We start from the raw sequence: 272,505 nt of genomic DNA on the forward strand, positions 1-272,505 counted from the left end.
CTTTGCTTTTACTAGTCATAACAGAGCTTAAATAGTAAATAAAAGTATAAATCATATTCTTACAAGCCTTTTGTATTGACCATTAAATGTGGTCACCCCTAGATGTTGGTGGGGTTCGTGTTGCTCAGTCTTTTAATTAGTTTTCTATGTTGCTTCTTGTGTACTATTATTTGTCTTTTTGATTTTTAGCGATGGCGTTATCAGTTTATTTTCTATTTATGAGATTGACTGTTCTTCTGGTATCTTTTGCCACTCTTTTTTAAAATGGTCTGGTGTAGTAATTGTCAGAATTTTGTTCAAATTAAACATATATTATAACATTTGTAGGCTTGCTAAAAGGTTGCACTATTTTAAATCATTTTATCTAATGTAGCAAAGAAAAGTGGTTGGTATTAGTCTTGAATTATATATGATAGTTTGTAGCTTGGAGTGAATCAACTTAAATGTATACCGCTGAATCTATTATAATGATATTGGATATTGTGTCTGTAGAACGAGATAACTTCATCTTTATATAGTTTATAAATGGTAAAGTTGTTTTCTCCATTAATGAATATAAACTTATCATAGTATATGCATAGGTTAAATGTTTAAATGTTTTTTTTTCAATTTAAGGTGGTGTTATAGAGTCATTTTAGCCCTCATTTTAAATTTTACCAAAAATATAAAAAGATATCTGAAATGACTCTATAACAACACAAAACATATTTATCCGATTTTTATAACTTAAGTACACAAATGTTATTCATTACTTAACATTTTCATCAAAGGGTTCATACTTTACATAATAGTTTGCACACATCTTTGTAATCTGTGTTCTAGAATATGTTTTAACTACAGAACAGCAATGATGACAATACAATTTTTACAGTCAGGACTACTGACTGACTGTTAGTTAGTGTCGATGTATTTATAATAATCAAGATGTAGAAGGTTCAAGATTTCGGGACGAAATCAGCTGAAGTAGAGGGGAGTTGTCATGGAGTAATTTAATACCTCATTTTATACGTTGAAGACAATTTTGTTTTCAGCAAGAATATAAGTTAAAGATATTTTATTTATTTAATGTCTATTTCGAAGTTGCAGTATTGATTCAAAATATTTTTGTTTTAAATTCATTCAACATTGTTGAATCATTTTTATATTCTCGATATATTTAAAATAAGAAGTCCAATTTTAGCAAACATTCATTTTGGTATTTGTCACTTTAGATTTTCTCTTTATTAGGCATTATTGGTATCAATTTAAGATGTTAAGCGACAAGCTAAGTGGACACCATTAAACATGTTGTTTTAGGTACCAGCCTTGTATTACAACTCCAATTTCCGGTGCATGTCAAAACATGGAGGGAAACAAAATAGTGCATTTTTTTCTGAATTTTTTTCTGAACTCAATTTTTTCTGTTTGATTATAGGTTTATGCTGAATTGAAACATATATATAGACTTTGAAAAAAATCTTGCATCTTTTGGGGATATCAATCCAGGAAAGTGGAAGGATATCATTTTTACTGGAAGTGATGCGGCCTAGTAAAAATAGCAAACAGAAAGTAGAAAAAAAATGTTTTGACTTCAGGATTGCGTAACTTTTTATTCCTCGTGGTAACACCCCCTTTTTTTCGATTAAATCACAATTTTACATTAGTACAAACATGATATGAACATGATTTTTTTTTTCTATGTAGCATTTTTATTTTTTTATTTTCAAAGATCAGCTGTTTAACATGTAAGCCTATGGAGCAGTCAATTACAAGACTGCAACCTTTACTTAGTCTATTGTCCTTTAAACACAAACAAGTTGTCGTGTAAACAACATATGTCTAAGTAACCTGGTTAATTAGTGTACTTTGTCCTGTCTAGCAAAGATCTGTTCATGCCCCTGGGTTGATGCCACTGTTGGTGGAGTTCTTATTTCCCGAGGGTATCACCAGCCAAGAAGTCAGCACTTGTAGTGAGTTGAGTTATCATTTATATGTTCATAATTATAAATTGACTGTTAATAAAACTTTGAATTTCTGAAATTCTAAGGGCTTTAATTTACCTTGGGAAAAGATTACCGTAGCTGTATTTGGCAAAACATTTAGGAAATTTAGGTCATCAATGCTCTTCAACCTAGTACTTTATTTGACCTTTTGACATTTTTCAATTCGAGCTTGACTGATGAGTCTTTTGTAGACGAAACGCGCGTCTGATGTAAATATGAAATTTCAATCCTGGTATCGATGATGAGTTTATTTTACCCCCAACTATCAGGATAACTAAGGTGACTCGGGTGTTTAAAGAATCTGATTGGTCGAACCCGATACAATGGCGCGAAATTAAACAAGTAAATTTCGGTCTCAAAATTTAATTGGCACTTTCTCGTGCGCTTTTGAAGATAAAAGATCCAAAACCTACTTCACTGTGTTTGTTATTATTGTTTTCAGGTGAGTTCAGTATTTTATTAATTCAAAGTTAATATGTGTCTTTCCTTATTCTATTCAATTGAAAAGGGAAACTTCGTAAAGTCTCGTTTCCATTTTATTTATTTAAGTTGAAACTCTATATAGATGAGTTCTGCACGTAAAGAAGTTCAGATAAAATTGTTGTTTCTCGTTCAGTGTAAATAGATGTTTTATACATATATATATATATATATATATGTTAGGAAAAGATTTTTCTTTACAAACATTGTGTCCTCAAACGCGTTATAGAATTTAGTTTTTCGCTCGAATGTTGGAAATGATCATTTTTACTTATCGCTTGTTCATAGTTCATAAGAACTAGGGTCAGTTCCGCAAGGATAAGATGTGGATTATTTCAATAAACGCTTTATGAGTAATTTTCATATGAGTAGGCTAATTTAAGGAGAAAATTTATCGTAAACTATTTTTGTCGTTTAGTCCTATTTTATAACGAGTCCTGAATTTTTGATAAAAAGCATGCATTTTTGCGCCTGTCCAAAGTCAGGAGCCTCTGGCCTTTGTTAGTCTTGTATTATTTTAATTTTGGTTTCTTGTGTACAATTTGGAAATTAGTATGGCGTTCATTATCACTGAACTAGTATATATTTGTTTAGGGGCCAGTTGAAGATAGCCTCCGGGTGCGGGAATTTCTCGCTACATTTCTTTGGTCGGGTTGTTGTCTCTTTGACACATTCCCCATTTCCATTCTCAATTTTATGTATATTTAAAAAGCTAGTTTCCCCATTTCACATTATACTGTTTCATGTTCATAATATTTGAAAATTCACGATTAGTTTCGTAAAGCTAAGTGTGGCTCGATTCCGAATATTTCTCGGCAAATGATCATTGTCGGAATTGATTATTTTTGGGTTAATAGGTTTTATATAGGTTAAGTTTTTACAAGCGCACTATATGCTCTGTCATGATTATAATTCGAAAGATAAAAGTTTTTACATGCTCATTGTTGATATATTATGATATGTATTCAATACGGTATGCTGTTCACCACATGTTATATGCTCCGTTAGGTTCAAACATTAGGTCTCGCATTATGCTTATATATTTAAGATTTAGTCCGTATCTTGCTCATATATTTGAATGCTAAATAAGCTTCTACATTGTATTTACATTTTTTTTATTATAAGCATACTAGTATTACGTGTTTTTCAGTTAAAATGCATATGCTCATGCATTTACGTAAAGTTTCTATACTAAATATAATAATTGATCAATTGTGCATTGTATTGTAAAATTATATGAATTATATGTTATTTGCACTATATACTAGTATAATGTTATCAATTATATATGACTTTCTTATGCGCTTTTGAAGATACAAGATCTAAAAACCTGTGTCACTGTGTTTGTTATTACTGTTTTCAAACCCTTACTCACCCCTTTAAGTTCATAGGGTGTGCTGTTGTTTAAGTCCAACCATAACAGACAAACAACAGACCATACAACCCATAAATTCTGGTAAAATGATGTGTTCTGTTTCGTGAAACTACGTCAAGTATGAACTCACTCTGTATTTCAGAAAGTAAATCTGTGATTATTTGTCAAAATGATAAGACAAATTATTCTTTCAAAAGAACAAACTTTTCAAACGATTCTTTAGAAAGTCCAGAGAAAAAAGAAGTTTGTTTATAATTGACTGATTGTTTGCTTTCAGTAGCAAATATTGCAATTTTAAGACGAGAATGATTTGGTTATAATTCATATGGGTTATTTCTGCAGTGAATTTATCCTACGATAAAGGACATAACTTACAATTGCCGATTGCCCATCTATAACATCGGTTTTCGCGATACAACGCGGTTTATGGTTGTTATGCCAATGTATGAGTACATGTATCTTTATATTCACTGCATCAATTAAACTCCATTTATAGAAGCATCACTTGTTATGGGCAGATCTGCTACAAACCAAAAGACACAAGTCAAACTAACAATGGTTGTCGTTTGTTTGTGTGTTACATATTTGTTTTTCATTAACTTTTTATACATAAATGAGGCCGTTAGTTTTCCACTTTGAATCGTTTTATATTTGTCATTTCGGGGCTAGTTTGTCGGTAAACATGCATTTTAGAATTACACTTACAATTTAAGGTTAAGGAAGTTCGATCCTAAGTTTCAAAATAACAAGCTTTTCATAATAAGAAAATATTGATAGGGGATTAATAAAGGAACCAAAAGAATAAAAAAATATATAGGTCAATTTGCTTGTTTTCATGATATTAGCCATTGAAATTTTGTCGGGGAAAAGTTCTCTCTTGGTTTTTCATAGCTTCCTCATTGACAAGTTAAAGTTCTCAAAAACTATATGAAAAAAAAAACAAATATGGCTCATAATTATACATATAAAAGATTTATAAAAGAACAAGAATGTTTCCATAATACACAGATGCCCCCCTCGCACTATAATTTTCTATGTTCCGTAGACCGTGAAATTGGGGTCAAAACTTTAATTTTAATTTAAAATTAGAAAGATAATATATCATAGGAAACATGTGTACTAAGTTTCAAGTTAATTGGACTTTAACTTCATCCAAAACTACCTTGACCAAAAACTTTAACCTGAACTTCACACTATCATTTTCTATGTTCAGTGGACCATAAAATTGGGGTCAAAACTATAATTTGGCATTCAAATTAGAAAAAGTAAAATCACAAAAATACTGAACTGAGAGGAAAATCAATACGGAAAGTCCATAATCACATGGCAAAATCAAATAACAAAACGCATCAAAGATGGGGAACATGTGTACTAAGTTTCAAGTTGATTGGTGTTCAACTTCCTTAAAAACTACCTTGACCAAAAACTTTAACCTGAAGCGAACGGACGCACAGACGGACGAACGTAGGCACAGACCAGAAAAAATAATGCCCCTCTACTATCGTAGGTGGGGCTAAAAGTGGGGTCAATGGTCAAAATGTTCAAGGCATTGAAAGGATAAAACCTGAAGATTCCCATAATCTGACAAAAATTCCAAAACATGACAAGCGGATATGGAACGAAACAGCTGTCTAATGTGGAACTGTTATATTAGGTTTTGTTTTTCTATCATTACTCATAATCTGGTTTTGACCTTACGTAATGATGTTTTGATATAACTCATTATGGAATAGTCATAACATATTTTGTATATTGATTTGATAAAGTTTTATAATTACTTGAAATGGTTATCATTAAATTTCAAGTTGTTGTTCTAGTTATTTTGTTTAAAAAAAGGAAGGTGATCTAAAGACAAAATTTAGAAAAAATTACTTAAATTTTACAATAATTCGGACATAAGGTAGATATCCCAAAACCACTTGCCGGTTTCTCCTTAGTTCTTAAATGGAAGCTGTATTATAACAAGTTGGAAAATTATTCCAAGGAACATTGCTTTATCTTGGTCTTGTAGAATAATTCATGGAGGTTTACAAATTTATCATGTCAAAATAGTTTAATTCGGTAATATTCAATGCAAAACAACAAACTTATATAGAAATGAAAAAATGTGGTATGATAGCCGATGAAACAACTCTCAACCACATACTGTATGACGTAGAAGCTAATGTATATGTGTTACTGTCTAGTTTTTAAGAATAAGCAAATCTCATATCCCATAGTACTTAAGCTTAAAAAGGTCTTGAAATGAACAATTTAAAAACAATTCAAACTAAAAACCTAGAACGATCTAAATGATGAAAACGCCGACGATACTACAGACGACGGCATATAGGTTGTTGTATCTTACTGTCGCTACATAAATATCGCAGGAACGCCACAAATCAAAAGACTTATACTGTATTTCCACCAAATGAGACACTTTAAATCAACTCGCACTAAATTGAAACGGAAATTGGGGGTGGGGTTTTGGGATGGACTAAGCGACAAAGCATCAGTTCTATAAAATAAGAATTATCCGGTTTTTTTTAGCATGTATGTTCATTTGAACATATGCATATCAAACTTTTATTTTTTTATTAAAATAACAGTTTCTGTTAGACCACGTACTAATTGAAAAAAATACCAGTTTCACAGATGACGACGGGTAGGGTCCAATTATCGAAACCACAAAACCGTCATTTTTTCAGGAATGTAAACTACCAAATTACTGGGTTTGTACTTTCACGAATAACGACGGGTGTCACAAGTTGAGCAGAATACGCTTACCCTTCCGAAGCAACCGAGATGACGCTGGTGGGTTTTTGTAAAAGTCTTTTGATTTGTTTCGTTCTTGTGATATTAATGTAGCGACAGTGAGATACAACAACCTATATGCCGTCGTCTGTAGTATCGTCGGCGTCTTCATAATTTAGTTCGTTAGGTTTCTAGTTTCATTTTAAGCTTACGGTGTGGTATGAGTTTTGCTCATTCTTACAAACCATACAGTCATACATATACAGCCCGTAACAGAGAAGTGATCGAATTCGCGTTTCTTTACCTTCAGAATAAGTTACGTTATCGACAAACTTATTTCAGAAGTGACATAATTTAACTTTATTCATCGACTAAATATTTCATGTACAATGTGTAAGTTTTCATTGTTTAAGTCGAAGTTTTTTTTTATATCGTCTATAATCTCTATACTTTCGTTTCCATGAAAAGGCAAATATAGCTTACGTTTACATACAACAAGAACGAATTGGCATTTGCACTGTAAATGCTGTAGTTTATACATTGTTTCCTTGAAAGTTGTTATATTAAAAGAATTATTTGCATCACTGTATCCAGGTTCATTTAATTTTAGAAATCACCGATTACTTATTATACACTGCTTGCACTGTGAATATTTATGGGATTCCACACTGTAAAAGTTTTTCATTCGTCTGATACAGAATACCCCATATCTTTTCTTTTTCATACTTATCTGTTTATTATGTCCACGGGATTATGCCAATCATACATTGTTGCAATATCGACATATAAAAAAGAAGATGTGGTATTATTGCCAATGAGACAACTATTCACAAAAAGACCCAAATGACACAACATTAACAACTATAGGTAACCGCACGGTTATGATTGTACTTTGTCACACAAAAAACTGAAATAAATTTCTTTCAAATCGAAGCGAAAAATAAAAATGTACCCTTTAACATTTGAAATGTTAGAGACAAAATTATCTTAATTTATTGACGAATATTTGAAATTTAAACCTCTTTAAGATGTGATGTACGGCATTTCATTTTATCATTGGTAATAATCCATATCTGACAGAGAAAAAATATTCATATTTCTCAGAAAGTTTTCGTAAATATTGTTAGATACCACTAATCGTTCCAACAATCAAGACAACAGAGACAAACAGGGAAACACATATGAAAATGAAAAGATATGACTTAAGTGTTAGCATGATCAGGGAGACGGCACCCAATTTACAAAAAAATAATTGATGTTTTAAGGAACTGTAGAGAACTCCACAGGTTTTCAACAAGGGTAGAATTCAAAATCTTGAATATGAAAGCCTCGAAATCCATGATACGTTTTCTCTGCAGTAGTTATATCTACAAAATCCAATCATGTACACGATATATAAAATATGTATATTCATACATGTATATTTATATATTGGGTATTTTTTTTTTTTTTTCCAAACAGAATTATAAGGTTATGTATAAGTGCCTCCGTTCACTATAAATTGTAAGTTGTCTTCCTAAAGACCAGCAAAAATAAATGGCACAAGTTCATGTAGTCATAAAAAAAGTTGTATAATTTACGTTATCGAACAAAAAATTGGAAATACGGAATATTATAAGTGAATGGTTAGGAAATCCGTTTCCCCTACACGTTTTAAAAGTCAAAGAAAAATGTTTTCCCTGATACAAACGTTTTAAGAACTAGCTTTGTGCAACCTATATAGACAAATTCGACTGTATGTAAGGAAGTTAATATGCTTACTCTGATTTGTTTTGTCATTGAGAACCTATGTTGTTTATGGGTAATATATGTAGTTGAAATGTTGCGTGATCCATCAAAATGACAGCAAGCGCAGTTTTGCGGACGATTTTTATTTGTACACTGTTAAAAACTGCCAGGTCCTGGCCATGGTATATTTTGGTGAAATTATTTTTACTGATTTTTACTAAAGAAAATTATTCTCTGTGTGTGCCATTGCAAGAAATAGTTTTGCTCGTTATTTTTTCATATTAAAAAAAATCTCAACAAAATTTTCACGTTTAAACTGTACTAGAAAAAAGTTTGGCATGTGAAACGGACGAAGACATATTCTAACAGAAGTACAAATACCATGCAGTCCTCCCTTGTGTGTATACATATGAGAAAACATTTCAAAGTTATTGATTGAATTCAAATCCATCACACATGATAAAGAACTTCATTCCTATCAAACATCTTTTTAATTAAATTGTTTACCAGTATATTTCTTTTAGTTTTGGGTAAAATTGTGAAGGAAATAATACTGTCAAGACGTCCTTCCATAAACCTGTTTTTCTGTTCTGACTTTCAAGAAATTATTACTTTTCGCCCAATCGAAATGATGCATGGACATATTTTGTTTCATATTTTTAGAATTATTTTCAATATTATCGGTATTAAACTTGATTAACGACACATTAAAGTTTGTCAGCATTGTCAATCTTTTTAACGTTAAAGTACCAATAGTTCGGTCACTACCGATAACGTAGCTAATTTTGACGGTAAAGAAACACCAATTCGATCACTTCTCTGTTACGGGCTGTATTCTAACTTCTACGTCATTTAATATGTGGTTGAGAGTTGTTTCATCGGCAATCATACCACATATTTTTTATTTATTTATAATTTTGTTGTTTTTTGGGCATTGAGTACAGGAATTATCCTACAAGACCAAGATAAAGCAGTGTGCCTTGGAATCATATACGAACTTAAAATAACACTGCTTCTATTTCATAACTAAGAAAAAAAGGTAAGTGGTTAAGGGATATACCCCTCATGTCCGAATTAATGTAAACCAACCCAAACAACTATGAACAACAACTAGAACTTAAATTTGAACTTTAACTTAAAGTATGGCAGTATTCATCCAAATCGCATTACACAAACGACATATGGAGATTGGTTTAAAAATAGAACATATTTTTTTCCAAATTGTCACATGGTTTTACCTCGTAGTAGTGATCGGATAACCACATCAAATACTGAAACAAACACATCATATAGTGTAAAATCGTCAAATATTGAAACATTATTATGTAATGTTAAAGCCATAAAAAAAATTGACAAATCGTCATTACGAAAAAACAAAACCACATCATGTAATGAAACAACATTATGTTATGTTACATACACATCAAGTAATGTTAAAACCACATTGCTTAATGACATAACTACATTAAATAATGGTGAAATCACATCGAGTAATGAAAGAACCACATCAAGTAACTTTTAAAGGACAAAACTGTATCAAGTCAATACAAAAGCATGTCATGTTATATCATTATTTAATGACTATTCCATTTTGAGTTATATCAAAACATCATTACGTAATGCCAAAACCTATTATGTCATTTAAGTAATGATAGAATAACATAACTTAATATCAGAGTTCCACAGAAGACAGCTGAGGCGTTCCATAAGCGAACATCCTTAAGACCGACCCATGAGATATCAGTACAGATGTTGTTTAAGATAGAGTTGCTGCTCACTAGGCAACTCATAAACCAAGATTTCAAGTGGTTAAGTTAAAATCGTCCATTTGAAAATTTACAGATAACAAGAGTTGGTTGACTATCCAGTTTCACAATTGAAGACAGTTATGTTCCAATTGTCATTCCCTTAATCATGTCCTTTTTTCCTCAAATGTCATCTACCGATTTAGTCTTACCACTGGGTTTGTACATACATGAGCAACATAATGGGTGCCACACATTGAACAGAATCTACTTACCCTTCAGAATCATCTGGGATTATGTGAGGATCATGTAGCTAGGTCTTTGGTTTAGATTGTTGAGTTTTGTATAATATTGTTTGTCTTTTGATCGTTTACCGGTATATTGTTTTGCCATGGCTTTTCAGTTTTTTTTCTTCTTATGAGTTTGAAGAAACTTTGGTATCTTTGGTCTCTCTTTATGATGGTTATCATTAAGTGGGCACCACAATTTTTGATGTTATTTTGAATAGACGAAAAAAATATAACATTCATTTCTTATAATTTAATTCTAAATTCCATTTTTAACCTGAGTAAACCATGAAAAAACGTTGTTGATGTCACGGTCACATGACTAAATTATGTATATGAGCTGATAAACAAAACAACGTTAGCCAATCAGAAGATGCATTACATCCAAAATTAAATTATTGATGAATAACAGATGATCAAAATGTGTCATCAAAGCTTTCAAAAATGAAAACAATGTTATAAATGTCATGCATCCAAAGTCCTTTTCTGAATTTATCTTCATCAGGAACACTCAAAGGCAATTATTTTACATTAGAGAAAACACATAAATCATAAATATTTTATTTACAACATATCTTAATAATGTCTCCAAAAAATGTCACTGACTTAGTATCTAAAAGTTATCTGTCTACCTCTCCAAAGACAATGTCGAGTGTTCCTGAAAATAAACGGATATAACACATTGACTGAAAATATTTAATCAATTTTTTTTTTATCTAAAACTCTTGGAATAGTTTTCAAGCAATAAAAATAGTAAAACAACTTGAAATAAGCTCATTTCATCAACTTTAAATTCCATATATCTATCAACATGTGATTTTTTTAATATCTAATATCTTGATCTCTAAGTACTAACGATAAAGTGTTCATAAAAAACATGGCTTAAAATCTCAAACAAATGATGAGCTTACATATAGATTTTTCCTTAAGTGTATAGTTAATAAGATCAAATATTTCTTTTAAGTTTTAATTTGTCCTCTAATTGTAAAATTCAGTGAACTTTAAGCTCTATAAATAACTTATGACCTTCTTTAATATTTTTTTTCAAATATCTTACCAATAATAGCCACAATATCAGCCAACATATGTCTTTTTGATATATGGTCCAGACCAGCCTGAAATATGCAACAAAAACATGTATTGAATCTAGAATAACAAATTGTGAACAAGAGAGAAATTCAAACATTCCTTTTAGGGAATGGAAAAATCATTAAGTTATTGGTAATGAAAACAAATAATTGCAATGACAGACCACATTTCTCAACAACACAAGAGGGGCATAATAATGGGGCATTAAAAACCTGGTCAGCACTTAGAACATTGAAAATTTTGGTAATGTGACAAAATCGTATTTTACATTTTTTCCATCCATAATTTTAAAAGATACTCAGGTTACATCCCAGCGACATGATAATTTTTTTAACAGGAAAGCGTTAGGCATCTGCTGTTTTGAAATGATGTCATTGGGAGTTTTATTTATTTCCATTGGTCGCCTTTTTGAAAAGGTAAACAAATTTCCTATTGGACTAATCATATTGTTACATGCTGTACAACCAAGTCTTATTTCAGATTCTTATCATATAACTGTGACAAATCAAGCAAGGCTAATAGAAATTTAAACTTAAAAAAAAACAGTTTTCTTATGTCTAATGGTTATCATAGCAAGTATAATTTGTGACGGAATTTGAGAGATGATAAAAGGGTATTAACTCTTGCTCTAAAAGAATTGTATATTTTACCATATTTTGATAGGAATTGATACAATTTCTTTTTATCTGAAATCATTTTTTCAGGTCGCTGTTACCAGTTATATTAAAATATGAGACACAAGATAGATGGAATTGCATCTAAATATCAAATGAATTCAACAGTGTAACCCACCTGCACAAGTGGGTTTGAACTCACAACCTCGGTGTTGACTTGCTAGTGATTACAGTAGTAACTACTTAGACCACACGGCCACAGGGAAAAAAACAACAATATATAAAGAGTCAAAAGATACCAACAGGATATTCAAACTAATTAGTAGAAACAAAACATACAAATGCCATGAAAAATAAAATCAAAATACAAATAGCAGTTTTAACAAGAATGTGTCCTCAGTACTTACATGAATGCCCCACTCGCACTTTCATTTTCTATGTTCAGTGGACCGTGACATTGGGATAAAAACTCTAATTTGGCATCAAAATTAGAAAGATCATATCATAGGGAACATGTGTACAAAGTTTGAAGTTGATTGGACTTCAACTTCATCAAAAACTACCTTGACCAAAAACTTTAACCTGAAGCGGGACAGACGGACGAACAGACAGACGAAAACGAACGGACAAACGGACGCACAGACCAGAAAACATAATGCCCCCCTTACTATCGTAGGTGCGGCATAAAAATATAACAAAAGAAACCAAAGACACCAACCCCACACAAAACAAGGGATGATCTCAGATTATATAGAAGAGTGAGCAGATCCTACTCCACATTTGGCACTTGTAATGTTGATTATCTTAATAAAGCAATAGCATAGCCCCCCCTTTTGTGGAAAAAAATTGGTTGATTATATAGGGAATCACTGAAGCATGACTGTAGCCACCAACCCACCCTTTTTTCCTTACAAAAAAGTTTCTTGATCTGCCACTAAATAGCATATTTATTACATACATGGATCCATATTTTTTTATTATTATAAGTACTTACCAAATGAGCAAATCCTGGAGCTTTAATTTTACATCTGTAAGGTTTGTTGGTTCCATCGGATACCAGATACACACCAAATTCACCCTACAAATAGCAAGCAAAAACATCAAATATTTTTAAAATAACCTTCTCCTCATATACCATGGCAAACTGCAAACATAAGTCACATTTTTTACCCTCTTAAGCAAAACATAAAACTTAAGTAAAAAAAATATTTGCATTTTACACTTTAGTTCTATTTTTACATATGGCATGTATGATGGCCAAGTTAGTTGAGGTGTAGAATAAAAAAAAAATATTAAGTTTATAGTTCATACCTTTAGCATCATTCAATTCAAGATCAAATTCAAATTGGTGAAGTTCAAATTCAAATTGGTGAAGTTCAAATTCAAATTGGTGAAGTGATGATTTCAGTGGAAAATATTTTTTTCAAAGTTTATGATGGCAAGTAATTTCAATAGCCTAAATGCTAACACAGCAAGGATATTCATATAACTGAAAGATATGTTCTAGAGAAAATTAGAAAAACTTTGCATACTGAAGTTTCCATCATGATGGTTTACCTTTGGTGCCTCTATAGCTGTGTATGTTGATCCTGGTGGTACATTATATCCTTCTGTAAACAGTTTAAAGTGGTGAATCAAGGCTTCCATAGAATTCTGAAAAGAAAATAATGTGTAGAATGTGTGCTTAAGAGAAGTCATGAAGTCAAAACTATGAAAACTGTATGTGTCTATGGAACACAGATAGCCCCACTTTTATTTTTAAAGACAAAGTGAAATTAGTCAAATTATATCTGTTTTGTATGGTTTTCCAAATTCAAGTTGATAGGTATAGGCCTGCTCAAGTTCTTGTCCAGAAACAAAATATTGTCTATATTCAGCATAAAAAAGGGCATAATTCTTGAAAAAATGAGATGTGTCACATGACAGACATCTGCTTTTATCTTGCAGACCTTAAGTAGAAAAGACAGACAAAGGTAAAAAGAGAAACACTGTATTCTTCTTTTCTGTGAGGAGCATAAAAACTAAAAAGAATTATATAACTGCTCCCCTATTTATTCATCCTTAAACTGCAGGCCATAACAGATGAAAAAAAAAGAAATGCATTTAAGTTTAAGTGAAATATAAAAAAGAAGATGTGGTTTAATTGCCAATAAGACAACTATCCACAAAAGACCAAAATGACACAAATATTAACAATTATAGGTCACCGTACGAAAAACTGTTTATGAAATTACCTCTGTAAAGTAACCATTCAAGAATAAGAATAATTCTTCTTAAAGAAAATCAGTTGAATAAATACTGTATATTCAACCTAGTGAAACAGTTTATTGTTTATTTAAATTCAGAAGTTGAAATTGATACAACCTTCGAAATCAACATCTACTTAATGCCCAAGAACACTGAGTATATTTTGATTTATGTTTAATCAAAAAGAACAGAAATTAATAAATCCATGTTTTAAAATTGATAATGACAACACTGAAAACCAAAATGCCAGAACATTATACTAGCACTAAAATATGCAATCTGCCAATAACTAATTTTGACCTAATTACCTTCATTTCAGCTAATTTTGACCTCATTACCTTCATTTCAGCTAATTTTGACCTAATTACCTTCATTTCAGCTAATTTTGACCTAATTACCTTCATTTCAGCTCTATTTGGAGGACACACTTTGTTATCATCTACTTTAATTTCTCCAGCTGGCATTTTATTCAAACATTGGAGAATAATTCTTAAACTCTGTCTCATCTCTTCCATACGAATCAAATACCTAGTTAAAGAGATACAAATGTGGTGCAACAAATATTCTATTTTTTATCAATTATAACTGCATTTACATTTGATTTTTCAGATGTTCAACTTATGAACAAAGCTTGCTTTATACCAATAATATTCTTTACAACTAATAATGAATACTGTAAATTCAGATATTTTTGCAAGAAATGCAACAGGGTTATAATCCCAATAATTTAAACTTGCATTTTGAAATAATTTATTATGACTCAAACAGGATTTTTCTCAAAATTGCAAAAATTAAATTTGCGTTCAAGTCTAAAATGACCAAATAATAAATGCACACAGTAATTTCTGAATTTGCAGTACACTGCAGAAACTTTTTTTCATGTTTTGCCATTTCTATCCAACTTGGCAGCTATTTATTTTCTAATTTCAGAACCATACAAAAGTAAAATATTTCATCTTTTTCAGTACATAATTCAGATTAGCATTATATGTTTTTCTGCACACAAAAAAATCTCACTACATTTTAATGATCTGCTCTTTTATGTAGAGATTATTTTCTTATGAGCTGCTCTTTTATGTAGAGATTATTTTCTTCCAAGCTGCTCTTTTATGTAGATATTATTTTCTTATGAGCTGCTCTTTTATGTAGAGATAATTTTCTTAAAACATACCTGTCCCAGCAATCTCCTTTCCTTCCAATAGGTACATCAAATTCTACTTTATCATAAGCATCATAAGGCTGGACCTTCCTTAAATCCCACTCAATACCTGATCCTCGTAACATGACACCACTGAAAAAAAAAACCTCAAATATAAAATAATGCATAATTTTAATGCATGCTTTCTTTGGCTAATCTAAAAATACTTTTGACCATGATTGTTCTGTGCTGGTATACAGTTATGCTACAAACTGTTTAGCAAACAAACAAAAAAACGTTGTTCATGTTAATTTTATTGTCTTTTGTTGGTACTAAAAAATATCTTTTTCACATTAATGTTAAAAGAAAATTGAGAATAGAAATGGGGAATGTGTCAAAGAGACAACAACCCGACCATGCATGGAACAGAAAAGCTGGCTTTCAAATAATTTCTGATGACAAAACATGTACAAAAAAAGTGAAAAATAGGAATTCATAGGTTCACATATACATGTATATAGTAAATTTTTGGATTGCAAACTATGAGGAAATAAGTCTAAATAAAACACTTATATTAAGTGCTAGACAAGAGGCTGTCACAATGATAGCAAACCGGATTTATTAACATATATTTGTATCCTGACAATAACACAAGAACCATAACTGATGAAGGGTAAAACTGAAAATCGTCAATATCAAATTTGACCTCCATTATGTCATCAGTAGCAACATATTGAAATTTGAAAAGCTTAGGTTAAATGGTTCATGAGTAAATGCAACAACATGAACGGTAACACCATTTTTTGATGTTTCAAGAACCATAACTCCTGAACGGTAAAAGTCAAAATCGACATCATTGAGCTTGACCTCCATTTTATCATCAGTAACAACATATTAAAATTTGAAAAGCTTTAGTTGAACAGTTTATTAGTAAATGCACGGACACAACTGGAAACACCATTTTTTTTATCTTTCAAGAACCATACCTCCTGAACGGTAAAAGTCAAAATCAGCATTATTGAAATTGACATTCATTTTGTTGTCAGTAACAACATATTAAAATTTCCAAAAATTTGGTTGAACGATTCATGAGTAATTGCACAGACAACATTTGGTTGCCCCATGCCCAACCACCCGCCATACATCCCCAAAACAATAACCAGCATTTTTGTCGCAAAAATCCAGTCAACAAAACTAGATTTGTCAAAGTGACACGAATGGCCCTGTCTTAAAAAGTTAAAAAATCTGCAATTTTAATAACACATGACGACACAAAAATGATGGTAGTCTAACATATCAAAAATCAGCTCAAAATCTGGCGGCTATAGAAATAAGTTTGTATTACTGTGATTTTCAACAATTTTCAGTTGTAAACCCTTAATTGTGGCAAATTAGCAGAGCGGAACAAAACTTAAACTTGTTACTCATCATGGTTAGCTCACATACCAAAAATCAGCCCAATATCTGAAAGCATTTAGAAAAAAAGGTCCATACAAATGTGATTTTCAAAAATTTATCAAAGTCCAAAGCCCTTAAATTCAGCAAACTTTGCGGAGAGGAACGAAACTTAAACTTGATCTGTAACTCATCATGGTTAACTCACATACCAAAAATCAGCCCACTTTCTGAAGGCGTTTAGAAAAAAACTCTGTATAATGGTTTGTTGCGGAATGGTGGAATTTCGGAATAGGGTAAAACTATATGGCACTGTCAACTTCTTTGAGGGGCCATAAAAAACAGCATATTAAGAAGGGCAAAAACCAGATACTTAAGTATGCATTGCAATTATCTAAATAGCAACTAACAATTCTTCACCATGAAGATTGAATGATTGTGAGAAGCTACTTCTTAGTTTTTTTGTAATAGTCACCTGAAACCATAATTGAGAGCATCCTCAGATGAAACAATACCCACATCTATAGTTCGTGTTTTCCAGATCTGATTGTTTGTTAACAGCTGGTCAGTTTCATCAATACGCTGTCCAAACTGTTGACACCACTGGTATATATCGTCCATCAAACCTAATGGCAGATCCTGAAACATATATGAAGGTCATACAAAAAACTGATCTGTGTTTTAATTACTTATCTGACAATTTGCCGTGTCAGAATATAATACTTCCTGGTTAATATTTTCAAAAGTGTACACAAAAAAAGTTGTGATTGGTAAGAAATGTCATAAACAATGGAAATTCAAGCAATGACGTGACATTATTTTCATTTCAGCATACGAACATCGAAATTACCCATGATTCTTTAGATTCTGAAACTGCCAATTGCATTAAACTGCTTTTTCATACATTGACATTTAAAACATCACTTTTCAATATAACCATATCGATATAATTCAAACCTGCCAACTGACTGTAGGATATATGTGATGCTATAATGTATAGGCAATCAGACTACTGATTTTTTTTTCAACCCTTTATAAGTGGTTTCCTTTATCATGTATATATTAATTTTTATTACATCATGTTAAGAAAAATCAATAAAGATATGATAAAAGAAACCACTTGTATAAAGTTTTAAAACATATGATTGTAATCTATTTTCAAAACATTGCTCAAGTTGGTATGAAATATACTTTCATATGTAGAGGTCAATTTTTATGGTTTGTAAAATTATCATTGGCTTATAAATTTTCAAAGTCTTGTATTCAAATCATAATTTATTTATGACACACCTCCACAAATCACATGATACTAACCTGTGCTACACCCCCAGGTCTGACATAAGCTGCATGTAATCTGGCTCCTGACACTCGTTCATAAAACTCCATTAACTTTTCTCTCTCTTCAAACAACCAGAAGAAAGGTGTCATGGCTCCAACATCCAAAGCATGAGTACCAATACCCATAATGTGATTTAATATTCTAGTTATTTCAGCAAACATGGCTGAAAGTAGAGTGAATTGTAACTGTTATTTACCGTGAATGTATTTTCGACTTTAGTAAGGGAGTACATAATAAGGGCATGTGTGTACAGTATGTATTTCCCATATCACCTAATAATAAGTGAACAAATTGTTGGTGGATATAGAATAAGTAAAAAAAATCTGCTAAGTCTTTTGTTTTATTTTTTAAACTATATGCAATTGAAATCATTCTTTCCAGTTCAAACCCCTATCAATTATACTTTATATCAGGGATGGGGTAATTGAAAATGTAATGGTAATTAAGTGTAATGCATTACAATTTTTCATGTAATTGAATGTAATGTGTAATTGAGCATTTTTTTAATTACATGTAATGGTAATTTAATTAATTACAATGAAAAAGGCATGTAATGCTCAATTACTTTTAAATTACATTTCAATTACATGCACTTTTATAGTATTAATGATAAGTATTTGTGTTTAATAATATAAATTGCACCATTATATTTATTTTTTAAATTCTTTCTGAAATTTATTCTGAAGTTTTTATATTACTTATTTGACCAACAGATTTTTTTCTGAATAGTCTTATAACTTGAAAAAATAAATATATTTTAATAAAGATATTTAACTAAATAGATTGAAAAGTAGTTAATCACCTTGTTAAACAAACCCAAAAAAAATGTGTGAAAAATCTTTATGAGAGTTCATTAAGAATTTAAATTTACTGCACACAATCAGTTTGTCAAATAAGTATATTCAAAAGGATTTAAATAGAGATAAAAATTAACAGTTGTAAAAACAAACAGCAATTAATCAGATTAAAATGACCAGGGGCAATTCCACTGTTACTGTATTTTATCTAATTAGCAAAATATTGCTAAGATTTAGACATTATATACATTATGGAAGTATAATACCTCCATGTTCTGATTAGGCAATATATGCCACATTAGCTCCTATAGAAATACTTTTGAGAATTGCTGTCAAAGTGATCAGACCAGAGAGATGCAGACTAAATGACAAAACATTAAAATTACTCATGATTATCAAATGCAACGCCCTAACTATGTTTACATGGATATTTTACACATGCATTATACATACATGTATAACATTGGTAAAAAATTATTATGATGAAATGTAATGTGTAATTTAATTAATTACTTTAGTAAAGTAATTGTAATTTAATTAATTACATTTCAAAAACTGTGTAATGTGTAATTAGTGTAATTGACCATTTTTGCAATGTAATGTGTAATTTAATTAATTACATTCCAATGTAATTGACCCCAAGTCTGCTTTATATATCATACTTAGACTCAGAAATCAACCAGTCAAATTTATAATATTTTATTTGGTGTTTTAGAGTACAAATTTTGTACTTTGAGTACTGAGTAAAAGTTTTATGAACGAGGGACCAGTATGAAATTTGGTTGACAAGTCCAGCAAAATATTTTCTGTACCTGGATTTGGTGCAAAATTCTGTTTGCTTATGATTGCTGTTGACATCTTATGTTTCACTAGAGTCCTAAATTTGGCACCAAAGTGTTCTTTCTCCTTACCAACATGTACCTAACTTCATTTGTTTGATTAAATGTAATATGAGACATAATGAAACTGATATGAATACTAATAATACATGTACTTCACATATTCACATTCACTAATTCTTACTTCTTATCCATTTTGCCCTCTCTGGTACCTCTATATTAAGAAGTTTCTCAACAGCCATTGAATAACACTGTTCACTACACATCATAGACACATAGTCTAATCTGTCAAAATAGGGTAAAGCCTGCAAAAAAAACACAAAAATATTGTACATCTTCAACCGTAAAAATTCAAGAAGAGTTATCATCAAATAGTTATTAAAGGTACCAGGATTATAATTTAGTATGCCAGACGCGCGTTTCGTCAAAATTCCAAAAAGTTCTGCCAAATATGACTAAGGTAATCTATGCCTGGGATAGGAAAATCCTTATTTTTTTTGAAAAATTCAAAGTTTTGTAAACAGGAAATTTAAAATCAAAGAGCTGAATAGCTCTGAGGGGAAAGACGGCCCTTGTTTCTTTTTAATTATGTTTTTGGAGTTTAGGATTCAATTTGGACCAATGGAAGAGATCTGCATCTTCTAAATCTAAACATTTGATTAAAGTTGATAGCTAATTATCTAAAACTCAACTGAATTCTGTCATTTCACAACAACTACAACATTTTTTGAAATCTTGATTGTGTACCACTGAACTGCAGGCTAGGGCCATTTTCCATTTTTTGTGACAGTACTCTTAGATTTCTAAGTTTTTTCTTTAGAAAGTGTGGACTGAAAAATCTATTCAGTTATAAATTTCCATTGTTAAAGTTCTGAGTTACAACTCTCATCACAGGGAAACAGGTACTAATAAAAAAAAACAATATGAGTGATGTAAACTGTGTGAAGATTGTTTCCCAATCTTAATTTTGATATATTTGTAAATTATAAATATGTTTAAACTACAAAATGATTTTTTTTTGATTTTTTTTTTACCATTACAATGATTATGTGGATACACAAAAATTTAGTTTTAATAGAAGACTACTAATCCAATGAAATTTCACATTTGAAGTGTTTAAATACATTAACTTTTATTTTAGTGGATAATTACTCATCAATTGATGTGCTCCTGAATTGGAGGAAGATTCTAAGTTTTACAGAAAAATGTGGTCTCATTAATTAGCGACAAGAAGCGGCAAGAAGAACAATTTTTTCTTGTCGCTAAATAGTCTTCTTGAAGCTTCGTGTCGCTTTTTGACGCTTTTTGTCTCTGATTAGTGAGACCCGAAAAAAGTAATAAAATCGTGTCTTTCCCCTGTCTCATGTAACCCCACGATCTTTGTTTATTTTGAAAGTTGTTGACCTACAAATTAAAGTATTGTATGTTGATGTTTAAATCATCTACAGTAAACAATATTATGTTTAGATTTAACAAATACAAATTTGTAATTAGTGCACCATCTCTAAGAATGATTTAAATAACCAGTGAACTGGTGAAGGACATCCCTGCTTCTTCCAAGAATGACGTCACTATAAAATACAATGTAGGTTGGATATATTTAGAATATCTCGTCATACTAATTTTTCCGGATTGTAAAATAAACGTAAATAGTGTAAAGGAGAGTTCAAGATACTTTAATTTCGTGAGAAACAGAAGGGAAATGTGTAAAAAAGTGTTTAAAGTCAAACTATTCATTTCTGGGTCTCCTTCTCTTCAATCTAAGTAAGATTTGTTGGGTTTTTTTCCACACTATAACTATAACATGTATAAAAACAAAATGAATGATGTGAGGGAGTGTCACTCTGGTCAACCCCATAGGGGATTGACGGCTTGAAGCCGTCTTCCCCCAAAAAATGACCACATTATTGATATTCATGTCAACATCAAAGTGTTGACTACTGGGCTGGTGATACCCTCGGGGACGAAACGTCCACCAGCAGTGGCACAGAGCTCCAGATAAGAATTCATAAATTGGGGTTTTTACCCACCATTTTCTTATATAATTGGGTGATAAAGTTTTTTAATTGCATTATCAATTCCAATTCACCCCTCAGGTTAATATCAAATTGGGTTTTTCACCACCAAGCTCCTTAATGTATTGGGTTTTTTCTTTGACACAATATTGAATATTAAGGCAATATCAACCCCAAAGGGCCAATTTTTTTCCATCTTAAATTAATATGTTTCTGTCTTTCTTTAGCTCTTTTATTTGGTTTAGGGTTATGGTTAGGGTTATTTGCTAGCTGTTTTATTTGGTTTATTCACTGAGGAGCAATTGTAGGTTTAATTTGTGTCCTGTTTCAAACCTTTTGCCAGTTTTGTATTTTCTCACAAAAAAGGATATGTGCATTCACAGGCACTCGCCTTATACCTTTATATAATAAATCCTGAGACCAGTGCCTGATCAGTGGCTGTGTGCATGGTGTGTGTATTCATTAATTAACCATAAAATGAATAAAAAATAGTATATAAACTCTAATTATACTTGAATGATTTTCTTTCATTCAATTTACGTAAATCTGGGTTTAGTTGTCTTTTATTAGAACTTTTGATTTCTGATGCTTTATCATTTCATAATTGATTGGGCCTTTCACTTTTTCCAACTGAATTCGTTTTTGATGAAACCCCGTATTTATTAGCAATGTTTTCGTTATGGTACGCACACACGCCCGTGCGTTCGATGGACACTTCCTAAAGACACTGGCTGAGTCTTGTTATCATTATAACTTTCCCTCAGTTTTCCAAAATAAGCCAAAAACATGCTTCTATTCAATATTTAAACTGGACATTCACTTTCGTTTTAATTCGATGTATGTTATGAAAAATCCGGAGCAATGCGAAAAAAATATGACAACATGACACACGCTAATTGGACAAACACCGAGAAGATCGAAATATTTACAAAAACACGTGTACCTATTGAGCAACGGAAAACTCAAACAGGGACCCATTTCAGCTACTTGATGCAGGGATCTATTTTTAGAACAACAGGAAATTTCCAATTATAAATATTATAAAAACAGTTTACGCGATGACTGTAAACAGATAAGGGTAAATAACACAAACGGTAGCCAATAAAAGGGTTGAGAACTCATGGTTTTGGCATATAATTGGGTTTTCCGTTGAATTAATTGGGTTGTTGAACCCTTCAATGGACAATTGCATTGGCTTTTCTATTATTTGTATTGCGTGATCACGCAAATACGCAGCTTATCTGGAGCTCTGGTGGCATCGACCAATCAAAATCAAAAAAGCACTGCCATCTACAGTCAATAAGGACAAGGTTTTCGCTCAAAATATGTCATGACAATACAAGACGTGATTTAATCACAGGAAGTTCAAAATTTCAAGTTCACTGTTTGTAGCTCATCATAATGGATGTGCAAGGTTCTCACTAGGAATTTTTCATGGTGAGTCCTGGGACTCATCACTTTTAGAAATGGTGAGTCCCAAAAGGTTTTGATGAGTCCAGAATGCAATGTAATAGTATTTTTTTTGTGTCACAATATGATGAAATGTGACGAAATACAACTTAAACCATGCGTGTTGGGTTGGTAGATTTTATTAAATCAATAAAAAATATGACCTCTTAAATAGTTTTTGTTCAAAATATATATATTTAATGAACAGACTTCTTTCTGGGTCTATATCATATCCTTGATGTGGGGCCACATTGAAAAGAATGTTGGTTTCCAAAGCCAGAGTTCCAAAAAAAAGATCAGGGCAGTAGGTAGGGTTTTTTTTGTGTTTTTTTTTTAATATGAATGGACTATTTAATAATAAACTCAGTTAAAGAATTTGTCTTGTCATTTTTAGTTACCAAAATTTATTAAAATTACAAAACAAATTAACCCCTTCACCTCTACACCCTTTTCCCAATTAAATTAGTGTAGATTGAATTATATACACCAAGTTTAACTACTTTCATGGCACTACCATATCAGCTGTTTATTTTAAATGTCTATAAATATCCAGACAGAGTTGTCTGTTACTTAGGTGTTTCCCCAAGTATTTTTCCCACCTCAAATGATCATGTGACATATTTGTAAACAAAACAAACCATGTGGTCAAGTAATTCATTTATTTTTTGGATTATTCTTCTTTTAATAATTTAGTTTGGATTAATATTCACTTCATTTAAGGTACAGTCAAGCATTTGTATTTGAAAAATAGTTTGCGAAGAATGTTTACTTTTCAATTTGAGAAATGCCTCATGATCGCCATTTATTGGCTTGTTCAACCATGCGAGCATGCAGACAATGTAAATTATGTAAATTATAAATCTATCAGCTGTCAAAAATATTGTTCTACCCATCACATCGATGTTTTGACATCGACTTCCGGTTTAGTTACTTGTCAAAACAATGTCATATCATTAATCTTCTAGGTAAAACCATGTTTCTGGGACTCAGGGGATCCAATCAGGACGCGTCCCAGGGACTCACACGTTTAAAAAATGACGCGTCCAGCTCGATTTCCATGTGTCCAGGACGCGTATACGCGTCTAAACCAGAACCCTGGATATGGTAGCTTTGCCTTCAATTGGCATCTTCTATGCTACTATAGTTTGGACTAACTTGTGTGTTGTAGAGGAAGATCATCACTGCATGATGCAGAGATGATGAAAGACACAAGTTAATCCCATATATTTTGGGGAGTAAGATATTGTACATGCAGAAATAATCAAATTTTCATGGTCCAGATAAAAATACATGGTGAAGTGATCACTTTTGTCCATCAGTCATGAGAGATATGAACAAGTAAAATTGTGAGCTATTGCTCATTAATGATACCCCTAATGAAATATTTCGGTAAATAGGAAGTTGTTGACTGATGTATCTGAAAACGCACCATACAGTAAAGCTGACTAATATAAACATTGAAACCAAATTTCAGAAATTCTTGTCAATTAGATCCTGAGAAAAATGCAACGAAAATATTCATGGGACAGACGGACTGATGGACAGACAGAGGTAAAACAGTATGCCCCCCTTTTTCAAGCTGGGTATAATAATTAAGTTTGAATATTGGTATCTTATATACATGATATATGACTAAATAGTATACCATCTTTTAGTAGTCATGGTAGTAGTTACCTGTGTATATGTTTTATATTCTATGAGTTTTTCTGTACCTCTGTGTAAAAGTCCTATATGTGGATCACACCTTTCAACAGTCTGAAAATAAAATGCAGTGAAATTAATTAGCTCTCTATATAAAATATTGCCCTGAATATCCATGCAATATTTGCCACTAAACATTAAGTGTTGTAAAATTTCAAACTATCGGCAAACAGGAAATGATCTACATAGGACATTAATATTGCTTACTCCATACAACATTGTAAAGCTGCAGAAAAAATGTTGAATCATTCCCTTTCTAAGAAGCCCTACCCAAGGGCTTTTGGACGGACAGAGTTGACATTTTTACTTTAGACCTGTTACACCTTTGGCGATCAATGTACAGTCAGAGCTCAGACATAAACAAGTCGATTTTTGTTTTTGACTTAAATAAGTCAAAACATGTATTTATTATAAAAATGTAGTTTCAAATTTAGACTTATCTAAGTCAGAAAATGACAGACTTGTTTAGGTCTTTTTATGTTGGTGAAAAAACTTAATGTTACTTTGTGGCCAAACTACACCACCTATGACAGCAAAAACCTGTATGAGAGTTCACAAGGACTTGAGCTATCTATATTTAATTATCTAATTGAATATCTTTACTAAACACAGATGTTTTACCTCATTAAGTGTGATTCCAGGTGGTAGCATTGTAAGGTTAATTAACATTATCTCCGATTTTTTAGACTCTCATTCATATTTTTCTTTAGAAGACAAAGCATTGGCTTTCAATGTTGTCATTATTTGATTTAGATGCATGACCTCCTTATAAGTATGCGTGGGTCTTGAAGTGAACCAATTTTGATCACTCATCGACTTGTAGGAGTCGATATTTGCCAGGGTTGGCAAAGTATTACCCGGGCTGGGCAATACTCCCAGAAATGTGGAATACTGGGCATTACTGGGCAATATGATTTTTTAAGCTTATTTTAATATAAAATAGTTAAGTCTTGGTGTAGTTACATAGTATTACAGCTAAATATATACTTTTTATACAGATAACCATAGACAGTTATTTCTAAAAGAATGAAAATTCAATTTCATTCCCTTCTATGTCATGTATGTAGCCAGAATACAAGATTTGCACATTTAAGGAAACCTTGTTAATTACCAAGCATTGTTTCAATTATCCATACTTTAAAAAAAATATATTACAATGTTTAGTGAATTGTTTATTTAAATGTTATACATTCATACATTTGTCATATTGCTAAATAAACACCCTAAGGGTCATGCCATTAACACTTATAAAATTGAAAGGGGTGATTATTGTTACATAAACAAATCTGCATTCTAATCAGAATAATTACTTACTAATTATTGACAGTACATATACATGTATATACATTATTTAAATGTAATTTTTCTATCATGTTATTGGTAATCCTTAATAGGATGTATATTTATTTAAAAAAAAGTTTTTTGCTTTATGATTTACAGTTTTACCAATCCAGACAAACAAAAAAGGTTATCTTAAATGTATAAATTTGTGTTTGATCACTGGATTCTCTATAAAATTCAGACTAGTATTTTATATTACCCAGTATTGCCCAGTATTACCCACTAAAACCCAGTAAAACCCGGGTTTTCCCAGTATTTCCCACTGGGCTGGGCAATACTCATAAAACCCGGGTTTTAGCCAACCCTGATATTTGCAACTTTTTGATTCTGGTCAATTATTTCTTGTTTAACAAAATTGGACTTATTCAAGTCGTATTTTGTCTTATATTAAAGGGAGACAAATCCTAAAACTTACAAACTTAGACCTCTATGAGTCAAAAGCAGATTCAGACTTATTTATGTCTGAGCTCTGACTGATGTAAGGAAAATAGAAATATCCCAATGATTACAATATCGTGCATAATGTATTATCATGATTATTATTGACCATTGTTATTCAAATAAAAAAGTACTCACTTCTCCATCTAAAACCATAATCATTCTTAATACACCATGAGCTGCTGGATGCTGAGGTCCAAAGTTCATTGTTATATTCTGTACTTGTTTCTCCAAGGGATGCTCATCCATAACTAATAAAAAGATATTAATGCAAGGTCATGTCATTAGGTCTGTTAAAAGTTTGTAAGGTTCTGTTCTTGACACTATTTTGATTTTTTTCAAGCATATCACAGACAGACATCTTCTGGATAATATATGTAGTCATTGTGTTGCTGATTGCAAAGAAATCTACTTACTCATGTTACTAGGAACACTTTTTTTTATTATGGTGTGTGCCTACTACAAAATGTACCTACAACTCCATGTTTACCTGTACATTGTTCCCTTAGTCAATTAGGTTATTGTACATGTTCTATCAAAATTCAGACATATTTCTGTGCCTTTTACCATGTTTATAACTTACAATGCATTATGGTTTTTGCTCATTGTTGAAGTCTGTTTGGTAACCTATAAATGTTTAACTGTTTGTCATTTGTTCTCTAGTGGACAGTTGTCTTAGGCCAAAAAAAATATAGGTCTGTTTCCTGTTTACCGACCGACCCTGACTCAAACCCCGATCCTAGATCTTTTTATTCAATTCTGGAAAAAAAATCGTATATGGTCTGGAAAAGTTGTAACCGTATTTTACTGTGCCCAAACAATCAAAATGGCTGCTCCCAGCACAAATGTGCTACAACTTAAGTTTAAAAAATGTCAGCACTGGGAGGATTATTCAATTAACGCTTCTTTAAAGAGATTAAATCATTTTGGGGTACAGAACCCTCACCAAACATGACATTTAACCAACTGCAAATCTGACGGAGTGCAAAAAAAAATAATAAAAAAATTTAAAAATCCTGACCTACCAACCGTGATTTATTTGCCTTGGAAGCAGGAAATAGTAGACATATATTTTTTTTTGGCCTTATCAGTAATCAAGTCACAACCTAGGCTATTTTTTGTTTATGGAAAATGTTATTGAGTATTTAAGTAATTGGAAATTTGATGCATTGTAGAAAACTAATTGCACTTGCAGGATCATGCAATTTAATTTTCTACTAAGAATAATACTTTTTAATGAAAGTACAATTATTGCAATGCAGTTATAATGGTGATGATATACATTTGTTAACCCTATAAAATATTATAGAGCTTCTCATTAAAATCTTTAAATAATTTAACAAGAGTGCACACACTGAAATGTCTCGCCTTGTTTACTAATCATAGATATTATGTTGAGAGACCAAATATAAAGCTTTATTACAACTGTCACATAAACATTAACCAAGAAAACAAAACATTGATTAATGAACCATGAAAATGAGGTCAAGGTCAGATGAACCATTCCAGGCTGACATGTACAGCTAACAATTCTTTAATACAACAAATATAGATGACTTATTGCTTATAAATTCAGAAAAATAGACCAAAACAAAAGAACTTAACACTGAGCAATACGCCGTGAAAATGAGGTCAAGGTCAAATAAAACCTACGTAACAGACATATAGATCATAAAATATTTCCATACACCAAATATAGTTGACCTAATGCATAATATAAGAAAAATAGACCAAACCTCAAAAACTTAACTTTGACCACTGAACCATGAACCACCTGCCCGCTAGACATGTACACCTTACAATCATTACATACACCAAATATAGAAGACCTATTGCATAAAGTATAAGAAAAACAGACCAAAAAACAAAAATTTAACTATAACCACTGAACCATGAAAATGAGGTCAAGGTCAAATGACACCTGTCTGCTAGACATGTACACCTTACAATCATTCCATACAAATATAGTAGACCTATTGCATATAGTATAAGAAAAACAGACCAAAACACATAAACTTAACTATAACCACTGAACCATGAAAATGAGGTCAAGGTCAGATGACACCTGCCAGTTGGACATGTACACCTTACAATCATTCCATACAACAAATATAGTAGACCTATTGCATATAGTATAAGAAAAACAGACCAAAACACAAAAACTTAACTATAACCACTGAACCATGAAAATGAGGTCAAGGTCAGATGACACCTGCCAGTTGGACATGTACACCTTACAGTCCTTCCATACATCAAATATACCAGACCTATTGCTTATAGTATCTGAGATATGGACTTAACCACCAAAACTTAACCTTGTTCACTGAATGATGAATTGAGGTTGAGGTCAAGTGAAAACTGTCTGACGGGCATGAGGACCTTGCAAGGTAAGCACATACCAAATAGAGTTATCCAATTACTTATAATAAGAGAGAATTTAACATTACAAAAAATCTGAACTTTTTTTTCAAGTAGTTACTGAACCATGAAAATGAGGTCAAGGACATTTGACATGTGACTGTGGGAAAGTTTGTAACATGAGGCATCTATATATACAAAGTATGAAGCATCCAGGTCTTCTACCTTCTAAAATAAAAAGCTTTTAAGAAGTTAGCGAACGCCGCCGCTGTAGCCGCCGCCGGATCACTATCCCTATGTCGAGCTTTTTGCAACAAAAGTTGCAGGCTCGACAAAAACCATTAAACAAAAGATAATGTGCTGCATCATGTGTATTGTTTTAACAGCTGATTTATTATTCATGTTATTTAAGGTGGTACCTAACACTACAGATAGATAACTCTGTAAAGTCAGCTAAACTTTTTAATAACATTGTGTTGTAGAAGGAATATTAAGCTTCTCAATGATCGAAATTGGTGTTTGACAATCTGCTATATACCAGTGTAATTTTTCTGACAAAACGGTTGGTTCAAAAAAATTTAAATTGTTATATTTTTGTTAAAGGGTCAAAGTAAATAATTTGACAAAATTTAATGCAAATTAAAAGAGCCAAATTAATTTTAGTGAAAGTGTTGGGTACCACCTTAGTACATGTAGGTTGATATATGCAAACCTGTAATTGCTGGGTATTCCCAGTCAGTTTGTTTCTCATCAGGGAAAGCAACTGGACAAAGATACTTTTCTAAATAATCCTTATCTGGTGTCCATACTTTCCCTCCTCTTTCTTGTCTGGAATAAATGAAAGAAATAATATAAGCAAACAGATCGCACTGAAAAGGGCATGTAAGGTGACAGTCATATGGCTTACATGTATGTATCTATAACATGTATAAGTGTTGTCAAATCGTATAGTTTTGACTAACTGGTGATATGTTCAGGTAAATGTTGAGATATTGTTATTTTCCCATGCAAGATTGGGTAGTTCCAAGTATTTGAGGGTACATTGTCTGCAGGGTTTCCCCTGGGTCAATTATTTTTTCGCCACCTCTTTCGCCAAAGCAATATATTTTTCGCCACTTTATTATTTTTTCGCCAAATAACACAAATATATATTTTATTTTTAAATTAACTTTTTTCCAGCACCCCCCCCCCCCCTTTTCCCTTAATAAGAAGTGTTTTTTTTAACAAAATAAACTTGAAATTGATCCCTCGTGCAAGGCAAGGTGTAGTCATTACATTGAAGGGTTACTCTCATAAAGACAGTTTTCTTTTCTAAACCTAGACCAAAGTATATGCTTGAAACACGTGTGTCACTGAAACGACTTTAAAGTACCCACTCAACATTGCTCAAATCAAGGATATAAATGAAAGTTAAATGATAAAGTTTCAAATCAGAGACCTTCCTTGCTTTTGAACATTTTTCGTCATAACAACAGTTTTCTGGACTATCAAGAGAGGAAGCGACGAGCGTAAAAATTTTGCTTCTAACACGTGCGTCGAAATGTGGTTAATGAATCCCTTTTGTGACATGCGACAGAAGCCATTTAACCATATATCATACAATCAACACCTTTATTAATCAGTCCTTTGATGTCGATAGCTGACCATAGCTATAAATGCAATCAGCTGATTATTGATTTTCTTTCAAAATCTTAACGAGTTCAAGGTGAATTCCGAATATTGTCTGATCGTTAAAATCAGAGAAATCCAAAAAAAGTAAATAAACAAGATGGCTGAAAATAAATCGTTATATTTCTTTCGCCATTTACTAATTTTAATCGCCACAATTATTATTTTTTTGGCAAGTTGCAAAAATGGAAACCGCCAGCGGAAACCCTGATTGTATGAAACATAAATATCAGCTGAGTTACTTTAATATTATCAGGTTTTCTGCATATTGTTATTGTAAAATATCAGCTGCGAGTCACAATGTGAAGCTTTTTGTTGACTGAGTGTATCTAAAGAGTTCATAAAGGCTTCATATTTTGTCAAGCAGCTGACATTTTAAAATAAAAATATACAGACAACCAAATATTTGATTTTTTAGGTAGTATTTGCATAAGTTACAAGATAACGAAGACAGAAACTAGTGGAAACTTTGGTTAATGTATCACAATGTCATTGATATGTCAGATCAAAGATATTCACTAATCAGACTAGGTCAACCTATTCATGCTATAATTCGAGGCCACAAAGTCTCAATATCAAATGCAATTTTATGAAAAGCTGAGTAGTGAGGGGGGATAGGAGCGGTCCTGATCCCGCAATCCTGGACTTCAAAAAACGAAATCCTGAGGTCCTGAATTTAAATCAAGTAAATCCTGACGTCCCGAAATCCCAAAAAAGGATTCCCGGAACCTGAAAATTCCAAGCTTAAAAACACCCGATCTCGGAGTCCTGATTAAGGTCATTTCCCCCTCAGTAGTGATGAAGACATTGGGACAAATGATAATACATTTTAACAGAAATGCTGCGAAACAGAGTAAGAACTGCCAAATGGTAATTGGTCAAGCTAAGTGTGATTCTTGGGTCAAAACCAAAAATTGGTTTATTTATTATAGAAAACAGGCAATGTTTCTAAGACAAGTTGTGCAAAGTTTGACTGAAGTTTTAATAATTTCCAGTCCACCTCGCCATATCTGTGACAATCTCTCAGTAAGTTTAAAGATGCCTACTATTTTAATGCAAATAATTTTTGTTATGAAATATGTGATTCAAGGACAAACGTTCTAACGTCCTGGATTTGTAATTTCGTGTTAGAAATGAGTTAAAATAACAGCAAATTACTGTGCATAATAAAGAGGACTTGTTCTAGCCAGCAACGGTTTCCGACATGCATTGATAACTGCTGGAGAAGCCTTTCGTAACAAGCTTCCCAGCGCTGCCATTTCAGGTTTTGTAATTCCGGAAGTTGTGTAGCTAAAGGTAAAGTGTAGATTGCGATACTTTTTATACCACAGTGAAGTGCTCATTAAAGGTCACGTTCCTGTCTTTTACCTTCTTCTCTCTATTTGTCACACCTCAAGGAAACACACCTAATTTAAAAACAATAATAATTACACAGACATTCCTTAAATCAAATTATTTATACTGAAGAGTAATGATTTTAAAAACTGTCCCCCTTTTATTTCATTTTTATTAAAGATTTTATATTATTTATTATGATGATTTTTATGTTTGTATTCACCAGTTTATATATAACTTATCTTATGTAGTTCTGTTACTTCATACATGTATATGTGTTGAATGATGTAAATCACTCAATCATTAACATTCATGTTAAATATTATCAGTTATATGGTGTGTTAGTGACCTAATACGACTATGGGATGAGAGCGAAGATTCCGCGCTTCATACACAATGTACTTCGGTAAACGCGTTTACACCCAAATGAAGTTACAAAAATGTATTCAATTTATATAGGACGATATCGATATCCTTTGTAGCAGAAGATCGAGCCCCCTACCCTCAGCAGAAGAGCTTCGTGTCGGACTATCGGACTGTCGGACTACTGGACTGGCGGAATTTAGGGTTGTCGGATTATAGCTACACTACCGGTTGTATCATATAGTGAAAAGTATTCATGGTATTCTATAGTAGAGAATTTCAGTCGCCAAACCTTGGTTGTAATATGAATGGTAAACCTTGTAACAGACTCACAAAATGCACCAACCAATATTAACAAATTTAGTTAAAACTGGGATTTGTTATTTCTCTGCAATAATATTCAAGACATATGATCACATATGTATATAGAACTTGAAAGTTAAATTTAAATTGTTGCGCAGAAAAACCGGCTATATTAAAAATATATACTTCTCTTTATCATAAAAATTAAGCCTTTGCAAAAATAAATGATGAATATATTTTTTTCTGCCAATCGTTTCATTTTCGGCTTAATCTAATTGTTCCGTTATTATAAAAAGTAAAGTGTAATTCAAAAGTAAGACCCGTTTAACTTTTAATTCACCATAAACTTTTTTTTTATTAAAGCAAAGTTGATATTTTCTTCCTTTTCGGATTTGAATGGCGATTAATGGGGAGACATTGCATTTTATCACGTTCTTTGTCATTTGGTCGCTGGTAGAGAGTTGTCTCATTGGCACTCATACCATCTCATCTTATTTTATAACTTGACTATTATCTTATCAAATACATGTTTGTAAATTGAAACAAGTATGGGTAGAGAAATACTTTTTTTTTAATTTACTCAACTCAACCCTCCCCATTATAATAATTATAGAGTTATCTCTCTTTGTCTCTTTTTTAATTCAGTGGTCGCTCATTGATGTATATGATAATAAATTTTTATATTAATTCGGCCGTGTTTTTCTCGATTGAGCCGAATGACATTTTGTCATGCCTTGGCTATTTATAGCTTGCTTATAATGCGGCATGGGGTTAGAATATTATTGAAGGCCGTATGGTGCATCTTACGGACCTGCTTACTATAGGTGTCTTATTGTCAATATAAAAAAAGAAGATGTGGTATGATTGCCAATGAGACAACTATCAACAAAAGACCAAATTGACACAAACATTAACAATTATAGGTCACCATACGGCCTTCAACAATGAGCAAAGCCCATACCGCATATAGTACGCTATAAAGCATACCACGTCCCCTTACTATAACAGACAACATGATCATGGGAGAAATATATATAATTTAAATAATGGCCATCCGACTAAAATTGGTAAGACGTCTTATATTATATTTGAAATTAATGGAAATGTTATAAGGTATGTTAGAAAAGTAATATTAATTCCGAAATCTCAACGTTTCTTATTTTAGACATATTTTTACCTAAATATTTTAGAAATTTGGCTGTTGTTCAGATGTGCATGTTCTTATATAAACTTAAAATTTACCACTTCAATTTAGATTGAACTTTCAAGTTATCTTTAACTAATCATTTATAATATGAGTATGAATCAGAATAACACATAATAGGGACTATAGTCTCAATGTCTTATATACACAAATTAAGCTATATGATACTAGCTGTGACTTATATTCGACAAAAAGCTCATCAGAGCGTAAGTATATGTTTGAAATGTTTGTCAATTTGCAGAAACAGAAAAAAAAATCTCTTTTTTTTTTTACATATACTAGCGAATATGAAAGATGATTGAACATTGTTGAACGAAGATCCTGGTGTGGAGTTAAATCGGTGTGAAGTACAATCGGGATAAATTGGCCTTTTAACTTCGTGACGATAACAGAAACTATCTTTATAGAATTTTAAATTTGTGTTTAGAATACATTAAATTTAATTGGTTCTTTTAAATCAAAAAGCTTCACTTACATTTCACAACTGTTCTTAAGTGGAAAGTTCTTAATTGGTTGAACAGGATACCATGATTTAACACTGATAAAAGTTAAAATAAAATGGATTAATTTCATTTTATTGATGACAATCAAAAGAAAAAATATTCACCACTTTGACGATTTCATATGAAGCGTTTTGTTTTCTTAAACCATTCCTGTCTCTCTCAGTTCAAAATATGCGGAGTCAGGAATGAGAAATCAATTCCACGATACTTTAGTTAGTATCTTAGAAATGTAATTCAATATCAATTCCGGTAATAATTACAACTTATTTCTTCAATTAAAGGAAGAAGGTTGGCATAATGGTCATATGTATATGCATGTATTGTCGATCGGTTTACCAAAATCAACATCCGCAAAGATCTCAATTCAGTAATACAATTAAAGAAAGGAGTTTCTATAATGATGACCGAGCATGCACGCGAAAGATTAGATAATTAAAATTGCATGAGATTTTTTGAAGATGTGGAAAATACGTCAATGTGACAGCAACTTTACGACATAAAACGCAAAAGTTGTCTAAAGGTGAACCTAGAGGGGGGCAGGGGGTACCCTTATCCCTTCTCCCACCCTTCTTCTCCTTTCTCCTACCCCTCTTCTCCTTATTTTTTTTTTATTTACCGGAAAAAAGAGAGATAATTTATTTTTTTCATATTTTTTTTTTCTCCAACTTTTTCTCCTTTCTCCCAGCCTTCCTCTCCTTTCTCCTTTCTCCTACCCCTTTCTCCCTGTCTCCCTTACCCCTGTCCCCCCCCTCAACCTAGTTCTTCAATAGAAATGTATTCGGCAATCCTCGGTAGAATCCGATACTCTTCTGCTATGTTAGACGAGGGTACGGAATCGGCCGAGTCGAGACAAATGTAGAAAATTATAAAAAGTGCATGCGTTGAGCTCTAAGTCGTCCCAAAACTGGTGGAAAATGTATTATTAGAGACGATGTGACATCAACAACCAAACCCTAAGGGACAAAATCAAAAAATGAATATAGGAAAAAGTGAAAAGGATAAAACTTAAGACAACCACTGACAAGGGTTATGATCGAAACAAATACAAAATGTACTATAACATATTCCAGGGTTTATACATATTTATCCTCACTATATGAATGAATACTTTATTCTCTTAAAACAATTGTTACAGAGAACATTTACATATTAACAATATACGAACTCATATAGCATGTGTGAATTACATATACATGTATAAATTAAGTAATAGTATTAAGATGTTCTAACCTGAAGGAACGACCTTCTCTTGGACGTAAATTAACATAGCTATAAACTCCCCGATTTCGTCAATTTCCTTCATATAAGTTTGTAGTTTTGGCGCTTAATAAAAGTTTTTCCCCGACTTATACTGCCACCAATATAATAATTGCCCTTATAAATGCAATTAAAACCCATTATCCTAATTTTAACCAGCTTGACTCAAACTCTAAACTTAAAACTATTCTAGATCCCAATAAAGATATTTTGTCTAGTGTTGTAGACTATATAAAGCAATCTATGGAATTGCGAAAATAAGGTCCACATTGGTCAATTATTATATACATCTATATATAGATATATGTTATTAATATCAACTTCACTTTTTAAAAACATTTATCATGTATAGTTATGTTTCTTGTCACTTGTGTATACATTGTACTATGTTTGCATTTTAACCCGTCAGGGTTTCATGTTTTTTTGCAATAAAGTATTATTAGACAAGTCGGTCCGTAGAAATTTTGGAGACTAGTCTATGTTAAGTTAAAAAATATAATAGTACATGAACATATTATGCATAATAGCTGTACTAAATGTCATTTGTTTCCGTATCCATACTCTGTGAAGTTTCAAGTAATATTGCGGTTAACGACAGATGGACGAACGAAACGGACGGTCGGATGCGGATTCCTAATTCTGTAAACAATCGTTGCAGCTCCCTGATGACTGACTGAAAGTTGACTTAAAAATAGCTTTGATGTTTATTTGAAATTTTCTTTCAGACATATAATACAGGTGTCCGTGTGTTTTCCCTCCTTTTGCCACCATGATAATGATATCCTTCGAAATAATGTCCACCATAATGATATCCTTCAAAATAATGTCCATGATGATGGCACAAACGAAAAACAGCAAACTCAATACGTTTTGCCTTTTACATAAACATATAGTACATGTAACATTTTATATTATTGAAACAACCAAGAGATGCCCTCAAGAAGTGCTTGATATAGGAAAACAGACCATTGATTTTGTTCTATTACAGTTTTCTAGCTTGATAGAGAATTTTGTTTTACCTCATACGAAAGGAAATATTATCGTAAGACCCTTCTACAACAAAATTTGTTTTACATGCACACGTATAAAAATTGCAGTTGTTAAGTTTTTTTTAAAGCGTTCATATGGGTTACCATATGGATTTTCAGAATAGAAAACAATTATAGACAATGCTAGGAGAATAAGGGGGTTGCTACAATGTAAAGTAATAAAAACAATTAAAGAATATATGGTACAAACAATATACAGAAATAGTGTGCATGATTTTAATAGAAAAAACAATAAATTCTTGAAAAGATCTCCGAATAAGTGTTAAAAGTCATGATATATTATGTCAATAGTTTCATGGTGTTTCAATACATGAATTGATTTGTTCGTTTGGAACCTATTGATTTTGTTAATGCAGTAATATAAACAATTAGCTATTTGGTAGCTATTTACTTATTTACATGTCTTTCGGCCATTAAAAGCAGGTTAACAACTAATACCATATAAATTGACAATATGGAATGTTCAAGATCGTGTATACTAAAACTATTTCATTAACCCTTTAAAAGATTTTTATTTAAAGGCTGTGTAACGTAACGTTCGTCATATAAAATTTATCGAAACAAAACAGTTCTTTGACAACATTCTTTTCAAGGAGCAACATGAAAGATTGGTCTATTCAAGAAAAGAAATGATCGTTTGAAGAAAATACATATAAAATATATATAGAACGAATAGATACCAATAGGTATCAATTATTTTATAAATAAAATATACGTCATACATTTGTACTACATGATTTTAATTATAGGGGGAGATACAAGGAAGATATTTAAAACATTCAAAAGTAAAAGGAAGTCAAGCAGCATTATGGCAAACTGATAAAGACGAATAGACAATCAAAACCCAACAAAACTCAAAGTTGAACATAATTAAAAGACTTGGCAAAACAAAGCCCACAAAATATCGGAAGTGAATAAAGATTATGAGTTAGAATATGCAATCAGCACCTGTTCTACTTCGAAAAAGGGGTCAACGCGCTTTTTATATGTGGTTTAGAAACGTAAAAAAGAGTGAAGAGAAAGAAAAAAAACAAGAAAAACAGGTTTTGGGAAAGGAACACCCTCGTTACATCTCCTCTCAAGAACCCCCAACCCAACACGCACGCACACATTAGTGCTATCCGTCGTGCCTTTTTTCGGCAGCAATTTTACAAATCTGCTGACTAGTTATACCAGAGGAGAATAGGAAGAGTCAGGAATACGGCTAAAATATGTGGAACTTAATATAAATTGTCGTCTGTGATAGCAGTCGACCAAATCAAGATTTTTTTTTATAATTTCAAATGTCTCCAACCATTTAAAACCCTTTTACAATAGTTCCTTCGTACACAGCAACATTTTTTTAGCAAATCGTGACAGGCAATTTAGGCCCTTTTGAATGTTGTAGGTCATGTCCGATTGCTGCTGTTCGGGTGGTTTTATAAATGAATTTAAGTAAGCTATAATGCATAACAACTTTGTCTTGATATAAAAGAAGAGTAGCAGCCACAAAACAGCTGCACATATAAAAGAGTAGATTAGCGCAAGCGTAGAGAAGCGAGCGGCACATACAAAGGAGTGAGCAACGAGCAGTAAGTAAGTAAAGTAAGTAAATGTTTATTATAGTGACATGTGTAATCACATTTCAGTAAAGTACAATATATTTCATACACATTAAAATACACCCGACCCATTGGGTCTATAAGTCACTTTCAAATAATAAAACATAATTCTTTTATCACGGATTTCAAGCAAATTAATAAAAAGTAAGATTAAGCTAAATTTCAAAATAATTAATTAATAATGAAACATTCAAACTTATATGAAAAATATAAGCAGCACGTTCCAAAGAGCAGATAAGAGAACGGCGCCTACAAAAGATTACAGCGTGGTATTTAAAAACTGTATTCAGTGCAATATATTGTCTTTGTGATAGCGACAGAACATAAAACATGGAGGTCACAACATATTTATACTAACTTGCTGCATTTATATGGGTTTTTTTTAAAAATATATTCAGAACGTTCGGCTTATTCATACAAAACATTCCATTTAAAACTTTAACATTTGGTGCACTTGAAACACGCAGTCATTTAAAGTTGTGGGTTTAATATCAAATTGCCTAGCTGGGCTTATCAAGTGAAGGTTTATTGCATGTATTTCAATCTTCATAATGTAAACGCGTTGGGCTCATATTTTATGTAGAATTTGATTAAAAACTTTATTCTAGAGATTTTGTAATTCTATACCAATAAAAGTAAGTTTGAATCGGTATTTTATAGACTGAGATACATACATTGTTTAATGATCACAGGCACTTAATTGTCTCAAAAAATAATTTCCTTTATACCTTGGTGTTATATAAAGGTATATAGGTGGGGGGGAGGGGGAAATTGAGACAAGTGCCTGTGATAAAAATGTCTAATATTACAATATTACCACGGGTGTTCTCGATAACAAGACTAAGTATTGTTGATAGTGATACGATAAACTACGTATTTATACTGTATTATAGTAGATTATCTATCATACAACAATAGGATTTCCTTCATAATAGATGGTATTGCGTACATCTACGAGGGTCTGAATGCGCGCTTTTAATATGTTAACTTAAGTTAATTATCTGTATTGTTTTAATGTTTTCCCATTTTTCTCTATTCCTTATATCTCAGCAGCCCATTATTTTTTTTTTTTTTTATTCTTTTGACAAAACTTCTCTTAGACTATTGTGTAAACCCCATCCAGACCCTGCATCTATATAAAATAATAAACAGTTTATAATAAGAAATACTGACATAACAAATCAAACATAGTTTGGCCCCAATTAAAAATTGCAACAAGTGTAGTATCTTTTTAAATTCGATATCTTATATTTATAAGTACATTAGTTAATACAGGATATTTCTTAAGGAATAGCATGCCAAACACTCCTGTAACTCAAGGGGATGGTACTTATTACATTACTTAAAACACATACATGCAGTTTTTTAAATTACGAAATACAGATTTCAATCTGATTTTTGTGAATTAGAATAATGTTGCAAAAAAGATATATATGGCGTTCTGTAAAATATATTATACAAACGAAGAAAAAAACAATTTCATTAACACATTTTTGCAAGTTTTGTTTATTGATTTTACATATATCATAATTGGTCAATATGTTTCCCAATTTAAATTAAGAAGGGTGTTAGTAAAGGGGGAGGGGGTAAAAAAAAAAACATGTGAAAAACTTGGAGGTTCTTTTTCGGACGCCTGCCAAATTGGACCCTTCCTTACACAAAGATAGCAAAGTAAAGTTTAAAAACTACAGACATCCAATTAAGGAATATAATGAACCCTTATTCTTACGCAACTATAAGCTAGGAACGCATTTCCATAACCGAACCTGGATGACGAACCTTCCTTATATATACGCACCACAGGCAAACATAGATATTAATAAAGCCAAAACTATAAGAGAGCGTTATATTCCATAAAAATATCAATTTAAAGGAAGCTGAACGGTTAACAATTTGCTTCAAAATAAGCGAACGCCCCAGCCTTTAAAAAAATACTTTAAAAACGGCGTTTCGTATTTATTTATCTTTACATGAAGATATATAAAATGTGAGTTTGCATTTAAAATTCAAATTAAGTGTAAATATACAAAGAAAATAAAAGCAAATATAAGCTCTAAAGATATTGATTTCTGATAGAAGAATACTGACCCATTGTGAAAAGGTATTTAAAATAAAAGTGAACGGTCTAGTTTCATGACGTAGCTCCACTGAAGAGGGAAGATATTATTGATCTTTCGTTGTAAACGTCACTCTTGCATATCCTGATTTATCACACTGTAAGATTATTGACTGCGGAATTAATATCATACATTTCAAGGATTTACAAACCTGAGGAAGAAAACAATCATCCAGGTAAAATGAAATTAATATAACATATTTATAGTTATGAACATGTATTACTAAATATTGTTCTGTGTTGAATAATATCGATGTGGCTTTTTTCTTCTTCAAATGTCTAATTAAGATAAATGTCGGTGATAGCTAAATGGATTTAAAGTGAAATAAAAATCTATAATGAAGATAACTAATAGTAATGGCTTAAATGAATATTGTAATAGAGATGTGTATCAACATATAAAGGGGAAAAAAAGGTATTCAACTGTTCAACGTTTTTCACTACTTTGATATTACAAACGTAACGTAAGATACCAATTGGAAGACGAATGACGCATGTTTCTGATTAAACTCTTAACAGGTACCATTATTCCGAACCAAACAAATGGAAACCAAATACGTAAAAGGATCAACGAAAAAACCTTCACTAAAATCTAAAAACGTTTGCGACCCATGTATGTCAGAAGCCGGTAAAACAGTAGTCGTCTTTGGTTCAGGTCTGTCGGCTCATATTTGTCGTTTGAACTGTTTCACATTTCTTATGTAGTTATATAGAGGCTTTACATAGCTGACTAGACGGTCTAGTTTAACAATTGTTGTTGTCAGATGACCACATTCTGTGACTGTCACGTCGTTTTGGACGATAGCAAACGTACACCAACTTCTTATTTTTACGTTTTTATGTATTGATACCGACAAAAATGTTTTTCATATCATCGATATTTGAAACAACTCGTGCCTATAAATCCTTATCAAGAAAGTTTGTCCCCGTGCTTGATATAGAATCGGAGTCGGATTTAACTTCCGAATCATTGGTTGTGTCCAATTACCCGCAAATTTGACGTTGAAAACATAACCGCTAGAGAGAAAATTGCAAATTAAACGTTGAGATTGTGTTTGTTTTACATTTTCTTTCGAAGCAGTATTTATAAAGATAAAATTAACTCGAAAATATGCCAATATCAGTCAAAATTAAAATCACGAACATAAATATTAGAAATGATTTAAGTTCAAATGTATACAAATTAAAGTATATTTATCGAAACTTGAGAAAAATGGATTTGATAAGACTCAATTTGAAAATTAAATCAAAACTAGCATGTTGAAACTCATTAGACTTTTTTCAAACATCAACATCAATATATACATGCATGTGTTTTGAATTTTAACTTTGATAAATGTTATATTTTTTTGCCACGTGATTGACTTATCAAAGGACGAACTCTGATATACTGCAGTTGGATGTTTGAATCGGATCGTTTAAATTCTTCTCATGATAATTCAATTAACTCTAATATTAAGTTTAAATTACCATTTAGAAAAAGGTCTTAAAGAATCCATAGAAATTGATTGAAAAGGTACAATTTATTTTTGAAAAAGAATATCTTTATTTTGACAACAAACTGAAGGCACAGAATAATCATTCGTGCAGGGTTTTTTATTGCTTTATATTCAGGCGTCAATTACAAATAATTGTGAATAAATGTGACTATCTTTAAAATGTTTATTTTGCATGATAATAATTAATTAGATAAAAAATTATTAAATTCAATAAATAAGATCGATCGCATCCAATGTCATTAGACCCGTGTTTCTATTTTGATTGTATACACCATTTAAGTTTGAAATGCCAAAAGTTATCAAAGGCACCAGGATTATAATTTAGTACGCCGACGCGCGTTTCGTCTACACAAGACTCATCAGTGACGCTCACATCAAAATATTTATAAAGCCAAACAAGTACAAAGTTGAAGAGCATTGAGGATTTAAAACTCCAAAAAGATGTGCCAAATACGGCTAAGGTAATCTATGCCTGCACTTTGATTCTTCCATGTATACATGAGGCTTATGATTACCAGGTGTTGACAATGTGCAAGCAGTGTCGAAAAAAATAGCAACAACAAATAAGAATAGAGACAAGTGGGCAATCAAAAATATTATATAGACAAAATTGAGGTGCTAAGATAATACATAAACAAGATAATAAAGGACAAACAGCATAAAAATAGAGAAACTACATAATGCAAATGTACCTCTATCCAGACCCTCCTTAGTTTTGTGTATTTTGATAAATCCTTTATTACTATGACTGTCTAGTGGAACACTAACTGTTTTGTACGGAAGCCGATAAGGGCCATTCAAAAAAATAAATTGATGTCGTAATTACGACATAGCATGTCGTAATTTCGACATAACATGTCGTTATTACGACATCGCTATGTCGTAATTACGACATAACATGACGTTATAACGACATCGCTATGTCGTAATTTCGACATAACATGTCGTTATAACGACATCGCTATGTCGTAATTTCGACATATCATGTCGTAATAACGACATCACTATGTCGTTATAACGACATAGCTATGTCGTAATAACGACATCGCTATATATAAATGAATATGTATTATAATTGCCAAGATCGAGACTAAAGGACACAGATATTAACAACTATTCGTCATCATAATGCCCCCAATAATTAGAAAAGCCCCCGCATAGTCAGCTATAAAAGAGGGAGGAAAGATACCAGAGTGAGAGTCCCCGAAATGCTGACAGTGTTATTATTCAATTATTAGCTCCCTTGGTAAAACTCCAAATTTCATATTTAATGCATTTTATTGTTAAATAATTTACATGAAGCTTAATAAGTATATATTTGTTAATTGCATAGCTTTTGCTATTTGAATTCATTGGTGAAAGATATTTATTTATATTGTAAAGTTTAATATTTCCATCGTCGCAAAATCTTTGGATACCTTCTTTGAATACTTTCAGTGAGAAACTTATATATTTTTCAAAATGACAATTGAGGCAAATAAACTTTTGATTTGTCACATGGTTGAACTGACAGAATAGGTTGATAATGGTATGACTATCAAATGCAAGCCTAACTTGCCAGCTAAGCATCCCATCTCCCTCAAATAGGCGCATACTACATGACTTCTAGTAATAGGGAAAATTGAAGTATCTATTGCTCTAATGCTTTTAAACGTTGGGCACGATATTCCTACAACACGTTACACTTAAAATGCGACGTCGAAGAGGGTCTTTGACTTCGATTAATTTTTGCAAGTTTTATTCGGTTTTTTATATTGTTGGTTGATTCTGGTTCTGTTCGTTTTGTGATGTCATTTTATCAAAAAATTACCTCGAGTTGTGGAAATCGATATAATAATGTTTACCCTTTAAGTTATTTCAACTTAAAATGCAGTACTGTCGCAAGTAATGTAGGAAGGAAAGATGGGACGGAAGTACATGTATACGGTTTTCATATTTTTTTTTATCATAGGATGTTTAACTTTCAAGTTGCATATCATCTGTCATTGTAAAATTTCTATATCTTAATTCATCTCCAATACAAATATATCTGACACTCTGCAAGTAAATCGAACATTTTTACCCTTGGTTAAATTTGAATAGAATTGTATTTTCCCTGACACATAAGTTGTCGAAATACACCCCTTCAATTACTGGAACCTTGGCTTGAGAATTATTTCCCAAGTCATCTTCAGATATATACATTTTAAAATATAGTAATCTACTCCTGGGTCTTCCGCGAAAACGACAAATAAAAATATAATCCCGTTTTTTTTTTAATTCGATGAAACGGTTTTCGTTGCTGTTTGGGATTCGTCTTTCAATTACCTCCATTTCATGCACAAGTTTATATTGACGAAAAGTTCCGGCTTCGCTAGTACAGGGATTACTTTCATCACGAAATAGCAGGACAAATCGCGAAATAAAACATTCCGTGAACTGGTATTAAGTGTTTTGATATTGGTGATTGCACCTAACTGAAGTGACGACTTTAAATGATCTATTTCGGAGTACTTCCGTAACATAAATTTCAATTTATTTTATAAAATGGGATTTTCCCCACATTTCCAAATTCTTTTGAATAAAGCGTTAAAAGCTATACAATTAATAAAAATTGCAAAATTTAACCTGTGTCGAACCTATTTCCCCGGGCAGAGTCTTTAGCAACAGGCACTTTTTTTTTTCCGGCAGTAAACATTAACATCTTTCTCCAAATTTCATAACATGATTTGTTTTAATTATCATAAACATTTAATTGAAACTTTAGCACATTTAACGTCGGAAATTAACGTCTTTAGGATTTTAGACGTTTTCAGACACTTGGAAAAATTAACTACCGTTTTGTAATGTTTGGAAGCATTTTATTCTTTTAAGACCCAAATATGTTGTTAATAAGGGAAGAATCTTGGCATTTTTTACTCTTCGTAATTCTAATTTTTGTTTTGATCAATTATTAAAAAAAAATACGCCTTAACTGCTTTGAAAAATGAAATATCAACTTAGACAAATTGGCTACCGTTTGAAAAACGACTGTGTAGAGCAGATTTTATTGAATCAGCAATATTTGAACTCACATGAGGCAAATACTTGTACTTTTATTAGATGTTATTATTGTCTTACTATTTTTATTCATTTTCTACTATAGAATGCAGTCGAGTCAAATGAAATTTGGTAAAATAACGGCTTTAACGCCACAAAGAACCGACACATATCGTTGTTCCTGTCAAGAATCAAGAAGATCAGAGAATAAGAAATAGGATCACTATACATAAGAGTTAAAACAGTTTTTCATAAATGTAACGTTGGATGGGGACATCCGTTTTTTTCACATAGCTTTCTTTTTTTAATCCTCAAATAAACTAGATATTACTTAGGAGATGAACAAGAGCTGTAAAAACATAATTCAAAACATATATTGAATTTGTTTTAATATTGGTTCGTGTTTTCTAACATTTTTATTTTGTTTTGCGGATGAAATTTCGAAGATTCTGTTTTAAATCCTAGGGGTTGTAGGAACATCGCGCGTGCCCAACGTTTGAAAGTAGAAATAGAGCTATCAATACTTCAATACACCCTTATACCAAGAAGCCATGTAGTTTGCGCTTATCTAAAGGGAGATGGAAAGCTTGGCTTGACTTGATTGTATAATTTCAGTCCTCTAATAATTCCACATTTCATTCTTCCAACGTGTGTGACTGCATAACTAGTCTACGACCGGAATTTTGTTAATCTAAACGACTTTGTCTGACTGTACAGCCCTAGCACAATGGGGTATGTTTATCTGAATTGGTATCTATAACATATATAAGTTTCTCACTGAAGGTATCCAAAGAAGGTAACCAAAGATTTTGCGACGATGCAAATATTAAACTTTACAATATAAATAAATATCTTTAACCAATGAATTCAAATAGCAAAAGCTATGCAATTAAAAAATATATACTTATTAAGCTTCATGTAAATTATTTACCAATAGGATACATTAAATATGAAATTTGGAGTTTTACCAAGGGAGCTAATAATTGAATAATAACACTGTCTGCCACACAGCATTTCGGGGACTCTCCCTCTGGTAGCTTTCTTCCCTCTTTTATAGCTGACCATGCGGGGGCTTTTATAATTATCGGGGACATTATGATGACGTATAATTGTTAATTTCTTTGTCATATAGTCTCTTGGCAATCATAATACATATTCTTTTAATTATAGCGATGTCGTTATTACGACAAAGCTATGTCGTTAAAACGACATAGTGATGTCGTTATTACGACATGATATGTCGAAATTACGACATAGCGATGTCGTTATAACGACATGTTATGTCGAAATTACGACATAGCGATGTCGTAATAACGACATGTTATGTCGAAATTACGACATGCTATGTCGTAATAACGACATAAATTATTTTTTTTGAATGTCCCTTATCGGCTTCCGTAGTTTTGAGTATTGCTGGAATTTACATATTTATTTTTGTGTGGCCGAATTATCGCAATCCTCCGGCATATATAGTGCTAGTGCACTTCTGTCACGATAACAAAGAACACAATATACTTTGACATTTATTGTGTTTGAGTCGTCAACCAGTCAATTGATTTCATTAAAATATTAAACATTCATAGCTTTCACATTCTCTTAACACAAAACTTTATTGGTATTTTTAGTACATGTTAATTATACGGCAACTCCTCGTCTAATAGTTGTAATTGCATTTGAACTAGCTTTCTGTAACTGCGAGTATTCTTATTTCGGTGATTCGTGTCTTTTGTTGTTGTATTAGTTGTTGTGGGCCTCGTACCAATATTTTGAGTAAAGTCAATTACAACTGCTTTTTCAGATTGTTCTTATATTGTGCTGTTACACCACTATACCATATGATAAGGTTAAGGTTTGCAAGCTCACAAACATGTTTATCCCACCACCCCATTCTGCATGTACCTGTCCAAAGTCAGGAGCCTGAAGTTCTGCTTCGATGGTTGTTTTTCTATGGTTCATTTTTGTTATATTATATTTTCGTAAAATTGTTTTGTTTTAATTTAGGCCGTGGTGTTTCTAGTTTAGTTGTTTCACATTCTAATATGACGTCCTTATTACGCTTTGTAAACAAAGCCATGTTTAAATGAGAATAAAAAATATGTTTGACACATGCGCACGAACTTACTGTGTATATTAACGTTATTTCCATCGTTATCCTTTTACTTTTCTTATATTTTTTTATAAAACAACATATATTTACCCTGCTCGAAGTTTTTAAACTTATCAAATATGAAATGTAATGCACAGACTCCTCGGGGACAAAACGGGAAAAGCCAAACATTTTTACGGTATTTTCGTACGCTTCGACCTATAAAAACACTGTATTTGTCCTACTAGTATTAAAATCGAAATAATTCCTTCGTGTCATGCTCTATGCTCATTTTAACATGGGTAGGCATTATATTTGACCACATTTTACACCTCGCTAACGCTCAGTGTAAAATATCGACAAATATAATGCCCATCCATGTTAAAATGAGAATAGAGCATGATACGACAGAATTATTTCTTAATCTTGACATATCGGGATATTTTATGGCTGACGTTACGTTATGGATTCTCTCATCGTCGATGCCGTACAGTGGCATATATAATTGCTTACATTCACTGCATTTGAAGTTTTGTTTATAGTATTCTCATTGCCAATTATACCACATCTCCTTATTTTATTATAGAAATAAAAAAAATGTGGTACAAGTGCCCACGAGACAACTCTTCATCCGACTGGCAATAAGTACAATGCAAACAATTATAGGGTAAAGTACGAGCTGTAACACGGAGCCTTGTCTAACACGGAACAGCAAACTATAAAAGGCCCAAAAATGACAAGTGTAAACAATTCAAACAGCAAAACCTTCGGTAAAATCTATATACTAAAGAGAAACAAAAAACACATCACATCAACAAACGAAAACCACTGAAAAGGCTCCGGACAAAGGACAAGTGCATAAAAATGCAGCAGCTTTAAACGTTTTAAAGGCGCTAACCTTCGCTCTAACCTGAACCAGTAATGTAACATAACATCATAAATATTTGCCCGTAGAGTACTTAATACGGTGATCTTGCTGCAAGGTACTAGGCTAAGTGCACTCGTGTCACAATCATTAAGTAAACAATATAATTTGACATTTATTATGTGTGAGTTGTCAACCAGTGAATGAATTTCATTCAAATATAAAACATTGCCTTCACATTCTTATAAATACAATCATAAACCAAAAACCATATTGATATATAACCCGTCTCAAATTTGAAACTAAACCCAAAATCATATTGATATATATAGGTATAAAATTTGTATCAAATTTAGCCCAACGATTTTGCATTCTTAAATTTTTGTTCTCCCCTCAGCGAGATTCAAACCATAGCGTCTGTGACATCGTGGCAACACACCGCGTGCGCCATGAATATGGGGCTTTGTGCCTGATACTCCCACACGATAGTGGTCAGTACATTTCCCCAAAAAGTCATTGTTTCTTCCAAACTATATATCTACATGTATTGTCAGTAAAATCTAGGAAAAAATAATAAGAAAAGATGTAAAAAAATACCAAGTGGTACATTTGTACAGTAACATACTGTATTAGCCTACTGAGGAAGCAATTTAGACTTCCTTCTTTAACATTTATATCATGTTATCAACAGATTATATTTTAAAGATTATCAGCATTCTTTCTCGTTATCGTACTAAGTTTAACATTTCATCTGTTTCAAACATATTTCTTTCACCACAAATATAGCTGTATTGTCGTTATATTTCCTGTTTACTTTTTGAAGTTCAGCCTTTACAATGGTTTCATTATTCTGCTTCCTCGTTTTGCTTGAAATTTGATTATATTCTATCAACAACAAAAAAGCTGTTTACATTTGACCCTAATATTTGTGGATAAAAGTTTCCTTGTTTAGAATGATTCAGCCGTTTTATCGTTTATACCTCCATGTTTCTTTCTTTCATCTAAATTTCATTTTTTTCGTGTTAAAATATTTAACCCTTCGATGTGATTTCGATTCGGCTTGTTATTTTAAGAGCTATGTTTTTGATTTGCTATCTCCTTAAAGTATTTTTACCCAAATTATTTTGATCTTCTGTTTCTCTCTTCAAAATGAAAATAAAAGTTTTATTTAATCTTGAAATTTGATTTACAAACAAAAACAAACCCAAAATTAATCAAAACTTTAAGACAGAAAAGTATTGTGTAGACTATGACAATAGGGCTTCTCTTAGGTTAAATACACACAAAAAGTTTATATATGAAATTATGCACGCAGAAAATGAAAATTGGAAGGTACTGGGTAAAAGGTAAAGATTAAAGAATTGACGCATTCTTACAAAATTATTAGTTTTGATTTTAATTTTATTTTTAATTTTACGAGTTCAGTTCAATGCACATGAATCAAATTTCATTATTTTCATAATATGATCCGATATTTCTTACTTACGGCCGAATAAAGATATGAACCCAATACATATTTAGCACTTATTTACATTCCTCAAGTTGTCCAATCAAATTGATAGTATTTACCTTCTTAGTTCATTAGTTCTTATTTTTTTTTTCATGTACTTCGTAACTACTAGTATGCATACATTAATTTACCACAAGGGAAAGACCTTTGCATTAAATTTGATAGAACATAGCTTTTTATTGACTAACCGTTACTAAAACTAATTGAGGTTCATTCAGTTGTATTAAACATATGTATATTAAGATTAAGAACTCTTTTAATTTTTTTAATTTTTAATTATTCGGTGATTTATTGACTATTCTATTGATATATTTAGAATATTGATTCATCCCATAAGAAAAGTTGAGTAGACATTTTATAAATTTGTTTCAGAATACTCAAAACTTAAAGCTATAATTCCGAGTTCTGTTATCATATCCTTAAAGCCAAATGTAATTACTGCAAAGGTATTTTATATATGGATCTTACGATTTTGACAATTCTGTTTCGCTAAATGTGAATGCTTCAGCTTCCGATTCTTTTCTCGAACGTATATCTAATGAAGGCTATTTCAGAAATATATGCTTTGTGCACAGAAAAAGACATACTCAAATAACTCAAATACTATATTGTCTCGACTTTCTGAATACAATTAGAAATGGAGGATATGTCAAAGAGACAACAACCCACCCAAAGGACAGACTACAAATAATCTTAAGTTAATATACAAATTATCATTGAAAATTGCTGTTTAAAGACTTAAACATTTTTAGAAATTTATTATCTCCCTTTATGTATGTGCATATCTTATATGCCTTGTCCTGGTAATCTATATGCGTTTGGTTCATTTGGAGGAGGGGGGGGGGACGGTGTTTCGACAAAGTGTATTTTTTAGCAATTTCATTTTAGTAATATTTTGGCCTTCCGTGACCATCATCACCACAGTGTCTTAACTGCCAAACGTGCGTCTTGTTATCAAAGATTGTAAATTGCTTGAGGTGAATAATATTCTAGTTTGACTTCTAAACTGTGTAATATAAGTCCGCCTAGCTGGTACACTTTTTAGAAGGCATATACCAGTAGCACGACACAAACTTCCAACTAGTATGCAGTCTACTGCGTATAGAAGAAGTCAACTGACACATATTTCCGACCCAAAACATACATGTTACGAATCCCTGTGATATATGCATGGCGCAGTAAACATTAACTATGTAATGTATTTAGATATTTTAAACCATCTAAATTGCGAAAAAAACAATATGTAACTAACTGTTCGCCGTGTGGTAAAAACACTCAAACATGCGTGATTAAAGATGGTTATCGATGATATGTAATATTATTGATAAATTATTTAAAATAACGGCTACGCTTGAAGGAGATTTGATAATTTTTAAATAATTATTGAAGGAGAAAAAAATTTTCACGAATGAAAATAAAGTAGTTAGATAACGTTTTAAGCGTTTGATAAAGACGCCTAGATTATAATTTAGAACGTAAAATCTATGCGTGATTTATTTTCTCGTTTGTGTAATTATAAATAAAGGGGATCATTCGAATTAGTGATTCGAATGGCATGGTATTATAACAATAACTATTGACATTAAGATTCTTTTTATAACGAAGTCAGTACAACAATTAAAGCACTGTTTCTTTGCTTGGTGTGATTTTTGTTGTGCAAGTACTGAATTTGTGCCGTTGGCGGTAAACAAGCAATCAATCAATCCATCAATTATTTCAAGGGGCATAATCTACGAGCTATAAAAGAAAAAGAAATTATGTTTTTTTTCTCTGTTCAATGCGGCATTTATGAACGTGAAAAAGTGAAATGATAGTTCGCTTTTAGCAGATATATAAAGTTAGTTTCTATTTTGTCACACTGAGCTAAGAAACTTCGCTGATGAATTATTCACTTGTAAGTGAATATTTCAATCTCATTGAATCCGTATGCATGTGACCTAGTCTACTATAAGTAAACCACTTAGATAGAGATGGATAACCAGTTCAAAGCATGGACAAGCCATGGTCAGTAATTACAAGAAAAAGAATGTCAATGTTCAAAGGCAAACAAGTGTAAAAAAAAATTGATTGACTGCATCAAATGGCTAGAGCCCTTTCCAACTTATGTGTAACGTAAGGGTACCCAAATTGCACCGAGTACCCAAATTGCACCTATTTAGAAAAAAATAGCAACAAAAATCTTACAAGATTTCCTAGAGACTAAACAATTTGTATTTTTATGATTTGATACTATGCACGTCTCCCAACATAGGTAAACATATTTAGATATACACAAAACGTTCACAGTATTTATCAACAGATGGACTGTTTACTGAAAAAACAAAATGTACGAAAACGTCACAATGCGACGTCATCAAAACGTCATCTTTTTAAAATTAGCAAATACAATATATTACAACTATCCATTTCGTAAAATATGAAGAGTAAGCATGGACAAATATCCAATTGTTCAAAATATTTGAAGAAATTAAACAAAAGCCCGGTTATTAGACTTTTGACGACGTGAATCTAAGCATGGATGCAATTTGGGTACTCCTCATTACAGAATCATGGATAGTTTGGAGGTTGATTCAAACCCATTTTTCAATGACTCAATATGGATTAAAATCTAATTTGGTGTACCTATACAATCAAGAAGGATAGGACTACAAAATAAACACAGTATGGACATTTTTTTCTTGATCATAAAAAAACGTAGGTGAAAAAACTGTCAAAATAGGTGCAATTTGGGTACCGTCACGTTACAGTTTGTAGTTATGTTTTGTCAAAGGACAAAAACTCATTCAATAATAAATTAAACAAACCTAGAAATATCCAATTGCACGAGTTCGTTTTCTATTATATATGTTTATACCGGGATATATGACCGTCAGCAGTCTTTGAAGGTCATCGCGATGGTTAATAAGTTGACGTCTGGACTAAAATGCTCGAGAAATACTGATACATATTATCATTTGGATGTACGTTTTAGAGTGTTATAAACCAAATATATATGAGAATTTGAGTCAAACCAGTGAGCCTGAATTTGACAGCTTATGACTCTTTAAACATTTCAAGCAATAGTAATCGCAATCTTTTTTTCAAGTATTTTATTTACAAAAAGCTTTATTATGTATAACATCCTTGAAATCAAAGGATGGGATGGAGTTAAATGAAAAGTACCAAAAATTTATAATAAATCAATGATCATATGATCTCATCCAAACCTCATTCTTACGAGAGATACAGAACTTTATTCCCCTCCTTACAGTAATATGTCTTCAAATTTGTCACAAACTCCAGAGAGAGAAGAGAGTGAGAGATAAAGAGGTACATGTACAGTAGCCCGCATGGGAACTCGTCCGCGGCTTTCCCGCATAGAGAAACTTCTAACCTCGACTTAGATAGGTCTGCTTCGTACCTTCGACAGACCCGCCGTAGCCCGCATGGAATCTCGTCCGCGGCCTCCCATCGCCCTCCCTTCCCCGAATAGATGTATGAAGCAGACATAATATTCTCACTAGAGATTATATTCAATTTATAATAAACTCAATTTGAACGAATACACCAGGAGGAATTCTGAGCAATTTGTTAAACTTAATTTGTCCCATTCAATGATTTGTATAGAATTTTATCAAAATTAATGATGTGAACAGTTTAAACGTTAATGAATATCCCAGGATGATTTCTAAGCACTTTGCTCAACTTGTTCCATTCAGCGACGTGCATAGTAAATGTAAGCTTTCTATACAAATCCGTGGTCTAATGAAACGATATCAATACTATCTCAAATTTGCAGTTGTTAGTATTTTTAATATGTTGTATTCAGTTTTTGAAGCTTCAGTGTAAGATATGATTAGAATTACAATTGATCTGTTCATAGCCAACATGGCAGTGTGGATGGGTTCTACAGAATAACGAATAATGGACAAAATCTGCAGAAAAACATTAAGAATAGAGAAAATAGGCAAAACAGATAAAAAGTAATTATGGGTTGTTGAAATCTCAATAACCGAAACTGTTGGGCAAAACTTATAAAGTGTAGTGAAAGACGACTAAAAATAAAAGAATACATAATTGAAAGGCCCTCCATCCGGACCCTACATCATTGATCGTCTGTACCATGTAAAAAGATGTTTGTTAGTATTGCTATCAACACGCTCACCTGACGAAAGGTAAATTGATTATGTCTCAACATTCTGTTTATTCCATTTGAATAAAGTCTTGTGCATTTCTAAAAGAGATCTACAAGAGATTGATTTTTTTGCGGTTTGATAAAGACATTAAGATAGCTAGAGTGGAACTTACTTGTTTTGTGTTCTTACAGATAAGAATAAATTATCGATTGAGAATTAACCAGAGATATAAAAATAAAAGACATTGGACCTATAATTGTTAAATATCTTACAAGTCTATAAACATCATGGTTTACTGTTGAAATTGGACTTTGAACTAATGTAGCTTTCTATGAGTTCTCGTATATATCAGTACTTCTTTTTCTTTATTTTTGTTTGCTTGTTATTTGTTTTTGATTTAATTTCATGTCTACATGAATACTTAAGACCTTTTCTACTGATTTTTACATATTGTTCTTGTGGTGTGTGGATACAACATTGTCATTGGTGAAGGGATGGTCTCAAATACTGTAAACCAACTTATTTTTGCGAGCGATTTATTTTCGCGACATACGCGAGTAGCAATATAACGCGAATATGTTTAACTTGGATCTTTACTTATTAAACTACATCAAGTAGATAAGAAAATCGCGAAATTAAGTAGCCGCGAAATGGACTATAAATCGTAAAACGCGACAGTAGCCGCGAAAATAAGTTGGTTCACAATATGTTCAACCCTCTACAATCTGTATATTCCTGTCCCAAATACAGTTAGTCTGTAATCCAGTATTTCAGTTTGGGCGATGAAAGTACATGTGCATATATGATATTCGTTTTTGTTTAGTTTGACTATAAATAAGACCTTTAGTTTTACCATTTGGATTATTTAATATTATTAAAGCTTTCTATACGATCGTGGTTTTGCATCTTGTTGAAATTTGTATGGTGACTAGTAGTTTGTCCTTTGGTCTTCGATGGAAAGGAACTGTTGTGAACTTGACTTTTATTTGCAATTAAACCACGTTTCTTTAACCCTGCATACCGCCATTACCCATGTGGAATCATAATTGTTTTAAATATACATTGAACGACAAAATTTCGTCCTATGTGATGTTTACATTTTCTGACATCAAACACGCGAAACAATGAATGTGTTTTTTAAATTTGATAGATGCTTTCTGTGGTTTTTTTTTGTGTAAATGTTTGTTTGTTTTGAGATTGTAACACAGTGATGACTGCTGTAACCATATTTTACTTTGTTACCGACTTATGTCGGTTTTGTTCACGCATCGTTGTAAATATAACGGAATTTGATGCGACTGCCATACAAGTAAAAGGTTAAGTTTACCTTAGCCGTATTTGGCACAACTTTTTGGAATTTTGGATCCTCAATGCTCTTCAACTTTGTATTTGTTTGGTTTATTACAATTTGATATGAGCGTCACTGGTGAGTCTTATGTAGACGAAACGCGCGTCTGGCGTACTAAATTATAATTCTGGTACCTTTGATAACAATTTAGCGCTATAAAACCAGGTTCAATCCACCATTTTCTACATTTGAAAATTCCTGTACTAAGTCATGAATATGACAGGTGTTGTACATTCGTTTGGTGTGTTTTATCATTTGATTTTGCCATTTGATTAGGAACTTTCCGTTTTGAATTTCCCTAGAAGTTCAGTACAAAATAAGAATCTTTTCCTGCTTTATTATAATTGCTCTTTTCTCACAGAAGCAGCAAAGCCACGGTATAGAAGAGGGAGAACCTTGAACCGGATGTATGCATACGCAGTCACGTTCGGATTAAATATAGGGCACAGGCACTTGTGTCAGAAAAAATATCCTTTATACATGTACCTTAATATAACACACTTGAGACAGGTGTCTGTAGAATAGGGGCGTGTTTTAAAGGAAATAAAAAAAACTCCTTTTTTTCGCAGTCCAAATTACCCGGTTTTCATTCCAGTTCACCTACTTTACAGATTCTAACGATTTTATTTGTTTCCATACTTATCTTGATGTTAATGAAATATTTTCCACTAGACAAACACTCAAAAAATTCTTTAAATTATTTTACGATTTTCTACTATGATGATGATCAGATCGTATCAATTTACATAAATACTCATTTGTGATGAATATATAAGACTAAATAGACTGCCATTTTAAGAATATACATATTTATAGCATGGAAGTAATATATGTAAATATTACTTCCATGTTTATAGTAAGACTTATAGAGTGATACGTCCTTTTTAACTGAACTAGTACACAATTTTATCTAGGGGTCAGCTGAGGACCACCTCCGGGGGCAGGATTTTCTCACTGCGTTGCAGACCTATTGGTAGCCTTCGGCTGTTGTCTGCTCTTTGGTCGGGTTGTTGTCTCTTTGTATATTTACCATTTACATTCTCAATTTTATTGACTCGTAAAATTGTGTTAAACTTTTCCATTGATCTTATCATACTAATTTGCTGTGTAGTATCTGGCTTATTAGATGAAAACGTTTTAGCGGTTTTATTTTAATTTCCTATGCATATTCAAAGTAATATTACGTACAAAATTAGCAAAGATTTATGTCTAATAAAACGTATATTTAGATACAGTCTTATTATTCACCTTTCTGATAATGAATATTGCGTGAGTTGATTTTGTTCAATCATGATTTTGAATGTATGGGATTGTTGATGCATACCGCATATTTATTTCATTTACTAGATAAATTAATTTGATACAGTTCAACTTCAGTTTACCGTTAATTCATTTTCAATAGAGTAATATGTGGGAACTTCTCGTACACTGAGACTCATAAATAAATTAAATTGATGTTTCGTAATATATTAAATATTAGGAGCTGCGTAAGGTTATACCTAACTAGTTGAATATCATGTTCATAACATAATAAAACCGTACACCAAGTCGACAAACGGGGCTTTTCATCTTTTAAGTATGCACACTAAGCTGTATTTATACTCATTTTAAAAAAAAAAACAGAACCTTCAATGGAGGTATAGGTAGATAGGTATCTTTATTTTAAACTACAACTTGGTACATATACATGAAATACAATATATTACAAATTTAAATTTATATCTTTTTTTTATACTTTCTCACGGAGTACAAATAATAAATAACTTTTATAATTTCCAATTAGTGCTTTTTTCCGTATTATATTCTCAATTGGTTGAACATGTTATTACATGTTATAAACATGATATATTTTTTTAACAAAGGTGTTTGTTATACGTCGTCCATACGTCAGGATTTTTTTTTCAAAGATAGATATTTAATCCATTTATCTTTACTATATACTTGAGATATTTTGAATATTTTTTTTCAACAGAAACACAATTGAATTTCGAAATAACTCGCTATATAAAGTGTAGAGATACCATCTAAGGTGTCTGTTAAAACAAAAACAAAATATATATGTTTAGAGGAATAGTATCAGTTTGAAGATCGTTGGATACAAACATTGTAAGTTGGTTTTATTTTTTATTTGAAAAGTTTAAAATTTAACATTGTACTTCGTTCCACAATTTGTATTTTAGTGGGTTTTTAAATAGTTTATATATAGTTGTAGAATGCTCTAGTGTCTCATAAGCCTGTTGAGGATACCTGTCATATTTTATTAATGTGCAATGTAAATTGTATATCATATAAACTCTCCCCCCCCCAAAAAAAAAAAAAAGCCACAAAATACTGGATAACCATATACATATATAATCAATCACATGTTGAAGGATTTGAAACAGGGAATATTGATCTTTGATGAATTATGGAAATATTTTGTCACAAAGTTTTATACTGGAATTTGTATCTATATATGTGACGTTACAACAAAAATATAAGCTTGTGATCTGCAAACGTACAGACAAAACATAATTGTTTAAAGCAAGTGCTGTCAAGTCTATGAAGCTGAATTCAGAAAGGCACATTCTTATGTAATATAACAGATTCTATGAACAAATAATTTCAAGCTTTAAAATGGTCTCTGTCCAAATCTAACCAAATGTGTTAAAAGTTTAAGTAAAGAAAGCGTGTTCACATATACCCGATATTTGACACAAAATCTACTGTTTCTTTTATCTGACAAGAAAAAGTACTTTTACATTACGTGTATTTGTTTTCTTGTCCTTTTGTTTCTATATTTACATTAACGATTGATACTTAATGATCCCTTTAAAATCATATGACTACTGGAAAATACAAATATTAGCACAAACTAAAATATATGACATCTTTATTGAAACCAATTCTAATAGGACGCATTTAGTTATGGATTGTTTGTTCTATTAATAAACAACGAATTTATTACTTTTATGATTTTATACCTCGTGCCCTTGTATGCCGTTTAATATTCATAATAATTATAATAATAATAATAATAATAATAATAAATCCCTAATCAATTGTAATAACAATAAATTGTGTGCAATAGAACGAATGTAGATGTGTAGTCAAATTAAATATTTTGTAAAACATGTATCATGACATGTACGATGTACCATCGTAATCAAACAAAACAAAATTAATTGTGTGCAATAGAACGAATATAGATGTGTAGTCAAATTGAATATTTTATAAAACATGTATACATGTACCATCGATCGTAATCGAACAAAACAAAATTAGTAGTGAAGTCAAAATTAGTAGGCTGCTGGTGTATAAAAAAGGGGGAGCGTGAAATTCAATCTTGTTAAAAACCGTACTGAAACGTACACCAGTATTATACTTTCATCCTTTATAATATAAAAAGTATACATTAAAAGTTCAAGGAAGTGTATATCAATTGAATTAAAGTTTTATAGATTCTATCAAAACTTAAATCTGACATATCCTTTTAAGAACAACAAAATATTTATTTGATTTGTTAGAATTGCCATTTTTCGGAGTTTAATCAGATGTCATGGAAATGTGAATGAGAATTGAAATATATATCTTCTATCATGCTGTCTTGTATCAATGCGTGTCAAAAGAAATGTCAAGTATAACATGTTTTGTTGTAGAAAGCGACATTAAATGCGATTTATTGAATACGAAAGCGTATTAGCAACAATGTTGTCAATTCATTACGTTAAAAAAAACGTATCCAAATTACACGATGGTCGTTCATTTTGTTCCGAAAGTACATTTGAAAGAATAATATTTTGAAAAATCACATTAAATTCGTTCGTCAACTTGTGTCAACATAACATACATATAAATGAAGTATGGTGACCAATCTATTTATTCATATTCTGAAATCAGATATGTAAATATTTTATTTAATATTTTGAGATACTTAATCTATCCGATGTCAATTTGGGATTTAAATACTTGAAGAAAAAAAACATAAGGAAAATAAGGAAATAAATTTTAAACCAAAAATAACCAATACAAGTAGACCGACACACAGACCGTTTCTAAACATATGTTTCAAACCGACACTAAAGTTGTTGTAATCAAACATCAAATAAATAATCAAATAAAAAACTAACAAATGCAATAAAAAGTAGCAGTGGAAACTAGCAAATACCAAAGAAACAAAACAATGTGAAACTTCCTGGTGGAAAGAGCATACAATATATGTTTAAATAAGATCATCGGGAAGTGAAATAGGACCATACTGTCTAGATTTATCTGATCATGAATACACTTTGACCTTTGATCAATACACTAAACAAAGGCAAAATAAAGCTTTCATAGATCTGCAGAATTTTGCAAGGTTTAGATAATTAAAACGATAAATAATAAATTATTAGAAACTTGGTAATTGAATTGTATGCGTTTCGTGGATTAAAATACGACATATGGCATTTACAAAATAGATAAATTCTTTATTTATGTGATACAACAAAAAACAACAAAAAAAAAACCTATGCAACATGGGACAAATAGCATTCGTATATAATCTGAAGCAGGAAGTTGACACAAATCGATTTCACTAATCAACAAAGATTAATGGAAATCTATGGAAAATATACGTCGTCCATGAGTTCTTACACTTTTAAATTCTATCAAATACCAATAAAGTTATCTTCACGATGATATGTCACGAAACTGACTTTAAGATTCAAGGTACAAGTCAGTGTATATATTTGTCTTTTCGTAAAACCATAAATGAGATAATGTCAAGTGCCGGATGTCATGATTTAAATGAGAACTATATCAAAATTCGAATTAGTTTTCAAATATCTAGACCTCTTTTTATTTTGGAGACATAATCATCATCACACACGGTTGAAGTAACTCTTTTTTTTAATTAGTGAAGTCAAGTGCTGGATGACACGATATTATTGAGACCTCGTGTGAAAACCCTCTGTTTGAAAATCAAAATTTATTTTCAAATGTCTGCGCTTTTTTTTTTTTTTTTCGTTTGTATACGTATTTATAAGAAATTCAATGAATGATTATGCAATGGATATCGATTTGCTAATGTAGCTATATCTTTTGTTATACACCTGTAATTGGTATTGAACAATTAATTTTCCACAGGAATCAATGATTCCAAAGTTGGCAAATATTCTATTGATCAGCCATTTTTATTTGTTCGTCTATCTGGAACTAGACCAGAGTTAAAACTCAATATTTTCAAAAAATATTCAATTCAGGAAGACCGAGTCTAAGTACAAAGAAGCATCAGACATGTAAGCTTACATTTAATTTGTTGTATGTACTTGCAGCAATGTGATAGCGATCAAGTCGGTTTCACGCTTTATTGCCGACCAGACAAGACAGATTAATTGACGTGCGAAAAATAATAGTGAACGTTTTATGTCTAATAATTCGTAAATTTGAATATAATTTTACACTATTGTGCAATTAAGTAATTGTATTTCACATGTTTTTTTCAGAAATAATAAAACGGATTAAGCCTAGACGAAGACGATGGGTTGTTTACTTACAGTCGGTCGAATATTTTGTGTTATAGTCAATTTATTGTTTTTGGTAAGTACATATATTTACTGTTAAAATTTAGATTTTTACCAATTTGAAAGTAGTTACAAAACTATCATATTAACGTTTTCTTTAAAATATTTGAATAGAAAATCATTCACGACACAATTTGAACATAGAGAGTAGGATGCTCAAATGCCAAAATCTGTCAGTGGCATCCATTCCGGAAGTTTACAAAATTTACACGTTTCCCATTGAACCATGCACAATTTATGCCGAGTCAAACAAACTTTGTCAGAGGTACGATATGAAAACTTCGCCGTCAATCTATATAATTGACCTGTACTGCTAATAAAAAAAATCATACACACTCACGTGATATTGAAACTAATAATGACATCGTCGATCATTGAACATAAGGTCAAGGACATTGGACTTATCCGGGATTGAACATTTCAGACTATTAGGCATTTAGAATAGATGCATGACATATAAATAATCCAGCTCTTTTACTCCTTGATATCATAAGCCTACATTCATTGCAATAGAACTTTGTTGGATAGTTTATACCACATCGTTTGATTTTCATATCAAACGCTTAGCAATTACAATGGCGGCTAGTTTTTACTGGTAGAAGAAGCTGGAGAGAACCAAGTCATGCATTTATATATGTAGGAAAATTCTTTAGAAGAGCTAGTCTATATTTTTTTTTATTTTTCAGATAATCGGTCTAATACTATTTGCTCTTGGAATGATTGTAAAGTTTGGGGACAGTTTACTCAAATCTTATTATCAACCAATTCTAGACAATCTAGAAAAGTCATTGAATGATGCAGGATATGGAAATATAACCCTCGACTTCAGTTTATCTGACATCGTTGGAAACCTGGCTCTTGCGTTTATCCTCACTGGATTATTTTTATTGATATTGACTATATTCGGACTTGGTGGGGCATGCTGTAAAGTAAAGTGTATGCTGATTATTTACGTTGTGATGCTGTCAGTCGTACTTGCAGGACAAATTGTATTCATAATAATCTTTTATGCTAAACAAGAATTGGTAAGTACTTTATAAAGATGTAGCTCATAAAGCTATTGTTGCATCTTTAAAAGCTGTTGTATCAGCTATAAAAAACTATTGTTGCAACTTCAAAAGCTGTTATTGCAATTTTATAAGCCATTGAAGCTTCAAAAGCTATCGTTGTAGCTTCAAAAGCTGTTGTTGTAGTATCAAAAGCTGGTGTTGCAGCTTCAAAAGCTGTTGTATATTTAAAAGCTGTTGTTGCAGCTTCAAAAGCTGTTGTACATTTAAAAGCTGTTGTTCCAGCTTCAAAAGCTATTGTTTCATCTTAAAAAGTTGTTGTTGTAGCTTCAAAAACTGTTGTTGCAGTACCAAAAGCTGTTGTTGCATATTTAAAAGCGGTTGTTGCAGCTTCAAAAGCTGTTGTTTCATCTTAAAAAGTTGTAGTTGTAGCTTCAAAAGCTATTGTTGTAGCTTCAACAGCTGTGAGCTGTCGATTCAGATTCAAAAGCTGCTGTAGAAGATTTTAATGAATATTATTGATTAATGTTGGGGGAAATCAACATTTATTCTCTTACATCAATCTTACATTATCATCATTGGAAGACTGTATTTGCACAGTACAGCTGTATCATGTTTTAATTTATAGAGATCTATATTTTGTTTTGATACCTACTGTGCGACGGCTTCACAGTTAGTCAAGGTCGTTGTACACTCCGGCAGTAGTCGTTCCTTAATCGACGTAAGGACAATTGAAATTTAACTGGGCTTATTATTGGTTAAAATCAGTTTCATTTAAAATCAATCACTTTTGTCAAATATGGTATATAATTTGAAATTTAATCACTCAAGTAGTTTTATTATAATTTTAATATTTTTAATAACATTGTTATCCCTTCTCATATCCCACATCTTTAATAAACCGCGACAATGCTAAAGCTCCAGCATACCATTAGTGATCTTGAATTTACATGACTTCTAAGGTCTTCTAATGACATTAATAATAAATCAATTCATTATAAAATAAGATTTCATAAAAAGTATAACGCTAATATGGAAAGCTTATGTTTTATAATATGAAATTAGGCACATTATACCTTTCATTAATTTGCATTAGCATCAGCGTACTGCAATTATAGTCATAGCATTTGATGTCATTCTCAATTAATTCGTAAATAACAAAGATCTTATTCAACAAAAGTTATAAAAAAAATGTGTGGCAATCTATTGATTAGATCATAATCTATAGCAAATGGAATAATTTCCTGCGGAAACCAAAACGAGGTTGTAAAGTTTTTTGTCTATGACAGCAATTATCTGAGTATAGTTATCAATGATTCTTTCGAGAAAATAACTTGTTGTTTCCTGGTGAAATTTAATTTAAAAAAAAAATTTCAACGTCTTTTAAAAGCCTAGTCAAGGGAAAATGCAAAATACATTACTATACATCAAACCGTTTTGAGAATTTATATTTCTTGCCGAGAAATGATCGTAATGTCTCTGAAACTTTGTACTAGAAATGTATGAAAGGAAATGCATTTGGATAGCTGAAACGGAAACGGCCTACGGGTGCGGGAGTTTCAAAATATTGGTTAATATGAGGGTCTTTATAGGGTTCTTCATTTCTATAATTTATTACTTTTGGGGGAATTTTTCGTTACCTTTTAAAAACATAACGCTTATTCCGTAAAATTCTGATATAAATTCATTTTCTATTAATTTGTCTGCAATTGCATGTATATGCTTCCTTTACTCCGTAATCTTTCATTTAAATGTATGTTTTAAATATTTACCATATTCTTTATTTTTCAATGTTATTTTTTTAAATCCCATTATTCCCTATTCGTTATTTAATAATACTTTGCTTATTTTATAAACATATAAACAGAAAACAAGAAAAAATTAAAGCAATATTATTGAGAATTGTTCCGAGATTCCTCTTAGACAAATGCTGTTTTGCCAGACAAGCTGGACCGACCCACGCAGCTTGACTGAAAAAAACCGTTGGATTTTGACACAGAGCAATCACAGTCTACCAAATAATAGGTAAAATGTGCCAGATACGAAATAGTCTGCTATCTTTCATCATGGAAGTAATATTACTTCGGAATCCATGCTTTCATCAACTGCACAATAATTTGTTAAAGAATTTAATTATTATATGTATAGTTAATATTGATCATATCGTTCTGTTGATTGATATAGTTAATTTAACGTTTATTTTAATAAGTTTTAATGGACTTCTCTTTTTTGGATGTTCCTCGGACTTCGATATTTTTACTATATATACATTTTTATTCACGAGTCTAAATTGAAAACTACGTTCAAACCTATGGCTGCGTTGGATAAAAACCGCAATTTTTATACGTGTGCATGTCAAACAAATTACATTTTTATTCATATGCTTTCAGGTAACTGAAAAAATAAAGGACAATTTGAAACCCGCTATCCAAACAGATTTCCAGGGTTTGAATGGAACCAATGTCGTATCTCTTAGTTGGAACTTTGTAAATCAGCAGGTATGTACATGTTTGAACTTCTTTTTGTAAATTCATTGTGGTGTAAAACCTTTGACCGAAGTACATTTTATATGGAGTGCTGCTGAAGCCCAACATTCTAAATATCTACACATGGTCAATGCTTTTACAACCATATGAAATAACTAAAAGGAGCATTCAATACTTATAATTACATGTTTTCGCTTTGATCATGAAAACATGATGTTTCAAAATTTTCTTTTTATTACCTATGTTCTTTATTGTAGAAGCTCATGTCATGTTGAATGTTACATTTGATTTTGAAATTGAGGTTGATTCAGAATAAAGCGAGATTGCTGTTAGCCAATCAGAATAACGTATCATAATGAAACATAATGCAATGTAATTATATGCACACAAGTTTATCCAGTTATTTTTGTCTTTGTTTACTGTTCGATATTATGTAACAGTTGCTAAATTATTTTTCTTTAAAAAAAAATATGTATGCGCTTTTGATTACATTAAAATTACACAAATAACGAATAATATTTATTGGTAAATACCAAGTTCTAAACTGTGAAATATGAGCATGCAAGGTAGATTTACTTTATTAATTATTCAACATGAAATCTTCCCGTTGGTCTTAAATAACATTAATAGCAATAGCATGCAGTACTCTATACTTTTGATTGCCATAATGATTCAATATTTTATTTATTATGGTTATTAATCAAAAGCTTTTCTGAATACCTTATTTTATTTACTTCTAATATAACTTGCGACATTTGGAAAAAAATAGGAGGAGGCGAAAAAGACAAAAAAAAAACCAACATATATTGAAGATAAACATATATGTAAACAATGAACCGACTATGCGAGACCATCATGGGTAGTCAGAAGTACATGTATGTTAATGATATATGGGTACGTCCTACACCCTGTTTAAACTCTGTTTATATAACTTCTTGTGATTTTATTTTGTGCTTAGAACCGATGTGACGATCCCAGCTCTTTTGTACTGATTTTATTTTACATTTGTACTTGTATTAAGTTGTTATGTTATGCTACTGTCGTTCAACTTGGTTTGGGAGCGTTCACAAGCATGTTGAACCCTAAACAGTATTATTGAGGGGGGATATGACCTTTATCGAGACTCCGGGATCGGGTGTTTTTAAGCTCGGGATTTCGGGATTGACCCTTTCGGGATCCGGGAATTCTTTTTTTATATTTCGGGACCTCGGGATCTCATGTTTTTGAAGCCCGGGATTTCGGGATCTCGTGTTTTTAAGCCCGGGATTTCGGGATCAGAACCCCTCCTACCCCCCCCCCCCCCCCATTACTATGTTTGTCTGACACCAGTGATTGTCGTTGGTTGCGGTCTATCATCGTTTTTATACCCACCTACAATAGCAGAGGGCATTATGTTTTCTGGTCTGTGCGTCCGTTCGTCTGTCCCGCTTTAGGTTAAAGTTTTTGATCAAGATTGTTTTGATGAAGGTGAAGTCCATGCAAGTAATTTGAAACTTAGAACACATGTTCCCCATGTTTTGATCTTTCTTATTTTAATGCCAAATTCCACTGTGTTCATCTTGGATAGTTAGCATGCATACTTCATTTATTTAATAGAGCCAATTTTAAGGCCAACATTAGATCGACCAATAAAAATACACATTAGTCCACAAAACGGTAATCGGAAAACTGAAAGTTAAACAACAAGAACTTTACAAAACCATAAGGAGAACTCAAATGTTCTGGAAGGATTAACAGTTTCCCTTCACTGGTGGCACTCGTCCTATTGTTTAAAATGGAAAATATGTATGTTAATCGAAAATAATGATATTATTTGAAATAAGAAGTAACATAATTCATTCTATTTTAGGCGAAGTGTTGTGGAGTTGATAGCTACAGAGATTTTACTGGCGCTTCTCAGTGGATTATAAATTATCCAGGTCCTCATGTATTACAGACCCCGCTGAGCTGTTGTAAAGACCTTCCAACTGGTACCGATTTCTCGTGCGCATCTGCACCTACAGACGCTACTAATTATTGGAAAACGGTATTCCTTTTTTTACATAGAATTTTGCATTGGTATACTTTTAATATATATTAAAACAAATATGGATGATATAAACGTGTAGCGGATTTGTTGTTAGAAAGAACGTATATGAACAAGCATGGTTAAATTTTACCTTTTTTGGTTGAAAAAAGCCGTTTAAGAACCGAAACAGTTAAAAAGCTATTTTACCAATCAAAAACTTTAAAAAAAAAAAAAAAAAAAAAAAAAGAAAAAGAAAAAAAAAGCTGAATCCATCTCATATCAACGTTGCCTGAGTGAGTTGAACCTTAGTTTGACAATACTTTATGAATTTATAAACTGGCAGTTTTAGAAAATTTGTTATAAATCATACCAGTTCCAAAGTTCTGACTACTGAGCTAACGAAATCTTTGGGAAATGATAGTCCACCAGCAGCGGTACCGATCCAGTGATGTAAAATTCAAAAACACCTTCATAAATTCGTGCGTCCAAAGCGCTTTTCTAGATTTACATTGCTCAGAAACGCTAAAAGCCGAGTATTTGCTAGGGATGTAAAGGAACCGAAACAATTGAAAATGTCGTAATATTTAATGATCTTATTAGTGCACGATGGTAATAAGAAGGAAATTAGTATCATGAATATGCTTCATCCGGTTAAGTACTGCTCTACATTATTATGTTAATATTCAATCTTTTGTCAACCATAATTGTGTCAAAATGTATATCACGTGACTCGCAAACATCAAGCTTTTAACAAATTTTTGATACGGATGTTGTTTAGTTCTCAAAACGTCGTCGAATCGAACATTTTTGTCTGTAGGTTTCATTTATATATTACGTTAGTTGCCCGTATATGAGTCTGTTTAAAATAATACATTTACGGAAAAAGTCGCATGAAACGTTTTTAGTCAACACAAATAGGAATATTAGAATAGATCATTGTTCAGCTATTTTTTTTAAATTGTATTTAGATCAACGATTAAGTGACTATGACCATTGAATAGAGGTTTACATTATTTATATCTATGGATAAACTTATAAACTTACATCTTTTAGTTACACATTTTACAATACATTAACTATATCCTATTATTTTTATGACAAAGTAAATATTGTATGCTTTGATTTTATTAAACAGCAGTTTGTATTGTTTTCAGAGTTGTTTTGACGAGCTGTGGGATAAAGTAATAGGGAATGTTGCTATAACTGCAACAGTGTTAGCAGTTGGGGCAGTAATTCAGGTAACTAGAATAATAGATTTGAGATAATTGTCTGACATCGTTGTTGTTGTATCATAAAGATTAACTACGATTTTAAAATATAGTAATTCCTGTCTTTTTTTCTGATTTGCATTTAAACACTATTCGGAATAGGGCATCCGTTTGGCTGTGCTGGGAATATAAGTATACAGTCACGGCCTGTCGGATAGTGGTGCTTCACAATAACTTATTGTTCCTTACATTTTACACAATGAGAAAAACATACCATTCCTTCTTTCGAATTTACTACATAAAATACAAAAAATATCCATAAAGCTATTAAGTTCTTCAATATTATGACTTACTATCAAATACAATTAGATCTTAACAGTGTTCCTTGTTCTTCGATATATTCACTAAGGGCACATTTTAGCTCTGTATTTCTGTACATGCCCAATATTGATAGACTATTTCTATACAACTTTAGTGCTATATTGATTTGTATTATTTATTTTCAGCTTATAATGATTATAGTAGAATTTGTGTTGTTTATGGACGTAAGAAAAAACAAAGTAGATATGAAAGGATGATATGTAAGTGTTATAAATATATCCTATTTTAATCAATTATATACATACATACACAATTAAAGGAATGTGCCAATGCTTTGTAACTTTTATTAGAAATTACCTAGTTTGACAAAACAATCAAGGGTTCAGAATAGACACGTCTTGTTCCAAGCACTGATAACTCTATAAATGCGGGTCTAATCACTTAATCATTAAAGGTTATGGTTTTATGGTTATCCAAATATCATTTCAAAGGGCAATTGTTAAGTGTGAAGGCTTTGAGGATTGACAAACATGTTTTTTACCGCATAAGTTATAGAGACAATTGAATTATTAACAAAACCTTTGACCTGCAACATATTTTTTAGTTTCAGTTGTTAATTATAACGATTTCCAATATAACAACCACATGTAGGGGTGGATTCAGAGAGGTGACTCAGCTGGTGTATGTCTAGTACCCTCTTGAATCGAAAAATATCATTTGTTTGCCTGAGGAATAGCTAAGGAAATCAAGTCGACAAAAAAGATACTTTTATATTATATTAACTATTGACAAAGAATGTTTTAAATTGTCAGTTTCCAATTGAAACTTGAAATTAAACCTGTAAAATTAAACATTAATACAAAAAATATGTCAGCAAAAATACCAAGGAAATTCGGAAAGAGAAAGTCAATAAAAACTGTACAAAACCAAACTCTCAACTTTATTCCGACTGGGAAATAAATATATACCGCTGTTCGAAACTCATAAATCGCTAGAATAAAACAAATATACTGTAATGTGCCTAACTTGGTACATACTCTTGAGGGTTGCCATAATTTTCTTGATGGAGGATTGTTGCTAACAAGGAAGCAATTAAAGAAATGGCTAGAATAGTGGAAAACTAAGTCTTCGAAAATGTTCGAGAGGCCATCATGATTCAGTTGACTGTAATGTATTTTCTGTACCACAATATTATCGTCATTCATTTTTTCGTATCAACCATTCCAACATCACCGATTGTTACTCAGGAACAGAATTTTACTTGTCATGACCAAATGTACGTGTATATAAAAAGAAGATGTGGTATGATTTATGAGACAACTCTCCATAGGAACCCAAAATGACACAGAAATTAACAACTATAGGTCACCGTAGGCCTTCAGCAATGAATAAATCTCATAACGCATAGTCCGATATAAAATGTATACCATGTAGACAAGGAACTTCTCACGGCTGTTCTGACCACATTGGTACATTTTAAAGAAATTTTCTTATTGCTAAATTTTTATATTTTTCTATATTTTTTTGTCAGTTCTCCCGTTTATATTTTTTTCTGTTAACAATGGTGTTCTTGGGATTGTGATTTTCGCCAGTTGTTCTTTAATACGTTCATACTGTTTTCTGTTCGCGTTGCTTTTTTCGGCTTTGCAATGGAATGCACATGCAATAGCAAATACATAATTTAGAAGATCGTAATATTGTCCTCTAGAGGTTTTTTGGCTTATAGTATTTATGAGTTGTTATCTCATAACCGCATATTATTTTTCATAATCTGTATTTTATATTTTAGAGATGACTGTATCAACCAACGATAAGAAGAAAAGCTGTGATATGAAAATTATATACAGTTCATTTTTTTATTTATGACATAATAGCTAGATTAATTTCTCATCAAATTACATTCAAGGAATATTTTGTGAATGCTCTTGATTGTTTTTATATAGTTTTCAAAGAAATGCGATTAAGACGATCCCTGTTCTTGGGTGATGCTATCATGTGTTTGTTTGTAACATGTAAATTATAAGATTTATTACAGTTAAAAGAAAAACAATAATTAACTCGTATATTCCTTGTTATTTTTACCTCTTAACCTTTTAAGCACATGTTAATGCAAGTTTTGTCCTTCATTTTTATATCATTATTTATACAACATACAAAATTCACATATACAAGTTCTAAATTATTTTCTGCGTTAACGTATAAACAAGTATGAGTCAAGTATGTTACGACTTAAAAAGTTTAATCTAAAATGGTAACAATACCTATCCAACGAAAATGGCAGGAAAGACCATTTAGAGGACGTTAGGACTTAGCCTTTTTTTGGGTGGATTCGGGATAAACATTGACACTTATCGGGATTCGGGAATTAATGAAGACTTTTTGGTAACCAGAAATCAATGCATTATTTTAAGGTGAATTTGGAATTCTCATATATTTTCAAGGGAATCCTAGATGAAATCTCCCCAAACCCTTTTTTGAATTTCCAAACCTGGTTTTTATGTCTGAAACACTTCTGAAACTACAAAAATACCTTATTCATTTGATACATTGGTTCCCCTATATTTAATTTAGAACCCTTAATTTTGCTTACCTGAATAATTCAATAGTTATCAAAAATACCAGGATTATAATTTTATACGCCAGACGCGCGTTTCGTCTACATAAGACTCATCAGTGACGCTCAGATCAAAATAGTTAAAAAAGCCAAACAAATACAAAGTTGAAGAGCATTGAGGACCAAAAATTCCAAAAAGTTGTGCCAAATACGGCTAAGGTAATCTACTCCTGGGGTAAGAAAATCCTTAGTTTTTCGAAAAATTTAAAGTATCAATCCATACTTAGGATGAAAATAACGAACTTGTCTTCTCACATAAAATACTAAATATACATGCTAATTACCCTCACTCAACCATAGTGTTGTTAGAATTTAAAAAAAAAATATAAACTATGTCAATTTTACCAAATACCTAAACTTTAACTTGTACGTGCTACACTGACTTGTGTGTCTATTTAGCTAGGTACATTGAATTGGTCCCATCTAATAATTTATATATATGTGGATCCTGTCAGTCAGTGTAATAGATGAGGTAAATTCTAAAACAGGATTAAAATACAGAATAGTTGTGAGATCTATCTCACTAGTATTTCGTTTAGATATAAATTTGATGTCTAATATCACAAGTTTTATAAGGTTTTGTATGCTTTACCAGAAAATAGTTGTTGCGAATATGGTGAAAAAATCCTATATATTATAAGGCTGGTACCTTTGATAACGAATAAATATAATATTACTTAACTGAAAGCCAACTTTCAGATAAACGCTTTTTTTAACAATATCATGTAACAATTTCCGGTCAATATTTTATCTTATTTTTTTTTAATATGGAGACACATCATTCATTATTTTAATTCATTACGATTATAGTTACTTGTATCTGTTAACACAAAGTTATTACGCATACGCATTGTGTTTTATATATTTGGTTTTGCAATTTACCATTTTGTTTATTAAATTGTTGACACTGTGTGTGTATAAACAATTCTGTTACATTTGAATGTTTGTAATCCATGCCTTGTCTGCTGGCAGACATCATGTACATGTATGATACTGTTGTGACACTGTCATCCATTGTTATATTATTAGCCTTTAAAAATATTTTGTTCTATAAATATTGCTTTTTTACTTAATAGTTTTATCTTGATTTATCACTAATGATGAATGGTTCTATATTTCATCCATTTTATTTACACATAATTAAAAAATAGAGACGAAAGATACCAAATCGACTTTCAAACTCAAAAGTCGAAAAATAAACTGGCAACGCCATAGTTCAATAAGAAAAACACGCACACAAAACACAACATAGAAGCAAAACATAAAATAATGATAACAAAAATTTTGCCTGTAATCCGTAGCGTCGTTAATTCGTTGTCACATCATAACAAGTTTCTAACCGTTGGGTACATTTTCAATTACTTTTTATATTTGATTTTTAAACAATTTATTTCACTTTAGCTATTTTTAAATGCTTTTTACACATGTAGTTGGTTTTGGTTATAAATGTTTGTAGTTACGTGTTCCTGTTATTAATAACACAAAGTTATTACGCATACGTTAATTGTGTTTCATGTATTTGGTTTTGCAATTTACCATTTTGTTTTATTAAATTGTTGACACTGTGTGTGTATAAACAATTCTGTTACATTTGACTGTTTGTAATCCATGTTTTGTCTGCTGGTAGATATCATGTACATGCATGTATAATACTGTTGTGACTCTAGCTGTCATCCATTGTTATATTATTAGACTTTTAAAATATTTTGTTTTATAAATATTGCTTTGTTATTTTAAAGTTTTATCTTGAATTATCACTAATGATGAATGGTTCTATATTTCATCAATTTTATTTACACATAAAGAAAAAATAGATACGAAAGATACTAAAGTGACTTTCGAACTCATAAGTGGAAAAATGAACCGACAACGCCATGGCTCAATAGGAAAACACGCACATACACACACACACACACACACACACATGTACACAAAACACAATATAGAAAAAAACATGAAATAATGATGACAAAATAATGCATAAAATCCTGCAGCGTCGTTAATTCATTGTCACATCATAACAAGTTTCTTAACGTGGGGTACATTTTAAATGACACTTTAATTTGATTGTTAATCATCGATTTATTTCACATTAGCTACTTTTGTAATGCTTTTTCACAGCATGGTAGTTAATTTAGATTATACAATCGCATTAAAAATGGTTTTCGTTTTGAACGATTAAATTACTTTCATTAGTCAGCACTTATGTGTATACATGATCAATCATCAATATGATCATAATTATAATTTAACTGTTTCCAAACTTTGAATTTCATGAAGTATTAAGGGTTGTCTGCTTCATGAATAAAGTTCCTTAGCTGTATTTGGTAAAACCTCATAGAATTTTTTGTCAGCCATGCCCTTGAACTTTGTACTTTTTTTCCCTTTTAACGTCTTTGAATCGAGTTTCAAATGATGAGTGTTTTGTAGAAGAAATGCGCGGCAGGCATACAAAATGGTGAGCCTAGTAATTACACCGTGATTATTTCCAAAAGAGAACAACGAATTACAGATAAATGAATTATTCGGTTTCATTTCCACTTATAGGATTGTTGAACATAAATATACATTGTTTCATATTGCCCATACGTATTTGATTTTTTGTATAGACAAACGTAGACGTGATGTGTGTTTCTATGAGACAGCAACGAAACGGCACATTTAGAGGTACAATAAACTCTTGAGCAATAGATAATAGTATTTACACCGTCTAAATTGCACCGATTATTGCCAATTTATAAACACTTAAAAGACTATACAAAATCTGACATCATGATACTGTAATAATTATGGTCTTCCACGTTTTGAATTTGTTTTTAGGATCAGAATTTTTGTGATACTTATCTCAAAGATAAAAAATGTGATGCAATGCAAAAGAAAAACCAACAGCCTGATTTACTGCAGACAGTCATGATAGCCGAATGTGGCACATATTTACAATATGCCATATTTGTGGGGTTTTTTTCTTCTTTCTATTAGCCCTTTATCATTTTAAAGCGCACTATTGGTTGAGTTTTCAACCTGATATATCACTAGCCTGTCAACACTAAGGTTATGAGTTTGACCTGGACAGGTGTGCTCGACTTCATTCTTCATTGACAAAGATTTCCCTACTGAAGGTGCATGGTTTCTCTGGCCATTCCAACTCCTCCACTTATAAAAGCACCTGAGATCACCCCTAGTTTTCGGTGGAGTTCGTCTTGTTTATTCTTTAGTTTTCTTTGTTGTGCCATGTGTACTATTGTTTGTCTGTTTTTTCTTTTCATTTTTAGCCATGGCGCTGTCAGTTTATTTTAGATTTATGAGTTTGACTGTCCCTTTGGTATCTTTCGTCCCTCTTTTCTGAAAACTGACCGCCACAAAAAAAAAAGCACAACAGTACTGAAAGTGGCGTATAACATCAATCAATCTAAATATTTTAATTCGAGTGCCACTCTTGATATGATCCCGATGAAACACGCGTCGGGTGCAAATTACTTACGGAAAATAGTTTATAAACTTTAAGCAATATATTTTTCAGTTATTTGTAAAATTGCTGACAACATATGCAATGTACACCAGTAACATTTCCTGTGATGAGTGAAACAACTAAAATTACAAAAAACTGAGGTTATTTCAAAACTTGGTACTTTATGTGGCCTATTTAACCTTTTTTTATTCGCTCGTCACTGTTGAGTCTTTTGTAGACGAAATGTGTGTCTGTTGCAAATACAAAATTTCAATCCTGGTACATGTGTCTATTATGAGTTTATTTACAACCACTGGTTTCGATGCCACTGCTGTGAGTATCACCAGCCCAGTAGTCCAAATTTATGTGCTGACTTGAAGTATCATTGGTATAGTCATAATTATAAATTAAATGTACAAAACTTCAGATTTTTTTTTAAATACTAATGAAGGCTTTTTCTACCTCATGAATAAATTACCGTAGTTGCATTTGGCAAAACATTTAGGATTTTTATTGTCCTCTGTGATCTTCAACTTTGTACTTTATTTAGACGTTTTATCTCTTTCCTTATTCGAGCTTCACTGATAAGTTTTATGTAGTAGACGAAATGTGCATCTGACGCAGGTATTTTTTTTAATTCCGATATCTATGATGAGTTTATCCCTAATTATTGACAGAATTAAAATCACAAACACACCACACGAATTGTCATATTCCTGACTTAGTACAGGCATTTACAGGAATTTTATAATGTACACAGTTGTGGATTGAATATCGTTTCTATAGCTAGCTAAAACTCTCACTTGTATGAGTTGCATTAAAATACATTATATTGACAACGATGTGTGAAAATAACAAAGAAGACATTCTAGGTAATATTGTCAACAATAGGGATACGTTCAGCAGTTAACATTGTGGTAAAATGTATAATCATTATCACTTTAAAAGCAAACAAATATTTCAACAACAACAAAAAACAACTAAAAGACATATAGACAAGTACATTATAATTAGCAATAACGAAAAACAAGAATACAAAACTTTTACGTTAACACAAAAACGGAATGTACAAGAACCAAGGCACATCAAATTGATATTACCAAAAAGAGACTCAAAGTAATAATTTACAAAGACAAATAAAAGAATATTATGGCATGTTATTAAGATGATATAAAACGTCATTCTAGAGTCTATACTTCAAGACCATCGTGTCGCTTTTTTGTGAAATTGATACGGAATATCCATCAACAATATCGTGGTATCTTCCGAAGAATATTTTTTAGAAAAAGGATGAGACGTTTTTATCTGATTGTCCAATTTGTCGAAATAGTAAGTACTGATGGGCCATCGAATGAAACATTTTCTGAAGTTTTTAGTTGAACAAAATTAGAATTCTAACAGTCAACTGATACCAAAACGATCAACCAATAGAATATGATGCTTGCGTAGCATTCTATAACGACGATTAAACACTTTCTTAATCCTTTACATTCAATTTTGGAAAGTATGGAATATTCGAAGGTTGCATTGCGTGACTGTGATCATACGATGTGATACAGATATAGGAGAGTACTTAGTATATCACGGATAAGAACATACACAAATATACGAAATTATATACATGTGATGATTCCACAGTTCAAAAGTTATTCAATGAAAGTTTATAAATACTGTTAAAACTGAGAAAAAATGTATGTATACCGTTCCTTAAATCATTCCTACATAGTGATGATTTATACTCATTATAGTTCATGTAGTGTAAAAAGTAAAATAACAAAAATACGGAAAGTCAAAAATTGCAAAATCAAAAACTCAGACAAATCAAAATAATGAATCAACTGAATTTTCATGTGTAAAAAGTGGTGGATTAAACATATGTTAAAGCTAGCTAAACATCTTACCCGTAATATTTACTTAAATGCTAAGAGGGTAGTCGATTCAGTCTAGTGTCTTTGTTTGTGAATTTGAAATATGTTGTTTGTTGGGGTTTGACGATTTTGATAAAAAATTATTTCGTCTTTAAAAAGAGGTATTTTTATTTGAAACATATATTCCAATCCTATCATTCTAAATGGTTCTGCTGTTTTTATGAAATAAAGTATACAAGTCGTTTTATTTTATAGGACTATTTCCAAGTCCTTTTATTCTAAAAGATTTTATTCAGGGTATTTGTCAATCCCTTTCATTCAAAATAATTCATTGTTAATATAGTGTTGAGAGAAAATGTGCTGACTTTGACCTTGATCATATCCTTTACATGTTTGAAAGGTTTTTTTCGAGCCTAACATTGCACTCATATTGGAGGAATAAACAAAAAGTGTGTTTACTTAAATTTTTTAACTACTCCAAAGAGTGAATTCAAATATCGAGGACATATAAATATGATCGTAAATTAGGTCTTGTTTTACAGGTAAATAAAACACTTACTTTCATATCAAGGGTCCGTTACACATTCAACAAAAGTAAAGATTTCCATATATTGTGTTACTTGCCACTAATACTAAGGGACTGACATATTTTAATTTACGACTGTGAAAAAGTTGACAGTTGAAACAACTAGTATGGCTTTATTATGTGTAAATGGAAGTAGTACATTAAACCATGACATTTCACATTACAAGTGACAATCTTGTTTATCAGTCACCGCCTTTAAACATGCACACACAGCCAAGCAATATAAAGGAAATCAATCCTAAACTGCACATGGCCAATGTAAATTTCCACACAACATCGAGACATTGCGTAGAATCATTATCGGCTGAAGCACCATATACCAACCCTGAAAATTACGAACAACGCATTGCGTTATATGTATTTATTCATTTCATGTACAAAATGATTTATACTTTTCCGAATACATTGACTATTTGTCGTGATCATTGATAGATTTTTTTTTATCAAATTTTAAATACATGTTGTTGATTTTTTAAAATATAATGTTCTTCATTGTTACCTCATTGTATACAATCATTAAATATGTTTCTACATTATGCATATGGTTTATAAAAGGCATGGTAAATTGTGACAAAATTTAGTGTTATGAATTTATATCTACCCGGTATATAAATATTTAAAATAAAAGGGTTAGAGAATCAAAATGTTCATATTTTGTACTTTTTGTCATATTCAATTTCCCTTCGGTTCCCTATATCCAGTTGGGTTAAAATTGTTGAATTTACTCATACGTTGTTCAAATAATCATTTAAAAAACCTGAAGATTTATCAGACAACTCATTAAAGCAGGGTAAGTAAAATAGAAAAACTATATTCAAAATCAACCTACCAACAAAGACAAAGATGAAAAACACGAAGGACAAAGCTCCAGTAATTCCATTAACACACTTGACTGTTTCCTTGCTTCCTTCACATCGAAAACTTTTGTAACTACTCCAGAGGGTGTTGGAAAAGAAAATCATTACAGCATCAAACAGGCCAACCAGTCCGGCAGCTAACAGAAAGAACGGTAGTCTATAGCCTTCGTGTGGACAATCCGAAGCATACACTAAAGCTGTATATATGAAGGGAAAATTATTTTATTTCTCTTTTTCATAAATCCTTATTTATATGCATGTTAATCCATATGCAAATTTAAATGTAAATTTTTTAAATCTTGTTTTTTTTTTACAAATAGTGACACACATTTCTTTCTCGGTTGAAATATATATATATAACAAAAAATACTGTATGTTTGTGCTTCATTCTATTAAGACGAGTTTAACTGCATGATTTATACAGGTTTTTTTTTAATGTTGAGACATTACACCACTATAGGTTGCATTTCTGTAAATATTGACAAAGCAATTTCCTATAGGAACTCCGTTTACGGCTCAAACTGTACCAATTTTACTATGAAGATTTGAAGAAAAAAAATCTTATCCTAGAATTGAAAGTTTATTTGCACCAACTTTTTTCATAGGTCAAAATATAGGGCTGTGCGGCATATTTCCAACGTGTGTATGCCCTAAACTTCTTAGGGTTTTAACTAAGACTAATTTTCTTAACTACCCTTACCTCGAATGAAAGGTTACCACATATCTCAATGTAAACAATATACACATGTAAATGTACTGGTAACATTCCCAAGTTATGTCTCTGTAAGATGGAACACAGAAAGCATAACTGGGAACCAGTATATAAACAAAATTAATTTCCATGAATATTCAAGTTCTCCCCAAAAGAGGCGTATTTGAGAGACAGCTGTATTTACAAAGTGCAACCTATAGTACTGTCACGGGTTCGCAAAGGGTTGTGCGCCAACGAACATATTTAACCCCGATACAATGACTTTGTTCTGAATATTGCACAAATATTATATCATTTATCCCTGCGTCTTTCTTTTTCTATAAATTTCCATTGCATGACACAGTGTTACCTCTTTAATATAAGATGTGCTTGAAACATAATTTAAATATCGGACATGTGAACAGTGTAAGACTTATGTGTGGTTCCATGTGCGTAGGTAACAAAATATTTCAAACAAATTCAGACAAAAGTTTACAGACGAATTTGAAGTCCTTTTCTGAAAAATAAGTACAAACCTAATTGAAAAGATATAGCAAGATGGAACAGTCGTTATCTTAAAGTATTGAGGTATACTAATTAGAACTAAGGATCTGTGTAGGTCTTTAATATCTTACCCACAACTATACTGGATACAGAAAAACAAAACAGCACGAGTGCTTGGACTAAAACAAAATGGTAAATATCAATAGTAAATAAGAAAACAATTCAATTCTTTATTTACATTCTGACATGAAATATGTGTTATATGAGGATGAATAAGTTGCAATAACAAAGCAATCAAAATAAATAACAGAATAGACCGGGAACTAAAATAAAATTATACATGCAAAAGGTTACAAAACTGTATATTTGTGTCAGTGCATATTTAATAGAGCTGACATTGCATAAGATTCAGATTATAATTCTATTATAAAAGTTGATTTTCTTTATATATGTTCCCAGTATTTCATATAACCTTCGGTCAATTCTCGATATTCGATTTGATAGAAAGTAAATAAGGTATTTCCAGCTTTTCATTGAAAAACGTTTGTTTTTTTTGTTCTGGTTATTTTATTTTATTCTGTCACTTTTTTTGTTCTCGGAAAAGTCGCTCCTGTAGTGCAACCTGTGTTTTAATTTGTATGTCTTTTGTCAAGATGGGAATGATCTATTGCAAATGAACTCATCATAGACACCAAGATTAAATTTTGTATTTACGCCAGACGCGCGTTTCGTCCACAAAAGACTCATATGAGACGCTCGAATCCAAAACAGTTAAAAAGGCCAAATAAAGTAAGAGGTTGAAGAGCAATTTGTTGGCCAAAATTCCTAAAATAAAATGCCAAATACACCTTAGGTAATCTTTTACTGAAGCAGAAAAGCCTTAGCATTTCCAAAATTCAGAAGTTTTGTAAACAGTTAATTTATAAATATGACCATATCACTCTATGATAATTTATGTCAGCATATAAGTGCTGAATACTTGGCTGGTGATACCCTCGGGGTATTAAAGAACTCAACCAGCAATGGAATTGACACAATGGTTGTAAATAAACGCAGATCATATATATCAGGATTCAATTTTGTATTTACGCCAGACGCGCAAATACACTGACTTGTAGGACTGATGTTGATCAGGCTCACAAAAAATACAGGACAAAATGTTTTAACAGCTAATTTACCCTCGATTAGTTGTTAAGTGATCAATGAAAACATTTTAGAATTAACTGAGAAACGTAACCACTATGACCACCGCATTATAGTATAGATGAGGTGTGTGTGCGCTCAAACAAACTGTTTTACATCGCTACAGCAATGATAACAATCCAAATGTCTCCGTCTGTATTTTTCTTTATAAATATAAATATATATATCATTATGATGTCATTAGCCTGAAACAGAAAGGGTTTCTTTTGTTGCATTGCTGCAAATAATCGGACAGTTTTGTTAGCCGCTCTCTATGAAGGCCGTTCTCTCGAACAGTACTCAAATTCAAATGCATGTCGTTTGGTTTCTTTTGAATAGTGGTCTCATTGGTAATCATACCTAAGCTCGGCCTTATTTTTTTTTTTAAACTCATATTTTTTTATGTGACAATTCAATTAAATACATGTAGTAGCATACCTAATTTCTTACAAACAGATCATATTCTGTTTCATTAATTATAGCAATGATTGTGAAAAAAAATATCAACACATTTTACGCACCAAACAAAGCTTTCCTCCAACATTCGCCAAACTGACAGTAGTCCGTCATATTAAAGTTTTTCAATAACTGACCGTCAATCTAACTTATATACTTCCTTGTTCCCAATTCTCCGAAGTAAACATTTGGTTAATTTCCAAAGAATGCATGTAAACATACTTTATTATTAAAATATCTAGACTATTATGGTGACTTGAAAAACACCGGTACCACTCAGATTACAATTCTACCTTGACAGGTAAGTTTGTATCTAGCCTATAAAATACTTATTTAGCCTTGAGAATTGAAAGGTCAGTTTATCCCATTCATACAAAAGAAGTTGGTAAAATTGGCTTCATGCCATTTACCTTGTCCAACATTAAGGTCACTTTATTGTTATTGTGATATTGTTAAAGTACAAAAGAACCCTATATTCTGCCCAATGCTTAAACTTTGTGCATCTTGATTCAATTGTTTAAAATATGTTAATGTTGAATTTTAGGGGTTACTTTTGCCCTTTTTTTTCAGATATAAAAAAACTATCGGCTTGACTTAATAGAAATAGACTATGCTTGCAGGTTCTCTTGTTTTTTGTTAACACCAAATTCTAACGGATTATTAAATTTAGTTGCAAAATATTTTAAAAGAGAGCTGAAATTTTTTTTTATCTTTTAATGTGAATTGAAGGTTGAATAATTATATGTGAATTAGAATGAAGAAAACATCTTGGTCCAAAAAAAATCATCAATCAGGATATAAAATTCCAAATATTAATTTATTATACTAAAATAAGTTCATATAGAATAAACTTTCTAAGATTTTATTGATTCCTTTTAAATTTAAATCTCAAGCCACTGTTTTGCATGTTTAGGTCATGTCCCAACAAAAAATCAATAAATATGACAGTACAATGTACTCTAAGCACAAACACATAAGGTCACTGTGAAATAGACATCTAGGGCAGGAGCAAACTGTCAGTTATACCAAACCAGTTTGACTAGATCTTTAGTTAAAAACCAGTTTGACTAGATGTCTAGATTACTCTTGGAATAACAATGGTGTGGCCTATATTTTGACAATGTAAATCACATGAGGACCTGGATGGGTTTTTTTAATATCTGTATTCTTTAAAGTTTTAGGGCATTTTCTTTTAATAGCCTTGAAATAACTCATTCTGTAAAATTCTCATGAAAATGATTTTCCAATTTAGTCTTTCTGTTACAAGATTATTTATCAATCATGTACATTGATCATGATTATATCATCAGTATTGTATTACAGTTACCTAAGTAACCCTTTATTTTGCACAGTTATTCTTTATACTTTTGCAATGCAGTAAATTATTTTCTTTTCTTTATTTTGATATTCATTTTCTATATTCTCTATTATTTTTTGTTGCTATTACATGTATTCTCTATTCTGTAAACCCCATTCTGAACCTCATAGGTAAACTTCTTTTGTATGAATGGGATAAACTGACCTTTCAATTCTCAAGGCTAAATAAGTATTTTATAGGCTAGATACAAACTTACATGTCAAGGTAGAATCGTAATCTGAGTGGTACAGGTGTTTTTCAAGCCACCATAAATGTCAAGTAATTCTAATTGTACTCATATAATGTCGTTGGGTATACATACACTTAGCATAATAAATTATACTAAGTATTTTAACATTGTAGACTTGAAGTTATTGTTTATATCAATCATGAGGGTTAATTTGGAGGGGATTTACTAAAACTTAAAAGAACGGTGGCCTGGAAAAATATATAAGCGTTGACAGACTTTAGATTTATTAATACATCTATCAACTTCTGTCAGCGTGTGAGTCGTTCAAAACAACATTCAGTTCCGTGGATAGAAAAAAAAAACGCAATTTGAACTTGAAGGTTTGTTTATAGAAATATCTCAAAGTTTAATGTCACATTTTTCGACAATTTCTTGATGAGCGATCGATTTTTCAGGAGTTTCAACTCCATGCAAAACAGTAAACGATACACGTGTCTTTTCATGAAAGCAGTTTACCAAGGCATAGCATTCCCTGATTTGCCATATTTGATCAGTTGAATTAAGAAATTGCGGTTTTAGAAATGTACATGCCTTGCGAAGAGGTGGTAGTGACTCCACTCAAGCATTAACGGAAAATCATCTCACGATATTCATTACGGGCGTAAATCTCGATAGTTAACGTCTCTCGTTGGTTAACTTTAAGTGCCGACCGTAAATAAAGGCAACAGTAGTATACCGCTGTTCGAAAGTCATAAATCGAGTTAGAAGAGAAACAAATCCGGGTTACAAACTAAAACTGAGGTAAACACATTTTAAAAATATAAGAGGAAAACAACGAAACAACAGAGACACTAAAGTGCAACAAAAAACAAAAAACGACAATGCAACACACAGATAAGATACCAACTGACATTTTCCTCCCTTGGTACAGGACATTTTAAGATAAAAAAAAATAATTGGGGTGGATAGTGTGTTGAACCTGGGTTTGCGGCTAGTCAAACCTCGCGTTTGAATGGCAATGTTAAATATAACATTAAAGTGACAACATTACATGAAAGGACTACATCACAAATAAATGAGGTATATAGTTCTCCCTGTTTGAATGGACATCAACAAGCGGTAAGCATATACTTTTATCTATACGTGAATACATATGTATACCTCTAAATCCAGTTCTTTTCGTGATTAGACTAGCTAAAATGACAATCAGAGACGATCGAAGACCTAGAATCAATATCAAATAATCTATTTATAAGATATGATCCGATATATTAGCATTTACCAAGTTAAAGGGAGGCGAAAGATACCACAGGGACATTCAAACTCGAAAGTCGAAATTAAACTGACAACACCATGGCTAAAAGAGAAAGACCAACAGACAGACAAAAAAAAACACAAAACACAGCATACACAACTAACGACTGCGCAATACAAACCCATCCAAAATACGGGGATGACAAGGTGCTCACTGAGGAAGGGTAAGCAGATCCTGTTCCACATGTGACACCCGTCATCAATACCTTGTACTAGTATTTAGAAATAAGGAATAAAACGATGCAATTCGTAAAAAAATATTTAATAAATAACTTCTTTAAACTCACTTATATTGAACAACGACAACACTTGCACACTCGCATGTTCTCTTACCACATAATTCCACCAATACACACCCTATTTCATGCGGCTCACTCACTCAAACATACATACATTCTCTCACATACACAGGCACGCAAACTCTCTTCTCTTACTCCGACTCGTATTTTCTCAATCGCACAGACCGAAAAACATATACTCCCACAACTCAATGATGAATCACTATAAAAAAAACCTCTTGTAGTTGTAATAATTTCAAAAAAATAATCAATTTCATCTGTGTTTATGTTTAGTCCATGTTTTCTGTAGTCTTGCAAAAGAATCCCCATTTCTTTTGACTCCATGGGTTTGTCTTATACCATCCAAAGGCAACTTCTGACTTGTCTGTAGCGACCTTCAATTTAACGATCATTCCTGAAATGATTAAAAAAAAAGAGTAGAGGTAATTTTTTCTGCATTCACAAAACTGAGAAAAAGAAATCTATTATTATACACAACAAAATGCCAACATTATCCTCTGGACTTTGATTTTCTATTTTTTATAATTAATTTGGTTTATATTTCAATTATGTATATAACCCTACCCATATTATATTGCCATTATTCTTTTGTTTGATTTGTATCGTTAACGTTGTGTTGCTGTTTCGTTGGCGTAACCTAAACATAAATTTAAGTGAAACATTTGTCAAACATCTAAGAAATAATTTGCCCTCGTCCGCTGACACAGGACATATCATCTAGACACTGCGTGTCTTATGGAACTGTTGACAATAACTTTTACGTCGGTTTTCAGTGAAGGATCCAGGGGAGGGTGTTGGGACCAACCTTTCTTCGAACATTTTTTTTGAAAGGAGACACATACTTGGTAACCCCTTTATCCCGGTGTAAACCTCTCTTTAATAAATGGCTGGATCGGCACTGGGTCTTCAGTATTGGGAATTTGAATTGCAGTCATATTGACGTATTTATTCACACCTCCTTTTATTCATATTACATTTATATATATATATTGATAAGACTGCATTTTCTGATTATTTTAAACGTTTAAATAGAATGCAATGTCCATAATCATTAAATTATCGAAGTCCCTTATAATCACTTTACCTTCTTTAATTTTGACACAGCAATCGTTTGATTTCTCTGATAAATCCTTTGTCTTCACATAAGTGTTGCTTAAAAAATTAAACTGGTTTTCTTGGCAACTGATGTCTGCAAAATGAAATGTTTGGAACGTTATTAGAAACTATTGAAATTATCGAATTGTAAAAACGAATATAGTGTATTGTATCTGTAAATTGCAATTTGGGATTATGAAAAACTCTGATTTCTCAAGAATTCTAGTTAATATGTAATTTGTTTGACACATTTCCTCTTGTTATGTTGTGTCTTGTGTACATGTACTATTGTTTATCTCTTTGTCTTTTGGTCTTTTTCTATTTTATCGATTTATTGTTGTCCACCTATGAGTTTTGGAACTCCCTTTGGTATCTGTCGCCTCCCTTCTATGTGAATGACCGTCGCAATTTTAAACTGACCAAGTATCTTTACAAAAAAATGTTTCACAATCAAAATAAACCTTAATACAATTTAAATAACTGACTTACTATTGTTATTGCGTTGTTCTTTTGTCAGCTCAGATGGTTGTTCTTTCGTTGTTTGCATGTCTGATTTGAAATTAACATATTGTATATCTGGAAGCTTGACTTTAAATCCGTTTGCAGTTTGAAATTCCTACATACAAATCATAACTATAATCAATATTGACAACAAGACTAACAAAAGGGATGCATTATAGGAAGAGATCGATTTTTAAAGGATCATAGTCCAATGTATATATGCACAAAATAAAACAAGCTTAAGTGATTAAACATTTAGATTGTTTTCTGGTTTGTAATCTTTGAATTGGTACATATTTAGTTTAGTTTAGGAAAAATCACTTTTGTGAAATTGAAGATTGTTTATAGATTTAAACAGGATCGAAATAATGAGACAAATGTTAATGCCCAACACTACAATGGAACCACATATTGTTTGAATAGTTACCTGAGGTAAACTGAACTGGTATTTAGAGCTAAGTTTTCCTATAATTGATTCTGCAGCCAATCTGCAGTCAAAGTCGTCAATATGTGGAAGTACTTCATAGAGCCTACAAGACAAAAGAAAAGCCAATCAATAAACTGTTACTGGGTAATAGATAAATCATTAAAAACTTAGATGAATCGATAAAGCCTAGATAAATCAATCAAATGTAGATCAATAAAACTTAGATAAATCAGTTAAAAACTTAGATAAATAAATCAAAATCAATAATTCTTAAATGTTAAACATGGAGGTATTCCATTGTTTAACATATATTTACTGATTTAAAATAAGAGCTGAAAACAGACAAACCACCGTAAAAGGACACCGAACTTCTACCATTGGCCCTTAAAGTCTCCTTTCTACGTAACTTTATTGTAGGAGTGCTGTCTTACTCGCCTTTTTGTTGTCAATTACACTCGTTAATACAAACAATGCATTTGCTTTACATTAAACGAACTATACTTACTTGTTGGTATGTGCTGCAAAGATATACTTCATAGACAGCAATCCACTGTGAATACGATCTGTTAGGTTAAATCGTATATCCTCCAATAGGTCACTTTCAAGCTAGATAAAACATAAAGTAAAACATCGTATCAAGACGAAATCATTATACAACTTAAGCATAAAAAGGATCACAATCTTTGATAATAAACGTAAATTATAATTGACTCTGCAAGTTAAAGAACCAAATAAACTGTTTTCCACATATTTAAAGAGAAAACTACAGATTGTAGTTTGGAGTTATTCTGTTCCTTTTAAAATAGACAAAAACACAATTTTCTTGGCTGAGTTTTTGTATTTATTTTATAATTCTGGTGAACACAAATAACATTCCATCGGTTCGCAGATTTTTACACCCCAAAAAAGCACCACTTTTTCAGATTACATCTCCCTTACATTCCACCAACTTAACAAAATATGCTACAATTAAGCAATAAAACTTAAAACATTGACCTTTTTCTGTTAAACATACCAATTTCAAAGCATTTCTAGTATTTTTTTCTTTTGTCAGCAAAGTTTGATATCTCCTGTTTGATTCTTCTGCTTTCTGTATTTTATAATTCAGTGTCGTCTGCAATTGTGTAATGCTGTTATCTCGAACTTTCAGGTTTTTACTTGATAATTTGTCCGCTAAGTGGTTTCTTGACAATTTAGCCGTCTTCAGGCATAACTCATATTTCTGTACTTTAGTATCAGCAATCCAACACACCTTTAATATATATATGTATATATAACGATTTTACATATATTGTAGTTCTAGCTGTAAACAAATTAACACAAACCAAATTCCTTTTTTTCCAACTCCTTAATTGTTGTGCAAGCACTCAAGATTAGGGAGTATTAATATTTTTCTTCTAAAAGCATTGCATAAAAGACTAAAAGTCACCTGGTATAAATTATAAATGAATTACTTGAAACTGATTTAATTGAACTAATAATTTGCAAAACACAGTGTGTGTGTGTGTGTAGTAAAATTACCTCTTGTTGTCTTTGAAGATCCTTGTACAAATAAGTGTGAACTCTCAATAGTTTATTCATTTCATTGACCTGTTTTTGGTATTCTTCCACTTTTATCTGATCAAATCTGAAAAGATGCAATCAATTATGAAATCTTACTTTTGTAACAAAGCACATGGAGTTTAAAAATTATGTTCGTTCGTAAACTTTTTACGTTTGTGTGAAATTTGAATATGGTATTTTCAAGAAAGAATAACTGGTTTCTTTCTTTGTTTAACAAAATGGTTTCTTAACACTCTCAGCTAGTTTAGGAGACCGTCTCGACTCAATGGAAGACCTCGCTGTGATCCTTTAGATGAATAACAGCAATGAACGGGCAGTTCCTATTCTTTTTTCATTTGTGTTTAGTGATTTATATATGTGTTACGAATTGATAAATTTATTTCTACTATAAAATAAAAACACAAAATATTCCTTTTGTGTAATGAAACCTTTGTTTGAGAAAAAATCTACACAGTTTGTACTATCTAATTAAAATAACTTACGTTGGTATTGGTGGAATGCTGTCAGATGACGAAATCAGTTTAACAAACTTGTTTTGGATGCTGGAAGCAATGGACTCCTTCGTTCTACTATTGCTAGCTGTCTCGTGTGCTCCAACAACACCCAAAATCATTTCAGACAGTAAATAAAACAATTTGTTTATTTCTGGAAATTCTGGAAAATAAAAAAATATCTACGTTTCTCAAGTGAATTATTTTACTAGAAAATATGAACAACATGTATGTTATATTGCATTTCATTCAGAATTCAATGATATTAAATTTATAGAAAAAAACTAATTTTTAAAGATCGAATTACAAATGAAAAACAATGGAGGTACAAAATGTTTAATCTAAATTAGTTTAAACAGTCGATAAAGGTCAATGTAATTCGAAAGACACTACTAATCGAGAGAACGATTCGGTTTTATTAATATTTATAACACTGCTTTTAAATTGCACTGTGTCATATTTGAAAGCGCTTAACTGCATGCCTAGGTAGAAATTATCCAAAATTATGTGATCATGTCTTGGTGTCGAAAACATTCTGCTTTAATCTTAATATCTCACACATCTAAAAATAACATAATCTTACCAATATTCTGTCTGTATGCCATCATCTTGTGCATGACACTTTGAATTTGTTCTCTTGGGAAATCCGCAGTTTCCGAATTGAAGTTTACTTCGAAAGATTCGCTTATTGTAGCGAAAACATCAATTCTGGAGAAGAAAAAAATATATCGTGCTTGATGCCAAGTAAATTTTTTTTACAATCCGTGTTTGTGTTCAAACCATTAGGTATAGTTATATGACTTCCATCAATTAATCAATTAGATTCAATAAATACTAATAATCCAATATATATTTAATGTAAAAAAAAAAGAAAACCGGTAAAATAAACGAAAGGTAGATTCTTAATGAAACTATATGAAATTGCCGAACATTTTCAATATAAAAACTTACGTTCTGTGCGAAACAGTTGTAATACTGTAAATATCCGGAAAATATAAATAATCCATGTTCTCTTCTTTGATTTCTTTTAAAAACACTGCTACTCAAATTCTATAGCTGGGCTTTCCTTCGTAGTGAGGGAAAGATAGCCCGGATAGCGGCGAGAGTGAACGTCATAATCTCGACGTCTTTTTGTTGGACGTTGGAATTAATGTAGAACGTCACAGTTAGAGTTTATTTTTAGTTGGTTGCTGGACAAAAATGTAAAACACGACGATTTTTTCCCCGAAAGAATAATTATCTAGTATTTTGGATTTGTATCTAGTAACTGCATCTAAATAAACTTCAATAGACACAATGCATTATGTGAAACAAAACTATAAATGTGCAGAATCTAAATAATTGCGTCGATGTTTTTCTCAATTTTATTTACGATTTCATGAAAACCTGCTTAGAAACTGATCGAAAAGTTACCAGTTAAAGCTACATTTACGACCATAACATGTTCCTTTCTAATGACTTATAAATGACATAAATGTTCAAATGGGTTCACCGTTTCAATATGTCTTGACATAGTGTGTATATGGGAAAAATTCACCGTTTTTTTTAATTTCTTGACATAATGTTTATATGGGTTCAACGTTTTTATATTTCATCTGTAATCTCGAATTGATGAATGAAAAAGTGTAAAAAGGCAAAATAAACTAAGAATAAATGATTAAAAGATTTGTCTGCGCTAATATTTTGGGGACAAAATACATTCTGAGAGGGACGATCACAACACTAATATAAAAAAGAAGAAGATGTGGTATGATTGCCAATGAGCCTGACAACTATCCACAAAAGACCAAAATTACACAGACATTATAACAACTATAGGTCACCGTACGGCCTTCAACAATGAGCAAAGCCCATACCGTATAGTCAGCTATTAAAGGCCCCGATAAGACAACGTAAAACAATTCAAACGAGAAAACTATTAAACTACCTTTGTAAAAATAAAAAAGAACGAAAAAAAAATGTGTAACACATAAACAAACGACAGGCGACTTGGGACAGGCACACACATAAATAATGCGGCGGGGTTAAACACATTAGTGGGATCCCAACCCTCCCCATAACCTGGGACAGTGGTATAACAGTACAACATAAGAACGACGAAAATCAGTTGAAAAAGGCTGAACTCATCAGATGGACAAAAAGCCAAGAAAGCCGGTTCGATAGGATAAAGGAAAAATAATTGGGCGGGGGTGTCAATATACTGTTACTTACAGGAAGGCGTCTCAGAAAAAAATTAAAATAGCCTTGCCAGACGTCATAATTATTTGGACTAGTCTGAATACAGATTTACTAAGCATTGCGCAACAGCACAGTGCATTTCACATCAGCAAGAAATCGGCTTTAATTGAACAATTCATTTAACCAATTTCAAGTTCTTTGACTATATTTATTTTAAAAAAAAAAACTGTCATTGGTATTATAGTACCAATCGAATGTGCATTTTATTGTATTTGTATGTTGCTAGCTGTATTATCATGAAATATGAAGGAAAATACAACAAATGACCTTGACTGAAAATAAAGGTACGAGCTGGCATTTGACCCGGGCCGAGTTGGTATCTGAGTTATGTCCCTTCCAAAATGGATGCGCCCATCAAAATTTCATTGCGTTTCATTTTATCATATATTGAATATTTATATCGTTGAATAGTGATTCATAACAAAAAATACAATTAGACTGGTTTATTTCGAAATAACACAGACTTCTGAATGTCAAGGCTTAAACAACTAACGTCGTAACGTGAATGAAACTTTTATTTACTTCATGCACATTCATCTGTTCAGTACACATGGAAGACATACTTCAAGTGTATTGTTAAATTGCCTAAAAACTCTTAGACAGTCAGAGACATTTATATCAACAATGTCAGATTTAACAGCACCTAAACAAACCATAGATGGAGAAGATGCAATTCAAGAACCTGTTCTCTCAAAAAGAGCCCAAAGAAAGCAGAAGAGGGTAAACAAAACTGATGGGCAATGTCAGATAAGGGCACAACTATTTTATAATTTTATTTATTTTTATCTGCTGCTCATACCTGACAACAGCTTAATTGTTCAAGGCTTTGTTGTGCTATAGTTTATTTTCATTTTTTGTACACAATTATTTCTTCCATATGGTTGTGTCATGTGTGTAGAACATGTAGAATATTCATTTTAACTCTGTCTGACTCTTGGGTAAGATTATTTATATTCAATTGTTACCAGGGATTTTTTTTCAAATCTTCATTGCCCCAATCAGCAAATCATTGGTTGTACTTTTATGCTCTTATAATCATGATAATTCAGAGGCCGATTTAGAGGGGGTGGGGGAACTGGCAGTGGGAAAAATTTGGTTGATTAAACAGGGATTCACTGAAGCATCTATGGAGCAGGCCAGGCCCCCTCATGTGCAGTCAGTGGGTACCCACTTATGAAAATTTCTGGATCCACCACTGTAATTTATTAGTAAGCATGTATTCATCATGTTCATGTACATGTACATTTGTACATTATCATGATTATAATGATGTAAATGTACTTGCAAAACAAAAATCATAATATATATCATTTTAAACTTGAACATGTTGAACATGTTAAAAGCATGAAAAGGTTTATAATTGATTTTAAAGTGTTTTAAATTAGATTCTTTATTATTGGGTTATGTACAAATGATGTACATGTATACATATTAATTTATATTTAAGCTTTTTGCCAAAGAAAGAAGAAAGGAGATGAAAAAACTAACAAAAGGATTAACAAATAACAAGCAGAATCCAGGATTTGACAAAAGCCTGTTTGATGCTGCAGAGTATTATTTTGAAAATGGTAATACATACATTTATATGTCATGTATGTAATAAATTTGTGTATAAATCAGATTTCCACATGACATTCATCAGCCAGGGTTCACCAAAGACTGAAAATTGAGGGAAGGGATGTCACATTTCACTACTAGTGTGAAGTCTTTTGCATTCCTCCTTGGACATAAATTTTTCAAGAAAAATAGATACACCTTTATCAAATTACTAATGTGAAATATGTTAAAATTGGTCATACATGTCATAGCACAGCATCCCAAACCATTATAATTGTCCAGAGAATGTTAAAAACACTGAACGCTATGACTCATATGTAACAGTCAACTCATGTTAAAATTAGTCAAAACAGAACAATCAAAATCATGAAACATTAAAATTTACAACAGAACAGTCAAATCATGTTACAATTAAAGTCATGACAGATTGTGGAAACCATATTTCATGTTATGCATCAAATGGGTTGACGTTTTGCTCATTTGTGAAGACTGTGCTGTGATTTATTGTAGTTTACATTTGTACATCTACATCATTTTGTGTCTTATTGGCAATTATCAGATCATACCACATCTCCTTATTTTTATTACAACAGTCAAACTCATGTTTCATTATCAATTGAACAATGTTGAAGAGAGTTTTCTGTAAAGTTTAGAAATAAAAAAAAATGAATTTTCAATTCTAGCCAACATGCATATATACAGCATTGACTTATTGGACAGATATGTTGAATTATTCAATATGCTCATTTGACATACATATGTAATATATATATTAAATACATTTTGTATTTAAGGTTTGAGAAAAGTGTACCCATACTATTTTACATTTTCATCATATTGTAAACAGCGATGGAATGGTAAAACAGTACTAGACATCTTTACTAAAGACTTCCATGGAACAGAAACCGAGGAATATGTAAGTCTTCATAAAAACACATGTACTTTTATTTATTTCATACTTAAATCTTTATTAATTTCAGTGGTCTTGCTAGCCACAAATAGAAGGGCGCCGCGCCCTGGGTGCCCTCAGTCGCACCCTAAGTGCCTTCATCCGCGCCCTTCTGCCCTAACGTCATTTTCCAAAATTCTCTTGTGCCGTTTTGGTAAAATTGCCTTTTTTCATCGATTTCTGATCTCAAAATTAATTACATATATGATACCTGTGTGATTGCCCCCAGGTTAATCATGTCATTACAATCAATTACAATGATTAAGACTTCAAAGGTGTTAATAACTAGGTAATTTAATTAGGACAATGTATCTTTTTGTCATACATGTAATGAATGTGTCAGAAGTGTGTTTAGCTTGGGTGGGCATTTCCGATCTTCAAGTCACAATGAAAGTGTATAAATGAAGACTTTCATGACTTTAGAAATGAATTTAAGTCATCAAAATAAAACTATGCCTTCACAGAAATGCCTCCCATCTCAAATTGTTAGCGACAAGCATAGTTTTTGTCGAGCCTGCAACTTTTGTTGCAGAAAGCTCGACATAGGGATAGTGATCCGTCGGCGGCGGGGGCGACGTTAGCTCACTTCTTAAAAGCCTTATATTTTAGAAGGTGGAAGACTTGGATGCTTCATACTTTGTATATAGATGCTTCATGTTACGAAGTTTCCGTCAGTCACATGTCCAATGTCCTTGACCTCATTTTCATGGTTCAGTGACCACTTGAAAAAAAGTTCAGATTTTTTGTAATGTTGAATTCTCTCTTATTATAAGTAGGTAATAGGATGACTATATTTGATATGTGCGTACCTTGCAAGGTCCTCATGTCTGTCAGACAGTTTTCACTTGAACTCGACCTCATTTCATGGATCAGTGAACAAGGTTAAGTTTTGGTGGTCAAGTCCATATCTCAGATACTATAAGCAATAGGGCTTGTATATTCAGTGTATGGAAGGACTGTAAGGTGTACATGTCCAACTGGCAGGTGTCCTCTGACCTTGACCTCATTTTCATGGTTCATTGGTTATAGTTAAGTTTTTGTGTTTTGGTGTGTTTTTCTCGTACTAAATGCAACAGGTCTACTGTATTTGTTGTATGGAATGATTGTAAGGTGTACATGACTACATGTCTAGCCGGCAGATGTCATGTGACCTCGACCTCATTTTCATGGTTCAGTGATCAAAGTTAAGTTTTTGAGTTTTGGTCTTTTTATCTAATACTATATGCCATACGATTACGTCAACTATATTTGGTGTATGGAAATATTTAATGATCTTTATGTCAGTCGGGCAGGTTTTATTTGACCGTGACCTCATTTTCACGGTTCATTGCACAGTGTTAAGTTTTTGTGTTTTGGTTTATTTTTCTTCAACTATAAGTAATAGGTCAACTATATATGTTGTATAGAAGCATTGTTAGCTGTATATGTCTGCCTGGCATGGTTCATCTGACCTTGACCTCATTTTCAAGGTTCATTGGTCTTTGTTTAGTTATCTTGATTAATGTTAAGTTTATGTGACAGTTGTAATAAAGCTTTATACTTAGGACTATCAACATAATATCAATAATTAGTACAGAAGGCGAGACATTTCAGCGTGTGCACTCTTGTTAATTAACGCAAACAATTTGGAAATTGATTTTGGAGTTACTTCCCCTGATTTAGCTTATTACAAATTTGTGCCCTAAAAATATTATCTAGTATCAAAAAATTAAATAAATAACCAATTGAATATATAATAACATAATAATGTTACGTAAGGATATTAACTGTCTTTGAACATATAAAAAAATATATATTGCAATTTCTTTTTGATAATTACACTTTTACCAATCCATGTTCTAAACATTGATAAATTAGTAATACACTTGAAATAATACTCCAAATGTATTTAAGGCTGTATTTTTTTATATGAATAATTAGACAATAATAGTGTCTTGAAATATGAAATTTATTTGTATGAGGCTTAGAAACGGGAAAATGCGAGGTTCTACCGAGCATTTTCGTTTCTCGTTTCGTGCCGAATACAAATAAATTTCATATTTCAAGACACAATACGTATATTGTCTTTATACTGAAATCGAAAAAAAATATTTGAAAAATGAAAAAACTATGTAACAAAAATTGTTAAAAAAGTGTTTGGAATTTCCCTCTTGGGGTACCATTTTGGGGTATTTCCCTATGAGCGTAGTCCAGGCGGTAAAACATTGACATATAAAAGGAATTAGAAAGGGAAAATGAACTAAATTGATAACATTTGATAACCATGGTATATAAATAACCAATTTGAAGACATAAAAGTTTAAATTCATTGACGTATAAAGCTTATGTTTATACATATAGCTTTATCTGTATAGTAAAATAGCTGATTGCAGTATAAAAAAAAAATATACTGTCTGACAATGGGTAGAGTGAAGTTAAGCTATAAAAAACATTACACAAACAATGAAATAAAGACTATGGTTGAAATGTATCTTTTTATTTAAAAAAACCCACAACATATACAGTGAAAAAAGAGATTCCTAACTCGTGATACACACAGAAACAGAGACAAAAGAATTAGCAGTGCTTTTTCTTATCATAAAAAGTGCCCTGCCCTCCACTGGCACCCTGTCCCTTTTGATTTCTAGCTAGAGCACTAAATTTCATACTTTAATCTTTATTTATTTCATACTTTAATCTTTATTTATTTCATACTTTAATCTTTATTTATATCATACTTTAATCTTAATTTATTTCATACTTTAATCTTTATTTATTTCATACTTTAATCTTTATTTATTTCATACTTTAATCTTTATTTATTTCATACTTTAATCTTTATTTATTTCATACTTTATTCTTTATTTATTTCATACTTTATTCTTTATTTATTTCATACTTTATTCTTTATTAATTTCATACTTTAATCTTTATTAATTTCATACTTTAATCTTTATTTATTTCATACTTTAATCTTTATTTATTTCTTACTTTAATCTTTATTTATTTCATACTTTATTCTTTATTTATTTCATACTTTAATCTTTATTTATTACACTTTAATCTTTATTTATTTCATACTTTAATCTTTATTCATTTCATACTTTAATCTTTATTTATTTCATACTTTAATCTTTCTTTATTTCATACTTTAATCTTTATTTATTTCATACTTTAATCTTTCTTTATTTCATACTTTAATCTTTCTTTATTTCATACTTTAATCTTTCTTTATTTCATACTTTAATCTTTATTTATTTCATACTTTAATCTTTCTTTATTTCATACTTTAATCTTTCTTTATTTCATACTTTAATCTTTCTTTATTTCATACTTCAATCTTTCTTTATTTCATACTTTAATCTTTCTTTATTTCATACTTTAATCTTTATTTATTTCATACTTTAATCTTTATTAATTTCATACTTTAATCTTTATTTATTTCATACTTTAATCTTTATTTATTTCATACTTTAATCTTTATTTATTTCATACTTTAATCTTTATTTATTTCATACTTTAATCTTTATTTATTTCATACTTTAATCTTTATTTATTTCATACTTTAATCTTTATTAATTTCATACTTTAATCTTTATTTATTTCATACTTTAATCTTTATTAATTTCATACTTTAATCTTTATTTATTTCATACTTTAATCTTTATTTATTTCATACTTTAATCTTTATTTATTTCATACTTTAATCTTTATTCATTTCATACTTTAATCTTTATTTATTTCATACTTTAATCTTTATTAATTTCATACTTTAATCTTTATTTATTTCATACTTTAATCTTTATTTATTTCATACTTTAATCTTTATTTATTTCATACTTTATTCTTTATTTATTTCATACTTTAATCTTTATTTATTTCATACTTTATTCTTTATTTATTTCATACTTTAATCTTTATTTATTTCATACTTTAATCTTTATTTATTTCATACTTTAATCTTTATTTATTTCATGACTTTAATCTTTATTTATTTCATGACTTTAATCTTCATGCACTTTTGTGAAATAATTTTTATTGATGACTCACAGAAATAAACATGTTCATCCATGTACATGTACATGTAGCTACACATTTTAGGTAACACAACATGCGTATATGTCATTGCATCAACTTACTAAACTTGAGAAAGGAAATAGTAATGTATTAAAAGAGACAATAACCTGGCCCCATAGCAGAAAGAATCCCAAACCCACCAATGGGTTTTCAACACAGCTGTAAAATCCCACACCCAGAGGCAGACTTCAGCTGGCCCCTAAACAAAAATATTTACCTGTTAACTGAAAATATATATGTCACACGAAACTCAGAAACATGTAAATGAACTCAAATTAAAAAAAATCATACAAGAATAACAAAGGACAGAAGTTCCTGATTTAGGATAAGTACAAAAAAACCTGACATGGTTGAACATGTTTAGTGAGATCTTAATACCCCCTATACCTCAAGCCAATGTAGAATAACCAAACACACAGCAAAATGCACAGTAAAACTCAGTTTATAAGAAGACAGAGCTGTCTGATGTTAGAATAGGTTACAAAAAAGACTAAGAAAAGTGACAATGATACATAAATTAGCAAAGGACTACAGGTAGTTTTATAAATAAAGAGAGTAAAATGTTATAAATACTATTGCCTTTCAAAAATTATCATATTTATCCCTATAGCTACCCATTTAAGTGAACATAGCATACATTTTTTCATTGAATAAACTTTATAATTACCAACCGTGTCAAGTTTCCTTTTTAATAACCACTTGGGCATATGGCGAGTCTATAAATAAATCAAAGACAAGTCTTCTTGACCTAATAACATCTTAATTTTGTTATTTTACTATGTTACTGTTATCTTATAGATTGATGCTATAGAGAGTGGTAGAGTAACAGTAAATGGTAAACCAGTATCAATTGATTACAAAGTGAAAAATCATGATTTTCTGGAACATACTCTTCATAGGTAAATTGTAATAAGAATGTTTTCAGTTGAGATAAATCTGCTTATTGATATAAGAAAATATGGTATGAGTGCCAATTAGACAACTTGTTTATGGCGTTCATTATCACTGAACTAGTATATATTTGTTTAGGGGCCAGCTGAAGGACGCCTCGGGGTGCGGAAATTTCTCATTGCATTTAAGACCTGTTGGTGACCTTCTGCTCTTGTCTGCTCTATGGTCGGGTTTTGTTGTCTCTTTGGCACAATCCCCATTTCCATTCTCAATTTTATTTTACCTGAAACGTCTATGATGTATAAAAAATAGTGAACAAATTTCAAAGCAAGTTTTTAAATTGCTTTTCATCATCTACAATGCTACATGCATTTCTTCTTGAATTAGTTAAAACTTGACCTTTAAGATGAATTAGATGTAAATAAACAAAGCATACATAGCTGGAAAGTTAGTTTTTATTGAGTGTCAGTAAAAATTAATTCAATTTACAAAGACTTAATCCATGACATAAATATTCATAAAATGTAATTGATTGGCTAACAATGAAAGTTGTAATTGCATATTGTTATTGTAAAACAAGCAACAGTGGACAATGGTACTACATATCACTTGTAAATATAAAAATATGAAAATGTGGCATTATTGCCAATGAGACAACTCTCCACAAGATGACACAGAAATTAATAACTATAGGTCAGAGTGCATCCTTCAACAATGAGTAAAACCCATACCGCATAGTCAGCTATAAAATGCCCTGAAATGACAAATGTGACACAATTTGAACGAGAGTATAAGAACAGATAGGTTAATATCATTACTCTACCATTTTCAGACATGAGAACCCTGTTAGTGGAAGTCCATTAAAGATTATCCATGACGATAAAGATGTTGTAGTGATTAACAAGCCACCTTCCATTCCATGCCATCCCTGTGGTAGATATAGATTTAATTCTATAGCCTTTATACTAGGCAAAGAATATGGATATCCTAATCTTAGAAGTAAGTGTAGTTATCAACAAGCCACCATCCATTCTATGCCATCCCTGTGGTAGATATAGGTTTAATTCTATAGCCTTTATACTCTAGGCAAAGAGTATGGATATCCTAATCTTAGAAGTAAGTGTAGTTATCAACAAGCCACCATCCATTCTATGCCATCCCTGTGGTAGACATAGATTTAATTCTATAACCTTTATACTAGGCAAACATAATGGACATCCTAATCTTAGAAGTAAGTTTTTGTACATACATGTATCTTCATGTAGTTATGACTCAATAATTTCAATGTTTTTCCTGCATATATATATAAGACTTATTAGTGGCACCTAAAGCAGTTGGAAAAATTAATTAGGAACGAAATTGAAGAGCATTAAATACAAAATATTCAATTAGTTGTCACCACCTAGCTTAAATCACACTAACAATAAAAAAAAAACGAAAAAAAAACCCAGAAGTTTTGGACTGCTTCCCATGTGGTGTCTTTATTGCTTATTTCATGCTTAAATTGTTATTCCTTCTAATATTAGTGATATAACATCTTCAATAGATCATGGAATTTTAATTTTTTATTTACAATTAGTAACTTTTTCAATACACCTTATCGCTATTTGTCCGCCATTACTGGACATCACACAAGTTCCCGTAAAATTTTGACATCATAATAGAAAATATCTGACGCCACAATGGAAAAGAGATTGTTGTATGACGTCAAAAGTTCAAGCGGAACAGATTCTTGGGTCAAGCGGAAATAGCGATAAGGTGTATTAAAAAGCCGTGCCAAAAATTGATGAATGTACATGTAAGCTAAACCCTGCAGTTTGGATATAGAAATTCATCAATTGATTATTCCTTGTTTTCTGGCAACTTTTAATTTTACAAATAAATAAACAAAAATTTCCTTGTTTAAACCTTTCATCATGTTCATAGTTATTTATCTGTCATGTCAATGAAATCAATATATATATACTTTGACTATCTTGTTTCAGATATTTATAGATTAGATCGCCTGACATCAGGTGTTTTAATATTAGCTAAAACACCAGAAAAAACAAGGCAACTTGAAGATGAAATATTTGGTAAACATGTACAAAAGGAATATGTTTGTCGTGTAGTTGGAGAATTTCCAAAGTAAGTTTAATGTTATGGAAAGGACAATGAAGTTAGGTTGCTTGTTATTTTGTTTGAATATTTCTACTTTCTAGTAGTAAGTGTATTTTCTGTTTGAATTCAAAATGGAAAATCTGAAATTAACACAAACTTAAAAAATATTTCAGTTTTATATATTTGATCATCTCAACCCAAAAATTTGGATTTCATTCAATTTTTCCTCGATATTAGAACCTACTTAAATAAATCCATAGCAGTATGTTAGTTTTAAGAGCATTTCTCAAAATTGTGTATCGAAAATAACCAATCCGGCTGCAATGTTAAAAGTATATACTTAAAAAATTCCTCCCTGTCTTATCTGATACAAGAATATATGTCCTGAAATCTAAGGGATCCATTTTGTGTGAATTAGTATTGTAACATTGATTTATATAGCTGTTATGAATAGAAATTCATGGTGTTATTTTATCTTAAAATGCATGTTTCTTTTCAGAGAAGAATTAACTTGTGATCAACCACTTGACCTTATCAGCCACAAAATTTCCATGATGAGGGTAAAATCTCCTGGTAAACCAAGTAAAACTGTTTTTCAGAGATTAAGTTATAACGGAAAATCCAGTGTTGTCAGATGTAAGTTCAGAATTAAATAAATGTATTAATAAGTTGTGGTTTAACTGTTAATTCAGATTAATCAGGTAACAAAATGTTCTCATCCTTTTTTAAAATACAATTTTATCAGTCTTATTAAGTGTTCCATCATGTCCATGGGCAGACATTAATATCGCCAAAACAAGAAGAAAATGATTAATCAGAAGAAATATTTTTTTAACATTTGGATATTTGTTTTAGGATTTGTGTATCTTTTTCTTATTAGAGCCTTTTATTTCAGGTTTACCCTATACTGGAAGGACACATCAGATAAGAGTACACCTGCAGTTCTTAGGTAATAATGGTAGCAGAAAGTTGTTATTATTTAGAAACAGATCCTTTTTATGCCCCACCTAAGATAGTAGAGGGGCATTATGTTTTCTGGTCTGTGCCTCCGTACGTCCGTTCTTCCCGCTTCAGGTTAAAGTTTTTGGTCAAGGTAGTTTTTGATGAATTTGAAGTCTAATCAACTTGAAACTTAGTACACATGTTCCCCATGATATGATCTTTCTAATTTTTAAACCAAATTAAACTTTTGACCCCAATTTCACGGTCCACTGAACATAGAAAATGAAAGTGCATGTTTCAGGTTAAAGTTTTTGGTCAAGGTAGTTTTTGATGAAGTTGAAGTCCAATCAACTTGAAACTTAGTACACATGTTCCTTATGATATTATCTTTCTAATTTTAATGCCTTATTATATTTTTTATCCAATTTCATGGTCCATTGAACATGGAAAAAAATAGTGCGAGTGGGGCATTCATGTACTTTGGACACATCCTTGTTTATAAATCCTTTGATTTTGCCATTTGATTAGGGACTTTCTGTTTTGAATTTTCCACGGATTTGAGTGTTTTTGTGATTTTACTTTTTTATTATGAAGAGATATTGAATAAATCAATACATTGTAAATGTTTAATTTGATATCATACTTTTTGATTTACATGAACTGCTAGAAAGAGCTTTATTACGACCGCAAAATTTGAAAAAAAATTTGTCGTATATTGCTATCACGTTGGCGTCGTCGTCTGCGTCATCGTCATCGTCGTCGTCGTCGGCGGAATACTTTTAGTTTTCACACTCTAACATTTTAGGAATTAGGGGCCAAAAAGGGCCCAAATAAGCATTTTCTTGGTTTTCGCACTATAACTTTAGTTTATGTTAATAGAAATCTATGAAATTTTGACACAAGGTTAATGACCACAAAAGAAAGGTTGGGATTGATTTTGGGAGTTTTGGTTTCAACAGTTTAGGAATTAGGGGCCAAAAAAGGGCCCAAATAAGCATTATTCTTGGTTTTCGAACAATAACTTTAGTTTAAGTAAATAGAAATCAATGAAATTTAAACACAATGTTAAGTTTTGGAATAAGGGAAAGGGGGATGTGATTAAAAAAATTGGGTTCAATTTTTCTAATTTGAAATTCATAAATAAAAAGAAAATTTCTTCAAACATTTTTTTGAGAGGATTAATATTCAACAGCATAGTGAATTGCTCTAAGAGAAAACAAAAATTTTAAGTTCATTAGAACACATTCATTCTGTGTCAGAAACCTATGCTGTGTCAACTATTTAATCACAATTCAAATTTAGAGCTGAATCCAGCTTGAATGTTGTGTCCATACTTGCCCCAACCGTTCTGGGTTCAACCTCTGCGGTCGTATAAAGCTACGCCCTGCGGAGCATCTGGTTTAAAAGCTCAGAACATCCTCCAGCATGCTCAAAGCATCCTCATAAGAATAGATATAGGACTGTATTTCCCTCATTATAAATTACAAGGGGTTCATAGAAAGACAGCTATCTGCATATATATAACATTTTATAACATATGTCTATACTAAGTCAACATATATAACAGCTCGCTTAATAATAAAGAAGATTTGATTAAAAATTAAGTCTGTTTATGGCATTCTACACCTGTCCCATTATTATCCATTAGTCAAAAAGTAATGTGCAACAAACATGGTCTTTCAACTCTTTTTAGAAGACTAAATCCATTTGTGGTTAAAATTTGGAATCACATATTTCCTATAAAAACAACATTCAATCACATTCCAATAAACAAGACATGCATGAAGAAATGTTATTTCACTACATGAACAACTGATTTCAAATATCTTCTTAAAAGATGCAAGCTATATGTGTTAAACTTGTGGTGTAATTTTTGTTAATTATTCAACTTGTTTCAGTTTTCCACTGCACATATATTCTTTCCATTAATTCCTTGTTTGAATTAGCTTTTTTAGCTGTAAATATCATAATTAAAAATAAGACCCAACATTGTGTAACACAATTATTAAATATTTATTGTGGCACAAGATGATAATGCTACTATTTTATTTTCAGGTTATCCAATAGTAAATGACCCTTTATATAATAGTCCAGCTTTTGGACCCAATAGAGGAAAAGGTGGTGAATTCTGGAAATCTGATACAGAGGTAGGGTCTTACGAGAATACAAGCTAGTTTTCCTTTCCTTAATCTTACTTCTCACCAGAAGTTGCATAAAGCCTCTTTGCTGATATTCCACCCTTTTCTATCTTGTGCCGAAAGTTTTAGACCCACTTAATATGTGGGTTTCATGAAAAGGCGCCTAGTTTGTTATATATATCCATATTAGAATTGAAGGATTTGAGAAAGCTTAATTTAAGATATTTTTTATCTGGGTTTTGAAAGGGAGACGAAAGATACCAAAAGAAAATTAAAAAGTCCAAAACAAACTGACAATGTAATTGGAAAATATGAAGAATGACGAACATGATGAAAAGACTAACAACAATACACATAACACAACTTACAAAACTATAGACAGGCCCTACTACCTAAAACTGGGTGTGATCCCAGGCCCTCAAGAAGGGTAAGCAAATCGTTGTATTTATGATAGAATGAAATTGCTTTCAATTTTAAGATCTGAAATCTGAATTAATAACTGAATTCAAATTCATGATATATCATATGTAGAGTAAACTGGATCTTAAATTACTGAAATAACTATTATGATTTCAAATATTTACTTTCCTTTGAATCTGTGAGCATGAAATTGAAATTTTCCTCCAAACTTTTTAACAGATCACAGATGAAATACAGAATTTACATAGTGTTGGTTTATGGTATGATGGAGAAAACCCACTCTATCATAAAAGATTGAAGGAAATAAAAGAAAATCAAGTTACTCAAGAGATAAAAGAAAATATAGATGGTACAATCTGTGATGTTAAAAGTACAGATTCAGAAACAAAGACTGAAATAGAGAGTTCACAAAGTGGGACCAAAAAAGGTTCTATTTATAATGATACAGAAATAGATAGTTTAGAACCTAAGGAAAAGAAAGCTAAATTTGATCATACAGAGACAGGAGATAAGATCGGATATATTGCTGAAGTAACACTGACAGAAAATTCCTCAGGTTCAGAGGTCAAATCAGAATCTTGCTTAGACGAGGATAAAATTATATGTTGCAATTCTGAATCACTTGACAATGATAGAGAGGATTCATGTTCAGTAACTAAGGTTGGCATGGAAAGGAAAATTGTTTATCCAACTTTTGATGAAACAAAATGGATTCCTAATGAACATTGTAGTAGCTGTAAGAGAAATTATATAGATCCTGGACCAAAGGATCTTGTCATGTACCTCCATGCATTAAGTTATAAGGTAACATATCCATATATTAAATTTAAGATACATGCTATTTAAAACTGTTATCACATCAAACTTAAGCTTGATTTTAAACTTAATATTTTCCCAAGTAACACTGTTATTTCAATGCCCCAGACCATGCAGATTTGTAAAATTTTATCTGGACTAGAAAGAATTTGAAAACTTTGTTAAGACACATTTAAAAGTAAAGAAAAATTATGATGGCACATTGCTTATTCTAATGAATTTGATATGTTGATATAATGGTATATATCTTTGATAGTCACTATATTCAATATTGAAATATTCTTTTGGATAATTAAGACATTTTGATTAGACTCATCTTTACATTTTTAAGATTATAACTATCATGATATAAAAAAGAAGATGCGGTACATGTATGATTGCCAATGAGACAACTATCCACAAACGACCTAAATGACACAGACATTAACAACTAAAGGTCATCATACGTTCTTCAACAATGAGCAAAGATCACACTGCATAGTCAGCTATAAAAGGCCCCGATAAGACAATGTAAAACAGTTCAAACAAGGAAAAAAAAATGACTATGTCATGTATGTTGACCTTTACATTCTGTAGATATTCATCATTATCAGTGTCATTCTGTTGTCATTCTGTTGTCATTCTGTTGTCATTCTGTTGCTGTCTCATTCATAAATACAAAAAAAGCATTATTTGCATTGAACTATAATTAAAGAACTCTTATAAGCAACACGACGGGTGCCGCATGTGGAGCAGGATCTGCTTACCCTTCCGGAGCACCTGAGATCACCCCTAGGTTTTGGTCGGGTTCGTGTTGTTTATTCTTTAGTTTTCTATGTTGTGTCATGTGTACTATTGTTTTTTTGTTTGTCTTTTTCATTTTTAGCCATGGCGTTGTCAGTTTGTTTTAGATTTACGAGTTTGACTGTCCCTTCGGTATCTTTGGTCCCTCTTTTATAGTGTTATACATTAAGTTTGAGTGATTTAGTAACAAAGAAATAGTTTTGTATTGAATATAACCATAATATAGATCTAGAATTGATGAAAAGTTAACCTTTACTTATATTAATATTAAAATATTATTTGTTCTATTTTTCAGGGATCAGACTGGGGATTTTGTACAGAATTACCAGAATGGGCTAAAGAGGACTGGGTAGATGACACTTCTCAATAACATTAAATATTTTAAAATAAACAAATTTAAATTGTAATTCTTAAACAGTTTTATCTTTTTTAGCTTACCTGGCCTAAAAGGCCATATGAGTGTTTGCCATCACTTGGTGTATGCTGTTTGCATACATGTACATCATATTTTAGAGTTATTGCCCTTGAAATGTCAATTTCTGGATTAACATGGTTTTTGGCTTATATTTCAAAAAGTAAAGCGGTTAGAGTAAATCGTACATGCATTCTTCAGAAAAATTTATCAGCAGGTTAAGGTTTCAAAAGCCTATCTCATTTGGGGATATATATAATATTCAGAGATATTTTGCTTGTTTACGTACTGGTTCCCAGATCCAATCTCTGTGTTTCATCTCATAGAGAAATATTTTTGGAATGAAACCAGCATAAAGCACAGGCTACAGGTGTAAATTGAATATGAGGTAGCCCCAAAGTGAAGGTTGGGGTATTACAGAATTTAAATAGAAGTTTAAACTTTTAGAAGTTAGGGTCATATAAAGGTTGAAAATATGCCACACAGCCCTTTGTGTTGACCATTTAATAAACAAGAGGCTCTCAAGAGGATGAATCGCTCACCTTAATTTTTTTGGTTAAATCTCTCATCAATGATTATTTTGGCTTTTCAATTTATTTAAATGTTCTTTGAATCGTCCTATTTTCTTCAAAAGCAAAAAAAAAATCATTTTCTCCTATGTTCTATTTTAGCCATAGGAGCTATGTTTCTTGACATACAAGGAAATGAAATATAAAATTCATACTAGATACTGTGAAACTTATTTAGCCTAAGTTTGGCTGAAATTGATACAGCAGTTTCAAAGGAGAAGATTTTTTAAAGTAAGTCAACATGATGAACAAATTGTGAAAAAAGTCTTTCAAGGGCAATAACTCCTTAAGGGGTCAATTGACAATTTTGGTCAAATTGACTTATTATTAGATCTTACTTTGCTAAACATTTTTGCTATTACCAGTTTATCTGTATCTATAATAATATTCAAGATAATAACCAAAAACTGCAAAATTTCTTTAAAATCATCAATTCAGGGGCATTATACCTGAAATATCAGCTACCCAATTCGGCTGAAATTTCAGGACAGGTAGACTTTGACCTAATACATACTTTAACTTCTTGTCTTATTTGCTCTAAATGCTGGAGTTTTTGAGATAAAAGCCAAAAACTGCATTTTACACTGTGTTCTATTTTTAGCAATGACTGCATGTTTTTTGACGAAATAAAAAATAAAGCACAAACTTTATTTTATACACCCTACTGATCATTCAGTTGAAGTTTGGTTGAAATTGGTTGAGTAGGTTAAGAGGAGAAGATTTTTTTAAAGTTAGCAAATATGATGAACAAATTGTGAAAAATTGTCATTAAAGGACAATAACCCCTTACGGGGTCAATTGACAAATTTGGTCATATTAACTTATTTGTAGATCTTACTTTGCTGATCATTTTTGCTGTTTACAGTTTATCTTTATCTATAATAATATTCAAGATAATGACCAACAACTGCAAAATTTCCTTAAAATTACCAATTAAGTGGCAGCAACCCAACAATGGGTTGTTTGATTCATCTGAAAATTTCAGGGCTGATAGATCTTGACCTAATGAACATTTTTACCCATGTCAGATTTGCTCTAAATGCTTTCGTTTTTAATATATATAAGCCAAAAACTGCATTTGACCCCTATGTTCTATTTTAAGTAACGGTGGCCATGTTTTTTGACGGATCAAAAATCTAAGCGCAAACTTTGTGCAGGATAATCTAAGGAACAATCATGCTAAGTTTCATCCAAATCCATTCAGTAGTTTCAGAGGAGAAGATTTTTTAAAGTTAGCAAATATGATGAACAAATTGTGAAAAATTGTCATTAAAGGACAATAACCCCTTACGAGGTCAATTGACAATTTTGGTCACATTAACTTATTTGTAGATCTTACTTTGCTGATCATTTTTGCTGTTTACAGTTTATCTTTATCTATAATAATATTCAAGATAATGACCAAAAACTACAAAATTTCCTTAAAATTACCAATTAAGTGGCAGCAACCCAACAATGGGTTGTTTGATTCATCTGAAAATTTCAGGGCTGATAGATCTTGACCTAATGAACATTTTTACCCATGTCAGATTTGCTCTAAATGCTTTCGTTTTTGAGATATAAGCCAAAATCTGCATTTGACCCCTATGTTCTATTTTAAGTAACGGCGGTCATGTTTTTTGACGGATCAAAAATCGAAGCACACACTTTGTGCAGGATAATCCAAGGAACAATCCTGCTAAGTTTCATTCAAATCCATTCTGTAGTTTCAGAGGAGAAGATGTTTGAAAAATTGTTAACGACGACAGACGACGATGACAAGTGATGAGAAAAGCTCACACGGCCTTTTAGGCCAGGTGAGCTAAAAAGTAGTGCATACCAACTTTTCGTTCTAGGATATGATTTTTTTTTACGAAACTTCATAGTAAAAGTTGTACAGCTTGAAGGGCATAGGAAAGTTCCTATGGGAAAGTGCATTTTCAATATTTACAGAAGTGTAATCTTAAGGTCCATCTCCTGCTGAATGAAACAAATTTTGGAGTTATTGCCCTTGAAATCATTTTTGTTTTTAAATTTCAGTCATTACTGGTAGTTATTTTCTTGAAATCTATAACAGATGTTAAACAGTCAACTAATTTGAACAATTACGATCAACTAGAAGAACTGCAATCATTGCAAATTTGTACCACTGCTGACTCATGAAAGACTCATGACCATTCGTCGTAATGTGCGTTGCTATTGAAAACCTTGATAAAATATGAATTATTTGCCTTAATGAGTAATTCATTAAATGAACATAATGTACAATTATATATGAATGTTTAATGTTTGTTCTTTTAGATTTAAAAAAAAAAGTTGAAGCAACATTGCCACAGTTTTCAGAATTATTTTTGCCTTGGTTTTTGGTTAACTGCCTACAGTGCTTACAGCGCTTTGATTTACCAAATGCAAAGAGAGAGAACAACAAAATTTTGGCTGACCATTTGGTATCAGCTTTACTCATTGTTGAATGCCATACCTATAGATTTAATTTCTGTGTCATTTGTTTCTTGTGAAGAATTGTCTCATTTCTTTTTTACATTTGACCACAGTACCATGAGTACAATGTATAGTGAATGATGGCTCTGATTTCAAGTGATTGGGGTTGCTCACTATGCCTTGAATGTGATAGGCTAACAGCAAAATTAAGAAAATACATAAAGATAAAAGAGAAAATTAAAACATGAAACTTCGCTCAACCTTCTAACTTTTAATGACATGCATGTCACACCAAAGAACCTAAATATGACTGTTGATGATCTATGATATGTGTGCGAACACTTTACTTAGAGCATGATGAATAATTATGAAATATTTGCTACTGGTCTTTGACACAAAAAGTAGATATTTGACGATCTTTGACGCTTGAGTTTAAAAAAAAATTCAGATGGCATATAAATGCAGATATGTTATATACATTTGAGAGGAAACAGGGACTTTATCGGAGAGAACAACCGTCCTAAAGACTAAGGTCTTAGTTCACCAATGTATTAATATAACTTGCATTTTTTCTCTACCAGTAGTGATGGGTCATTTGATGTTTTGCAGATATATTTTTTTTCTCACAGCATGCAAGTATGATTGGTTCATCAACTGTTTATTAAGTCGGGTAGATAATTACATTTATCATGATAACATTAAATGTAATTACATTCTGTTATGTGGTATTCAATAACCGTGACGTAAAATGTAAAATTATTAAACCTTTATGAAAAGAATACCACGGTTAAGTGAATTTCGATATGCGATCGATTTCTCGTGAACTGTTTACTGTTATATTTGTAGTACATTTGAAAGCACATAGTCAAGGTCAGCCTGAAAAAAAAATATGTTCTTATAAACTATATGCAGAAAAGGGTCGCAGAAAGTAGGGCACGGATAGAATTTTCAGATTGTTAAAGCCTGTTCCTTTAACATATGCATCCGAAAACAGGAATGATCTTTTTAACAATTGATTATATATAATCGATTTTATATTCATATTATTAAAACGCTTGGTATGATTTTTTTTCTGTCAATACCCGTGACGTCACAGCTGACTGTCAACAGTCAACAAAATAGTTATGAAATTAATATATCTCTATCGGTATATTTAGCAACAGAAATATAATAACATTGCATATCGAGTTACAGGATATAGCACTTAAAAAGAAAGGCTATAAACAGTTTAAATTACGTCTTTAACGGTACATTTTAAATAAACAGAATGATGTCCTTCGCTCACATTGATCTTGAATGTGTTGTTGATTAAAGTCATCATATTCATTTCTACCCTAGTAAACACGTCCTTTTAAAAAAAGATGTGCGAGTAACTGGGGAAACATTGTTTATAAACAAAACAACTTTCATATACATAATCTACCTTTAAAAAAGATTAAAACAGGTAAGGCAATAATTTAGTTGTAATTTGTACATAGTTATACAATACAAGATATTTTTCATTATTAAATGATGAAACCGATGATGTAGTTACTGAAAACCAATATTTCAGCGACATCATCATGTATATAACGATGGTTATTCTAATATCATCCTGATTCTAGAAGAAAATTCACAACGATTCCTTCAAATTTTTCATTTATTCAATGCACATTTCCAATGATTGCCTTATCAACACAATTTTAACGCGATTCTTATATCATGTATATATGGACTCAGTACATTGACAAATGCAAGACTATTCTTAAGGTTGAGGTCAAGAATGAAGGTCAATTTCTTAGCAAAATACAGGCTGACAAAATTTTATTTTATTTGCGTGTTATATAACACATTCGATGCACATTGTCGATTTTAAAGAAAAAAAGATGTCAGGCCGAAAAAAGTAATAAATCATTATTTACTGTGAAAGAGGAAATAATTCAGTCCAAGCTGTATTCTAGGGTTGAAACATTTGGACTTTTAGTTTAATTAATCCAAACACTTTCTTTTATTATCTGACATGTTTTAATCCAGAAGTCGTATAAATGTTTAGAAAAAAAAACATGTTGAAAGTTTCATTTTGTTTGGTATTTATGTCAAGTCTTTGTTTCATTGTAAAACTGTGAGACCCCTAATGTTGTAAGGATTATGTGAATTAACTATATTCTTTTTTAATCAGTTAATTCATAAATATCTGTTCGATATCCTTTTCCAGGCCATGTCAAGTTTATCCCGTTTGTCAATCATCGTCTATTGTTATTCTTAAAGTGCTTATTGTATGTGTTGAAACTTCCTTTATTTTATTGTTATAATTCTTTGACAATATGTAAACATTATCCATCTGCATAAATTGTAGACTTAAATTTGGATTCCAGTCGAAGTCAGTCTTTTAAACGGATACCATCTGTTATCAGGTAAGTGATCTGTCGGATTTGTATTTTATAGAAAAGTGGTCTTCCGTGTTTGTGTTCTATTCACAAGTTATATGTCGCTTTGTATTCTATTGGCAAAAGATCTGCCGGGTTTGTATTCTATAGGCAAGGGATCTTTCGGGTTCATATTCTATTGGTAAGTGATCTGTCGGGTTCATATTCTATTGGTAAGTGATCTGTCGGGTTTATATTCTATAGGCAAGTGCTCTGTCGGGTTTATATTATATAGGAAATTGATATGTCGGGGAAAGCTTTCTATACAAAAGTGATTTACCGGGTTTGTATTCTATAGGCAAGTGATCTGCCGGGTTTCTATTTAGTAGGAAAATTTGCTGCCGGACTTTTATTCTATATATAGGTAAGGGATCTGTCGGGTTTATTATTCTAATAGACAAGTGATCTGTCGGATTTGTATTCTAAAGGCAACTGATTTTTCGGGTTTATATTCTATAGGCAAGTGATATGTCGGATTTGTTTTATATAGGCAAGTGATCTGTCGGATTTGTTATCTATAGGAAATATATCTGTCGGTTTGTATTCTGTAGGCAAGTGATCTGTCGGAATTGTATTCAATGAAAAATTAATCTGTCGTGTATTCTATAATAGACAAGCGAATCGGGTTCGTACGATATAGACAAGTGATCTGTCGGATTTGTATTCTAAAGGCAACTGATTTTTCGGGTTTATATTCTATAGGCAAGTGATATGTCGGATTTGTATTATATAGGGAAGTGATCTGTCGGATTTGTATTCTATAGGCAAGTGATCTGTCGGATTTGTATTATGTAGACAAGTTACCAGTCGGGTTTGTATTCTATTGGTAAGTGATCTGTCGGTTTATATTCTATAGGCAAGTGATATGTCGGATTTGTATTATATAGGCAAGTGATTTGTCGGATTTGTATTATGTAGGCAAGTTACCAGTCGGATTTGTATTCTATTGGTAAGTGATCTGTCGGTTTATATTCTATAGGCAAGTGATATGTCGGATTTGTATTCTATAGGCAAGTGATCTGTCGGTTTATATTCTATAGGCAAGTGATCTGTCGGATTTGTTATCTATAGGAAATATATCTGTCGGTTTGTATTCTATAGGCAAGTGATCTGTCGGGTTTGTATTCAATGAAAACTTAATATGTCGTGTATTCTATAATAGACAAGCGAATCGGGTTCGTATGATATGGAATAGTGACTGTCGGGTTTGTAATTTAAAAGCAAGGGATCTTTCGGTTTGTATTCTATGGGCAAGTGATATGTCGTGTTTGCATTCTATAGACAAGTGATCTGTCGGCTTTGTATAATATAGGCAGGTGATTTGTCGTGATTGTCAAGGTTCTAAAGGCAAGTGATATGCCGGGTTTCTATTCTATAGGCCAGTGACTGTCGGGTTTGTATTCTTTAGAAAGTCTTAAGGACGCCTCCGGATGCGGGAATTTCTCGTTACATTGTAGACCTGTTGGTGACCTTCTGCTATTGTTTTTTCTATGGTCTGGTATGGTTGTTGTCTCTTTGATACATTCCCCATTTCTATTCTCAATTTTATTAAGACAAGTGATCTGTCGTGTTTGCATTCTATAGACAAGTGATCTATCTGATTTGTATTCTATATACAGGTGGTCTGTCGTGATTGTCAAGATTCTATAGGCAAGTGATCTGTCGTTGGTCACTCTCTGTCGTTTCTGTATCTGCAACAGGGCCTGTTGCATTCGGTTTCATTTATTTCCTTAACAACAACTTTATTACATTTACCCGTAAAACATTTGTCCCTCCATTTCAAAAATATGTCTTACAACACTAGATGGTTATGACAGGAGTGACCACCATTTATAATGTAAGAAACCTTAAAAAAAAAGCAAAGATGATGCGCAATAAGATGAGTATTTTTTACATAATTTAACAGGAAAGAATTTAGTTACATTTCAACGTATTATTCAAAAGTTAACCGATATTCGAATAAAACTTCCCGGTACTTGATAACTTTTGTCAGTATGCAACATGATATAAAAGGTCAATGCTTGCCGAGTGTTTTAACTTGCGTCATTCTGTGCATGAAATTTCAAATTATAATCCTCACGGAATTGAGTAAAAAGGTAAATATATTGACTTGATTATCCGGTATGTTTTTGAGTTCATCTATTACTCGTTGAGTGCAATAATTTATACATACAACAGAATGAAGTTTTTTTTAGAGGGCTGTTATAAAAAATATTTATGGTTGAATTTGTATGACGAGCCCTTCTAAAGAATGTTTGCAATGTTATGTATTTATTACGTTTACTGATTTTCCTTTCAGGACTAATATGTATAGAAGAACTTACTACGAACGGGACCCCTACAGGACGAACTACACACGTCGTTCATATGATGATAGCGATATCCGCCCATATAGCAGCTACGGGAACAGGTACCGGAACAGTACATTTAACCCCCTGTATTATGGATATAGCCGCAGACCTGATTATTCATATCCATGGGAGAGGGACCACGAATTGAGAACAAGACGAGAGGAAAACAGAACAGAAACCCGGGAAGTAACGATAGACGAGAGGGACGAGGAACTTAGAGAGCCTGGTAATTTAGATTATACTGATGTCTTCAGTGGTTAATAAATATATATAACGCTTCGGGAATTAAGGAATTATAAGTGTTGTGCATATTTTTTTCTTCATTTCTTATACGCTATTTGCCCACCCTCATTTTAAGACGTGTCATTTTAAGGTGTAGGATAAGTACACTGGAGAAAAGTCCTTACGACGTCTTTGGACATACAAACAGACAAATTATTGGATTGTTTATGAAACAAATGCTGTAAATGATCTGTCTCAAATTACAAATATATTTTACAAAAAAGTCGTGTGCTTCAAAAGTTTTTTTTTGTTTTTTTATGTTTATTCAGATACTAACACATTAAAACTGCAAGTTTACAATTATTTTTATAAATCTGCGAACACGCATTGAATAAGCTGCGACTCTCAATAAAGTCTAGATCTTTTGTACTGTGTATAGGTGTATTGTATCTTTTATGACATGAACTCGTGTTTTCCAAAGTTGCATATCAAAATTGTTTTTTTCCCCATGCAAAATTGATACGGAATGTAAATGTGAACGTATTCATAGTATTAAAGTCATATTTATTTTGCTATTCCAGAAAAAGATGAGGAGGTCAACAAGAAATTTCACGTGAACAAGGTTGATTTGAATATCAAAAGTAACACTGAAGATCACCACACAGATAAATACATGTGCACTAAGAGGAAGAAGGACCCCGACCTTGTAATACGGAGAGGACAATCATTTAAAATGACCATAACTTTTGACAGGCCATATAATAACGAACAAAATGAAATATTGTTCACCTTCAAAACAGGTAAAACATTTATATATGCATGATCAAGTATCATTCGCCTCTCTTAATATGTAAACCAACTAATTTTCGCATGTGATTTATTTACTACAACGCGAATGCAAATTGCCGCGCATATATACCGGTATTACATTATTTACTTATTGTTCAAACCACACCAAGTGAACTTGAAAATTGCAAAGTGGGTCAAAAAGACCGATACGCGAAACGTGAAATAACATATCTGTGAAAATGATTTAGTCACAGACTGTAATGAAAATATGTTTATTAGAACGTGTGCTATCTAAAAAGAATTCTTAGTAGAAAAGGCATTATAAACGTTTATACTGTGAGTTTTCTAGAAAAAGATATCTGTGTTAAACATGTAAATTTGATCTACTGCGTTGTAAAATAGATGTTGATGACTGCATTGTGTCAATGACAAACAGACATCAACGCAACAGTTTAAAACCTGTAACCGATTGATGCCTTCTTATACAGTGGAGATCATTTTTAACCTCTCATTAAATCTGTCAGAATCTGCCAGGAAAACTGTTCTAGGACAGTACGTAAAACTGTCAGCCTGACACCTTTCAGACAGTTCTAGCTTGAACAGTTCTAACCTAGAACTGATGTCTTAATCTCAATAGACAAGTGTTCATATTTAATATTTCATCGACGTAGATCTAATTTTGTCGAGTTGGTATCATAATATAGTCATTTTATAAGAATCATTAAATCTGTTACCGTAACTGTGGGTTATTCTTGCGAATGTAATATTTCGCCATTTTCATTGAATAAGGTATACGAAATATTTTGGCGGATCAAAACTTTTCTCAATACATTTGCATAAGCACTCGTAAAGTAGCGGAATTTATTTTGAACTTTTTTCTTCTATCCGCGAAAATTTACATCCCGCGAAAATAGCCCGTTATACGGGTATTTGCTGTATCAAAACCCGGTGTGTGTACTTGAACAATACTATTTAAACTTTACAATAGTTTGGCTTATTACTAATCAGAATTACATAATTACAAACGCAAGAGAGTAGGTCCAAATTGTAATTTTGACACATTTTGGCAAATTGTGAGTTTTCATACCAAATAGTTAGCAATAGCAATGACTCGTTTTATGACTAATTTATGGACATTATGTTCTGTGGTCTGTGCGTCCATTCGTTTGTTCATCCGTCAGTCTGTTCCGCGTTAGCTAAAAGTTTTTGGCCGAGGTAGTTTTTGATGAATAATAAACTTGAAACAGATTTCCTCCCATTTTCACGGTCCATTAAACATAAGAAGCGATAGTGCATGGGGCATCCGTGTACTGCAGACACATTCTTGTTCAAAATATGTACAAACATGTAAAATTAGCAATTTTGTACCAAAATGACTTCTATGTTTATAAATATAGCACTGAATAGCATTTTGATTGTTTGTATCTTTAAATTTTGATCCTGTGAGTGAAACAAAAACAAAAGAAGTTGACCATAACATTTTTCAAGTCTTAAAAACGTTGTGAATATATTTAATAGAGACCTGCAAAGATCAAAATGCAAACTTTTTTTGAAAAACAACACAATTAAACATAATGACAAAATGACAAACCATTTCGATTTTTTTTTCTCAATATTATTTGTCAGTTAACGTTGAAACCACCTATATTATATTTGGATAGTTTTTCTGCGCATTTAGGTAAATCATCAAGACCTTCCAACAAAACACAAGCCCAGATCATCATGAATGAAAACACAAGTAGCAGAAGTAAAGATAAAAAAGAATGGTTCTCCAAATTAGTGGACAAGAAGGAGAATAGTATTGACGTAGAGGTTACACCACCTTGTAACTGTATCATTGGAGAGTGGAGGTTTACAATACAGACAGAATCTAAACTAAAGGACGACGGAGACAAGTTAATACTTATGTATAAACACAATGAAGATGTTATAATTCTTCTGAACCCATGGTGCCCAGGTCAGTTTATGAAAAAGAAATTATCAGTTTTTTCATTTATTATTTTTTGTCCACATATATTTGCACGTGTACCCTCAATTTTGTTTTAATGTTCTGAAGAAAAATATGAGTTATAAAACTTTTACTGCTAGTTAACAGATATGATCGTCAATCATTTGAAATTGATTCAAATTATTCCTGTGTAACTTGCTTGATGTGAATCTATTGTTGAACGTTCATAGAAGCCAAAAAACATTAACTATTATTGTTTTACTCTATTTGAAGAATTTGGGGTTCATATACAGTTATTTTGACTACCAGGCATGCAAACCACCTTTGGGTCTGTCAAGCAATTAGGCCTTCCCTTCCTTATCACACACTTGTTTTTCTCCTGTCAATAATGTCATATATGTATATGTCGCCTTCTTCTTACGTTCAAAACAATTCATCACTGATTTCGATTTAACAGATGATCAAGTTTTCATGGGAACAGAGCAACTATTGGACGAATACATACTCAATGAGTCTGGTGCCATATGGAGCGGTAATTACCGACAGATGGGTGTCAAACCATGGAATTTTGGACAGGTAATTATTTAATTTGAGCTGCTGCCCCAATATTGATAACGATGTCGGCAAAAACTCATTTTTCTGGTCATGATTTCGCTGTATAAATTGAAACTGCGTCTAATTTGTATATTGTTTATATCGTCCTGCATGAATATGCATGACATATTTACCACTGGATGTTAAGCAACCAACGATCATCGATCAATGTACTATTTTAATAGTTCTATTTAAATATCCTACTTGATACAAGTTTTTGATGCTATGTTTCATAATTCGTGCGTAAAAAAAGAGGAATTAATAAAAGAATTTTTTATAATTATTATTTTTTATTATATAGATCGAATTAGTCATTTCGTCTATTAATTACAGTCACGTACACTGATATATCATTTTTTTTTTTTTTTTTTTTTTTTTTAAATATGTGTATTTATATATTTTGAATATGTAAGCCAGGGCCTGTCTCATCTTAAGTATATACATCGTCAATAAAGTGAAAAATATCCATTTCAGTTAAAGTTTAGTTAGTTAATTACTAGTTATACTTTTCAGTTCCGAGATGGTATACTTGACACGTGCTTACATCTTATCCGGAAGGCCTACAATAACACAGTAGACCCTGCGATGTCAGACCCTGTTAAACTCGCTCGTGCAATAACAAGAATGGTAAGTACTTTATATGTACCTTGTTATGGTTTACCTCAAGGTATTGTAAGAGTATACTTCGTGTACGCGTTGACATTATATCGATGGGTTAATGCCACAACCAAATAACTGAAAATATAGCATTTTTCAGACGGCATGTTTTTAAGTTTTATGGGTACTTTAAAAGTTATTACATGTAAATAAATGATTTTGTATTTCAGTTTCAATGTTTGCTAACAAATTATCTAATACATAAGAACAAAATAAGTACGACAATTGATTTATTGCTTCAAATTGATTGAGACATAATAAAACATAGTATAACATTGAAAACACGATTGCCAAAACCAAGTTACGGGTGATACAGTATTGATGCAATCAAATATCCATGTTTAAAAATATGGTATGATAGTACCATAACACGGTAAGTACCATTATGACCTTTTGGCTGTTACGTTAAATATGAAAAAAATGCTGGTAGTAGTGCCTTAATCATTTAACAGAAGATAATTGTTTTTGACATATCAAAATTTTTCTTATCAAACAATAATTTGTATGACAGAATACAATAACAGGCATTATGTTTTTTTGGCATTACAAACAAATTTGTTTATTTTTTACAAAATATGCCATAACCTGTTATAAAGAAATACCTTATGTTGGCAATTAAAATTTATCATTATTTTATCTTAAAAATAAAGACCACAACGCAATATCCAATATAAGATAATCAATTAATGAATTGAAACAAACATCATTATTGATATATTGATAGAAATATCGTTAAACAATATGTAAATTTGTAAGATATTTTTGTAAGAATTACTGAATTGACTATATTGATCAGAATTTTTAAAATGTTAAAGCTTGAAGCATATATGCAATCTATCACTCTTGTTCTGAGTCCTGTTCTTCTTCCTCTACATCCGGGTCCGGTAGATTATCAGGAACCTCTCCATTGGCAGGAAGATCTTTGTAAAATTTGTGATACTCAGCGGGAATAACCTTGGTTTTGCAAAGGTTAAGAAGATCCTTCTTCTTTGCCAATGTAATTGGTTGCTTTCCTTTGTATTTTCTTGGCAATTCGTGTCCTTTAATACTTGTTACAGGAACTCCATTTTTGTCAAACTCGATGATCCTCAATCTTCTGAAGTCTTGGTCAAATGTATGCTTAAATAATATATGTTGAGGTTCCTGTTTGGAATATCGTAGCCATTTGATTTTCAGCCAGTTGACCTTTTCACCGTTGGCATCCACCTTGCTGTAGGTAAGTGTTGTCTTTTGGAGCTTTTTGAAATCGTAGATATCCTCATGTTGTATAGGTACAACTGAGTACGGATTAGTCCTCCTCGCCATCCTGACAACTGTTGCCCACTGGCTTGGGATGTAAATCTCAGTTTTTTTCTTCGCAAACTCGATTGCTGAATGCATGCTGTCGCATTCCATCTGGGTGTGTCCGCTTTCTAGGAACTTGTGGTCAATTATATCTATGTTTGGAAGATTGATGACAGCATGCATTAAGCCAGTTGCAGTAAACTGATTTCTATTTTGCCCTGCACATGCATCTGAGTAGAGAATTACATTCTTGATATTGGCTGTGAGAGACAACAGTTGCAGATATAAACAGGTTGTGATTTCACAGGCTCCACGTTTACCCTCTACCTCTGACCATAAGTAGCAAGTTGCATTTTTGGTACCTAAGTTATAAACTGACAGATTATAACAATTCAGTTTCCTCATGTAGTAGATTTGGCTGACTAAGGAACAAGGTGTTTGTAATACAGCCTGTAAGTCAAAAGTTGCTACAAAGGTATCATTAGTTGTTTTAGATTTATCTTTGTCTTTCTTCTTTTCCTCTCTCGCTCTCATCTTCATCTGTTGGTGCTCATAATACTTCTTCTTTTCGTTTTCTGAAATAGATGCATCTGCAATACCTCTGTCATAAGTAACACAAATATTACATTGGTCCTTTTTGGGAACATGAAATGAGAAATTGTACTCTTCGTTGAATGTTTTTCTGTATATTGTTAAACTAACTAATTGGTTTTGTGGAGTTGACTCTTTGTAGTAATCAAGATAAAGCTGATACATCCTGGGTACGTTCAACTCTGCTCCTAGATATCTTCTGTTGGAAGACTTCCTAGTGTAGTGCCCTTCGACAGCAGGAAAAGACTCAATATGACTTCTCACCTTCTGTAAATATTCTGGTTTGGTTTTATTGTGGGGTGTGTGTTTACCTCGTTTGTCAGCGCCAATAAATACTCCACCTGACTCATTTTGCATGGCATTGTCAATGTAAGCATCACCAACATCTAATGTTTTCTTAAAGTACATTTTGCAAACTACTGTCTTCGTACCTCCAATATCAAAGAAATATGATCGATGAATATTTCTTTTTCTCTTTTGTGTGATATCATTGTTTGGGTCGATGTACTTTCTTGTTTGTTTTTCTTCTACTCTTGATATGATGAAATCCTTTTTCCTTTCGTACGATTCCAGGGACCAAAATAAATCAAATATTTTCTGTCTGTTTTCTTCAGTAATTTTCTGGCTACATTTGAATTTACACTTGCTGCAATCTACAGATTTAACCACCTTTTGATGTACAGGTTTCCCTCTTTGTGACACATATTCTTTCCCAGACATTCGCAACTTCTTTCGTATGTTCTTTTTCCATTCATCTGGAGTAGCTTTTCTTTTTCTATAGAGTTTCTTTTTAGGAGGTGTCATAAACGTATGCGATTTTCGTAGAGGAGTTCCTCTTGGCCGCCCAACCTTTTTCCTAGTCTTTGAAGGAGTAATTGGTTGTTGGTCTGTTATATTTTCAATTGCATCATTCTGTACGTCATTTTGGTCTTTCTCTGCATGTTTGTTGCATGGCTGCTCCTGGCTTGCCTGTGAACTATTCTTGACACATCCATCATAATGAGATGGAATTGAGTTATCTTCTGATGTTATGTAGGAAAGAAAAATAAAACTTGATTGGTCAGACTCACATAAAGTTGGTGTTATATCTATCACTGGTTTCTGGGAAAGACTTGTGAAGATTTTGATTGGCTTCCTACTCCAATTAGAAAGAGCAAGTGGCAAAAGGTCAGCTGCTCGATTTGTCCATTTCCCACTACATTTGAGCTCTTCAACTTCTGTGCGAAAATCGATCCAAATCATATCTTCTTCAAATGATTCATTTGTTTCGTTATTTGAGAAAAAAACAACATATTCATTAGCGTTGTCTATAATATGTCCACATAACATTCCTCTTAATTCATTCTCATCTTTAACATACGGCACGTGCAGCAGCGATGCCCTAAAAAAGCAATTTCCATCTGGAGATACTTCCTTCCTGACAAGACCATTAGCAGCAAGTAATGAATCCAGTTTTTGTTCACACTGATTTCGTTCTTTTTCAAAATATTCTGACTCCTGTGCACTAACTTCTTTAATTGACTGTATTATGCTATACTCTTCCATCTGTTTGGTTGACTGACCTTTTGAACTATTAGTTTGGTGCTGGAGACTTGTGTAAGTTTCTTTACAGGAAAGTGGTGTGTTCTGAACATTACCATTTGTACTTCTGTCTGCATTGATTGTTTTTGCAGTTTTATTTTTTGAAATAACTTGTACAACTTTGGATTTTTTTTCTGTCTTTCTATTAATCTTGTTTTCTTTAGTGTTTCTTTTTTTCGAAAGTTTTCTCCGTCTTTTATGAAGAGTCAATGTTTCATATTCAGAGTCTGTGTTTGAAATTCCTTCTGAAGACGGTGCTGATAAGTTAGAATCAGATGAGTTGATATCTGCCTTAGTTACTTTGTATGAATCTTCACTATCTATTATAGACTCAATATCCTCATCTTCTACGAAGGTTGTCCTATGTTTCAGTCGAGATAGAGGAATATTATCGTCACTACTTTCTTCATCAATGGATACTATTACCCCTTGTTGTATATTTTCAGGTGTTGTGTCATTTAATTCTTGTTGTATATCTTCATGTGGTGTATCACCGCTCTCTTGTTCATTCTGTAAGGGCCTTGTGTCATTTAATTCTTGTTGTATATCTTCATGTGGTGTATCACCGCTCTCTTGTTCATTCTGTACAGACCTTGTGTCATTTAATTCTTGTTGTATATCTTCATGTGGTGTATCACCGCTCTCTTGTTCATTCTGTAAGGGCCTTGTGTCATTTAATTCTTGTTGTATATCTTCATGTGGTGTATCATCGCCCTCTTGTTCATTTTGTACGGACCTTGTGTCATTAAATTCTTGTTGTATATCTTCATGTGGTGTATCACCGCTCTCTTGTTCATTCTGTACGGGCCTTGTGTCATTTAATTCTTGTTGTATATCTTCATGTGGTGTATCACCGCTCTCTTGTTCATTCTGTACGGGCCTTGTGTCATTTACTTCTTGTTGTATATCTTCATGTGGTGTATCACCGCTCTCTTGTTCATTCTGTACGGGCCTTGTGTCATTTAATTCTTGTTGTATATCTTCATGTGGTGTATCACCGCTCTCTTGTTCATTCTGTACGGGTCTTGTGTCATTTAATTCTTGTTGTATATCTTCATGTGGTGTATCATCGCCCTCTTGTTCATTCTGTACGGGCCCTGTGTCATTAAATTCTTGTTGTATATCTTCATGTGGTTTATCACCGCTCTCTTGTTCATTCTGTACGGGCCTTGTGTCATTTAATTCTTGTTGTATATCTTCATGTGGTGTATCACCGCTCACTTGTTCATTCTGTACGGGCCTTGTGTCATTTAATTCTTGTTGTATATCTTCATGTGGTGTATCATCGCCCTCTTGTTCATTCTGTACGGGCCTTGTGTCGTTTAATTCTTGTTGTATATCTTCATGTGGTGTATCACCGCTCTCTTGTTCATTCTGTACGGGCCTTGTGTTATTTAATTCTTGTTGTATATCTTCATGTGGTGTATCATCGCCCTCTTGTTCATTCTGTACGGGCCTTGTGTCGTTTAATTCTTGTTGTATACCTTCATGTGGTGTATCACTGCTCTCTTGTTCATTCTGTACGGGCCTTGTGTCATTTAATTCTTGTTGTATATCTTCATGTGGTGTATCATTGCCCTCTTGTTCATTCTGTACGGGCCTTGTGTCATTTAATTCTTGTTGTATATCTTCATGTGGTGTATTATCGCCCTCTTGTTCATTCTGTATGGGCCTTGTGTCATTTAATTCTTGTTGTATATCTTCATGTGGTGTATCATCGCCCTCTTGTTCATTCTGTATGGGCCTTGTGTCATTTAATTCTTGTTGTATATCTTCATGTGGTGTATCATCGCCCTCTTGTTCATTCTGTACGGGCCTAGTGTCATTTAATTCTTGTTGTATATCTTCATGTGGTGTATCATCGCCCTCTTGTTCATTCTGTACGGGCCTTGTGTCGTTTAATTCTTGTTGTATACCTTCATGTGGTGTATCACTGCTCTCTTGTTCATTCTTAACGGGCCTTGTGTCATTTAATTCTTGTTGTATATCTTCATGTGGTGTATCATCGCCCTCTTGTTCATTCTGTACGGGCCTTGTGTCATTTAATTCTTGTTGTATATCTTCATGTGGTGTGCCAACAACCTCTTGTCCAATATTTTCAGGCGTTGTGTTGACTGGCTGTCGTTGACTATCTCCTGTCACTGACAGGTTGTTCTCGGTAGTTGTGTTTTCAATTGAATGACTATTTTCTTCTACTGCAATTGCATTCATCCATTCATCATCGGATGACCATTCTGTGCATTCCATCCTGTAAAACATGTATTTAAATTATTGTCTATGTTTAGCCTTCGGAAATATTTTCTGTTAATGACATTTGGACGTTATAGTCTTTAAATTTTGAAATTTCCTATGCGACAGTTGTTTTTCATTCGTGTAATGAGTTTAAGCTTTTTATTGTGCCGTTTGATAAGGGACATAACGATTTTAATTCTACTTTGAATTTGATAGTTTTGTTGTTTTACTATATGATTTCCCCATTTTTAAAGGGTCCTCTGTTTCTCTCATTGTTAAAGTTGTTCCCTGTTAGTTATCTCTTGTTTTTTGTCCAAGATCGAGATGTCTTTTATAAGCTTGATATTGATACTTCTTGATTGACCATTTATCTTTATGAATCGATAGATAATTTGAAAATTAGAGCTATTGTAAATACTAATGGAATATAACAAATAAATATATAATACTTAAAAATCTTACCTTGGTGCTATTTTTTTATGATCTCTGTTTTTTTTCTTTATTATTTCTGTGACAAAAATCTGAAGAAAAAATAGATAAATAAAACAGTGTGAACTATGAGACACATAAAACATTTAATAATACATAAAAAAAAATAGTTCAAGCAACATGCAGTTAGACCATGTTTTGTGTATTTATTTGATTCATTTTAACAGAATTAATTATTATCCATATTAAATCTGAATTATAATATCTTTCTCAGAGTAAAATTAATTATTATTCATCAACGCTAATACTTATTTTGTTATCATAGTATAAAATCAAAAATATTTAGATAAATGTTTTTCATAATATAATTTACAATGTCATACATACCTATAACTGCTTTTGGATTGTTTAAAGATGATCATTTTTAACAATAGCAATGTGCATTCCTTCCCTGAGAAAATTAGTATTTACAAGATGTGTAATAGTGTAAATGAAACAAAAACACGAAATAAGATACTTGGTTTTAACCTCGAATCAACATTATATTTACACAAGTCTTAATGACCCAAAAGATTATCAGGATTTATTAGTTTGTTGACCTTTCATCTGCTGATTATATTTAACAGCTGCAACAGGTTATCTTTAGACACAGTGGATGATGCATGCTAAAAATAGATTTAAGTATTGTAAACATGACAGCAACAAACAGTTAACCTTATTCACAATGTTGAGGCATAAAGAAATTGTGAAAATAATTTGAAATTTGGTTTTGCCAAACAATTTATCTCCAGATATTTGATTTAGGTATATTGTTTTAATATATAAAATATTTTACTATAATGACCAAGTAACTTATCTATAAATAGATGATTGATGCATCCAACAATTCAATTATTAATAGATAATTGATTGATGTTTTATCAATTAAAAATACTTCTAGTATACCTTTTGCTCTATAATTTGGTGCGATTAAAGCATTGACTTTAAAACACATTTTTGACCCAAAATCCAGATTTAACAAATTTTATGTTATTTGGTTGTGGCAATAACCCATCGATATGTTATTGGAAATAAACATAATTTGTAAACTTTAAAAAAAAAAATGGACTTTGTATTTTCCCTATTGGTTCCTTTTTTTCAAAAGTTCATGAATATTCCATGGCACCAGATATGTCTTGAAAAAAATAATTGATTACCCCTTACATTAAAGTAATATACAACATCGACTTCTGCAATTATATAATAAAAAGAAACCACTCTTGTTCATTTAGAGAATACCAACGGCTATCAAATACAAGGTATCAATTAACCTTTAACACTGTTAACAGTAATGACTCCGCGACAACCGTTGTCGAGGTTTTTGTCTTGCTATTAAAACAAACAGGTGGCTTGAATAACATGTTTTGTAAAATGCATAAATCAAATTAAATCAAAATGTATCGTGTTGCAATATATATCTTAATAAATCGATAAAGCTTTAACATTGATTGGTTACAACTCCGTTTATTGTTCTGAAAGGTGAATGCGCCGGATGATAATGGTGTTCTGGTTGGGAATTGGAGCGGGGATTACAGTGGTGGAACACCACCTATGAAATGGGTTGGAAGTGTTGCAATATTGGAGGAATATACCAAGAACCAGGGTACACCTGTTCAGTTCGGACAATGTTGGGTATTTTCAGGACTGACAACTACAGGTAATAATAAAAATGGAGAGGAATGTAGTTTTAATATAGCTTATTTAAAAAAAGTAAAATAACAAAAAATAAAGATCTCAAAGGAAAATCCCTAATTAAATGGCCAACCATGGTACATCGAGGTCTGTATTAAAAGCCAAGCCTGTATATTTATTTCGGAGCCTCTAGCTATGGATAACAACTGTTATATTTCTGACTCGGTTTAGGCATTGCAATTTTCTTATGTACAATTTAGAAACGCGGGGTGAAATTTTTCATAAAATAGGTAAAGAAAGATGTGGTATGAGTGGCAATGAGACAATTCTCAATCCAAGTAACAACTTATAAAAGTAAACCATTAAAGGTCAAGGAACGGCCATCAACACGTTGCCTTCAAGTTGGTTCACACCGAACAGCAAGCTATAAAGGGCCCCACAAATACTAGTGTAAAACCATTCAAACGGGAAAACTAACTGTATAATCTATAATATAAAAACGAGAAACGAGAAACACTCAAGTTATATTAACAGACGACAACCACTGAACATCGGATTCATACTAATGTTGAATTTTTCTTTCTTGTGTAAGTTAATTTATTCATTCAAATGAACATGATAACTTTTGTATGATTTACATGTAGTTTTCATAATCTTTTTGATCGTACTAAATATAGGCATGAAATTATAGCAACTGCACACATGTATATATTCAACGACCAACACTCAATCATAATAAAATGGAAGGATTTAATCAAATAAAAACAATAAAATATAGAATGTACATTTTGATATTTTAGTATGCAGAGCCATAGGACTGCCAGCTCGTAGTGTAACAAATTTTGCGTCAGCCCACGATACAGACGGATCAACATGTATCGATAAAGCATTCGTAAGGAAAGGCGAGGATTTGGAGAAGGTTGACATTGCGGGTTCAAGTGATTCCATATGGTATGAAGATGCATTTTGTTTGTCAAAATACGTTTGAATAAAGTTTTTGTGATTGGTTTATCTGTTTTAATTAAAAAAAAATTGCCATTTCAGAGAGAACAAATATATAGTTAATAAACATTGCAATAATCAATATGAATTTTGGAAACTAATTCTCGTTTTTATTATTTTTTAATGCACAATTGTAGCTTATATTAGATTCGAATGAAGCATATTATTAATTTCTGTGCTTGAATTATTATCAGCAATAATTTCTCTATAGAACGCGGATGTCCTACTTTTTATGTTCAATAGACCGTGAAAGTGGCATCAAAATTCTAATTTGATATTGAAATGAGAAAGATCATATAGCGGGACGGACGGACGGATGGACATACAGGCTGAAAAACATAATGCCCCTAGCCGGGGCATACAAACATGAGGCTAAATAGTTAGTTGAAAGAAATCAAAATCTTGCTTAAAATCGACAGCCATACAGCCAGTGATAAACAGCAAAATGTTGGCTTTGTAGTACTTTTATTGGTAAAAGTATGAAGAAAAATTACTTTTCATTGCATTGAATAATCAATTCTTCAACTACAGGAATTTTCACGTATGGAATGAAGCGTGGATATCAAGACCTGATCTCGGTAAAGGTTATGATGGTTGGCAAGTTATTGATGCAACACCACAAGAATTAAGTTCAGGTAATTAGTATAGATTGTTTGATGTTTATAATGATGCTTTGTATAAAACTTTACTTGGAGTTATATTTTCTGAATGGTAAAACAATCATTTACAGAATTGTTGATGCATACTTATGTAGCATTTGTTATGTTATGTTCAAAAAAGATATGTTTATAATATTACTATTTTGCAGCATAGGTACTTGGGGACAGGACAATTTTCATTATTTTCCAAACTCTGTTATTTTCTGTTTATTTCAATTCTTTTCACGTATGTAGGTTTACATTATTCAATCTGAACACAATTTGTATAACTTTTAAAAAAAAAGGCCTGAGCTCTCAAGCGATATCTTTTTAATTTTTAATCTATCTGTTGGATTCTATTTGAGAATTTTATCAATAATCTGGTGCATCTTGTGACAATTTGAGTGTTCTATCATTAAATGTTGAAAAAGTTAATAGCAATCCTTAATTTTAATTAAAAAAAAAGACAATTCTTGTTAAAATAAAAAGAACAAACAATTATAGTACGCTCAAAAATAAGATTGTATGATTTAAAGGCTAAAAGTTATTTAGCTCCTGACGTTATTGTATATATATATATAAACATCCATCTCATTCATTTGCTACAATTGTCAGTGCCTTCCCGATTGAGGTACTATGTCCAGAAAAGTGCTGCAGTCTCACCAAATTTATAACTTGTAATTTTATTTTAGGTGTTTACCAGTGCGGACCAGCACCTGTTACTGCTATAAAGAAAGGTGAAATTGGACGACCATTTGATGCACCTTTTATATTTGCTGAAGTAAATGCAGATATTGTTCATTGGGAAATACTTCCAAATGATTCATGGGTTATCATTAAAACTGACAGTAACGAGTATGTATTTAAAATAGTTAAAGATGGAAATTCCTTTTACAATACATCATATATTAGTACAAACGAAAAATGCTAAAGCTCTTAGCATATTTATCAACTATGAAATCAAATTCGAACTTCATTAAGATCTAACGCTTATTTTTTTACGTCGATTATAAACTTCGACCGTAATACCATATGTATACTTAGTTCATGACCCATTTTACTTTAATAAGCGAAAAAATCTTCTGTGTTTTCATTATTTCTTATATTTCACTGTATTTTTTCCCTTAAATAAGGGGAACGTCAAATAAATGTATTTCTTCTACATAAGTGTTTCCATAGAAGTTGTTCTTTTCCCCTGTATATCGTCTATACGTTTCTTTGTTTCCGAATAGTTTTTGCTAATCTAATGGTAACACATATTGTTTTCGGAGGAGATAAATATAAAAGATTAGGGTAGTATGTTGAAATGTCCATTAGGTTTATTTTGGTGGTTTCTTGTAATGTTATATTTATATTCAAGTGTTGGTAAAAACATAAGCACCAAGAAACCAGACGGAAGACCATATAACGGAGAAGCATCTGTATGGAGAGGATACGGAGAAAAATATCGACTAGATGTTACAAGCGAATATAAGTACCCCGAGGGTAGTTTAGAGGAAAGGCTTGCAGTTCAGAATGCTGACAATGAGGCGAAAGGTGGACGTGATGTATTTGCTACGGGCGACACAATGGTATGTTTACTTGAGGGATACATTGTATTCAGATGAAACATGCATTACCACAAAATCATATTTCTTCTAGTAACTTTGTTAATGATGCCTATTTAGTATTATTGAAATAAATCGTGCTAATTGTACGTTAATCAACACAACTGGCTGGTTATAGTTATGTATTTGTATCAAATGATATTCATTGTTTGTTTTCAATTTAGATGCTATTGTGATTGACCACCAAGCTGTCAACTATAAAAATAATAAAAATCTGCCAATTCGTCTGTAGACACCCTTATTTTTATCACCAGAAGTAAACTAAATTTAATACTACTACTAAGTAGTTATTTTGTTCAAATTGTGCACTCCTATAAAATACAAGAATGCCAAAAATTCGACTAACAATACAATGATGATACTAAGCAATCTTCGGGCAACGCCGACATCACCTTCGACTTATTAAATCACATTGAAGCTGAATGGATATAAAAGTAAAATATGTCTACAGGATTAGACTAAAACCATTACTATATTGTATAGTTGAGCATCAAAATTTCATATCAGCAATGAAGTTTATACACACACATTTTGCAATCTTAAAAATAATATGAATACCATTGATATTACAAAACAAAAACCCCAAAAAAACCCGAAATATTAAAACAGCTGTTAACAACATTGATCCACACTATTATATATTCAATGCATTAAAACTAACAGGATATTTGTAAACCAATACATGTGTTGTATCTGCTAGGATATATCGGTGGAGATTGAAGAAAAAGATGGTGTTTTGGTGGGCAATGACTTTGAAGTAGAACTCAAACTGAAAAATATTAAAAAGAAAAAGGCACTGAGAACTGTAAAGCATTTACAAGTAGTAATAGATAGCGTAAAATATACTGGAGATGGGAGACGTAATGTTATAAAAAAAAGTTTTGATGATATCCGTCTTGATTTCGGTGAAGGTAGGTTTCTTTATCATTGCTGTTTAAAATTACAGAACTTAAAGGATATATGTATAAAAGCAGATGTTGTATATAACTTTATAAGGTATCAATCAAGTGACATAAAGAAAGACTAGGTGTTAACCTAACATATGTCCATCATCACTCATCCTCAATCCCAAGTGTCTATGAAAAATATCTAGCTCCAAAATGTAGAAACGGGTCTTAGAATAACGTATCTTAAATTTAGGCAAACGTAGTTAACCAATGTTCAAATCACACAATTCGATGCAGATGACAAACCAAGGCAACAAAAAAAAAATCTCATATGGTCTGAGAGCAGAACAAGACAGAGTGGGTCGACAGCTAATCGTCTCTTGTTATGCTTTAAATCAGAAAATACTTAGAAATACCCTCTGATAACAGATCAATTAACAAAAACACACCAGCTTTATGTTACTGTTTGTCCTAAAATTCAGTGGTTGTTGTTAGTTGCCGTCTTCCTTACTGATTTAGTTTTGTTTTTTGTTTTTGCAAAATTCAGGCTGTAGGTTTTCCTTTAAGATTGTTTTTTACATTTTGTTATCCGAAAGCCTTTGTAGTTTACCATGCGGTTTATGTTTTGTACATTGCTACAGGCCTTACAATGGTCCATAGATGTGTGCATTCTTATCCTTTGGTATATGGCGAATAGTCTCATTTCACACACTCTTATTTGTTATGCCCACCTACGATAGTAGAGGGGCATTATGTTTTCTGGTCTGTGCGTCTGTTCGTCCGTCTGTTCGTTTGTTATACAAATAAAATAAACCATTCTCAAATAATGCCGTGTCAAGAAATGCGATAGTTTGTTAAGACAAGCCCAGGTATCTGTACCTGCTGATTTAAACACTATGCCGTCCAAGAATCTCTGATCTGCGTCTTTACCATTTAGTGCGTTTCATATAGCAGTTTCACATCAATTGCAGGAGCTGAAATCAAACTTTATTTCTGAAAGTCAATTTCTGTATTTGTAATAAAAGTAAGTTTTCATTCCATTAATGGTATCTGTATGACTGCTGAAAAAATTGTATTTATTTTATTGTTATATGACTCTCCATGTAAAATGCCCATATAGAACCAGCTGGAAAATATTTACTCAACGAGGAGAAAGATAATGAAAGGTAAGAAATAGTTGTCCCATTTTTCAAGAGGTTTGGCTTGTAGATTGCAATAAGCAGTTCTAATTTCAAGAAGATATAGAAAAAAGAGACCAATTCATTTTAATGTTGAATATCGGGAGAGTATCTTTAGATGGTAAGCTGCATTAATAAATTTAGACATAAAAAAATGAAATGTTGGTTAGTTTCAATCTTTGTATATCAAGAAGTATTTATTCCATCTGATTCGACAAAATATGTAAAAAATATCAACTATACCAGACTTTGATAGTGTTCATTTTGCCCTGCTTAATTTATTATCTCATTTCAGAGAAGACAGTTAAATTTACAGTTAAAACAGATGAATATTTGGACAAAATGTATGAATTGTTTGGAATGGAAATTATGGCATATGCCCATATCAAGGAGACTGAGAATTGTTACGTTAAGACAGATGATTTCCGTTTGAGACGTCCAGATATTACGATAGAGGTACATCAAAAATGTTATTAATCCTTGTATTGAATTTTGCATTATAAATATACACTCATTAGTGATACTAGGCGTATTATTGTGAACACCAGACGCGCTTTTTATCTGCAAAAGACTCACAGTGACAATGACACTCAATTAAAAAGAGTTAAAAGGCCAAAATAAAGCACGAAGTTGAAGAGCATTGAAGACCAAATATTTCAAAAGGTTTTGCCAATTTTGTAGAACATATTATGAAATGGTATATATATGTACACGACACCTCAATATATCACCACTTGCTGAGGAAGGCATCTTTTTGAAGATGTGTCATACGAAATACATTTTTATTCATTATGCTTGGAAAGATTGACCCCAAGTTTGACTGAAATTTGTAACTGTTATTGACATTCATGGTTTATACCTCAATAATAAAGGAACACAACAGCAAGACCACGAGATAGATTTTGGTCATTAATTGATCCATAATAATAGACAATAGTCTATGATATAATTATATCGAGCTCGAATCATCCTTATTCAAGACGTGGAGTTCGTGTTGTTTATTCTTTGGTTTTCTATGTTGTGTCATGTGTACTATTGTTTGTCTGTTTGTCTTTTTAATTTTAGCCATGGCGTTGTCATTTTGTTTTAAGAATCATGAGCTTGACTGTCCCTTTGGTATCTTTCGTCCCACTTTTAAACTAATAAAAATGAGACAACAGAAATATACAGTCAATTTTAAATTCTATAAAAGACAAATGATATATAACGGTAGACAGTTACTTACGAAATTAATTAAATAGGCACATTTACAGGTGAAATGATGTAAATAATGATTTTAAAAGTTAGCTCTTTCTCTATAATCAACGAGGGTTCTTTAATTTTTATGATTTTTTATATGTTTCAGGTTCCTTCAAAGGTCAAAGTTGGAAATCCTTTCAAAGTGAAACTGTCATTTAAAAATCCTTTACCAAAACCTCTTACTAAATGTTCCTACCTCATCGAAGGAAACGGAATTGAAAATAAGGCAAACTCAGCAAGGTAATATAATGTGAAATGTGTATACTGTATTATTGATGGTGAGACGTTAATAAATTATTATTGTATTGTATTATTGGTAATAACATTTAAATTTAGAAGATTTGTTGTTTGATTGAATGATTTTTTGGCTTTTTTTTAGCCAAGAATAATCAAGAACGAACTCCTTATTTATTAATATGGGTTTAGTTTTAGTTACTTCTTAAACAATGCATAATAAACAAAAAATGAATCTGTATACATAAACCCATTATATACAACAGGATTTAGATTATGTACGCCATACACGCGTTTCCCCTACAAATGACACATCAGTTTTTAAAAGGCCAAATAAAGCACGAAGTTGAAAAATATCGAAGATTCACAATTTCGAATGGTTTTGTCAAACACAGCTATTTCTTAGGGTAAAAGATTCTTAGTATTTAAAATAAATGTAAACAGTTAATTTATTATTTTTTGATCATATCAATGATTATATTTGAGTGTGTATAGTTTAAACTAAAGTATTCGTTATCATATTATAATATTACCCTCAGCTTGCAGAAGTTATAATGATGGACAATTCAGGATTAATCATAATTGACATATATATTATGCATAGTTTTAGTTTAATAATTTCCAAAATATTAAGAATTATGACATATATTTATTGAATTCTATAGTGATGTTCCTGCTAAGTCAGAATGGAGTACTATGGAAGAGTTAGTAGCTGAAACAGAGGGTGAAATTCAAATCAACTGTAGTTTTGATTGTGAAGAATTGAGGGACATTATTGGAATGGTATCTGTAAAAGCAGAATAATTACAATGCAAGGAAAATTATTTCATCAAATCAGACGCTATATAGTATACCCAAATCAAAAGCAGCATGTGATATTAAATGTATATCAACATTAATTTCCATTTTATCTAAAACAATATATTGTTTTTTTTTATAGTTAGTATTGAGATTTATTATAGTTTACATTATTTACATGACTTCCATTGAGATTAGAACTATTTAGTATTCCTTTATACAACTTATATTGATATATTTTATCTAACCGATATGAAAAATGTTACGTTTTGTTTTTTTTATATATTTTACTCTTTTACAAAAAAATAAATTAAAAAAATGCAGTATCCAACTTAATGATTTCAAAATAACTTGGTGGCCTTCGGCTGTTTTCGGCTGTTTTCTGCCCTTTAATAGGGTTGTTGTCTCTTTGACACATTCCCCATTTCCATTCTCAATTTATTTAAATTTTATACCATATGCATATAGACAGTGTTAATGAAAATAATGCTTACACAATTTTCATGCGTCCGAAGCGCTTTTTCGGATTTATCTTCATCAGAAACGCTCAGTCCGAACATTTGAAACCGAAGAATGTAAGATTTACACAATTGAGAGCTATACGACTAAAAGAAACCTAAAACAACAGCCAAGTTCATATCTTAAGTCAACTTTGCATGAGAGAGTTGGAACCTTTGATATTAATTTTATCATATATACTTTTCTTGTATGCTCTGATTTTTTGTCTCACAAAAATACACATCACATTGTTTTCTATGAAAGGAAATGATGTTATATATTTGGTCTGAAGCTTGAAGTGTTCAGTTGTAGCGTGTTATCAAGTTTTATATCTGCCGTGCCGCTACTTTTTGTTTGCTATATTATAAACTGCGACACAGATCAAAACTCTGTTTAATCAGTTGGTATTTGAAATTGAATTTTTGTTGTTCCAATTGTTAAAGCTACAATCGTAGATTTTGACGTGTCTACTTTGCAACATGGAGGAGATATGGTCCACATATTGTAAATAAGGATCTAAGAGCTACTGTTCCACAGCAAGAACATATTCGCAATTTATTTTTTTCCAGAGTAATGCTTATGTACGGTATCAGATGTTCCTGAAACTTTTCTACTAAAAGATCTTAACATGAAAATCCGCCTTCATAAAGGACATCTTGGTCTATAAATAAATCAAAGAACCTTTTGACCACTGAAAATTCTTGATACTATTGAGTATGCACTTTGTGGACTAGACTTGTTATTAATGTATTATCAGATATGCATGATACTTTGTGTATTGTAATATATAGTAATACCCTAATAGATACCCATATCTTTATGCCATTCCCGCTGTTGACATATTATACAGTAGTTATTCTCTCTGCACATAGACATATTTTATTCTTGTCAATATGCATTTTGTCGTGTTTGTGAACATTATTCCTTCTATATGCTTCATCAGATGTTCATGAATAATTAAAGGCAACTGACAGTAGTATATACCGCTGTTCAAAAATCATGTACATTGATTGAGAGAAAACGAATCCAAAGTTCTGAACATTTGAAACAAATCATGAAACTGTACATTGTAATACCCTCAAACTAGAAGAAAACCTCGGTCTGTCGACATAATCATAATTTATGCTCTTTGCAATTGATTTATACAATTTAGTAGCACTTTGTGGATCAAATGTCTCCTATATAATTCATCAGGTGTGAATTAAACTTTGTTTACTGCAAGATGTTAAAAAAGCAAATTTGCGTATTAGTAGAAAATTGTGGTATATTGATAAAAAAAACTTCTACTTCTAGTTTAAAAAAATGTAATGCACGTTTCTACATTGAAAGATCATACCATGAAGGAACTTAACATAATAAAATGGTATGATAACAAATCATCGTGTTTATAATTTTATGAATACTCCTTATTCATTGATACATTATATTTTTGTACATAATCATACCTAAATAAAGGCAACAGTAGTATACCGCTGTTCAAAACTCATAAATCCATGGACAAAAACAAAATCGGGGTAACAAACAAAAACCGAGGGAAACGCATTAAATATAAGAGAAGAACAACGACACAACACTAAAATGTAACACACACAGAAACAAAGTCCCCAGTGTTAACAGTGGGTTACTTGCCAGTAATTTATATACCCCTTCGAAATTTATTTCTCCATGTTTAATGCCTCAAATTGCAAGAAGGGGGGAGAAATTACACGGTGAAAAAAATTGGGTCCAGAATTTTTAAAGGAAAGTAGTTATTTTGTCCAGCTTAAAAAGGTTTAAAATTAGCACTTCGGAAGCTGTCAAAAGATTTAAAAACGCCCTAAACATAAAATTGTCCATTATTTGGATTAGAGCCGTTGAAGTTTTCTATAATTTTGATATAATTTGTCCCAAAAGTAGTACAACACACTGTAAACGTTTCTTTGAGAAAGCGCAGGTGGGAGTTTTTTTCTTTTCATTTATGTTCTAAAAGAAATGCACTACGAAATAATTGTGGTCTCGGACCATCAGACACAATACCAGGAGAATAACAAATATATAGTGATATTCGTTTAAAAAAAAGTTGATCAAGGATTTTTTCAAAAAGGGAAATTAAGGTGCTTAATTTCAATTTATGCTTGATAGATTTCGTGCCATTTCTACGTACGAGAAAGTAGTATTTATTGATGTTCAAAAAGCGTGAATTAGTTTTGAATATAAACAACCAAGAAAAAAAAACCTACAGACTTTGAATGAACTCCAAAGGAAGTGATACCGGGCACGTCGACAGAATAAAAACCATTATGATCTTAAAAAGAATATTTGAGTTGTAATTATCCCTTTGGCACAACATAAAGAATATAACTGACCAACAATATCTTCTTCTTCCTAACCGGACATGTTTATATATGAACCTATCTTTTAAAATGAAAAACTAATAAGATATTGATTGGACATTAAAAAATATAAGTCGTGAACACTTTACACAAAAGAAAAAGATGGAAAAGGAAATCAAATTTACAAAACGATTCGAAACCAAATATTGTTTAACATGAACACTATAAAAAGGAGTTAACTCACATTGTTTATAAGTGTAAGCAGAATGGTTCATGACAAGAAAGGGATGATTAAACATTAGTTCTGTACGACAGACAATATTTTCCTGTACTCTATCGGATTAATTTCAGAATTATTTGGTTGCATAACTTGGAAGGTGTTTGATCACCAGAACGATTTAATTGATTAAATGCATTCTAAGAATAGTACTCTATAGGAATAATAATCAACCAGTAGCTGTACCGATCGACCAAATGATAGTAAAAAAGTAAAATGATTCTGGTCTCAGTACCGCACATGTTGGGTCGTAATTTTCAGTCTATCAATTTTTACTGTGGTCCTTTCTCACACCGCTTTTTTACATTACTGCAAATTTCAATGGCTGCATTTGCATGACTTTTATGGGTGTCACTTAAATCTCATTATGCTAATTCATATCATCGTTTATGTAAAAAGGAATATAAATGAACTAAGTGGACCAGGAAGGGGTGCAAGATGAGAATTGATAAAAGAAAAAAAACACCATCATTAGGCCTTTTTTCAGTATCTACAGGCCTATAACTGGATAACTTAATTGTTCGTACCCCAAAATGAAAACAACGTTACTTCATTGGTTGCATTTCAGTTGTTTGGGACGTTTTTAACCAATCACGATGTTTTGATGTACACTTTTTGGCAAAAATACCCATAATGCATTAGATTCTTAAATGGCGAATTGGATGAGTCTTATTACTTCTATTTGCATTTTGTCCCTATGTATGAAGTGTCTGCATTTGTTTCCACCTGTCCTAAGTGAGGAACCTGTTGTTCATTGATTGTCGTTTGTTGATGTGGTTCATAAGTGTTCCTTGTTTCTCTTTTTTGTATAGATTAGACCGTTTGGTTTTTCCTGTTTGTATGGTTTTACACTAGTAATAAATGGAGCCATTTATAGCTTGCTGTTCAGTGTGAGCCGAGGCTCCGTGTTGAAGGCCTTACTTTGACCTATGTATTAATTTTTACTAACTGTGACTAGGGTGGAGAGTTGTCTCATTGGCACTCGCACCACATCTTCTTATATCTATGTTGATTAAAGAATCAAGTTTAAGGCAAATCATAACAAACAAACAATTGGGACAATACCCCTAATGCGCCTTGAAATGAGGAACACAAAAGTCACGTGTAAACAAAAAATCTCTGTGTAGTGATATTTGACACATTTCTATGATAAACAAATAACTGAGCTGAACCATTAGTGTTAATTTAGAAAATAAGGGAACACAGAATAAATGTGTAAAAACCATGGAGCTATGAAATGTGTTCAAAGTATTAAAATTTCAAAGAACTTATTGTGTTAAAATTGGGATTTTTTACCATGAGGAGCGACATCGCAAAAGGATACTCGGGGTTTGCTAAATTACGGAAAAATGAATCACACTTCGTACCCCGAAAATTTAACCACATATGTAAAAATGTCTCAGCTTCGAAACAAGCCATCATACAAGTTTACGATATGGGCTGAGCAACAGAAGAAAACGTTACCATTACGGCCTATGGAATAACAATTGCGCATATTGCCCCAATTGATTTGGATATAACGGCTACAGTTTACTTCGAATGACGAGATCTGACATGATAGCAGAATGCCGAAGTAATTGATTTAATTGACAAGTCTGAGCACCATTGGTGACAAAGGATGCTTAAGTTTCTTAAGGGTAAATACTAAAGAGTACAAGGGCCATGATCCCCAAATACGTCGGCTAACATTCGCATCACCCCTGGTTGTCAGGGGAGTGTAGATTACAGATTTCTAGATCATATCACAGTTTAGCTCGAACTAAGACCAATTCAGAACCGGCCATATGGTAGACATGAGATGGTCTTAACAGAACTTCCGGCACTAATTTACAAAAGCGGCTAGTTCGATGTGAGGCTGAAGAGTCAAGTGATGTTAATTAGCCGGAAACGAGATACGGATCCGAATGATTAAATTTTAGATGTTTTATGGAGAAAAAAACCCAAATCTCTTTCATTAATTTGGTCAAATGAGATAACCTGTAGTATCTATATCATACCATAAGTCCGTAAAAAAAGTATACCAACATGGTTGATCCGCTAACTGATGCGTTTTCTCGATGCTGACCGATATTTGATTAGAAGATAGTTGATCCCTTAACAATCCATATGTGCACATGTGACCTTCTGATCACATCCTATAACGTGTGAAGTATAACTAATAATAATGAAACTTAACCCTACATAAAAAGTATCCGAAAATTTAAAAAAAAACGAGAGATACTTCATAAAAACAAACAACACACAAAACAATACAAAAGCAAAAACTTAATATTAACTAATGGTACTACGAAGCACCCCATACATTATTATGTAGAAAAGTAAACCTTGATGATAACATTAGTTTTGGGGTTCTGGAAATAGAAATGATTCTGTCAGCGCAAATGTAGCCGTCTCTACGTTCGACTGATACTCTGTTATAACATTGCTACTTTTTTTAATGTTATTCGTTTTTCTTTAATTAAATTGCATGGCGTAATTTATTTCTCTTTTTCTTTTATATCCCGAGCTCCCACGCAGCGACCAAGCTTATTATATGATTTTTTGTGTTGATAGTTTTTGTCGTATATTTATCAATGTCATCTGCTTAGCATGTGCTTTATATTCTATTGAAGGATGTAAACAATTTAACAATTGCTAATAATTTATAAGATATGCCATAGTTTATGATTATCAAAAATATATCAATGCTTAGAATATTGTTATCAGTCGTGTCTCTCTTTGGACATTTCTACGAACAAGTAGCGAATAAGGAATAAAGAATAATGAACGAAAAGTAATGAATAACAAATAAGCAAATAAGTAACAATAAGGAATACAGAATGAAAACCAATAAGGAATACGTATACAATTTGTCGACCCTATGTATTTTCCTGTTACGTAAAACAAGCCTAACTTGTACAAAGTAGTAAAGAGACTTCCTGTTTATACTTTTTACGTTTAATATATGTATTTGTTTATAATCCGTTTCTTGTTTGCGTCTGACCACAACGGAACAAACACTTATTGTGTTATAACAATGCACTTTTTAAATTACAAGAATTTTTTTACGTTGCATTCCACCGTATAAATAAGCATGTTGGTAGAAGAAACATCTAAGCCGTCTGCTAATACAAGTAGCACACTGCTGTGAGGGTAATCCACTATACAATGTTTGGTTTCTTCAGAAATTTATTTTACGGTCCAGAACGAGGCGACGATTATCGCTTTCCCTGGGACAGAGATGAAGATCTGGACAGAGGAAGGGAAGAAAGATTAGCTAGGAGAAGAAGGAGATTCGAAGAAGAAGATGACTCTCGTGAAAGACGAGGGCGAGATGACATCGTAACTAATGGTTTGTTTATACTTCGTATGCTTTTTATATTACGGTACCAATGTTTACTAGAATTTGGAAAACACTGTTTTTGTTTAACGTATCATCTAAGTGGATATATAAGCAAATATAATGTCTTAACCAAATCTTGGATTTGTTTTTGATTAAAGCAGATCAGCTCTTCAGTATGCGTGGTGCTCATATCTACTCAATCTAAATTGATCAATATAGTATTTCAAAACGTCATAAAAGCACAATTGTATGAAATATCACAAAAATATTAAAGGCAATACAGGGTACTTCTGGTTAAATATTAAATACTTAAATCCGCCTCTCTTAAGACACAAGTTTCATACTATAACTTTTCTATTTGCTTTAATTTGACAAATCCGTGTAATAGTGGGGAGGAGGGACAATCTCGTTTTAAATTTCCTGAAAGTGGAAGATAAAAGATTTAATGGAGTGCCGGAATTTTTTTTATCAAATTTTATCAAAGTAGAATTTAAAGTCCTATGTGACACCGAAACATGTGTACTATAAACAAGTTCGTCGGCAAAAAAAACCAACTAAAAAATGAATGCACAAAGTTCTGCCCCTTAAACGTGTTGATAATAGTATTTAATATATTTTGCTCATTAATGAAGGAATTTGTTTTTTTTTTAATTATTAGAGTCGGACGAAAGAGTAAATAAGAAGTTTCATGTAAGGAATGTTAACCTGAATATCCAGAAAAACACAAAAGAACATCACACCGATAGGTTCATGTGTACCAAGAGAGAGAGAAATCAGGAGTTGGTAGTAAGAAGAGGACAATCTTTCATAATGACCATAACTTTTGACAGACCATATAACAATCAAGAAAATGAAATATATTTTCATTTCAAAACAGGTATATATAGTTATAGTCAAAGGTACCAGGATTATAATTTAGTACGCCAGACGCGCGTTTCAGTATTGACATTCATTTTGATAAAGATTTTTTTCTTTCTTTTACATGACCTTTTTTTCAATTCTGAGATACAAATTCTTTTCTCAATCAGTGCAATGAAATCAACTTATAACATATGATCTTTAAGTATGATGTACATAAATAAATTTAAGTTTTACAAGTATTAAGAATTGGAAATAATTTTATTTTAGGTAAACGCCCAATGACATCCAAAAGTACTTCCATTAAACTAAACATGAGTGAAGACCCCACAAGTACTGGTGATGTTACACAGTGGTTTGCAAAGATGGTTTATAAAACTGATACCTCAATTGATGTAGAAATAAAGCCTCCATGTAACTGTATCATTGGCGAATGGCGATTCACAATACAGACAGAATCTAAACTAAAGGAAGAGAACGAGCCAATATCACTTATGTATGAACACAACGAGGATGTTATTGTCATCTTAAACCCTTGGTGTAAAGGTCAGTAATTTTATTTAAAAAAAGGGCTAGATTTCTTGATACTTTAAATACCACTATAAAGAGTTACATGGTGCTTTAATGCCTTTGCTAAACACAATTTGTTTTAGAAATCACAAGTCAGTTTTTTCCTTAAAATTCATCCTTCACAATACATGAGAAAGGATGTCAACCGGAGGTATAAAAAGAACACTTCTTGAAGCATGCTGGTATCGTTTTATTTTTTCAATCCTGTAACTTTTAAAATCGTTTGAGTGAGAGAATTCTGTCACGAAATTGCATATATAAAGTATCATTAATGTTCAACAACATACAATAAGTTGATTTTTTATAAAAATAATTAAGTTTATTTTGGGAAAATATTACCATCTTAGATTTATAAAATAACTAATATCGAAGAATTCAAATATAGAAAACAATGAACTCGTGACCGCACAACACTGCTAATTAACTCATTGCTACGCGCACTAGTGAATTAACGTGTAATTCTTTCATTCGTTGAACCTTCTCCTATATTCAAATTCTTGGATCAATTTGTATATGACTATTGTTATTGTACATGATATGGTGTAAGATGTTCCTCTTCCTTTACCGGTTTGTGGTCTAACAGCAGGATGTTGTGATATAACTCTCAAAATATGTTTACAAATTTTGTTTTCAAATAGCTACAGATGCACTTTTTTGTGTTTTCTCGGTTTATATTTCATTTGTACTGGAACTGTACCAGGTCAGGAATATGTCAGTTATTTGCCATTTGTTTGATATAATTGAGCTTTTGATTTTGCCATTAGTTGGGGACCTTTCTGTTTTGAATTTTCATTGGAGTTCGGTAGTTTCGTTATTTTTATTTTTTATTGACGTTTCTTTCACGTACCTTATTGGTAATTTGATTTTGAGTGAATCTTGCATGTGGTTTGTAAACTGGTATCTGTCTGGGAATTTAATCATTTCTGTTTTGGTGTGTGAGTGTATCAAGAAGGTCTTCTGATGATATTAAGCCATACACAGACATGCCGCGGGTATTGTTATATGTAATATATTATATGCATTTTTGATTCCAAAATACATAAAGATATCAAAGGTTTACAATTTCACAAAGGTGATGCGCGATGGATAAACTATCAGCCATGGTCGAACTGATTTGGGAAGTTGAATCTAAAACACATACCAGGGTCTATGGACACACACATCAGCTTTTGTTACTGAGGAGTGTTCTAAATGGCTGTGTGTTTTGTTTGAACACACAGCTTTTCCCTTTGAGCTCTGTTTACAACCACAGCTCAAATGGGGCATTTGTGATTCCAAATACATAATTTAAACTGAAATGAAAATCATACTAGTAAAAGGGTATGGTCGCTGTAAAATCTGGTTCCATCTATCATTTTTTTTTCCGAAATAGTCAGTACTATGACAGTCAATTGCCAATAGTTTGTGGAGATTGTCCTTAAACTACTCAGTTTACATGGACATAAAAGTAAAGAGTTTAAAGGGACATAAGAGTACACAGTTTACAGGGACATACAGTTTTAGAATATAACTTGAAGTTTGTGATAACCTTTTTCCCGAAGAGGCTCGTTTAAGAATTTGTCACAATTATTTTCAAAATACCTGATGGTACATGCGTCTGTCTTTCTATTCAATTAATGTACCTGTTGAAATCGTTGCAAATTACAAAAATAACAATAGACTGTCAGTTCAGATAGAGGGACTTTGTGCATATGATCTGTTGATAAAATACAATAGTTACCAATCATAATGATTGAGTTGCATTAAAAATAATCAGCAATTTTCAATAATAAACCATACACAGCATATATAGATGAGGCCAACTGTTGATTATATAATATAGTTATAAAATTGATCATTTTGAGCTTTATATGGATTGGTTTTTCGAGTTAGCTATTCATTTGACCACCAATGCCTGTACAATTTTCTCTTATTTATTTTTCTCATAAAAACAGATGATCAAGTGTACATGGGAAAAGAATCGTTGCTTGATGAATATATATTAAATGAATCTGGCGCAATATTTGTTGGAAATTATTATCAACGGTCAATCAAACCATGGAACTTTGGACAGGTATAAAATAAAAATATTGTTTTACTTAAAAAAAAAAAAAAAAAAAAGAAGAAAAAAAAAGAGAGACAAAACTCGGAAAGCTAAAGAAAAAGGGGACACAGAGGTATAATGTGTATCTATTGAAAGTCATCAGCAAATCACACAGACACACAAGCACGCCACTACCACTAGTAAAAAAGACTTGTTAGAAGAAGTCGTGTATTTACTTACATAATATTTATGTCATCAACGTTTGAAAGTTGGTAATAAAGGTAATTATTACTGTTTCTGATTTTGCTAATATTGATGTTTATTGTTTAAACATTGTTAAGGTGATCAATCGGCCTTATTGCTCACACATCATTTTCGTATAATACTAGTACATAATAGTTTAAATATTTATATTGCAGTTTCAAGATGAAATTCTAAGTATATGTCTACATCTGATCAGGAAAGGATTCAATAATGTGATAGATCCAGGAATGGGAGATGTTGTCAAACTATCTCGAGTTATATCGAAAATGGTAAACTTAGAACACTTGTATGCAGTGTATTACTTTTTCCCATAAGATCACATGGAGTATGAGTACTACTGTTATTATAATATTATGTAAACCTGTACTATGATTGCACGATATATAGGGAACTATTTAGTTTTATATTTGTACAGCAAAAAACCATTACACAAATAACCGTGTCTTGTTCTTTGGTTTTAGGGTAAGTTTTCTTTGTGTTCATATAGGAAATTATAATTACTAGGAGGTCAAAGACTGAGCAACACAAACCCCACAATAAACTGGGGGTGATCTCATGTGCTCCGGAAAGGTAAGCAGATCTTGCTCCACATGTTGGTCAAACTGTTCCTATTTGTGAATGATCTATATAGCTAAAAAAAACAACCTTTCGATCTAAGATCTGGCAATTCAATTTGCCGTAAGTTATTATTTTAATACATACAATAAGTTAAAAATCACTACAACTGCCGGTGAATGCACAAGATGACAATGGTATTGTATTTGTTAATACAATTCGCCGTAAGTTAAATTTTTTAATACTTACAATTGGTTAAAAATCACTACAACTTCAGGTGAATGCCCAAGATGACAATGGTATTGTATCTGTTAATACAATTCGCCGTATGTTATTATTTTAATACTTACAATTACTTAAAAATCACTACAATTGCAGGTGAATGCCCAAGATGACAATGGTATTGTATCTGTTAATACAATTCGCCGTATGTTATTATTTTAATACTTACAATTGGTTAAAAATCACTACAATTGCAGGTGAATGCCCAAGATGACAATGGTATTGTATCTGTTAATAACTACATTAAATGTATGTTTCATTATAATACTTTATTCTGATTGGCTAACTGCACATCACGTGTTATTCCTTAAGCAATTGCATCACTCAATAAAACTTCTCATCCATGATAACACGTGGTTCCACAAAAAAGTGCACAGGTGAATAAAATAAAAAGAAATAAAATTCGTGTTTTCATGATCATAGCTAAAACATGTAATTATAAGTGTTGAATGCTTCTTTTTGTAACTTTATAGGGTTGTAAAAGCGTTGACCGTGCGTACATTTTTAGAATGAAGCGCGGACAAAATGTACTTCGGTCAACGCTTTTGCAGCCCAATAAAGGTACAAAAAGAAGCACTCAATTCTTAAATACAATTCGCCGTATGTTATTATTTTAATACTTACAATTGCAGGTGAATGCCCAAGATGACAATGGTATTGTATCTGGTAACTGGAGTGGTGATTACACTGGTGGGACTGCTCCATTTAAATGGGTTGGAAGTGTAGCTGTGTTGAAAGAGTATGAAGATAACAATGGAACGCCAGTAAAGTTTGGACAGTGCTGGGTATTTTCAGGAATTACAACAACAGGTATATGTAGAAAAATAATATATTTTGTTTTCACTTTTTCTGGTTCTATGGATTTAAAGAAAGATAAAAAGATACAAAGGTTATACTAAACATATTAAGTCCAACACGAAAAAAAATGATTCCCGTAACCAATAGATATGCAAAAGACAGACGAATCGACGAGCAATCTAATAAACACGCCGTCGAAAAGTTTAAAGTTAAAATGAGTAAATAAGCAGCACAAAACCCTATAAAAATCTGGAATGCGCTCAAAAAGAATGATGAACATTAATTGATGATTTACAGAAGAACAAAAAGCTTCAGTTAATCTACCTATACAATTTCGTGTTTATGTTTTAACTGAATTTTACAGATAAACAACAACACGTATGATGTCTAGAATTTAAAATAATATTGCTGCTTATAGCTTTTTATTGTCAACAATTGCAACCGACGGAGAAATTAGATCATTACATTGATACAAGTGGATTATCGAATTTATCCAATCGAGATAGTTAAATTATCAATTTTAAAATTTATAATTTAACTATCGAGATTTGATAAATCCGATAATCCACGCGTTACTATGTAATTAATCATGATTAAAAGATAAATTTCCTTTTTTAGCTCACCTGGCCCGAAGGGCCAAGTGAGCTTTTCCCATCACTTTGCGTCCGTCGTCCGTCGTCCGTCGTCTGTCGTCGTCCGTCGTCGTCCGTCGTCGTCCGTCGTCGTTAACTTTTACAAAAATCTTCTCCTCTGAAACTACTGGGCCAAATCAAACCAAACTTGGCCACAATCATCATTGGGGTATCTAGTTTAAAAAATGTGTGGCGTGACCCGGTCATCCAACCAAGATGGCCGCCACGGCTAAAAATAGAACATAGGGGTAAAATGCAGTTTTTGGCTTATAACTCAAAAACCAAAGCATTTAGAGGAAATCTGACATGGGGTCATAATGTTAATCAGGTCAAGATCTATCTGCCCTGAAATTTTCAGATGAATCGGTTAACCTGTTGTTGGGTTGCTGCCCCTGAATTGGTAATTTTGAGGAAATTTTGCTGTTTTTGGTTATTATCTTGAATATTATTATAGATAGAGATAAACTGTAAACAGTAATAATGTCCAGCAAAGTTAGATTTACAAATAAGTCAACATGACCGAAATGGTCAGTTGACCCCTTTAGGAGTTATTGCCCTTTATAGTCAATTTTTAACCATTTTTCATAAATCTAAGTAATCTTTTACAAAAATCTTCTCCTCTGAAACTACTGAGCCAAATTAATCCAAACTTGGCCACAATCATCTTTGGGGTATCTAGTTTAAAAATTGTGTGGCGTGACCCGGTCAACCAACCAAGATGGCTGCCATGGCTAAAAATAGAACATAGGGGTAAAATGCAGTTTTTGACTTATAACTCAAAAACCAAAGCATTTTGAGGAAATTTGACATCGGATAAAACGTTTATCAGGTCAATATCTATCTGCCCTGAAATTTTCAGATGAATTGGACAATCGGTTGTTGGCTTGCTGCCCTCCAATTGGTAATTTTTAAAGAAATTTTGCCGTTTTTGGTTATTATCTTGAATACTATTATAGATAGAGATAAACTGTAAACAGCAATAATGTTCAGCAAAGTAAGATCTACAAATAAGTCAACATGACCTAAATGGTCAATTGACCCCTTAAGGAGTTATTGCTCTTTATAGTCAATTTTTAACAATTTTCATTAATTCGGTAAATTTATGTAAATTTTTACCAAATATTTTTCTCTGTTACTAATGGGCAAGGTTCATTATAGATATAATTGTAAGAAGCAAGAACGTTCAGAAAAGTAAGAACTTCCAACACATCACCATCACCAAAATACAACTTTGTCATGAATCCATTTGTGTCCTTTAATATGCACATAGACCAAGGTGAGCGACACAGGCTCTTTAGAGCCTCTAGTTTTTGTAAACCAAAATCCCCATCGAGTGCACCTGTCAGAACATGTTTGACCATTCCAGGGAGCTGAGAAAGGTTATGACCCTTGACTCGGCCAATAATTTTTTATGAGATCACCACAAACCACACGTTGATTAAAAATTTGTATACAATAGGTTAGGAAAGGGATATATTGCCATATAATTAGAGAACACCAAATACAACTTTGTGTAACTAGTAATTGAAGTCCCCATCAAAATTGCAAAAATGTTCATTATAAAACTGAAAATTCATTAATGAAACAACAATCTTGCAATGGTCTTCTTTTTTTTTTTAAAGATGTTGAACATTTCTGAGTCTGTGACTATTGCTTTTTTAATTTTTAAATCAAACTTATATAAAAGAAAAACAAAGTTTGTTGCTTGTAAACACTTGAACCTTATTAGCTCACCTGGCCCGAAGGGCCAAGTGAGCTTTTGTCATCACTTGGCGTCCGTCGTCCGTCGTCGTCGTCGTACGTCGTCGTTAACTTTTACAAAAATCTTCTCCTCTGAAACTCCCGGGCCAAATTAAAGCAAACTTGGCCGAAATCACCATTGGGTTATCTAGTTTAAAAAATGTGTGGCGTGACCCGCCAAACCAACCAAGATGGCCGCCATGGCTAAAAATAGAACATAGGGGTAAAATGCAGTTTTTTGCTTATAACTCAAAAACCAAAGCATTTAGAGCAAATCTGTCTTGTGTCAAATTGTTTATCAGGTTAAGATCTTTCTGCCCTGAAATTTTCAGATGAATAGGACAACCTGTTGTTGGGTTGCTGCCCCTGAATTGGCAATTTTAGGGAAATTTTGCTGTTTTTGGTTATTATCTTGAATATTATTATAGGTAGAGATAAACTGTAAACAGCAATAATGTTCAGCAAAGTAAGATTTACAAATAAGTCAACATGACCAAAATGGTCAGTTGACCTCTTTAGGAGTAATTGCTCTTTAAAGTAAATTTTTAACCATTTTTCATAAATCTTATAGATCTTTTACAGCCTCTGAAACTGCTGGGCTAAATTAATCCAAACTTCGCCACAATCGTCGTTGGGGTATCTAGTTTAAAAAATGTGTGGCGTGACCCAGCCAACCAACCAAGATGGCCGCCATGGCTAAAAATAGAACATAGGGGTAAAATGCAGTTTTTGGCTTATAACTAAGAAACCAAAGCATTCAGAGCAAATCTGACATGGATTAAAATTGTTTATCAGGTCAAGATCTATCAGCCCTGAAATTTTCAGATTATTAGGATAACCTGTTGTTGGGTTGCCGCCCCTGAATTGGTAATTTTAGGGAATTTTGCTGTTTTTGGTTTTTATCTTGAATGTTATTATAGATAGAGATAAACTGTAAACAGCAATGGCCACAATCATCTTTGGGTATTTAGTTTAAAAAATGTGTGGCATGACCCCGCCAACCAACCAATACGGCTGCCATAGCTAAAAATAGAACATAGGAGTAAAATGTAGTTTTTGGCTTATAACTCAAAAACGAACGCATTTAGAACAAATCTGACGCTTTTAAATTGTTTATCAGGTCAACATCTATCTGCCCTGAAATTTTCATATGGATCAGCCAACCGGTTGTTTGGTTGCTGCTCTGAATTGGTAATTTTAGGGAAATTTTGCTGTTTTTGGTTATCATCTTGAATATTATTATAGATAGAGACAGCAATAAGGTACAGCAAGGTAAGACCTAAAAAGAAGTCAACATGATTAAAATGGTCAATTGACCCCCTAAGGAGTTATTGTCCTTTATGGAAATTTTTTAACAATTTTCATAAAATTTGTAAATTTTTACAAACATTTTCCACTGAAATTACTGGGCCAAGTTCATTATAGATAGAAATAATTGTAAGCAGCAAGAATGTTCAGTAAAGTAAGATGTACAAACACATCAACATCACCAAAACACTATTTTGTCATGAATCCATCTGCGTCCTTTGTTTAATATTCACATACACCAAGGTGAGCGACACAGGCTCTTTAGAGCCTCTAGTTATTTATTCCTTTCAGTTTGCCGAGCTATTGGAATGCCTGCCAGAAGTATATCTAATTTCTCATCAGCGCATGATACAGACGGAACAACGACCATTGACAAAGTATTTGTTAGAGATCGCAATGAATTAGTCGAGAAGGAAATGCCGGACTCAATTTGGTATAAATTTCAGATAATACATTACATATATCTTAATGTTTCCATCGTTTTAATTACTATAAAAAAAAATATCGAAAAAGTTATAAAAAGGCATCATCTTTTAATTGAAATTTGCCCATTGATGATCATATAATTAATCCAAATGATTACCATATCAAATTTTCAAAATAAAATAGAATTCTTCAATGTGAAATAATTTGTTCATGCTATTTTGTGATAACAGGAATTTTCACGTGTGGAATGAAGCATGGATGACAAGAATTGACCTTGGGAAAGGTTATGAAGGCTGGCAAGTTATTGATGCAACACCACAGGAAACTAGTGAAGGTACTAACATGTACATATTTAGGGGTGTTCCTATGCATATTTTGAATAATGCTTGTTTTTTCTTTGTTTTGATTTTGTTAAAAAAAAAGACATTGGCTAGCGAAGATGTCTTTCATAAGGCTTCTGTGTGTCAACGGATTACAATATTGAAACTGTTCCATATTTGAAATGTGGTATTATTATGGCTTAAATGGGATATTATTCGTAACTGTCCCCTTAGTTTTTCCATCTCTTGTATATTCTAGTCAAATTAATAAATAGTCATTGCATCGACATATATAATAATGAGTGTTATTTCCGAAGATTCTCAATGAACTCTGAAATTATAATTTTAATTTTACTATTTTTTATATTTAGGATTTTTTACGTGGTCAGTTATCATCAACATCCTTATTGAAAAACAGGCATTTTTTCAAAGTCAATAAAATGGATGAAAAGAAAACGAGTAATCCTTTTTAAATGGATACTTTGTAAACGTATACTGGACGAAGGTGCCATGTAAAATTGACAATATTTTCAACATAAAGAATTTGGAAAAAATCATGTTTAATTTCGAAGTGATGAGATTAAAAATCTCAGTGCAATCACTTGTATCGAACATAAGTCAATAAATTAAAATAACTTGGTAAATAGTTTACATTTTTGCGTCTTATTTAAACAGGCATATACTGTTGTGGTCCGGCACCTGTCATTGCCATCAAACATGGAGAAATATCAAAAGTCAATTATGATGCGCCGTTCATATTTGCCGAGGTAAATGCAGACATTGTTAGCTGGGAGATGCGTGGTCCGCCGGCAAATGACATGATAGTCATAAAAGCAGAAACTAAATCGTAAGTGAAAAAGCATATGGAGAAATTGTCATAGAAATATTTTCTTAATATAGGTTTTAAGGTTTCCAATCGCCAAATGTTGTAAGAAGGATCAAGATGTAAATGTTTCCGAAATCTAACCATAACTTATGATTTAATCATTACTTTTAGATTTCGGCAATTTAGTACATTCCGAATTCTTGTTTTCTAAACTCAAACCAACAAATCAACAAGAACGTAAGCCTTTGCCAATATGACTTCTAACAATCAAACACCACAACGGATCATGCTTAATTTGCTCCAGCCGCCTTGTGTATCGGTCAAAACCAGTTGTATAGTACACTATGAGCCTCGTCGAAGATAGAACGTTGTATGTTATACTAATGTCCATTCGTTTGGCATTACGACGTTCGATAACTCAAAGTTGACTTTACATATGCTGATATGATTTAAACATAATATTCGTATTGACTCAAGAAATTTAACATCCAATTTTTTTTTATCAATTATAGGCTTTGTCGTTTCAGAGTTACGGGACTTTTACCGTTAGAATTAAAGCCATTTTCCCATATCACGGACCAACACCAGTATTCCTTGACTGATTTCCTCAATACTTGTTTCTTCTATAGAACCATTTTATTTGTTTATGATTACATGTCTTTTACATAAATGTCCCATTTTATTCTTGAAACAATTTGAATATGCACATTCAGGACGTATCATGCGCTTTTGGCGCAGCTGTTTATTTGTCATATTACAGCCAGTTTCCCATTTGATTTTGCACATATTGGTACTTGCTTTTCAAACTTCATGTAGTATAAGGTTTTCTCCAACATAACGTTTATTTCGATATAACTACATTCATGAAGAAATACTGTAAATCCAGAAATTTTGACGAGGTTTTTATTATTTCGAAAATTGCGAAAAGATAGGTGTCACACAATCTCATTAAAATCCGATGTTTTGATACGCTACCATTCAGCGGAGGGTAGCGTATCAGAACATCGGATTTTAATGAGATTGGGTGTCACAAAATAAAAACTTGCACTTTTACTTTTATATATAGCATTATTTAAATGCAGCATTTCTGAATAATCGCAATAATTGAGTTCGCACTTGTGTCGACTTTCCAACTATCACAATAATAAATTCACGCAATAAATTCGTAAAAAAGATTGCTATATACAGCAGGATTTTTCTGTGACGTTTTTGTTTTAAAATGTGTTGGCAAAAATTAGTCATTTTGCATACAATGGTCTTCATTTTGTGTGACATTTAGTAATATTGTTTTGTTTGAATCGATAGGGTTGGTAGATTCATTAGTACAAAAAAGCCGGATGGAAAACCTTACAATGGAAATGTGTCAATTTGGCGGGATGATGACGATTATCGACTTGACGTTACTAGTGAATACAAATTTCCTGAAGGTATATTAGTACGATAAAAATTGACTAAAACTAGAATTGTAGAACAAAAACTCCATTGAATACATGATACTACTATAAATTCTAAGGCGGATTTGGGTGGGGTGGGGAAGGGGATATTTAGGAAATAAATGAAGCATGTTTTTAGTTGGCCCCTCTTAAGACAGTCAATGCCCCACGTCCCATCCCCCTTTATGAAATTTTCAGGACCCACCACTGAAATTATCGTAGAAGTTGCAGTTAGTTGAAGTAAAATCACCAACTCTATTTAAAATAATGTTATCACAAAATCTAAAATAAGCAATTACTTAGGTTAATGTTGTATTGGGGTCAATTGTTTTTGTTGAGGTCAAGGTCCGTAAATTATCTGGTGTAAGACGACATAGTCGATTTTTTCCTATTTAATCTTATTTTCCAATAGAATTTATAAATTCGTTTCTTTATTTAATGTCCAAACTGATTTGAAGAATCCACAAAATTTTGAAACATTTAATATGTCAAAGTCCTAAACATGTATGACATATTTGCCACTGGACGTTTAACAATCAATTGTCAATTGAGAATGAATTCAAAACATAAATTCCGACAAATACATGTATCTGCACTATTTTTTTGCACAATTAGAATTCCGATACTGTACAAGCTTTTCAAACCACACACCAACTTCAAGATAATAAAAGTTCGTATGCGCAACTCAATGACATGCAACTGCTTCAGATCTAGATGATGGGTGGTACGGTATGCTTATGCATTCTTTACAACAACAAAAACACTGCAATAATACGCAACCACGTGCTTTTATGAATTAAAATGGTCATAAATATTCATTTTTTATGTATAAAAAGGTTCTCTAGGGGAACGATTGGCAGTGGAAAAAGCCGATAAAGCCGCCAAACTTGGAAGGGACGTGTTTAAAGTTTCCGAGTCAAAGGTATACATGTATTTTAAATATAAAAGCTTAATGTTGCGTCTGGTTTACTTTGTAAAGTGGCTTGCAATGAAATGAATATTTAAGTGCAGTTTTATAGAATTTGTAATTGATAACATCAATAAAACAAATAATCAACATATGAGTTAAAGATGAACATAACTACAGACAAGGATCAATGTCGTATGCCATGGTCTAAATCACACAGTCGATTACCCCTGAGGTCTTGCATGCTCACAGAGTCAAAACAGAATTAGAAAGAATTTTACAGGGACTATGGAAGATTTGCTATTAACAGCAAATTACATGACGGAAAACCTCGAAGAGGTTCCATATAACTATACTATACAGGGCTTTGCTCATTGTTGAAGGCCTAACGGTGACCTATAATTGTTAATGTTTGTTTCATTTTGGTCTTTTGTGGATAGTTGTCTCATTGGCAATCATACCACATCTTCTTTATTATATAATATATAAGTATAACAGACGATAAAAACTGATGTACAAAAATAGATAATGAAAATAGAATAATTATAGTACGATGCAGTAACTTAAATAAAGCACCATGTACTTTATCGCACCTTGGGAAAATTATGACGGTATGATTGGCTGAACGCCGTAACGTAGTGACTCATTATGAATCCTTATTAGCTGAAAATAGTTATCAGGCGGAAGCAGGCATGATGAAAAAAAATTTACAATCTTTTTTATTTTAATTTTATATAAGAACAAATACATGTGGTATGGATCGCCAGTGAGACAACTATCCACCAGAATTATGTTCAAATGAGGTGGAAATACGAAATTAAAGGTCACCGTTCGGCTTTCAACAATGAGAAACACACATACCGTCAGGTTTAAAAAGTCTCAATATGAAAAATGTGTAATTATACCCCCGCTTTAAAAAAGGGGGGTATACTGTTTTACCTCTGTCTGTCCTTCCGTCAGTCCGTCCGTCCCATGAATATTTGTCGTCGCATTTTTCTGAAGAACTACAATACAAGGATTTCTGAAATTTGGTTTCAGGGTTTATCTAAGTCAGCTATACCGTGTGATGCGTTTTTAGATTGATCACTCGACAACTTCCTGTTTACCGAACACTTGCATATTTTTACACTATTAATATTATCCACTTGCGTCGGGGGTATCATCAGTGAGCAGTAGCTCGCAGTTTCACTTGTTTGACAAAGTTAAAAATTGTGTTTGATTATTGTAGCATGTAAATAGAATTGATTTGTTGCTGGTTGTTTAATAAGAATAAGACACACATTATTGTATGTTGCTGCGTTGTACTATTTACAGGATATTTCTATGACGATTGCAAATAAAGATGGCTTTTTGGTTGGGAATGATTTTGAAGTCGAGGTTCAATTGAAGAATATCAAATCGGAGAGGGGTCGACGAACTATTGAACATTTACAAGTTGTTGTTGATTCTTTGAAGTACACCGGTCAAAGTCGAAAGAATATTGTAAAGAAAACATTTGAAAACATCAAATTAGATTTCAGGGAAGGTTAGCATTTCCTTTAATATTTAGTAATTTGACTCGATTATGATACACAAGAAACTCTTTAAATGTGTTTGTGTGCTTTTTTCGTTGGGTTGCTATGTAGTTGACTTATACTTTATAGTTTTCAATTCTAAGCACTATAAAACCATATCGAACTGGCAAATATTCTTCTTCTAAACTGGCACACAAACTATATGCTAATGGTAATACTGAAAGATTTTTTTAGAAAACGGAATTAAAATAATAGAGACAACTAGTATACGTGTTTTACATTGTATTATCACATATTTTGTACTGATATGTACGTTTTTGCATGGCCAATAATAGCCGGAAGTCAAGATTGGTTATCAGCCCTAGGGCCGATATCGATATCAGCCCTCGAAATCCATATCAAGCCCCCGAGTTTAACTTCCGGTAACCTGTCAATCAAAGGCTATTTGTAAACAAGTTGAACACAATGAAAAGAAATTTAGAAAGTTTAAATTGTGCTGTAGAAGAAAAAAGTAGAAATTAACAGAGAAAATCACAAAAATTCCCGTAAAATTTTGACGCCATGAAGAATTTCGAAAATATATGACGCCACACTGGAATGAGTAGCGATATAGGATTCTTCCTAAGCATTTTTTAACATTTGTAATGTAACACTTTAAAGTCGTTTAATATTTTCAATTCTTAGAATTAATATATTTATTGTTAATTATTTCTGAAACTTTTCACAAAACGTTGTTAACCTACTGTGATACGAACTTTTTTTTAACTCACAGCAAGGATTTGTATAGTTACAAATCCTTGCTCACAGTGATACATTTATTTATTTTTTTCGTTAAATATCTTTTTGATTTTTGATGAAATATCAAACATAATTTGGTGTAAGCTATTTGTTTTCTCCTGCTTGAAAATATGTGATAAATAGATTATAACATGTCATTTTCCATATGGTCCATGGTATCAGCCCACGACCCATATCAAGCCCTCGGGCTAAAGCCCTCTGGCTTGATATGGGAGTCTAGGGCTGATACCAGGGCCATATGGAAAATGCCATGTAATAATCTATAAGTAAACAACTAATATAGAGCCTTATGATAAGGCCATATAAATAGCCAAAACAAACATCCGATGGGGGGCACAACCAACAAATAAACCCATTGGAGATTGCACTGTCAAACATAATATTAACACAAATTTTACAATTACAATCCACACAAATCTGTGTCCACACTTGTAATAAACAAAAACAATTATTCTGTATGTAGAGAAGACAGTGACGTTTACAGTGAAAACAGACGAATATTGGGACAAAATGTATGAACTGTTTGGTATGGAAATAACAGCATTTGCATATGTTAAAGAGACTGGCAACTATTATTTGAAAAAGGATGACTTCCGGTTAAGACGTCCAGATATTCTAGTAAAGGTATATGATGCATTTGTTATTTGTCTGAATATGATAACTGCAAACTTTAAGAAATTCATTACTTTATTTCATGTTTTTAGTTGGAATTTAATCACCCGAGGAAAACAATTCACAATGAAAATAATACATTTTTATGTAATCAGATTTCAGTTTTTCACATAAAATAGACTAAACATAATTACAAAAAATCTTTTTAATGTTTTACTATTATTTCTGTACATGTGTATGCACGTTGCGTAAATAATTTTATTTCATTTTGATTATCCAGATCTTGAGTATAGTTTAAACAATATAATATTATATTTTCATAGGCACCAAGGGTTGTTCAAGTAAGAGAACCCTTTGAATTAAAACTTTCGTTCAAAAATACATTGCCAGTACCTCTTACAAACTGTTCTCTGCTGATTGAAGGAAATGGAATTAAAAATAAAAAGTCGGAGGAGAGGTTAGTATGACAAATTAAAACTATTTGCATTGCAACAACAAATAAAACCAGTTTACGCAGAAATCGTGAGCAAATTTTTCTCAATCACACGAGGAACTGTTACGTTATGCACAAGTTTTGATCATTTTTTATATTACATGGAAAGATAGGATCTTTGAAATACAAATAATCTCATCTTTTAGTTACCTATTAGTTGACTAGTTATTAAAAACAAAATAATTTTGAGTGACTTTGTTTTTTATATTAATGATACCTCAGATGTAAAACGTTAATAAGACGCTGAAATAATAAAGAAATACTACAACTTGTTCGTTTAAAAATACTGCGTTTAAATCTTTCTAAAGTAGGAGTATCAAGCACACCAAATACTAAACGTTTGTTCGAATAGGCAAATACGTGCAAATTCAAATTTGACTATGGGATATGTTTTATCGGTTGATTGATTTATTGGAAACTTAATGTCCAGTGGCAAAAATTTTATGTAAATTCAGTAGGATGTCCCATCGGTTTTGAACAGTTTATGAAATAAATCAACCAAAAAATGTATCGAAAAAGCCATAACAGAACACTGTGATATCACTTGGTTCTCGTCGAGGAATAAATATCTTTAAGCTTTGAATTTTTGTTCCCAAAATAAATGTCCCAGCTTTACGTCATTTTGTGCGTATATATATCCGGATTTATTTTCACCGTGATTTGACAGCATATTATATATCACTTATTCTTCTTAATAGTGATGTACCTCCACAATCTCAATGGAGCACCTCTCAGATGTTGGAAGCAGAAACAAATGGAGAACTCCAGATCAACGTTAGTTTTGATTGTCATGAGTTGAAAGATATTGTTGGTTTAGTCGTCATCACTTCTAAAGACTGAAATATACTATGCAGATCCATCTAAGAATATTTATTTTCAATGTACAGACTGACTTTATTTCCCTATGTAATGTTACACCAATATAATTTATCATTGCATCATATTTATTATTTATGTCAACGTAATTTATATCATTTACTTATGTCTAAACTTATTTATTAAAGTGCAGTTTTACATAATATGTTTACCGAAGGTGAATTTTCATGTTATTTAAATATATCTTTAAGTTTCGAATTACTATTAAAATATAATGGAAAGCGTTATCTTCGTTGTTTATGAATAAAAAAAACATAATTTTAATTTAACGTGCTATTTCTTGTGTGATGCCTCGTCATTTATTATAACTTGTAATCTGATTTCATCAAAGAAAAGAAAAAGAAGAACAAAATAACGATATGTGTATCACCAGTGGAACAACAACGTCTTTAAAATTTCTTTTATTATATCACTTTAAATGGTTTTAAGTTTTTGGTAGGTTTGCGATACCCAATTATTCAATTATCAGATTTCTGTATGTTGTTTTGTGACCTTTTGTTAACTTTGGTTTTTTTCCAATTGAGTAGAATCTGATAATCTGTCATATTTCTGCACATGTTCGTGATAATTGAATATGATTTCTTATGGGAATTGAAGTTTAACCGTTATGAATAATGACAGTCATGACAGTGGTATTTAAGTTTACGAGATATTTTCTATAAATTGTACAAACACTATTGTGACTGTTAAAGTCGAGTTTGTGAGTCCAACGAACCCCCCCCCCCCCTTGGAAATTCCTGGCTACGGGCTCGAGTTGCCCATGTGTCTCACAACCCCAAATAAGTTGTTTAGACACATGGTTATAAGAATGACGGCTCGTCATTTATTATAACTTGTGTAATCTTATTTTATCAAAGAAAAGAAAGAAACGAAGAAAAAAAAAGACCCCGTATGTGTGTCACTAGTTGATTCCATCTGAAATAAGCAGTCGATCCAGAACAATTTCCTTTGGTTTTTACATAGTTTAAAGAATAAAACAAATCCGGAAGAAGCAGGGATTGCAACTACCGGGTCAGTCCCATGTTGTCGCCGGTGTATAAATAGCTGCCATAAAATAGTGATAGACAAAAAAATTTAAAAGATTTAAAAAATAAGGTGTGGTATGATTGCCAATAACACAACTCTCTAAAAGAGACCAACTGACATAGAATACTTAACAACTAGTATAGGTCACCGTATGACCTTTTACAATGAGCACAGTCAATACCGCATAGTCAGCTATAAAAGGCACCGAAATGACAAAATTAAAGTAAAACAAATCAAAAACGAGAAAACTAACGGCATAATTTATGTACAATAAAGGAAAGATTTAAGATGCTTACTTTCATCAGCCCATTAACATAATATAACTCAGTTATTTTTTTTCTCAACATAATATATATAGTAGTTTATGCCTTAAGTTATACACTATGTAGTACAAATTTATAACAGTATACGTTTGCCATGACCGGTTGCACACCATTTTATTATCATCTTACTTCAACGTTTTACTTTTACACACGGAAAACAACACCGTTTTACAGTATATCAGAGGTGGATCCAGACATTTTGTTTAAAATGAGAGGGGGGCTACAAGCCATGATAAAATGGGAAGGGCCATCCATATGTCCCTATTCATACAAAATCACGTAACATAAAAGGTAGGTTTCGTGGCGTTCCATAGGTTTCACCCCCCTATCTCTTGGTCCGCCACTGTATAGCGTATCAGTGGAGCAAGAATGACATGCAATGCAGTTATTACTTTTTACTTTGAATTCTTATTATTTTAATCATATTACCTTTTTATAATATAAGACTATAACAGCGTTAAAGCCATTACTTTTCCATAGAAAACCTAATTGATAATATATAATTATGGATATTTTATTCGAGTGTGACACTTAAATGGAGCCAATGATACAATACATCAATTCAACTAGCATAAACGTATTTTAAATTTACTTTCAAATTTTTACATTTCAATATCAATTTAATGGCGATAGATCATATTAGTTATGAATGCAATATATGTAAAAAAAAAAAAAAAAAAAAAAACCATCAAAGAATATTCATCATGATAACAATTTTAACAATAGAATATTTGTATTTTGGCATGAAATGAATTTCGAAGTATTTAATAATTTAATGATTAAAATCCAAATGCTATACCTGCACTAGTAGAGGGTTTTGATGGGGTTCTCATTTTTCTTTCTCAATTTTTAGCCCTATTTATATATTATTTATTTATCTTGCCAATTATTATCTTCTCGGCTATATTTTGCACCTTATTATTTCTTAATCTGTATTTGTTTAATTATTTTTCTTCATTTTTATATTTGACATTTTTTCTAAACCACTAGTAAATTGCAAACCAGTCCCTAATAGTACTGTTTTCATGCTTGCTTTTTTTTTTGGGGGGGGGGGGGGGGGGTAAACATGTCATAGTAACGCATTATTCGTTTATTCGATCACAAAAAAATATAACGTAGAAATCACTTATGAATTTTAAGTCAATAATGACCAATAGTGACGTACTATAGATTGAAGCCAAAAAAAAAAAAAACCCCACTCTAGTAAGAGTTTCTAAGAAAGATATTGTAGATTTCTTTTTTTTATCTTTTTTTTCTATAGCCCAATAAGATACATTCAAAACTTGTCTACATGCTGAGCAGTTTAAAGTGTTCATATGAAGTACCAAACTTGTCTATTGTTGACGACCGTACTGTGTTCGCCTATGGATGTCTTCTGTGTTTATTATCATTTTGTTGTTATGGTGCTGTCTCATAGACGCATACCCAATATATAATTCAATTCAAGGTAACCTAGAAAACAAAGTTACCTTTAAGCTGTTATATAAATAAGCTTGCATGCACATATTAATGCATCAAACTTTCGGTATTTTCCATTTATGTACAATACATGTTATCGGTGAAATGTACTTAATATTATAATTTCCACTTATTTACTTCATTTAACAAGCTATAGAAATTAAATATTTTTATTTAAATGTATGCCACGTATGCACAGTATTTATCCATATCGCTAGGAGGAGTGTGTCAAAACATTGCAATGCAAACAGGTAGCTGGAAATATATGGTGTATACCTTAATCGTAGGTGTTATGAATAAACAATACTTTAATTTATTGCACCAAAAACTGTCCAACTGTATTTAAAAAAAACCAACTAAATAAGGATCAATAAAGTATCCATAGTTTTTAGTATTGTAAAATGTTGAAAATCAATTGCGTGAAAGATGTATTACAAAATAAGACTATACAAAAATAATATTGTTATTGAACCGTATACCGAGATGTTCCAGGCAATTTGGTACAGTTATAACAACTCGATACTTTCTTGTTTCTGATTATGATATGGGGAAATACAATTCATGTTTTAAAGATACCAAAACTTATGCTTTTCAAAAAAAATGAAACTTCCAGTTATTTGAAATTGAGAATGAAAATTGTGAATGTGTCAAAGAGACAACAACACGACCATTTGGTTTTTTTTAATGCCTGCCAGAGATGATATAATAAGAATAAGAAGTGTATACAGTATGATTGCAAATGAGACAACTCTAAACAACCAAATAAAATAGAAATTAACAATTATATCTCACCGTACGACCTTCAACAATGAACACAACCCATACCACAAAGTCAACTATATATATTTTATCGTATGTTTTTCTATGTTGTGATGTTATGCTATTGTTTCAGAAAAAGGGAGAAGGTTTGGGCCCATTAAAACGTTTAATCCCGCTGCAAATGTTTGCACCTGTCCTAAGTCAGGAATCTGATGTACAGTAGTTGTCGTTTGTTTATGTAATATATACGTGTTTCTCGTTTCTCGTTTTGTTTATATAGATTAGACCGTTGGTTTTCCCGTTTGAATGGTTTTACACTAGTAATTTTGGGGCCCTTTATAGCTTGTTGTTCGGTGTGAGCCAAGGCTCCGTGTTGAAGGCCGTACTTTAACCTATAATGGTTTAATTTTTAAATTGTTATTTGGATGGAGAGTTGCCTCATTGGCACTCACACCACATCTTCCTATATCTATAACCAACAACAAGGGCCCTGCATAACAAATGTAAAATTCAAGCGTGTCGGAAAGCTAAAGGCCTTATTTATTATACGAAATAATGAACGAAAATCAAATATGATACAAAACAACAAACGACAACCAGTGAATAACAGACTTATTACTTAGGACGGACACACAGAGAAAAAAAGATACCAAGCCTCCCCTGTAACATTGATAGTTACATTCAAATACGATTGCAAAAAAAAAAAGAAGATATTTGATCAATGTAAGTGCAGTTGTGTTCCTTTTATTAACATTAGTTCAAGTTATATATTATGCATTTTTTACTGGACTGCCAATAAATCTTTTCAAAGTTAATATGCTTAATTTTTTTCCTCGACTAGTGTACAAAGAAACAAAAAATGTTAACGCAAACATATGGTATATAGAATTAAAAAGTGCTGATCGTTTGTGTGTGTTGTCCACTGTTCATGCATGAATAGGAATAGACCACATCCACCTTCCCATTATACTGGGTTTCTCAAAAACTCAAATTTTCTTTTAACTGTAAAACATATTTTCACATTCTCTCCGATGACACCTCTATGTAATTTTAGCATAGCATATCTTATTAGCGGTGCAATTATGTATATACTTAGAATATGATGGTACCGTGACATATATCTGTTAACTTCCATGTCATGTCGTCTTTATTGGTAACTTGTCTCATTGACAAACAAAACACAACCTCTTATTTTTTTTAAAGTAAAACCGAACACAAAAGACATCTAGATGTTCATCATACTTTTTAGTTTAAAAATGATGTTATCAGTTGTTTCAGACTCCATTTTTACATTGATTTCAAGGACATCTTCTTTATATTTGATTTCATTTTAACAGTATTTCAAAAAGTAAAAGTGCCCCTCCACTCCACCCATTAAAAGTAAATATTTGTCAGTTAGTGCAAACACTAGCAGTAATAACTACTTTAAAAAGTACACTTGTACTCTCTATAGTATATAAATAAATTAGAGGACCTTGTGGAGCTCATTAGGAGTCTCCAAGACAGCAACCCAACTAATTATATACAAACAAATCTCATTCATTATGAGGCAGATATCTATCAGTATCTAACATATGTTTTCTGTATTTACTCACATGCTTATTGATTTTACCTGTCGATTTAACTTTTTTTATGCTCATGTAAGCAAAACCATTTTCTATACCAATGTAAAAATAAATAAATACTTTAAAAATAGAATTCAATTTTATTCAACCCAATATATCTGAAGTGTATCCGTTTATCCGTGAAGTGATGCCAGTCTCTACGGAAACCGTATGTCAACAAAATAGAACAACTTGCAGTTGATAGTTGTAAATTTTTTAGAGGGACAGCTTCATTTCCAAATCAATGTGAGTCGATTTTACTTTATTAAGTCGGTATATATTCGATCTAAATAAGACATTTAAGAAATGTGAACAAAGAGTTATTGTAAATTGATTATTTTTTAAACTTACGGCATATTGAATTATTGAATTTATAACTGTGCTTATTTATATCTTTACAAGGAAGTCAAGGTCTTGTTTAAATATCTGCTTACTAGAACAAAATAACAAATAAATAAAAGCATAAACCATGACCAGAAAATATGCAGTATAGATTATAATTAGTGATTATTAAGAAATTAAACATAACAGAGGGGAAAATATTCATATTTGTTACTCAATATTTTGCCGCCTCTTGAAAGTACATGTTTTTCATTGATATCAAGTTTGTATTCCTATAATGCAATTTGTTGTTTTCAATACAATGTCAGTGATTAATTTATTGTTGTTTGCTTTACGTTCAGCGGCAAATATTTCATGCATGTTCATGACGAAACACACCAGTAAATCCCTTATTATTATCTGAAATGAACTGTTTGAAAGAAACGAAATCGCTACAAAATAAATGTCATTATGTTGCCAAAATTATTTTTTTACGAATCATAAATTTAAGTTCACTATAATTAAAGAATGAAAAGAGCATTGCAATGTAAGATTAAAACCTTTTTGAATTTAAACTAAGTTAGAATTTATAATTTAAAATAATCTCTCAGTTGAAAAGGGACATACGAATAGCTCATAATAGATTTTTTTCGCAGAACAGCTAAAGCAGGCATAAAATCAAGAAAAATATTATCTCAGTTTGACTTATTTTTATAATCGTATGCTTCTATCATTCAGATGTATAAGAGAAGGATGAAAGACAAGAGGGGAAAGCGCTCCCCACAAAGAAGGAGACGTAAAAATCACGAAAGAGATGCTAAATATTCATCAAGTAACTGCAGAGTAGTATGTTATGGCCCACCTAAAGATAAAGTATGTGGTTGGGAAAGGAACAAAAGGCGGTGTAGACGTGGATCTGGATCACGTGGGCGCCACAGAAGCGGCAGTCGTCATAGGAGTGGAAGTCGTCACAGGAGTGGAAGTCGTAAGAGACATGGAAGTCGTCACAGAAGTGGAAGTCGTAAGAGACATGGAAGTCGTGACAGAAGTGGAAGTCGTAAGAGACATGGAAGTCGTCACAGGAGCGGATCTCGCCATAGAAGTGGAAGTCGTCATCGAAGCGGTAGTCGTCATAGAAGTGGAAGTCGGGGCCGAAGAAGCAAAAGTCCACCTGAAAAAATACCAGTAATAGATCAAAAACCCGTTGTACAAGATGAGGAAGGTACGAGCTGAATACATATATATATATTTTACCAAAAAGAAATCCCCACAAAGGATGTTTGCATTCCGGTGCTTTTATAGACACTATGATTTTTTTTCAAATAAGGGTATAAGTATGATTTATATAAAATAAAAAAAGTTGCAGTATGATTGTCAATGAGACTACTATCTCCCGGAGACTAACTTACGTAGATGTCAGCAAATATGGACCACCACAGTTCCATTATCAAGTATCATGGCCAAACCCATATCACACAGCTAACTTGCTTTATTAACAACATCCATATGCATCCATATTTTGTTTTACAGAGGAAGTCAACAAACGTTTCCATGTTCTTGGTATCGATTTCAACATTCCTCTTAACACCAAGGATCATCACACAGACAAATTCGAATGCACCGAGGAAAGAGTAAGAGAGAGCGATAGCAAAAAACTTCCAGCTGAGTTGGTTGTCCGTAGGGGTCAGTCCTTCACATTGACCATTACTTTTGACAGAGAATATGACAAGAAGGAGAACGATTTAGAGTTCTGTTTCACAACAGGTAAGCTTCTGAGAAAATATTGATAGAATAGAATCGCTGCCTGCAACCTATATATTAGCTGTATTTGGAATTGTTGGTCCTCAATGGTCTTCAATTTTGTACTTTATTTGGCTTTTTTCTGTAACTTCTTTTTTATTCCAGCGTCACTGATGAGTCTTTTGTAGACGAAACATGCGTCTGTCGTACAAAGAATAAAGCCTGGTACAATGTTTCTATGATGTGTTTCAATCTTTGAAATTCTGCTCCACTTTCAGTTCACTCTTGAAAGATATATTAAAAAGGAGTCTGGTTTTATTTCACATTCAGTTTAGATATGAGGATAATGTGCATGTTTAAACATTCGGACAGCATTCTATATTATACATATCTGAATTATAGTAAGGTGCCGGGCTTTCTAGGGATAAAGAAGCAAGACACGGAGCACCAAGTAACGCCTTTCTACTTTAAAAGGTTTCTGTGTACTTGGGACGGGGCGCAAAACTTGGACAAGATCTACAAATAAGTCAATATGTCGGATGTCATCAATTGAATCCCTTTAGTAGATTATGCTCTTGTTTTGTTTTGCGGCAATGCTATAAGAGAGAATTGAAAACTGAAAGAAATATCAGCTGAACATGAAGAGAGAAATATTCCAAATCAACAATCGACTCCTAATAGGAGTTACAGGAATAAAGACCTCGATTGTGTGTGGGTTTTTTGTGGTAGATAGAGAGATCCTATAAATAGCAACAATGGCAGAAATGACAAAGCAATCTATAAATAATTCAACATAAACAATTCATTAACTAACTTCTAACAGGGGTTGTTGCCCTTAAATTCTAAAATAACGAGAACATACAACAAACAAAAATAATCGGTACAGTATAATAATATTATCAATTCAAAAAAGCCAAAATCATCTGTCGATTTCTGTTAGGTGGTTTTTGTCTCTTTAGTTGATTTTGTGTTGATTTAGTGTTTTTTAACGCTATTATGAATCTACTATATAGTATACAATGAAAGAAACTGTAAACAGATTTTTTATAACAGAACAATATCTAGATCTATAGAGTATAAAACTTTAAATCTCACGGTCAGTTTTAGAAAACACTTTTCTTGAAGGATTATTTTTGCCCATTTTTCTTGTTGTTTATTAAGGGGTTGGGGTAACTAATAGTAGATAGCGTGCCATTTTAAGCTAATCTAATTAACAGTACAAACATATGAAAACAACAGAACGTTAAATGATTTAATGCAATCAGAGTGCAAAAAATCATGTGCATACATGTAAATGAGTTTTTTTTTAAAGAATAGATAAAACCTTCACAAAAATGAAACAATAACAACAAGTTTGACCCAAACCATCAGAATTCCTAAACTGCCCAAAAATAATGTTTTCGTATTTGCAGTACATGTACTTATTTGTTAAATTTGTTTAAACACATACAGATGATATGTGGTATAATGATGTCAAAACTTAGTGTCTTTCTTTTTTAAAGGATCTAGACCGAAACCACCGAAAGGTACAGCTGTTGAATTCGATATGGACGAAAATGCCAATGGCACCGGTCATCATTCCGAATGGTATGCGAAGATGGTTGAGAAAAAAGGCAACACAATCAAAGTAGAGATTAAACCTGCATGCAACTGTATAATTGGGGAATGGGAATTCTCTATTCTAACGTCATCGCAAATTCAAGCTGAAGATGACCCATTGTTATTCAAGTATACAAGTGGCAGCGATATCACTATTTTACTGAACCCATGGTGTGAACGTAAGTATTTATAGCATACTACGTGTGAGTAATTAACCAGAAAACGCAATTACAAAAATGTTGCGACGTTAGTTTAAGTCAAGATCAAAATGAAAATGGAAAATTCAAAGATATATTTAATGTCAAGTAATTATACATATAACATATAAAACACGAAAACGCATATTGACGAAATTATAATAAAAATTTAAGAAAACGAAGGTATTTAAACGTAGTACATTGTTTGCTTCGTGTGGATTGTTTTTGTGTTTTACAAACGAATAACTCCACGTTTATCGCTTTTAACAAAGCATTAACAATCATTTTGTAAAAGATGTAGTCTTGCCAAACGCTAACACTATAAGTTCTTTTGGTGCATCTGCTACAAGACTTTTTATACAGTTTGACGATACATTTTATGTAAATACTGATTTGAAAATATAAAGTCTTATATCTCATTTTACGCGTTATTTCAATCATAGAATCCATAACTAATACAGCTTTGTCTATTATAGATGACGACTGCTACCTAGCAACAACCAGTCTGTTAAATGAGTATGTTTTAAATGACACTGGAGCAGTTTTTCAAGGCAACCATAAACAAATCAACGCAAAAGTCTGGAACTTTGCGCAGGTATAATTTTGATTTTAAATTCTATTTATTGTTTCAACTGCTTTAAAACGATGAAATAATCATAAAAAACTTAGACAAAAATCAAGGTTAAAAATCAAATAAAATTTGGGGATACAGGAAGCCTGACAGGGTAAAGGTTTCCTGCTATTCATGAACCAACTGAGAATGAAATCCAAATGAAATCCAAATGAAATCGACAAGAGGATACAATCTGTATTTGCAGACCAGCCGACTATCCTGATATCTAGATATTTAAGAACGTAAAAACATGTCGCTAATGACTTTCTTCCATACCTTAGTTTCAAAATATTTTTGAACTGCTGTAGCGGTTACCCTGTCTTGTAAACAGTAAAATATAACTTCACATTTCCGTCTATAAGCAACAGTGCTTATCTCTTTTTGTAATCCAATTTCTAGCCTGTACATAAAAATGTGGAAAAAGGAAACAAAAAACAAAGGAAGCAACCAAAAACCAAAGCCAGAACAAAAACATGGGCAAACCAAAATCCCCGGAAAGCCCTTAGAGTCACAGGGAGGGACAGTGGATATGAAGTGGCCATATGCGTACAAATTCAAACAGACAGTTTGATACTTGAAAATTGATGTATTATCTTTACGGAAATGTCCAAATATATGATATTATATGTTTTTATTGTAGTTTGAAAATAAGGTTTTGGAGATAAGTTTGGATCTTTTACTGGAACATTTTGGTGGTCAGCCAACTATTGATATGAGTGACCCCATTAAACTGTCAAGAGCTATCACAGAAGTTGTAAGTTAATATATTATCCTTTTGAAAACAGTGAAAAGTTGTACAAGCATCAGGCATGCAGAAATCTTTGTAAACCTTTTAAGAGTAAGTCTTTGATGATATATACAGTACAACGTTGGTATATACGTGTATCTGTTGATGTTTCGTTCACTCATTTCAAAAACTTGACCAACGATCTACGTAAACAAAAAGAATAAATGAAATAACCACATGTTCACCCCTGGTACTTTCTGTATTTGCATGTCCAAAGTCAGGAGCATTTTATTCACTGAGCGGCAACCGTTTGTTGCTGTATACAATTTGTTTCCAATTTACTTTTATTTTTTGTTTTGTACTTAAACCCGACTGCAAGTTTTCCCTTTTGGATTGTCAAAAACCATATCTATTACCTCATGCTAAAAATTAATTATTTAAATGCCTCACTAAGGTGCAAGCAAGAACCAACCGTGCAAAACCATCATCGTAGTCAAGGTTGTTAAAAACCACCTTGACTACCATGATTCTTTATTATCATCATTTGTCATTTCGAACAATTCAATATCTTACTATTTAATATGGATTTTTGCTCATTGTTGAAGTCCGTACGGTGAACTATAGTTGTTTTGTTAATTTCTTTTTATTTGTTCTCTGGTGGAGAGTTGTCACATTGGTAATAATATCACATCTTATTTTAATACCACTCGGACATCTATTTCAATGGAAAAAAGTTTGAATGCAAATTAAAGATTTAATATTTGCTTTTGTATTTCTTTTATTTCACATTAATGATTGATTGATTGATTTGCCTGTTCAATAACTCTCTCATATATTTACGTTTACGGTATCTCGATTAAAATTTATTCGACGTTCTATGCTGATATACTCTAAGATAAACTCTACTTAACGGATCATAATTTATATTCCTTTTGAAGGTAAATGCAAATGATGGTGGCGTTTTGGTTGGAAATTGGAGCGGAAAATATGAGGATGGAGTTTCACCAACCATGTGGTCTAGCAGTGAAAGTATTCTCAACAAGTATGACGAGACAAAAGAGAGCGTCAAATACGGACAGTGTTGGGTTTTCTCAGCCATAACTACAACTGGTTTGTATATCCGTTAACTTAGTATATGTTTATTTAATACTACAAAATCCATGCAAATTATTTTTTACGTGTACTAAAAGTAAAGGCTCTGCGGAATTTGCCCGGATGACAATAAAATATAATTTTACATTTTGTATTTGTATGTCAAAAGCAGCTATAATAGCTTACGTATCTTCATTTAAAGAATTTGTTCTGTGTTTGAAAGCATTTGAACATATTACTTTCCACAAGACGAGAATGCTTCATTTATGTGAAATGTTGATTCGTTATATTTCAGTATGTCGAGCATTAGGACTGCCATGTCGGAGTGTAACAAATTTTAGTTCGGCCCACGACTCAGATGGAAGTGTAGCTATTGATGAAGAATATGAAAAAGATAAAAAGACTGGAAAACTAAAAAGACTTAAAACTGGAGATTCAGTATGGTTAGTTGCTTTGGCTTAGACAAACTTACACAATAGTAACGTAATACATATATATATATATATATAGAGATTTGCTAACAATAGAAGAAAGCATTGAATCTTGAAGGAAACAAGACTGAAGACAAATTTAAATCACTCATTGACCTACGTAAAATAAGTTTAATTCATATGTATTGAAATTCTTTATTAATTAGCAGTATATCTACGACCGTGTTTTCACTTAAATTAACCGAACAAATTGGTGCATTGTAATTGTCCTAGACTCTTAGATTGTTATGATACGGACAATCAGGAATTCAAAATAACACACATAAATAGGTAACCTTCTTAGCTGAACAGTGGCGTAGACATCACCCTGGGTTTATAATTCCAGTCAGCAGTCCATCAACCTTGACGTAAACATTAAGTTTGGTTATTATGAAGTATAATATTATTTTTGATTTCACACATTATGTTTTTTTCAGGAATTTCCATGTATGGAATGAGTGTTGGATGACCCGAAATGATCTTGGGAACGGCTATGATGGTTGGCAAGTCATTGATGCAACACCACAAGAAGTTAGTGGAGGTGTGTTCACTGTTAATTTGATTGCATACATCTGTACAATGTCGGTTACCAGAAATTTAATTTAGAAAAAAATAAAAATGATTTCCAGATTCTGATATATTTATCATAAGTATTGTTACAATAATCTGAGATGGAATCCGTGTTAAGGCTACATGTACCAACATATTGAATATTTAGTTTTTTCTTTTGAATTTAAATGTTATATTGTAAAAACGGAATTTGATGAGACTGTCGTACAAAGTGAGAGGTTAAGCGCTATAAAACCAGGTTTAATTCACCATTTTCTAAATTAGAAAATGCATGTACCAAGTCAGGAGTATGACAGTTGTTGTCCATTCATTTTTAATGTGTTTTGTCATTTGATTTTGCCATGTGAATAGGAACTTTCCGATTTGATTTTCCCCCGAGTTCAGTACTTTTGTGATTTTACTTTAATGCAGAGTTGTCTTTTTCCAACAGGTGTTTACAGATGTGGACCTGCTCCAGTTACTGCAATAAAGCGAGGAGAACTTGGCAGAATGCAGTATGACCTGCCATTTGTATTTGCTGAAGTCAACGCTGATGTTATTAAATGGGTTAAACTTTCATCATCGAAATGGGAAAAACTTGATGTAGACACATCTAGGTAGATATATATATATATTTGTTTCGCTTGCTTACTCTTTTGTCATTTAAAATAAGGTTGAACTGACAGCCTTTATATATACAGCAACAATTTATTGGGGAAAGTTTCCTGATTTTGCCTTTTTGCATCTAGCTTTAAAAACTTGTGACTGTTGATATCATTTCGATCGAATAAATGTTTTGATATATCCCAGTGCCCTCAAACGGGAAGACATATTGTATAGAATGTCTGTCGAGTATATTAAAACGTTTATAAATAGGGCTATTGATCAACTCTAATTCGGCCACAAAAAAACCTACAGTTATTAAATCAACAGTTTCAACTTAAAGATACTATAACAATTTTACATACAAGTTTAAAAAGTATTTGTGGTAAATAGTCGGACGGTATTGCATCTTCACTTTTAATTTCAGAGTTGGTAAAAATATAAGTACGAAAGAGCCAGATGGTAAACCATACGACAAAAATCAGTCACTATTTCCATGGAATTGGGGTAAAGATGATGGACGTCTTGATATTACACATGAATACAAATACAAAGAAGGTACGTTTATAATTAATTTAGTGTATGTCAAATACTTGTCAAAGAAGTAAATTATAAGTATGTTGTAAGACAGGGAATACGAATTCGAATAAACCACTCACCATCCACGACGACCGCCAATTAAGGTATTGCAGAATATATCAATTTTGTAGTTGTCTAAGTGGAGAAGTTATGCATTTTTTGTTAAAAAGACAGACATCGTTTGTTTCAACAATCTTGCAGCTGATACACATTTATTTTTCAACACTTATTGCTCTTTTTACAATTTACTTTATTCATGTTTAGGATTTTGTGTGATTCGATGCCTTCATCACCATTTTGAATTACGCAATATTCATTTATCATTGTAATTAATTTATTTTCCTTTTAATTACTCTCTGTCTCCTTCTATCTCTCTCTCAATTGCTCATTTAAATTGATTTACATTTTGTCATGTCAGGGAATTTTGTAGTACGCTATGCGATGTTGGATTTGCTCATTGTTTAAACCATACGGTGACAAAAAATCGCAAAGATGTATTACGTCATTGGCATTTGATGGGTAGTTGTTTCATTGATAATCATACTATATTTCTTTATTTCACTTTACATCGACATTAGCCTATGCATGTGTTTACGTCGAATTCGCTAGAGTTGTTCACACGTTACATTTGTCTCAAACAGAATAATGTATTCATTGTAGGTTATTTAATGCTAACACTAGCTTGTTTTTACTGATATCATCCTTATTCTATTGAACAGTAAAATGTAAAATATGTGTTTTGTCAACAGGAACTTTAGAAGAACGGCTAGCAGTGCAAAATGCTGGTAAAGCATCTAAGAAAGTACGACAAGTTGACGAAGCTGAACATATGGTAATTTCAACAAGAAGTAAAATCAAACGAATGAGATTTTAATCTCTTCATTTACTGCATATGTCTTTTCATCTATTGCTTATAAAATATAATTTCAGACAGTAGTTTGTAATTAATTTAGATGTGCTATTGAAAAATATTTTACTATACATTTTGAATTAAAAATATTATATTAAACAGAAATTTAACAATTACCATCATCATTTATCTGTTTCGATACTTGTACATTTTTAAAGATATATTTAGATGGTCAACCTGTAGTATACTTCATTATATTTGCCGTTTTATGATAATTTCCGTGAGTAACTATTTAAAAATACCATTTATGTTGTCGCAGGATGTGGTGATGGATATTGTTGGTAATGACGGTATTTTACTCGGAGGCAACTTTGACGTGGAGGTCAAGGTAAAAAACCAAGCTAAAGACCATAAAGTACGAACCATCACAGTTCTGGATATTGGTGTAGAACCAAAGCTGTACACTGGTGAAACTGGCGACGAATTTGCTGAAAAGCGGTACAATGACATCCGATTGAAATATGAAGAAGGTATTTCATTTATTAGTTCTTTTTTAAAATTATTCTTAGTGTTTTATATTTTGCATATAGAGTAAATCAAACCTAACCAAGAGTCATCTTTATGCAAAGAGACATGACAAGATATTCATGGTGGGCTCAAAAACAAACGTTCTTTATAAACATACGAATGTATGATGTTCAAAAATAGTTGATTAATAAGAAACACATATGATTAGTTTTGACATATGATATACCCCCTCCCCCTCCCTACTAGTTTACCCATCGTAAAATAAATTAGTTATAGTCAATAAATACATGACTGGACTTTTGTTTTAGAGGAAACATTCAAGTTCACACTGAAACCAGATGACTACCTGGACCATCTCGAAGAACAATATATGATGAATATAACTGCTACCGCTCAAGTCAAAGAGACTGGCAAAGTACATATCAAAGAAGAAGATTACAGACTCAGGAGACCAGATATAGAAGTTGAGGTATGGTAATAAACGAAGTAATATATAAAAACCTTAAATATTTCTTAGTATACAAGGAATGTCTCGAACACATTGGAACATATCAAATTCTAGGTAACTATACACCTAAATACTAAAACATAAAGACTAAATTAAGGAATGGTTATGTTGAACCATTATTACAAAGACGTTAATGCATAGGATTTAGTATTGAAAGCTACACAATATCAATGATTGGGAAACAGAAAAGTACTTAATCCTTCAAAAGAGATAAACGATATTCATCTAAACTATATGCTTAAATCGTTTACTTTGTTTATCAGATACCATCCAATATATTTTAGGCTCCAAAATCTGGAAAAAGATACAAACCGTATGAAATAAATGTGTCTCTGAAAAATCCATTATCTAAACCAATGACGAAATGTGTTGTTCATGTGGAAGCTAACGGTATAGTGAACGTGGAGGAAAAAATCAGGTAAACTTGAATATACATTGTACGTATTGGTGGATTTTACACCTGTTCTTACCTTTGTGATATCTTGATAAACCACACATCTAAGGCCTACCTTTACATATCTTTGGAATATCAATAAAGATATGGAAATAAAATAATTATCTTAAGCACATCTTTGAGGACGTCCTAAATAATGCCAAAGGAATAATACATTTACATATCCTTAAGTAGGTCCGCAAATATATCTGGCAGAAACGAAGTTACATTTGTCAACATTTACATGATTGCCCAAATTGCTGTAAATCTGCCTTTTCGTGTAGTGGTGAAAAGCACTCATCATCATTACAGAAAAAGATTTTACTATTTTTTCCGAGGTCTACAATATTTTGTCCTCCTTCAGCAGTTAAGTTAAAATAATTAAAACTGTTCAATTAACCTCGTTATTTATTTTTGAAACATTCAACTTTCTAAAGTGAATAGATATAGTAACTAACGGGGCGTTGTTGTCGAATCTTTATATATTAATATAATTATCCTTGCAAAGCCTTAATAAAAGATGTGTTAAAAAGACAACAATCCCAAAAGACCACAGATTTGCAACGCAGTGAAAAAATACCGCAACTAGGGACAGGCTTAAGCTAGCCACTTAACAATAATGTATACTTGTTTATTGATATGGACACACAATAAACTCCAAATCTTTTTATTGAATCAAGCTTACGATAACAAAAATACTAAAAAAAAAGGCTGAAGATCATGATTTGGGGCAAGCGCAAAAATGCGACGTGGATTTACATGTTTTTTGTGTACTCAACTTTCATTTGTACCTTTAGTCATTGTAAAATAAACAAACACACAGAAATACGCGCAGTCAATGAGTTTTGGTATCCGTTTATTCAATTGAAGGCTCAAAGACTGGCATCCAGGAATATAATTCGGCAAACAATATAAGTATATTGTCATAACAAGGACACTGTTTTACTTCATTTAAAATTACATTTTCAAAAAACTTACTTCAATGAAAAAGAAAACTTTCAACCGTCTTTCTGTGACATATTCTAACTAAGCGTCCCTTTAAACTGTTCGGTTAACCTCGTTATTTACCATAGATAATTTTCTTTTTATCGATGTTCGTCCTTAGGTTATTAACAATCAAAAGCTGCAAAGTTATAAAAAAAATTAACAGCACCAAGCCTTTTTTTGAACGAAATGTGTAAATTGCAGCAAAATTTGATTTCATCTAATTGTATGATGGAAAAATATATTTATTCAGTCACAGATACGTTTCAACAACGTCCTTGCGTTTGATTAACTGTTCCAGGATGTTTGACTTTTAGACAAATGATTGGCACCAAAAGCTTTATGTGTTATAAACGTTCCTGTTTTACACATACACCATTGTTGTTGCATCTGCATATATCGGCTATAATATGCCTCTTCAAGGAGAAGCAACTAAATTATGCACAAAGTACGTAAACATACCACCCATGCAGGCTAAGATTGATTAATTATGCATATTTTATACAACTGTGTGTGTCTTTATATGAGTTTATTTTCACATTTGATCAGGTTTAGTTCTATTTCATTTCATGTTCTAGCGACATTCCTGCAAATTCAACATGGAAGCACTCAATTACAATAAAGGCCAAAAGATATGGAAAAATAACCATGAACGTCACTTTGGATTGTGTGGAGATCAAAGATATAACTGGCTACGCAAATATTGAAATTGAGCCATAAAGTGGAAAATTGTATTTTAAAGTTAGAACAATTTGTTTATTTTAAGATTTAATTTAGACGCATTTTATGCTAATATAAAACCTTTGCTATCAAAAAGATAATAATGTAGTGAATTATTTTATAATGCGTAGTCTTCAACTTTGCAATAGGAACTTATGCTCAACACCCTGATTTTTACTACAAAAAAATGAAATATGAAAAATGCTTGTATATCAAGAAGTTTACCTAATATTGATAACAATTTTACATTGAAAAATGATTAAAAAAAAAATCGTTTAGCAATATAGCTGAATACATAATTAACAGCTAACAAACGTAACAGTTATTCAACTGAAATACGTGCATCAACTCTATGCTTTTACAAAATGATAGACAAATTGTTCCCTCACCCTATCACAATTAGTTAACTAATATAGTAGCAAACTGCTTAGCTCAAAAATAAGATATGTTTTATATATTTATATACTGTAGTTCATTTGTTGCCATTTTTATTATGAACTGTACATATTTTTATGATGAATTGTTAGGAAAATTTTATTATATATTGTTAGAATTTTATTATAAATTGTTAGAATTATTATTATAAGTTGTTAGAACTTTTATTATAAATTGTTAGAATTCTTTTCATAAATTGTTAGTATTTCTATAATATTTTGTTAATCCTATCTGTTTTAGAATAAAATTATGGCCTCGAATCCAACTGTAGTAGTATAACATTAAAATGATCATGGGTACATGTATATATTCTAATTTGCTCAACATTTTATAAACATTTCATGTCACACACTTTTGTCATTGTTCGGAAGTCTAGAATAAAACCAATTCATCAAATAGAAAATACCACTTATGAATTTTATGTTTCCCAAGAGCTGTACTGACCTTCATCAGAAGCTCCCAAATATCTGAATGCCAATAATGTAAATAAAGTCATCATAGACACCAGGACTAAATTTTGTAAATGTATCAAAACATGTTTAATGTTATGTACACTGGTTTCACATTAAATCTGTTCACAACCTTGTTTAATTACCTGTACATTAAGATTTGTCCACACTTTTAGACTATATTCATGTAATTTAAGTGTCCATTACGAGAACTGAATGCAAATTTTTCGGACATTTTTTTGTAGCAGGGAACCATTTGACTAAAAAAAAAGAAAAAAAAAGGGATTTTTCCTTGAATAATATTTTGACCCCCAATTTATAAAAAAATTATTCTGGTCCTACAGATGAAAGAAAAGTAATCTGAATCCAAAGTTTCCTCCATTCATTGTACATGTTGTAATGTTCTATATTGAAAAAAAAATATTTGATTGCTAGCATCGAAAAGAAAAAGAATAAAAACGTTCGCGCTAAAATAAATATACCCCCTTTTTTTAAACGTAAGTGTTTGCTCCTTTATGAAAGCAATTTTGATGGTTTTATAACTTTTTTTATTTCTAAGTGTAATTTAATGGATCTGAGATAATAGACAAACAATTTTCCTCACACTTTTGGTTAGTAATGCATTTATGAGTGAATCGTTGTTAAAGTAAAGACCAGTGGCAAATATTTCCGTCTAAGTCCAGTTGATTTGGGAATAATATTTTCACATATTTTCGGCAATGATGATGCTTTGAGTCTTGAGAGGTTAATAAAGCTACCTGAAGGTTTTTTTTTTATAACAAATTGATATATCAATTTTAGACAAATATTTCTGAAAAGATCTGCTTACCCTTCTGGAGACAAAACATGATTTACACTACATGTAAACATCGAGTTTTGTCAATGGGAACGTAATTGTGTTTGGTTTACGTCTTAGTTACTCTAACACAACACCGAGTTGAGGTCAATGTGAACACGGCCTAAAACTAAATTATCAATCAGTACACATCCAACATCCAATGATTATTTTGTAAAGGCGTCATAAACAGTCAGAGATAAACATGACCTTGTGCAATGTCAATTTACAGCCTGATAAACGAATTAGGTATTGACAATTCACTTGGAAACTTAAGGTTCATGTGGACCCTATGGCTTAAATTGCTGTATTTTCACCTAAAAATTTACTCTGAGCACAGACAAACCTGCGCATCTGTAAAAAAAATTCAGGCATAGCATGCCCTAGATAAATAAATTTTAAGTATGTTTTATTTTTTAGAAAAATAAAAACTTTCCAGGATTTTGCCGTGCACTTTTTTACATTCCTCCAGAAGGTACCAAAATAAATTAAGTTGGGAAACAGGTTTAAGAACTTCCCCACAGGTAAAAATTAAAGTGAGCATTTTTAATTGACATGGACATTAGATGGACAATAGATACCTGACAATGATTGGTTATTTAAACAGTGTACCTGAGTGGACCATATCAAGGTAAACTCAACTGTTTGTTAAGTTTCTCATCTTCTGCAGAGACGAAAATATGGGTACGGCAAAATCCACTTAAGTTATGAATTTTCTAAATCATACAATGCATTTGAATTCTATTTATCTAGGGCATGCTATGCCTTAAAACTTTTCCAGATGCACAAGTTTGCCTCTACTCAGAGAAAATTTTGAGGTGAAAACACGGCCATTTTAGCCATAGGGTCCACATGAATCTTAACATATACCCTCACGACACTTACCAAAGAAGAAATCCGGGATAATCATAGGTCTGTTCTATGTTCCTTTGGAATTTCAACCAAAGATGAAGAACTGGATCTTCTATCACTGTAATGGATACCTAAACTACATAAGTGTCCTTACAACCAACGGTATATTGCTGGGTCTTCAAAGTGCTCCAAGAAACCTCTTATAAATTATTAACATCTATTTTATCAGCAATCAAAGACGGACTTCAAAGTTATTGTAAAACTGCCTATTCTAGAGGTGTGAATCAGATGTGGATACTTACAAATTCCAAAGATCTTTTAGAGTGCATACAATCTAACTCTCTTTCATCTTGCAATAGTATTATAACTTTTGACTTTTCTACACTTTACACAAGCATTCCACATTCCAAACTAAAAGACAAATTGAAAAAGTTGGTATTGCGTTGATTCATAGAAAAAAATGGCCAACGTAGATACAAGTATCCTGTCTTAGTAAAGGATACATCCTTCTTTGTAAAGGATCACTCTGATTCAAACAAAAAATTCTCTGAAACTGACATTATGATCTTGATTGATTTTTTGATTAACAACATATTTGTTACGTTCGGAGGACGTGTCTTTTAACAAACTGTCGTCATTCCAATGGGAACCAATTGTGCCCCTCTTCTTGCCGATTTGTTTCTTTAATATTATGAGGCTGATTTCATATAGGAACGTCTTAGGTAGAAAGATAAGAAGTTAGCAATATCCTTTAATTTTACTTTCCGCTATATAGATAATGATCTTCACTAAATAATTTAAAATTTGGTGACTACATGTATGTTGAACGCATATATCCCATCGAACTAGAGTTACAAATACAACAGGTACAGTTGAGTCGGCCTCATATCTTGACTTATATCTAGAACCAGCTGACAATGAGAGACGGTTGAAAACAAAACTTTACGACAAAAGGGATGATTTCAGCCTTCCAATTGTGAACTTTCCACTTCTAAGTAGCAACATTCCAGCAGCACCTGCATACGGTATATATATCTCCTAATTGATAAGATATTCCCACTCCTGCATTACCCATCACGATTGTCTTGATAGAGGATTGTTGCTCACAAAGAAGCTTTTAAATCAAAAGTTCCAAATGGTGAAGATGAAATCATCACTGCGTAAATTTTACGGACGGTAACACGAGTTGGTTGACCGTTATGGAATAACCGTTTCACAAATGATATCGGATATACACCTTACGTCGTAACTACAATCCTCTTTTCTTTCATGAATGTGACCTACCGAATTAGTCTATTTACCGGATTTGTTATTACACGAACAACACGACGGGTGCCACTTGTGGAGCAGGATCTGCCTACCCTTCCGGAGCACCTGAGATCACCCCTAGTTTTTGGTGGGGTTTGTGTTGTTTATTCTTCAGTTTGCTATGTTGTGTCATGTGTACTATTGTTTGTCAGTTCGTCTTTTTATTTTTTTTTAGATATGTTGTTGTCAGTTTATTTTCGATTAATGAGTTTGACTGTCCCTATGGTATCTTTCATTCCTCTTTTATATGTTTAGGAGTTTTGTATGACGTTCATTTTCACGGAAATAGTTTTTTTTTGTAGGGAACAGCAGAAGTCAGCCTCATGTTGTGGGGATTTCTCGTTGTGTTGAAGATCTATTGGTGGCGTCTGGTTGGTTTTATTACTTTTTTGGTCGGATTGTTGTCTCTTTGACCCATTTTTCATTCCCTATTTTACAGTTTTTAAAATATACGCTAGGAATTATTCGAAAGAAGAAATATGAATGTGAAAGTTGGATTGAAGATTAATTTTCAAAACGTGTTATAACACCATCACTTTTACAAGCATGTTGTTTTTGGACCCCGTAATTTTTGATTATGATCTCAATAAACTCATTGATCTTGTAAATAAAAGATTATAAAGGTTATCAATACAAAACTTAGGCAAATATTTAAATATTGTTTATCGGCATTAACATTTCGACATTAACATTTCCGACAATACATGTCATTTCAGTCATGCTCGTGGCCAAAATATTTGAAATCCAAAGCTTATATAAAAGATGAAGAGTATTAATCCAAAAGGATGCGTATTAACTCACAAAGAGAGACGAAAGATACAAAACAACGTTCAAAAATAAACCTACAACACAATGCCAAAAAAGACCGATCTACAAGCAAACAGAATACAAAACACAACACAGAAAACAAAAAACTGGACAACGCAACCCCCTTTTTTTGTGGAATTTAATTGCTTAGATGTATTGAGTATGGTTAATACAATTCTTTCTATACAGATTGCAAGAAAGGACTTGTTTGAAGGTTTGTGTCTTTGTGAAGACACAAATACGAACAGAGGTGTCTTTTGTAATAACTTCAGGATATATGCATCGCGATCTTCCTTAGATAATGTCATACATTATTTATCAGTAAAGATTATAAAAACGTCAGTATGACATTGAACATGGTTTTTTCTTGCTTGTCCGATCCTATTTGCCAATCAATTGTTAAAATGCAAATGAAGTTTATATTATATTTGTAAATTTTGAAAATTTGGTTAAGTGTAACACTGTTTGGTCTACTTTCGAATTTCTGAGGACGTCTTGTTATACCTTCGTCATCGACTTGTGATTTTATATAACCCCTTACTAGATTTCTTGATATATATACAATAAAACGCCTGCAATATTTTCATAAATGCTTCTATCCTATATGTGTCAGTTTATTTTTTAATTGGCAAGCAAGTAGTATTTACAAACATAGGTAAGATTTGATTTAAATTAATTAAATTATGCTATAATTGATTGCTGTATGTTGGTCGCATTGCATCATATCTGTAAAGTTGAAGTTGAGTACCAGTAAAAACAGAGCACGAATAAAAGTTCAATCCATACTTTATAGAAACTCAGCTGGCTGTAAGAAGTACACATAGGATGCATTTCAGGCGCCTAATACCTGACAAAATATAAAAAAAAAACCAGATGAACAACCAGAAATCATAACGCAAGTAAAAACGAATAATGATAAACTTCGTCCAATTAAATTCTATTAAACAAACAAACCTTTGAAAGGAGTAGGTTCTGTGAGAACCCTTTTTGGCCCAAAAATATAGCAGCTTTACAATATTGTGAAAATGTAATCTTTTAGCTATTTACTAGAAAGTAGAATAATTCTGCTACATAAATATCGGTTGTTTTTGACCATACAATAAACAGATATCGGATACTAGCATTATTAAGTCATGCTGAATTTCTGAAATCTTCACAATTTTAGCATTTTAGTTAAATTGTTTATACGGTCTCAGTCTTAAATGAAAGTAGCCTCATTCGTGTTCATTCATTATATTGAAATGTAAGTTGTATTTGGAGATACCACATAACATATATATATATATATTGTGTACAAATTATAATTTGTATTTTGTCTTTGAACAAATTACAATTTGTACAAAACGTGCCTGTACAAATTACAATTTGTACAAAATTTGACCAAAATTCACTTATAACTTGTACAACAATTTATAATATGGGTTTTGGTGAAACAGCATTGAATCAAACGGTAGAATTTTAATAAACTGACCACACATTAAACCTTATTAATAGAATATACTGTTTTTACAAAATTACAAAAGGCAGATTGATTTTCAAATTTTTTTTAGAAAAAAAAGTAATAGTTTACAGGATTTATAAAAATATTTAAATGCACAAACTCCGTTTTCTTAAAAAAAATCATATCGTTCAATATTACTGCTTAATTTGTTTTTATCGTTTTTTTGATGATTTTTCTTTATTCAGAAACTTTGCAAAAGCTGTAACATTTCGGATCGTGAAAGCTCGTGTTCAGCATTTTGATGATCATGAAAAGGATCTCGAAAAATTATTTCAAAAAGTCCTTGAAAATAATCAAGTCTTTCTTTAAACAAATGATGATTTATATTTTTGATCGGTATATCAAAGGATTGGATTTTCATGACTTATTTTGCTTGTGTTTGTTAAAAGGTTGATAGTTCAATGTCATTGGGTTTGATAACTTAATTATACTACACTAACTAGTTTTCGTATAACAATTAAAGTCCATCTGTCTGTTCTGTATAAGTTTTATGTTGTTTTTTAAAGTTTAGAATGTCTCAACTGATTACCATTAAGTTTTATGCATAACAACTGACATATTCCTGACTTTAGCATAGTCATATTCCTAAGCAAATAATGATATTAAACTCACTTTCTTTCTAGGAAATTTATTTGTCTAAAAGTTAAGCAGGGAAATACACCTGTTAATTCACAGCAACGGTTCATGATCTTCAACATTCGCTAAGTGAAGCAATTGAAATGCCTTGAAAAAGGTCGTCAGGGCTTTTTTCGTGTACTGCAAAACATGGTTCAGCACTTCTAAATTTAGATGTGAGAATCCAATGGTGTTGTGCCATGCCAAATTCCATAAATCACTCGATGACCTGGCCTCACGGTCATAAAACTTTCGAGCATGATTTTTGTACTCAGACTCGAAAATCAACCAATCAAATGAATGATAAAGAACTATTTTAAATAAGATGTACTGTGCAGTCATTTAATAGCCATTGTTTAATTATTTCAATGCAAAGTCAAAATACAAATTATAATTTGTACAATTTATTTGTACAAATTGTAATTTGTACAAAATGATAATTTGTACACAGCATATATACAGGTTAATGTTGAACACGGAATCAGCCACTTTTATTTTTGACGAAAATAACATTTGAAAAGTGACGTTATTTTTGGCATATTTGATAGATTTTACATATCTAAGCTTGAATCAGAGCCTTTTTAATGACTAAATCAGTTAAAATCACAAAAACTAATTGAATCAATTAAAATAGACACTTAAGTGTTTAAAAAGTGGTCAAAAACTTTCGTTAGATGAACCTGATTGAGGCAAAAATCAGCCCTTACCGGACCTACTCCTTTAAGTTAATAAGAACAAGATGTTTGTACTTTATAACTAACACGAATCCTACCAATAATATATTATTAAAGGGTTTCGGGTTAGTAATGAAATAAAAACATCTTATATTCACATTGGTCTAAACATATAAGTAATTGCGTTTAAAACCAGGCGATAGTATTTTTTGTAGTCTAAGTTACGGGGTCTTTACCTGAATACAAGCTCAAACACGCACGAGTTATTCCTTATATATAAAAAAAAGATGTGAAATGTTGACCAAATGAGACAACACTTCACAAGAGACCAAAATGTGACAGAAATCAACAATTATAGCTCGTCTGACGGCCCTTGACAATAGTAAAATCCCTTACCACATGAACAGCATTAAAAAACTCCGAAAAGACAAATGTTAAACAATTCAAACGAGTAAATAACTCATAATATATACCAGGGTGGACATATAATATTACCGCCAGACGCCTGTTTCGTCTACAAAAGACTCCTCGGTAATGCTTGAATAACAAAATGTTAAAAAGGCCAAATAAAATAGGAAGATGAAGAGCATTCAGTACAAAAAAATCTTAAAAGTTTTGCTAAATACAGCTAAGGTCATTTATTCATGAGGTAGAAAAGCCTGAGCATTTCAAAAATTCAAAACTTAGTTAATAGTTAATTTGAAATTATGAACATATCAATAATAACTCAAGTCAACACAGAAGTGCTGACTACTAAAAACTCCACCAGGAGTGGCATCGACCCAGTGGTTGTAAATAAACTCATCATAGATATCAGGATATAATTTTTATATTTTCGCCAGACGAAATTAATGGCTTAATGTACAAAATAGTTATAGAAAATGCAATTATGTCACATGTTGCCCACCTAACCTTTCCTCTAATCTTGGGACGGTGGTGCAACTGTGACTCTGAAATGAAGAACAGCAATAAAAGCGATGTTCCATTACTTTTTGTGTTTTTTTGTTGTGCAAGTACTAATGTTTTTTCGTGGAATTTCGTTATTTACCCAATATTCTATGTGTGTCTGCTAACTACTCAAATGTATACAAATAGTAAAACATTTTACAATAAACAAAGTGTTGGCTTGGCTAGGTTATTGAACATGCCAATAGCAACAAGTACAGATATGCGAGTACGAGTACACACAGTTACGGATACCTACATGTAGTGATGCATATTTATATTGTTTTCAAAAGATGTTTTTCTTTACTAAACCAAACATGTTGATTGATTCCTATATATATTGTATTGTTCCTTTCTATCTTTCATTTTTTTTATCAATCGAATATATGAACTGCATCTTCAAGATAAGAAATCATTAGCAACTAGATAAATCATTTGTCACAGTTATTATTGAGTACAAATGCTATAGTGTATATGGAACCTTTTCCTTTATTGATTTACGTCATTTCTAGAACATTGTTGTAAATGAATAACACGAAAAGAATACCGAACATCGAAGAAAATTCCAACGGATAGTTTCGGTCATCAAGTGCTATTTTGATGAATTTCCAAAGATGTGTTTTTAAATTGAATTTCAGGCAATCCATAATCAGCATAATGTATAAATTCATTATTTATTCTGCATTACATTTTAGCAACCTTATGTTTAGCAAAACAACTGTTAGATCATTTGAACCTCTATCGTTTCAGTAATTTAACTAAAAAACATACTACAATTGTTGCAGTCAACCGAGCGTTCGAACTATCTCATCCTTTGCATTTTTGTTCTCACGTTTTTTCCTATCATGAAAAAAGTGATATGTTGTCTATCAGAACAATTTAGTGAATTTCAAATCTGTGCATGTTTTGTAAAAAAATAACGTTTTCATCATTATACTAAGTATGATTGTCTTCTTCTGAATATTAGTTTGTGAACGACTTTATAAAGATTTACGTCGTGACGAATGTGGTTGACGAATTTTTAACAGTGATTACACCGTGTAGAACGCCACATGCGGGGTGTCGACTATGTTTGACACGGGGTGGCAATTTTGAAGCGACAAAAAAGTAACAAGGTAAGTTCAAGCATAAAAATTTCTTATTTTAAGAACTCTCAGTAACATAAAATGTATTGCACGGAAGGAACTGCAACGTAATCTATTTCCTTAAAGCAGAAGCAGTCGTTTTCAGTGCTCAGTTTTCTCAAACACCTCGCCCTAGTTTTCTGTGTTGCAGATTTCGAGGCTTTATATGCAAATTTCGGTATAAAAAACTACTTCACACAACTACCCTCCGTATTATTTATATAGAGTTGTATTCCTCTCATGGACTTCTACCAAATACCAGTATCGTGTTAAAATTAATTGGTTTTAAAACTATTATTCATAAAAATATGAGGTGTCGCTCGGGGTGTCATATTTTGCATGTCAAGGGGTAGATGCTTGTCATTAAAAAGGAATACATTTTCTTAGAAATCGGTCTCTGTCTGTTACTTTTTAATTCCAACACACCTACACTGTTATGATGACAAATTACAAACTTAAGGTATGTCATTTGGCTCATATTTTAGTCTTTTAAGTAATGTGCATTTTTATTGCAAAAACATAGCAAATAGAGCCTCAAAGTGGAAAAATAATTGTATATGAATAGAAGTGAAATGTAATTTGTTTTATATTATACCTTTAAATAACAAAAATATTGACAAATGCACGTAAGAATATGAAAATTACACATGTGAATGAAGGAGGGTGACTGTACCCGATTTATTATCAAATCATTTTGATTTAAATTAAGTTGCATAGGAATACAATTAATTAAATGATTTGAACAGACAAATCTGATGTTATTGTATTTAACATGAATCTGACTGTTTCTAGGAAAAAGTTAAGCGAAATATTGTCTAGAGGAAATGTATTTTCTTTTACCATTTGGATAAATGGATAAGTTCAGCAGCCAAATGAACTTTTTTTAAATTTTTATTCGATGTTTTGAAATCATTCACAATATGTAGTATCATTGTCTTCAGGATTACTTGAAGTTGTGTTTTCATTCGATGAAAAAGATTCCGATGAGTGTTTCTTTGGAGAGAGTATTCTAGGGATGCATTTTTGCGGCGTGCACGAGTGATTTTTAGATAAACCTGGTGATGAAGTATGATGCAGTTACGCTGGTGGAGGTTTCGGGCAGATTTTATATTGAGGACTATTTTATGATTTTCCACCAGGTTTGGGTTTATTGAGCCATATCCTTGACTTTTGTCTGACCATGATAAAGGAAAAGGAAAAGAAATCATTCACCAGCTTTAAAATTAAATATTTTGAGCCATTTTGTACTATGAATGAAATCAAAAGCATACTTTTTATAAGACTAAAACAGGCAAAATGAAGTATCCTTATTTTGTCATAGTATAGAAATTGTGTCTGAAATAAGATGTATCATATGAAGACTAATTTACATGCAAATATATCTTTTTTTTATGACAAGCCTCTACCCCTTGACATGCAAAATCTGACACCCCGAGCGACACCTCATATTTTTATGAATAATAGTTTTAAAACCAATTAATTTTAACACAGAAACTGGTATTTGGTAGAAGTCCATGAGAGGAATACAATACTATATAAATAATATGGAGGGTAGTTGTGTAAAGTAGTTGTTTATACCGAAATTTGCATATAAAGCCTCAAAATCTGCAACACAGAAAACTAGGGCGAGGTGTTTGAGAAAACTGAGCACTGAAAACGACTGCTTCTGCTTTCAGGAAATAGATTACGTTGCGGTTCCTTCCGTGCAATACATTTTATGTTACTGAGAGTTCTTAAAATAAGAAATTTTGATGCTTGAACTTACCTTGTTACTTTTTTGTCGCTTCAAAATTGCCACCCCGTGTCAAACATAGCCGACACCCCGCATGTGGCGTTCTACACGGTGGATTAGTAATGTCTAATGGTTAGTGTAAGATTGTTCGTTGATGTATCTTGTTGCCATTTGTTTACCCTGTGATTGTATGTAAGTACAATTTTAATTGCACTACAGTTGCAGTTATAAAAGATTTCTTAAGTCTAGAATTTTATGCTTTGCAAAGTATTACCATCTACCATCACTCATAATTTGACCTCAATATTGATATTACCAAAAGGATATTGTTATTGACGTTTTCTGTTTAACAATCTTGGAAATCTTTTTAGGTTAAAGAATGTGTCTCTCACCGATATCACTGATTCTTTGTTTGAGGTTTGCTTTAAAAATTATGCCTCGAACAAAAAAGATAACTGAAGAAACATATTGTCAAAATGTGCATCTAGGGAAGTAAAAGTGATACTTATTATGTCCTTATAACGTCAATAATATCCAGCACCATTGAGAAACGAAAACACAATAAACTAAAATAATGAAAACCATTTTGTTCCTTTATATTAAAGAATTGTTTTGGGGCAATTTTTCTGGAAAAAAACCCACACTGTAATGGAAATATGTTTCAAACTTATTCAAATATCAGCACCAAAAACATATTTTATTTGTCAGAAAAAAATCGGCGCCTGTTCCGTATAAACGTTATTTGAAAAAAGCTGAAATATGGTTAAAGAATGCGTTTTTTTTTCACATAGTACATACATATCTCATATTCGTAGTCGTGTGTGGTTCATAAGTATCAAAGGTACCATGATTATTATCTAGTACGCCGATGCGTGTTTCTTCTACATAAGACTCATCAGTGATGCTCATATCAATAAATATATATATATAAAGCCAAACAAGTATAAAGTTGAAGAGCATTGTCAGAAACAGCTCATATTTTTTTTAAGTAAGGTTACAACTCTCTAAGGCAACGTGACTTTTTTTATTACTTTAAAAAAGTTATAAAGCCAATAAGTACAAAATTGGAGAGCACTGAGAATCCAAATTCCCCAAAAAGTTGTGCTAAATACGACTACGGTAATCTATGCCTAGGATAAGAAAATCCTTAGTTCTTGAAAATTTGAAAGTTTTGTAAACAGGAAACTCATAAAATGACCAAAACATTGATATGTGTTCATAGTTTCATGTGGAACTCCCCAGCGTATACCATCACTTGGCGTTCGTCGTGTGTCCTCGTCGTGTTTTTGTTTTAATGTTTTCTCACTTTACAAAATCGGCTCCTTTGAAACTGCTGAAATAATTTAGCCAAACTTGGGCTGAACGAGTTATAGAATATTTTAAATAAATTTTGTACTGTATACCCTTGTACGTCACGAAATATAGCAACTATGACTAAAATGAAACATAGGGGTAAAAGGCATTTAAATTTTTGTAATTGCTTTTGAAGAAAATATAATGAATACAAAGATGTAATTTTTAAGTCCCTCATTGATATATATTGAAAAACAAAAATAATCATTGATGAAAGATTAAAACAAAAAAATACCGGTGATTTATTCAGGCTCTTGAGAACCAGCTGTTTTATATAGGTTAGATCGTTGGGTTTCCCGTTTGAGTTGTTTTACAACAGTAATTATTAGGGCCTTTTATTACTTGCTATTCGGTGTGAGCCAAGACTTAGTGATGACCTATAATGGTTCCTTTTACAATTTTTGACTTGGATGAACAGTTTTCTCATTGGCATTCATACATCATCTTCTTATATCTATTTTATAGTAATTTTGTAAAATAAACTGAATACATTTTTTTTATAAATCTTATCATAATTATGTTATGCAACTATTTCATTTTATTCAAATCGTTTTTACTTGTTTTTGTCCAATACTCTCAAAGTTGAAGATACTATTTGAAATTCTAAAAAATGTACACATATTGTTTTGATGAAAAATAAAGTTCCTATATTCATTAAACCTGGGTATTCGATAAATTTAATATTTAAAATAATTAAATCCTTTTACATGAGTTAGCAGGTAACAAGGATCAAATTAATATTTTTAAAAAATATTGGACAAAAGAATATATGATTAAAACAACAGACACAAATCATGAAGCAATTACTGCAGTTATTAATTTTGTCTCTTATGGTCTTTTAAAGTGTTATCAAAAGAACCGCGTTATCACATATTCAACTAATTGTTACAATGATACACTATTCTAAATGGTTAACACATGTTCCTATATAGATAAGAACTTCCCAGGACTGGTGTCAGTTTGATCACAGGCTTTGGTCAGTCAGCATCGTTTATCTTTAGATTAATTACTTGCTATCTATATATATTTCTAATCATGTTGCTGGACAAAGAAATATCAGAGTTTAGTGCTGAAATGTATTTAGAACTTATCATGATGTATAACAATAATATTCATTATGATGAACTACATAGTTTTAAAGATGAGGAGGATTTAAGGACGTTAAGTGTTTTGAAACTAAAAAACCGGTTAGAAAAAAGTTTGTCTGTTTCCATTGCCAAAGTGGAAAAGATGTTGAAGAAGGAACTATAATCTAGTGACTTAATTAGACTTTGCCATATTGGCATACAATTGGCAAATGCCAACTCAAGTGATAGTAGGAGACAAGCAAAAAAGAAAAAAATCAGGGAATGATGATAGCACACCAAGTACAAAGATATCTGGAGAACCTACAGCAAGTTAAAATTATGCAATTATTGGTGAAGTAATTTTATTTTCATGCTCCTTGGGTAAATGCATTACAAGTTGCCATATGGATTTACATTTTATATGTAAAAGTAGAAGTTACTGTAACAGAGAGTTTGAGCTCTGGTGAATGAATAGAAGTGTTGAATATGGCTATAATTTGGCATCAGGGGTACTCCTGAGCAGATGTGTCTGTGAATCTGTTGATTCGAAAATGCAGAATACCTTCAAAAAGTAAATGAGTTGTAATGCAGGTTTTAGATCAAATCCACAGGGGCATATTAAAACGGGAACTGTGGTAGTTTAGATCTCATTTCAATGAAATGGTCAAAATTTTTAAAAAAATACTCTGGGAGCAGTTATATTTGTATAGTATAGAGAATTAAAAAAGAAATGATGTGTGAAGGAAAACATATAAAGTTCACAGAAGGCATATAAAGAATACGAACTGTGGTAGTTTTGATCTCATGTCAGTGAGATGTTAAAAAATTGTATACATATTAAAGTTTAATGTTCATTAAAAAAAAATAAAAAAAAAATAGTAAAAGTTCAGAAGTTATTTTAAGGAAATAACAGTTTTTATGAATTTTACATCGGTATACAGATAAAGGCATGTGTATTTCAGTGAAATAGCTTAAGTTACTTATTAAGACGGTATAAGTTAAGATTTGTAACGACAACTAGATATTTTATATTATTTTATTTTTTTATCTGGTACTTTATTAAATTTAACAGTCACACATAAAAGTCATCTATGTGAACACGTTTGAGTCTTTAATTAAATAATGTGTACACATATTTCTTTTATGTTAATAATAGTTCAATAGTAAAAATTGTTTCCGATTTTACAGCATGCATGTGATAATTGTGCGTCAGGAGAGATGTCTTTTAGAGAAGAAGAGTTGAATGACAGGATACTCGAATTAGACTCTTTACTTCAGAGTACAAAATATTCTAAACAGAAACTCGTATTACAAAAAAGTATTGTATCATTTCTAAGTGATTTAAATCCTCAAAAATCATTAGATGACGCCCTACCATCTGACATTAGGAAATTCTTGGTATACAAAGATGATTGTGGAAAACCCAAATTCACAAAGCACATTTAAAAAAAAAGGGGAGTCAAAGGAAAATTTCAATGTGGATGTCCCCTCAGACTTTCAGCTGGATCGGTTGATAGTTTGATTGGTCAACTAAGGGCAATTTTTCGTGATCACGGTCGTGGCACAGATTGGAATGACATTTTAGGGGTTAGGTAATCCAGCAGCATCTTCGATTATACAAAAGTACCTATCAGCTATAAAGTTAGAACAATCAATGGCAGCCGCATCACCAAAACATGCAGTGCCACTTTTTTCAAATAAGTTAATACTTGTTTCAAGATATATATCATTTTTGATGTCAAACAAAAAATTAGGAATATTTCAAAAGTATATACTTGTTCGTTTAAAATCTCATCTAACAGATTTGAATATATGGGAAAGTGAAACGCCACACAATACAAGAAGTGGGTGTACCTTGGCATTAACATGGCTAGGTTTAAATTCTGAGGGCATAAAATCACATGTAGGCTGGAAATCGGATAAAATGCTAAAACATTCTACAGTAACTAATGAAATCAATGAAAAATCAGTGTCTGCAAGGTCTTTGTTAAAACTGAGTGATTCTGAAATTTCTCATTTAACTGGTAAATACCAACGCTACAATAATGATGGTCATCAAGTAGAGAACTTTATTCAATTGTGTTACAGAGATTTCTGTGCCATAAAAATCATGAAAGAGTGGGATTTTTAGTAACTTCGCTTTTGTCATCACCTGCTGAGACTAAATTGTTTGATAAGAACAGAAATTTTTAAAGATACATGGAAATGAAATTTTAAGTACAAAACAACAAAGAGACGAGGTTGAAACAAAAAACTTGGGAAATGAGAATCAGTTTCAACAATTTGCAACAATGATGCAATGTTTGCAGTCTGTATTAAACCCTAGGCCGAGTACCCCATTTATGGCCCGAAGATTTGCCAAGAATCCTCGTAGGATGCCAGGAAATGGACAGAGGAAACCCCCATCAAATTACACTGGATGTTTCAAGTGTGGAGATATTAATCATTTTAAAATAGACTGTTCAAAATAACTGATCCCGTATTATTTTTACAGGAACTTTCTTCAACTGATGATCGTGTTAGACCTTATGCATGGGAATATAGCTTTGATTTTTTACCTGCTCTAGTGAATCCAAGGTTATAAAATGATGTACAGTATGTAGATGTTAAAAATATTTTAGTGACACAGGATATGAGAACATTTGACTGCAATAAGGATGTTTTAGATGAAAATCTTGATGAAAATTTCTACTTTTTGGACCCATCACGTTTTTTTGCTGGGAATGTTAACAAAAATACGGAGTTGTGGGGGAAAATTCTGGACAAAAACCAGGAGATGAAGAATTGGATAGAGAATTTTGTTGACATTAACAACTTCATGCAACCATTTAAAGGAATTTTCTGGAATGTAAAATACAACAATGATTAACCATCTAAACGTATTTTAAAAAATGCCTCAAACTGTGAACACCATGTTGATTTTATTAATACAGCACTTTTATCAAGGCTACGTTCTGGTGCTATATCGTACCTAGGAAAATTGGGTGAAGTAAAGCCACCTCACATTCTATCACCAATAACTATAGAACCATTGAAACCTAGATTGTGCATTAATTTTATGTATCTAAACTGTTTTATGAAAGATACACCATTTAATTTAGATACCTTAGTGGACGTCCCTAGAACAATTAAACAAAATACTTATCTCACAAAATTAGATGATAAATCTGGATATGATAATGTTTTTGTGACATAAGTGATTCAAGTAGAATGTTTTTAGGTTTTCAATGGGGAGGTCATTATTTTTGTTGTAATACACTCCCTTTCGGATGGAAGAATTCCGCATATGTTTATCATAATTTAAATTTACAGGCAATTTCCTTTTTAAGAAAGAAATCAATTTCTTGTTTATTATATATTGATGATAGATAAATTGAATCTTTCAATGGTTACATTAACCCTAGGTTAGATAATGAATTAATGAGGTCAAATATTGTCATAAAATATTCTGTAAAATTGTTTGTAAATTTAGGTTACTTTCTAAATATTGACAAGTCAGTCCTGATTCCTACACAGTCAATTGTATTTTTAGGAATGATTATAGATTCAGTTAAAGCTTCATTTTTTATAACAAAAAAAACGTAAGGAAAAGTTTTGTGCTCTTCGAGAATCTATCTTTAAAAAATCAATTTGTCCAATTACTATTCTCCAGAAATTTGTAGGAATATGCATTTATTTGTCTTTGGCAATTCCTGGAGCAAAATTATATACATCAACGTGTAACAGGGCAATTTCAAAGGCTATTAAAGGTCATATGTTTAGTATAATAGATGGAGATCTACGAAAAGAGTTACGATATTTGAGTTTCATAGACAACTGGACAAATTCATTCCCTTAGGTTAACGAACGTCAAAATGTATTATCTTTGTAACTTTCTTCTGATGCGTCCGGATTTAAATGGGGAGCTATTTTTCATAATGAAGGAGTAAGACATGATTTTTCTGATTATTGGAATGGTTAAACTAAAGACCTACCTATCATGAGTAAGGAAGCTCTAGCATTAAAAAACGCCCTCATTTGTATAAAAAAACACTGATGATAAACAAGAGAGTAACTGCAGAAGTAGATAATCAAGCTGTAGTCTATGCTTGAAATAATCAATACTAAAAAAACAACGTAATCAATAAAATAATGAAAGAAATTTTTCAGTTAACGTTTCAGCAAAATTGTAATCTTTCTTAGTCTTATATTCATACTTTCGAAAACCCTTCTGATTATTTGTCTAGAGTATATTCTAAGTTAGATGCATCTATTTCAAAAAGAACTTGGATTTACATACAACAAAAATTTAGATCACATTCAGTTGATATGTTTTCATTAGATAGTAATGCTATGTTAGATAATGAAGGTTTTGAAATATCCCATTTTACTCCTTATAAAACACCATTATCGTCCGGTGTAGATGCTTTTGCAAAGATTTACAAGTCAAGTGAAATTTATTACACATTTTCACCTTTCTGTTTAATCTCAGCAGTTGTCAAATTTATTATACAAGAAGAATTACATGCACTTTAATTTTTCCTGACTTTAAACCGGTGAAGCCATGGTTTACGGTTATTTTATCTTATTCTAAAGAGATTGTTACTATTGGTTATAAAGAAGACAAGGGAGTTTTATTGTATCCCTCAAAGAAAGGGGTTTTCCAGATAAAAAAGGTCTTCAGTGCAATTTGTGTGCTGCAAGATTTTCTTTCATTGGAGACAATAATACATGTGCAGATAAGTATTCGAAAATAATTTCCACAAATCCCCAAAAAATCATTCCAATGTTATTCATTGAGGATTCTTTTATTCGATTTTTGACAGATGTTTATGATAATGTACAGGTAGTTTCAAATGGTGGTGCAAAATTGATGGATTCTTTCCATTGTTTGGTACGTAGGATTGATATATTAGATTCGGTGTTATTTCTCATTCTGGAACTAATGATTTAAATAAACATTTTAAACCTGGAGACATCCAATCAAAAAACGCAAAAAAGGATATACAGTATGTTTTTAGTTCTATACGTGCATTACAAACAAAGCATGATATGGCATTTGTTTTCTCTGGATGTATAAAAACATGCAATGATGTAGTTAACTCTAGAATTAATGATTTCAATACACACAGTAAAGAATTGTGTAGAAGGTTTATTTTTTTCTTTATTGATAACTTGAACATTTCAAAGACAGGACTTGAAGATAGTGTATATTTAAATGAGACAGGAAGAAACATGTTTATTCAGAACCTAAATGGATTTATGAGCTAATAGTGTGAAATATAGCATGCATGTTAGTGATATAGTTTAGTGATATGTAATAATTTGTTGTGGTAATAAAAATATGAATTACAACAATGAAGTTTTTTAGAATTTGTAAAATTAGTCAATTTTCTATAATCAATTAGAGTTGCTTGATTAATTGTTTGGTAAATATGCCTAGTTTGATTTATATCATGGTAAGAATACTTGGATACTGTCAGAATAAGTAGCTTTATCTGGTATTTGGATGTTGTGTCATTCGTCAGTATTATATGCTTTATATATATATATATATATATATACAACTCGTCTAAACATCAACCCAACAATGTTAGATCTGTAAATTTGCTTTCGCAAATTTTTGGTTCTTTCCTATCCGGGATTCGAATATATATATAGTTATCCAGTATATTACGAAAAGTTTTCATTGCCAATAATCATTAAAAGTTTTTAGTTGAAATTTGTTGATATAGTTTAAGGTTAATATATATTTTAAATTTAAATTCAAATATAAAATTTGACGAAACAATTTTATTTTGGGGTCCTATGTTTTATTCAGTGAAATTTTTCAAACAATATTGAACATTCCAAACATTATTTTTCAACATTTTAGAATTAAAAGAAATAATTAAATTGTTTTAATTGTAGGGAGGAAGGTAAATTATTTAATTGAGTATTGATAAGGATCATAGGTCTGTTGTTAGTTAAGCTGACACTTGCAGTATTTTGATATGTTATTAAGGTAACGAGGTTTTGAGATGCTTTTCAATCCAAATTTTATATATTGGGACATGGGAATCATTTATAATAGAACACTATTCTAAATGATTAACACATGTTCCTATATAGATAAGAACTTCCCAGGACTAGTGTCAGTTTGATCACAGGTGAGGGATGAAAGTATTGTTGATTTAGTACATACAACATGGAAGAACTGGTCAAATGATAAGGTTACATGTCGACTATGGAAATATTGTCATGACATCTCAGGAGATGATTACACTGGAAAAAAAAAACACCAACAAAAAACAACCCATTAGAAAGTTGAAGGTAGAAAATAGAACAAAAATGTCAGTTTATGGCTTATCATCTTCGTTCAGAGGCAAAATATAGTATGAACTTATTATTTTATTTTAGAAAAGACAAATTTTATTTGTCAAGACATTATCATTAAAGCTGGTGATAACTACAAGTTGTAGAATATAGATTAGAAATATAAGCAATTAAAAGAATTTTCGCTATAGGCAGGAACAAAATTTGTTAACACATTTTGATTTTTTTGTCCCTATAGCACGTCGCTTAGAGATGCTTTTCAATCCAAATCTTATATATTGGGACATAGGAATCATTTATAATAGAACACTGTTGCAACATCGGTCGTATTTTAAAGTTAGAGAATGTTCCTGTTAAAATTAGTCACCTTTAAACTACTAGTACTGGATAATATAAGCTGAATTGTTACTTTAAAAACATCTTTCATAACGGCATTAAAACACCTGTATATTTGAATAAATGTTTTACAATTCAATAATTTTGGAAAAGCGCCATAAACTTAAGTAGTGTATTCATTTGGCGCACAATTACTGTGCCCTTAACTGGGTTATTGAAAAAAAGAATATTCATATGTGCCATTCTCGACTGAAAAAAGATGTTTGTTGCCAGCACTATACATTAGAAAAATGTTATGAAATAATTAAGCTTGATATGTCAAAATTAAGATGGATAATCAAAATATGAAATTATGTTTTGTTGATGTTGTTCTTTTTTAATGGGCGGTGGAGCTGGCTTGACAATGGCAATCGATATTTATCACAGCAAAAGAGTTTTTATCGTGCATAGAGCTTACCCAATTTATATTATGTGTTAAGTAAAATGAAAATTTGCTATGTAAAGACGAAATTCTCGCTAAATCGGTAAACAATATAGAATTACTTATAATTTGTGCAGCGTTTGAATTGTACTTTTAATGTAAAATATGCCTTATCAGTGTCAAGATACATTTTTTATTTAAAACAGAATCAGCGGCGATATGTTGCAACTACTGAGAAACTTCTAATTGGAACTCGTCATCACCAGTTTTGATACTGTTTATTGTTTCCTCGTGTTGTTGGTTATTATTGTCAATATTTTCATCGTCCTATAAAATAAAACAGTAATATTATTAAACCAAATCAAATCATGAGAAAACTGCAATGAATCACGAACAGTTACTTACATTAATATACACCTGCATATTCAAGTCGGGACTATGACAGTTATTATCTATTCTTTTGATTGTTTGAGCATAAGACTGTGCCAATTGATTGAGACATTTCCGTTTTGAAATTTCCTTAGGCATGTTAGGCGGATTTTTTTTGTGATTTTACTTTTTACTTGTCGTGACTATAATGCAGAATATATAAAAGAAAATGGGAGGACGATTTTAGACAAGGTTAAAAACATAAAAAATACTATACGTAAATGAAAATACAGATATCGTTGTATTGAGACATACTTTATTGAATTATCGAAATTATATGGAACTAAGGAACATATCTCCTCCATGAAGCACTTGTTTAAACAATTTTGATGATTTCATATCTGGTCATTTACCAGATAACGTGTAGTTTTCTATACACTTATGAGTTATGAGTTTGTGTGTTTACAACTGAAAGCACTAGATAAATCAAAAGCAACAGGCCTTGAGACCCTAAGTGCAAAGTATTTAAAGATGTCTTCTCAAGCTATTTCATTGCCATTTTGTGATGTTTTAAGTATTAAAAAATGTGTTTTACCATCTTCATTTAAACTGGCAAAAGTTATAACCGTTTATAAGAACAAAGGCTCAAAACAAGATGTTTTTAATAACAGACAAATTGTAAGTTTACCACTCACTTCTAAAATCGTTCAAAAACATGTGAAATCACACTTAGTAAATAATCTTAATAAATACAACTAATTGTATAGAATGCAAGCAGGCTTTCGCGCAAATCATATCTTGTCAAAATGCGTTAACAGCTTTATTAAATAAATGGCTTAAAGCCAGTGATGGTGGCGATCTGGTTGGGGCAGTGTTTCTAGATCTGGCCAAAGCCTTTGATCTTCTCAATCATGAACTGCTTATTAAGAAATTAAACAAATTCAAATTTGCTTTTTACGTTGTTTCACATCATGTTTGGGTGACAGATATCAGATGGTATCTATTTTAAATACATTTTCAAACGTACAATAACAAAAAACGAGTGTATTTCCAGGATCCGTAATTTTTATCAGTGATCTCCCTTTGACTTATCCTTATCATAACACATTAAAGTCATTGAACAAAAAAAAGTTGCATCAGACAAAAACCTAATATTGTTTTACAAGATATTTGTCGCTGGAGCGAAGACAATTAAAAGGCTGTAAATGTATCTAAAACGAAAGATATATGTATCGGCACTAAACAGAAGCTTTCCGTTACATCAAATGAAAACGTTAATTGCTATAAATTAAAAACAATTTAAAGAAAGTGCATGTGAAAAGTTTCTAGGTATTTTTATTAATGCATCTCTTTCTTGGTCTTCTCATATCGATTATATAATAAAAAAAAATAACTCTTCCTTAGCTTTCCTAAAATGGCCCGAGAACACAGTTATTTCGTAGTGCATTTCTTTTAGACAATAAATTCAAATTAAAAAAATCGCACCTGCTCTTTCTCAAAAATATTTTTACAGTGTAGTGTACTACCAGTGAGACAAATAATATCAAAATTATAGAAACTTCTCCCAGCTCTAACTCAAAATATTGACAATTCTGTGTTAAGGGGGTGTACAATTCAGTTTGACAGCTTCAGACGTGATAAAATTTGACCTTTTAGAACTGGACCAAATCACTACTTAACATAAAGTTTCAGCACCCAAATTTTTTTGACATGTAATTACATCCCCCTACTTAATATTTCATGCATTTAATATAAAGAAATAAATTGGGAAAGTGTATTAAATAACACATGCAAGTTATACACTGTTTACACTAGGGACTATATTCGTAGACAACGAAAACCAAAGGACGATAACTGTGTCCTTGGACCAAATGGATAAAAAAATATTTAAATCACAAAGCTAGACAAATGCACTATAACGCTTACGTTTTACCTCACTTAAATTAGTGTTGTTCAATATGGAGAAACTGTAATTACTTTCTATTAGATAGTTTACTAAAACTACAAAAAAGGGTAGCAATAATAATTTTAGACGAACATGATTACATCAAACAATCAAGCGAATTATTTCACGAATGTAACATTGTGCACATCACACAAAGAATACATTATCTCACATAATTACTAAATTAAATGTATAAGGCAAATTATAGATAAGCTCCAGAACATATGATAACTCTTATTTTATCAGCTTCTACAAACCAAAAATACAATCCTAGATTTTCATTTTCAGATAATTTTATAATTCCAAAACCAAATACAGAGTTGTATAAGTCTAGTTTCTCGTACACTGGATCAAACGTATGGAATGCTCTTCCAAATTTAATTTAAAAAATCAAATACAGTATTAGAATTTAAACAAAACTACAAATCTATGTACTTTTAACATCACCATGACATTTGTACTGTAATGCCATATCATAATTCTTAATTGTATTTTTAAATTGTATTTAAATTTTTATTTATCATTCTTATTGAATATGTATTGTTTAATTTTAATGTAATCTTAATGGTATTAAGACAGCCTTATTGAAAATTGGTGTAATCCAAATGAGTAAACCTCTTTAGATAAAGATATTATTTTAATTATCATTATTATTAGAAAATATTTATGCTTAATTTGGAGCGTCTGAAAATATCTAAAAATAAACGCTGCGCTTTTAATTGAATAATAGTGAACTTTACATTTTTTAAATACTGAAGCTTTCCTACCTCAGGGATAGTTTACCTTAGCTGTATTTGGCAACCATTTTTCGGAATTTCGTCCTCAATGCTATTCAACTTCGTTCTTTATTTGGTCTAATTTTTTTTTAGATTCTAACGTCAATGATGAGTCTTTTGCAGAAGAAACGCGCATCTTACACAAATACAAAATCTCAATCCTGGTATTATTAGTATATTTACAACCACTGAGTCGATACCACTACTGGTGAAGTTTTTATACCCCGATGGTATTACCAGCCGATTGAGTATCCAGTACTTCTGTGTTGACATGAATTATCATTGATTTGTCATAATTATAAACTGACGTTTTTCAAACTTTGCATTTTTTAAATACCTATGCTTTTCTACCTCAGGAATATATTACCGTAGCTTAATAGGCAAAACTTTTAAATTTTTTTGTTCATCAATGCCCTTCAACTTCGTTTTTTATTTCGTTTTTTAAATTGTTTTTATTGGAACGTCACTAACGAGTCTTTGGTAGAAAAAAAAACCGCGCGACTGACGCAATTACAAAATTTCAATCCGGATTTCTATGATGAGTTTATTTACAGCCACTGGGTCGAAGCCACTACTGGTTGACTTTTATTTCCCAGAGGGTATCAATAGCCTAGAAGTCAGCACATCGGTGTTGACATGAATTATCATTGATATGGTTGTACTCATAATTTTTAAATTTTTTATTTAACCGTCACTGATGAATAGCCTTGAATTGTTTTAAAATACATCAAATACCATCATAATTTTAAACCTTACATTCTGTACATATATATATATTTTTTAAATTTACATCTCACTTTTATTGCGGAGATCTAGTCGTGTGATAGACAATGCGTGGTCTGTTGTACTGTTTTTATGTGCTGACCTAGGTTGTTTTGCGTGATTGTTTTATTGTGTGGTTAGTCAAAACTTCGGTGTTGATATTAATATCAATTATAAAATTATTTATTATAAATTTATTGTTTGCAAAAGTATGAATTGTTCTAAATACTAATTTTCTTATCCAAGGCATAGATAAACTTTAAAAAGCCGTATTTGGCATCACTTTTTGGAATTTCGGCTCATCAATGCTCTTTAACTTTATATTGACTATTTTTTTAGCGTCACTAATGAGTATAATACCAGCGTCACACATCAGCGTATAGCATCGACGTTCGCCGAGCGTGGTAAAAAAACCCATGTACACTGCCAACACGCTTGCATTTTTTGACACATTCAACTTGTCAATCATATCTGTATCGTGTGCACAACGAGCTTTATGAATGTTTAGGGCGTACGAGAAGCGTACGGTAACGTTTATTGGGCGCCAAGTAACGTTTGTTTGCGTATTCTGGCGTTTTTCCTATGTAGTTGAAATGCACGCTACGAAGGAAAACGTCCCTTGTACGTATTGGGAACGCGTCAATGCCGTGTCTGCTGGGACGATAATCCGTACATTTGGCCTTTCAGGGACGTGCAATTATGGAGTGTTTGTTACAAACACGCTCCGCATCCGTCCAAGTAAAAGTCGAACTATATTGAAGCGTATACAATGTGTTCTAAGCGTGTCTCAAACTTATCTGTAGCGTTTTCAAACGGCTTGTAACGTATATATTACGTGCGTGTTGCGAATAGGTATACGCTTGATTAAAGCTCGAGCTAGATGAAAATTTTAATGTTGTTTAACAATTTCCTTGAGTTAAAACGTTCACCAAGCCTATACCATTGAATTTCGATATACTAACCGTTCCTCTTGCGTTCATCTAACGTAAGCGGACTTGAAAATTATTTTATGTGCCTCTGGTGCACGTCGGTCTATACGCCAATGTGTGACGCCGTCATTATGTAGATAAAACGCACGTCGGGCGTATTAAATAAGCATGTCGAAATGTATTATTGCCTTGCTTATTTGTGTATTTCTCTGTCTCTCATGTTCTTACATTTATTTGTACTATAGACCTGTCGCATTGTGTTGTCATTTTAGTGTTATATTTAACATTACCATAAAAGCACGAGGTTTGGTTAGCCACAAAATCAGGTTCAACCCACATTTTTTCTCAAAATGTCCTGTTCCAAGTCTGAAATATGGCAGTCGTTATCTTTAATTTCGTTTCTGTGTGTGTTACATCGTTTGGGTTTTTGTTGCACTTTAGAGTTTCTGTTGTTTCGTTGTTTTACTCTTATAGAAAATGTGTTAACGTCGGTTTAAGTTTGTTATCCGGATTTGTTTTCACTCAATTGATTTATGCATACCGAACAGCGGTATACTACTGTTGCTTTTATTTTTTTGAGTCTTTTGTAGACGGGTTTTCTGAATCAAATACAAAACTTCAATCTTTGTTTCTATGGTATGTTTATTTATTTGAATCACATCTTACTTAAATCAAGCATAGCACGGTAATTGTACCGACTCATGTAAACGTTTATCGTTTTCTCATTATACAAATGACATATTAAGTTGCTTTCATATTTAGATATTAAGAAAAGAATACAACAAAGTACCTGTATGAATTGTTGCAGTTTTAATTGACATTGCCGCTTTGAAACCAGATTTGGAAAGATGCAAGTATCTCATAGATATTAATTTATATCAAGAAATGAAATAAACGTGTCAGAAACTGCTTTCGTATAAAACATTTTCTTGATATACTGTCACCAACGTGACAACCATTTGAAAGCCAGGGACGTCTAAAAACGCTGATACGTCTGATCCTGTATGATCAAAAGGATTTAACAGGATAGTCAAATACACCTATTGGAAACGTTATCTTACAGATTGGAAACTAACTTCTTAAAATTATTTCTTGATTGATGGCCGGGGGATCATTGTTATCATTACAACATAAATAAATATAGGAAGATGTGGTGTGAGTGCCAATAAGACAACATGATCCAAATAACAATTTATAAAAGTAACCATTATAAGTCAATGTACGGCCTTCAGCACGGAGCCTAGGCTAAATTTGATAAATCGAGTAGAAAACCCATTCTCATCATGTTTTATCCAATGATAGTATAAGAGAAATTATTCAATTCATGTATCTGAGACAGACAGAGTACTTTGTGTCGCTATTATGAAAATTTGACTACAAGACTTTAACATAACAAAATATACTATTAATCTATAGTTTTAGTCGACTGAGACTGATATTTATATTCAGTTTTAAAATTTAACTTAAAATTCCAGTGTAATGAATGTTGTTGAATTATAAGTATCGACTGTTTTATTTTTCATCAAATAATATTTTTATTTTGATTTTAAAATCATGGGTAATTTGATTGCTTAATTTTTCATTTGATGTAAATAAACATTGATAACAGGCTTGCATGATTTCAGTGTTGAATATATACAATGATTATGAAAACATCAAATCTTATTCTTAAAAGTATATTTGAAATGAACCTTAATATAATTTATATTAGCTTACCTGAACATGAATATTTTTTAACTTTCGTATATGTTCTGCTTTTTTAATAATCTTGAATACTGCAAATGAGGTCAAAATAGTGCCAGCAACTGATGCCAGGGTAACTGTTATTATTCCTGTAAAATTATAGAAAAAAAACGTAATCATGATTTCACACACATTTTTATAAGATTTACGTAACCAATGTCTTAAATTTAGATGAATGGTGGTTGATAGTACAAACAAATAATAGGTCTCTAATACTCATCAAAGAAATGTAGTTAACGGAAGTAACTTTCAAAGTAATAAACTTGTAAGGTATACAGTATAAATCAAGGAGAAAGGAAAGAAAAAGTACGACTTTTTGACCAGTTGCATGAGGGAGTTAGCTCATTTTGACCTAGTTTTAAAATAAATTTCTGCCTTTGTACGTTCTTGTTCGTGATAACAGTTATCCTGTTTATAACAACACTCCATAGTTTTATTCTGTTTTATGATATTCGGTCTGATTTTTCTACGTTGATGTTATTGACTTTAAAATACAATTCATTTAGATCCACAGTTTACATATGGTTTACGTCAAGTTTTCCATAACGCATTCATTATAACTAAAATGTGTGTAGCCAACTTCTAAAAAGCTCCGAGGTACGTTATTGAATGTTAAAGATAAAAATCCTTTGCACTCAAATGTATATTATGTATTCTTGGAAATTATTATTTATTCTTGTGTTATCTTTAGAAAGTGTGGTTGAACCATCTTTCCATGACTACGAGTTTTTTCATATCGATGCTTTGTATCGTTCAAATGAGTGAATAAACAATTACTAACTGGATTGTTACCAGAAGCTGCTACAAAGCGGTTCGGATTCAATCATCTTGAAACTACCAATGCTTTGCAGACGAGGTTCAAACATGTAAGAACTAGAGATGATGAACGCAGTTAAACGTCTGAGCTGTGTGACAAAAAAAAAAAGAAACGAAAAAAAAAAATCATCTGAGATGAAATATTTCTGAGGGAGTTTGAACCTCAGTTTTTCATATAAGGCGTCTGGCGTTTTACATTATAATCCTAGTACCTTTGATAACTTTCTCAACGCTGATTGCTATAAATCATGTCATGACAATACCGAAGCACTTAATTACTACATATATTGTCTGATTAATAGTTCACATGCTGTGCTGCTAACGAGTGTTCGAAACGATTTTCTGAATTCACCTTCACCCGGAACGCTCAAAATGTTCTTTCTAAAGCCAGGGATGATAAACACGCCAGCACGTCTGAGGAGATATGACTAAAATGACGTCACAAGAATAGTCAAATTAAATAAGGTCAGATTGCCTGAGAGAGTTGTAACCTTACTTCAAAAAAAATATTATGAGCTGTTTCTCTCAATGCTCTTTAACTTTGTACTTGTTTGACTTTATATATTTATTGATATGATCAGCGTCAACGATGAGTGTTATGCAGACGAAACGCGCGTCTGGCGAACTTAATTATAATCCTGGTACCTTGGATAATTATCTCTCTCCACAGATAAATATTTCTTTTGATTTTCGTTAGACATTTACATTCATAACAACATATCAGTTGTCGTATTTTCTTTCTTTTTATATTATTTTTACAAAATCGATCGTGAAGTATTGTTGAAATTTCACATGCTGAAAGAAAATGACATATGTACGCAAAACGAAAGTTCTAACAATCAACCTGTATGCAAAACACTACATAGAAATGCAAATACTAAGAAATACAAACCAAGCAAATAGTGATGGTATTTACAGAAACCAAACAATCGTCAGTCTTTACATAGGTATGGCAATATAAACATCTATACTATAATGTGATAAAGTCGTAAAAAGTAAAATCACAAAAATTCTCAACTATGAGAAAAATTCAAAACGAAACGTCCTTAATCAAATGACAAAACACATCAAACGAATCAACAACAATTGGCATATTGTGGTGGATTGAATCTGGCTTTGTAGCGCTAAACCTCTCACTCATATGACAGTCGCATCAACTTCCATTATATTGACAAAAAGACGTGAACACTGATTCCATGATAAATGATGAGCTTAAGTAAGTCTTACCTTCTATTGTTCCAACAAAACCGTTCTCTAAATAGAAAAATAAATAGGTCTTACTGTAAATGAAGGATAGCTTTAAACTTATGAAACATAAATCGTCTGGTATCTATGTGTGATTGTAACAATATTGACCTTTACGTTTCTTTTTAAATGCTACATTTCAAGATTTTAAAATATCTCTTTCCGCATAACATGTATAACAGATATACAATATATTGCTTTCTTTGTTGTATATGTAATGTTGGATTAAATCTGGAAGAGAATCACAAAATTATTATTTTTGAGGGATTAAATACAGGAAGCAACATCTTTTTATAACGCGGCAAATTTAAATAAATGGTGTTCTTAAATAGTATTACAAAATAAAAGGTATCTTGTTAAATTTCATGATTTCAGGTATAATTCGTTTACTATCAGAACTCACTTTATCTACTTTGATAATGAATAAAGAACAAGTTTATGTCAGTGTTAGAGTTAAAGTCTTGTGTTTGTTTTATGTTCATGAATTAACAAATGCTATAAATTCTAATATGAATACGATGTTTTTAAAATATGAGAAATTATTGTAATTTTAATATCACTATAAGTAACATTGTATGTTAATAAGCAAGTTTAATGTCGCTGCTTGATGTCAAAATATGCTAGCTAGCATCTTTTCAACGAGAAAAACATTTACATTAAAAAGAATCTGTTTTTCTTTTTCAACATAATTACATTAGATGTATGTTTCACTATAATACGTTATTCTGATTGGCTAACTGCACACCACATGTTATTCCGTAAGCAATTGCATTAGACAATAACATTTATTATTCACGATGACATGAGGTTTTACAATAAAGTGCACAAGTGAATTAAACAAAACTTGATAAAAATCGTGTTTTAATGATCCTATCTAAAAAAAAAGGTGTAGAAAATGTAATTATAAGTATTGAATGCTTCTTTGTGTAACTTTATAGGGTTGTAAAAGCGTTGACCGCTTCCGCGCTTCATACAAAATGTACTTCGGTCAACGCTTTTACACCCCAATAAATTTACAAAAAGAAGCATTCAATTCTCAAATGTTTTTTCAATTTACATAATACATACATCTGCTGTTTGACAATATATCGGCGTTTACGTCATAGGCTAACCAAAACCTCTATTAAGAAGGGGTATAAATACGATACTGTGGTCAGATTGTTTCGCAATATGTCACTAGGATATTTTTTATAACCTATCATACAGTTTATTCACTTTTTATTTTCATCTTTTCTAAGCCGAACAATTTTCTTTGTAAGAAGTATTGGCCTATTCACTCTTTATCAATGTAACTGCATCTCCTTCGTAACAAAAATCGACAAAATTGCTTTTCTAAATTGTTCATTTCATCGTCATGAATTTTTGATTGATTTGGATTGAAGCAATTCGATAAAATGTATAGGAGTTATCTTCTTTTACGAAATAAATTAGTGTGTTTTTTTTAACTCATAAACCATTAACCGTATAACACTGAAATCTTTTTTATTTGAGGTCCCTATGTCCAAACTTAGAAAATGAGGTCAAAGGTCAAGATCAAGTTCTCAATTTTGACTTTGCCTTGTCTTTGCATTTTCAAAAACCTTTTTAAAAGATATATATATATATATATAAGAACAAGTGCAAAATGTTTGCTTTATTGTAATGAAGATATGTTACTTTGGGTTGTAATAATCTATTGGCATCATATAGGAGTTAGTGACCCTGAAATTTCAAACAATAAGGTTAATTGATAAGTATTTCAACTTGGTTCATAAAGCCATATGATCTTTTACAAAAGGTAGGATGACATATAACCTTGCAAATGACAACCGGAAAAGACCTTGAGAAAACTGGAAGTAGCTTTTTTGCACTTTTTGTCATGAAAAAGTACTGAGAATTCACATTTTTTACTTGGTATAACCATGTGATCGCAAATAAAGCAACTTAAAACAACATTTTTAGACATGATTGGTATATTTAAGGATTAATTTTGTTACTGTTACAGTAACGATATTTTACTAATATATTTTCTCTACCATTATACCTGTCATGAACTGTAATTGTGAATTATGTCCCGGTTTTATTGACAAACATTCTGACTTGTTGTCGTAACTATTTATATGAGTAAAATATCGCAGGACCAAGTGGTTGCAAATAAACTCATCATAGATGTTATATTGGAATTGTATATTTAAGTTAGAAAAATATCGCATTCATATTACAAAATATAGCAGTATCATTGATATATAGGTGATTGAGACTTAGAAAACCATTCAATTCATAGAAGTCCATATCATTAGTTTTGCTACGTGATATTTGTTGCATGTGTGCATCTACAAAATATGTATGGTGCAATTATTTTACTTTAAATCAACGTATCGATTTTGTCGTATTACTACAACTTAGTAGCTTTTATATTACTAAGTTGATGAAAGTTATAGAGGCAGTCGTTTGTCGTCTTGAATGTTACTCTATTTCAAGAAGAATAGTTTTTATTAACCGAGAAATCTTCCTTTTTTATACACATCTAAAACTTCGTCTGAGATGTCCCATAAAGTAACTCGTTTATATAAGGCAATATCGCTTATTCATATTAGGAACTTTTTTATCGATTCGCTTCTTCCATAGACTGAAATTTATTCAATAGGAGTTATAATATACTAGTCGTTAAGTTCGTTTTTTTATAATTCAAACGCAATTACAAATATCCATGGCACTGTATTTCAAACAAACAACTAACATTATAATTCGTTCGTTATTATATATTGAATTAAAAGAGGGACGAAAGATACCAAAGGGACAGTCAAACTCGTAAATCTAAAACAAACTGACAACGCCATGGCTAAAAATGAAAAAGACAAACAGAAAAACAATAGTACACATGACACAACATAGAAAACTAAAGAATAAACAACACGAACCCCACCAAAAACTAGGAGATCTCAGGTGCTCCGGAAGGATAAGCAGATCCTGCTCCACAGGAAACAAGTTGTTCAATTAACATGTCAAATGGCAAAATTTGACTGCACGTTTAGAACAAAACATATATGTATATCATAATAATGAAAATAGCTCAAACGCAGTTCTGTTTTGTTTGCATTCTATCTTAATTACTACTTGATTAACTGAATACTAGCTGTTAAATGATATGCATTGTTTCACGGCAATTGTAACATAAGACAAAACGTCATATTAAAACGCAACGGATATCATCGTACATATCATGACAAGTAAATGGAATATCAGTACAAATAAGGTCAACAGTAGTATACCACTGTTCAATAGTCATACATCGATTTAGCAAAAGAAAATCTGAAGAATGAACTTAAATAAAGGAAAACACACTAGCTATAAGCGGAAAACTACGAAACAGTAGAGACACAGAACGCAAACTAAAGTAAATGCCGACATACATACAAATGGACTGTAGATATCAACTGCCATATTCCTGACATGGTACAGGACATTTTAAGAAATGGTGGGTTGATATAAAACAGAAGATGTGATATGATTGCCAATGAGACAACTCTCCACAAGATACCAAATGCCATATAAATTTACAGTTATAGATGACCTTTAGGTCTCAAAAAATAAGCAAAACCCATATCGTATAGTAAGATATAAAAAGCTCAGAAATCACCAATTGAAAAATATTTAAAAAAACAGGTTTTATGATTAGCGAAACCTTCTGCTTACATAAAAAAAATGTGGTGTTACCGGAATCAATTCCGGATCTGTTTCCTTTTTTTTAGCATATTTATACAGTCAGACACATTTCCTATCAAAATCACAGTGATAATTTTACTCATATTTGCTGGTTTGAAGTCCCTTATAGTAAGTTTTTACATTTTATTATCATAAAACTATTGTTAGATAAAGTTTACATAAGTATTTTTACTGGTCTTGAAGTATAAACATGAAAATTATTTCACACTCAAAACACGTTGTTCAATTCACTGTATGTAATATGCGAATTAATTATTAACCTACGGGTCATGCAGGATTTTGTGAATGTCACTGTATAGAATGTTTTAATCGTCATAATGTTTACTATTGAAAATTTAGTCAACATTTTTCTGTTTTGATATCAATTTGTGAGTATTTTGTACTTACCTGACTTACTGTTAATACGTTTGTTTGTTTGTTATTTACATAGTGTTATTTTCATTTTCTGTAGTCTTTTATCCTCAAGTAGAAGGAGAAATACAACATACACAATTTCTAGTGTTCTTGATTTTTGGTTATGTAACATCACAAAAAAATGCACTTAAATGACAACACTACGTGACAGAAATATAATACAAACGTACAAGAACAGAAAGTGTACATCAATATTCAATATTATTTTCCAATGAACACGTGGAATCATAAGTTGACGACAAATCAACGATACCAGTGAGAAAAAATAATGATGCAGAAAGCAATTAAATACACAAACACATTCAAAAATTTAAGACTGACCAATACTTTTCCCAAGAAAAACTGAGTGTTAGCCAAATTGCTTCGAATTTAAAATTTTGCGTTGGAAAGCATATCCTGTTGTCCTAGTTGGAACCAATGTGTCGTTAATGATGGGTACAACTTCGAATATTTTTTTGAGGCGCTGATGCGAATATCGCAGGAAAGAGGATGAACATATTCATGGTCATTTGTGCATATCGTCATTGTCATTAATGTATATACAACTAAACAAAGTTTATTTACAATATAGCATCAAAACACACTCACCGTCATTGGAGGCGTCGATTTGTCCTGTAAATATAATTAAAACCTTTTTTGCAAAACGAAAGAAGGTATATTAAACAACTAGTAGATTAAATGTTATTTTATTTCCTAAATACAGATTAATTAATGAATTTCAGCAAATGATGCACTTCAACTGTTCCATTTCGCAAACATTATTGGCTTTCAAATTTTCGACTTTGACAAAGAAAAATTCCAGAACAGCGTTTCGAGCGTATGGCATTGATGAATATTTTTTTTATTATATAGCTCTGGGCCAATATACAGCTGCCGGTGGACTATTAACTCCGGTGGAAAGTACAATTTTAATTTTGAGGCAATACTGATTTACAGGATTAGGGACTTTTCGTTTTCAATTTTTAATGGAGTTCAGTATTTTTGTTATTTTCTTCTTAAAGCTCTCAAATTCAAATACGATTGATGTAAGCATAAATAAACTAAATTTCTATGGTTATCAATTTAAGGATGTAAACAAATCTAAGGAAACGTTTTTATCGGTCTTATCGTTGATTTATTTTAATTCCAAAATCAAAACTAAACAAACTATGCATTTTTGATCGACGGTCAAATAGTCTTACAGTTTAGGCAATAGTAATATTTTGATATTGAATAATGATAACTTTTTAATATGCGGTGCTTAAAAGTGGCGTTGACACACCAAAAATCAAAAATCAAATCATAGGCTATAAATTACATTTTGTTCATTGTTGTTTGATAGTACAGGGTTTGGGTTCAGAATGGTAGTTGTTCCATTGTCAACCAAACAAAATCTCCCTTATATAATTACTATTCACCAAAAATAAAAACGAAATATTGTTAAAGCATAATAATATTAAACAGCTTTTCTTTTTTGATATTTATTTTATTATGATTATGAAAATGTCTTTTTAGTTTTTATAAACTATATGATTTACTAGTTAGACATAAAGGTATTGATCAATAAAAAAAAACGAATGCATAGAATAAAGAACGGAGCTGCTAAATAGATAATAGTCTGTATTTGTTATCATATCTAAACAAATATTTTAGGTGGAGATACAAAAATTAGTTCATTGGAACCAAAACACGGAAAACAGCATTTTTTTATGCAAATTTATTCAATTTTAAAGATTACGCTTTTCTGCATTGGAAGTGTACGTTTTAATTCAGATTAAACTGAATAAACGAATAAAATACTTATAATTTTTTACCGTTTGTATATGTAAATGACTTACTTATTCCAATGTATACACTCTGTGTTTGGTTGTATTCAGTACCGTTATCAATAATCTGACTTATACAGATATAAATCCCACTATTTTCCACTGTAACTTCGAATATTCTGTACAAACTTTCATTGCCTATAGTAACATTCATATCAGGATCTTTTACCCATGTGTAAGTAGGTTGATAACAACCTTGTACAGAACATGTAAGATCTATGAAGGGTATTTCAGGGTCGTAATATAATCGGTCTGGTACTTTTATTATTTCAACGCTTTCTAAAGGTTCTGAAAAAGAATAACAAATTTTGGCAAAAAATATTTTAAAAATTTGTTTCATTTCAAATTGGTTAAAATTTCTACTTTTTCACAATATTTATTATATACTTTTTGTCGGTATTGTTGCCAACTTTGTTTTGCTGAATCGTGCATCCTTTGATTTAATTTATTTTTTATGTTAAAATGTTATGTTTTCCACCTCTCTATCTACTGTCACCAACCACACATGCAGTTTAAGAAAATAAAACCTATAAACGATATTGTGTATTTTAAGTTACATAAAGACTATTACAGACAAAAAAGTTCAAGCAAAATTAAGTTTTAAAATATTATGCGTGTAAAAAATGAATAAAGAATGATTTATGACACATTTGGCTTAATATTTAAAAAAGCAACGATGATATAGATAAAGGCAACAGGAGTATACCGCTGTTCGAAATTCATAAATCGATCGAGAAAACAAAATCCGGATAACAAAATATAACTCAAACACAGTGTAGATACTATTCTGTACGCTATCCGGAAGTCGCGATTTTCGAAGCGATGATTTTCAACTGGCTAAAAGAACGGTTTTGCCTACGGTGGTTTTTCTCATCATTTGTTTACTCCTTTATCTATAAAGTGCTTTGAACATCTTCAAGGTATATATAGCATCATAAATATGAGTAACTGTAACAAAAACATGCATTAAAATATGAAATATACGTGTGCATCACACCAACTTGATAGAAAAAAGTAAAATCGATGGACAATTATGCTCTCGTAGTAGAAAACAAGTAATCTTTTATTGCAAATATTTGCATCAGTTTACAGTTAAATATATACTGTTTCAATATTCTTTTCGCATTTAAGTAGAATATTCGTATTTCCCCTTAAAAAATATGTTTTCCTTGAGGATCCAAAAATATATTGCTGTACGATCAGTCTAGAACTGACTGTATTCTAGAAGCGATTTCTGAATTTTTGACTGTATGACCAGTCATGATTAAAAAAAAAACAACAACAACGGCAGTTTGAAGGTATATACGTGTCTATGTGTTATTATGAAATGTCCAGTGAAATTATAACGTGTAATTTCTTTCATCAGACGATACAAATATATTTCTGATGATTTTTGTAGACGGCAAAATAATTGTATTTTTTTTTCGTCAGTCTTATTCAAAATCAAATGCCCAAAAAGCATACACGATTCGCTTGTGGACTTTGTAACAGTGTATCAATGCAGTTATCCGTTTAGCTATTACATTTTTAAAGGCTATTTACACCGTCCGCCGTTGAGGGGGGTAATTCATGTGATATAATTTGGGTAAATTTACAGAAATCATTACATGTATCAATAAAGAATGGATTAAAAATTATAAGGATTTTATCAGTTTACTTAAAGCGATTTTTGGGTTAATCCATATATGTCATTGTACTGATTGCATTTGTTAATTGCGTGGCAACTTTTGAAAATATTAATACTTAGCTTATACACTTTTATCCTTATTAACAGGATTTTCCACAGAAAATCGGTTGGAATGTTAAAGTTGGTGCGACATTAAAACGGTTAAACCCGCTGTACTAAAATTTTAGAAATTTGATTTGGACTTGGATTTAAAGTTGCCTCATGGTCACTCATACCACATCTTCTTTTTATTATTATTTTGGTGATGTTAGAATGCTGCCAAACATTGTCCATGCCCTTTAATCATGAACCGTTTTATTGTTACTGATGCCAAATTGGAGGTCAAGTTTGATATTGACGATTTTTACTTTTTTTGATCATGAGGTATGCTTCTTGAAAGATTTAAAAATGGTGTTTTCAGTCGTGTTTGTGCGTTAACTCATGAATCATTCAATCATACAAAATTTTAAAACTTTAATATGTTGTTACTGATGCTAACATGGAGGTCAATATGATATTGGTGATTTTTACTTCAACGTTCAAGAATATGGTTCTTGAAAGATCTAAAAATGCAAGATAAAAATAAATCTGGGTTGCTGTCTTCTGAAAGGCTCTTGTTTTGATTTTCCTTGGGAGTCGGCTATGTTTTTTATCTTCATTTTTCATTTACATCTGCCCCATTATAGAAACATTCAGACTAAAAGTTGGTATAAGTCGACCCTGAGGAAAACTTTGGGATGGGGTGAAAGGGAGTATGACAAGCCGTTCTCTTCAAAACTATGTTTAAACCCTTTTTCGAAAAAAATACACACTGAGATTTAAAAACCTAAAATAAAACACTGAGATTCAAAAAAATAAAAAACACACACTGAGAATTAAAAATTACACACTGAGATTTTAAAAGGACACACTGAGATGAAATAAATTCAAAAATACACACAGAGAATTGTTTATTACACATACATATTTCAAAAATGCACACTGAGATTAATATACAAATTACTAATGAATATTCATGAGATGAATAATTCAACAAATTAATATCTTGATCTCAAGAACTCTTGTCATTATAGAGCCCCCCCCCTTTATAATGAAATGCGATCCCTTCCACTATCATTCGTTATAAATTTCAAGACTTAACATCGATCTTATTCATAAGTGTGTTGCATATAATTTAGATCATTACCATCAGTGTATCGTGATTTAAAAAAAAATTAAAACCGTTTAATGTGGTATGGGAGTCTTAAATGAAAATGATAGAATTTGTTCATGCTTTGCCAAACGTAGTATCTATTGATAAATGTCGAAAAATATAATAAAAATTATAGGTCACCGTGCATTTTCTCAAGCTACAAGAGAGGACAAAATGACACATTTTGTATGGATTATACAGGAAAAAACACCATTTTGTGATTAGAAACTAAACAAAATGAAAAAATTAATTTAATACTTCAGGAAAAGATAGCTTTCAGACACTGCTTTGAGAATATAAAGAAAAAAATTATGATCACCGTACGTTTTTTCCCGCTAAAATACAAAATAGAAAAATTCCATGTAGAATCCTTCAGAAAATGCACTGTTTTAGAGTTAACTCCCCTTAAAATGCCAATTTAAAAAAAAATTAAAACAACCAAAAATAGTTAACATTTTCTAAAATATTAATATTTATAAGTTATATCCTTATAAATTGGTTCTCATAAATGAAAATTCACATTAAATATATGCATTCCTGCGTCAAATATTGCTAACTTTTACTGGACCTTTGGTTCTTTGTTTTTTACAATCCAAGATGGATGAGGACACCAGTACCACCTTAAGCATGGGTTCCTTTTCAAAAGTCTTCCAACTGTAACCCTGATTTCGCAAGATAATTAGGTCTTTCCACTTTTCTGTGGAAAGACCTATTGTTTTTCTTCTGATTATTTTTTTTTTCTTCCGCCTAATTTTGTTCTTGCGATAAACATTTGTTTCGCAATATGTTGCTTAGATATTTGGTATATGATATTGAACAGTTTATGCGCTTTTGAAATTTACCCTGCGTAAACGAATAATTTTCTTTGTAGGAGTTATCTTCCCAAACACTGTTTTCCTTGTGAGCGCAACTCCTTCGCAACCGTAAAATATTATGACAAATTTATTTTACAAAATTGCTCGTTATATCCTTCGATTGATTTGTCCTATTTTGACCAAAGTGATATGAACGCTCCATATGAGAGTTGTTTCCCCTTATGCATTTGATATAAGTGATATGCATTTCTATCTTGTAAACCATAAGTGCTAAAGACCTAGGATCTTTTGATTTGAGGTCCTTGGTCCAAAAAAATGAAAATTAGGTCAAGGTCAAAGGTCAAGGTCATATTCTAATTTTTGAATTTGGCTTATTCTCTCTTATTTCCAGAAACTATATAAGATTAAAAACCAATTGTTCAGAGAACAATTGAAGGTCTTTCCATCAAAACAATGTATTTTGATATGAAAAGTTGTGAAACTAAGTTTAAAATGTCATTTCAATCGTCAAATGATAGCTCCTAGTAAGCTGATTCCAAAAATATATTGTTTCCATACATATTTTTTTTAATAAGGGAGATAATTTGTTACTTCCGGTTTGAAAAATGTTACTTCCGATTATATTTGAATATTTACTTGACACTTATTCCAAAAATATCTGGTTCTATATACTTTTATATTAATAAAGTACAAAAAAATAGCTACTTCCGGTTTAAAAAAGGTCACTTCCGGTTTTTTTTCAAGGTTAAATGGTTTGATACCTTTTTCTAAAAGTTGTATATCTTTATCATGTAAACATATAGAATAAAAGCAAAGGTCAAAATGTAGAAGTTAAATTAAGCTATGACCTTGAGATCAATTTCAAGGTCATAAACCAAGGACCTCAAATCAAAAGACCATAGGTCTTAATTATATTTAGTTAATGAGTTATATCACCAAACTCGTATTTTTAAATACAAGAGGGGAGAAAACTCCCTTTTACATTCAACGTACGCTTGCAATCAAAATTTACATCTTACGACATGTCGCAACTAACAATTTAGTAAAAATATTTTGTTGATATCTTATACAGTCTTTGGATATAACTGAAAATAAGCCAAATTCAAATATTAGAATATGACCTTGACCTTTGACCTTGACCTAATTTTAATTTTTTGGGACCAAGGACATCAAATCAAAAGATCCTAGGTCTCTATCACTTATGATTTATAAGATAGAAATTCATATCACTTATATCAGATGCATAAGGGGAAATAACTCTCATATGGAGCGGTCATATCGCTTCGGTCAAAATAGGACAAATCATGCCAAGGATATAACGAGCAATTTTGTAAAATAAATTTGTCATAATCTTTTACGGTTGCGAAGGAGATGTGCTAACAAGGAAAACAGTGTTTGGGGAGATAACTCCTACAAAGAAAAGTATTCGTTTACGCAGGGTAAATTTCAAAAGCGCATAAACTGTTGGATATCATATACAAAATATCTAAGCGACATATTGCGAAACAAATGTTTATCGCAAGAACAAAATTAGGCGGAAGAAAAAAAAAAAAAAAAAAATAATCAGAAGAAAAACAATAGGTCTTTCCACAGAAAAGTGGAAAGACCTAATAACGACAAATTATTTTACCTAAATTGTTTGTTGCGACATGTCGTTACACGTAAATATTGATTGCAAGGGTACGTTGAACGTAAAAGGGAGTTTTCTCCCCTCTTGTATTAAAAAATATGCGTATGGTGATATAACTCATTAACCAACTATAAATAAGACTTTTAGTCTTTTGATTTGAGGTCCTTGGTTTGTGACCTTGAAATTGAGGTCAAGGTCATAGGTTAATTGGACGTTCTAGATTTTGACCTTCTCTTTAAATTCATATAAATTCATCATTAAGCCATAGGAACTAATATTATTAACTGATTTTTACTATATCAATATCAAAATAGATCTTTACTAGTGGAAAGACCTTCAATTGTTCTCTGAACAATTGGTTTTTAATCTTTTATATTTTTGTTACGTTTATATGCTATAACAGACAAGGCCGTACGGTGACCTATAGTTGTTTGTCATGTCTGTGTCATGTTGGTCTCTTGTGGATAGATGTCTCATTAACAACCATACCACATCTTCTTTTTTATATACTTGAGTAAAAATTTTACATTCTTTGGTTTTTTTTGCAGATTGTTCCAATGTTTTCTTATAATTTTAAAAAAGTTTGTCACCATTTGGTTATCTTTTGTAATAAGAGTAAGTGAGTATTTTTCTTGTTGTTGTATTTCTAAAGTTTTTTTATAAATAACTTGGAACAAAATCAAAGGACTAACGAGTTCTGTCCCGTAGTTTTTTTAAGCTTGTAATAGATTCAGATTAAGTATGCAAATTAGATATGTGCGCACAAAAACTGCGCACACATCTCAGTGTTTAATTTTAAATTATCAGTGTGTAATTTCAAATTCTCAGTGCGTGTTTTCAGTTTATTTATCTCAGTGTGTCTTTTTGAAATCTCAATGTGTAATTTTTAGTTCTCAGTGTGTAATTCTCAATTCTCAGTGTGTGTTTTGAAGTTTTTAAATCTCACTGTGCTTTGTTGTAATTCACAGTGTGTAATTTGAAGTTTTTTAAATCTCACTGTGCTTTGTTGTAATTCTCAGTGTGTAAATTTGTTCGAAAATGGTTTAAACATAGTTTTGACGATAACGGCTTGCCATAGGGAGGCACATCATTAATATTCAGTCCACTGACTTTGTTATTTGAAAATTGTTTATGAAATGAACATGTTAACTTCAAATCAATACAAATACTGCAATGCATTCAATTAAACGAAAGACATTTGTCTTTTTCTTGAAAATCCAATAGCAAGTCTTCATAATTCGGAAGAATCAAAGTTGACAGTTGCAACATGTGTTTCTCAGTCTATTACAAATATCCGAAAAAAAACTACAAACTGATATCTGCTGAAATTAAGAAAAACAATACAATCATAATTCCACAATGTGAATCACTCACACTTAATGTATGTAATATTTCTTCGGAACTGATGTCACCTGTTAAGAAGAAATGTGGAACAAATGTACAATTGAGTATCAAAGAGACATCTCTACATCAAACACAAAGTGAAGGAATGTGATCAATTATAGGCTCCAGTACGGTCTCGAATGTGTGTAATACATTCATTTTTATATAACAATTAAATCTGTGAGTTTGTTTAATTTAAGTATAACGTAGGACATTTCGGAAACCTATATAAACAACAAACCTTCCTCTTATTTTAGCAAAATTTAAACATCCTTATACTTAATGTAGTTAGTCGAGAACACCCTATCAAGCTAAAAAATGTTTCATAAGTTTTAAGGATGTGAATCTATTGAAATATATTTGTGTTATTTAGAAAAATGCAACCTTCTAATGTATCGTATGTAACTTTGAAATCACCACTAGAATACAGTGAAAAAAAGACTGATCATACAGTTTCAAAATATACAAGCGAGACTGATCGTACAATGAGAAATTCAAACAAGTGTAATTTGCTTAATTCTGGCTTCAAAGATCTGATTGAAACTTTTACCCCCACTTTAAATCTACTTCATTCAGTTAATTAAGTCTGGTTCATACATTAACGTGTACACTAATAGGGTAAAAAGATTGTTTTTAGGTTCACCGACTGATTTTCCTTAGTGATGCACTTGCAAATCTCGTGATTAAGACAAAGATACGAAAAATGAATGTGCTGAATTTAATTCTAAACCATTTGAGAATATTGATGTCAGCTGATTTAATCATTAAGCAATGTACAGATAATCAACTTAAAGTTTAATTCAGTATATCCATCAAATTTAAAATGTGATCCAAAAAGATCTCGCTTCGAAAATCGCGACTTCCGGAAAGCGTACAGAATAGTATCTACACTGTGTCAAATATAAGAGAAAATAGATTTGTTTTTAAACTTGAGATTACAGCATTATCTTTATAAATATTGTTTAATTTATCTGATAAGCTTTATTTATTATGTTTTATGTATTAGACAATTAGATCTTTTACCATATACAAACGTTCCCGGTGATCTTTGTTGATACATGTCATTTGTTGCCAACTCATGGACGACTTCACATCTGAAAATTGCATTGTTATCTTCTTGACGTGCTTCAAAAGTCAACATACTAGTTCCGTTATATAAGCAGGTTCCGGGTAGTTCTGTTTTAGATGTGACAGTGTCAGTGTATATCGTAGACGTGCCATTGATAAATTTAGTCCATTTTAGATTTCCAGGTGGTTTTCCAATAGTACCAGAACATATAAAAGTGACATTGTCTCCTGGACAAATGTTCGAATCTGGACTTCGTGATGGGATATCATCAGGTTTGTTTGGAAAGCCTAGTGTAGGATAAATGAAATTGAAAATTATAAATTTTAAAAAATGAATGATATATATTGTGTACAAGTTGTAAGTTTTTTCGAATCATAATTGTACAATGCAAGTCATCAATAATATGGCACTAGTCATACGATAGTAAACTAAGACGATTTGGCCAATGCCAATGAGATACGCTTTCCATCAGAGACGAAATAATGTAAAAGTGAGCAACAATAGAAAGTAAAAATACGTTAATATATAGTTTTCCGTGTTTTTGTCATTTTGAACTCTGATGTACTACGCCGATACATTAGAGAACTGGTTAAGCGAAACACGAGAAATTAATATAGCTATTCATACAAAAAGTTTGACAAAATTGTTTTATGTCCGTTACTTTACAGATTCAAATGAAAGTGTTATCGAAAGCAAATCTGTTATTTCTTTGTGAATTGTCTTTCAAACAATGTAATGTGAAATGGATGTGCACATTGTGTATTATCTCTGTCGCCTTATAAATTTAGAAAATAAAAAGATGAACGAAAGATACCAGTGACAGTCAAACTCATAAATCGAAATTAGATGTTTTTTGTTGACTGGTTTCAAATTGCGGCTAATATATATATATATATCTTACATATTGATCCACATGCAAAATTAAATTGTGACAGATAGTCTTTAGTGTGATACTGTATACCTAAATCTTTTTATTGTTGACATATAATTTTGCACACGTGTTTGTCTATATAGTATCGGAAATCTTCAATGTAGAATGGTTGTCCTTGTATGATTCAAAAAAATTAAAATTTTAGTCTACATTGTTTTATATTGAAAGGAAAAACCTGTGGTATAGCTATGACTATTTGCTACGAAAGTTACTAGGACATATTTATTCAATCTTTTATATTTTTGAACATACTTTTTATGTGAAATCTTTTCCATTGTTTTGATGTAATCGCATATGTGTTTTGCCCAGGGATTTAAATTCAAGATGAATCTTAGTTGTATTCAAATATTTTTTTGTTTTGTTATCCGTTCTAGCAGGATTCACATATTAAAAAAATGCATGGTGCAGTTACTTAATAAGCCAGTATATAAGTATGTATGCTATGTATTCACATTTTGTTAATGGTTCAGCTGAAGCCCTATTGGTGGCCTTCATCTATTTTTTGGTCGGACTGTTGTTACATTGAAACATTCCCCATTTCCATTCTCAATTTTATTTACAGTTCAACATTTTAAATTCTAATCGTTAGCTTATGGAAATGATAAAATTTTATATATAGCCTGTATTATTTTTTTAGTGGAATTCATTATTACTATATAACATCTAGAAATCTTCGTTCGTCGATTTCTTTTTCATTTTGTTATTTAATTAATATGTTATCAATGGCATTAAGGGTGTCTGATAAGATAACATTCACGAAATTTCGAACTATAGACTGAAATGTAAAATAAATGTTTATTCTTTACAAACCTATGTAAAACAGAAAACGAACTATTTCCATTCTCAATTTTATGAAACAAAAACAACAAGATATTGTCAAAATGTACGAAAACCACATTTTTTCTAACATTTCTTAGTGTCATCGTTAAGATACAAAAATTTAATCAGGGGTACTTAATATGAAAATACCACTTATTTGAAATTGTTTATATAAAGTATTCTCAAGTGATTACCGGAGTTGTGTGACATTCTGGGTTTAATACAGTCAAAAGTAGAATAACAAAAATACTGAAGTACAAGGAAAATTCAATTCGGAAAGTCCCTTATCAAATGGCAAATGCATAAGCTCAACCAAGTCGAACGTATGGAAAACAATCTTCATATACCTGACTTGGAAAAGCTCAAAATGTCGTCAATATCAACCTGCTAAAAAGAAAAACCACCTTTTGTCGGCTTATCTCAATCTACTACACGGAAATGGGATAAAGTACAATAATATCCTGATCAATCAACGACCACAACTCAAGAAGGCATTTGTCAAAATTCACAATATCATACCTTTATGTTTTTATCAGTAATAACATATATATATATATATATATATATAAAATTAACAAATATGGAAAAGTTAAAACACATATAATCAGCCGGAAATGTTAACCAGTCAGTGTGTTTTTCGATTTTTTCGTCGTAAGAAGTAAAAAAAAAAAATGCATTTGACACAGCTGTTTTTATTTTTACTAATTCCAAGTGGATTATAACTATTTCAACAACCATTCACTATGAACAATACCTTTAACGATGAATTTCTCAGTTTGGGAACGAACTTCTGCATGCTTATTTCCTGAATCAATATACGTCAATCGACATCTGTAGCTATTATCATCTTCACATGTAACTTTGTTGTATGTTATAATGACTTCGAACTGTCCGTTTATATCTGGTGATATTGGGTTGGTTAAAACTACTCTTCCTGATAAATAAGTACCAGCATCACTTAAGGCGGCAGCTAGATCTAAATATGATGGAAAGAAATTCGCTATTGGTACGTATACACCACCAATTTCAGCATCAATAAATATAGTCAAAATTCTGGTTACATTCTCATTAGGCGTGTATAAACATTTGAGTTGTAAAAAATTTGAGTCAATCAGCGTACTTCCAGTAATGTTGATCTCGGGTTTGAATAAATTTGATCCTGAAATTATAAAGCAACAGTCAACAAATTCATAAATTTTGGATCTCTTAAAATAAAGATAACTGCCATTCGAAGTTATGAACAGAAGTTGGATGAACTTAAGGTAGATAGGGTGTCTTCCTCTATCTTGGATTTGGAAATACCAGAAAACAAGGTCTAGATCTTTAGTAGAATGTTCAAATTTTAAGAGTAGTAGGTAATTTATGTGTAAGAACTTTCACTGCAATACAGAAAATGACGTGTTTTATCATATTTATGGTTGGATTTTACAAAAATCATTTAATTTTAAATCAAATCAAATCAAATCAAATTCTTTCCAACTTTGCAACATAAGGAGAGGCAACTCAAGATCAATGGCAGATAATTCAGATTAAGGTACTTTTACAATAGAATGTTTAAGGAGTTTACCTATTTTATTATGTCGCAAGAAAACGGGTCCGGTGACCCCATTTTTTCTTTTTCTTAATTGAAAGCATTCTACTAAAGCTATCTTCTATGGTATTTCAAAATTCTATGAAGTAGTTTACGTTTTATTGTAGAAAATTGGGTTTTCCATGCATAATCTTTACAAAATCTGTCAATTTTGAACACCATGTAGCGTGAAAATTAGCACGGTGACCCATTCTTTTTATTATTTAAAAAAAAGCATTATAAAAACTACATTTTGTCAAACTATTAAAACATTCTATGGATTATAATTTAGACACCCCATCTACATTAATCGTAAACGTATGACAATTATTTCTACCATAAATATTTTTTTTTATCAAAGGAGTAGGTTCGGTAAGAGCCGATTTCGGCCTCAAATTTCAGGTTCATCTAACAAAACAATTTGGACACTTTTTAAACACTTATGTGTCTATTTCAATTGATTTGATTAGTTTTTGTGAAAGATTTTAACTGATTGAGTTATTAAAAACGCTCCGATTTAAGCGCTTAAATATGAAAAATCTATCTAATAAGCCAAAAATGTCACTTTTCAGATGGTTTTGGACAACAATTAAAGTAGCCGCATCCGTGTTCATCCTCAACCTTTAAATATGTTATGTATTATTATCAAATACAACTTACATTTCAATATTATGAATAAATACGCATGCGGCCACTTTCATTTAAGACGGGAACATTGTGAAGATTTCAGTAATTTAGCCTTAATGAGACTTAATGATGCCAGTATCCGATTTATGTACATTGTATTATCAAAAACAGACTACATTTATGTAGCGGAAGCATTCTACTTTCCAATAAATAACTAAAAGATAACAATTTTACAATTTTGTAAAACTGCTATTTTTTGGGCCTAAAAAGGGGTCTTACTGAACCTACTTCTTTGGATATAGAAATAATTTAAAAAGTGGAATGAATTTGATACATATTAAAATGATGATTATAAGACCGTGACGGTATAATGAAGAATTTGGATCTCCTGCATTTTTCTGGTCTTGTGTTTAGTCTTATCTAACGAAGTCACAAATGTATAAAATGAATGATTGGTGTGTCATTATTCATCATTCATCAATGATGGATGCACTTAACTGCTTATACATATTACCGATATCAGTTTAATGGTTGTTAACGTGTTTTAACAACGACCACTGCCCTTTCCTCGATCTTGATATCTATATCATAAACGGGAAACTTAATACAAAAATGTATGATAAAAGAGATGATTTTTCATTTCCTATTGTTAATTATCCATTTTTAGATGGTGATGTTCCCTTGTCACCATCTTATGGTGTTTATATATCTCAACTTGTACGACTTGCTCGTGTATGTAACAACGTATTAGAATTTAGCGAGAGAAATTTATGTATTACTGAAAAATTATTACACCAGGGTTTTCGATATCACAAACTGGTCAAAACATTTACTGAATTTTATCACCGGTATGAGGAAATAATTCGTAAATATAACTCAACATGCAGACATTTTATACGTTCAGGTATTTCACTTCCAATTTTTTATGGAAATATTCTATATAAAGCACAAAAATGTCAGTATTCTCCTCAGAAACTAACAAAACCTTTAAATAGACTTTTAAAAAAAGGGGTATAGTTACGATACTGTTGTCAGGTCTTTAAAGATTGCATATGTTGGCTTTAATATTGATTCACTGATAGGGTCTTTGCATCGGAACTAAACACATTTCTTTTCTAAAAACAGTTGTTGGCATGACACGGGTTATGTTCTTCTCATATATTTTATGATAGTATGATACTAAACCCATAACAGGAGGGATTGTGCCTGATATCAATATTCAGTCTTCGAATAGATGGTTAGAACAAAATAACTGTTTCAAATCAAATGAAATACAGGACCTGCGTTATTTCCCTATATCAAGCATTATATATTTTTGTGAGAACATAAGGAAGGTTATGGGAATAACACGCTTTGTCCAACGTAACATTGTGAAAGTCATCTTTTCAATAAATCGATCGCAATTCTTACCAACATTTGAATCACTGAATGCAAGTTTAAGGCATACGATACCGTTACAGGGGAGGTAATGACGTTGCTTATATAAATTGTTATTTTCGCGAGACAAACTATGACCTATCGGGAAAAGATTCAGTTTTCAATGATTTTTGTCAGTCAACATTTTTAACTTGAAAACGAGTTCAAAGACCCTTTTTTAAATGTCACTAGGTTTGATTACGTAAAAAATTATGTGTGCTAATTTTCATGATTTTCATGAAAACGTAATTAGTGCTTTTTTTTTTAAATGATGAATATACAGCAAAAAATGATGTTTTTTTTGCATTTACAACATTTGATAAATATTTTACTATAAAAGTAGCACATAAAAGTATATATGTTATTACATATTTGATTTAATCAGGCAATAAATAGAGAATATGCAAATTGTCAGCAAAATTTGAATATGGGATCAAAACTGTATCGTATGCCTTTGAGTGTAAACTCATTAATATAAAATGATGTACGGACTTGTCTCGTGTACGTTAACATTCCTAACCAAAAAGGCATCATCAGAGTATTGCATATCTTTTTGAAACTTTAATCTTATATTTTAGTCATAACACTTACCGTGTACATGCATAATTTCCAGAAAAAAAGAAAGAAAATGTATGGTCTTCATTATTATAAAGAGTTTGTTGCAGTATGGTGGTCCAGGTAGTTATGATACATGTAGAGAACTAACTTATGAAGGCTTTTCTATTAATATTGTTTCCCATGAACTTTTTTGTTGAAAGAAGCAAGAAGATAGGTTAATTTACTGTTTGATTTATTGTCATAAGTTAATAATTTTATTGCATGCACTTGATAGTCGATTGTCAAGTCTATCTTTTGTGCATATATCATCCTAATTTTTAACTATCTTGAATCATTCTTAAAGTTAAAATTCATCATAAATCCCGATAAAGATATTTTCCGGTGTAACGTTGTTGACTGTATAATAGAAATGTGAGGTCTACATTTGTCAAGTGCATATACAAATAAATAGATATGATACATACATTAGTAAAGGACAAAATTAAAACTAAACAAACCTACTTAAAATGTCCAACATCGCCCATTCCAGGACTTGTTCTAAAATCATCATGAAACCAACTTAAAATAACTGTTAATCAAATAATGTGTTCATGAAGTGATCACGAAATTACATTTGATAATATCACTAATAAATATGTGTCATGTTTCTTTATAACTGTTTAAAGACTCAATGTCTAGGTCCATTTTTTTTTATGGCAAGTGATATTTTTTTTCGAAATACCCTAAAATATTCTACGAAAAGTGTCACACAAGCAAATAAATACATGTAGATCACCGTTATTTCATTTGAATTTGATTTTTAAAAATAAGTATTGTTTAGACATTTTATTTGCAATTATTCCATTTTTATTAATTTAGTTTTCGAACCTGTCAATATCAATAGCAATCAATTTCATTAGAATTATTTGTGTCCAAAGTTCTAAACATACAAGAAAACCCAATGTTTTGTCATTGAAATTGAAGTAAATTTCAAATTTTAGACATTTTTAAATAATCCATAACCTAGAGCTTTTGGATAAAATTGAGAATGGAAATGGGAAATGTGCCAAAGAGACAACAACCCCACCATAGAGCAGACAACAGCAGAAGGTAACCAACAGGTCTTCAGTGCAACTAGAAATATGCTGGCTCCTTAACAAATATATACTAGTTAAGTGATAATGAACGCCATACTACAGTCGCTTGAATTTTAGTGATATATGTATAAAAACAAAATGAAAAAAATACTGTTATATGTATAATATAGGTCACCACAGTATTTTTTTAATTTTTTTCCATACAAATATCACTAATATTCAAGCGACTGTGGCCATACTAAACTCCAAGTTGTACACAAGAAACTAAAAGTTAAAAAAAAATACAAGACTAAGAAAGGCCAGAGGCTTCTGACTTGGGACAGGCGCAAAAGTACGGCGGGTGAAACATGTTTGGGAGATTTCAACCCAATAGAGTAACATACCATGTTTGTCTTTACTATTGACATAATATCAATTTAATACTATTATACAACAGTAAATTTCGTTTCCTCTCCAGTTCAAGCTTTTCTCAATAACTAACACGTCGTAATTTAACAAGAATATCCAGTGAGAATCGACCTAGCTACTAAATGCCATGTAGTTATAAAGGTGTTCATTTGTTCAGATTAAGCAGTAGTTAACGCAATTAAAGATGAAAACAATTTGTACCATAGGGTTACTTCCCAAAACTTCAAACTCGTACATTTTCAAGAACTGATTCTAGATGACTTTAACGTCTCTATTCGATCGGATAAATATTTCAAATTATTTATATTTTTGTTCGAAAGCAAACCCCTTTCCAAATCATTTAAGAACGAAAATGTATGGGATATACATGTAATATATACCTGTCGTAAACATGTATGATATGGACATTAATCAGAATATTCACCATCGCTTAAATTTTATGATTTAACACAATACATATTCCCTTTCGATGTATGTAAAATTAACTGATATCGACTAAGGACCAGGGGCCGTAATAATTGAAGTATCTTATGCTATGTCTTAGTGCAATATGTAGGATGGTCTTGAGACACGTCTTAGACATGCCTTAAGATGTAAAACAAAGCTATCTAAGGACTGTCCTACTACGATGGTCATAACCCGTACAAACTTGACATATTCAACGTCATATAAGTAAAGGGCCGATTTTGGCCTCAAATTTCAGGTTCATCGATCGAAAGATTTTGGACAGTTTTTAAACACTTAAGTGTCTATTTCAATTAATTCAATTCGTTGAAAGATTTTGACTAATTAAGTCATTAAAAACGCTCAGATTCAGCTGGAATATGAAAAATCTTTGAAATATGCCAAAATACGTTACTTTTCAGATGGTTTTTGTCAAAAATGAAAGTGGCCGCATTCGTGTTCATCCTCAACCTTTATATATGTTATGTATTATCATCAAATACAACTTAAATTTTAATAATATGCATGAACACGAATGTGGCCTCTTTCACCTAAGACAAAAACCGTCTAAAATTTAACTATTAAGCTAAAATTGTGAAGTTTTCTGTAATTTGGCAAGACTTAATGATGCTAGTATGTGATATATGTACATTGTATTGTCAAAAAAAGCCCATATTTACGTCGCCTGAAGATTGACAGAAGGCATGAAAGCGCTAGTGACAATATTTTGACGAACTGTTATTATTTGATGTGAAATGTAGTTTACGAATATTTTTTTTTATTGTATATATATATGTACCTAACGGGAGGGAGGACAACTCTTTTACATAAAAAAAAATTAATGCAAAATAAAATTTTTACCGTAACACTTGATTAGGTCAACTTGATTTCATTACATGTACTGGCTGATCAAAATTAGTTTTAGACAAAAAGTCTTTTTTTTCACATCTTAATTTATATTGCACTGTTTGGTTATGTGCAACAGTATTGTTAATGATGATAGTATTTTTAAAGCGTTACAAAGGGCAGCACGAACAATTTTTAATGAGTGTAAAAAAAGACATCGCCAAACATATTTGATGGACGGTAACTATTTATACCCATTTCATATCAACTTGTATATAGAAAAACAATTTAAGATAATAAAGCACTTCATAAAATGACTCTGTAACACCAGAATGTATTTATTTATATGCTTCAAAATAGTCCAAGAACACCCGCACAAAGTTCTTGTGAATATGCTTTATATTTCAAAAACTCATACTGAAAACTAAAAACGCTCTTTGTTTATATTTGGAAGTATTTTAGGGGATCAAATTTGTCTACACAATTCAATTTTTAACAGATATTGAAAAATATTTTGTTTAAATAGATTAATTTTAGTCACAACTTTAATAGTTTAATATTCTATTACTGCAAGTAGTTATATTTTTGATTGGTATACCAATGTTGTTAGGTTTTATTTTCGTTTTGGGGAATAATAACTTTTTTTTAATGACTATCTAAAGACACCTATTTATATATTCTGACTTTAGAATCAAATATAGGGCATATCTTATTTTGGGAGACTTTCGTTAACCTGGCTGAGGTCTAAAACGTGTCCAAAGACCATTCTTAGAAAGGTCCTAGTCCTAGGACAGCTTCGTTGACACGGCTTCTGACCTCTAAGCTGCATTGAATGCTCTAGCACAAAAGCTGCACAATTAACAAAAAGCACACAACGCGTTTTTCTTTTTCATTTTGTTTGTTTCAGAAGTTTCAATTAAATATGCCGATTGAATGTGCTGTTTAAAATTACTAGTATATCAGCCGAATAAAAATCGAACTACTAGTAGTTCATTTAGCAACAATTATTCTTCCAAAAATGTCTTAAATTTAAAACTGACGTAAAAACTTTACTCATAGATATAACTAAAGTTATTGTCATATGATCTGGTCAGTGTAAGGGAAGAATGAATTTAATAAAACAAAAATGTGTCTATGTACAAAAAATGATAAACAAGTCATACCTATTCGACATCTACCCTTTACATCACAATTATAACAAGATGTTCATCGACAGTCATCACAACCTTTTAATTATTTATAGGATAAATTAAAACGAAAACAAACATAACAACCAAATAGAGAAACCATCAAAATTATCGACTTCTTCAATCTTTATCATCCTTTATTTTAGTTTTGTTTTGTATTAAAGATTTATTTATGTTCTTAATATCTGCTTCGATTACACTCCATGCTGCCTTCATATATATAATTAGGATACATCGTTTTATAATGTATTCCTATTTTAATTCCATTCAATTTCTAATATTTGAAATATAAAATATTTTCTTCTCAAAGACAACTTCTAGCAATATCTTACTTGACTTTAAATTACAGAAAAACAAATAGAAAGTTTAAATTACACTCTACTCAAGTATCACTTGAGGTAGTTTAAGTACCAAAAGAGTTTAAAATGACAAGTTGAAATATAATTGATATTTATTTCTGGTGAAATAAACTTATCTTATTAATTAGACTTAGTAATTGGACAAAAACGAGCTTCCTGGTATCGGACAACTTAACTGTCTTTTAGTTATACAATTATATTCAATAATAACCGTCTTCAAATTAGTTAATAAAAATATTTTTTTACATCATAAAATTTAATAATGTATTGTTATTTCCTCTGTTTTTACAACAGAAGTGGCCCTTCACTTACCGAATCGGTGTGTTTCCCATACAAGAACTTATTTTTAAAGTACAGTGATATATTATAACTGTAATTGGTCGTCTTCATATCTAAAATGACGTTTAAAATTATTCATGTTAATTTGTGTTTTCTAATGGACTGTCATGTCATAATTTGAATTTTGGGCCCTCTATGTCCCTCTTTTTTCGTACTTTCAATGGCTTTAAACTTTGTTTATTCGATAGTCACTTATAAAGTTTTTGACAATAAAACGCGCATATGGCGTACATTCTTGTATCCACTGGTATGCATGATAATTCTATTTGCTCTATGTGACCGTATTTTCTATATGCAGATAATGTTTTGTTACGCTTAGATACAATGCATCTGGAAATAAATAAGATATATATGATAATTAAAAATTATACTTAATGTTATGAAAGAATACTAAAACAAGAAAGTTTTGTAGTAACTCAAGAACTGATATGTATTGGTACAAAGGAAACACAGATCACGTTCTATTATTATTTTTAAAAAATTGGAAAAACTATATTCCAAAAAAATGTGTGTACAATTTTTTTCTATATATGTATTTAAAACAAATAGGATGAAGATATTTCTTAAAAGTGCGACAGGAGCTAGTCGAAACATTTAACCAGTGTATAATGTTTTGTGATTTTTATTTTAGATTTCAACTAAAAGATGTCACAGCAATCAAGTGTAGTATATGTTCCGAGATTTTTTTTTAAATCAATTTATATAAAAAAAAACCATTTATTAATGGCAAGTAGTAAAAAAAAAAAAAGAAGAAACAAAAACAAAAACAAACAGTGTCGCCAGTTTCAAACCACACGGAATTTATATAAAAAAAAACCCATTTATTAATGGCAAGTTATAAGAAAAGGAAGAAGAAACGAAAACAAAAACAAACAGGGTCGCCATTTTCAAACCACACAAAGGAAAGCTGAAAAAACCCATTAAAGAACTCAAACCCACAGATCTCAACACGTAAAGAACAAAGCCCAGCTTTTCCAATACCTCAAACACCACAAAGTAACCGAGACGGGTCTAGATCACTCATCTGCTGATATGGCACCTGCTAATTTTGCACCATTAACCTGCCAATTTTACCCCTATGTAGAACAACTAAAGTTGCTTCCCTTTGTACACTAACGGGTTGTAAATTAAAAATTAATGCCATGTTACTTTATTAATTAAGTTAAATAACAGCTAGCATTAGTTATGTAAGATTGCAGGAAAGTATGATTTAAATGGTTTGAAAAATTTGAATTTACTTTTAAGAGTTTTGTCTTTTTTATAGTACAAAAAATATTGATTTGGGAAACAATAAATTGTATTAATCTTGAAACGATAAAAAAAAACCAAGTGAAATGAAAGTATTTAAACTAAAAGGAGGAAATGGGTTATGTTTTTCTTAAAATTGTATTGTTTGGACACCACTAAAAGCAGTTTGCCACACAATTAATATAATTTTATCTATGATTTTATAATGAATGCAAAACGATGATTTGAGTAATTTACAAGATGTAAAAAGGGGGAGGATAGTCATTCTAAAATTTGACTTCGTTCACAGTGAACATGATTATCATGATAAATGTAGGGTATCCTTACACTTTCAATGTAATCGTGGTGTTAAAGTATTTTATAATTTGTATCAATACATACAACCATTATGCATTTTGTTCCCATATATTTTTTTATAGAGGAACCTTTTTATCACTAGTGTTAATTTGCTTTATCTTTTTTTCTTGTGTTCCAAGATTTGCTTTTTTAATTAGTACTTACTCATTTTTGCAATTATTCAACATAAACTGACTCTCAGTTTCGCTGTGGTGTTGTCCCAATACGGGTGGAGACAGGACGCTATATACAACTCGTCTAAACATCAACCCAACAATGTTAGATCTGTAAATTTGCTTTCGCAAATTTTTGGTTCTTCCCTCGCCGGGATTCGAACCCATGCTACTGTGATATCGTGACACCAAATCGCCTGCACTGCAGCCGTCCCGCTAGACCACACGACCACCTGGGCTCTCAAAAAAAGAGCTTTCGCTGGCCGTGTGTTACCTTTCCTCGTCAGTTTTAATCAAGCGGCGTACTACAGTACATGATATAAAAGGCATGGAGATGTTATTGTTACAGATCAGCTAAATTATCTATAGTAAAGGATCCTACAAATTAATGTAATATACAGTCACACACAGAAAATAATTATATTTATAAGTACGTCTAAGTCAGTGACAACTCTACAACAGATGTATCCATCGGATCGCCATCAATGATGGTGATACATGGCTGTGTACATAATGTATATACAACTCGTCTAAACATCAACCCAACAATGTTAGATCTGTAAATTTGCTTTCGCAAATTTTTGGTTCTTCCCTCGCCGGGATTCGAACCCATGCTACTGTGATATCGTGACACCAAATCGCCTGCACTGCAGCCGTCCCGCTAGACCACACGACCACCTGGGCTCTCAAAAAAGAGCTTTCGCTGGCCGTGTGTTACCTTTCCTCGTCAGTTTTAATCTAGCGGCGTACTACAGTACATGATATATAAGGCATGGAGATGTTATTGTTACAGATCAGCTAAATTATCTATAGTAAAGGATCCTACAAATTAATGTAATATACAGTCACAGAAAATAATTATATTTATAAGTACGTCTAAGTCAGTGACAACTCTACAACAGATGTATCCATCGGATCGCCATCAATGATGGTGATACATGGCTGTGTACATAATGTATATACAATTCGTCTAAACATCAACCCAACAATGTTAGATCTGTAAATTTGCTTTCGAAAATTTTTGGTTCTTCCCTCGCCGGGATTCGAACCCATGCTACTGTGATATCGTGACACCAAATCGCCTGCACTGCAGCCGTCCCGCTAGACCACACGACCACCTGGGCTCTCAAAAAAGAGCTTTCGCTGGCCGTGTGTTACCTTTCCTCGTCAGTTTTAATCTAGCGGCGTACTACAGTACATGATATATAAGGCATGGAGATGTTATTGTTATATATATATAAGATTTTAATCTTTGAAAACGAAAATTTTAGTCTATTGCCGAATTCCTAGAAACTTTCATTTATTTTAGCGAGTGAAAATAAAAATGTGGTACAAAAATGTGTTAAAACCTGCAAACTTATTTTAGATCGTAGAAGACGAGTTTTTATACCTATAATTGATGTAAATATGTTTTAATATTTAACTTTTATTTTATAATAGCTTTTTGGAAATTTGTAAACACTATAGTTCCTTTAATTTTTAATCCGTCTTTCATAATTCTTTTTAGAATGGCAGTAATAGTTTTAAGGTTTCCTTTTATAATGCGAATTGTGTATACTATATTATTGATGGTGAGACGTTAAATTAAATTATTACTGTATTATTGTATTGTACGTAAAACCCCACAACACTAGCAGAAGTATATTTAATTTACCCTGATACAGTAATATTAAATTAATTGATTGTGGTTTGTTTTACGTTCAGCATCAAATATTTCATGCATGCTCATGATGATATCAAATCAATAATCATTAATACAACCGGAAGGTCTTTAATCGAAATCAATGTCGACAAATTTGAAATTACACTGGAAAATGAGGGTATATTGGATAGAGACATTGACATTTAGCCTTGCAACAGCCCACCTCCAGACCCTGCAAGGAGAAGTTCTTCCAAGGGCTATTAACGTACAGAGAGCCTGACACTTTATCTCATCACGAGACAAAGGATGCAAAATCTGACTAGACGTGGCTGCGTATTTATTCATCCAAAGAACGCCCAACATTCTCAGTGACTTTACTGTCGGTTCAAAGACAAAAGTGATCATATTTCTGCAGTTCCTGAGTCACTTTTGGGGTTTAACACAAATATAATCATTCTTTAAGATATTAAAAGGGGTCTTACGGGACTTTGCTCTTATTTCAGAATAAATTCAAATACCAATACAAATACTTTATTGGCACAAACACAATTACAATAATTGGCAAAGGCCCATATTTCAGTACATTAAACAACATAATTAAATACTAGTATGCTATAGTTTTAAAAGAAGCCAAATTCACATTTCTATATAATAGATATGTATGTAGATAAGAACTTGTCACTTTCATGACTTTTAAAGCATTACTATTAATTCAACTTTTAATATTAAGCTGATTTTCACAACAACATGTGGGAAGTATATTTAATATAATAGTTTTAAAGTTTATTCTATAGTTAAATTATTTTTTTCACATTTCAGTAAAAAGTGATTTTCATCTTCTACCTTGCCCGATTTAGATACATCACAAACTCATTCATCGGTGGGTAAACCTAAATGTCGCCATTTTCAATAGCAAGATTGTGTACACTTAACCTTATTTCACACAGAGATGACCTTTCTAATTTATTACTTAGAACATCAACATAAGAACTACGCTGACTTGAATTATGAAATTGTTGATAAAGTTTTTTTAGTTTGGATGAATCGTGCATTTTTGATGATTGATCCTGTGTGCACTGATCAATTAATCGTTGTTTAATACGTGTTAAACATTTTTTAATATAGACAACTTCCCCCCAGGTAGGTTTGAAAATCCTAGATTGTTTAAAATAGAATACAATTATTTGTGCACGGGTTCTTTTTTTCAGTTGCCAGAAAAAATTGGATACAAGTGTGTTTTCAGACCTAAACATATGTTAAAAAAACTTAATAAATAAAATGAGACTTTTTTACCACAACGGTAGGGTGCAAAGTTCGGCTCTACAATAAAGCAGCATTTATTGCTTTGCAATGAACATCTAGAATTTCTTTTATGATTTCATATGGATTTTTTCCAAAATCGAATTGTCTCCCGAATTATCGAATACACCACAAATCTCACTACAATACAGCAATATCGGACTTACTAATGAACAAATAATTTTTCTTAAAGTTTACAAGGATTACCAAATCAAATTGTTTTCTTAATCTTAAAACATGCTTTACTAGCTTTTTCCATTAGTTAGGATACCGCTAAATTTAAGTTGCCATTACACTTTAACATTATTCCCAAGTAACAATATGAAATTTGGGATAAAATATGACACTATGATGTAGATGTGATGAATATTTTCTGCACAATACATGATGAGTATTTTGTAAAATTATACTAAATTCTTTCGGTATTTTTTGGTGAAAGATGAACCATATATATATAAAGTGCCTCTTTTGCCCCTTTCTTTACTTCTAACCTCATCGGCTGATATGACTTCCTATAAACAATTCTGAAAGTGTCTCTATTGATCCTTTCTTTCTTTATAACATCACCTGTGATATGACCCCTTCATATACACACCATAGATAGTGTCCCTGTGGACCCTTCCTTTACTTATAACATCATCTGCTGACATGATCCCTTCCTAAAGACACCATAGAAAGTGTCTCCATTGATCCTTTCTTTACTTATAACATCACCTGCTGATATGACCCCTTCATATAGACACCATAGAAAGTGTCTCTTTTGATCCTTTTTTTACTTATAACATCACCTGCTAATATGGCCCCTTCATATAGATATCATAGAAAATGTCTCTGTTGATCCTTTCTTTGCTTATAACATCACCTGCTGATATGACCCCTTCCTATAGATATCATAGAAAGTGTCCCTGTTGACTCTTTCGTTACTTATAACATCACCTGCTGATATGACCCCTTCATATAGACACCATAGAAAGTGTCTGTATTGATCCTTTCTTTAGTTATAACATCACCTGCTGATATGACACCTTCATATAGACATCATATAAAGTGTCTCTATTGATCCTTTCTTTAGTTATAACATCACCTGCTGATATGACCCCTTCATATAGACATCATAGAAAGTGTCTCTATTGATCCTTTCTTTACTTATAACATCACCTGCTGATACGACCCCTTCATACAGACATCATAGAAAGTGTCTGTATTGATCCTTTCTTTACTTATAACATCACCTGCTGATATGACCCCTTATATAGACATCATAGAAAGTGTCTCTATTGATCCGTTGTTTGCTTATACCATCTATGACTTCCCATAAACAATTCTGAAAGTGTCTCTATTGATCCTTTCTTTGCTTATACCATTACCCGCTGATATGACCCTTTCATATAGACACCATAGAAAGTATCTCTTTTGGTCCTTTCTTTACTCAAAACATCACCTGCTGATATGACCCCTTTATATAGACACCATAGAAAGTGTCTCTATTGATCCTTTCTTTGCTTTTAACATCACCTGCTGATATGACCCTTTCATATAGACGGCAAAGAAAGTGTCTCTATTGATCCTTTCTTTACTTATAACATCACCTGCTGATATGACCCCTTTATATAGACACCATAGAAAGTGTCTCTATTGATCTTTTCTTTGCTTTTAACATCACCTGCTGATATGACCCTTTCATATAGACGGCATAGAAAGTGTCTCTATTGATCCTTTCTTTAGTTATAACATCACCTGCTGATATGACCCCTTCATATAGACGCACATGTAAGTGTCTCTATTGTTCCTTTCTTTATTTATAACATCACCTGCTGATATGACCCCCTACTATAGACACCACAAAAGTGTCTCTATTGATCCTTTCTTTACTTATAACATCACCTGCTGATATGACCCCTTCACATAGACATCATAGAAAGTGTCTCTATTGATTCTTTTTTTACTTATAACATCACCTGCTGATATGACCCCTCGATAAAGACATCATAGAAAGTGTCTCTATTGATCCTTCCTTTACTTATTACATCACCTGCTGATATGACCCCTTCATACAGACATCATAGAAAGTGTCTCTATTGATCTTTTCTTTAGTTATAACAGCACCTGCTGATATGACCCCTTCATAAAAACACCATAGAGAGTGTCCCTATTGATCCTTTCTTTGCCTATAACATCACCTGCTGATATGACCCCTTCATATAGACATCATAGAAAGTGTCTCTATTGATCCTTTCTTTACTTATAACATCACCTGCTGATATGACCCCTTATATAGACATCATAGAAAGTGTCTCTATTGATCAGTTGTTTGCTTATACCATCTATGACTTCTTATGAACAATTCTGAAAGTGTCTCTATTGATCCTTTCTTTGCTTATACCATTACCTGCTGATATGACCCTTTCATATAGACACCATAGAAAGTATCTCTTTTGGTCCTTTCTTTACTCAAAACATCACCTGCTGATATGACCCCTTTATATAGACACCATAGAAAGTGTTTCTATTGATCCTTTCTTTGCTTATACCATCACCTGCTGATATGACCCTTTCATATAGACACCATAGAAAGTATCTCTTTTGGTCCTTTCTTTACTCAAAACATCACCTGCTGATATGACCCCTTTATGTAGACACCATAGAAAGTGTCTCTAATGATCCTTTCTTTGCTTATACCATCACCTGCTGATATGACCCTTTCATATCGACGGCATAGAAAGTGTCTATATTGATCCTTTCTTTACTTATAACATCACCTGCTGAGATAATACCTTCATATAGACGCCAATGTAAGTGTCTCTATTGTTCCTTTCTTTATTTATAACATCACCTTCTGATATGACCCCTTACTAAAGACACCACAAAAGTGTCTCTATTGATCCTTTCTTTACTTATAACATCACCTGCTGATATGACCCCTTCATATAGACACCATAGATAGTGTCCCTGTGGACCCTTCCTTTACTTATAACATCATCTGCTGACATGATCCCTTCCTAAAGACACCATAGAAAGTGTCTCCATTGATCCTTTCTTTACTTATAACATCACCTGCTGATATGACCCCTTCATATAGACACCATAGAAAGTGTCTCTTTTGATCCTTTCTTTGCTTATAACATCACCTGCTGATATGACCCCTTCCTATAGATATCATTGAAAGTGTCCCTGTTGACTATTTCGTTACTTATAACATCACCTGCTGATATGACCCCTTCATATAGACACCATAGAAAGTGTCTGTATTGATCCTTTCTTTAGTTATAACATCACCTGCTGATATGACACCTTCATATAGACATCATAGAAAGTGTCTCTATTGATCCTTTCTTTAGTTATAACATCACCTGCTGATACGACCCCTTCATACAGACATCATAGAAAGTGTCTGTATTGATCCTTTCTTTACTTATAACATCACCTGCTGATATGACCCCTTATATAGACATCATAGAAAGTGTCTCTATTGATCCGTTGTTTGCTTATACCATCTATGACTTCCTATAAACAATTCTGAAAGTGTCTCTATTGATCCTTTCTTTGCTTATACCATTACCCGCTGATATGACCCTTTCATATAGACACCATAGAAAGTATCTCTTTTGGTCCTTTCTTTACTCAAAACATCACCTGCTGATATGACCCCTTTATATAGACACCATAGAAAGTGTCTCTATTGATCCTTTCTTTGCTTTTAACATCACCTGCTGATATGACCCTTTCATATAGACGGCAAAGAAAGTGTCTCTATTGATCCTTTCTTTACTTATAACATCACCTGCTGATATGACCCCTTTACATAGACACCATAGAAAGTGTCTCTATTGATCTTTTCTTTGCTTTTAACATCACCTGCTGATATGACCCTTTCATATAGACGGCATAGAAAGTGTCTCTATTGATCCTTTCTTTAGTTATAACATCACCTGCTGATATGACCCCTTCATATAGACGCACATGTAAGTGTCTCTATTGTTCCTTTCTTTATTTATAACATCACCTGCTGATATGACCCCCTACTATAGACACCACAAAAGTGTCTCTATTGATCCTTTCTTTACTTATAACATCACCTGCTGATATGACCCCTTCACATAGACATCATAGAAAGTGTCTCTATTGATTCTTTTTTTACTTATAACATCACCTGCTGATATGACCCCTCGATAAAGACATCATAGAAAGTGTCTCTATTGATCCTTCCTTTACTTATTACATCACCTGCTGATATGACCCCTTCATACAGACATCATAGAAAGTGTCTCTATTGATCCTTTCTTTAGTTATAACAGCACCTGCTGATATGACCCCTTCATAAAAACACCATAGAGAGTGTCCCTATTGATCCTTTCTTTGCCTATAACATCACCTGCTGATATGACCCCTTCATATAGACATCATAGAAAGTGTCTCTATTGATCCTTTCTTTACTTATAACATCACCTGCTGATATGACCCCTTATATAGACATCATAGAAAGTGTCTCTATTGATCAGTTGTTTGCTTATACCATCTATGACTTCTTATGAACAATTCTGAAAGTGTCTCTATTGATCCTTTCTTTGCTTATACCATTACCTGCTGATATGACCCTTTCATATAGACACCATAGAAAGTATCTCTTTTGGTCCTTTCTTTACTCAAAACATCACCTGCTGATATGACCCCTTTATATAGACACCATAGAAAGTGTTTCTATTGATCCTTTCTTTGCTTATACCATCACCTGCTGATATGACCCTTTCATATAGACACCATAGAAAGTATCTCTTTTGGTCCTTTCTTTACTCAAAACATCACCTGCTGATATGACCCCTTTATGTAGACACCATAGAAAGTGTCTCTATTGATCCTTTCTTTGCTTATACCATCACCTGCTGATATGACCCTTTCATATCGACGGCATAGAAAGTGTATATATTGATCCTTTCTTTACTTATAACATCACCTGCTGAGATAATACCTTCATATAGACGCCAATGTAAGTGTCTCTATTGTTCCTTTCTTTATTTATAACATCATCTTCTGATATGACCCCTTACTAAAGACACCACAAAAGTGTCTCTATTGATCCTTTCTTTACTTATAACATCACCTGCTGATATGACCCCTTCATATAGACACCATAGATAGTGTCCCTGTGGACCCTTCCTTTACTTATAACATCATCTGCTGACATGATCCCTTCCTAAAGACACCATAGAAAGTGTCTCCATTGATCCTTTCTTTACTTATAACATCACCTGCTGATATGACCCCTTCATTTAGACACCATAGAAAGTGTCTCTTTTGATCCTTTCTTTGCTTATAACATCACCTGCTGATATGACCCCTTCCTATAGATATCATAGAAAGTGTCCCTGTTGACTCTTTCGTTACTTATAACATCACCTGCTGATATGATCCCTTCATATAGACACCATAGAAAGTGTCTGTATTGATCCTTTCTTTAGTTATAACATCACCTGCTGATATGACACCTTAATATAGACATCATAGAAAGTGTCTCTATTGATCCTTTCTTTAGTTATAACATCACCTGCTGATATGACCCCTTCATATAGACATCATAGAAAGTGTCTCTATTGATCCTTTCTTTACTTATAACATCACCTGCTGATACGACCCCTTCATACAGACATCATAGAAAGTGTCTGTATTGATCCTTTCTTTACTTATAACATCACCTGCTGATATGACCCCTTATATAGACATCATAGAAAGTGTCTCTATTGATCCGTTGTTTGCTTATACCATCTATGACTTCCTATAAACAATTCTGAAAGTGTCTCTATTGATCCTTTCTTTGCTTATACCATTACCCGCTGATATGACCCTTTCATATAGACACCATAGAAAGTATCTCTTTTGGTCCTTTCTTTACTCAAAACATCACCTGCTGATATGACCCCTTTATATAGACACCATAGGAAGTGTCTCTATTGATCCTTTCTTTGCTTTTAACATCACCTGCTGATATGACCCTTTCATATAGACGGCAAAGAAAGTGTCTCTATTGATCCTTTCTTTACTTATAACATCACCTGCTGATATGACCCCTTTATATAGACACCATAGAAAGTGTCTCTATTGATCTTTTCTTTGCTTTTAACATCACCTGCTGATATGACCCTTTCATATAGACGGCATAGAAAGTGTCTCTATTGATCCTTTCTTTAGTTATAACATCACCTGCTGATATGAGCCCTTCATATAGACGCACATGTAAGTGTCTCTATTGTTCCTTTCTTTATTTATAACATCACCTGCTGATATGACCCCCTACTATAGACACCACAAAAGTGTCTCTATTGATCCTTTCTTTACTTATAACATCACCTGCTGATATGACCCCTTCACATAGACATCATAGAAAGTGTCTCTATTGATTCTTTTTTTACTTATAACATCACCTGCTGATATGACCCCTCGATAAAGACATCATAGAAAGTGTCTCTATTGATCCTTCCTTTACTTATTACATCACCTGCTGATATGACCCCTTCATACAGACATCATAGAAAGTGTCTCTATTGATCCTTTCTTTAGTTATAACATCACCTGCTGATATGACCCCTTCATAAAAACACCATAGAGCTTGTCCCTATTGATCCTTTCTTTGCCTATAACATCACCTGCTGATATGACCCCTTCATATAGACATCATAGAAAGTGTCTCTATTGATCCTTTCTTTACTTATAACATCACCTGCTGATATGACCCCTTATATAGACATCATAGAAAGTGTCTCTATTGATCAGTTGTTTGCTTATACCATCTATGACTTCTTATGAACAATTCTGAAAGTGTCACTATTGATCCTTTCTTTGCTTATACCATTACCTGCTGATATGACCCTTTCATATAGACACCATAGAAAGTATCTCTTTTGGTCCTTTCTTTACTCAAAACATCACCTGCTGATATGACCCCTTTATATAGACACCAAAGAAAGTGTTTCTATTGATCCTTTCTTTGCTTATACCATCACCTGCTGATATGACCCTTTCATATAGACACCATAGAAAGTATCTCTTTTGGTCCTTTCTTTACTCAAAACATCACCTGCTGATATGACCCCTTTATGTAGACACCATAGAAAGTGTCTCTATTGATCCTTTCTTTGCTTATACCATCACCTGCTGATATGACCCTTTCATATCGACGGCATAGAAAGTGTCTATATTGATCCTTTCTTTACTTATAACATCACCTGCTGAGATAATACCTTCATATAGACGCCAATGTAAGTGTCTCTATTGTTCCTTTCTTAAGTTATAACATCACCTGCTGATATGACCCCTTACTATAGACACCATAGAAAGTGTCTCTATTGATCCTTTCTTTACTTATAACATCACCTGCTGATATGACCCCTCGATAAAGGCATCATAGAAAGTGTCTCTATTGATCCTTCCTTTACTTATTACATCACCTGTTGATATGACCCCTTCATACAGACATCATAGAAAGTGTCTCTATTGATCCTTTCTTTACTTATAACATCACCTGCTGATATGACCCCTCGATAAAGACATCATAGAAAGTGTCTCTATTAATCCTTCCTTTGCTTATTACATCACCTGCTGATATGACCCCTTCATATAGACACCATAGAAAGTGTCTCTATTGATCCTTTCTTTACTTATAACATCATCTGCTGATATGACCCCTTCATACAGACATCATAGAAAGTGTCTCTATTGATCCTTTCTTTGGTTATAACATCACTTGCTGATATGACCCTTTTCATAAAGACACCATAGAAAGTGTCCCTGTTGATCCTTTCTTTACCTTTAACATCACCTGCTGAAATAACACCTTACTATAGACACCACAAAAAGTGTCTCTATTAACCTTTCTTTACTTATAACACCACCTGCTGATATGACCTCTTCATATAGACATCATAGAAAGTGTCTCTATTGATCCTTTCTTTACTTATAACATCACCTGCTGATATGACCCCTCGATAAAGACATCATAGAAAGTGTCTCTTATAATTCTTCCTTTACTTATTACATCACCTGCTGATATGACCCCTTCATATAGACACCATAGAAAGTGTTTCTTTTGATCCTTTCTTTACTTATAACATCACCTGCTGATATGACCCCTTCATACACACATAATAGAAAGTGTCTCTATTGATCCTTTCTTTAGTTATAACATCACCTGCTGATATGACCCCTTCATACAGACATCATAGAAAGTGTCTCTATTGATCCTTTCTTTAGTTATAAAATCACCTGCTGATATGACCCCTTCATACAGACATCATAGAAAGTGTCTCTATTTATCCTTTCTTTAGTTATAACATCACCTGCTGATATGACCCCTTCATATAGACACCATAGTAAGTGTCTCTATTGATCCTTTCTTTAGTTATAACATCACCTGCTGACATGACCCCTTACTATAGACACCACAAAAAGTGTCTCTATTGATCCTTTCTTTACTTATAACATCACCTGCTGATATGACCCCTTCATATAGACATCATAGAAAGTGTTTCTATTGATCCTTTTCTTGCCTAAAACATCATCTGCTGATATGACCTCTTCATATAGACATCAGAGAAAATGTCTCTATTGATCCTTTCTTTACTTATAACATCACCTGCTGATATGACCCCTTTATATAGACACCATAGAAAGTGTCTCTTTTGATCCTTTCTGTACTTATAACACCACCTGCTGATATGACCCCTTTATATAGACAACATAGAAAGTGTCTCTTTTGATCCTTTCTTTACTTATACATCACCTGCTGATATGACCCCTTCATATAGACACCATAGAAAGTGTCTCCTTTGATCCTTTCTTTACATATAACATCACCTGCTGATATGACCCCTTCATATACATACCATGTATGTATGTATGCAATTTCTCAACCAGACATGTCAAACAATATTTGAGATGTAAGTCAAAGAATGACAAAAATAAAAATGAATAGATAATATTAAATTCTATGCTTTATACAGCACTATCCCATTTAAAAAAAGACATATACGAATTTTCCAATTATTGTTCAGCCTCGTAAACATAAAGAATTCAGTTTTTATATTTCTATAGCTGGGTAAAATGGCGTTCCGGCTAAATGTAAATCAAAGAAGGACTATCTCGCTCCTAATCTTTTATTTTAGCAGTCCGACAAGATAGAAAAAAAAACTCCAAACTAAATGCAATATAACATGCAAAAAATAACAATATATATATAAGTACAAGCAATTAAAGGAATAAGAAGATTAATAGATGCCAAATTAGAAATAACCGTAGATTAAATTTTAAAGAGTAATAAGTGTCCGACACGTATTTGTAAATAATAGTCTAAACTGTCACAGAGAATAAATAATAAACTAAATAGAGTAGATGCATTTAAGACCTTCGTCCAAGATTATGACACATAATCCGTGTCAAACGCTTTTGCCTAAATTTACAACAATGTCTAGAATAATAACATAAATGCAAAACCAAAATATACATGGACAACAATTGAATTAATAAAATGTTGTTAAAAAAATAATTTCACTAGTCTGCACAGTCCAAATAGTCCGGTCATACATGTATTTCTACGGAAACTTGCGATTTGTGTTAATGTTTTGGTGTAAAAAAAAACGCAAAACATAATTTTGACACAATGAAAGTATCATAATGCCCGCGTCACACTGTCCCGATTTTTATATACGATGGACACCCGAATGCAAAAATTGTAATGCGGGGTTCACACATTGACGATTATTGCTCCCGTTTGAGATCAGACAGCAATACGACAGGAAAAGTGAAAAAGTCGGATTAGTATTCTAAATTATCTGGAATGTCCTATCATTGTCTGAACGCAGTCGTTTTAGTTCGTAATGCGGGGTTCACACATTGCCGATTATTGCTCCCGTTTGAGATCAGACAGCAATACGATACGAAAAGTGAAAAAGTCGGATTGGTATCCTCAATTATCTGGAATGTCCTATCATTGTCTGAACGCATTCGTTTTAGTTCGTAACAGATTCCTACGGATCGGGAAGGGTCCGAATAGTTCGGCAAAGCATCCCGACAGTTAGGTGCGTCCCGTAACATTCGGGGCAACTCAGCCGATTTTGTCTAATCGGATTACAATCGTGGCTATGTCGTGACAGATTCTGCTGTATCGGATCGAATTCCTAACAATGTCTTGTGTATTCTGGACGGTGTCCTGTAGAACGGGAATGATCCGGAGTAATTTTTCATAGCTGTTTTTCTGCCGATTGAGTCCAGATTGCATCCAGATCTTGTCGATTGCAAACCGTTTTTTGTCGAAACCGTTCCGAAACAGTCCCGTTATTAATACGAAATTCGTCAATGATACCCACGTCAGAGTCCCGACAACTACAGAATACAATACGACTGAGACCAGACAAAGCCGGTTGCAATGCGATAGAGCGGACCGTGATAGGATTACGTTCCGACAGTACCTGATCATCCCGAACATGCCGACAGTTTTCGAACAAATAACTTCCGTCAGCGTCGGTTCACTGTCTGGTCACTGTCTGATCTCAGTCGGATTACATTCGGTAGAGTCGGGACGCAGTCGTGACAGACTCGGTCGAATTTTACCTGGCGAAAAATACAAATCGGATTAGAAGCGGATTCAGAACGGGATTATCGGGACTTATTCGCTTAGAAACGGTTGAATATCGGTGCTTCCTGAACACTATCTGATTGTTGTCGTGATCAAATTATTTTTTTTACAAATTTAATTTAAATTTGAATTTCCATCCACGATTCACAGGATCTTGATCAGACTTTTAATAAATTTTAATCGGGAATGGTCCTGTCAAGAACGGTAGTAAAAATCGTGAATGTGATACCCCAGCTTAACAGATTTCTACGGGTCGGGAAGGGTCCCAATAGTTCGACAAAGCACCCCGACAGTCTTTATGAAGACCTCGTAATCCCGTCGTGTTGTTATCAAATAAAAGTACAAAGGCGACAAGATGGAACTACGACGGCAATAAATCCAGCTAAATGTAAGTTAATTTTCGCGCTGAAATACATTTAAAGTGCCATGCGCAATATGCACTGGTCAGTCTAAATCGACAGTTAAGAAAGACGTTCACAATACATGATGCTCATATCATATGATTCTATGAGAACAAGAAAGGCGACAGCATTGTTTCTATTAATTCAAATGGAACAAGAAGAGCAGCTATTACAGGCTCAGAATTTACTTTTACAAGTAAATTATTATTTTTTGTCAATTTTTCATATCAAGTAACATAATGAAAATCATAAACGCGCCTCGTACACCAACACTGCAGGTACACGTATAAAGGGAAACCAACTTTGTCTTCATTATTCTGATTTTTTTTATGTATCGTCTGAGTTGTTGTCACACGAATGTTTACTCCACAACCATTTTGTTTTCTATATGTCATATTTTGCCGCATTTGTTGTTGCTTTCCCCACATCCTTCCTCTTGTCTATATTATTATGATATTCTCCTGGAAAGAGCTCTTTTTGAATAAAAGGGATCAACGAACCCATTGCCTTATCTTTAAGATTGATCAGAAAACATGGGCATAATTATGGGTGATTTTTCAGACTAGTACACATTTTACAGTTCAAACAAGGCAATGCTGAGCGTGGCATCCCCTCGTATGTAACATATTGGGGGACAAATATGGACACTATATTTGTATATGACACATACAGAAAATGGTCAATTGAATATGCATATTTGATACATAAATTTTTTTTTAGAAATCAACCAAAACATTCAGTAACTGGAAATACCTTTAATATTGTCTTTAGAACCAGCAGGTAAAAAATGAGCAACCAATTTCCTGTGTATTATGCTATTTCCAGGAGAGAAAAAAATTCCATTTGCATGATCTTGAACGTAAAAAATGTCAGATCATTACAAGGAGGAACAATATACCAAATGTGGTAAAACTCTTTTGAAGCATATTGGTTTTAGAGTGTCCAAAAGGGTGATATTGCCTTGTATTACAACTGCTACTGTGATCATGACCTTTCAATTTTAAAGTCAATCGCGCGTAAGATATTCTTAACGAGTAACACCATACCAAGTTTTGAGCGTTTTGGTTCTAGAGTGTCCATAACAATACAATTATCTACCCGCAACTTACATGAAGTAGGCAAGGGGATAATAAACTAAGTTTAAAACATCGTATGGTCATCGCGCCATCGTCGTTATCCATCGTGTAGCCTTCGTAATCCATCGTGTAGCCTTCGTGATCCATTGTGTAGAGATATGAAGCTTAAATACCCGTCTTCGATTAACTTTCGTATGTCTATCTTTTGCTATCGTATATAATTTCGGCACCATCGTATAGACTTCGTTATTCATCGAACTTGCTTCGGTCACTTTTTGGTATTTTAACGAGATCGGGACCAACTTCGTACGAACTTACAATTTTCGCATTCGGGTGTCCATCGTATATAAAAATCGGGACAGTGTGACGCGGGCATAAACAAACGATCAATAGAAATAGATCAAGTTTACTGAATGAAAACATGGATAATAACTGCAAATTTGAGATTGTTCACATTTTTTTAATTTTAAAACTGATTTAGCAGTTGTAAAATTTAAGAATTTTCTGTATTATACACTGATTATAACATAAAATTGATTGATGCAGGCTATACTTTATTGTAATTTTGAACTGGGTAGGCATTACATTCGTGATTCTTTTGATCGAGCGATAGCGAGGCTAAAATAACACGAATATATGTTGTTTATTCTTTAGTTTTCTATGTTGTGTCAAGTGTAGTTTTGTTTGTCTGTTTGTCTTTTTCATTTTTAGCTATGGCGTTGTCAGTTTATTTTCGATTTATAAGTTTGACTGTCCCTTTGGTATCTTTCGTCCCTCTTTTTTTTAATAATGCCTACCCATGTTATAACTACAATAAAGTATAGCTTGCATCAATTATGTCGATCTGTAAAAGTGTAAATGCGTTCGTGTAGGCTCTTCCATGAACCTCCCTTTTTTGTTTGTAAAGAAGCAAACGGCTGGCACTCTGATTTTTTAGAGGGAGGAGTTAGAACAGCCAGCTTGAACGGTTGTAGTATCTAGGCTGTCAAATATGTAAATTCCGGAATGCAACACATTACGGTCATAATATATGAATAAGTAACATCATGTGTACCATTTAAGAGTTTGAAAGTGTTTAAAAGTTAAGGAAATAAATAAAGTGCTTGATAATTTGATAAATTCATTATTCTGAAGAGATCAATATACGCATGTGCAAACAAATTTTATTGGATTTAGAGCATGAGTTTGTTCACAAAGTGAAAGAAGCACGTCATATTAGAATATAGTATGCAGTTATATTACTAATGCCTGTTTATCGAAGCAGTCTTATGACAATGATATATCCGAAGGCTATCGTAGAACACATCAAACGTGTCGGAACCTAGAATATATCTCAGGAATTTTCCTAAGAGACGGGACACCAAAGGGACCGACATTTAAATTACCAGGAATTATAACACTTATATTTAATTGTCCCGATTTTACGCAAAAACGTTATGTCCAACGTTTCATTTTGTGTGCAAAAGATCAGAGTTCCGTTTTTTCCTATGGTATTAATGTTTTCTCCGATCATCGTAAACTTAACAAGAATACTGCTATTGTTATAGATATTCGCGTGTTAAAGCAAAATTGATATCACTGAAACCATTATCCGAAAAAAGTTATTTTTGTAAACGGTCTGAAAAATGTCCAAGCATAAACAAGGTTATACATAACAAGGTCGATACCTCTGCTGGTGGACTATCAGTCCCCGAGGGTATCATCAGCTCAGTAGTCAGTACTAATTGAAAGCAATCGTGTAACGCAAAGATTTGTTACTTGTATATATATATTTCTAACGACACAACATTTTCATATTCTTATTTTATGTTCTAAAAAAGTATTTCTTGGAGTATCCATTAAAAAAATAAAATATAACAAGCGATAGGGAATGTTATTTTGCACTTGATAATGTCCGCGTCTTTTTCATGTTTAATAGATCGGTTACAATCCCAACACGAAATTAACGTAATGGAAATCTAGGCGACATCAATACACTGGAATGCCATCACGGTTATCCAATGTAAAAATTATAACAACACTTTATAAATGTATTTGCCTCCAAGCGCATTTTAATAACTCACCGGGGCTCTTCGGGCCCCAAACTGGGCAAAGGGCCCAATGTGAGCTTATTTCATTATACTTTGACTCGTCGTCGTAAACTATTAAAAAATCATCTCCTCTGAAACTACTGGGCCAAATACTTTCAAACTTTAACTAAAATGTTCCATATGGTATCTTGTTTATAAAGTTTATCCGAAGTTTTGATCCATCGACAAACATGCATGCCGCAATGGCTAAAAATAGAACATAAAGTGAAATGCAGTTTTTGGCTTACATCTAAAAAAATAAAGCGTTAATAGCAAATCTGACAAGGGTAGAATTGTTAAATTAGTCAAAATCTATCAGCCCATAAATGTTCAGACGAATCGAACAACCCTGTAATGAAGTATTGCTGTTCTTTGTTGTTTTCTTGGCTATTATTATAGATATATGTTAACTGTAAACAGCAATACTGTTCAGCAAAGTAAAATCTACAAAAAAGTTTCAATGACCAATATTTTCAAATAACCCCTTAAGGACTTATTTTCCTTTAAAGACAAGTTTACAAAATTTGTTCATCAGGTTTGCTAACATTAATAACTTTTCTGCTCTGAAACTATTGGCCTAATACTTCTTAACTTTAAAATATAGAAAAAAGAAGATGTGGTATGATTGCCAATGAATCAGACAACTGTCCACAAGAGACCAAAAACACAGAAATTAACAACAATGGGTCACCGTACGGCTTTCAACAATGAGCAAAGCCCATACCGCATAGTCAGCTATAAAAGGCCCCAATATGACAATTTAAAACAATTCAAACGAGAAAACTAACGGCCTTATTTATATAAAAAATTAACGAAAAAAACAACTTGTAACACATAAAAAAACAACAACCACTGAATTACAAACTCCTGACTTGGGACAGGTAGATACATAAATCATGAATGTGGCGGGGTTCAACATGTTAGCGGGATCCCAACCCTCCCCTAACCTGGGACAGTGGTATAACAGTACAACATAAGAACGAACTATAAAAATCAGTTGAAAAAGGCTCAACTCATCAGATGGGGGAAATATAAGTGGACGTGGAATGATTGTTACTTTAGTAATTTGGTTTATGAATTGTGTCTGAATATTTAGATCCATCAACACACATGGCCACCAGGGCTAAAATTGGAACATACGGTCAAATGCAGTTTTTGGCTTATATCTCAGAAACTGAAGCAACTAGAACAAATCTGACATGGGGTAAATATGTTTTGTACGTCAAGATTTATCAGCCCTGAAATTTTCAGACAAACCGAACGCTCATTGTTGGGTTGCTGCCACTTAATTGGTTATTTTAAGGAAATTTTGCAGTTTTTGGTTATTATCGTGAATATTATTGAAGATAAAGATAAACTGTAAACAGCAAAAATGTTCAGCAAAATAAGATCTACAAAAAAGTTCGACCACTTAAGGAGTTATTGTACTTTAAGGACAGTTTTTCACAAGTTGTATATGTTTTTATAAATCTTCTCAAATGAATCTAGTATTAATTTTGTATTTTATTTCCTTGCACGTCAAGAAACATAGACACTATGGCTAACATGGAACATATGGGTACTATGCATTTGTTAACTTGCTTTTGAAGAAAATATGACAGATGCAATGAAAATTTATATGGCATTTTTAAGCCACTCATTAATGTAATTATATTGAATGCAAAAATATTCATTAATGAAAGATTTAAGCCAAAAAGAAACATGAGCGATTCAGACTCTTGAGAGCTTCTTGTTTATTTTATGTGTAAGGACTGAACAAGTTGAAAAGATATACGACCAAATGTATAGGTGCTTGAGGACATGCAGGATCCTATCATGAGCCCCATAGGCCCTTCCCTTCTTTTTTTTTTTATGAATCCCCGATTTCTACTTGAGACCATTGACGTTCGTCGATCATGCGATTCACTATAGTCTGTTTGACTTTTCTTATTAAAACAAATCAGTTTAGTTATGTTTGATAAACAATGATAAACGTCAATAACCTGAGACATATCACATGTCTCTGATTAGACAATAATCCAACAACACAAACAAATCTACATACGGCCTAAAAAGATTGAAATTCGCCTCGATTCTAGTTAGGTTGTTGAGTAATTCATTTTTGTGGAAATGTTTTTTGTTATCATACGAGTTTTTCTTTTTTTCTAATGCTTCTAATTATGTTTAGTGAAGTGGTGTATCTTGTGTTTTTCGGAATTGGTGATTTTTTTTGCTTACTGAAAAGAAAACGAGAAAAAATCCCGATGGGAATAAAAGTATCGACAACCAATAAAAAAACATTGGAACGATAAATAGAAACTTGGATACACTTTATGTTTATGTAAAAAATGACCAAACACCACACTTTACAAAGTCTTTCTCGTCTGATTACAATCCTGACGAACATTGTTGGTGTTAACGTCAGAAAAGCATTATCATATGTGCTCTACTAGACTTTGATAATAATAAATACAAATTCAAAGTTGATGTGATAAAACTGGCGGAAAATCTGGAGCCTACATGGATATACGATTCGAACAATGCCCTTTTCAAGTTAGCTGTAGTCAAGTCCTACGGTTTCTCAAAATTAAATTGTCCACAGAGCTTTGAATGTAACGCGCTTAATTCTTCTCTGAAAATTCAATCTTTTAGTCGTGGATTATTTTTTTATAATAGAAAGAATTGAAAATATCGTCACTCATTCAGCAAGCTGTCTTACTTTAATTGAAAACACAAAAGATGCAAAAGATATCATAGGGATATTCAAACTAACAAGTCGAAAATAAACTGACAACACCATGGAGAAAAGAAAAAATGACTTACAAACAAAAGTAAACAAAACACACACATATAAAACTTAAGACTGAAGTTGTTCCGTATTTAGAGAGCATTTCTTTTTAACAAAAACAATGAAAACGGTTCAGCAAGCACACGTTTATATCCTTTGTTTCTAACATACGTTTGCAAAGTTTGCATAAACTTTGACAAACTATAAATTCGCGAAAAAAAACGTCTACAGTTTAACTGTTGACAAGCGGATGATGGTAACTGTAGTTTTTGTCTGAATAGAACTTATCACCAAGTTAGAAAAAATGAATAAGATAAAGTGGAAACAAACCTACAAGTACGTTATTTCTGAGTGGTCTTGATTTATTTTCGATTGTCTTCTCATTAGAATATTTGTGAATATCCAAGTGGGTATTTGTTGAACAATCTAGCTTTAGAGGCAGTTATTTCATTGTGCTTTAAATTCAAATAGAAAAAAATGCTCCTGCTCCATCTATATGTTCATTATATTTTATCCCATTATTCTTTTCTTTCCCCCCAATATTAATATCTATTCATTTTTGTCCATTCTGTCTTCTATTTCCATTATTTAAACATCCCAACCAGAACTTCATTCATATATATGACAGGGCATGCATCGTTATTGGTGAGTTATATGAAAAATATTAAGAACGAAAATTAAATCTTATTCTTTTAGCTTATAGTTTGCATACTATTTAAATCTAAAGGAGATACTACAAAGCCAATTAAAAAATACTTACATTTTCAAAGTATTTATTCAAATAAATCCCGACAAATAAATTTAAATTATCTTAAAATGAGAAGAAAAAAGTTGTAAATTAGATCTGTTTGTGAAAATACACATTTGTGGATATATGTTATTAAGTTTAAAAATGGTTGTGGAAGAACACAATGGTTTTTTTTTGGCAATTAGTTATAGTTTTTCTCTGAAAACTTAAGACACTGTGCAAAGGGAGGCAAATCAAATTTTCCCAAAAAGGTGCCGTATCGCCAGATAATGGTGCTATATCAGCAAGTACTCAATCACCAGGCGAGTGATCTAGACCTTACTGAACTAACCAGGAAACGAAACAGTCACCTCTAACCAGTAATGTTTATTCTGCTGTCCACCAAACATGTTTCCTTTTACACCGTTTTCAAGCACCAGCTCCCATACTACACCATGCCACTATTTACACAATCACCATATCAATACACAAATCCAGACTAAAATAATTGTATGAGTGAAGTGACAGAAAGACTTAAAAGATTAGATATACTAGACGATATATTAAAAAGGGTTGTTACCACAGAAAAACACTGCAAGAAAAAAGATTTGAAGTGTCTTACATGATAGAGCAGATAAAGAAACGTACTAACAATATCATTAACATTGATTAAGGGCTAAGGGAAATGTCAAACAGAGTACAGGACATGGATGAGCAAAATTACATTCTATTTGAAGAAATTTACAATTAAATGTTATGTGTGTATGAGTCATATAACTAATTCATGAAACTTTATGACTAAATGTAAAATCATTGACAAGGGATCAGGTTTTTGATTTATAGGAGATGACCGCTCAATTTATGAATCACTTTTGTTAATTTTCAAATTAGATTTATTTTTCATGCTGAATTTTATAAATTAGACCTTTTACCAAACACAAACGTTTTATGTGATCTTTCTTGATACTTTGTCATTTGTTGCCCACTCATGGACAATTTCACATCTGAAAATTCCATTGTTGGTTCAAATGTCAATATACTAGTTCCATTGTATAAGCAGGATCCAGGAATAACGGTATTATATGTTATTATATCGTTGTATGTCCTAGACGTGCCCTTAAGGAATTTAGTCCACTTTAAATTACCAGGTGGTTTACCAATATTACCAGACCATACTAAAGTAACATTATCTCCCGGACAAATGTTAAAATCTGGACGTGATGGGATATTGTCCGGTCGGTTCGGAGTGCCTAAGAAATACATGTTTTACGGGGCAAATGTAATGAAATCATCGTTTACTAGAATACAGAATCCTATTGGGTAAAACTTTATCACGAGACATGGAATAAATGAGTAAACTTTCATTTAATATTTAATTGCAAGGATGGACGAATATCCCTAAAAAATATCTAACAGCGCTGAAGAACCCTATTATTCAACGGCGCATACCTTTTGAATTTCTTGATTGCTCCACAAGTCATTAAGATGACACAAAATAAGTTAGTAAACAAAATGTCAAGGTTCAAGTACAGGAAACCCATGGAGTGACGAGGAAACAAGGCTTTGGACATGCATTTCATATAAACGGTTCTTTTCTGGGACATTGATTTTTTACAAAAAGTTTGTACCTTTGTTGTAAAATTCAAAGTCTCACTTATTTTCTATACTTTAAAACAGATGTTTGGGTTTAAAGGTAAGGCCTATTTTCTACGATTCAAAATCCATTCCACTGCTAGTTCCGGCACGGGACGTTTGCGCTTTTTCATAGGACATTTGCGCTTTTTTTAGTGGACACTTGCGCTTCAAAACATAGGACATTTGCGCTTTATATATATATATATATATATCTATGACTTCCCTACTCTTTTATCCGGGCTTTAAACGTTTAAAATTCATTTCATTGCACATTGTTGATATGTGTTTAAATGTGCTTAAAGTAAACATTCTTAATAAAATAAAATCAAGTACTGTCATCACAATTACAGGTCAGTTTTAGCTTGATATTTGAAGCCCAATGAGTGAACAAATCTTGCTCTTGTTGTCTGTCCTGATTGGTACTTAGCTCACATTTCAAATAAATGACGAGTTTCTCCTTCCCACTTCAGTTGTACATTCCTTGTATTCTTTAGAGAGACATAATGCTTGAATGTTTCTCCACCAGGCTTGGGACAGATTGAAACGGCAGCACTTCAAGAGAGCTGATGGAAATAAATTTCTAACAACAACCATAACTTTAAAATCCATGATCAAGACTGTGTAAATGTGAACTAACTAATGACAAATATAAGTTAAATTAATTTGCGTAATGATAACTTTTCATTAAGATTATAGGTAGTCTACTATAGGTAAAAAGCGCAAATGTCCGATCAATTTAATACAGGTGAATCAAAGTTAAAAGCGCAAATGTCCATACTATTTGAAGCGCAAATGTCCTATCGTTATACAGGTAAAAAAGCGCAAACGTCCTGTGCCTGCTAGTTCGGTATAATAAACAAAATGGTGACAAAAATATTGCACTTCGGGCTACGCCCTCATCACTAGGAACATACATTTATATATAGCTTCAAAAAGTAGATCATCCTTTAAATATCTTTTTTCTCAAAATGCCTTCACTCGCCAACTTATGACACTGGTCAGTCATGAGAAATTTTCAGATAAAAATACTAGGTTTGCGAGAATCGTTTGTGAGAATCTTATCTTTCAAATAAAGCATGATAAATGCAAAATACATTTTGAGTTAACAAGATTCAACATGTAATCAAAAATGAATAATAATGTCTGTTCTATGATATTACACATAAAATTATCGTCACTTTGAAAAGATACCAAATTAATCCAATAAATACATATACTACTCTAAATACATGCTTTTTACAGTGATAAATTTCCTTTCTAAAATTTAGATATTTAAAACCGAAAATTTAGCTGTACATGAAGAAAACTAATTCAAACCAAAGAGTCTTAAGTTTGTAAGGGTGAACCATGTTTTTAAGAGCTTTACTCTCATCTAACTTGGAACAATGTTACTACAACCATATGAGCAAACTATGTATCAGTTGATAAGCGATATATTCTTCAGATCGAAGATCTTTTCGTATTACCTCGTTTTAGTACGTCATTTTGTACATTTTAGTAAGAAAACATGTGAATATCTTGATGATTGGGTTCTAAACACAGTACAGTGAGCTCTTTTAGTTAAAAAAAAAGGAAGAAGTAGTATAGTTGTCTTTGATTCTCCTTCTCATAACGTTTTCGAAATGGAGGTACAATCATGCATTCACCTGCTGGTACAGAAAAGACATCTTTTTTAAAAACTACTATCGCCTCGTAGTTTCAACATTTGCATAAAACATATATGCCAAAGTATAGGTAGTCGTTCTCTACATTTTATGTTGTCGTTAGAAGAATGCATTCCAATGAAAAAGCTACGAAAAGGTTTAATGTGTTATAAATGTTAAAAAAAGTATGTTTTTATACAAATATTACAATATTAGGATACCCATCACCAGGCCATTAACACATTTATTTCAATAATACAGAAACATAATAAATTAAAAAAAAATCGCACACAAACAAAACACAACAAATATCGACTTCTTCGTCTCCCTTTTTTTTCTTTATCTTTTTCTTTATTTTTTTAGTAGTCGAAATGTTTGCATACATATATATTGCTTCAATGATACGTTATGATTAATTTCGAGTTTGTTCGATTTTGTTGCTGACATTTGAAATGAAAATTATTTTTTTCTAGATAACAACAGTTACTTCTGGCAATTTCAATATTTAACTTGAATTGAATTGAAAACATGCAGATATTAAGAAAGCTTCATGAAGTTTATTTAACACTTAACTGAAGAATCACTTTAGTTAGATTTATATACCAAAATCACAAGTTCAAAAATACATCATATTTATTGATAATAAAATAAAGCAATCGAGTAATTGGACCAATAGCGAGCTTCCTGGTATCGTGATACTTTAATATCTTTTAATTCCCCATTTATATTCAATGACACTCATTTGTATAAGTAAATAAACAAATTTTAAATCATAAAATTTAACGATGTATTGTTTTTTGTGTATTTATACAACAGAAGGGGCTTTTTGCTTACCCACTCAGTGTGGGTTTCCCATAGACAGTTTTTGAAGTATTATCAAGTGTAATTGGAAATCTTCTTATTACAAATCAATACATAAAAAAATATGTTCATTTGTATTGTAAAATGTATGTCATACTTGAATTTTGGGCCCTCAATGTCCTTCGTTTTAGTTCTTGAACGGACTTGTTAACTTGTTTTTATTCGAGCGTCACTGATGAGTCTGTTGCAGACGAAATAGTTATCAAAAGTACCAGGAAAAGCGTGTCTGGTGTACATAATTGTATCCCTGGCATCTATGATAAGTCTATTTGCACTAAATGTCAGTATTGTTTATATTAAGTGTCAGTCTTTGTAAGAGTCAGGCAATTTAGAAATATTTCAAAACATGTCTAAAAAACACCAAACTTACCTCCCTATATTGAAGGTACCCTCATCCGGAGTTAGAAGTTGAATGTCTTTCATTTCTACTTGTCTGGTAATTTGGGAAACATCTAGATAAATTTGGGTTAAAATGATAACAAAATACAGATTTTTCTCCCCTTAACTGTTAATTTATTTCTATTGCATTTCAACTAAATTACATATTTTGTATTAACTAATCAGGGAAAGTAGACGAATTTTATATCTATGTACCATTATATATTTTGAATCATGCTAAGTTGAGTGGGTTTTTGTTCGTCACCAATGCCAGATTTTTATGCAGATTGGCAGAGAACAATAGATGTTGGTATGGCAAATTATGTTGTTTAAATCAATAGTGTATAATTATTAGGCCACCGGTAACTTTTCCAGTGGAAATAAATAAAAATAATAAATAATATTTTTTTTGTAAAAACAAAAAACCTTGTTGAAAAAGTGTATCAAGTATAGTAACTATGTGTATTTTTCAGATTGTTATGTATTTCGCAGCTAATAACCCTTTTAAATGAGAGCGATAGAAGAGGGACTAAAGATACCAAAAGGGACAGTCAAACTCATAAATCTAAAACAAACTGACAACGCTATGGTTAAAATAAAAAAAAAAACAAACAGACAAACAATAGTACACATGACACAAAATAGAAAACTAAAGAATAAACAACACGAACCCAACCAAAAAACTAGAGGTAAACTGAAGAATCAACGATTTATAAATTTCGTGAGTCAAAAGTCCTGTATCATATTAAAACGTTTGAAAGCCGCAGTCTGTTTCTAGAATTAACTGCATATTTATTATAGATTTGGCTATTTTGTGCAGTTTATTTATTGCAAGAAGGCATCTAACATTGAATCGTAATTATGCAGTCCCGGCTTTCAAACGTTTAAATTTGATACAGGACTTTGGACGCAAGAAATTTATAAATCATGGATTCTTTGGTTATCACTCTCACCTAAAACAGGCATTAATTAGCTGCGAAATATGTAAAAACCAATCTGAAACGTGATGTGTTAGTTCAATCTTTTATAAAAGTGAAAAAGTGAAATAATAATTCGCTTTTATACTCAAATGCAGTCAACTTTAGCATTTGATAGTTCATTGATAACATTCTGGCGTATCACAAACAAACAACTTGTTACGTCTCATTTCATTGGCCGAAAGATTTAAATAAAACAACAATGTAGTCAGTGTGCACGTGAATTGACACAGGTGAACGACAATGGAACTTACTGTGTTACTACGAACGTAAAAACAATGATTTGAATAGTTTACAAACCTTTGGTCAAAAGAATTAAATAAATGTTTTGTTAACTTCAGATAGAGGGGTCGAAATATTATACGGATATTTTGTTTTAAGTAATATTCTAAGTTCTTTATGCATGCAGAAACTCAATTATCTTGTACCCGGCATGATTAGAAATATAAGGATAAAATAAAATACATGTGCCGCTTTTATACGGATGAATATATGAACCACTTTTAATTTCTTTTAAAGTTGTCTCATTGGCAATCATACCACATCTTCTTTTTTAAATGTAAATGTACTGTTTTCGATTTTAAAGGGATGAACATTTATCTTGTAATTTTATACTGTAAGAATAGAGCTGCATAACATTGTTCAACTATCCGCTAAAGTATATGTATTATGTATTCGTATTTCAAATAAAATACAAAACGAAACGTGTATGATAAAGTGATAAACAAAATATCAAGAAATTAAGGATGACTAAATGCATGTACAAGAAGAAGCTCACATGCTTATCAATACATTTAAATGATTCAATGAAAAAACACTTTTAAAAAAAAAACATTTTTGTTTCTATTTACATAGATATAGGAAGAAGTGGTGTGAGTGCCAATGAGACAACTCTCCATCCAAAAACATTTATAAAAGTAAACCATGATTATAGATCAATGTACGGCCTTCAACACGGAGCCTTGGCTCACACTGAACAACAAGCTATAAAGGGCCCCAAATTACTATTGTAAAACCATGCAAACGGGAAAACCAACGGTTTGATATTTACAATATATAATTTGCGTTCGTTTTTCAACCGAGAATAGCAAAACCTCATGAAGTATATCGTTGGAGTTTATAAACTACATTTAATCATCGCCTGTGCCATTATTGGCCATCTCCGTTTTTTCTTATAACAAAGCGTGGTTGGTTACATTATATGAATTTACTTACAATTTCGGGATTTTATTTTCTTCAAGTAAACGGAATCAGAAAAAAAATCACTATCCTATGTCGAAGTTAATTAAATCAGTCAATTGAGTACAAGAAAGGGCAGGAGAAGCAACTTGGGGGAGTCAATGAAAAAATATGTGAATTGAGCTTTTGTATACAATATTGAACTTTTGATGTCGTCCCTTGATTTAGAGAAGACAATTAAATTTGTTCAGATTTTAAAGTTTAAACATTACTACCAATTGCAGAAAATTAAAAAATCAATGAATTTCACATGCACATTTATAAAAAAAGCTAGAATTGATGTATGCGAAAACGACGATAGAAGCTTTAAACGACCTTGACCAGCTACGTGAATATTAATCAGTCCATTCAACGTTATAGAACGTGTGTTCTACTTTCGCAGGTGTGAGGTCGAAGGTTTGAATTGACCAATGAAAACGATCGTTCCTTAGAGAATTAATCTAATAAAGTTTGTTTCACTGATTATGTCGCACGACCTTTCGCGAAGCTTGGCCGCAGTTTAGTATAGTAGCCATTATGGTTCCATTTTTGACAAATTAAGTTCAGAAATATTGGTGATGATTTATTCACTTTCATGTGAATAATTTGACCTCGTTTTCACGTGTACTTCAATTTGCCCTTAGCTTAGCTAGAGATTGATAAAGTATGAATTGTGCGTGTTGAGTAATTAAAGGAAAAGAATTTCGACATTGAAGGTGAAACAAGGATAAATCATTTGATCGACTGATTCGATCCACAAGAATCATTCTTATACAGGTAAAAACGATGATTAACATATATCTTTATCTATAATATGAAATTGAGCAGACCTAGAACAATCACATTCCACAAGTTTGCCATAGTTTTATATCTATAACTATGTTTATATCGCTCAAATGTCAATCGGAGGTCTTCGGAGGTCAACTCTATAGTTAATTAGATGACATCTAGACTAAAATACACACGAAACGAAACTACATATCACCGAGCCCGTGCCCTGTTTATTTATTTGTTTATTTCAGACTTTATAATTGGATATATGCTTTACATTGTTATAATTAAAATATGAGAATTTGAGTCAAACTGGGGAACACAAATTTGACAGCTAGTGCTCCTTAAATTTCATTCGTCTTTTTATTTATTGTTGTTTTAGTTTGCATTCCTTCTATAGTCACAAAATGCTAAGTGAATCGATTCTACTTCTATGTCCATCCATGAGACTTACTTTCTATTTCTAATTCACTTGTTAAAAGACGCAGACTGAAGACATCTATTTAAGGGGGCTCCTGGGTATAAATCAAAATTTTTTTCTAATATAGGATTTCGCTATATTTTTTTATAAATGAACTTTATCATACTAAAAGAAAAATGAAATAGAAAAATGGGGTCACCGTTCATTTAACTCACAATCTGAATTCGGAAGAAGCATACATTTGTGTTATTGTCCTTTTTTTTCTGTTGAGCTAATAGGAGAAATAGAGCTAATATCAAAATAAAAAAAAACTTGCTAACAGAAATCGCTTAAATTTTACAATTATTTAGTTTATGTACAGCTTATTTGAAAACAATAATAAAAAATATAGGTCACCGATGAGTTAAAAGGGATATTTCAAATTTAATGCCAAAAAGTGGCATTTCGGCACCAAAGGGAGATAATTTGGAGCTTTTTCAATGATATAAACAGTTTAAAAGTTATCTGGGGCCAAACCGAATCGGTTTTTTAGGTTGATTTTTGTACCATATCATAAAGTAATAACTAATAGTGTAATAAAGAAAATTTGTAAGAAACAATAAAGGTTTAATTTTTTGCTAAAATTTTTGTACCCACGAGCCACCTTAAACATAGGGTCTAATAAAGAACCCAACATGAACTTAAAAAAAAGGACTTGAATAGACTAGATAGAACTTATTCTGCTTTACATGGATTTCAAATGTAGAAAATGGTGGATTAAACCTGGTTCTATAGCGATAACCCTCTCACTTTAATAACAGTCTCATCAAATTCCGCTACATTTACATAATGCGTTAAATAAACAGTCACAATTAATAAAATAGTCAAAATATGGGTACATCAGTCATCATCGTATAACAATTTTAAAAGGAACAATTTAACAGGACACAAAACCATCTACTATCTACGAACACATGGATTGATTTGAGTGTCTGACGTAAGAACAATTATATACGTCACATAAGTTTGTCGTTCAATGTGCATACAAACAATTTTAAAATTTACATAGGCAATGTACGCATACAGGGTTAAAAAATCAAAAGTATGTAAGAATAATTTACAGAAATAGACCGAGATCCAAAAGTTATACATAAAATTTATGAGAATCCAGTCATATAACAAAAATAATATATTGAGTGACATCTGATAATTCAAATTTCAATATTATACGTGTATCTAAACAATAAAATAGAATAAAAAAATATTATTGATAAAAATCTCTCATGCAATATGTTCCCGTCCCTTTGTTTTTATATGTACAACTTACGGTTGGGTTAACTGTTTCGATACCTGTAGAGATATTTATAGATTATTACATGGCATTTTCCATATGGCCCTGGTATCAGCCCAAGACTCCCATATCAAGCCAGAGGGCTTTAGCCCGAGGGCTTGATATGGGTCATGGGCTGATACCATGGGCTATATGGAAAATGACATGTTATAATCTATTTATCACATATTTTCAAGCAGGAGAAAACAAATAGCTTTCACCAAATTATGTTTGATATTTCATCAAAAATCAAAAAGATATTTAACGAAAACAATAAATAAATGTATCACTGTGCCGTTGAGATAAAAAAAAGTTCGTATCACAGTTTTGTGAAAAGTTTCAGAAACAAATTAACAATAAATATATTAATTCTAAGAATTGCAAATATTAAACGACTTTAAAGTGTTACATTACAAATTCTTCTACAGCACATTTGTAACTTTCTAAATTTCTTTTCATTGTGTTTAACTTGTTTACAAGTAGCCTTTGATTGACAGGTCACCGGAAGTTAAACTCGGGGGCTTGATATGGATTTCGAGGGCTGATAACCAACCTTGACTTCCGGATATTATTGGCCATGCAAAAACGTACATCTCAGTACAAAAAATGTGATAATATCAGATTATTACATGTCATTTTTCATATCGCATATATTATCAGCCCTAGGTTCAATATCAGCCCAAGAGCCGCATGGCTCGAGGGCTGATATTGACCGAGGGCTGATAATACATGTGATATGAAAAATGACATGTTATGATCTTTTTATCATATGCTTAAACAGTAGAGAAAAATAACAGATTCATATATTGATCCTTTTACGAGGTTCCCGAAAAGAAGTTTAAAGAGTAAAAAGTTCACGGACGTCGGACCCAAAATTTGATACATTCAATATGAAATCTTTCTATCATATTCCTTAACAGGGAAAAAAAATCATATTTTTATATGGACGAATTATGAACATTGTATGGAAAAGTCAACTTTTTTAAAGTAACTTTCTAAATCATGTTTCAGAAAAACTATAAAAAATGCATTTATTTAATTTAATTTTTTTAATAATTTAATTAAATTATTTTACACAATATACATTCCAGTATTCAAATAATTGTTTTGTACACTACTTTGTAATGTTTTTCACTGAAAACATAGCATTGAGGTGTATTTTCCGGAATTTGCCGAGTATCACCGGAACGCCATGTGATAACGTCACGGAAAGGCATGTGATAACAATCAAAGCATGTGATAACCTTTCATATCAGCCCGCTAAGCACCAATTCGAAAAATATGGAAAATACTTTAATTTAATGCTATTATCATACGGTAAAAATTATATGTTGTTTAGTCAAAGTATATGATAAATTATAGTATCAACGTATGCTATACTTTAATTGATTTCAAGACGATATTATCGGTCAAAATAACGTTAGAACAAATGGATTCTCGAAAAGAAATATACCAAAATCGGCGTTTAATTGTTATCTCTGCAATTCTGTTCCAAAAGCGAGCATGGCGCTAGTATTGTACATACAATATTATTCCTGTTATTGGTGCAATGGTTAAGTTGAAGACTACAACTTTAATAAAACAAACATTTCTTAAACTGCTATAACTAAACAGAGCGCCATAACCCTGAAGTGAAAAATACATATTGTGTTAATGAATTCGTTTTACCACTTCGTTATGTTATATTAAAAGACAATAAGATATTGGTACAAAATAGTTATCATTGACATGTATAGCACTCTTATTTTGAGTGCCATTTTTATTTGTATGATGAATGATAACTTAGGTCCTCAAAAACTATATTATAAACGGTAAAAATAAAAATGAATTAACTGATAGACGTTTTCATTTATTGCTGATTGTCATATTTGTTTTTGGTTTTTTTTTTCCGTTTATTGTTTAAGCCTTAATTAAGCTATTGGTTTTCTCTTTTTCTTTTATTTTCACATTTTCATTGTCATGCCAGGTTTTCTGTAACTTATTAAAAGGTGTTAATTTACTCATTCGAAAACTAGTTGTTTAAATCCTACATTTGTCCTAGCTTAATATCCTAGCTTTGATCATGCAAAGATAAAAACTTTTCTCATTTGCAATAATTCTCATTACCTTATTCATGTTATTATATTTTTGGAGGAAAGAAACATTTATCGCGCTTTTAATTTTTTCATAGAAATTACCTCAAATGTATTGGTTTATGAGGGCGTGAGGTCATCTGTTACCGAATGGTACAACCGCTAGGTTTGATATTCTACAGGTGCATCCGAATCTAATATTAATTAATGTCGATTGCCAGTGTCCTTGCAAATGTCGGTGGTTCTCTCTGGGTACCTTGGCTTCCTCTTCTCCATCAATATATACGGACTACCAAGATGTCGCTGAAGGGTTGAAATTGTAATTATAAGCATCAACAATCAATCAATCAATCAGACATACATTTATAATACTGTTTTAAGGTGCAGGTCAATTTTTATCAGTAGTATGTGTTGCTTATGTCGAATAATAAGTAGACCATTTGAAAATATTTTCTTATTTTTTACATTGCAAACAGTTACTGACGTTTATAACTCAGTTTTATTCGGACCAAGTTGCAGCATACAGTTTCCGGCAGTAAATGATTAACCATATATACCATATGGTTAATTGCACTTGCGTATTTACAAAACATGTGGAGCACTTATTAAACTCCCTGCAATAATATTTATGTAAGTGATTCTCTTATCTGCTACATCTATCTATAATTATAAGTTGTAAGCAATCGGATAATTTAAAAGTGCAATTATCACTGCGCGCACATGTATACGTATACATGTGTACAGTACATGTTGTTATTTTCTGTCTATGGGACATCTATGTTTACTCTGAAAACTATTTAAGATAGAGTTAATGTTAGAATCGATTTCAACGTGTTAAAGTATAAAAGCGAATTATAATTTAATGTTGCCCGCGAAGTTAAATCAGAATTTACGCTTCATAGTTATTACAGCAAATTTCCACATAAACAATATTTTGTGATGAAACCACTCTGTACACCACCTGTAAAGCCAAATTGCGAACAAAAATCCGAATTAAAACAATAAATTCCGATATTACTTATAGACGTGTTTGTTTTCGTATTGAACTGCTGATGATATATGTTCCATCTTAAAAATCGGTAATCAGGACACAATATCATTACTCACGGCATATTAAGGGCAATTTTATCCTAAACAAGAAGAAAATGTAGTCGGAAGCAAACAAAGACTCATATTTTTCCCCATTGCAATCACAACAAAACAACTCAATTGTGCTCGAAAGATCAGTTGGACAGATGCCGTGAGATAAAAGATTCGTGTAATGATATAAGATAACAAATACGTTAACTAAGCTTAGAGGTACCAAGTACTCATTCACAACATAAAAGTTTATTTCTTATACATGCATTTGTTTTTCGGTTTTCGTTTTATTTATATATATAGTTTTAAAGTCTTATAAGTTATCATAAGCAATCGGTAAGCAACCACATTTATTTCGAGAAATAATATTTACATATACTTTTTATTTGAAAAGTTGGGGCTGGAACCGCAACAGTATACTGGAAATATAAATTTCTAATATATAATAGATGTGAAAAGTATAACGTACAAACTTTTACAATGCATGTGTTTATTCGGTAAAAAAGACTGAAAATTAGAAGGAAAAAACAAAATTGACGATAGTTTAAATTGTTATCCAATAACTTAGTACCGGTGAGAGCTTAAAATTCTAAGACTTGGATTATACAGATCGCTCAGCTGTATTCTAACGGTCCCGTTTATCTATTCAGAAAACTCGATATGAAATCTCAGGACACTATTTGCAGACACAAAAATCATATCTAAAAACAATCTTACTAGTAATTTCGTTGAAAGTAGGCCTATTTGAATAAAACGTATGCAGAAACATTCAATAAAACTAACTACTATTTTCAGTGTATCACAAGTAATTTTCACAACTTGTCTAGCTTCAGGACGATTTAGGCCTTTGTCATACTGACTGTTTATTAACAGATATCTCTTTGTTGCAATTGTGTGTTGTCCTCTAGATGTCTTTCAATATGTGTTTGTGTTGTTGAGTTATTGTCTCATTGGTATGCACCACATATCTAATTTTACGACTACCAACCAAATGTATTTCAGAATAACGCAATTTAGAAATTTTATACAACTGTATGTTCCTGTAAATTCTCAGGTTTCTCGAAAAAAAATATTATTCAATGTAGTAAGATTATATTGTTATTTTCTTATTTTTTTTTTTTGGGGGGGGGGGGGAGTTCCTTTGTCGTTGTGTTGTTGGCTAATTAAATGGCCAAATTAAAAGCTGTTAAGACCCATAACACATAGACAAAATTTGAAAGACTAACAAACAACAGCCCACAAAATACCAAAGAGAAATATATATAAATTCAGTATCACTCACCCCATAAATCTCAGAGGGAATTGGTGCACAAAATTGGTATGCGCATACTTTAAAAAAAGTATTATTGTGTTTTACTTGTAGCAAATCGAAATACTGTTATTACAGTTTCGTACATGTTATGATGCTTCTTCTTCACTGAAGTTGCTAACTTGACAAAAATGTCCCTGATAATTGACAATCTTAATGAGTTTACCAAGTTTAACATATAATAGTTGTAATTACAGTTCATCGACTGCTCGTAATAATGATCATAATTCATTTTACGGCTTATTTTTATCAGGCCGTTGTTTTTTCATGTTTCAATTGTTGAACGTTATTTTGAGGTGTGTGCTTTGCTCATTTTTTGGGACAGGCCGAAGTTGGCCTATAGTTATTTACAGTTTGGAGTCAACTGATCTCTGTGAATTTTAATGGTTTGACTTTCTACCACAACTTGTGGCAACAAGTTCCATTGAATGATTGTTTGCGGAATGAATGACCATTTGTAGCTGTCTTTAGAAGTGGATATTTGCCGAAATGTTTGAGTATGTAATTTTCTTGTTCTAGTATCTGATGGTATGAGGACTAGTGATGGGGATTGCAATGAGTCCATTGATGACCTTGTAGAACATGATAAGTCTGGTTTTGAGGCGGCGCTTAGTGAGTGAGGGCCATTGTAGTTCGTTTAACATTGATGTAACACTACTGGTGTTGTGGTAATTGTTACATACATATCGGGCCGCACTCCTCTGTACCATTTCTAGCTTGTTTTTTTATAATCTGCTGTGTGTGGATCCCAAAGACTACAGGCATATTCAAGTTTTTGTCTCACTATTGATTGGTAAACACGGGATTTGATGGTGGTGTTAGAAATTTTTAAGTTTCGCCTCAGAAAGCTCAAAGATTTATTTGCATTTGATATGATGATGTTGTAGTGATTGTTCCATTTTAAGTTAGACTGTAGGGTTACGCCGAGATATTTTGCAGATGTTACTAGTTTTAAAGTATGGTTATGAAGGATGTAATCATGTTAAAATGTTTTCTTGTGTGCTGGTTAAGATAGTGCATTTTCCAGGATGGAAGGCTATGAGCCAATCAGCCTCCTATTTAGCTGCTGCATTAAGATCTTTTTGTAAATTTGTGCAGTCTTGTTGACATGTAATTTCTCGGTATATAATACTATCATCAGCGAAGAGTCGTAATTTGCTGTGTTCAGGGTATTCTGGAAAATCATTAATGTATATTAAAAAGAGTATAGGCCCAAGGACAGTTCCTTGGGAGACACCTGATGTTACTGGTGCTGTATTTGATGTTATTCCGTCTATAACCACTGTTTGCGTACGGTCTGATAAGAAAGCCTAAATCCATTTTAGAGTGTTACCTTGAATGCCATAGTATTTTAGTTTATAGAGTAGACGTTTGTGGGGAATCTTATCAAAGGCCTTGGCAAAATCCATAATAGTGAGGTCTATTTGTATATTTTTGCTGTTGTTGTTATGGAGTTTTTGTATAAATTGAATTAGTTGTGATTCGCATGATCTGGATTTTCGGAAACCATATTGGAGGTCGTAAAGTATGTTATTTGCCTCTAAATAGTTCATGATGTTACTTGTCACTATATGCTGCATCAACTTACAACAAATACAAGTGAGTGAAATTGGTCTATAATTTTCAGCTTTGTTTCGTTCACCCTTTTTAAATGCTGGTGCAACAATTGCATGTTTCCAGTCTTTTTGGTGTTTTTCCCGATTCCAGAGATTTGGTAAATATGGTGGTAAGGATAGGTGCTATTTGTGCTTTTAGTTTTTTTAATACACGTCCACTGATGTTATCTGGACCACTTGCTTTGTGTGGATTTAGTTTATGTAGCAATTTTTCGATACCTGGTGTAGTTTATTTCTGGCATTTTTGTGTATGGGCTTGGACCCTTATCAGGAATATTAGATGGTGGTTACTTAGTAAATACTGACTGAAATTGTTGGTTAAGAATGTCTGCTTTTTCAGTAGTGTCTGTAACAAGTACATCTTCTTTTTCAGGTGCAATTCCTGTATTATCATTTCTAGTGCTTTTGATGAACTGAAATAGCTTTTTTGGTTTTGTGTTTGTGGACTGATGTTGGTCCGGTTCATTGATTGGTAGATCACAAATAATTTGTTCTATGTAGTTCCAGTATGCCTTCCTTTGTTCTTTTTGTACTGCTTGTTTTGGTTTCTTGTATTTAGAAGGATTTATATCTCTGTTTTTATAACACTTATTTTTCTTGTTAATGAGTTTCCTAAGGTTGTTGTTTATCCATGGAAGTCTATGCTTGTATGTGAGCATTTTGTGAGGTACGTTTGACTTTATTGATTTGAGAAGATCGTTTTGTTGAGTACATTTTATGTTAAGGTGTTCCGTAGTGTATCTGCATCACTTGAGTCATACAATTTATTGATGGTATTAAGTGTTGTAGTGAGGTCATTTTTTATGTTGTTCCAGTTTGCCTCTTTATATTTAAGTATTTTTCTTGGTGTTTCTCTTACTCTTTTAAGCCAGGTGTCCATTTCTACATAAACTATATCGTGATCCGCTGAGCCATTTTTTTGTATATCAATACTAAAGAAATAGTATATTTACAAAAGTGAAGGGTAAGATGCCCTTTTGGTGAGGTTTATTAATTCATTAATTTGGGAAGCTTTTCGTGTTTCCTCGTTTTGGTACGTCATTTTGTACATTTTAATAAGAAAAATATCTTGGTGATTGGTTTCTAAACACAATACAGTGAGCTCTTTTAGTTTAAAAAAAGGAAGAAGTACTATAGTTGTCTTTGATTCTCCTTCTCATACCGTTGTCGAAAAGGATGTGCAATCATGCATTCATCTGTTTGCACAGCAAAGGCATCCTTTTTAAAGCTACTATCGCTTCGTATGCTTCAACATTTGCATACAAATATGTACGCAAGAGTATTGGTAGCCGTTTTGTACATTTTATGTTGTCGGTAAAGGAATGCATTTCAATAAAAAGGCTGCGAAAAGGTTTAATGTGTTATACATGTTAAAGAAAGTATGCTTGTTTTACATATATTACAATATAGGATACCCATCACAATGCCATTAACACATTTTATTTCAATAATACAGAAACAAAATAAAGAATAAAAAAACACACACACAAACAAAACACAACAGCTATCGACTTCTTCATCTTTCTTTATTTTAAGAGTTAATTGTGTAGTAGTCGAAATGATTAATTTCGATTTTTTTTTTCGATTTAATTGCTGATACTAGTATTTGAAATGAAAATTATCTTTTTCTAGATAACAACTTCTGGCAACATATTTTTTTTAGCTTGAATTGATTTAAAAACATAAAGATATTAAGAAAACTTCATGAAGTTTATTTAACACTCAACTGAAGAATCACTTTAGTTAGATTTATAAACCAAAATCACAAGTTCAAGTAGATATTATATTTATTGATAGTCAAATAAAGCAATCGAGTAATTGGACCAATAGCGAGCTTCTTGGTATCGGGATATTTAAATATCTTTTAATTGCACATTTATATTCAATAAGAATCATCTTTATTAGAAAATAAACAAATTTTAAATCATAAAATTTAATAATGTATTGTTTTTTGTGTATTTATACAACAGAAGGGGCTTTTCACTTACCCACTCAGTGTGGGTTTCCCATATACAGTTTTTGAAGTATTATCAAGTGTAATTGGACATCTTCTTATTACAAGTCCATTCATAAAAAAATATGTTCATTTGTATTGTATAATGTACTGTCATACTTAAATTTTGGGCCCTCAATGTCCTTCGTTTTAGTACTTGAATGGACTTGTTAACTTGTTTTTATTCTAGCGTCACTGATGAATATGTTGCATACGAAAAGCGTGTCTAGTGTACACAATTGTATCCCTGGCATCTATGTTAAGTCTATGTGCGCTAAATATCAGTATTGTTCACATTAAGTGTCAGTCTTTGTAAGAGCAGGGACGTATATAGTCCTTGGTAAGAGTCAGGAAATTTTAAAATATTTCAAAGCATGTCTAAAAAAAACACCAACCTTACCTCCCTATATTGAAGGTACCCTCATCCGAAGGTGTATGTCTTTCATTTCTACTTGTCTGGTAATTGGAGAAAATTTTGGTTAGAATGATAGCAAAATACAGATTGTTCTTCCCTTAACTGTTAATTTCTAGTGCATGTCAACTAAATTATATTTTGTATAAACATTTCTGGGAAAGGAAACGGACTTTATATTAATGTACCGTTATGTATTTTGAACTTAAAATCATGCAAAGTTAAGTTTGTTTTTGTTCGTTACGTTTTCACAAATGCCTAATTCTTATGCAGATTGTCACTTACTCTTATTATAGAAACAATGTATCTGTAATTTAAAAAAAAAAAAGTATTATATAGATATAAAAAATGTAGAAAGTGTCTATGAGACAAAGATATTGCCCTCGCTTGCATATAGCTATATAGCATATAGCATATAGCTATGGCGGGAAGAACATGTTTTTGCCTTTAGAACGAATAATATCATCAAAAAAGTATTGTTGTAACCTAAGCACTGATATAAACATTGTACAGGAAAAAACACATATTAAGTTTTGATATAAACATATCAAAAATCTTCCCGGGAATAGATTACCTTAGCCTTTCAGAATTGTTGGTCCTTAATGCTGTTCAAATTCGTAAGGCTTAATTTGATCTGTTTAATTTTTGTTTTTATTTTTAGCGTCACTGGTGAGTCTTTTGCAAACGAGACCCACGTCTGGCGAAAAAATAAATCGAAAGCCTGGTATCTGCGATGTGTCTATTAGTACACTTTCAAGCAATCCCTCGTAACAAAGTCGTTTCGGTATTGGGTATCCTACATTGTGGTATACAAAATAAAAGCCGGAAACATATTCTTTATCATGTTTAGTGTACAATATGAACATACTAGTATTCCATGACTCTTCACCATCTATTGCAATCGGTTATCTCATGGTTCAACAGCTGACGAAATACGCGTCTGGCATAGGAAAAGAAAGCATATTATGTGTTATTGAAAATTTTTAAAATACAAATTCAGAAAAAAAATCTGCAATGAAATACTTTTTTATGGGTGAATACTACATCATGACTATCCTAACCTTGTTGGTGTCTTCTGGCTATTCCTACATTTTGTATTTTACTATTCTGGCTATTACTTTACATTACATGGGAAATTATGGGAAGAACAATAGATGTTGGTATTGCAAATTATGTTGTTTAAATCAATAGTGTGTAATAAGCCACAGGTAACTTTACCAGTGGAAATAAATAGAAATAATGAATTTCATAAAAAAAAATTAAAAGCAAAAAATCTTGTTTGAAAAAGTATAGTAACTATGTGTATTTTTTTCAGATTTTTATGTATTTCGCAGCTAATAACCCTTTTAAATGAGAGCGGTAACTAAAGAATAAACATTGATGAATTGCGTGCGTCCAAAGTCCTGTATCATATTAAAACGTTTGAAAGCCGCCGTGTGTTTCTAGAATTATCTGCATATCTATTATAAATTTGGCTATTCTGTGCAGTTTATTAATTGTGCAAATGTGCAGCCCCGGCTTTCAAACGTTTAAATTTGATACAGGACTTTGAACGCAAGACATTTATAAATCATCGATTCTTCAGTTTTCGCTCTAACCTAAAATGGGCATTAGCTGCGAAATATATAAAAAAAAATCTGAAACATGATGTGTTTGTTCAGTCAATTATAAAAGTGAAATAGTGAAATAATATTTCGCTTTTAGCAGCCATTATGGTTTCATTTTTGACAAATTAGGTTCAGAAACATTGTGATGAATTATTCACTTTCATGTGAATAATTCGACCTCCTTGAATCCGTTTTCACGTGTACTTCAATTTGCCCTAAGCTTAGCTAGAGATTGATGACGCATGGATAGTGTGTGTTGAGTAATTAAAGGAAACGAATTTCGACATTGAAGGTGAAACAAGGATAAATCATTTGATCGACTGATTCGATCACACAAGAATCATTCTTATACAGGTAAAAACGATGATTAACATATATCTTTATCTCTAATATGAAATTAAACAGACGTAGAAAAATCAAATTCCACGAGGGCGCTATCGTTTTATATCTGTTTATATCGCTTAAATGTCAATCGGAGGTCTTCGGAGGTCAACTCTATAGGTAATTAGATGGCATTTAGACTTTTAATACACACGAAACTAAAGTACATATCATCGAGCCCATGCCCGGTTTATTATATTTTATTTCAGACTTTATAATTTGGATATATGTTTTACATTGTTATAATTAAAATGTGAGAATTTGAGTCAAAATGGGGAACATAAATTTGACAGTTAGTGCCCCTTGAATTCATTCGTCTTTTTATTTAATGTTTCAGTTTGCATTCCTTCTATAGTCACAAAATGCTAAATGAATCGATTCTACTTCTATGTCCATGAGATTTACTTTCTATTTCTTATTCGTTTGTTAAAAAACGCAGACTTTGTAGGAGACATATATTTAAACATAGCTGGGTACAATAAAGAACCCAACACGAACTTGAAAAAAAGACCTGATTATACTAGATAGAACTTATCCTGTTGTACATGGATTTACTTTATGTTTTTGCTTTATTTTAATCAAATTAATTCACATTTCAATATTTATTTCTGTTTTCAAAGAATTTCCTTCAAATTATTTTAAACTTAAACTCATGTTTAATGAAATATATACTAATCTTTGTGTAATTGTTATTGTAACAGTCATCTAATAACAAAAAATATATATTGAGTGACATCTGATCATTGAAATTTCAATATTATACGTGTATCTAAACAATAAAATAGAATAAAAAAATATTATTGATAAAAATCTCTCATGCAATATGATCCCGTCCCTTTGTTTTTATTTGTACAACTTAAGGCTGGGTTAACTGTTTCAATACCTGAAGAGATATATTATAGTATCAACATATGCTATACTTTAATTGATCTCAAGACGATATTATCGGTCAAAATAACGTTAGAACAAATGGATTCTCGAAAAGAAATATACCAAATCGGCGTTCAATTGCTATCTCTGCAATCCTGATTCAAAAGACAAGCATGGAACTAGTACTGTACATACAATATTATTCCTGTTGTTGGTGCAATGGTTAAGTTGAAGACTACAACATTAATAAAACAAACATTTCTTTAATTGCTATAACTGAACAAAGCGCAATAACCCTGAAGTGAAAAATACATGTTGTGTAAATGATTTCGTTTTACCACTTCGTTATGTTGTATTAAAAGACAATACGATATTGGTACGAAATAGTTAGTTTTGACATGTATAGCACTCTAATTTTGAGTGCCATATTTATTTGTATGATTATACATTGGTAACCTAGGTCCTCAAAAAATATATTATAAACGGTAAAAAATAAATGAATTAACTGATCGAACTTTTCATAGATTGTCATATTTGTTTCTGCTTTTTTTTCGTTTATTGTTTAAGCCTAAATTAAACTATAATAATTGGTTTCCTCTTTTTATTTTATTTTCACATTTTCATTGTCATGCCGGGTTTTCTTAACTTATTAGAAGGTGTTACTTTACTCATTCGAAAACTAGTTGTTTACATCCTACATTTGTCCTAGCTCACTCTAGCTTTGATCATGCACTGCTGGAAAATTTTCTCATTTGCCATTAATAGTTATCAAAGGTACCAGGATTATAATTTAGTACGCCATTAAACGACTCCGATCTTTATTGAATTGGATTGCCAATATCCTTACGAACGTCGTTGGTTCTCACTCGGTATCTTGGCTTTCTCTACCAATATATCGTCGCTGGGCTTCTAAAATGTCGTATATGACTTTTTTGGCTAAAAATACTTTTTGACACCAATGGTCTGGGCTGGAGGAAATCTTTGTTGTTACAAAATAGCATACAGTTAGACAAATCAAAATGTGTTATAAGACATATTACAAAATTGCCAATGTAGTTGTTTGTAAAGTTTGCTTCCAAAATGTTGTATGAAAACTTGAAAATCGTTGTAGGATGGCTTTGGGAAAAAATTAATTGTACATTTCTTTATAATTGTGAAAATAGTTTAAGTTCTTGGATAATTCAGAAAAGTTAAAGTTTTTATTTCACTGCTATTTACAAAAATGTTCAAGTTAACATACAACATTTTGGAAGCATGCATTTTGCCAAAATTTTCAAAGCCTGTTTGTGAGATATTTTTTTATTGACAAATTTGTAATTTACAACATTTTAGAAAGCCCAGCGGCGATATACGGGCGGGGCAACCAAAAATAAGCTATAAGCATCAACAATCAATCAATCACTCAGTCGTATTTTTCTAATATTTTTTAAGGTGCAGGTCAATTGTTATCGGCAGAATTATTTTTTTTGGCTTACGACGAATAATAAGCGCATCATTTGAAAGATTCTTTACATTTTTTTTTACATTACTGTTGATAACTAGGTTTTAATCGGACCAAGTAACAGCATATAATTTCCGTCAGTAAATGGTTAACCAGAGGTACCATATGGTTAATTGCACTTGCTTGTTTACAAAACATGCGGAGCACTTATTAACCTCCCTTCCTGCAATAATATTTATGTAAGTGATTCTCTTATCTGCTACATCTATTTCTGACGATCAGTTGTAAGCAACCGGATAGTTTAAAAGTGAAATAACTACTGCGTGTACATGTATGTGACTGTGCGGTGCATGTTCTTCTGTTCTAGCAAACTGTGACGAAGGATCTCCGATTCATTATATTCTTTAAAGAACATCGATTTATACTCCGAAAATTATTTATAATATTATGCTTAATGTTAGAGACGAGATAAACATGTTATAGTATAATAGCGAAATATAATTTGATAATGTTGCCCGCGAAGTTGAATCAGAAATTTACACTAAAGCAATTATTACAGCAAAATTCTACATAAACAATTACGTGTGTTAATATCTCCCTGTATATACCTAATTTTACCACCTGTGAAGGCATATTGCGTACAACAACTTGTATTAAAACAATACATTCCAATGTAACATAAATTATGTGCAGGTCTTTTTTTATTAGGAAAAATAATGCATGTTGTGTAAAACCAATTTATAAAACTACGTACTGTCATAAAGCTTATATACGTATTTTTTTCATTCGTATTGAACTGCATGCTCAGAACATATGTTCCATCTAAAAAAAAACTCAGTACTCAAAATACAAAGTAACCCACGGTAGATTAAGGCCAACTATACCCACAACGAGAAAAAAATGACCCCACCCCGAATAATATTTTTTTCATTGCAACCACAAGGGACGATTAAGGTCTTTGTCATATTGACTGTTTATATACAGATTTTTTTTTGGTGTTGAGACTGTTCGTTGTACTCTAGATGTCTATCAATTTTATTTGTGCCGTCGGGTTACTGTCTCATTGTAATTATCATGTGATTGCTCCAAAATCTTTTATTCAATGAGGTAACAAAGTTATATTGTTTCGAAACTTTACAGACGAATTTTAAAGGTTAATTTTGACATATCTTTCGACCTTTATACCTTATTGAAGACTGCGTGCCTTTGTAAAGGGATTTACTTGTATTGTGGGGTTGTTGTCTCAATGAAGAAATTAAAAAGTTTTAAGTCACGGAAAGATCCACAACACATAGACCAAAATGGAAAAGACGAACAACAGTCAACAAAACACCACACAGAAATAGATACATTCTATCATAACACACCACATAAAAACCCAGCGGGATTGGTGCACATAATGGGTAAGCGCCTACTCCACATGTGGAGCAGGAACTGCTTACCCTTCCGGAGCACCTGATATCACCCATAATTTTTGGTGGGGTTCGTGTTATGTATTCTTCAGTTTTCTATGTTGTGTCATGTGTACTATTGTTTGTCTGTTTGCCTTTTTTATCTTTAGCCATGGCATTGTCAGTTTATTTAAGATTTATAAGTTTGACTGTCCCTTTTGTATCGTTCGTCCCTCTTTTAAAAGTAGTATTCTACGGTTTTATTTTAAA

The 272,505-nt window shown here is 31.9% G+C and overlaps 8 protein-coding genes across 13 annotated transcripts; 5 read left to right on the plus strand and 3 right to left on the minus strand.

The window, feature by feature from the left end:
• Nucleotides 1-10,875: 10,875 nt before the first annotated feature.
• On the minus strand, nucleotides 10,876-32,054 carry LOC134720946 (NADH-ubiquinone oxidoreductase 49 kDa subunit-like). The gene is made up of 13 exons (XM_063583551.1): nucleotides 31,917-32,054; nucleotides 29,803-29,918; nucleotides 26,871-26,983; nucleotides 24,927-25,007; nucleotides 19,973-20,093; nucleotides 18,128-18,315; nucleotides 17,289-17,452; nucleotides 15,452-15,571; nucleotides 14,679-14,808; nucleotides 13,591-13,686; nucleotides 13,028-13,111; nucleotides 11,388-11,445; nucleotides 10,876-10,988 (listed from the first exon to the last, which is right to left on the minus strand). Exons 1-13 carry the CDS (start codon nucleotides 32,015-32,017, stop codon nucleotides 10,951-10,953), a joined length of 1,410 nt encoding a protein of 469 aa, XP_063439621.1. The 5' UTR covers nucleotides 32,018-32,054; the 3' UTR covers nucleotides 10,876-10,950.
• Nucleotides 32,055-40,479: 8,425 nt separating this feature from the next.
• On the plus strand, nucleotides 40,480-71,185 carry LOC134720947 (tetraspanin-9-like). 3 transcript variants are annotated; one of them, XM_063583552.1, is made up of 8 exons: nucleotides 40,480-40,665; nucleotides 60,396-60,489; nucleotides 61,160-61,498; nucleotides 63,871-63,978; nucleotides 65,816-65,992; nucleotides 67,129-67,212; nucleotides 67,689-67,763; nucleotides 69,293-71,185. In XM_063583552.1, the coding sequence occupies exons 2-7, from the start codon at nucleotides 60,430-60,432 to the stop codon at nucleotides 67,758-67,760; spliced, it is 840 nt and encodes a 279-aa protein (XP_063439622.1). In that variant the 5' UTR covers nucleotides 40,480-40,665; nucleotides 60,396-60,429; the 3' UTR covers nucleotides 67,761-67,763; nucleotides 69,293-71,185. The 3 variants fall into 3 exon arrangements, with proteins under 3 accessions (XP_063439622.1, XP_063439623.1, XP_063439624.1); XM_063583553.1 differs by lacking the exon at nucleotides 40,480-40,665 and adding an exon at nucleotides 56,788-57,036; XM_063583554.1 differs by lacking the exon at nucleotides 40,480-40,665 and adding an exon at nucleotides 60,063-60,188.
• Nucleotides 71,186-76,100: 4,915 nt separating this feature from the next.
• Nucleotides 76,101-79,928, minus strand: LOC134720948 (uncharacterized). The gene is made up of 4 exons (XM_063583555.1): nucleotides 79,775-79,928; nucleotides 78,203-78,250; nucleotides 76,849-77,073; nucleotides 76,101-76,344 (listed from the first exon to the last, which is right to left on the minus strand). Exons 1-4 carry the CDS (start codon nucleotides 79,821-79,823, stop codon nucleotides 76,202-76,204), a joined length of 465 nt encoding a protein of 154 aa, XP_063439625.1. The 5' UTR covers nucleotides 79,824-79,928; the 3' UTR covers nucleotides 76,101-76,201.
• A 2,888-nt stretch (nucleotides 79,929-82,816) lies between these two features.
• Nucleotides 82,817-88,080, minus strand: LOC134723264 (uncharacterized). Its single transcript, XM_063586882.1, has 10 exons — nucleotides 87,898-88,080; nucleotides 87,530-87,654; nucleotides 86,938-87,109; nucleotides 86,414-86,519; nucleotides 85,908-86,144; nucleotides 85,398-85,498; nucleotides 84,893-84,995; nucleotides 84,454-84,580; nucleotides 83,954-84,058; nucleotides 82,817-83,263 (listed from the first exon to the last, which is right to left on the minus strand). Exons 1-10 carry the CDS (start codon nucleotides 87,951-87,953, stop codon nucleotides 83,139-83,141), a joined length of 1,257 nt encoding a protein of 418 aa, XP_063442952.1. The 5' UTR covers nucleotides 87,954-88,080; the 3' UTR covers nucleotides 82,817-83,138.
• Nucleotides 88,081-89,563: 1,483 nt separating this feature from the next.
• On the plus strand, nucleotides 89,564-104,240 carry LOC134720949 (pseudouridylate synthase RPUSD2-like). Its single transcript, XM_063583556.1, has 11 exons — nucleotides 89,564-89,904; nucleotides 90,632-90,752; nucleotides 91,536-91,657; nucleotides 96,545-96,645; nucleotides 97,470-97,636; nucleotides 98,623-98,764; nucleotides 99,237-99,373; nucleotides 99,633-99,686; nucleotides 101,735-101,826; nucleotides 102,457-103,041; nucleotides 104,132-104,240. The coding sequence occupies exons 1-11, from the start codon at nucleotides 89,710-89,712 to the stop codon at nucleotides 104,204-104,206; spliced, it is 1,791 nt and encodes a 596-aa protein (XP_063439626.1). The 5' UTR covers nucleotides 89,564-89,709; the 3' UTR covers nucleotides 104,207-104,240.
• A 3,844-nt stretch (nucleotides 104,241-108,084) lies between these two features.
• On the plus strand, nucleotides 108,085-131,609 carry LOC134720950 (annulin-like). Of its 4 annotated transcripts, XM_063583561.1 has the most exons (16): nucleotides 108,584-108,679; nucleotides 109,571-109,628; nucleotides 111,940-112,217; nucleotides 112,795-113,013; nucleotides 114,681-114,959; nucleotides 115,408-115,526; nucleotides 116,058-116,171; nucleotides 123,837-124,014; nucleotides 124,790-124,940; nucleotides 125,523-125,626; nucleotides 126,322-126,484; nucleotides 126,990-127,200; nucleotides 127,937-128,147; nucleotides 129,597-129,757; nucleotides 130,647-130,780; nucleotides 131,440-131,609. In XM_063583561.1, exons 3-16 carry the CDS (start codon nucleotides 111,947-111,949, stop codon nucleotides 131,576-131,578), a joined length of 2,454 nt encoding a protein of 817 aa, XP_063439631.1. In that variant the 5' UTR covers nucleotides 108,584-108,679; nucleotides 109,571-109,628; nucleotides 111,940-111,946; the 3' UTR covers nucleotides 131,579-131,609. The 4 variants fall into 4 exon arrangements, with proteins under 4 accessions (XP_063439630.1, XP_063439627.1, XP_063439631.1 ...); XM_063583560.1 differs by lacking the exons at nucleotides 108,584-108,679; nucleotides 109,571-109,628 and adding an exon at nucleotides 108,085-108,105; XM_063583557.1 differs by lacking the exon at nucleotides 109,571-109,628 and having other exon boundaries at nucleotides 108,448-108,679.
• Nucleotides 131,610-137,646: 6,037 nt separating this feature from the next.
• LOC134720951 (annulin-like) lies at nucleotides 137,647-155,480 on the plus strand. The gene is made up of 15 exons (XM_063583562.1): nucleotides 137,647-137,990; nucleotides 138,640-138,858; nucleotides 139,110-139,385; nucleotides 141,344-141,462; nucleotides 141,852-141,965; nucleotides 143,166-143,343; nucleotides 147,303-147,444; nucleotides 147,668-147,771; nucleotides 148,433-148,604; nucleotides 149,889-150,010; nucleotides 150,853-150,938; nucleotides 152,238-152,448; nucleotides 153,699-153,859; nucleotides 154,171-154,304; nucleotides 155,039-155,480. Exons 1-15 carry the CDS (start codon nucleotides 137,807-137,809, stop codon nucleotides 155,178-155,180), a joined length of 2,364 nt encoding a protein of 787 aa, XP_063439632.1. The 5' UTR covers nucleotides 137,647-137,806; the 3' UTR covers nucleotides 155,181-155,480.
• A 5,013-nt stretch (nucleotides 155,481-160,493) lies between these two features.
• LOC134720952 (hemocyte protein-glutamine gamma-glutamyltransferase-like) lies at nucleotides 160,494-172,940 on the plus strand. The gene is made up of 16 exons (XM_063583563.1): nucleotides 160,494-160,632; nucleotides 161,446-161,929; nucleotides 162,238-162,471; nucleotides 163,950-164,225; nucleotides 164,720-164,838; nucleotides 165,497-165,610; nucleotides 166,522-166,693; nucleotides 166,971-167,118; nucleotides 167,583-167,686; nucleotides 168,146-168,311; nucleotides 168,725-168,855; nucleotides 169,626-169,708; nucleotides 170,046-170,256; nucleotides 170,563-170,723; nucleotides 171,047-171,180; nucleotides 172,758-172,940. The coding sequence occupies exons 2-16, from the start codon at nucleotides 161,446-161,448 to the stop codon at nucleotides 172,897-172,899; spliced, it is 2,679 nt and encodes an 892-aa protein (XP_063439633.1). The 5' UTR covers nucleotides 160,494-160,632; the 3' UTR covers nucleotides 172,900-172,940.
• Nucleotides 172,941-272,505: the final 99,565 nt, after the last annotated feature.

This window comes from Mytilus trossulus, chromosome 6, assembly GCF_036588685.1.
Source record: "Mytilus trossulus isolate FHL-02 chromosome 6, PNRI_Mtr1.1.1.hap1, whole genome shotgun sequence".
In the NCBI taxonomy this organism is placed as follows: Eukaryota; Metazoa; Mollusca; class Bivalvia; order Mytilida; family Mytilidae; genus Mytilus; species Mytilus trossulus.

Excerpts from the sequence above, each read along its gene's own strand:
- LOC134720946 (XM_063583551.1), bottom strand. The coding sequence starts at position 32,017 with ATGGCAGCGCTGGGAAGCTTGTTACGAAAGGCTTCTCCAGCAGTTATC. Across the intron at positions 17,453-18,127 it reads GACCTGGGGGTGTAGCACAG|GATCTGCCATTAGGTTTGAT; the intron begins GTTAGTATCATG and ends TATATGTTTCAG. Across the intron at positions 14,809-15,451 it reads AAAGGAGATTGCTGGGACAG|GTATTTGATTCGTATGGAAG; the intron begins GTATGTTTTAAG and ends CTCTTTAACTAG.
- LOC134720947 (XM_063583552.1), top strand. The coding sequence starts at position 60,430 with ATGGGTTGTTTACTTACAGTCGGTCGAATATTTTGTGTTATAGTCAAT. Across the intron at positions 65,993-67,128 it reads CTACTAATTATTGGAAAACG|AGTTGTTTTGACGAGCTGTG; the intron begins GTATTCCTTTTT and ends TATTGTTTTCAG. Across the intron at positions 67,213-67,688 it reads CAGTTGGGGCAGTAATTCAG|CTTATAATGATTATAGTAGA; the intron begins GTAACTAGAATA and ends ATTTATTTTCAG.
- LOC134720948 (XM_063583555.1), bottom strand. The coding sequence starts at position 79,823 with ATGACGGACTACTGTCAGTTTGGCGAATGTTGGAGGAAAGCTTTGTTT. Across the intron at positions 78,251-79,774 it reads TTGGAGGAAAGCTTTGTTTG|TCCAAGCACTCGTGCTGTTT; the intron begins GTGCGTAAAATG and ends ATTTTGTTTTAG. Across the intron at positions 76,345-76,848 it reads TTTCATCTTTGTCTTTGTTG|GGTTGGTATATGGTGCTTCA; the intron begins GTAGGTTGATTT and ends CGTAATTTTCAG.
- LOC134723264 (XM_063586882.1), bottom strand. The coding sequence starts at position 87,953 with ATGGATTATTTATATTTTCCGGATATTTACAGTATTACAACTGTTTCG. Across the intron at positions 86,145-86,413 it reads ATCTTCAAAGACAACAAGAG|GTGTGTTGGATTGCTGATAC; the intron begins GTAATTTTACTA and ends TATATATTAAAG. Across the intron at positions 85,499-85,907 it reads CTAGAAATGCTTTGAAATTG|CTTGAAAGTGACCTATTGGA; the intron begins GTATGTTTAACA and ends TGTTTTATCTAG.
- LOC134720949 (XM_063583556.1), top strand. The coding sequence starts at position 89,710 with ATGCACATTCATCTGTTCAGTACACATGGAAGACATACTTCAAGTGTA. Across the intron at positions 90,753-91,535 it reads AGAGTATTATTTTGAAAATG|GTTTGAGAAAAGTGTACCCA; the intron begins GTAATACATACA and ends TTTGTATTTAAG. Across the intron at positions 99,687-101,734 it reads AGTACACCTGCAGTTCTTAG|GTTATCCAATAGTAAATGAC; the intron begins GTAATAATGGTA and ends TTTTATTTTCAG.
- LOC134720950 (XM_063583560.1), top strand. The coding sequence starts at position 111,947 with ATGTATAGAAGAACTTACTACGAACGGGACCCCTACAGGACGAACTAC. Across the intron at positions 126,485-126,989 it reads ATTAAAACTGACAGTAACGA|TGTTGGTAAAAACATAAGCA; the intron begins GTATGTATTTAA and ends TTTATATTCAAG. Across the intron at positions 130,781-131,439 it reads AATAAGGCAAACTCAGCAAG|TGATGTTCCTGCTAAGTCAG; the intron begins GTAATATAATGT and ends TGAATTCTATAG.
- LOC134720951 (XM_063583562.1), top strand. The coding sequence starts at position 137,807 with ATGTTTGGTTTCTTCAGAAATTTATTTTACGGTCCAGAACGAGGCGAC. Across the intron at positions 137,991-138,639 it reads AGATGACATCGTAACTAATG|AGTCGGACGAAAGAGTAAAT; the intron begins GTTTGTTTATAC and ends TTTAATTATTAG. Across the intron at positions 152,449-153,698 it reads CAAATTAGATTTCAGGGAAG|AGAAGACAGTGACGTTTACA; the intron begins GTTAGCATTTCC and ends TTCTGTATGTAG.
- LOC134720952 (XM_063583563.1), top strand. The coding sequence starts at position 161,446 with ATGTATAAGAGAAGGATGAAAGACAAGAGGGGAAAGCGCTCCCCACAA. Across the intron at positions 161,930-162,237 it reads CGTTGTACAAGATGAGGAAG|AGGAAGTCAACAAACGTTTC; the intron begins GTACGAGCTGAA and ends TTTGTTTTACAG. Across the intron at positions 168,856-169,625 it reads TGAATACAAATACAAAGAAG|GAACTTTAGAAGAACGGCTA; the intron begins GTACGTTTATAA and ends TTTTGTCAACAG.